The sequence below is a fragment of the Dama dama genome, chromosome 11, assembly GCF_033118175.1.
Source record: "Dama dama isolate Ldn47 chromosome 11, ASM3311817v1, whole genome shotgun sequence".
Classification (NCBI taxonomy): Eukaryota; Metazoa; Chordata; class Mammalia; order Artiodactyla; family Cervidae; genus Dama; species Dama dama.
This window is the reverse complement of record NC_083691.1, coordinates 27,590,982-27,879,339: the sequence shown is the minus strand read 5'-3', so window position 1 is coordinate 27,879,339 and position 288,358 is coordinate 27,590,982. Positions and strand designations below refer to the sequence as shown.

The window sequence follows — 288,358 nt, the reverse complement described above, 5'->3', positions numbered from 1 at the left end:
TAACGGAGGTGAAGGGCAGGGCAGGGAGCAATGCTAACCAGATGCCATCTCCCATTTTTCACTTAAAAAAAAGAAAATCACCTTGTCATTTTTTAAAATTACCTCTCCTGAAGGGGGAGAGGAGCAGGTACTCCAAAGGGCTAGACACCTGCTTTCCTCACCGTCTGCTTCCAATCTCTGATCTGGCCTGGCACATGTCTCCTGTGCCTGGGATGTTTTAAGGGGCCTTCCTAACTGGGTCCAAAGAAAACATTCATTTTGATTACAGAAAAGAGGCGCATCTGCTAGCCTGGATTTGTGGGAGAACCCATAATCCCTGCAGTTTACCTCCTATTAGCCTTCTTCTCCAGGAAAGAAATGTCCTGCTCTTTAAAGTTGAGGCCATAAAATTGTGACAGCTCGCTTGCAAGCAGAGCTGGCTCTGGAACATGAAACAGCCCTTCAGATAAAATATACAACTCAGGTGTGGGAGTGAGAGGGCTGGGGTTTTAAAACTGAATCAGCTGTTAGTTACGTTTTGTTTTATGGTTCTATCTGGGCAGTTCCCTACTGTAGAGCATCACCAGTTCCAACATTTTGGACATATTTCCCATTAGCCCTTTATTTGAAATTTTATGCTTCCCCTCATAAAAACCTTCAGCAGATTAATGTGCTCGGGATGTTTATTTATAAGTCCAGCTGGTCTCCCTTCGAGTTGCTTTTATTGCTGAGTTGCCTGAGTATGCCCTTTGTGTAGCCGCAGAAGGATGGGACTGCAACCCAGCAACCAGCGTTATCTCCAAGACAAGGGGCCACATGGCAGGGGGTGGGGGCAGGGGTGATGGAGAACTCCAGGAGGGCCTTTGAGGTTTGCCATGTTGTGAGGCCCTCAGGAGCCTTCTTTGGCCTGTCTGCCGTCGCGTATGTTGGGAATGGGCTGTGTGTGGCAGAAGGTATAGATGGAAACTGAGACAGCCACTCTCATCTCCCAGAGGGATCTATCCTGTTAATCCTCCCCTCCAGCACACTGGGACAGGCTTGACTTTGTTCAAGTAGGAGCTGTTCACCCTTTAGCTGAATACTGGCCAAGATTGCCAGTATTACTCTAATCTTGGATGATCAATCATCACTTCTTTTACAAGATACACGATAATCAAACGTCTTGTAAATTTCTAAATTTGTACCATTCTTTCCTCCCTCCTGCTTCATTATTTTTGCACTAAACATGAGCAACATCGTTATTTTTTAAAGGTCAGGCATCATCAGGCTTGTTTTTTTATTTTTTCAGTATGTGTGTACTTTTATTAAGGACCCCCACATTGTATGGTCTTGCTGCATACTTGGCTTCTTAGGTCTTACACGTGATAGGAACACTTGGAGCAACATCAGGGTTGAGAATTCCTCCAGCTTCTACTATCTTTCTCCAGATAGGAGGCAACACTGCCCTTTGACCTTTAGAAAGTTCTGTCTGCTATTGGCATCAGATCTGCCTCTCTGCACGTCTATCTTGCAAGTCCTACCCCTGCCCTTCAGGCTACACAGCCTATTTCCTCTCCCTCTTCCTTTGGAGAGATTTAAGGACGATGCCTAGTCCCCCTGAATCATCTTTTTCCCATGCAATATGTCCTGTGACTTCTCATGCATTGAGTGAGAATCCAAACGCCTGCTGGCTACATTAAGGCTTTTCCGTCTTCTTCGGACTAATGGGTTCTTCTGTCAGCGAGACTACTAAGCCCTTGTCACACATGCCAGCCATTATGCAGTTATGCACTCTTGGCAAAGACTATCTCTGAGCTCATGCTTCTGGGCTCCAGAGAGAAATATTTTTTTATCAGTCAGATGCCTTTTGATTATCCAGGCATTATAAGAGGCAACAGACATTGAAACCAAAGAAAGAAGGAAAAAAACTTTATACTAAATGGCAAGAGACTGATATTTGTCTTGCCCTCACTCCCAGAAATGGTTGGTGATGTCCAATAGCACAAGAAAAGGCAATCCAAGTATCAAACAGTAAAAATCATTCATGTGGTCTTTGGAGAGACTAACGCTCCATACCCCGCCCCCCAAACTCTCTATCATCCTCTCACCTCCTTGCTGTTTAATCAGTGCTCAAAGGCTCTCTGAGTGTCAGGAAGCTTTCACCAGCCCTTAAAACCCAAGAGGCCAAAGGGAGCAGGGTTAAAAGCAACTGTGGTCATGACCCCAGGTCATTTAAGGGAAAAGATGAACAGTTGTTGGAATAAATAATCTCTTTAAAATACTAATGATTTTAACAAAGATGTAGCCCTGGGACCTAAAATTTTCCATTATACCCATGGCAAGACAGAAGGCTCTGGGATGTTGGGAAGAGCTGAGATCCATCCATCAGGCATCTGGAGCCTGGATCAAGCCACACTTTGGGCACTGGGTGGGCAAGTCAGTGTGACCTTCCTAATCAGGTGTCCCGAGAAGGTACACATGACCTCATTTCCCTCAACCCCACCCACCTAATTAAGCGCTTGGGTCTAAGTCTCTTTTTCCCTTAAACTAGCCCAGCTTACAGATTACAGTTCCTTAGGAAAGAGAAGGCCTTCTATAAGAGAAGTCTGGAAGCAAATCTGAGCTGTTTCCCATCTTGGCCTCACCCTGTCAGGCACTCCTGACCAAAGAGATTCCATACTATCGGAGGGTGAAGATTCTGACTTAGGACCACCAGGGAAGACTTCCTAAAGAAGAGGCCTGGGGAAGGAGGGAGGTGGGAGAGGCAGCACTTGAGATTTGGGAGGGGGGACACCCTGCTTGCAGTGTATTTGCAGAGGGATGGATGGACATGTTCACTGTATAAAATTGTCTGACTCAGAAGATTTGGGTACATGTGAGCATCTGTGCTTCCGTAGCTAGGTGAATCTCCACAGTGCAGAGCTCTTTGCTTAAGAAATTCTTCTGACCTCTGAAAAGGGCTGGAGTCTGTTTTGATCTTTCCTGCCCTGCATCAGGGCTCACACCTTCCTTCCCAGCACAGCCCAGGATGGCACCCCCAGAACCTTTAGCTCTGACTTTAGGGGAAGTAAACCATTGTTTGTCCAGCTGAGGCAAACCCCAAGACTGGGCTCTTTCCTCATAAGAAGCAAAAGAACCACAATCCCAGCTCTTGGGCTCCAGAAATTGCAACTTTGGTGCTCTGGGGCCCCAAGGTGGCCTTTGCCAAAGTCAGATGATTCATTCAGCTCCCGGGAAGAATTGCTCAGAGGACTCATCAACTGCTGGCCTTGCAAAAACAAAGCTTCCTTCCAGAATTGCCTCTGATTAGAGCTATAGAGCCAAGTGTGGATTTCATAGACAACTTGAATGTAAGGAACTTTGGTTGTCCTCTACTGCTGAGCAGGACATACTTTTACAGACTGAGAGATTCTTCTGTTGCCTCTGAGCAGGCCAGAAGCTCAGTTAAACCTCCCAGATAAATAAGAACCTTTCCCAAAGTTGGGACTTACAGAATAAAAGATGTCTTCCAGGAAAAGTCCCAATGTTCCCATCCTCTCCCAAGCCTCAAAGCCTGCCTCATTCAGTTGAAATGTCACACACACACACACACACACAAACACACACACATGCACGCAAGCATATCCATCCCAGTATGTCTTAAGAGCATTGCTACTTCCCCAACTTACTTTGGGGGAATTCATTCACTTGGTGAGTAAGGCTACTTGATGTGCTCTACTTATGATAAAGATGTTAATTGAAACAGAGCCAGCCACCCACAAAAGATTTTGAAGTCAATACAGTGTCTGTGAGTAACACTATATGTATATTCGAAGGGATGTGTGAACATGGGGCCAGTGGACAATTGCCATGAAATCCTGAGGGAAGTAAGCTCCAAATAGATATTAGGATTGCACATATCTTGAACTTACAGATGTGAGAGTTGGACCACAAAGAGGGCTGAGCACTGAAGAACTGATGCTTTCAAACTGTGGTACGGGAAAAGCCTGTTGAGAGTCCCTTGGACTGCAAGGGGATCCAACCAGTCAATCCTAAAGGAAATCAATCCTGAATATTTATCAGAAGGACTGATGCTGAAGCTGAAGCTCTAATATTTTGGCTACCTGATGCCAAGAGCCAACTCATTGGAAAAGACCTTGATGCTGGGAAAGATTGAGGGCAAGTGGGAGAAGGGGGCAACAGAGGATGAGATGGTTGGACGGCATCACTGACTCAATGGACATGAGTTTGAGCAAACTACGGGAGATGGTGAAGGACAGGGAAGCCTGGTGTGCTGTAGTCCATGGAGTCGCAAAGAATTGGGCATGACTTAGCAAAGAAACAACAGCAGTAATGTCCTCTATAACACACCCAGGCCAAATTCTAGGCTCCCACAATTTCCAGCAGGGTGTGGGCAACAGGCTGATGGCACAAGGCCAGGAGGAAGGGAAGTGAGGAATGTGTCTCCCCGAGATCTGACAAGAGTGACAGCAGCCCCAGGAAGTGGCTCGCTAATGCCCTGGGGGTTCAGGATCCTGCCCAGCTTACTGTCTCTCTCCTCCATCTCTGGACTTAGGGTCCCACGTGTCATCTACAACCGCCTCCTCATCCCTGATTCATGCTCCCCCCATCACAGGTCCCCAGGTCTGTCCTCGTGACCTCTTCCATAGCCAAACATTCCTGCTCTGATTTTGTGTAATCAACTTTTAAAAAATAGATTATTTCACAATTACCAATGGCAGAGGTATTGTATTTGCTTGCTTTTGCCAAAAAAAAAAAAAAAAAAGGAAAAAGCACGCATAGTATAATTCCCTTAACTTGTACAGACCATTAGATTTATCATTCCATCCCGTCTTGCTGGAATTGTTTGAGATTATCTCTAAACTCTATATAACAACTAATGGAATATGGGAGAAAGTATTAGTCTCATACAACAGTGTGTGCATGCATGAATGCTCAGTCACATCCAACTCTGTGGTCCCATGGACTGTAGCCACCCAAGCTCCTCTGTCCATGGAATTCTCCAGGCAAGAATATTAGAGTGGGTTGCCAATTCCTACTCCAGGGGATCTTCCCAACCCATGGATTGAACCCACACACCCTGCACTGGCAGGCAGTTTCTTTACCACTGAGCCACCATGGAATAGTGGGGAGAAGTAAATGAGACCATGAAAGCCAACAGCCTTGTAAATGATCTGGTGCTGGGCATGCTGAAATTAACACAATTATTCCCACCAGGTCTCTGATATCTGGACCACCATGGGCCCCTTTCCTACCACAAGGGTGTCCTGCCTGGAATTCAAATTCTGCCCACTGGAGCTTGCCCAGAGCAAGTACTCTTGGGTCCCATGAATCCTTGGGAAAGTCACTGCACCTCACTGGAGCTGATTCTCCTGGGTTCAACTGAGGGACCCCAGAGTCGTCAAAAGACGACTCTGAGTTCCCTCCCAGCGTGATGCTCTACAATCACTGGTCCTGCTTCACACACGGACTCCCTGGGGAGGACAAGGGCACCTGCAGACATTGCTGAACAGAGCTCTCATAGGCGTGTGACCCGATCAGATGGGGCCTAGAGTGTTCGCACGAGTGAAAACAGTCACCTCCTTTGCAGGTTCTGGGCTGCAAGAGGGGAAGGGAACTCAATGAATTCTCTAGTTCATGTTTCACTTTTCGATTAGGAGAAAAACCGCAGAAAAATAAACTGTGTCAATCAGCCCCGCTGTGTAAACATGTGATTGATGAGAGAGAGTCTGCATTTCTTTACGGAGTGGCCAGTGACAAAGACTCCCCAAACCAACCTGCTCTTTTACGGTTATTTAGGAAAGGAACAAAGGAAGCATTTGTTTTACTCCTGGGAGCTTCTACAACCAGCCCCACACTACTCAGACAACCCCTCCGGGCATCAAGCCTATAGCTGTTCTACTGAGCAGAGCTCGCTCCCGGTTGTCAGCAGCCTGCGATGGGTTGGGGTGAGGCCTTATGAGCACTGCTCCCCGAGGCCCCCACCCTCAGAGAAAGGACTCGGACTCCTCCTTAGGGCCCTACTTGCTCACAAGGCACCTTTGTGCAAATCAGAAAAAGCCGGCCCCCATCTTTCAGATGCAATTCTGGCTTGGCAGACAGACAGAGCCTTTGCAAATTAGAAAAAGGTGCCCCTACCTTCAGGTTACTGGTCTGCAAATTTTTTCTATCAAGGGCCAGGTAGTAAATATTTTAGGCTTTGCAGGCCAGAAGGTCTCTGTCACAACTCAACTCTGCCATTGTCACACGAAAGCAGCCAGAGACAACACATCAACAAGTGGGTGGAGAGCTGTGTTCCAAAATGTTTTTATTTCTAAAAACAGGCAGTGGACCTGATACGACTCACAGGCTATTGTTTCCCAGTCACTGCTCCAGGTGAACACAGCCCAGCACCAGGGCTTGGTAAATGGGACACAGGCTAAAACTCATCTACTGTTCTTCCCTTTGACTAGATGCTCTTGTGCAAAAACTACAAAATCCTTCATGGTTGCCCTTCCCTGAATCCCCAAGGTCTGGGAACCTTAGGGGACAAACTTCTTAGACCTCGAATGGACCACCCCAGCGAGTCTTAATATCCTTTATCCCCAACTCTCTCCCGCTCCCATGGCCTCCAGATCTTTGGGTCAGGCCAATTAGAAGTAAGTCTCCTACAGATCCAAAGCCTCTTCCCCATTCCACTGAGCAGCCCCAAACCAGTGAACAGCACTGGGCATGGCTTTTAAAAACAGACTTCTATTTACCCGAAGAGATAAAGACAAGGTCTATGAAGACAGGAAATCTAGCAGACCCAAATCAAAGGGATTCTTGGATGAGCAAAGCTGCCTGCCTCCTGAGACCTCTTCTTTGGCAAAACACCAATTAACCAATCAATAACTGGTTGGAGTGGAAGATTAAGACAGTTGGCAGAAACAAGTTATTTCTGGACGTTTTCCAGTTTGTTTTTTTTTTCCAACCAGTCTTCCAATTACAATTAGAATACAGCTGTGGTTTCACGCAAACTCTGAACAGTCTACAACCTTGCAATGCAAACAAAGTCTACAGAAAAACCATTTCTTAACAGCACCAAGGAGCAGCTGGGGCAGTGGTTCCCAGGAACCCTGGTCTGACTTTAAGTGGAATACTTCGTTATATTACTCACCCTTCATTTGACCTTCATAAATATCAAAACCTTACCACCCTGCATCCTGACATTTAATTCTTTCCTGTCATCTAATGAGGCCACATTTGGTTAGAAGGTCACTTGTCATTCACAATGCTGAGAGAGACATATCATTTTAATGAAGCTCCTAATTCAGAGGGTAATGAAATTGTGGACAAGATTACAACACATGCTGGCCGAGAGACAGTGGAGGCCTCGGGCTTAGCCAGGCCTTTGTGGGATCACAGCAGAAGAATGAAAAACAACCGAGCAAAGCTGGCATTCCTGCGTAAGCTGCAGAGCCTGGCCGCTGTCACTCTAAATTCAATTATCCAGAAGAAAGTGTGGATGCATGTTAATATATTTTACAAGGTCCTATAATTTATCATCCTTTGTTTTTCTTTATGAATAACAGATTTTTCCCTCAGCTAAAAAGCATATCGGGGGTTGGGTGGATGGGAAAGAGACCAAGAGCCACTTGCTTTTTCTTCACTGGAATGGAAGGTCATACAAAGTCTTCTCCCCAAGACAGGCTGGCAGAGAATTGCTAGGAAGTCCATGGCAGAGACCTGGGTTGCAGCTGCAGCCACATTTCAAACTGGGAGAGGGAAATGAGGCACATGGAATACTCTAAAGGGCAATGGTGGTTGACAGGGATGCCAAGCCCTGCTCAAACCTGCAGAAAATGAGGATGGAGCCTTTCTGAGCAGCAAGAGAAACTGTTCAGACACCACCCAGAATTCAGCCTAGGCTGACAAGCCTGCATACAAGGCTCAGGATAGATGACAAGCATACAGGGTGGTTGGGGAGGGCAATGCCCTCTCAGATTGCTTGTTCCTGACGCACCACTGGATTCATCTCAGAACTCAGTCATCATCTCAGAACTCACATATCTGGCAGGAACCAATCTTTGCCCAAAGACCACTGACAGCAATGCTTTCTGCCAAGCCCCCCACCCCTCACTAACACACGTACGGGGACGAGCTTCCATACTGGTTCCCAAGGCCAATATCACCCTTTGGTTTGGCCAGGAAAAGGGCACCAAGTTGTCACTGATGCGAATCTGGTCAAAAGTACCTGCCTTTGGCGTGAGAGGATAAAGGGGGGCTGGCAGTTCCGTTCTCAGACGGAGACATGAGAAGAGAGGAGAGCGAGCTCTGGAGACGGGAAGGGATGCTCCCCCTGGAGCTGATGGTGGCCTTCCTGGGAAGGAGAAGGGGCTACAACAGGAAGGGCAGGGGGACCTCAGACAGACCACGTGCCGGCCAGGTGAGCTTCCCCCTCAGGGATCGGGGCAGACTCTCTTTTCCAAAGATGAATGCAACAGTCTTTGCTACCCACAGGCTTTTCTGCAAGTTGATCTTGGCACTCTCCCACTCCCTTGAGTCCAGGAGGGCTCTTGACGGCTTTGACAAGTCAAACGTGGTGAAGATGGCGCCAGGCCAGTTTGGCTTCCTGCCTTTGGCTCACTGGCTATCAGGACGCTCTCTCTGGGATCTCAGCTACCCTGCTGTGAGAAGCCCAAGCCACATGGAGAGGCCAAGTGTAGGAACTCCGTTAGGGTCGACACATTCACTGAGCTCCCAGCTGATGGTGGCACTATCGGCCATCTGATGGGAGCCACAGAAACGACCGAGCTGTGTTAGACATCCTGCCCAGCTGAGGCCTCCAACAACGTCAGTCCCAAGCACCAGCTGAGTGCAATCACATGTGGGACTACAGTGGGAAACCAGGCAGCTGATTCTGGTCAACCCACAGAACTTTTGAGAGATAATAATAAACTCTTCTTTTAAGCCACTGAGTTTCAGAGTGGTTGTGTTGCATATCAATAGTTAACCAACATTAAGTACAGTATGAGTCCTAACCAATCAGAATGGATGCTGACAGGTCGTAGGGATGGAGCAGGGTCTTAGAGACATCCTGCTGTGCCAGATGTTTACCTTCCAATTCCCAGAATGTGAGGTCCAGCGATGACTGGGGAAGGGGCGGGGTGGCAGAAGGGCACTCAGGAAGACAGGGGGATGGGGGCCACAGGTGTTTCAGTATCTTAACAGTTACAGACACATTCACGAGCATCAGCTGGCATCATCACTGGTATCCCTCATCCTGGAATTCAGACCCTCAACCTTTCTGGGCTGCATCAGATATGGGAAGGCAACCCGTGCTACTCCTGGGAGTAAAGAGCCTCCTGAGAACTCAACACTTTCACCTTTTTAGAACTGTTTTCTATCCACAATCGCATTTGATCTTTACAATGGGCCCAAGAGGCAGATGTCACTGGCCCCTACTTGACAGGTGAGAAAATTTAAGGTCCAGAGAAACTGAGGAGGGACAGAGGCAGTCATAGGAAGTGTACTGGTCAGGATATTTTATTTCTGGTTCTGATGCCACCTCAGTCTGGGACCTTAAGCCATTGGCCTGCCTTCTTGGGGCCTCCTCACCTCTAAAGTGAAGGAAGTAGAAAGATGATTTCTGAGGGCACACCTGGCATTACCATTCTCTGACTCTGTGACTTGCCTAAGGTCACCACGAAGGGAACAGCAGCATCAGGGGGCATGGTCTCAAGGCCCTGACTCCTTGTTCAGTGCTCATGTGACTGCCTCTACAGCAGCCTTCTTAAGATAGCTCAGTGCCATCATGCAAGGGGGCAGCCCACCCCTCTCCCCAGGCCCTGGACGGGAGGATGTTTCTAGGTCTAGAGCCAGAGAAGAGTTTCTCTGCGTGTGCCTTGGGCCTTGGGCCTTCTGTTCTGATATCCAAGGACAAAATCTCTGGAGGAGGTATGGGGTTGAGTGGGGAGAGAAGGATGGGGAGAAAGATGAGGTAGGGGGTTCGTACCAAGTTTCAGCCAGGTCTGCCCAGACCAGCTCTGAGTAAATCCTGCAGCCACCACACAGGAAGCGGCTAATCGGGGGGCAGACACTGTCTCATTCGGAGGTCCAGGGCCCCTGTCTTGACACGGACCTCAGGCAGCATTGGCAGGTGATGGATCTCTCCTGAGATTGTGTGGTTTCCAGGAAAGCATTCCAGAACCTGAAACCAGCTTCAAAGGAATGTGTCTCTGCTCACTTCTGCCCTGGCGGGGAACCAGCCTGGGGCACCTTATTCTTATTAGGGCTGGAGATGTCTTGGACACTAAGCTTGAAAAATGCACCAAGGATTCTGACACAGATGGGGAATGGTGTGGCTGTGCAGAAAACCCCGCTGTTGGCAGCACTAGACTTTCTCTGAAAGATCTTTGCGGCAAGTAATTTAACTCCTCTCTAACTCACATTTTTCCAACTTTGAAATGGAAATGAGAAATTTCTTTGTCTCGAAACCCTCTTATGCCTGAGAGGCTGGATGGGACAGAGGGGGAGCTGAAGCTTTCATTACCTGCTGGAAGGGGCAAGGTACCAAATACCAGAATCAAAGGTGAGGATCTCCAGGTAAGAACAAAAAAGAGAGTCCAAAGTGGGACTGAGGTGAGAATTAGTTTGGAGAATCTGGAAAGATCAGGTTGGAATGAGCAAATGATAGTGAACAGAAATGTGGACAGATTCCAAGGAGGGCACCAATACCCCCTGCTCCTCCATACCCTGCGAGTGTGTGTGGAGATAGAAGGAGGGGGCATTAGGTCATCAAAGCAACTGGGAAAGAGACAGGTTTGGCTTTACCATCTATTTACTCTCATCTGAACCTGGATGTGAGGCTCCCAGGGGGTGCCCCACCTGGTGATGATCAATCTCACGTATCAACATGACCATAGCACTCAGATACTAGGCACTCAGTACTGCTGTGATGGTTCTGTTAGACACAATTAACATTTAAATCAGTAGATTCTGAGTAAAGCTGACTGCTCTCTCCATCATGGGCCTTACTCCAACGTTCTTAAGAGAAAAGAAAGGTTGACGTTTCCCCAATAAAGGAATTGTGCTCCCAGACTGCTTACAGGTCAAGATTGCAACGTCCACTCTTCCCTGGGTCTCAAGACTGTTGGCCAAGTCTGCAGATTTTGGACATGCCAACCTGCATAATCACAGAAGCCAATTCCTTAGGATACACCTGCCTCTAAGTATCTACAGCTAAATCTAACTCTAAGTTCTATATCTATCTCTATATTAGAAGATGGAGAATGGGAAGAAGTAATGGGGATGAAATCAGATTGGTGGTGAAGTGGTCTGAGAGCGGGTGATGAGAGCCCTGTGGCAGGCTTTTTTATCAGCACCTGCACCGCAACACACCTGGAAAATGCAGTCATTCCACCAAAGCCTACTCCTTGCCTTCCTCTCCTCTCTACACATTTTTCCCTGGTTGATCTCATCTGTCATCTCCCATTTTTTCAACCATGTCCTCTTCTTCAGTGATTCCCAGATCTTTGTCATTTATCACTGGCCCTGATCTCTCTGCTGAGCTCTAAAACTATATCCCCAACTCCTACTGGACAAACCATCTCAGAGTACCATTGATACCTCACACTCAACAAATATAATCTGAACTTACCATTCCCCCCTTGCCACCCCTAAAGAAACCCTGATACTCCTCTTGGTGAATCACATTACCATCTACTCAGTTTCCCAAGCCACTAATTTGAGAGTCAAGGATAACTCTTTTCTGCACTCCCCCCCCACTCACCCACCCAATAATCATGAACTCCTGCTGGTGTCACCTATGAGGATATTCCCAGTGATAAACTTACTGTTCTAATTCAGCACTCATCTCTGGCCTACTCAAACAGCCCCCAATCAGTTTCATTGGTCCCGTCCAAATTCTATCAGGAGGATGCCCCAAGTTGCCCCCTTCATAGTTAGATTCTAAAAAGCATCATTTTCCCACTTTTCAGGGTTGATGATAATATGCTGGTGTGGACATATCTGACTAAAGGGTGGCTACTTCCAAGGCATTTTCAGCCAGGCTCCAAGCAACTTGTAGATGCATCATTCTGACATTCTCAGGTCTGCTTGGAGCCTTTGGTCAATCTTCCCACACCAATCTAGACAGCCTAGCCAGCATCTTCTTCCATTCAACTCTATCAGAGGGCCTTCCTGCTCACAAGAAGGGAGGCAGAGACAGGTTCCCCAGGTGACCTGGGTGGGCTTCAAGGCAAAACTGTTGTGTAAGTGGCTCTCTGGGTAAGCCGGCCTGGGCCATCAGCACCTTGGAGAGCTCTGACCTCTGTTGGGGAATGAACTGGACCAGAGTTCTGGATTCTTCTGGGAGTGGTAGCAGGGAAGGACAGGGTTGATGCTGTACATCTCATCAACCAGATACCCAACCTAACGATTTCAGGAATCTGAAAAATATGAATGGCCCTGAGGTCAGCCCAGACTTGGGTTTGAGGGGCTCAGATGGGAGGCAGATGGTCATGATCCTGAGTCCTGGCCAAGCCAGTCTGATGCTGAAGACTAGTGCTCCCCAAGTTTCTGTGCTCAGACTGCACAGGATTCAGCAGCTCCCATCATTTCATTTCAGGTTAATTGCCAATGAAAAGACAAGTCACCTTTGGAAGTTACCTCATCTTTCTGAACTACTTGTCATTTGCTCCTTGTTAGTGGAGCCCACCTCTTCTGTTCTCACTGTGAACTTTCCAGCATCCTTTGCCCCAGCACCAGAGGATGAACTGGGAAGCAAGACTTCAGGGACATGAAGGCTTCAACTGACCTCTGGCTCAATGCAGCAGGGCATTATGCATTTGAGGGAGGAGATATTGCCTCTGGTCGCATGCTCAGGGAACTCCGAGATCAATACATTAGGTTCATCTCCAGGGCTGTTCTTTGCTTGCGTTTGACCAGAAGCCTCTAAGTCAAAACTAGATGGAGGGATGGAGCTCCATGTGAAGACAGCTATATCTGGGCAGTCACAGAAATTGCCTTTGCCCTTCAGAGTTAACACAACTGCTCCCCTACTCCCCTTTGCTCCCTCAGCTCTAGCCCTGTGCTCTCTGTGTGATGACCCTCCTGAGCTCCTACTGCTGAGTCATCACAGCATCTGAGTTGCTGACAAAGTGTTTCCCATTCTCCAGGGTCCCATCTGGTTTCCACAACTCAGAGATACAGAGGGGCTTTTTTGTCATCCCTGCTTACCAACAAGAAAACCATGGAGAGCATTGGTGGCTTGTCTAGACACACAGGACTCTTGACTCCAGCTACATGCCCTTTATAATTTCTTAAAAACATCCAACAGACCAGGATCTCACCATAGTGCTGAGAAACACTGCAGCATGGGCTTGTAACACCACTCGTGAAAAAGCAAAATGAAAGAAAACTACCTTTTGAAGATTATTCTCATCTGTCCAAGGTCTGTCCAAGTCCATCTGTTACTCAGGCTCTTCTTCAACCTGAGCACAAGCTAAGCACTGTCTCCAGAGCACAAGCAAAAACACAGTTCACTGGAAGCTTGTCAATAGCTTCCTCTGAGATTCTTAAGATTTCCTGGGGACATTTCCACCTCCTTATCCCTGAAAGTCAACCAAGGCTTCAAGAGAAAAAGCACTCCTTTTTAACAAAGACTCATGGGCAAACATAGTTGATCCCTGTCTATTCTGTCAAGCTTACCTTTAACTTTTCATATACAAAGTCTTTAGAAAGAAGATTTGAATCCAATAGAGAGAGAGACCTTCAGCTTTGCCTTCATCTCCAAATGCCTGAGAGACGTGGCCATAAAGGGAAGATGTTCCCAATTAGCCTAGGAAGTTATGTTGGAGGGGCTCATTCATCCACAGCTGTGATCAAACAGCAGCTGAAATGATGCACGTGTTGGTCTCAATGGATAACATTCTCCTTTAAGTTTTCTTGTGGTACATCACTCTGTGTTGCATCTTTCAGTTCAGTTCAGTCACTCAGTCGTTTCCAACTCTTTGCGACCCCATGAATTGCAGCAAGCCAGGCCTCCCTGTCCATCACTAACTCCAGGAGTTTACTCAAACTCATGTCTGTCGAGTCGGTGATGCCGTCCAGCCATCTCATCCTCTGTCGTCCCCTTCTCCTCCTGCCCCCATCTTTAGCTGTATCTTTATCCGTACAGGACCAGCTACAACTCAAGGCTCCATGGGTACCCCATACTGAAGAGCAATAAGTTCAAATTCCTCACACTCTCTTCCTCCTTGGGTCCCTGCATCTGAGTCAAATGTAACACCATTCAGAATGAGCAAAGGTGGTTTATAGGCACAGATGCCTTTTTCTCTAACAAAGAAAAAAACTCTTTATTTGATACTTTTGAGGTCCAATTAGAATTTTGCATCGCATAACAGATGTGCTCTTGGAGGTATGAAGGTAAATCACTTTCTCTGTATGTGACTCAAATCCTATTTGAGTGCTCTTTAAGAAGCTCGGGCCTGGTGCACTGGGAAGACCCAGAGGAATCGGGTGGAGAGGGAGGTGGGAGGGGGGATCGGGATGGGGAATACATATAAATCCATGACTGATTCATGTCAATGTATGACAAAAACCACTACAATATTGTAATTAACCTCCAACTAATAAAAATAAATGAAAAAAATAAAAATGAGCAGGAAAAAAATCAATCAATTAACCAAAAAAAAAAGCAGCTCAGCTCTGAGCCTTTTTATGAAGGGAGGCTAAAGCTGAAGAATTAACCATCACTTTCATTAGTTAAGAATGAAATGGTAAGACCGAGGCTATCCTTGTTCCAAGGAGCAGAAAACAGCCTGGCCTCAAAGTCCCCCACAAAACTGGGTTTTTTTCCTCCACCTGCCTTTTCCTGAGGCAAAACAAGCCAGGCAGCCTACTCCATCTGAGGATCTCAAACCCCTTCCCCTCACTTTATTTCCTTTCCTCTCTTCTCCATGATCTTGTCCTGGGATTCCAGCCTCTCTGAGCCCTCCTGCTTTCTCTCCCTGAGAAATGTCTGCTCCAATGGAAGAGGCAATGCAGACCACTCACCCCAAAGTGACCATTAGACCCTTGTCTCCCTCTTCTGGGGTACCAGCATCCCTAAGCTCAATTATAGGGCAGAAGAGGCTCCATCTCCAGGGAAAGGGTTTTAAGACTTCTTGGATGGGCAAGTGGAGAAAGAATGCTGAGAACAGAGGGGTCTGATGGGGACCATTAGCCTATTCTCCCTGTAGGTTAGGACAATCTCAGAAAGGGCTGCCTTAAGACAAAGGGGTCACCCCTAAAATGCTCCCTCGATTTGGATACTAAGCACCTGGCCAGGAAGAATCTGAGGTTGGGAGTGAGAGGTTGGAGAAGAGACTGCAACGGCTGTGAAGAAGCATCCAATGCACTTCAGGGCAAGGCTTTTTCTTGCCTTCTAGGGTGAAGAGGGAGAGATTGGGGTTCCCTCTGTGACACTCACACTCTTAGCTCACTGGGGCGACTCCATCTGCAGCACGTGGGAGGCGCAGTGTGAGATCCACCCTGCCAGGAAGAGCAGGAGTTGGGAAAGGAAGCTGATGGCTCTTGATACTCAACCCGAACACTTAGAAAATGACCCATCATCTTTGCCTTAAACTTTTCCATACGCTCAACATTATTAGAATTTCTTCTTAACTACACAAATCAGCCTTAGGATCCGGGGCAGCTGGATGACAAGATGTTCGGTTCCCCACCCTTTCCCTTGAGTTCTTATAATGGAAGTGCTTAGTTAACACAAATTACCAGCTTTGCTCTTTACTCTCCTGACAGATGAACAAACATAGCCTCATCATTTCTATGCAGGCCGGCTGGCCAAATCCATTCCAATTATCTATCACCCGAGCAGAATTCTCCTGGTGAGACAGGAAGATGTGGAGGGAGGTTTCCGGGTCGTACTATTAATTCCAGTAAGCGGCCTGTTTCATGCTCCTCCCTGGAATATAAGAAGGCCTTGAATGTAAATGAAACTAGAGAGTCAGGGTGTCTAACTTGTTTAAAGACAAATATCCATTCATCTGTAGATGGACATCTAAGTTGCTTCCATGTCCTGGCTAGTGTAAACAAATAACAACAAGGATACATTGACACTAATTCATATTAGAAGAGAAAGATAGAGAATATAGTCAAAAAGTCCCAGGGGTAAGATGCAGGAGACCTAAGTTTTCACGCCAGCCCAGCATCCATTCTCGTTTAGCCTTGACATGACCTTGTCACATTCCACTTTCAGTTTACACACACGGGATTAGAAGAGGGTGGATTCAATCAGCAATTTCCTATCACACGTTCTCAGCCCTAAGGACTCCAAAAGTTACTTTATTTCAAAAATTTATATTTATAAATATTTTTAGTCATTGATGGAAGTGTGACATTAAAAACAAGAAGGGTGGCCACTTTTAACGCAATGCAGACTGACAATAACTTATGCGACCAAGTTCACTCAGTTTTGTGGCCACTTCAAATCAGAGCTCCCCCACCACCTGTGGATTAACTGAAGGGCGTGGAGACTGCAGCTTACAAAACTTAAAAATGGCAATCATTTGAATCAACCTGTCACTGTGAATCAGGATTTCCTCCACACTGTGAAAACAAAATAAGATACATACGTGAGGACTTTCCTGGCAGCTCAGTGGTAAAGAATCCGCCTGCCAATAGAGGAGTTTGACTCCTGGTCCAGGAAGGTCCCACATGCTGGGGAGTAACTAGGTCTGAGCACCACAACTACTGAGTCAGTACTTAAGGGCCCGGGAATCATAGCTACTGAGCCTGTGCACCTGGAGCAACAAGATGAATGGGATGGGGAGGGAGGTGGGAGGGGGGTTCAGGATGGAGAACACATGTAAATCCATGGCTGATTCATGTCAATGTATGGCAAAAACCACTACAATATTGTAAAGTAATTAGCCTCCAACTAATAAAAATAAATGAAAAAAAAAAGCAAAATTAAAAAAAAAAGAAGCCACTGCAATGAGAAGCCTGCACAACGCAACTAGAGAAAAGCCCAAGCAGCAATGAAAACCTAGCACAGACAGTAAATAAATAAGTAAAATTATATTAAAAAAAAGCACATAAGTGAACTGATTCTGAAAGTGAAACACAGCAAAGATCACCATAAGGCTTTAATTTCTAATTTTTCCATTGATCAGAACAGTCTCATTGTGCTTTTTTGTTAAAAGCTTGAACTTATATGAGAAATACATTTGCCCGTGTTTCTAGTGTGATTTAATTATTAATTAATAAATATTAATATATTCAAAAATAATGCTTTGACTGCTTGTGTAGCTTTAAGTTCCATATAAAATTTCATTTCAAAAAATGGTTCCAGTCCTTTACAAATTTTGAAAACCACTGGACTAATTATCTCTAATTTTCCTTCCAGCAAGAGAATACTTTATGCAAATCCTTCTCTGGGGAGAGGAGAATTGTATGACTTCAGGAAGTTTCTGGCTTAATCAGAACCTTCCTAAGAAAAACAAACAAACAAACTTGATTCCCACATCTACAAATTGCCCTGAGGAGCTCAGATCTTTCTCCACAGGGAAGGAGTCCTGCAGAAGCAGGTTGTCCATTACCATGCAAGAATCAGATTCTACCCCATGGATCTCGCGTTCCACTTGCAGACTTGCCTACAGATGGCTGACAGTGGGAGAGAATGAAGTTGGGGAACGGGAAGGAGCCTCAACCCCTCTGAGCATCTACTCCTTGCCGGTTCAGTAGCTGGCATGACACATGTCCCTTGATTTCTTCTGTTTATTGCTTCTCAAAACTCTTTGCAATCTTTTCCCTTCATCCAGATGAGAAAACCGAGGTGGATATCCAGAGAGTGAATGGCAGAAGCAGGTCTCAGATCTGCTCCACTCCCACCCTAAAACAAGCTCCCAGTGGGTGGTGAACAGTACTGCCAGCTCCCCAGTGTGGGATCCCAGAGGCATCCACACAGACCATGCCAGTGAGAGGAAGGCTGCAATTGGAGCTGAATTTTGCAGGATGAGGAGAAATACTCCAGGCAGCAAAGAAAGCAAAAGATTCCCAAGCAGAGACAGTGTGAGAAGAGCACAGAGAGAAAAGTTTCAGAGGAATGCCATTTCAGGTGGCAGAGCGGGAATCAGAGGGCTGGGTTGAGAACACAGGATGGAGCAGACAGGTGACACCACCCTGCCCTCCTAGCTCCAAATGCCACCACCCTGGCCCAGGACCCCGGCTGTCAGCAATTCAGGCAACCCTCTGTGCCTTTCAGCCCCTTCTCCATTTACCTGGCAATCTCTTCCTTGCCCACTTCTGCCTGGGGAAGTCTTTCCTGGCCTTCCAGGATTCTGCCAAATCCCGCCGATGCAATATGAAGCCATTCCTGATGCTCTCAGCCAGATGTAATCTCTCTTGCCTCTGAACACCCAGAGTTATTTGATTTGTTCACTCTAAGGTCTCAATGGCTGAACACACAAGACACGTTTTCTGGGAAAGATGCTGAAATGGAGGATGGGCATCGGCCTCAGTAACAGCTCTGTGTCAACTTTGCATTTCAGCAGGGCCATCCTTCACACCCATCCCTGCCCTTGTAGCTCCAGACACTGGAATCCCTGCCCTCAGAGCTGTCACGCTGGATATCACATGGGTAGACTGTGTATCATCAGGACACTTCTTGTCCCTGAGGTTGAGGTCCTAGCACCTAGGAGGTACCTGGGCAGTATCTGTTGAAGCCACCTGATCTCTAGCCTCAGTTAGAGCTTCTCCCAGTTCTTTCTCATGCAGATGTATTATGTATCTTTTCAAGTAACGCATATAACCATATTAGTAACTTGCAGAAAATATTGTCACCTGCAGATTAAATGTAAAGTTCATTTTTTTCACATTTCTACCCGGGGGGTGGGGGGGAAGCATTTTAATTGCTGCCTCTGTTTCCAGACCATTATGCATAGGTTTCAATCTGCATTCAAGGACCAGCTCAGGCCATACAGAAAAGCCACCCAAGCCTCCCTGCACACACCTGTGGCCTCCCAGCCTGTGATTCCCTCGTTCCCTGCCCCACTCTGCCCAGCCTCTGAGCATCCACCCTCGTGAGAAACCTGCAGGCTGGAGGGCTCTCCTAGACCTCTTAACCCAGATAGATTCACTCTTGCAGGCCTACTGCCCTGCTTGAGTGCCGCCCCTAAACGGGGCACCGAGGGCAAAGTGAGTAACTTCAAGATCGCCACGGCGTGGCAGAGAACTAGGTGCCTGGGAAGTGCTCGAGAAAGAGATTCATTCTCTGAGCTCTATTTCCTGTGTAGATGAGGAGCTGGAAACCCAGAACTCTCTGCCACTGGGCCCAGGGGGAAGCATTCAGAGCAACCCTCCAAAAACAAAGCCTGGCCTTGGTGGCTGGCTCGGCGTGCACGGAACATCAAATGGCCGGACATGAAAGGGCTGAGGAGGATGCTTGCTGGAGAGGCACTTAGCCTGAAAAACCTGAAACCATCCCCTTGACTGAGGGCCGCTAACCACAGCCTCCGTGAATGATTAATGACTATGGCCAGTGCTTATTGCAAACAGGCATGTGACAGCAGAGCCACTACCCTCCCTCAGGACCTGCCCGCGTGATCGATGAGCCACTGAGGGGTACGGAGGGGCTGCAGGGGGAAGGAGCCAGCTCAGGCTGCAGCCACCAGGCAGCACCCATCCTTGGGGAGAGCTGGAGGGAAGCCAGGGCCTGTGTTCTGGGTGGCCGGCTGACCTCACGTACAACACATAAGCTGGCTGGCACTGAGTAGCTACCTGGGCAATGGAAGGAGATCTGGGAGGCCCGAGTTCAACTGTAATGAGAAGAAGGTGCTGAAATGGAAGAGCTGGAGCCCCCGAACCTGCAGGTTTCCATCCAGTGTGGTACATCATAGGAGCCCTGTGGTTCCAGAACTAGCAAAAGGGTGCAGGATGCTTTGAGAGACCGCTAAGTGCTGGGTGCAGGTAGAGCAGGCTGCAAAAATGAGTTCCCTGGCCTCAGACACCTCCCCCGCTCAGCCTTCCCCACCGCCCACCACTGCTGCCAGCCAGACATAACTCCCCTGCCCCCCAACCCCTGTATCGCCTGGATTTGCAATGGCCATTTGGGTGGCTGACGTGAAGCCTCTGTTCTCGTGCGTTCTCCATCCTTTCCCCAGAAAGGTCAGTTAGCACTGTGTCCTCACACTGCCTCCCTCCTCCCAACACACACCCTCTAGGATGGCTGAACAAGGGTTTCTGAGTCTCTGACACATGGATTCAGTACACATCTACCAGGTTCACTGAGCACAGATTGTGTGGCTGTCGAAGGCACTGCCCTTATCTTCAGGAGTTTAAGGTCAGCGAGGCAAGCTTCCCTCATGTGAAACAAGCAAAGACAGAACAGAGCACAACCCCTGAGGGTGCAGCCAAGTGAGGGGAGGGAGAATGCCCCTGCTGGGGGAGCTCAGGGAAGACAAGAAGGACCCTCGAGCCCCCCTGAGCTGCCAGCCTCTGCACATGCAGGGCCACTGTCCAGTCCGGGCCACCAAAGCTTCCAAGGCCACCACCTTCCATCTGGGTCTCTGGAGGCACCTCCAAGAAGCCCTGAGGCCGTGGCAGCAGCAAGCAAGCTCAGCAAAAGACCCAGGAACCTGGCACAGGCCTGGGGCTCTGAGACGACCCTGGGAGCCAGTCGGACCCAGGGACGACCCTTGTGGGGACCTGGCTGGTCTGCAGACTCTGGCTCCGTTTCATCTTAATACACTTCTGCATGTACCTGACATCGGATACTCGTCCTAGAGCATGCAAATCTAATAAATTCTTGGCTCCTGCAAGTTTCTTTAAAAAATATAAAAGAGGATCATATATAAAGAAGTTGATTAATATACACCCTGCTAAAACAGCCTGGAACATCTGTGTATTAAGTTCATTTATTAAATTACACCAATCTGTATTTTAATGAGTGAAAGATACAGTACTTATTCTGTCATCCATCAAAATAAACTCAGGAAATACTTAACATTATAATCATTTTTCTTGTTTGAACACGAGTTATGAAATATGAATCCTGCACTAAGAACGCTGGACTTGCCATCATGATCAAATATGTTTTCACAGGTGCAGCAAATATTCAGTTTTCATTTCTTTCTCCAACTGTTGAAAATATAAACCATGTTTTCTAGTCCTTAGCTGGGTAACACTGCCTTCCCTCCACATGGCAGCCATTATTACAGACTTATTACCCACCGTCTTTCTTTCCCCCAAGACGAACTCCTTCTAAGTTGCTTAGTAATGAAAACACAGGCTCCTGTGGGGCCCCTGAAGTACAAGCTCATCCCAACGGGGCTCTTACGGCTCAGGCGGGGTCCTTATTTCCTTGTCCTCCTTCCTGGGGGCACCTAGATCCTCCAGATCATGGCCTGAATTTCAAAAGCCATTTGATGTGAGCATTGCATGTGGTACAAACACAAAAGGCAGTTGGCCCTCAGCTCCACTGTGGAGTTCCCCCTGGCCACAGGGTTTCCATGCCTACTCCTTGACCCCAACTCCCCAGGAACCACTCCACTCAGACAAGGGGCAACATTAACACAGGCTGAAGCCTCACGAGTGAGTCCAGCCTTTATCTGTGTTCAGTTATCCAGGACCCTTGCGGCGATGCGGTCAGCTTTCAAGAGGCAAGGAGGGCTGGTCTCTCTGCCCAGGGATGAGGAGGAGCTCACTGAGGCACAGGAGGCAAGCAAAAGGCCCCAGCTGGATAAGCTGCTGCGTGGAACCATAGGAGGAACTGATGAAACCCAATCACCAGCTGGCGAGGCTCCGGCCTGCTTAACCCCTTAGGCTCCCGTTGCCAGAGTTCAACTATCAAGTCCACTCCTATCTCCTTGTTCTCATTCCTGGCCAATCTGGCCCCCCAACATATCCACGACACCCACTCTTCTTTGCAGCCCTCCTGAACTACCTCCTGCTGGTGCATAAACCCTCCACGCTCCCTCCCACCTCAGGCTTACAATCTTAGTAATATAAAAAGAGTTCCTTTTTAAGATATTTTAATGTTTATAACCTAAAAGTTCACATTTCTATACAACTAAACTGTATGTAAACTTCTCTTTTTTGGTGAGGAGCCTGTATATTTTTATCCATCATATAAAGAAACCACATGCCAAGCAGGAGACCACGGAGACTCAGGTTTGATCCCTGGGTCAGGAAGATCCCCTGGAAGAGGGCATGGCAACCCACTCCAGTATTCTTGCTTGGAGAATCCCATGGATAGAGGAGCCGGGCAGGCTACAGTCCACGGGGTCACAAGAGTCAGAAAGGACTTTAGCAACTAAACAGCAACAGCAAAGCTAAAATGACCCCAACCAATTATCCTCCCTGGATGACCAAAATATTAATAAAAGCAAGGGCTTTTGAAGCGTTTTGAAACTTCAAGAGCTGTGTCTAGATTTGCATTTAAGAAATAGTCTATTTGGAATTCAGTAGGTGTACAAGAGAGCCTGGGGCAGGCAGGGGCTAGTGGGACAGGGTTAGAGTAATTACAAGGAGGGGTGCTGAGCTGGAGTGAAGGCAATGTCAGGAAGCCCCCTCCCTATGGAGCTGGGAAAGCACATGGTAGGTGTTGAGGAGGACTCCTGAGAAAGTCATCCATGGCCCAGACTCCCAGTAAGCACAGATGCAGGTCCCCGCTCTCTGGGTCCAAGGAACCCCCATCTCCCCAGCACTGAAGGACCATCCTCACCACTTACTGTCCAGTGTGTTGGTGAAAAGGGGACTCCCCCAACTCCCTCAACACTGAAGAGCTGAGACACAGCAGTTTATCAGTCACATACATACCCTGACAGTCGCCACGCAGCATGCAGGGCGCCACGGGGCTGCACTCGGGAGGGAAGAGAACCAGAAGGGGCTGTGGGAGGCGGGCTTTATGGTAACAGGAGGGTGGGTGCTCCCTGGTGCCCACAGGAAGGTGTGGCTGGCTTGCTTAAATAATTTCACAGGCAGGCAGGAGGTGAAACATGTGAGGCTGAGAACTGGTGGGAGGCGGTTAGTCCAGCTGATAGGAGAACTAGTGGGAGGGAGGTGGGGGAATGGGGGGTCATCTTTCTCTTGGGGTATGGGCATATCTGGTGAGAGAGCTGGGACCTTGTAGTAGGCCCTGGGGGGGCCCTGTGAGGCTCCAGAGATGTCCAGGAAGCAAAGAGCACTTCAGGCCTTACTATACAAGTGGGCTCCAGAGAAAAGAAAGAATGAGATAGAGGTGGGGAAAAATAAAAGACAGGCCTTAACGCTTGTGTGATGTGAACTGGGACATACGTATATCTCAATTCTGTATGCTTGCGGCTCTTAGGAGAAAAAATAATATTTTTTGAAACAACAAGGAACAAGAAAGAATGAGGTTCAGATTTCACGGGAGGAGATGGGCTAGTCTCTCAATACAACCAGGCTGCAGGCCAGGGGTCTGTGTTCTCAGCAGAACAGAAAATGCTATTTGTTACAAAATGTCCTAAGAGTGATTGCCCATTGAGATAGCAAGAATAGAGGGAAATAAAACTTCAAACGGGGTTTAATGGCTGAGCTGAGGCGATTGGGAGGCAAGGCAGTCTGCTCTGTGTGTGAGCTGAGCGGGGCAAGGAAGCGGTCAGCTGAGGGCCGCGGCTTGTTGAAAATTGTTTCTCTGTCACTCAGACACTTTCCCTGAGAAAAACGTTAAAGTTACCTCCAGAGTCCACAGGGAGCAAAGTGAAGACCTGGACATCTAATAAAATATAACGAGGCAGGTTGTAATCATGAAGTGTCTAGATGGCAGGACTGTTGAGAAACTTCTATAGAGAGAGGCCAGGGTCAGCCACTTGCAGATATTTCCCAGGCCTGTGTCACTGTGTATGGAGGATGAGAATCAAAGGAGCAGGAACCTGCCAGGAAGTCCGTGCACGCTCTGAGCTGTCTCACCACGCGTCTGAAATCCAGCAGGAAACCAAGTTCAAGACAGCTGTACCCACAGATCGAACGTCTCGCAATCAAAGGCTGCCTTTCTATCACGGGAACTCCCCAGACAGAGACAAATGACCCCTATTTCAACCCACCTCTTCCACACCTGCCAAGGAGTAACCTGGGCTGGAAAAGCCCCACCCAAGATGCCAGGAGAAGTCGTTCTGCACAGACCTGAAGGGTAACAGCTCACTTTCTCTCTCTCTCTCTCTCTCTCTCTCTCTGTGTCTCACACACACACACACACACACACACACACACACACACACACACTATAGTGGCCCAAGGATGCCTCAGAACATCCACACCTGCCCAGGTGGGGACAGTGGAAAAAGCCTTCAGACACCTGAAATCTGGAGGAAGTCTACATTCCAATCCCCCCACTGCTGGTGCCCACTAGGAAAGTCACTAGGAGACTGCCTATGTGGCCTTTGGCAAAGCATATATCTTCTGGGCTTCTTTACCACCTGAGCCACAAAGGAAGGCCAAGAATATTGGAGTGGGTAACCTATCCCTTTTCCAGCAGATCTTCCTGACCCAGGAATCAAAGTGAGGTCTCCTGCATTGCAGGTGGATTCTTTACCAACTGAGCTATCAGGGAAGCCTTCTGAGCGTCTACCTGGTAACAAATGAGAATAAGCTTTGCCTTGCGTATCCCAGTTTAGTTCAGTTGCTCAGTCATGTCTGACTCTTTGCGACCCCATGAACTGCAGCACTCCAGGCCTCCCTGTCCATTACCAACTCCCAGAGTTTACTCAAACTCATGTCCTTTGAGTCGGTGATGCCATCCAACCATCTCATCCTCTGTCATCCCCTTCTCCTCCTCCCTTCAATCTTTCCCAGCATCAAAGTCTTTTCAAATGAGTCAGTTCTTCGCATCAGGTAATCCAAGTCTATGCCCTGACCAGTAATGCTGAAGAAGCTGAAATTGAATGGTTCTATGAAGACCTACAAGACCTTTTAGAACTAACACCCAAAAAAGATGTGTTTTTCATTATAGGGGACTGGAATGCAAAAGTAAGGAGTCAAGAAATACCTGAAGTAACAGACAAATTTGGCCTTGGAGTACAGACTGAAGCAGGGCAAAGGCTAATAGAGTTTTGCCAAGAGAACACACTGGTCACAGCAAACACCCTCTTCCAACAACACAAGAGAAGACTCTACACATGGACATCACCAGATGGTCAATACCAAAATCAGACTGATTATACTCTTTGCAGTCAAAGATGGAGAAGTCCAATAGGATAGTATAGGACTGTATACAGTCAGCAAAAACAAGACTGGGAACTGACTGTGGCATAGACCATAAACTCCTTATTGCCTAAATTGAAGAAAGTAGGGAAAAACCACTAGACCATTCAGTTGTGACCTAAATCAAATCCCTTATGAAATGGTATCTCTCCCAAAAGGGTGACAAATCAGACAAGATAATGGATCTTTAAAAAAGAACCTAGAAAGAGACTCACAGACTTAGAGAATGAACTTATGGTTTCAGGAGGAAGGATGGGTGGGAGGGATAGTTAGGGAGTTTGGGGTGGACATGTTATATTTAAACATGCTATATTGAAAGTGCATAACCAACAAGGACCTACTATATAGCACAGGGAACTCTGCTCAATGTTATGTGGCAGCTGGATGGAAGGGGAGTTTGAGTGAGAGTGGATACAGGTTTATGTATGGCTGAATCCCTTCACTATTCACCTGAACCTACTACAACATTGTTAACCAGCTATTACACCAATACAAAATAAAAAGTTTTTAAAAAGAGGGGAAAGAACCTAGAAACATGAAGCCCTACACCAGCACGGTACAGGCCAAAAGCACAACCTCCCCTATGTTGACTCCTGATGGAAACTGAGGCAAGGATAGGCTAGCTGGTGACTCAGGCTCATGGAAGACTGCTGCCACCTGCCCTGTCCACATTTCCCACAGAGGACCCCTTCCGCTGACCCACGTGTTATAAGCTCACCGGCAGTGGGGCTGACTAACATTTTGTCCTGATCTTGGCTTTCATGTGGAAGCTGCGGCAAGGCTCATAATTGTTCCCAAGCCACCAGCCAGCTCCATGGTTCTTTCCCTCAGTGGGATGCTCAGATACCCCACAACACAAAACCAGCTCTGAAATCAGTTCTCAATGCTGATTTCTGGAAGTGACCCAGTTAACTTTTTTCTGCAAGGTCATGAACAGGACTCAGTCTTAGATGTGTCCAAAATGAAGAGATATGAACATCATCCTTGGAATAAGTGGTTCTGTATTGTTGCCCTCATAGGCAGCAAAATGCCAACGTTAAGGCATCAGAGTCTGATCTTCACCTACTTATACACTCACAGGAAAAAAATAACAGCTTTGATTCAAAATGTTCTTGAAAGATCTAGTGCTGTGTTATCTAATCCGATAGTCTTAGTGGCTTATGCACACTTGTGTCTGTGAGTGTAAAAAACTCACAGGGTGTCAAAGACTGGACACAAGAAAAAAATATAAAGGGCTGTGAGTGTAAAAAACACACCAGGTGTCAAAGACTGGACACAAGAAAAAAATATAAAATTTCTTGATAATTGTCTCATATTTATTAAATGTTGAAATAATATTGTATTATTATTACTGGATTAAAATATATAAAAAGAATGTTCTTGAATGAGCAGCAAAAATTATTAATTTTATTAAAGCTGATCTTTTCAATATTCCATGCAATGAAACGGGACGTGCTTATCTAACATGTCTACTGTGTCCCAAAATACCATGGTTGGCTCAAGAAAAAAACTGATTCACTTTGCCGTACAGCACAAACACACAGCATTGTAAAGCAACTATTTGGTTTATTTTTTAAGTTGCTTAGTCATCCTCTGTGACCCCCTAGACTGCCAGGATCCTCTGTCCCTGGGATTTTTTTCAGGCAAGATTACTGTAGTGGGTTGCATTTTCTACTCCAGGGGATCTTCCTGACCCAGGGATCAAACCCAAATCTCCACACCTCCTGCATTGTAGACAGATTCTTTATCTCATTGGAGAAGCCCAAAGCAACCATATTCCAATAAAAATTTAAAAACAAACACTTGTACTGCTCTTTCTGTTGCAAGCTAAATGTCATGTTTGTTTAACAGTACATCACTTTTACTTGACAGAAAGACTGACTATAGTTACTCAGACTTGGGTACTTGACAAGATATTTTTTTTTTTAAATAAATGAAGTAAGCCTATCATTTCAAGGAGAATTCATGGTTTTTACCGCCAATGATAAGATTCAAGCTTTTAAATGAAAATGAGACATTTGGAAAACTTGTGTTTGCCATTCAGAACATGACTGCTTTCCAATACTTAAACACCTTTCTGGGGAGATGAGTGGTGATATTAATGAATGTCATTTTGATATTGTGTAATGAAACGCCTCAGTCAAACATTCAGAAGATCAGTATAACTCAGCATGCCAGTGTTTTCAAAATGGCCAAATAGTGTGCTACAAAACTGTATATGTGTAAAGTTTCTATTTAAAGGGCAAGAAAGACCAGTGGAATAGTCTTGCTGTTGTTCAGTCGATAAGTTGTGTCCGACTCTGTGACCCCAAGAACTTCAGTGCGCCAGGCTTCTTTGTCCTTTACTATCTCCCTGAGTTTGCTCAAACTCATGCCCACTGAGTCAGTGATGCCATCCGACCATCTCATCCTCCGTCACCGCCTTCTCCTCTTGCCCTCAGTCTTTCCCAGGATCAAGGTCTTTTCCAATGAGTCAGATTTTCGCATCAGGTGGCCAAAGGATTGGAGCTTCAGCTTCAGCACCAGTCCTTCCAATGAATATTCAGGGTTGATTTCCTTTAGGATGGACTGGTTTGATCTCCTCGATGTCCAAGTGAAGTCACTCAGACGTGTCCGACTCTGTGCGACCCCATGGACTATAGCCTACCAGGCTCCTCAGTCCGTGGGATTTTCCAGGCAAGAGTACTGGAGTGGGTTGCCATTTCCTCCTCCAGGGGATCTTCCTGACACAGGGATTGAACCTGCCGGGTCTCCGGCATTGCAGGCAGACGCTTTACTGTCTGAGCCACCGAGGGACTCTCAATAGTCTTCTCCAGCACTACAGTTCCAAAGCATCAATAGTATAACCAAGTATAAAAATTTGTTAATGTGATTTCAAATTCCACATGACAACTAGGTTTTGAAAAACACCACTGGTTGACTTTTGGCGGAGAAGCACTGAAGAATATTCACAATTATCTGAAAAAGCTTTTAAAATACTCCTTCCTTTTCCAGTGATAAGTCTGTACAAGCCTGAATTTTCTTCACTATTTCAACCAGAACAATATATCTCAACAGTCTATACGTAGAAACAGATATGAAAACTGAACAGTCCTCTATAAAGCCATATTTTTAAAGCATTTGCAAAAATGTAAAACAATGTCCCCCTTCTCACTTATTATTTTGAAAACTAGAATTATTTTTCATTAAAATACACTGCTTTAGCACAATTTGTTTGGCATTTTAGTGAATTAATCATTTTTTGTTTCTCAATTTTAATTTCTAATATGGTAAATATTGATAGATAAAACTCACATAAAATTAGAAACTCTGGCTACTTCCCTGATGGCTCAGTGGTTAAGACTCCATGCTTCCAAAGTAGGTGGCATGGGTTCAATCCCTGGTCAGAGAACTAAGATCCCACACACTGCATGTCACAACCAAAAAGTAAAAATTAAAAAAGCCAACATAAGTAAAAGTCTTTGGGGTCCACCATAATTTTGAAATGTATAAGGGGCTCCTGAGGCCAAAATATTTGCAAACTGCTACTCTACAGGAACTCATGCCCATGGAGTTGGTGATGTCATCCAACCATCTCATCCTCTGTCGTCCCCTTCTCCTCCTGCCTTCAATCTGTCCCAGCATCAGGGTCAAATTATTTACTTGTTCATCAAACCTACTAAGCCTCTATTACAAAGGAGATTCTCAGATGAATACTGGGGAAATGGAGAAGCTTAAGATACAGACTTCTCCCCCCAGGAAGCTCACAGTGTGATGAAGAAAACAGCTACTTATGACATAAAAGAATAAACCTAACAATCAAAACAAGCCCTAAGAAAATTCTGTATACCCAATTTGGGTAAATGAAAACAAGTTCCCAGTGGAACTGATGAGTGAGGTGGGGCTGAGTTATAAAGGATGAGATTGTGCTGCAGAAAATACAGGCTCCAATGAGTCAAAGGAGAACAAAGGAAGAGGTTATTTCAGCCAGGTTTCCGTAGGCAGTGGGAAATAATGAAAAGTTCAAGCAGAAGAGATGTGGTCAGATTTGCATTTTTAAAAATAAATTGGTTTCAAGCAACCCAATTTTTAAAAGGGCACAGGACTTGAGTAGACACTTCTCCAAAGAAGACATACAAATGGCCAATAAGCACATGGGAAGATGCTTACTAATCACTAGTGAAATGTTCATCAAAAGTCACAATGAGATACCACCTCAAACACACATGCAGTTCAGTTCAGTTCAGCCACTCAGATGTGTCCAACTTTTTGCAACCCCATGGACTGCAGCACGCCAGGCCTCCCTGTCATCACCAGCTCCTGGAGCTTGCTCAAACTCATGCCCATTGAGTTGGTGATGTCATCCAACCGTCTCATCCTCTGTTGTCCCCTTCTCCTCCTGCCTTCAATCTGTCCCAGCATCAGGGTCTTTTCCAATGAGTCAGTTCTTCACATCAGGTGCCCAAAGTATAGGAGTTTCAGCTTCAACATCAGTCCTTCCAGTGAATATTCAGGACTGATTTCCTTTAGGATTGACTGGTTTGATCTCTTTGCAGTCCAAGGAGCTCTCAGGAGCCTTCTCCAACACCACAGTTCAAAAGCATCAATTCTTTGGTGTTCAGCTTTCTTTATAGTCCTTTTGAAGTCCTTTGCATAGGACCTTTTGAAGGAGGTCACCATTATCTTCATTACCTCCATCATAGTTTGGAGGTCAACAACAGGGAGGGAATATAGCCCCGCCCATCAACAGAAAATTAGATTAAAGATTTTCTGAGCTATTTACTTATAAATAACTGAAAAAATAACAGCAAATTTGGAAAACTCAGCAGTGGCCACAGGACTGGAGAAGGTCAGTTTTCATTCCAATCCCAAAGAAAGGCAATGCCGAAGAATGCTCGAACTACCACACAATTGCACTCATCTCACACACTAGTAAAGTAATTCTCAAAATTCCCCAAGTCAGGCTTCAGCAATACGTGAACCGTGAACTTCCAGATGTTCAAGCTGGGTTTAGAAAAGGCAGAGGAATCAGAGATCAAATTGCCAACATCTGCCAGATCATCAAAAAAGCAAGTGAGTTCCAGAAAAAACATCTAGTTCTGCTTTATTGACTATGCCAAAGCCTTTGACTGTGTGGATCACAATAAACTGTGGAAAATTCTGAAAGAGATGGGAATACCAGACCATCGGACCTGTCTCTTGAGAAACCTGTATGTAGGTCAGGAAGCAATGGTTAGAACTGGACATGAAACAACAGACTGGTTCCAAATAGGAAAAGGAGTACGTCAAGGCTGTATATTGTCACCCTGCTTATTTAACTTATAAGCAGAATACATTATGAGAAACGCTGGGCTGGAGGAAGCACAAGCTGGAATCAAGATTGCCAGGAGAAATATTAATAACCTCAGTTATGCAGATGACACCAAACTTATGGCAGAAAGTGAAGAAGAACTAAAGAGCATCTTGATGAAAGTGAAAGAGGAGAGTGAAAAAGTTGGCTTAAAACTCAACATTCAGAAAACTAAGGTCATGACATCTGATCCAAGGAGCAAACATCTTTTAATTTCATGCTGCAGTCACCATCTGCAGTGATCCTGGAGCCCAAAAAAAATAAAGTCTGCCACTGTTTCCATTGTTTCTCCATCTATTTGCCATGAAGTGATGGGACCAGATGCCATGATCTTAGTTTTCTGAATATTGAGCTTTAAGCCAACTTTTTCACTCTCTTCTTTCACTTTCAAGAGGCTCTTTAGTTCTTCACTTTCTGCCATAAGGGTGGTGTCATCTGCCTAAGGTTTCTCCTGGCAATCTTGATTCCAGTTTGTGCTTCATCCAGCCCAATGTTTCTCATGATGTACTCTGCATATAAGTTAAATAAGCAGGGTGACAATATATAGCCTTGATGTACTCCTTTCCCGATTTGGAACCAGTCTATTGTTCCATGTCCAGTTCTAACTGTTCTAACTGTATCCTGACCTGAGTACAGATTTCTCAAGAGGCAGGTCAGGTGATCTGGTATTCCCATCTCTTTCAGAATTTCCACAGTTTGCTGTGATCCACACAGTCAAAGGCTTTGGCATAGTCAATAAAACAGAAGTAGATGTTTTTCTGGAACTCTCTTGCTTTTTTGATGATCCAAAAGATGTTGGCAATTTGATCTCTGATTCCTCTGCCTTTTCTAAACCCAGCTTGAACATCTGAAAGTTCATAGTTCACGTACTGTTGAAGCCTGGCTTGGAGACTTTTGAGAATTTCTTTGCTAGTGTATGAGATAAATGCAACTGTGCGGTAGTTTGAACATTCTTTGGCATCACCTGTCTTTGGGATTAGAATGAAAACTGACCTTTTCCAGTCCTGTGGCAATTACTGAGTTTTCCAAATTTGCTGGCATATTGAGTGCAGCATTTTCACAGCACCATTTTTTAGGATTTGAGATAGCTCCACTGGAATTCTATCACCTCCACTAGCTTTGTTCATAGCAATGCTTCCTAAGGCCAACTTGACTTCGCATTCCAGCATGTCTGGCTCTAGGCGAGTGATCACACCATTGTGATTATTTGAGCTGTGAAGTTCTTTTTTGTGTAGTTCTTCTGTGTATTCTTGCCACCTCTTCTTAATATCCTCTGCTTCTGTTAGGCCCATACCATTTCTGTCCTTTATTGAGACATTACTTTGCCAACAAAGATCCATCTAATCAAAGCTATGGTTTTTCCAGTAGTTGTATGGAGTCCCTTTTGGATTCCCTTGGGCTTAGCTGGTAAAGAATCTGCCTGCAATTCCATTGGGCTTCCTTTGTGGCTCAGCTGGTAAAGAATCCACCTGCAATGCAGGAGACCTGGGTTTGATCCCTGGGTTGGGAAGATCCCCTGGAGAAGGGAAAGGCTATCCACTCTTGTATTCTGGCCTGGAGAATTCCATGGATTGTACTAGTCCATGGAATTTCAAAGAATCAGAAATGACTGAGCTACTTTCACTTCGCTTCATGTATGGATGTTAGAGTTGGACTATAAAGAAAGCTGAGCACCAAAGAATTGATGCTTTTGAACTGTGGTGTTGGAGAAGACTCTTGAGAGCCCCTTGGACAGCAAGGAGATCCAACCAGTCTCCTAAAGAAAATCAGTGCTGAATATTCACTGGAAGGACTGATGCTGAAGCTGAAACTCCAATACTTTGGGCATCTGATGTGAAGAACTGACTCTTTGGAAAAGACCCTGATGCCGGGAAAGATTGAAGGCAGGAAGAGAAGGGGACAACAGAGGATGAGATGGTGGATGGCATCACTGACTCAGTGGACATGAGTTTGAGTAAGCTCTGGGCGTTGGTGATGAACAGGGAGGCCTGGCGTGCTGCAGTCCATGGGGTCGCAGAATCGAACATGACTAAGTGACTGAACTCAACTGACTGAGCATGGCTCCACCCATCAGAACAAGACCCAGTTTCTCCCACAGTCAGTTTCTCCCATCAGTAGGCCTCCATAAGCCTCTTATCTGTCAGAGTGCTGACAGAATGAAAACCACGATCACAGAAAACTAATCAAACTGACCACATGGACCACAGCCTTGTCTAACTCAATGAAACTATGAACCACACCATGTAGGGCCACCCAAGACAGACAAGTCATGGTGGCGAGTTCTGACAGAATGTGATCCGCCGGAGAAGGGATTGGCAAACCACTTCAGTATTCCTGCCTTGAGAACCCCATAAACAGTATGAAAAGGCACACACTCGCACGCACAAAATGTTTCAGATGAACCTGTCTGCAGGGCAAGCATAGAGATGCAGACGTAGAGAACAGACATGTGGGTATGGTAGGGGGATGGGGAGGGTGGGATGAATAGTGAGATGAGGATTGATGTATATACACTACTGTGTAAAATAGATAGCTCGTGCGAAGTTGCTGTACATCTCAGGAAGCTCAGCTCGGTGCTCTGACATGACCTAGAGGGGTAAGGTGGGGATGGGGAGAAGGCAGGTGGGAGGGCAACCCAAGAGAAAGGGGTTATATGTATACATATGGCTGATTCATTTTGTTCACAACAAAGACTAACACAACACTATAAAGCAATTATATTCCAATAAAAAGTAATAAATGCTTTTAAAAGGAGGTCGTATCCTTAAAGTAATAAAGGAAGGAGTTGTTCAGGGTATCATGAGAACAATAAAGGTTTGGAATAGTTACCTTGGTTAAGAAAATCAGCAGAAAAGTGTCAGAGCCCCGTTAGAATCAGAGGTTCTGAGCTAAATCCGAGGGGAAAACATGGACTTCTTCCACTACAGCCACAGAAAGCACACTCGCCTACATCTGAAGGGACAGAAGGATGCTCTTGTGGCAAAAGCCAGGCCTCACTGGGAGGCAGCACTAGAGCATCTGCTGAAACGCACATTTTTATCAACACAGGCCATCAGGCAGGGAGGGGTGTGGACAGATGGCAGGACTGATAGTGGAAGTGTTGGCACAGCTCTCTACTTGTCTTTACTATTGTCAACGCAGAGCTAATTAACTTAGCCTCTCTGAGTCTCACTTTTCCTCATCTGGTAAATGTCGATAGTAAATTATATCTCATGTGTTTGCTGTATTAGTGAGAAAATATTTCTAAGACATCTGGCACCTAATAAGTTAGACAAAGGGAGAATATATGATGATGATCACCATCATCACAGCAAGAAACTATGGTGGATTGGATCCCCCAGCCCATGCCCAGACCCTTTCATAAAAATCACAAAATGAGCCCACAGTAAACTGCGAGTCACAGTCCCCTGCACCCAGTGGTGCTCCCTTCCTCCTGATGCCCCTGTCTCCCATGCTTCCGTAGAAGGCTAACATCTGAGAAGGGCATCCAATAACTACATCAGTTCAGTTCAGTGCAGTTGTTCAGTTGTGTCCGACTCTTTGAGACCCCATGGACTGCAGCACACCAGGCTTCCCTGTCCATCACCAACTCCTGAAGCTTGCTCAAACTCACGTCCTAGATGCTTTGCTTTAATTCACAGAACAAGCAGGGAAAATGTGAACAAAGAAAGACATGAGGGAGGGAAAGTTGTGAAAATTCATTTATACTATCAATAACAATAATTAGATGGTAAGACAGAAACAGAGCTTTTCCTAACTTTACACAGCAGGTAAGCTCTTGGGAAATTAGAATTATTGGAAAACAAGTCCAATTTCTTCGCAGACTTATGGGTGCATTTGTTGAGCCTGGACTGTGCTAGTCACCAAACCCTCCTCGTGCATGCTCATTGTCCGACTCTTTGCGGCCCCATGGACTGTAGACCACCAGGCTTCTCTGTCCATGGGATTCCCATGGAGTGGGTTGCCGTTTCCTTCTCCAGGGGATCTTCCTGACCCAGGGATTGAACTGGTGTCTCCTGCTTAGTGAGCGGATTCTTTACCACTGAGCCGCCTGTGAAGTCCCTCTAAGTCACCATACTCAAGGCTAAACATGCATGATCTCCTCTTACCTTCATCATCAGCCTATGAGGCAGTTACCCCCTGGTGCTTATTTTACAGATGATGAAACAGACACAAAGTTTAAGGAAATTGACCGAAGGGACTTGCATACCAGTGTTCACTAAAGCATTTTCAAAACAGCCGAAAAAGTGGAAATAACTCAAGTATCCACAAACAGACAAATGGATAAACACAACATGGTATACTGAAATAGTATCCAGCCATACAATGGGATGGGGTTCTGAAACATGTTACAATGTGGGTGGACCTTGAAAACATTACACTAAGTTAAGCTAGCCAGACAAGAAGGACAAATATTACATGAGTCCACTTATACAAAATATCTAGAACAGGGTTCCCATAAAGGAATTTAAAAAGGGACAGGATCTCCATGAGGTTTTTTGTTTTTAATTTATTTATTTTTAATTGAAGGATGATTGCTTTAAGTATTGTGTTGGTTTCCACCAAACATAAACATGAATCAACCATAGGTTTATCCATGCCCTCTCCCATTTGAACATCCCCACCCCACCTCTCTCCCCATCCCATACACCCATCCATGAGGTTTTGAAAAGAGCTAAACTGCTTCCCCAAATTAGGGAGAGGGGGGATATCGAATTGTCAGTTACAGACATCGAAGAACTGGAAGAACCTGACAGGTTATTTCAGCCCCATCTCCTCATTTCCCAAGGAAGGAGCAGGGACCCAGAGAAGTTTGGGGAAATGCTCTAGTCACTCTTCAAGCCACTCCCAGAGCCAAAACTCAGATTTCGGTGATGGTGGCCTGCTTCTAGCCCAGAGTTCACTTCTGCACATCCTGTCGCAGCTTGGATGCACCAGCCTTGCTGGCTGAGAAGTCAGTGGTGTTGTGAGGACCTCGCTCAGAAGTCAAGAGAGCCAAACCTGGAGTCCCTGCAGCAAAGAAGCTTCTTGTCCAGACTCTTGAGACAGAGCTGGAGTCTCCATGGAGGGCTGCCTGAGACAGCAGGGGCCCAGAACTCCCTCTCAATGCTCAAACATGAGCCCACATCTCACTCTGGCCACATGGTGAGGGAGTGGGGGACCTAAACTCAGCTGACGCGCCCAGATGTTCCCTCAAACTCCTTTTACATCAAGTGACATCTGGGCTCAAGCTTGCAGTCCCTCACCCGACACCCTACTGTAGCATCCCCACCACATTCTTTGGTTTCCTTGATGGAATGTGGGTGCATGATAGAACCACTGCGAGGAGGGCAGAGAGATGGGGTACCATGAGGAAGAAGGACAGTACGGGGACAGCATCATCTGGTGTATATAGATCCTTTGGATTGCATCACTGACTCAGTGGACACGATTTGAGCAAACTGTAGGAGAGAGTGGAAGAGGAGCCTGGCATGTTGCAATCCATGGGGTTACAAGGAGTCAGACACGAATAACAGCAAGAGCAGGTTTGGACTCCTGCTTAATGTTGAGGTATGCAATTCACCTGCTTTTCTATAACTTCATGTTTGAACCCCACTGTGCTGGGGTGGCAGAAGTGTCACCTCAAATACCTCTGTTTGTTCAGGACTGTGCCTATATCCTGGGAAGTTTCCATAGTGCTGAGGGGCCAGACAGGAGGTCACGTGCCCTGCAGGCTTTGCCAAAGTGCCGATCATCCCATCTGGTTGTCAGTTTCCAGCCCACACAAATCCCAAGGAGGACATCCCTCATTCCAAGCACAAAAGTACTTTAGCTCTGACTATCCCCTTAGCTTTCCTGTGCCACCCTTGAGGGCACAGGACTCATTTTATGCCATGTTGTGGCAGGAGAGTCTTAGACTACAGACACTCTATAGACACTCTGTCTATCCTTCACCCAGGGAGACCCTTTCTAATGAAGGCAGGAGTGGGAATCTCTGGGCTCATTCAGAGTGTCTGTCCCATCTTGTCTACACACAGAGTCCTCACTCCTCCCCTAAGAGTACCAGCTTCTGAAAACATGTCAAGACAACTCCTCATTTCCTCTGCTTCCTACTTTCCCCAGCCCTTTCCTGAGGGAGTGAGCACAGGAGAGGCTGACTGGAGAGGGATGGGCAAAATATGGAACTATGGGGAGGAAAAAAGTCCCGCATAAGTAAATGTCACACAATGCTGTCGTGCTATCTATCACATTCCTATAGGGTGTGGATATGCAAGAAAATTCTTGGTGTATGTATATTTGACTATCTCTCAAGAGGCTGAGAAATGAATAGGCAAGATGAGGGGCTTTGGGGAGATGGCAATAGGGGAGAAATCCCTCCACCCTGGTGCTCTCTCCTTGGGTGGGAGTACAGAAGCTTGAGAGACGTCAGGAGGCCAAGGTCTCTGGGAACACCAGGCGTGGTTAAGGGACATGGCAGGCACACTGTGCAGAACTTCTGGGTAAAAGAAGCCTAGAAATGTGTGTGTGTTAGTCGCTCAGTCATGTCCTACTCTTCTGCGACTCCATGGACTATAACCCACCAGGCTCCTCTGTCCATGGGATTCTCTAGGAGAGACTACTGGAATGGGTTGACATTTCCTTCTCCAGGGGATCTTCCCCACCCAGGGGTTGAACCCAGTTCTCCTCCATTGCAGGCAGATTTTTCACCATTTGAGCCACCAGGGAAGCCCGGAGATAACAAATTCCAAAAAGGATGTCCCAACCTCTGGGCTGATGCAGAGAGCAGGGCCTCAGCAAGCAGAAGGAGGGCTGTATTCCAGTCCAGCAAGCCCCTCTGCCAACCAGTTTTACTCCTCACATAAACTCATGACCAGTAGTGGGATTCCAGATACTTTTCATTGTAAAACTATGTTGTACTTCAGATAAGATTACAAGGGAACCTGCAGGAGGGCATGGCTCCACACTCAGTAATCCCGGGTAGTTAAGGAACTCCAGACGCAGAATGCCAAGGCCATCAAACATGGGCTACCTGAGTCCTTGGCTAGCCTTGGTTTGTTGTTTTTGTGGAAGAGATCTCCACCTCCCAAGTAAGGAGCCAAGGCTTGAGAATGAAACATTCAGAAAGTTCCACACTCCAACACTAACCTGCTACTCTAAATGGTTTTCATGTGTCTGTATATCTGTGCTCCTTCGTCTAAATGTCATGGGACACTGTATAGAGAACGCAGAGCCTTAGAATTCACCTCCCAAGGTTAAAAAATGATAAACAAGAGCTGAAAAAAGAATACAGTTGTTAAGCCAGCCCCGGCACATGCCCAATTTTCTGGTAACCCCGATCATATCTGAAGCAAAAGCTGCTTCTAATCAAAGGTGGTTGCATAGCTGTTATAATACTTTCCACATTGGACATTTTAACTGGTACATGGTCTATCAGGAGGCCTGTGCATAAATGGACTGTCAGCTTGAGGCGCTGAGCTCTTTCGGAGAGCCTGCATAAACACACGTGGAATGATACACCTTCAGAAACACCTCCTGCCCCGGCTCACAACGACCCTGTGGAAAATTGTAGTGCAAGCTGCCAAGTTAACCTGATTCTAGGTGGCTGTTGACACTACGGGAATGAACTCTTCAACCTGAGGAGCGTTCTGATACCATCTGAACACAAAAAAAGACCGGTGTGACCATTTTGCCTTTCTTCCAAAGAAGGTATTGGGTTGGCCAAAAAGTTTATTCAGGTATTGCCACACGATATTACAGAAAAACTCAGACTAACTTTTTGACCATCCCAGTACATAGCTAGTGCCATTCTAGATGGGCTTCCCTGGTGGCTCAGCAGTAAAGAATCCACCTGCCTACACAGGAGACCTGGGTTCAGTCCCTGGATTGGGAAGATCCCCTGGAGAAGGAAATGGCAACCCACTCCAATGCTCCTGCTTGGAGAATCCCATGGACAGAGGAGCCTGACAGGCTACAGTCCATAGGGTCGCAAAGGGTTAGACACGAGAGAGCAACTGAACAATAACCACCATTCTAGAGGCGCACAAGAGAAATTAGTTCACTATACACCACTGAGGCCGCTGGACCCTCAATCAGTGAATGAAAAGGCATAGACTGGGACCCATTTTATAGCCTGCAGACTATTTGGGAAGAGGGGTACTAGAGAAGTACTTATACGCTGAGTGTTTAAAGTCTGATTGAGAAGGTTCTGGTTTTGCCCATATAACTGAGCAAAGAGAACGAACTCTGCCTCTGCAGAAATGGCTCCCGGCGGTGGGGTTACTCAGGGGTTCACCATGGCTGGGTGCAGGGGTGCCTTCCATCATGAGGATGATGGTGCCGGAGATCAGCTCCACTGTCCCCCCTGCCCTGAGTGACTCCAAGATGGAAGAGAAGAGCGGGGTGAACACTGCACAAAGTCCTGTAGAAGGAACAGAATAGCCATCAAACCCTCTGAAAAGCATGACTAAGAAATTTTGGAAAATGTGAGAGTGGGTTAGATGTCAATGAAAGATTAAGATAATTTTTCACAGAAGACACAGGGCCTGCCATGCCTTTGAAGGAAAATGTAATCACTTCCCGGCTATGGATTGTTTCCATGTGTTTATTTGTCAACAGCCTAATGAAATAATGCAAAAGAGGGAGGGTGTCCCAGCCCCACATCTTCCAATCTGGGGTGCTAAGAGGCCCACCAGGCTCGAGCGAGCTGGGCTCTATTTCCTTCCCTGCTCCAGGACAAACTTTCAACTCTCAGAGCCAGGAAGATAGGGATTCATTTCAGTGGAGATTTTGCATTTTTCTCATTCTGCCCCAACAGTCACGCAGCTTGAACGCTTTCTCCCCTTTGCTAGAATCTTCTTTTGAAAACAAAACAAACAAAAAAACCAATTTGATAAAAATTGAAAAGACTGGACTTCCCTGGTAGTACAGTGGATAAGAATCTGCCTGCTAATGCGGGGGACACGGATTCAGTCCCTGACTGGAAAAGATTCCGCATGCCTTGGAGCAACTAAGCCTGTGAACCACAACTACTGAACCCACACTTTAGGGCCTGCAAGCTGCAACTACTGAGCCCTTGAGCCTAGAGCCTGAGCTTTGCAACAAGAGAAGCCACCGAAATGAGAAGACAACACACCACAATGAAGGGTAGCCCCCATGCACCTCAACTAGAGAAAGCCTGCAAACAGCAGTGAAGACCCAGTGGAACCAAAAATAATAAATAAATAAATTGAAAGGACTAATGTTTGTCCATCCGTGGGCCAGCACTCTGGCCATTCAGTACAGTGGAGGGGATGTTACATTGGCAACCCTGGGCTCTAGTTCTGACTAGGAAAGGAGCTGACCCAGGATAAGTGAACCAGCACCTGCCGTAGTCATTGAGAGGACCTGCAATCATTTTCTAAGTTTTTTGTATTGAATTCACTAGGTCATAAGCGTGCTTTTATCAGAGACACTCTTCTTAAGTCAATCAGTCTTTTTTTTTTAGGGGGAGACAAAGTAGTAAAATTATTCAGAACTACACAAAACAAAACTAGCACGAGTTGGCCTGACCAGCTCAATGCTCTGGTGTGTATGGGTCACACACTGGAAAGAGGCTGTCATCCAGGGAGCACCCAATATTTCATGTCATCTAGATCATGTACTCCTTCTCTGAGTTCCTGGCTACATATCCCCATGTCTCTCTTGGTTGACATCATCCTAATGTTCCTTAACCACCTAAGGCTTCATGCATACCCAACAATGGGTGTCCATCATTAAGGAATGATTTCCCAGTCTGGCCCTGAGAACCAATCACTTTACATCTTTATTCACTTATTCATCACTCATTTATTCATTTATCCAAAAACTTACTAAGGCCTTCCTACACGCCAGGAGCAATGGTAGACATCAGAAACAGATGGACTGCCCTCAGGGAGTGTGAAGTTCCACGGATGAGGCAGAGGTTAACAGATGATTATGACAAATGGAAAGAAATTATACAGCCAGCAGAAGGGTATACAAAGGGAGTGCAGAGAAAGGTCTGTAAAATTCATTCGGTGTGGGATCGGAAGACCTCATAAAGAGGGGTACACATAAGCTGAGCCTTGAAAGATGTATAGGAATTATCCAGAGAATTATCAATCATTTCCAGGGGTTTTGGAGACCTGATCACAAAACACTTTATAATTACACCCATATTAAACTTTCAAAAGTCCTTTCCTAATATGCCAACAATTATTGCCAGAGCTGATTGTAGCCACAATGTTCTGGCAGTGAGTGGGTGGGTTTTGCTGGTTCTGCCACCACCAAGCCCCTGAGTCAGCTAGTCTCAGAGAAGGATTCTTCTGGGTCCATCACATTCTATAAAGACCTCCAACACCAATTGAGCGACTGGGCCTGTGTATTTACAGTCATCGTCTGGCTGTGTTAATGTCAATGTTCAATTTTGAAAAGAAGGATGTAGGTCCCAATGGACCAGCCTTCCACCAGCTCCACCTCCTGCCCATGTCTGACCTCAGATCTCTTTTCTATTCCCTTACTCTCACACTGGGCTTCCTGGAACACCGTGATTCCCTCCTGCTATTCTTCAAATAGTGGGTTATAAGGCTGGAAGCTAGGGAACTGAGGCTCTACTTATAGGAATCAGAAAAAGTTTTAAGGATGGTATAAAGATGCAAAAACAATATATTTTCCCACATAGGCATGCCAACTCTTTTGCCTGTTGCGTTGATCAGGAAATTTCTTCTTTGCTTCATGAGAACTACAAAAACTAACTTATCTCCAGTCTGAGCTATCAGTGAGCAAATGTCCCAACTTACCAAGTTCCTCTACCAACCAGGAACACTTGGGTAACCTGCAGATTTTAGCTGATGGATACTGGAGAAGCTTCTTTAGGGGACTGGGAGTGTTGGTTGCATAATATTCTCTGGATCCTCTCTCAGCTGCAGTAGGCCTTGGGCTTACTACACTCCACCTTCGGACCAGAGTGTACAGTTATGCCCTCCATGGTAGGGACCTGACCAAAGCACAAGAGATCGCTGACATGAGGGGGAGGCACAGAGTGCTGTGGATGGATTCCCAAGGAGCTGTGATACTTGAAGCAGAGGACAAGGACCGCATGATGGAGAGTGTATGTGGCCAGATGGTTTCAGGGAAGAAGAGGAGAGAAAGGCAGCAGCCATTTGAAAAGGAAGCAATTTCACATGCCTCCAAGAGGTCAGTTAGGCAACCCTGCCTGGGTCTCCCCTGGATTCAGCAGTCAGGAGGCCATTTAAGAGCTCAGTAAGCACAGTTTTAATGAAGTGATGTAGGCAGCAGCCCGATTACAGTGACTCAGAGAGCGACTAATGGTGGTGACGCTTGCACAACAAGGAGAATTTACTTAATGCCCCAGAATTATATACTCAAAAGGCTGAAAATGGTAAATTTTAGGTTACATATTTTTTACCTCAAAAATGAATAAATAAAACAGCAAAAAAAAGGGGGGGTATAAATGGAAGGTAAGGAAAGGAGAAAGGATGGATATGGAAGACATATGAGGTCATGACTCTGTTTTGTTTGAAGGTAAGAGTGATGAGTATGTTCATAGGCCAACTGGGAGGAGCTGATGAAAATACACAACAGGAGACTTGACACCTCAAACATGGACAAGTGGAGAAAAAGTCAAGGGCAAAGTAGAGTGACTGTGCTTGGAAAGAAGAGGGCTCTCCTCGTCCTGTGAAATCAGAGCAGAAGACGGGAGGGTGTGGAAAGGAAATGCTGGCTCTGAGAGGGAGCAGGGAGGTAAGAAAGAAGTCTGGGCTTCTGGGGAGGCCATGGTGAGGTGGACTAGCTCAGGATGGCCACTGTGGGGCCGGATGAAGGAGCTTCCTAGAGATGCATGAGTTTATCAGGTAGCGAGAGAAAACAAGCAAGTGCCCTTTCTGGCGAGCCTTCTGTCTGCTCTTGGTGGCTTGCTCTTGGTTGTGATTTGGTTACCCTGACTCCAGCTGCCAGAGTCTCCTTGAGAAGAAATGTCAACAAATGCCCTCAGCCCTTCAGGCCAGGGCCTCCAGGAACCTCCAGGCCAACCTAGCTGCACAGAAGGCAACAGAATTATGACTGGACTCCCAGGCTCAGCTTCGGGCAACCAGACACAGGCCTGAGGAAGGTGCGATGTCAGCCACACCTCCAGCAGAGCGGCTGGGACGAGGAGGACCATGGCCACTGAGCCCCATTTCTTGGGCCTGTTTATTCAATCAGGACAGAGAACACACACCAAGCATTGCCAGACAAGTGTCAGCATGCTCCCCTTGCTTCCTGCTTTCATCATCATCTGATTGCTCTGATAGCTATTATTGCTGTTACTGTTTTCACTATTGTCGTTGACTTAAACTCAATGGGATCTGAAGTCCAGTGTGGACTGATGCACACTGATGCAACAAAAAAGCACTTTTTATCTTGCCTGCCTTGTATATTAAGTTTCAGTTTTATAGGATTAAAACCAGCTGAAGTCTGAGGGCTGACTCAGGCCCACTTGACTACCTTCAGGCGTCCTGCTGTGGTTTGCCACCCACAGTGACAAGGACCCTTCTGGGATACAGACAGCAGGGGCTTGGGGAAACTGGCAGATGGGTGGTCTGGAGAGGCCTCTAATTAAAGCTCTTCAGACCTGCAACCATGGGATCTTGATCTCTGCTTCTAGTATGCGAACACGACTCAACCCCCAGGCCCCAAGCAGGACTCTGAGGACAGAAAACCCAAGAAACAAAAAGCTTCAGGGCTGCAATAATGGGGGGCATAGGATCTAGCACTGGGGAGGAGTGCAGCCTGGCTCAAGGTCACCCCTGTTCTTTAGCCCATAGACATCTGTGCGGGCCCAAGATAGAAGCAAAGGGGAAAGAAACCCAAGGGGGCAAGAGCCATCATTATGGGGTGGGTTTTACCTGCAGAAATAAGCCCCTAGGAAAAGAAACTTAAATGCCCCATTCCTGAGTTTCTCCTTGGGAAATTATGGCAGCATTTCTGGGGCTCCCTGGCAGATCCAATGTGCCTTGTGGCTGGAGCGCTGGCATTGAGTAAGTGGCCCAGACACTCCTGCCCTCTCCCCTAGTCCCCCTGACTCTTGGAGGCCCAGCAAGACCTCCTACACTGCAAGTCCCTCTTCATGGAACAATTCTCTGTGAGGAACAGTCATTCATTCAATGAAACATATTTATTGAGTCCACACATGCACCTGCTTAACGCACAAGACCCCAAAAGAGATTTACCTTCAAGTGCCCCTTAGAGATAGCTTTCACCCTGGGAGTGATTTCCAGATCTTCTCTGATAGTGAGAGCTGAATGTGTGGTGGTGGACAGTGAGCTGGGAGCTCAGAACAGGATACAGACTTGCTTACAGAGGTCAAAGACTTGACAAATTTCTCACAGGCAAATTCCTTTGAGCTTAAAGCAGATTTCAGAGGACAGTTTGAGACCACTTTCAGCTTCAGCTTTGATGAGTGGCCCGGGAGCTGGGCTTCTAATCCAGGATGTCCTCGTTCCAAAGCATACACTCTTCCAGCTTTATTTCACTCCGTAGTCCTCCCTTATGTGTTCCTACAGGGTAGCTCCTGGGATATTTAGCATTTCCTGGTTATCTTAGGACTTGCGTTTCTACTGGGTGTGCTTAGGAGGTGAGCTGGACTAAGAAGTATGCAGAAATGAACAGGGTGGAAGTCAAGTTCCTTTGGTACACAGATAGATGCTTGCCCTCCAGGCTCAATTTCCTGGGGTTAGGACCCAGGTAGAATCCAGGGGGCAACGGACACCATTTTCAAAGAAGCTTTTGGCCTCCTGGGTGCACTTGCTGATGATGTGGGAAGAGAACAAGGTTTGAGAGACTGAAAAAGGACTAGCCCCATCTGGAAGTAGCTTAATGTTATTGTGACATCTTAATAAGGAATAGAAATTGATCTCTTACAGGAAAAAGAGATTCAGGAATGAGAGGAATAGCTTTTACATGGAAGGTACAGAAGTGTAAGATCAGAAGGAACAAGCGGCAGACAGAAAAAAGAAAACACAAACTGTATGTTAAAAATGAAGAGGAATTGTAGGAAGATGCTAAGAATGAAGAAAAGACTAAGAGCTACATCTTAGTAGCTACATCTTAGGCCAGGAGAATACCTGGCCTCTAATTCAGACTTTCTCCTGCTTCTCTGAGATCTGAGCTTCCTCTTAGGCAGACTTAGGAGAGTCATCCAGACCCCTTAAGCAGATGCACTTGAAGAAGCCTTGTGATAGCAATCTGATAATGATGGGGTCAAGTCTAACTGGACTCCACCATATCAGGCCAGACCCTTTCATCCATTCAGTTAATAAATATATAAATTTCTGTAATTTACAGCCTTGTGACTATGGGCAAGTTCATTTAAAGTGTGTGTGTCTTTAATTTCTTTGTCGATAAAATGAATCCAATATTTCATATAATCATTGTGGGATCTATATTAAATAAGATAATGTTATAAACATCTAGCAATATATCTGGCATACAACAAACTCTTAATAGACATGGTCATTATACTTATGGATCTGGATTTCTTGCATTTAATTATGTTTCTTGGGGCAAAATGTCAGACATACCTTAGAAATTTGAGCGAACTCAAAAACCAGGCAAAACTCAAGTTAACATCTACAGATGTTCAATCATGCTTCTTTACAGTGGTTTACCAACCATAAAATCACTTGAAAATAGATCTCATCACCCCGTTTTCTTCACTGATATTAAACAATGTTTAGGTTATTGTTTTAGCACACTGTTCCTTGATGTGTAACTCTGGACTTGTAAATTGTATGCTTCATCATAGTATAAGGGAATCCTGGTTTGTCTCTCAAATGCATGTGGTAAATGATTGAGATATAGCATATTACCCTTCCTTAGCAGCATCACTTTCATTTGAACTCCATAGTCAGAACTATCTCAGTGGCACAGTGTTGAAGTATGGGTTTTGGTTAAATGTGCAAAAACTATGAGATAAGCTCTTCATTCAGTAGACTTATAAGGATGGAGGTGAAGTGTTCTAAAATACAGATGTTAGAATGAGGGTTTTTTTTTTAATATTCTTTGTATTTTCTATCGGCGAAAATGATTTTCCCAGGGGATTACCCTCTTAAATGGTCATGGACATTAGACGGGAAAGACATGTTTACTTTATATTCAATTTTGCATAACAAATCTAAGCAAAATAAAGTCAATATACATGAGACATGCAAGCACTACGTATATCCAAAATACTGTATTATATACATAAAGTGCTTTGTGTATATAAATTATAATACATTTCTATATAAAATATTATGAAAATCATGTAGTAACTGTGGCAGGGTCAGTAACGATCACCACGAGGTCCATTTGCTCTCCTTCTAGCCTACTTCTGCCCAGTGGACTCTGGTCAAAATTGATCTTGTCACTTTCAGACCCAGTCGTAGAAGAGCAGATGTGATTCTCTATGCTTCTCTCTTCTTGTGCACTGATGAGCGAGGAATATTCCAAACGATGTAGCAACAAGACGGTGATGGGGTGTCCATCAGCTGGATCCCAGAAGCAGAGTCCTCTCCCACCTCCTCCTTTTACTGACTCACAGTGGATGGGTAACACAAGGGGTAAGCCTTTGCCATGTTAAGGCATTGCAACGCTGCAGTTAATTTGCTGTCATGTTAAAACCTACCCTATCCTGGCTGCTTTGCTTGCTTAGTCACTCAGTCATGTTCAGTTCTTTGCAACCCTTTGGACTGTAGCCCACCAGGCTTCTCTGTCCATGGGATTTTTCAAGCAACACTACTGGAGTGGGTTGCCATTTCCTTTTCCGGGAGATTATCCCAACCCAGGGATGGAACTTGCATCTCGTGTGTCTCCTGCATTGCAGGTGGCTTCTTTTCTTGCTGAGCCACCAAGGAAGCCCTGGCTAAGTCCAAGATTATTCCTCATAATTCTCTAAGCCAAGCCTCAACTATAGCTTTAAACTCAGAGTAAAGGGCAGCAGGCTTTATGCAATGATTGCCTTCTATTATCCTTTTCTCAAATTGATGGTAAAAAGCAGATTATAGCCCAATTTTACTAAAAGTATTTTCCCCTTAAATCTGGACCGATTTGTTCAAACTACAAAACACTTTAATCTGGATGAGGTTTAAATGCTTTTAAACCTTCAAAGTTCCTCTTCTAGCTAGGCTAACTTTCAAGCAAAGGGACTTTCCATAATAACTAATATGGACAGAATCAAATCTTACGATCTTGAACTAGAAGGCAGGGACCTTGGAGTTGTTCCACTTGTCTTATAGAAGGTACTCACCAGATATTTTTGTGACATTAAGATAATTGAGCTAGTATTTATAATGTAAAAAGAAACAGAAATAAAAACAGAGCAGCTCTCTACCAGCTTCAGGGTTTATGTGAGATAAAACGAAGTGATGAAGGAGACATTTCTCACAGTTCATCCAACTTAGCTGGAGCCAAGTGATATAGGAGGAGGCAAATATGCTTCAGTGGTTTGAGTTCGAGACTATGAAGTGAAAATAATATACTGCTTGCTGACTTCTTCACTTCACAGGAGTTTTATGAGAAATAAATAGTTAAAACACTTTGAAGATGACAAATGCTTAAGTGCTAAGCATTATTATCTGAAACTATTATTACATCAATTCTTCGTGTAATCAAGTATTATTATTGGAAGCTCTGCAAGAAAATCTAACCTTTGGAGATTTTCAGCTCTATTTGCAGAACAAAGAGGCCTGGGTATCATTCATCCTAAGTACTTTGGACATGTGAATCAAGAGTATTTAGACAGTGAGTGAGCATTTCTTGTTTGCCCATATTTCAACTAATAAGAACTTTGTATTTATTGGCATGACCCAAAAAGCAATATGGTACTTTGGGAAGGAAAAAACCCCACAAGATTTAGATTCTAGAATAAAGTGAAACTAAAATGGAACCCACCCAAATATTTTTAGCTGAGATGAAACTCCTCCCGGCTATTTGAATAAACTGCTCTTTAAGTAATTAAAACTGTAGCCTATGGTCTTTAGTAAATTCTGGTAATTTCTCTGTAGTCAGTTTCAAATATTTTTTAGCTGGCTTCTTTCCAAAGAGTACACCTGTGTGTTAGTTGAACAATGTCTTACTGAAAGATGAAATTAACTAATTTTGTTTGATTTGGATCTTGGTTAAAATTCTGAAGTTAGATATTTATATGCAGAGCCACATAAAGAATACTAGCTTCAATTATTCCACCAGGGACTATAATAAGATTTCCATTTAACTAATAGAACATTAGAATATGCTTAGCTAATGAAAATGATTCATCGCTGTTTTTCTATCAAATACAAGAGTTGGAGGAGTGGCAAAGAACTATTATTTTAACTATAGAACTTCTAATACACTATCTTTCTTCTCTCCTGTGCTACATCCTCTTCCTAAATTTATTCACTTTTGTTTCTGAACTTTGAAAGGAACTTTATCTATTTTAATTCATGAAAACCCAATAAAACATTGTTTTGACTTTAAATAACGGGTCTTTAATGTCTTTGATCCCCCTTGTCCATGTAAAATAAAAGTCTAATGATTCCTATTAAATGGGGGGAATAAAGTTTATTCCAATAACTATTTTCATTTTATGAGTGCAATTTAAGTTTTCACTTTTGTCCATTAATTATATGAGATGTCACAAATGCTGGAAGACGAGATTTGTTTATGTTTCTGATTTTTATCTCAGTTACAGTTTTTGTTTTGTATAGAATTAACACGGAACTGAGTAAGGATGCCACCAAACACCCCTCCACCGCCTTAAGAGTGCAGGTGTGTGCAGTAAGAATCTGGCAGCATTCATAGTTGCGCTACAGTTTCTGAGTAATTATACTTTCCAGTGATGCTGGGCCAGAATGGCCTCAGAATGGACTCCAAAAGCTTCCATCTTGCTGTCAGAAAATGCAAACTCGATAGGCGGCTCAGGGATGTCTTACGTGTGCTCACTTATACTCTTAGTTCTGTTTCAGCCTTTCCTTAGGACACCAGTGTCTCCACTTCAAGAATTTCACTGCTCCAACATTCTGTGTCACCCTCATCACACAGATTCAAAAACAGCAAAAGGCTACAATTGTCATAAAGGAGAATTCTGTCATTGGCCCTACTAAGGAAATTCAGTTGCCCAGGAATGCAAAGGATCTCATCTAGAAGTGGCATGACCATGGCATGAGCTGCAGGGAAAGTACTGGGGTCTATGCCTCTCCAGCCCACCTTCGTTTCCTTCTTGATTCTTTTTCTACCTTGTTTACACTTTACAGCCTTGATGCTCAAAGGGGATCCAGCAGTGTTGCATCACCTGGGAGTCTGTTAGGAATCCAGAACCTCAGTCCCACCCCAGCCCAGCTTCATCAGAGTCTGAGTTTTACCAAGATCCTCAGGTTACTCTGAAACATGGTAAAGTGGGAGAATTACAGGTTTTAGCACAGAATTTCTGGATCCCAAGCTCCAGTTATTCACACCACGTGCATTTTAAGCTGGGTGTCTCTAGAAAGAAAAGCTCTACCCCTCCTTTTTCCTTCTGGCTCATCAGACTCCGCCTTGCACAAAGCCGTCGTTGGGCACTTGTACTCCTGTGCCTACCCTATCCGGTTATCTGTTACCCTTTCTTGTGACCTTGACCTTCCCTTCCTGCTGATAAATGGCTGGGCAGGCTCCTTGGCTACATTTACCCTCCGGAGTGGCTGGAAATGCACCCAGAGGATCAGCTGTGGTTGGCTTGAAGGGCCCCACCCTGCCTCTTCTCACGCCAGATGTAATCATTCCCAGAGTTCAGAGGTTTATGACTTGTTTCTTGTACTTCCAAATGTGCGGTCAAGATGCCCTAGTGATGAATTGGCTGGGCTAATGGCTTATTTAAATATTTTCCAAGCCTGCTCTTTCAGACCACTTCTTCCACGTGGATATCTCTTGTGTGAGACTATGAGTGTAATGAAACCATGAGATGCATGTCCAGTTTGTCTCAAACTTCTACACCAGTTGTCATTATACTGTCAGTTTCCACAAATTAAATCTACTCTGAAAGAAAGCATATCTGGAATTGGCCCCCAAAATATTTCCATAGGTTCTTGGATGTACTTTGCAAGTGTGTTTTTGTCTCCTAGATGTGGCAAGAAATTACATCTGAAGCTCAGAAAGGGCAAAGATGACTTTCTGTATTTCTGGTGTACCTGGGAATCCACATGCTTACACAGATAAGGCATTTATCTGAATACACACACAGGCACACAACGGCCATACTTTATTGTCTATACTCATTGCCCACTTTAGAAACTGAAAAATGAAATAGACACAAAAGTTATCTTTGGGAAGAAAAATCAACCATAAAACTAATGATGTTATGCCTTTTACAGGCATTACAATAAATGAAGACAATTCAGTTGAAAAGACATCACTGGTTGTACAACTCAGGTGATGCCCTCTGGATGATACAGAAAATAGTTTTAATTTGAACTGATAGGATCCTTAGAAGATTCAATTTAGCTGGTGAAGAATAAAATACAAACTAGCTACTGTTTATTCTCTATGTGTTCATGTATCTCTAAGAAGGTAAGTTCTAGATGAGAGGGACTTTCAAAGAGGATTTAAAACAGACTGGAGATAATTTCCCCTCATCATTGGGTCAGCCACTTAGACAAACAAAGGCCATTTGGGACTCATTGAAAGAATACTGGTCCCAAAGAGCATTCCTTGATGAGACAAAAGTGACATCTGGTCTGTCCAGCCTGCTCAGCTGTGCAGAGTGAATGTGCTGTGAGTCCATAAATAGCTTCATAAACAAGTTTTTCAGTCTAGTCTAGTCATGATCAAAGATCTAAATGTTCAGCAAAACCCACTCTGCTTACCTAACATCAACAAATAGTCATTATAAAGATCAAAATCAACATGCACACAGGCAACAAAAGAAAAAAATGAACTGGACTTCATTAAAATCAAGAATTTTTATGCATCAAAGGACACTATCAACAAAATGAAAAGCCAGCTGACAGGATGGGAGAAAACATTTGCAAATCACATATCTGATAAGGGTTTAATATCCAGAATATATAAATAACTCCCATAATTTATTAACCAAAAGACAACTCAATTTAAAATGAGCATAAGACTTTAAATAGTTCTGCAAAGAAGGCTTACAAATGGACTATGAGCACATGAAAAGATGCTTAACATCCCTAGTCATTAAGGAAATGAAAATCAAAATCGCAATGCGATACCACCTCACACCTATTAGGATTGCTGTAATTAAAACAAAACACAGAAATATATTGGTGAGAACTTGGAGAAACTGGAAACTTTGTGCCTGGCTGGTGATAATGTAAAATGGTGCAGACACTCTGGAAAAGAGTTTGGTGGTTCCTCAAAAAAATTAGACATATTATTACCACATTGACCCAGCAATTCCACTCGTAGGCATATACCTAAAATAACAGATTCAGGGAAGAAAGTCATGTAGAGATGGAGGCAGAGACTAGAACTGTGAAAAAGCGACGGGATGCCAGGTCCACCAGAAGCTGGAAGAGGCAAGGAAGGATTCCCCTCCCTGGAGACTTCAGAGAGAATGTGGCCCCAACAACACTTGGATTTGACACTTCTGGCCTCCAGAACTGTGGTAGAATGAATTTCTGTTATCTTAAGTCCCCAAGATGGTAGCAATTTGTAACAGCCAGAACTGGGAAACAGACACAACTCCAAAGGAATAAAGAGTTGTGGGTGTCAGTTTTTAGCTCCTACTGTTTCCTGGCCAATAGAGATTTGGGGATGCTGCTTGCAGGACAGCATCTCTCTACTCCACTCCTCTCACAGTATGCCAGTGTCCTGGGATACAGCCCTGTCATCCCTGACTATGCCTGTGAGTGTGTGCAAGTTAAGTCACTCAGTCGTGTCCAACTCCCTGCAACACTATGGACTATAGCTCGCCAGGCTCCTCTGTCCGTGGGATTCTCCAGGCAAGCATACTGGAGTGGGTTGCCATGCCCTTCTCCAGGGGATCTTCCTAACCCAAGGATCGAACCCATGTCTTTTTTGTCTCCTGCATTGGCAGCTGGGTTCTCTACCACAAGTACAGCCTGGAAAGCCTAGGGCTTTCCTGGTGGCTCAAATGGTAAAGAATCTGCCTGCAATGCAAGAGACCCAGGTTCAATCCCTGGGGGAAAATCCCCTGGAGTAGGAAATGGCACCCCACTCCAGTATAATTGCCTGGAGAATTCCATGGACAGAAGAGCCTGGTGGGCTACAGTCCACAGGTTGCAGAGTCAGACACGAATGAACAACTAACATCCCTGACTATCTTTGGTGTCAAATCAGGTTCAAGAGTGGCCCTGCCCTCACTCTACTTATGTTAGTGTCATTGTTCCAGGTAAGGAATTTCTGATTTTTTGCTCTTCATGATGGGCCATCCACTTTGAAGAACTGTGTTCTGCCAGCTTCCTCTATGACATCCAAGGCACAGGTATAATCTCTTGGTCTCTCCTTTGGCCCTGTTTGATCTCCACTGCATTTCCTCATAGATTGTGGTTCAAGGCTATAGATGTTTCCTTTTTTGTTAAAGATGGAGTGTATATGTTCTCTTTGTTGCTTTGAGGATAGTTCCAAGGCAAGAAGGTACCATCATCTTAACTTTACCCTGATGCTTAAAAACTAGGAGTCCACACCACATCATCCAAAGTCTTACTATTCTACAACCAGGGTCAGCAAACTTTTTCTGTCTAGGGCTGGACAGTAAATATTTTAGGTTTTGCCTCATAGCTACTCCACTCTGCCACTGTAGTACAAAAGGAGCCATAAGCAGTATATAAATAAATGAGCATAGCTATGTACCAACAAAACTTTATGGACAACCATAGAATACAGCAGAAGAGACGTGATGTGACTTTCAGGGCTAGGTTATGAAAGGTATTCAGTTTCTAACCTGTTTTCTGGAACACTGAGCCACTGAATAAGCTTGTGAGCTGCCATGGTGGAGAGGCTCCAAACATCTTAATGAGATATTATACACAGAGACTCACAAAGAACTGCCACCAGCCCTAAATGTTTCTCTAGTGTTGTACTCTCTATTACTGTCCTCTATTGAAATGTGACTGGAACAACTGAGGAACTGAATTTTAAATTTTAGTTTATTTTAATTAAACATAACAAAATATATCATTACTAGTTTTTATACTGATTGCATGTTGAAATGATAATAGTTTGGATATATTGGGTTAAGTAAAATATATGATTAAGATTAATTTTAGCTGTTTATTTTTCCTTTTTTAATGTAGTTACTAGAAATTTCTTAATTAATTATGGCTCACATTATATATCCAGCATTATCTCCAAAACCAGAACTGGGGAACTTGGGCAGTTGTCTTCCACCTTGTCTAAGTCAGCCATGGGAACCAGGTGACCTTCCATGGGCCTTCCAGGGCTCTGTTCTGCACCCAAGCATGGAATAGATCTAAAGTTCCCCAGGGGATGCTGCTGGAAGTTGAAGGACATATTAGAACAGGAAGAAATCCAGGGACTTCCCTGGTGGTCCAGTGGTTAAGAATCCTCCTGCCACTGCAGGGTACACAGGTTCAATCCCTGGTCTGGGAAGATCCCACATGCCTCCAGGCAACTAAGCACCTATGCCACAGCTCTGAGGCTGCACTCTAGAACTTTTGCTTCGCAACAAGAGAAGCCACTGAAATGAGAAGCCCACATACAGAAGCAGAGTAGTCCCTGCTTGCCACAGCTAGAGAAAGCCCAGGTGCAGCAACAAAGACCCAGCCCAGCCCCCAAAACTAGTTAATTAATTAAAGAAAAGAAGTTCAGGACTCCTTTGGCTGGTGTCCATTGCTCCTTTGGGGCACAATGGCATTTTATAAAGATTTTAGTTATTTAACCTTGCTTTAAATAGCAGTGAGGCTCATTCTTAGCTGTATGATCTTAGGTGTGCTTCTGAGCTTCTCTGAACATCAGATTCTTCACATTAAAAAAAAACAAAAAAGATTTATTGTGAATGTGTTTAACCCATTCTACTAAATTTGTGAGGTTTGTTTTTTTTTCCCCATTCACAGCATATTTATTAAGAATTGACCATGTCTTGAGTGGGGCTTCCCTGGTGGCTCAGTGGTAAAGAACCCACCAACCAATGAAGAAGATGCAGGAGATACAGGTTCAATCCCTGGGTCAGGATGAACCCCTGGAGAAAGAAATGGCAACCCACTCCAGTATTCTTGCCTGGGAAATCCCATGGACAGAGGAGCCTGGCAGGCTACAGTCCATGGGATAGTAAGGGGTCAGACATGACTGAGCAACTGATCAAAATCTGTGAGTTTTCTGAAGAAGTAATGTGGTCCCTGCCTGGTAGAGCTGTTTCGAGGATCAGGGATCAGGGTGTAAGTGGTTCACGATCTAATGCTAAATAAACAAATAAACCATCCTCAGCACCTAAGAGTTCTGAAGAGGTCAGAAGGACAAGCCCTGTCAGGAGTCACTAAAGAGTTTATATCTGTGTGTGTGTGTATATGTGTGTGTGTGTATACATGTGTGGTGTGTGTGTGTATGTGTGTGTTGCTTGGGGGGTAAGGATGCAGAAGACAATCAATAAGTAAATAAATAAGTACTAACTCAGGATGGGATGAGAGCCTCGAGGAAATACAAATTCGGGCCAGTAGCCCAGCTGGCTGGGGAAGGCTTCTCCACTAAGGGACCTCCGCTGAGGGTCACCTCAGCCACATTTCCTCTCTATCACGTGCTCAGCCTCCAGGGGTATAACCTTTGGACAAAAACCCGGCCTTTGACACTGCCTCATTTTACTTTTGCTGTATCTACTGACCTTTTTTTTTTCTTTTTACTCCAAAACCTGACCATCTAACCAGAATCACCAGAGTAGCACAGAAACCAGTTTAACTTACGACCATTGTCCTAAAATCAATCCTTCTAAATCAATTTTCACAGAGGCAACTTGTTCAGGTGTCTATGATAACACTCACCTGCTTTTTAAAACTTTTTTAATTAACTAATTAATTTTTGGCCATGCTGGGTCTTTGTTACTGCACATCGGCTTTCTAGTTGTGGCATGTGGGGCTTCTCACTGAGGGGGCTTCTCTGGTGGTGCACAGGCTTTAGACACTCAGGCTTCAGTAGTTGTAACTGGCAGGCTCAGTCTTTACGGCCCATGGGCTCTGCTGCCCTGAGGCATGTGGGATCTTCTTGGACCAGGGATCGAACCCATGTCCCCTACACTGGCAGGTAAATTCTTAACTACTGGACCACCAAGGAAGCCCTTAACCTATTTTTTAAAATGCATTAAGCATTTAGAGCATTTTCTATTGAAGTCAGTTTTAACCTCTTGTGAAGTTTTGTATTTTTCTAATTGTTTTTTCAGTCATTTGCTGCAGGTATTTCTGTCTTATTTTCATGTTTCTAGTAAGCATGTATGGGACTTCCCTGATAGCTCAGTTGGTAAAGAATCTGCCAGCAACACAGGAGACCCCGGTTCGATTCCTGGGTTGGGAAGATCTGCTGGAAAAGAGAAAAAGCTACCCACTCCAGTATTCTGGCCTGGAGGACTCCATGGAATGTATAGCATATATGCAGTCATTCACATATGACTTATCAAACTGACCCCTTTTGAGATTTCTTGCCTCTGTCTTATATCTTTCTTTGTCTTTTCATATCGATATGTCTCTCCAGGTTTCCTCACACAGATTAGTTCTGTATGTGTTAAATGCAATTAATGCGGGATTACTGTTGAGACTGAGAAAAACTATTCCATAGAAAGCTTCCTAGAAGAAATTTTTTATAAAGTGCTAGCATATAATAAAAGTTGCAAAACAAAATGACGACACCTGCATAGGTGTGCTACACAAGTTCACATCATACCCATTTGGCTTTAACACTTTGGAGGGTTGAACTGGCAGAACCCACACGTGTGAGCAGAGACCAGACTGCAGGTTTTCTGACTCCAAGCTCAGTGCTTCAATTAAGCCCTCTAGATTGTTCCTCGACTTCCCTGGTGGCCCAGATGAAAAAGAATCTGCCTGCAATGCAGGAGATGTGGGTTCGATTCTTGGGTTGAGAAGATCCCCTGGAGAAGGGAATGGCTACCCCCTCCAGATTGTTCCTATCAATAAACTTGAAAAGGTGCTAATTATGCTGCTAATTAGTTAAATAAGATATGGTCAATCTACCACTTGCTGAAACACAATCTTACTTGAGCTTCCAAAATGTCTTTTCTTACTAACATTAAAACTTTAAGGAGGAGGAAACTCGGTTGAAGAGATGAGCAAATTATGTAAAGCAGGGTGTATTAAACTTAGCCCAGTGACGGAAAAAAAGAAAAGCTGACATCAAGAAATAGCTGAACAAAGTAACAAAGAACGTTTAAGCCAGTGGTTCTCAGACAGGGGAGGATTTTACCCTTGCAGCATTTCTACAAACATCCAGAACCTCTGAGGAGAGGGTGCTACTGGGTAGAGACCACGGGTGCTGCTAAATAGCCTACAATGCACAGGACAGTCCCTCACAACACAAGAAAGAGCTAACTGGCCCCAAATGTCCACAGTTGCTAAGGCCAAGAAACCCTGTTTTAAGGGCCACTTGTTTAGGTAGGTAAAAATGGATGTACTCTCAAGACTAACAACACACATCTTTTTCTTTTTTTTTTTTTAATTGGAGGCTAATTACTTTCCAATATTGTAGTGGTTTTTGCCATGTATTGACATTTATCAGCCATGGGTGTACATGTGTTCCCCATCCTAAACCTCGCTCTCACCTCCCTCTCCAACCCATCCCTCAGGGTCATCCCAGTGCACCAACCCTGAGCGCCCTGTCTCATGCATCTAACCTGGACTGGCGATTTATTTCACATATGTACATATGATAATGTACATGTTTCAATGCTATTCTCCCAAATCATCCCACCCTCGCTTTCCCCCACAGAGTCCAAAAATCTGTTCATTACATCTGTGTCTCTTTTGCTGTCTCACATATAGGGTCATCATTACCATCTTTCTAAATTCCATATATTTAGAATACACGGAATATATTATACTGTATATAATATACAGTTAATATACTGTATTGGTGTTTTTCTTTCTGACTTACTTCACTCTGTATAATAGGCTCCAGTTTCATCCACCTCATTAGAGCTGATTCAAATGTATTCTTTTTAATGGCTGAGTAATATTCCATTGTGTATATGTACCACAGCTTTCTTATCCATTTGTCTGCTGATGGACATCTAGGTTGCTTCCATGTCCTGGCTATTGTAAACAGTGCTGTGATGAACATTGGGGTACACGTGTCTCTTTCAATTCTGGTTTCCTCAGTGTGTATGCCCATCAGAGGGATTGCTGGGTCATATGGCAGTTCTATTTCCAGTTTTTTAAGGAATCTCCACACTGTTCTCCATAGTGGCGTACTAGTTTGCATTCCCACCAACAGTGTAAGAGGGTTCCCTTTTCTCCACATCCTCTCCAGCATTTATTGCTTGTAGACTTTTGGATAGCAGCCATTCTGACCGGCGTGAGATGGTACCTCATTGTGGTTTTGATTTGCATTTCTCTGATAATGACTGATGCTGAGCATCTTTTCATGTGTTTGTTAGCCATCTGTATGTCTTTGGAGAAATGTCTGTTTAGTTCTTTGGCCCATTTTTAACAACACACATCTTGAAGGGAACGGTTTCCTCTGTGCAATCTTTTTCCCTTCACATGTTTAGCTGTTTATAGTTCAGCTCCTATTTCAGAAAGAATCCACATTCTTATATTCACTCTGTCAGCCTGCAGTCTTGGGTGAAGTTCTGTTTTGCTTGCCTGTTTTCTCTGGCACGATCCCCTCTCCACCAACTCTCTTTATGAGCTTGACTCTTGCTCTCAGTAAAGAGATAGGCCATTATTGCCTTAAGTTTTGTCCCTGCTCCCAGCGCATTGCCTGGGCGAGGCTCCCAGGTCAGGCAGAGCAGCAGGGGTCTCTGGCTCAATCTACTCCCTTCCAGGCCAAGGTCAGCCCAGGAACCATCCCAGGCAAGGGAGGGTTTTCTGTTCCTTCCTGTCCTTCTCTCCAGCACCATACTCCCCGTCTCTTCTGTCTTTTCTCACTCCTCTTTCAGACAGCGAGTGGAACCCTTATCCTGGCTGCCTGACGAGCCTGTCCCACCTAGCATCCCTACTGAAGAGCGCATTCTTTCAATCTTCTCCTTGAATCCCATTCTCAGATAAGGTCACTCAGGGAAGAGTCAGAAGTTACTGCTTGTGTGTGCTCAGTCATGTTCCACTCTTTGCAACCCCACGGACTGTAGCCAACCAGGCTCCTCTGTTCACAGAATTCTTCAGGCAAGAATACTGGAGTGAGTTGCCATTCCCTTCTATGGTAGATCTTCCCAACCCAGGGATTGAACCTGCATCTACTGCATCTCCTGCATTGGCAGGCAAATTCTTAATCACTGAGCCACCTGGGAAGCAGCAAGAAGTGGTTACTGACTGATGATTAATGTCTGACCCCCTCCATGCAAAGCTGCCTTTTCACAAAGGGCTTTGCTTTGGTTCAGGGGGTAAAGGGGGTTATCAGACATGCTCGTACGAAGTGCTTTCCCATCCTTCATCTCACTGGCTCTCAGATCTCTTCTCTAACACTGAGAGAGCGAGGCATTTCTAATGCTCAGCAGGGAGATGGGGGAAAGTGTTCAGAGCTCCAGGTGACCCACTTGACTGCTGGTGGTACCTGCTTGAACAAGGGCTGCAGAGCCCAAGCCTGGTCTCTTCAGCAGAGAGACACCCGTGTGGAGGGGTCAGGGAGGGGTGGGAGAGTAGAACCTGTGCAGGACCCACCCAGGCTCCTCCTTACAAGCACAGTCCTTCTTATGCAGACACCAAAAGGCAGCCAGCCCAGCAACCCAGAAGGGGAATCCAGGCTCCGCTTTATGAGGCGGGGTGGTGGTAGGGGGTGGGTGCTGCTCCTGTTTCCTGGCCCTCAGAGCTGCATTGTTGTTCAGTCATTAAGTCATGTCCAACTCTTTGTGACCGCATGGACTACAGTACACCAGGCTTCCCTATCCTTCATGTCTCCCAGAGTTTGCTCAAACTCATGTCCATTGAGTTGATGATGCCACCCAACCATCTCATCCTCTGTCATCCCCTTCTCCTCCTGCCTTCAATCTTTCCCAGCATCAGGGTCTTTTCCAATGAGTCGGCTCTTTGAATCAGGAGGCCAAAGTACTGGAGCTTCAGCACCAGTTCTGTCAATCAATATTCAGGGTTGATTTCTTTAGGATTGACTGGTTTGATCTCCTGGCAGTTCAAGGGACTCTCAAGAGTCTTCTCCAGAGCTGCATGGTTTGGTGCAATTCAGGGTCCGGAACATCTCTTCCTTGTTAGACCCTGACAGAATCGTGCAGTTAGCATCCTTCTTCCTCATGAAGAACAATTCTCAGCAGATGCTCACCCCTTCAAAAAGACCCAGCGAGCTTTCACGAGTTTGATGCCTGAATTTCCTCTCACTCTGTCCTGGCCAGGGAGGAGGACCCCAGATGAAATGACTCACATTCTTCTTCTGAATTCTCACTCAGCTTTCTTGCCTCCCTAAAGTAAGCATAATTATAAAAAAGGCAAAACAAAGAATTTCATTGTTGGGCGAAACACAAATCATTTAAGAAATCCCCTGGAGATCCCTTAGGAGCCTTCATTCTAGAAGGGAAACAAAAAACACAATTATTTAAGTAAGGCCTGAAAAATGTTACAATTGATATATGCCTGCAAGGTGGTGGGAGCCCAGAGGAGGGAGAGAATGCCTAGGCAGGGTGGCAGGGACATAGGGACACCTTCCCAGAACAGTGTCACCTGCTATCATTATCAAGAATACAGCATCCTCGGGTGAGAAACTTTGGCCTGTTTCAATAGCACCGCTACTTCAGTAGGTGGTTTTATTTTTCCCAATATATAAACTCCAAATGTCAGTATTCTTGGCATGCTGCGTTGCTTTACTAGAAAAATCAAAGTTTTGGAATGATTTCCCATGTAATTCAAAAGGTAAAATATAATCAAGAAAAATGTAAAGGTTTTTTGTTTTTGTTGTTGTTTTGGTCCAAATTATGCTCCATCTATGCTTTTCCAGCCTATTGAATTTTACCCTGGATAAAATTCATGATAAAGATCATCTGATTCATGATAAAGATCCTGGCCACAACTGCCTGCATGCCATCGTGTTTCTCCACAACAATCATAAGCAAGTTACCTTATCTCACAGCTGCAGCAAAATAGGACAGCAATTACCTAACGCACCCTCACAAAGAATGTGACAAGTATTGACGGCCTTGCCTTGATGTTATCACTGCTGTGCTGATCCCATTTTATTACTCTCTCTGGCTAAACAGCCTTAACCTAGTTGTCTACTCCCTGCCTTTGTCTTGAAACTCCCCCAGGGATCTGACCATACTTAGTCCAAATTTTTTGCTTTGTTTTGTTTTCACAGGACATTTATGTGTTACAAACAACTTTTCCCTTTTTAACTAAATCAAGTGGCAAAGCTCCTGAAGGTGCACTGGTTTGGTATGTTCTCCATCCAGATGCATCCATGATGCATCTCCATTGAGGGCATCATGCAGATTATTATCAATGATGCATTATTGTCCTATTTCAAATTAGAAGTGGAACCAGACACACCGACTCTAGATAGAGCCTGCTCCCTCTAGCACTCCACACTAACCTCTCCTGAGGTAGCTGTGACCACCAGAATACAAAGCAATCTCTCTGGAAGTGCAGGGGAAGCAGAGCCTACTATAATCTAAGGAAATGCCAGAAAACTGGAAAGAGAGACAGGAAGCCTGGCGCACTGCAGTCCATGGGCTCGCGAAGAATAGGACACAACTTGGCGACTGAACAACAACCACAACAGAGGATCTTTAAGCCTGGGTAAAATTTCAAAAAGTCTAGAACAGGAAAGAAGCCATTCAAGGAAATGGAATGACCTCTGGCAAGATGCCGTGGTAGAGAAGGACCTATTTAAAACAGAGTCATTCAGTGTGGCTGGAGATCAAATCTCTGGGAAAGGGCAGAAATGGAGGTAAGGCTATGTAGCCGGGTCTGAGTCAGGTCATGCAGGACGTTAGATAACAAGCTGGGCAAAGACTTTATTCTCAATGGATTCCGGTGATAAAAGTGAGAGGTTTTGAAACTTTAATTAGGACACCACCTTCAGAGAGGAAGAGGAGGGAGAAAGAAACTTTGTAGTCGTCAAACTGATTAGACTAAAGTCAGGTTGGATATGGCAGACAACGGATGAAAGGCTGGTAAGAAGAAGAAGAAAGCCAAAGATTAGACCATGTATATCAAAATATCTTCCCTGTGCAAGGTTCAAAGGAGGCACCCAACAAATATTCATTGAAGTTGATGGTTCCAGAATTTGGAGTATGAAGAGCCAGTGATGATACTCACTGGGATCAGGAAGAGAAAACTAGGCATTGGGAAGGAAACGATGGGTTAAGCCATGGGCAGGTTGCACGTGAGGTGCTTAAAAGACCTCAAGGTGAGAATGGCTAACTGGCATTGACATACAGATCTGGAGCTCAGGAGGGAGATTTGGGATAAAGATGAAATCATCAATGTTGAAAGCACAGGTGAATGAACAATATAAATTATATCTTCTGAGAAGCATGTGTAGAAGGAAACAGAGGGCAGAAGGGATCTTTAGGGAACATCAATGTTTGTGGGATGGCATGCTTTGCAAAGGCATAATTAGACCCACCATTTTCCCATGGTATCTCCAGAGCCTGGGGTGGTCCTGGCAAAGGAGCAGAGGCTCAATAAACATTTGTCGAGTAGTGGAATGACTGAATTCAAGGAGCAGGTAGTCTGCAATTCATCAGAGGAATGGAGAGGGATGGGACAGAAATGAGAACTTTCCTTTGCTGAGCATCAGCTCTCTACCAAGATACTGGCTTTACTTGTGGTTTCTCCTTTAAGAGAATGAAGTGATGTCATGTAAAGCTTTACAAAGCTTCGGAGTCAAGCTTTGTAGTGACCGCAGCTATCTCAGTGTCTGCAGCTCCCTTGGAGTTTTCCCTATCTGCAACACTTTTGTGTTTAGTATTCACTTAAAGAGTTAGGGTGGGGTTGGGGCCTTCTCTGGTGGCTCAGACGGTAAAGAATCTGCCTGCAATGTGGGGGACCTGAGTTCAATCCCTGGGTTAGGAAGATTCCATGGAGGAGGGCATGGCAACCCACTCCAGTATTCTTGCCTAGGAAACCTCATGGACAGAGGAGGCTGGTGGGCTACAGTCCATGGAGTCGCAAAGAGTCGGACACGACTGAGTGACTAAACACAGCACAGCAAGGAGTCAAGGCAAAATGAAAGTCCTTTGAGCTTGGGACTTAGGAGTAATTTTTTATTAAGGTATAATCAGTATAACTATATTAGTTTCAGGTGTACATTAGGGTCTTTTCCAATGAGTCGGCTCTTCATATCAGGTTCCCAAAGTGTTAGAGCTTCAGCTTCAGCATCAGTCCTTCCTGGGACTATTCAGGACTGATTTCCCTTAGGATTGACTGGTTGGATCTCCTTGCAGTCCAAGGAACTCTCAAGAGTCTTCTCCAATACCACAGTTCAAAAGCATCAATTCTTTGACACTCGGCCTTCTTTATGGTCCAACTCTCACATCCATATGTGACTACTGGAAAAACCATAGCTTTGACTAGACAGACCTTTGTCAACAAAGTAATGCCTTTGCTTTTCAATATGCTGTCTAGGTTTGTCATAGTTTTCCTTCCAAGGAGCAAGCAAGTATCTTTTAATTTTCATAGCTGCAGTGACCATCCACAGTGATTGTGGAGCCCAAGAAAATAAAGTCTTTCACTGTTTCTGTTGTTTCCCCATCTATATGCTATGAAGTTATGGGATAAGATGCCATGATTTTAGTATTTTGAGTGTTGAGTTTTAAGTCAGCTTTTTCACTCTTCTCTTTCACCTTCATCAAGAGGCACTTTTAAGGCCTCTTTGCTTTCTGCCATAAGGGTGGTGTCATCTGCATATCTGAGGTTATTGATATTTCACCAAGCAATCTTGATTCCAGCTTGTGCATCATCCAGCCTGGCATTTTGTATGATGTACTCTGCATATAAGCTAAATAAACAGGGTGATAATATTCAGCCTTGATGTACTCCTTTCGCAATTCTGAACCAGTCTGTTATTCCATTTTTGATAACTGTTGCTTCTTGACCTGTATATAGGTTTTGTAGGAGGCAGGTAAGGTGGTCTGGTATTCCCATCTCTTTAAAAATTTTCCAGTTTGTTGTGAGCCACACAGTCAAAGGCTTTAGCATAGTCAATGATGCAGAAGTAGATGGTTCTCTGGAATTCTCTTGCTTTCCCTATGATCCAACGGATGTTGGCAATTTGAGCTCTGACTCCTCTGCCTTTTCTAATCCAACTTGAAGATCTGGAAGTTCTCAGTTCACATACTGTTGAAGCCTAGCTTGGTGGATTTTGAGCATGACCTTGCTAGCATGTGAAATGAGTACAACTGTGTGGTAGTTTGAACATTCTTTGGCATTGCCTTTCTTTGAGATTGGAATGAAAACTGACCTTTTCCAGTCCTGTGGCCACTGCTGAGTTTTCCAAATTTGCTGGCATATTGAGTGCAGCACTTTCACAGCATCATCTTTTAGGATTTGAAATATCTCAGCTGGAATTTCATCATCTCCACTAGCTTTGTTCACAGTGATGCTTCCTAAGGCCCATTTGACTTCACACTCCCATTTGACTTCACACTCCAGGATGTCTGGCTCTAGGTGAGTGACCACACCATTGTGGTTATCCGGGTCATTAAGATCTTTTCTGTATAGTTCTTCTGTGTATTCTTGCCACCTCTTCTTAATATCTTCTGCTTCTGTTAGGTCCATACTATTTCTGTCCTTTATTGTGTCCATCTTTGCATAAAATATTCCCTTGGTATCTCTAATTTCTTAAAGAGATCACTAGTCTTTCCCATTCAATTTTTTCCTCTTTGTCTTTGTATTGTTCACTTAGGAAGACTTTCTTATCTCTCCTTGCTATTCTTTGCAACTCTGCATTCAGATGGATATATCTTTCCTTTTCTCCTTTGCCTTTTGTTTCTCTTCTTTTCGCAGCTATTTGTAAGGCCTCCTCGGACAACCACTTTGCCTTTTTGCCTTTCTTTTCCTTGGGGATGGTTTTGATCACTGCCTCCTGTACAATGTTACAAACCTCTGTCCATTGTTCTTCAGGCACTATGTCTATCAGAACTAATCCCTTGAATCTGTTTGTCACTTCCACTGTATAATTGTAAGGGATTTGATTTAGGTCATATCTGAATGGCCTAGTGGTTTCCCCTACTTTCTTCAATTTAAGTCTGAAATTGGCAATAAGGAATTCATGATCTGAGCCATAGTCAGCTTGAGCAAGACTCCCTGTCTTGTTTTTGCTGATTGCATAGAGCTTCTCCATCTTCAACTGCAAAGAACATAATCAACCTGATTTTGGTATCGACCATCTGGTGATGTCCATGTGTAGAGTTGTTTCTTGTGTTGTTGGAAAAGAATGTTTACAATGACCAGTGTGTTCTCTTGGCAAAACTCTGTTAGCCTTTGCCTTGCTTCATTTTGTACTCCAAGGCCAAATTTGCCTGTTACTCCAGGTATCTCTTGACTTCCTACTTTTGCATTCGATTCCCCGATGATTAAAAGGACATCTTTTTTGGGTGCTAGTTCTAGAAGGTCTTGTGAGTCTTCACAGAACCTTTCAACTTCAGCTTCTTCAGCACTACTGCTTGGGGCATACACTTGGATTACCATGATATTGAATGGTTTGCCTTGGAAGTCGAACAGTGATCATTTTGTTGTTTTTGAGATTGCACCCAAGTACTGCATTTTGGGCTGTTTTGTTGACTCCATTTCTTCTAAGGGATTCTTGCCCACGTTAGTAGATATAAGGTCATCTGAATTAAATTTACCCGTTCCCATACATTTTAGTTCACTGATTCCTAAAATGTCGATGTTCACTCTTGCCATTGGAAGTCTGACCACTTCCAATTTTCCTTGATTCGTGGACCTAACATTCCAGGTTCCTATGCAATATTGTTCTCCATACAATACAGCATCAGACTTTACTTTCACCACCAGACACGTCCATAACTGGGCTCTGTTTCCACTTTGGCTTAGCCTTTTCATTCCTTCTGGAGCTATTTCTCTGCCTTCTCCACTAGCATATTGGGCATCTGCCAACCTGGGGAGTACAACACAATGATTGATATTTGTATTTATTGCAAAATAATCACCAGGGTAAGTCCAGTTAACATCCAAGTGAACTTGGGACATTCTTAACATTCTCTTCTGTAAAGACAACTCTCATATAACCAGAAACCTTGTGGTTCTTCTGGGACTGTTGCGAGTGTTCCTCTAATTGACCAATTAATCATTTTCTAAGAGCTAGCACTATACAGTGTATATATACAATGTATATTGTATATACAATACAATACATATGAGACAAAATGGCTCAGCCCTCAACAAGCTCAACATTCATACAGTTCAAATGTATGCATACTCATTCATATGCATATATGGGCATGAATATTCATTCATAATATAATCTGTAAGTAAGTACAGAATCTGTATTCTGTGGGTACACAGAGAACAGTGAACAGCATAGTCATGTCTTAAAAGCAGAGATAGAGGTAAAAGATCATAGAAGTCTTCACAAAAGAAAAGGAGCAAAAACAGATCCTTGAGAACTAAATGGATCTTGGAGGGTTTTTGGTTATTGTTTTTTTCCAGGCAGAAGGGGCCACGTAAGCAAAGATGATGAGACGTGAGAGGGCCTGAGTGTGAACTGCTTGAAAAAGGTGGGCAAGAAAGCTGGTGCAGTATCCCAGAAAGGTTTTAAATGAGTGTAACATGACTGGATTTGTGTTTGGGGAAGACCCTTCTGGCAGCTAGTGTAGACATTGGACTAGAGCCTGGAAAGATGCCTGAACAGAGAACTTTATCCCAAGGTGCCTTCCTTTCCATCCTCTCGTCTGCCACATAAGGGCCTCGGGAGGGTTGGATTTTGAGGACTGACATTTGCATATGGGTTTTGAACCATTAGAATAGGTTTCAGACCTACATGTGTACGTGAATGTGTTAGCAGTGAGCAAAAGGCATGGAGGGTTCAGACTCATCATTGTGGGGGATAAAAATGAGGCTGCTCAAGAAAATAGCTCAATGGTTTGGTCTAATTTGTACTTACAAGTCTTAATTCATCATGAATAATCCTGAATCATGAATTTCCTCTAATCATTATTAGGTTTGCACTTAACTTCCTAAAGCCCCTTCTGTATTCTAAGAAGAGTTTGCCTTATGTGTTAACACTGGCCCCAGCTGAGCTCCAGCCCTAGTCCCAGCCGCAGCTACAGGGAAAATATCAAAGCTCTCTTAACCTCAACTTGGCATAGCTCCTTTCATCAGGATTTACTCTAGTGATTTACATTTTAACAACTCTGTTAACACAGATAGACCATCATGCTATGAAATTCAAGTGGGATTTGCAAAGAGCTCTTAGACCTAATACAGTCCTTTAGATTGTATCTTGAAATATGGCTTAACCACCTCATCAGATTCAAGAGTTTTAACTATCCAAAACCATTTTTTAAGTGCTGACTTAATTGTTATTACATTTAACTGCCGTTTCACACACGTGTTAGGCGTTTTGCATGTATGTCACCAAATGAACTAGAGATTGAATTTCTACAGTAATTTCTTAAGAGCCAAGAAATAACAATGGGGAGATTTTATTCCACACTTTAAGATGCACAAGCCCTAGCATGTCTGGCAACAAACAGAAGCCATGAAAAGGGCTGTTGTCTGCAGCCCTGGGAATCTACTTCTACCTGTTGATTTACTCTTAAAGAATAAAAATGCGTTGCTTAATCTGGCCCTTAATCTATGCCGCAGTGGGTGGCACAACATCTATGCCACATTGGTGTTAGGCGAGGTTCCACATCAGGAAATTTTCAAACAATGATGACACTCAGGCATGTGCCTTCTAAATGCCATCTGTGCCTTCCTTTACTCTCAGCATCTTCTTTCCCCTGCTCTACAACTAAAGTCCCATTCATTTCTGGGACTTTTTGGTGAATAGATGGCTACCCAGAGCACGACTATCAATCCCCTTGGTGCAGTGTGAGGATGGGACATGCCTTCTCTCGGAAAATTCCCACAAAGTCTGAGAGGATGGGCAATTTCACGGCATATGGGCAGGTAGACTAAGGATCTCCAGTAAGAGATGAAAACTGACCTACATAACTGTAGAGTCAATGGCATCATTTACTCCTCCTAAGAGCTTTATTATTCCACAAATCTTTTTTTTACCTTATATCTGATTTTTTTTTTTAATCAAGACATCCCCCCCTCACCTACACCCCAGGCAGGGAGTCCATTCCAAGTTTCTCTAAATTAACTACATTTAAAAATATTGTTAACATAAACTTACTATTTCTAACAACCTATGAAATTGAACTTATTTTCCTTTCCCTTTCTTTTTCTGCTTCAAGTTTTATTTTCTCTTGATGTTATAATAGAAACAGGACTTCCCTGGTGGCTCAGATGATAAAGCATCTGCCTACAATAAGGGAGACCCAGGTTCAATCCCTGAGTAAGGATCTCCTGGAGAAGGAAATGGCAACCCACTCCAGTATTCTTGCCTGGAAAATCCCATGGACAGAAGAGCCTGGAAGGCTATAGTCTATGGGGTCACAAAGAGTCGGACATGACTGAGCGACTTCACTTCACTATAACAGGAACAGCACACAATGAAGAGTCCAGAGGTCTATATTTCAGCCTGGATGCTGCCAATACTACTGCAGACTATAGAAGGTCAATTAAGTCTTCTAATTGTCATATTTCTTTTTCCTCAAAGGAGACAGAGATTTCTGGACCATGTGCCCCACAAGACGGTTGTGAACCTCAGACAAGAACCAGGTCCGTGAATGTAGTTTAAAACCCACCATGAGCCAGAGAAAAGAAAAGGAGTCTCGTATTTTCCAGATATTTCACATCAAGCATCATGTAGCTTCGATGTATTTAGTTTCCTTTGATAGCAACCATAACTCTGGCTCTCAAATATTTCACATTCTTAGAATTAATTTAATAATAATTTGCTGCGTGTGCTTCCTGCAATATTTATAACCGATCCTGAAAACAGTAACTTTCTCACCTGGGAACTAAAGATTTTAGTGGATATGATTCCATATTAAAATTGATTTAAATCATATAACATCAGACCATCCATCATTCAAACCATTTCCCATCTAAAGGATCTGCCAACATGTCTTCCTATACTGTCCACTAGGGCTGGATTGTTCTTTCAGTCCACAAATTCTGATGAGGCAAACTCTCTGAAGAGTGCTGGCTGCAAAGCCCACGCAGCTGCTGGAAACTAGGAAGTGAGTGAAAGAGGAAATTAAGGAGAAGCATGCGTTATAGATTGTGAACTTTTGGAAGATTTTACGGAGAAATTTTTCCATTTTTTGAAACAAAGCTTCTTTTCAGATTTCCACACTTCATCATAAAATTTACAATGATTTTCAAAATGTGTCTTTGGCAGTGGAGATTATGTTTGGTCTGGTAAAAGTCCTAGCAGCTTTCTTTTTTAACCAACAGCTCATCTAAAACCGTTTACCAAATCCAGAACATAAGAGAACTTACAGTGAGGTTTGGAGGGTAGTAGACCCCAAATCAGCTGATAGAAAGCTAATCCTTACTTGGATGGAGCCTGTGTAAAATATTTTTCACTTATGTATAGAACTGCTCAGAGTAATGTCTGTGGAGTTGAATTCAGAAGCTCTGAGTGCCAGAAACAACAACTGCATTAGATCAGGTCCAGGAACATGTAATAGGACCAGAAAGAGGGATTTTCAAAAAAATCTGAGTTTCCTTTTTATCTGTAATATTGCTAATAAATGGAATGGCTACTATGTGAAATACTGGCCCTTTTTTGGCTATAAAAGAGCCACATATACAATAAATATGGGCTATTATGCCTTGTCAACTCTAGTTCACAGAGAAAGCAGTATGGACATCTCCTAATGGCTAGTGATCTACTGAAATGCATTTGTGTATTGATAAGGAGAATTTAAATATTTCTAGCTTATTAAAATGTTATTTGAATTTAAATATCTCTAACACTGAATAATATGCTCCTGCTTGGGCTTACATATTGAGGAAAATTTGAATTGCATTAGTATTTGCTGATCATGTACAATATTCAAGCACCATATTTTCAAATTGTTTGCTTTTGTTTAAGGTATTTCCTTTTAAAATAGAGTCAATAAAGTAATATATATTTTATTGTATTTAAGCATATACACCTAGAAACCTTTAGAAAAAGTTAACATGCAGCATGTTAACAAAAAAAAAAAAAAAACAATACCTATAAAAGAAAAAAATAAATACCTATAAAAGAAAATAGTATGATTAGCCAAAGCAAATTACCAAAAGGATTGTATGTTGTAAGACTATGGGTTTAGGAACTGTGTAGAAAAACCATGCTGTCTTCCTTAAGGGCTGCAGAGCAGAAATTAGCTGACTTCCACATCTGGCAGCAAGATAGGCACAGATCCTAACTTGCTGAAAGACCCTCCTGATACATACCACAAAAATCACTGGGTAAAATACTTTAAGCACTTTTTAAAAATGAATAACTGATCTGGGGAAAAAAAGATCAGGAATCTTCAGAAGAAGAAAAAAACTGGAATTAAATGAATACCAAAGTCAGCTAAGGAAACCATGCCACTACTGGAAGAAACATGGGTGAGTTCTGCTTTAACTTCAACGTCAGTTCAGTTCAGTTCAGTCACTCAGTCGTGTCTAACTCTTTGTGACCCCGTGGACTGCAGCACACCAGGCCTTCCTGTCCATCACCAACTCCTGGAGTTTACTCAAACTCATGTGCATTGAGTCGGTGATGCTGTCCAACCATCTCACCCTCTGTCATCCCCTTCTTCTCCCTCCTTCAATCTTTCCCAGCATTATGGTATTTTCAAATGAGTCAGCTCTTCACATCAGGTTGCCAAAGTATTGGAGTTTCAGCTTCGACATAGAAACATTTTCTAAGTGTAATTCAAAATCCAGAGGCAATAAAACTGGAAGAAAATATTCATGACAGTTATCACAGATAAAAAGTGAACATATCTGATTTTAAAGAACTCTTTAAAGTTGGGAGAAAAAAGATGAAAAATCCTTAGAAAAAGGGGCTGCTGCTCCTAAGTCGTTTCAGTTGTGTCTGACTCTGTGCAACCCTGTAGACGGCAGCCCACCAGGCTCCCGCATCCCTGGGATTCCCCAGGCAAGAACACTGGAGTGGGCTGCCATTTCCTTCTCCAATGCATGAAAGTGAAAAGTGAAAGTGAAGTCGCTCAACCTTGTCCAACTCTGTAGCCTACCAGGCTCCTCTGCCCGTGGGATTTTCCAGGCAAGAGTACTGGAGTGGGGTGCCATTGCCTTCTCCAAGAAAAAGGGGCAAACACAGACAGTTCACAAAAAGTGATTTAAATGGCCCTAATGCATATGGGAAGAAGTTTATCCTCACTCAGAATAAGAAAATGCAAGTTAAAACTGCACTGAAATTCTGTCTCTTATCCAATAGGTTTGCAACAGAGGAGCTTGGCAGGCTACAGTCCAAAGAGTCACAAAAAGTAGACACAACTATGACAGAGCATGCACCCATACACTCTGTCAGTAAGGCTGCTAGAAATAGTAATAGTCTTACACATTGCTGGTGGAACTGCAAAGCAGGAAAAAGTGCTATATAGAGAGGGGAATTTGGCAATAACAAAATGATACATGTACTTATCCTTCAACCCAGAAATCCCATTGCTAAAAATTTACATCTGCAACAATACAAAAATTCATATGCAAAAAGCTATTCATAGTCGCATCATTTGTAACTACAAAATGTTGAAAACTACCTAAGTATCCAAACTTAGAAGATTGGTTGAATAAACTATGGTGCATACACCCAATGTAAAAAAAAGAATAAGGGTGATCTTTCTGAACTGCTGTGGATTTATTTCTAGGAGATATTATTAAGGTGAAAAGGCAAAGTGCTATTAAGGTGAAAAGGCAAAGTGCTAAAGAGTATATGTGTTATCACATCTTTTGTTAAAGGATGAAAGGAAAATAAGAACACATCTACTTATCATTATAAGAAGGAAATACAGGATGGATTAACCAGAATACAGCAAACTCTTAACAGTTAGAAGTAGGAGGGATGGAGTGGAAAATACATGAGAAATGAAACTTCTTTCCCTTTGAAAGCATATTATTATCCTAAGAATGCAAAAAGGAAATTAAATCAATGAGAATAGGAATTGGAAGGAGGGGAATGCCTAAAATGGGGCTTCCCAGGTGAAGCTAGTGGTAAAGGATCTATCTGCCAATGCAGGAGACATAAGCGATGTGGGTTCGATCCCTGGGTCTGGAAGATCCCCTGGAGAAGGAAATGGCAACCCACTCCAGTATTTTTGCCTGGGAAATCCCATGGACAGAGCAGCCTGGTAGGCTACAGTCCATGGGGTTGCAAAGAGTCAGACAGGACTGAGTTGACTGAACAACAACAAAGAGCATTAAAAGGGTCATGGTGTGTGAAAGGTAATGATCCAAGGAAAAACTACTACATATACATAGTGAATGAAAAGAGAGAGGGAGAAAGAAGATGAGGGAGGAGAATGAGAGTACAAATGGTACCTAATGGGATGAAATGTTAACAGATGGACTGGGTTGGTAGCATGCCTCCCCAAATTCGTGCCCTTCCCAGAACCACAGAACTTTATAAACAGGGTTCTTGCAGATACAATTAAATTAAGAGGAGGTCACACTAGAGTAGGATGGGCTGTTAATCCTATATGACCAGTGTTCTTAAAAGAAGAGAAGGAACACAGAGACAGACCCACACAGGGAGAAGGCTATGTAATGAAGTAGGGAGACATCGGAGTGATGCTTCTCTAAGCCAAAGAATACCAGTGTTGCTTCTGGCAACACCAGAAGCTGAGAGAACATGAAACAGATTCTCCCCTAGAGCTTTCAGAAAGAATATGATCCTGTCAACACTTTGATTTTGAACACTGAGCCTCCAGAACTATAAGAGAATAAAGTCCTATTGTTTAAAGCCACCCAGTTTGTAGAAATTTGTTACAACAATCACAGGAAGCTAATACAATAAGCAAATCTGGGTAACGGGTATACAAGATACGCCTTGTACTGTTTCGTTTTTTGTAACTTTTTGTAAGTTTGAAAGTATTTCCAAATAAAAACCTTCTTAAAGGATGTGAAGACAAACAAAAGGAAGAAAAACAGAAGAATAGGGCTTCTAAGAATCTTAAGGGTCTTGTCCCATTGCAGTCTCCCAGGAAGATTCATCAGTGTAACTTTGGTCTAATGGAAAGGATTATAAACTGATGCACAAAAAAGCTTACAACAACATTTTCAAAGGAGTTTTATTGACTCAGACTGAAAACAACAGGGTTAACACAAAATGAAAAGAGGTCCTTTCATTTCCAAACTTCAATGGACAGGAAAGTGCCTTAGAGCACTTCTCAGCTTCAGCCACACGTCATTTTTTAAGGAGAAGGAAAGGGGACTCATGGGCAGAACAAAAGGTCCAGAGAGTCAAGAGCCGTGGAAAGCAATCCCTAGAAGAAGGACTGAGCCCTAAGCAAGGAACCTGCAACATCCCCTAGCTGAATTTCAGAATAGCCCTGGGCAAGCAACTGCTGTGTACTCTCGAGTTTCTTGTTTTTGAATGGGAAGGTTTCATTTCTGTATGTTGATCGTGTAAGGAATAGAAAATTTGTCTCTTCTTGTTATTGTTCGGTCACCAACTTCTCTTCATAGTCTTCAGGTTAAAAGGAGTGAGATGGACCTAGAGATTATCATACTAAGTGAAGTAAGTCAGACAGAGAAAGACAACTATCATATGGTATCACTTATATGTGGAATCTTTCAAAAATGATACAAACGAACTTAACAGAAATCGAATCACAGACATAGAAAACAAATTTATGGTTACCAAAGGGGGAAAGAGGGGAGATGGACAAATTAGGAGTTTGAGATTAACAGATACACACTACTATACATAGAATAGATAAACAACAAGGCCCTATTGCATAACACAGAGAAATATATTCAATGTCTCATAATAATCTATAATGGAAAATAATCTGAAAATGAATATATATATAAATATATATTTTATACATTTCATGGGGTTTTTGAGGCAAGAATACTGAAATGGTTTACCATTCCCTTCTGCAGTGGAGCACATTTTGTCAAAATTGGGAAAGGAGTACATCAAGGTTATATATTGTCACCCTACTTATTTAACTTATATGCAGACTACATCTTGTGAAATGCTGGACTGGATGACTAACAAGCTGTAATCAAGACTGCCAGGAGAAATATCAACAACCTCAGACAGTCAGATGATACCGCTTTAAAGGTAGAAAGTGAAGAGGAGCTAAAGAGCCTCTTGATAAAGGTAAAAGAAGAGAGTGAAAAAGCTGGCTTAAAACTCAGCATTCAAACAATGAAAATTATGGCTTCTGGTCCCATCACTTCATGGCAAACAGTGATGGGAAAAAGTGGGAACAATGAGAGATGTTCTTTTCTTGGGTTCCAAAATCACTACAGATGGTGACTGCTGTTACAACATTAAAAGATACTTGCTCCTTGGAAGAATAACTATGATATACCTCAGTTCAGTTCAGTTCAGTTCAGTCGCTCAGTCCGACTCTTTGCGACCCCATGAATCACAGCACGCCAGGCCTCCCTGTCCATCACCAACTCCCGGAGTTCACCCAAACCCATGACCATCGAGTTGGTGATGCCATCCAGCTGTCTCACCCTCTGTCATCCCCTTCTCCTCCTGCCCCCAATCCCTCCCAGCATCAGGGTCTTTTCCAATGAGTCAACTCTTTGCATGAGGTGGCCAAAGTATTGGAGTTTCAGCTTCAGTATCAGTCCTTCCAATGAACACCCAGGACTGATCTCCTTTAGGATGGACTGCTTGGATCTCCTTGCAGTCCAAGGGACTCTCAAGAGTCTTCTCCAACACCACAGTTCAAAAGCATCAATTCTTCAGCACTCAGCTTTCTTTGTAGCCCAACTCTCACATCCATACATGACCACTGGAAAAACCATAGCCTTGACTAGACGGACCTTTGTTGGCAAAGTAATGTCTCTGCTTTTTAATATGCTATCTCGGTTGGTTATAACTTTCCTTCCAAGGAGTAAATGTCTTTTAACTTCATGGCTGCAATCACCATCTGCAGTGATTTTGGAGCCCAAAAAATAAAGTCTGACACTGTTTCCACTCCCTCCCCATCTATTTCCCATGAAGTGATGGGACCAGATGCCACGATCTTAGTTTTCTGAATGTTAAGCTTTAAACCAACTTTTTCACTCTCCTCTTTCATTTTCATCAAGAGGCTTTTTAGTTCCTCTTCACTTTCTGCCATAAAGGTGGTGTCATCTGCATATCTGAGGTTCTTGATATTTCTCCCAGCAATCTTGATTTCAGCTTGTGTTTCTTCCAGCCCAGCGTTTCTCATGATGTACTCCACATATAAGTTAAATAAGCAGGGTGCCAATATACAGCCTTGACGTACTCCTTTTCCTATGATAAACCTAGACAGCACATTAAAAAGCAGAGACATCACTCTGCCGACAACATTCCGTATAGTCAAAGCTATGGTATTTCCATTAGTCATATGCAGATGTGAGAGCTGGACCATAAAAAAAGACTGAGCACTAAAGAACTGATGCTTCCTAACTATAGTGCTGGAGAAGACTCTTGAGTGTCCCTTGGACTGCAAGGAGATCCAACCAGTCAATCCTAAAGGAAATCAACCCTGAATATTCATTGGAAGGACTGATGCTGAAGCTGAATCTCCGATACTTTGGCTACCTGATGTGAAGAACCAACTCATTGGAAAAGATCCTGATGCCAGGAAAGATTTGAGGGGAAGAGGAGAAGGGGACGACAGAGGATGAAATAGTTGGATGGTATCACCAACTCAATGGACATGAATTTGAGCAAACTCTGGGAGATACTGAAGGACAGGGAAGCCTGGCATGCTTTAGTTCATGGGATAGCAAAGAGTTAAACACGACTGAGCAACTGAACAACAACTATATATATATATATATATATATATATAAAGATATATCATATATAGTATACATATTCAAATATATTCAACTGTATTTTATATATATATATATATATATATATATATATATATATATATATATATATATATATATATATATATATATATATATATATATATATATATATATATATATATTTCAAACTATATATATATCTCACTTAGGAAAAAGAAGAAAGAAAGAAAAAGAAAAAAAGGAATGAGACTCAAGGAGTTGTACCTAAGGAATGTTACCCCACCAAGGAGCCACATCTGCACTTGGACCTGATCAAGATAATAAGATCCTGGGCTTCAAGTTGATTCTTAAATGAATGAGACTTGGTGGTATTGAGGATAAGGAATGAGTGTATTTTGTACATGTGCAGGATAGAAGCTGTTGCAGTGAAAAGGCAGGTGTGGCAGAGGATATTTTCCAAATATGGTACAACAATACGGTCTTTCCACATGCTCTTACGTCAATGTGACTTGACTCTTCTCCTGTTAACAGAGAAGGTCTGTAACAAGGCTACTGGACTTAAGAAAGAAAAATATAGGAAGTCCAAATAATTTTTAGTCAATGACCCAAATACTGCATGTGACATACTTAATACTAAAAAAATATGATTTATTTGAAACTCAAAGTTAACTGCACATCTCATATTTTATCTGGCAACCATAGAAATCCCCCCCTTTAACTCTGAGTTGCTTTGTGATTGTGGTAGATGTGATACTATGTGACTTCCAAGGCTAGGTTATAAAAGGAAGCACAGATGCCTGGTTCCTCTCTTGGGTCATTTGCACTTAGAACATAGTCACAATACTCTGAGCAAATCCAAGCAGTCTGTAGAGGGGCCCACATGGAGAGGAACAGGGCCTGCTGGCCGATAGCACTGGCTAAGCTCCCAGACAATAGCTGGTACAAACTTACTAGTCATGCAGTTGTGTGAGAGCTACCTTAAAAGTGGATCTTTACTCCAGCCCACAGTTGACCCATCCCAGTTGTGCCACTGGGCTTCAGGGTTGTATGCTATGTAATATTAAGATAACTAGAGAACTAGGGGGAAAACAGAGAGAGATTGAGATTTTTAAGGAACTGACTCATACGATTTTTGAAGCTTGGCAAGTTCAAAATCTGCAGGGTAGGCCAGCAGCCTGGAGACCCAGAGAAAAGCTGCTTGGACAAACATCTATCAGAGTTCCCTCTTGCTTGGGAGAGGTCAGTCTTATTAAGGCTTTCAACTAACTGGATGGGGCCTACCTATGTTATAGAAGGTAATTTGCTTTACTCAAAATCTACCAAGTCAAACATGAATCTCATCCAAAAAACACCTTCACAAAAATATCCACAATATTGTTTGACCAAATATGTGGGCACCATGACTCAGTCAAGTTGACATAAATTAGCATCACACACATCAAAGACGCATAGCTTAAGATTTCAGTGCTTTTCTTCTGGGTCCTAGAGAGGCCTTGACACTCTATTATGTACTGCTTCATTGGAAGTAACAGAAATGTACACTCTTTGCTGCCAAAATTCACCACTGATTGGCACTGATGCTAAGTACCTAGATGGCAACCCTGGGGGTGTAACATTCATTTGATGACAAAACAGATTTGAAAAATCCCTTCAATGCATATAGAAACTAACCTGAGCTGCAGGATTCTTTATCAGAACCCCATGAAGTATGAGACAAAGACAAGTATAGCCTTAATGAGAGATACACATGATCTAAGGCTTTGACACTAATGACCAGTACCCAGAGATGAAAATGCTTGTGAGGGTTAATTAGTACTTCACTGCCCTTGGTACTTTCACTTACCCCTGACGAATAGAAAACAGGGAGATGAGAACATGCAATGCTGCTCCAGACATGTTTCTGGAACCTACCCAAAAAGGCATGGGCATGACAAGAGCTTCTCTTCCCACCTTGCAAAAATCCTATGGTGGGTGGAGGGGTGTCTGCTCCAGGGAGGCCTGTGCACAACTCTCTCTTATCTCTCCATCTCTAAGTCGTATGCTGACCCCGTCCTTCTACTTGTTTAGTCAAGTCAATTTCTCCTCCTTGAAGGAAAAGGAGGAATACTCTTTATACCACACACCAGAATATTTCCAGAAATTTGGGTAGAGAGTGATTAATACGTTGTATCTTGCAATATGTCTGTTTTTACTAGGTAAGACTCTACTTCCAGTTTAGATTAACACTACAGAGTCAAGTTCCAGATCCTTGGACCCTTAATTTCCAACTATTTCATGTCCATGATACCCATAGCTCACATCTCAAAGAAAGTATCTATTAGGCGCAATGTCTTCTCTAACTGGATGCTCACCCATTATCCCGAATTCCTATGATGCTTGTACATGATCTTACTCACTTCTTTGATCAAAAGAACAATCAGTCTAAGTTGGGCCACCTCCTTGAAGCTTCAATAAACCATTTCTTTGAGCTTCAGCTTCTTCTGTAAGAGTAACACTTGCAACATGGCAATTACTATGTCTGCCTTACAGACTGTTGTGATTATCAGATGAGACAAATTAGGGGGAAATGCTTCAAAATTTAAAAGGCAAAGAAAAATCATAAAATATAAATTATTATATTGTCAGATGCTTTATGCTGAAAAAAATCGGAAAATAGAAATTGTTTGCCCTCCCTTTCAATGGCATCATCCATCCAAAGTTTCAAAATTTTGAAGTCATTTTCAATATCATAGTTTTTCATTTTCTATTCTGAAGGTCATTAAACATTTGAAAAATCCCCTACATTCCATCTAGGAGGTTCTCAAGGCTATCTTTAATTCTCCCCCACCTACCTCAGTCAGCCACCTCCAAATCTAATCCTCACAACACATAACTGCCGTATTAGTCTTCTTAAACCACCTCTGTTTAGAATTCCATTCCCCTACCCAAGAATTATGAGAATCTCCTCACTTTCCTGTAGGATAAAGGCCTTCATTTATCTCATCTTTCACTGCTCTGCTTTATAAGTTGCCCAATCAGTAAAATTTCCTCATGTCTTAGCCATTCCACTGCTCATAATCTCCAGCACTTTGCTTATACTGTTATTCTATACTGGATGATCCTTGCTTTATCCCATTCTTATAAAAAAAAAAAAAGTCTAATGTGGTTTATAGTGCTCAGCTCAGCCATAAATCATTAGAAGAAGGAAATGTTGATTTTTGTCTGCTCTCATAATAACACTAGTTCCATCAACATTGCTAATATCTAACCTCTTTGTACATATGAATCCGAGCAAGATGCTTGATCAGGTTTATAAGTACATCTTGTCCTACAAGACTAAGCCAACTAGGGTAAAGATACTTTATTGAACAAAAATGTCCCATGATTAAGAAAAATTAGTACTTGAAGCAGTCAACCACATTCCTCTCTGTTTGCATCTAAAGTTATGAGCACTTAGAGCAATGGAAAAGATTTTGTGTTCTAGAACAGAAAGCAATATTTTAAAAGTAGCATAAAGTAAACAAGAAGGAAAAAAATCTCAGAAGATCATCTCAAGAAGTCTGCTTCTTCTTTGGAAGTAATCCTTTTAAAGTATAATGTTGAGAAATTAAAATGACTCATGCAAATACAAAGTGAATGTAAGTCAAAGATCTTATTCATTATTTTATTTTACTCGTTATTAATTAGTAAGGGAAACATTAAGATATTAAGATCAGATAAAGGAGAATTTGAATATATGTACATATGTTCATATATATGTATAAATATATATATGGAGTTTATATTTTTGAAATATCTTTGGAATGCTGAAATCAATTAGCTACTAGATATAAAACTAATTAACATTTTTAAGCTTATAAAATGTTAATGTTTACGCTTCTCTATTTCACAAACAGAAATCAATTTTACCTCTACCAAAGTCATTTACATTATATAGATAATAAACATATGTACAATTTTTTATAAATTACCTTCTACCCCTATAGAAGGCCCACAGAAAACCAGTGAAAGAAACACAGCTGTTTACAAACAGACAAGCCTCAAATGCACACTAGATGACATCTAGCACTACACTGAAAGGACAGCCATCACTCTTTTGCCCATTTCCATGTCTGGGAAGCTTTCTGATGACCTCCATGTAGGCAACACTCCACAGACAAGTGTAATGGGGGAAGGAGAGAAGAGGTGGTCTCTGGTTGGATGGGCCAAGGCCACAGAATGGAAAAAGAGAAGGGGCAAATTAAAGCTTATGCCTCCCTACAGTGCTCTGGGTGCACCGAGGTGACAGGTTGGTTGTCAATCCTCTACTTCCAGGACCTTTCTTACTGTCACCAAGACCTTGCAAACAACCTAGACTCCCTTTTGTAACTTTCTAAAAACTTCCCAGCTCATCCAGACAGTAGAGATGTGTTTTACCATAGGCCCAGATGTGGGGGCGATCCTGAGCTGACTCTGCTCGATTCAGCCTGCACCTCAGTCACAAGTCTCCTACTCTCAGCCACCACAAACTTTCCAGACCAGGATGCTGCCTTCCTTCAGAAGGATTATGGATGTCCTAGGACACCAAGGAAGAGGCAGTCCCACACAGGGAGGTTGGGTACATTCCAAATGGAAGCTTGTAACTCCTCCTGACGAGGGGCCATGAGTGGCAAGTTGATCACAGCTAGGGAGTTTCTCATTAGGAAGCTAAACCCAAGGGCAAATAGCAAAGCACCTCAGTCCAGGATATGCTCATCGAAAGGAGGCTTGTCTTCCTGTGGGCACTGGCCCAAATCCTTTATGGCTCACGGGTAGAGAATACTTCGGTTGCTTGCTCAAGTGGGATATGGGGTGATCTTCAGATGCTATCTTTCTTCCTTCCTTTATGGTCCATCCCAGTTCCACCAAGCTCTCCTCTAATTAGCTGTCTTCCCCTTCCTCTCACAACCCTCCCAGCCTAAAGAATGTCCTCAAGTTTTCTCTCATCAAAAAGTCTTCCAACCTACAGTCTAGTCATTTGAGTTTCTCCCCTCTCACCGAGGCTTAGAGTTGTAAAACACAAAAGCAAGCATTGCTTTGTTTATGTTTTCTGCTGTGTCTTTCCTGCCCTGAGGCAGGGAATATGAAATGCCCACTTGACCAGGTGGGGAAAGGGCCAGAGGAACACAACAGGAGCCACACTACACCACAAGCGTTGTTTCAAAAGCATGGAGTAGATTTGAGACATCAGTGACCCAGCCAAGATGACATACGCAGCCAAGACGTCAAGGCAACAGAGCTTACTCCATCCACAGTTGCACTCAGGGTCAGTGCTTCTCTTTCAAAACAGAAGTTGTTTGTTTATTCATTCAACATGTTAACATTTTGCAATTTTATTTTGTTGACTCCTTAGTCTGAGTAAAGGAAGCATTATGCATAAAATATCAAATAAAAAAATTAGAAAAAAAATCACTTGGTAAATGAATACAATGTTCAGAGTCAACAAAGGTCAGAAATTATAGTGGATGAGAGAACTTCAGAGTTCAAACTGTCACTTTTAACTGAGAAAACACTTGTGAAGAACAAGAAAAAATATAAGAAGTGACTGAAGTTCACTGGACCTTTCAATACAATCAATGGTGATAAAAGAAAATTTCCATCTCTATGCAGGTAGAGTCAGATACTGAAAATCCATGTGCCTCTGAATTGAGCATCTACTGTAGGAAAGGTATTTTCCTGTTAAAGTCTTAAGTACAAGTAAGGTGAGACATTAAAGGAAAAAGATTTCTGTAGAATAAAGGCTACTTTTTTTCAGGAAAAAATCAGTTGGTAGATAGAGTTGGGGGTGGGGGTGAGAGGGACTTACTTGTTGGAATCTCATTCATAGAAGTTTGGAAAACTGGTGAAGAAGTTGTGCTGAAAATTGTTGGGAATTTCCTGGCAGTCTGCATTCTCACTGTCAAGGGCCCAGGTTTGATCTTTGGTCAGGGAACTAAAATCTAACAAGTCACATGGCATAGCCAAAAAAAGGAAAAAGAAAGAAAACTATAATCTTCCCAACATTTACTATTTATGCTATTATTGCTCATGGATATGCTACTGCTCACTGATTTTTTTTTTAAACTGTGAATTTCTTCTCTATAAAAATCATAAACAAATTTCAAATTTTTTTATTTCATTGAAAATTGATTTGTTTGATAACCTGGTATCAATATTGCATACTGGAAAGAATATTGAATTGGCTCTGCCACTGATATAGGTGAGTTCATGTAACAAATGGGACTATATCAAACTAAAAAGATTTTTCACAACAAAGGAAACTATCAACAAAATGAAAAAGCCTGCCTATGGAATGGGAGAAGATATTTGCAAATGATGTATCTGAAAAAGGCTTAGTAGCAAAAATATACAAAAAACTCATACACTCAACATAAAAAAAAAAAACTCTATTTAAAAATAAACAAGATTTGAATACACTTTTTTCCAAAGGAAAGGTGCACACAGCCAATGAGCACATAAAAATGCTCAAAATCACTAATCATCAAGGAAATGCAAATCAAAACCACAATGAGGTATCACATCAGAATGGCTGTTATCAAAAAGACAACAATTAAGACTAAGTGTTGGTGAGTACTGGAAAAAAGGCAGCCTTAATGCACTATCTGTGGGAGGGTAAACGGTTCAGCCACTATGGAAAACAGAATGGAAATTCTTCAAAAAATTAAAATAGGACTACCATACTATCCAGGAATTCTCCTTTTGATTATTAATCCAAAGAAAACAAAATACTAATTTGAAAAGCTATATGCACCTCTATGTCCACTGTAGCTCTGCTTACAATAGCCAGGATATGGAAGCAATCTAAATGCCCACAAATAAACGAATGGATAGCAAAGATGGAGCACATGCTCTCTATGGAATACTACTCAGTTATAAAGAAAGAATTAAATCTTGCTATGTGAAACAATATGGATGAACCTAGAGGGTATTACACTAAGTGAAATAAGTCAGAAAGAGAAAGACAAATACTTGATGATTTCACTTATATGTGGAATCAAGAAAACAAAACAAATGAATAAGTATAACTAAATAGAAACATAGTCATAGATACAAAGTAAAACTGGTGGTTGCCAGAAGGGGAGGGGTAAGGGAAAAGAGAAAGAGGTAAACATTTTTAGTTACAAATAAGTCATAGTATATAATGTACAGTGTAGGGGAATGTAGTCAATAATTATATAATATCTTTGCATAGTGACAGATGGTTTAAAAAAAGGAAGAAAAGAAATGAATGATCTTTTGGTCATTCATTTGGTCACCCTCACTCCCACCATGAATTCAAGAGTCATGCCTTGGCAGGAATCCATATGATACTTATATTATTCTAAAACATACAGTAACCCAGCTCTCCTACTAGGAAATAACAGAGTAAGAAAGATATATGTGAAAATAGTCCAATATTATACTCTTTGGTAACTGCTGTAAGGCAGGTATATTAGTAAAGACTAAAGTTGGAGTTGGCGATGGACAGGGAGGCCTGGCGTGCTGCAGTCCATGGGGTGGCAAAGAGTCGGACACGACTGAGCGACTGAGCTGAATTGAACTGAGAGTTGGTGCACATAACAGAAAACCTAAATAGGGCCAAGTTAAAACACAATAAATAAATTTCTATCTCTCATGTAAAGAGTTCAGAGGTACATAGTCCAAGGCTGTTAAGGCAATGTCACAATGTTAATCTTAGATTTCTCCTTCTTTCTGCCCCACCATCTCTAACATGTGGTGTTTTCTCAAGGGAACCTTATAGTACAAGATGAATGCTGGAGCTCCAGCCAATACACCCACATTTTAGGCAATATGTAGAGATAAAAAGGGCCAGTTCCAGCTTTCTCCTTTTGAGATCTCCTTGAGGTCCCACTCAGCAGCTATCTGTATTTCATTGGCCAGAGATTGACCACTTGGCCACAAGAAGTTTGGAAATTGGGCACAGTGCCATTCCAAATAATATCAGGAATCTCTTATGAGTGGAAGGAAGGAGAAAGGATATTGAATTGGCTGTAAATTAGCCGTCTTTGCTTTAGCGGGTGTGTACAAAATACAGTGGGAACTCTATAGGATGCCTGAGGCAGTGAAAGTCTTCACTGAAAAGATTCAGAATGAGTTAAAACAAAAGGAATTAATTAGCTTCCCCAGTTGGTAAAGAACATCCCAGGCCACACAAATAGTATGTGCAGAGACAGAGGGATTAGAACATAGCTTGTAGAGGAACTAGATAGTTTAGACTCCTAGAAGCAGGAGATGAGGCCAGAATGGAACATTAGGACCAGATTATGAAGACCTTATAATGCTAGATAGAGTGTGGGTTTCATATTTTAGGTAAGAGGGAGCCAAGAAGCAATATTAAGCATGAGAGTGACACAGTCTAATGTTTATGACTGAAAGATCATTCAGCACTCACATTAGGATATGTCCATTAATGAATGATGCAAGGCGAATTCTCTCACATCTGAAATGGTTCTCACCCCAAAAGAGTTGCTAAGAGATGTTAAGAACAATCTCTAGTGCTGGGAGAAAAAGAGAGGAGCAAGGCAAACAACTGGGCTAAAAACACTTTCCAAGACTTCCCTCCAAATGCACACACACAGAGACACAAACAAATGCAACACACTACAGACAAACCTAGTATAAACATTCCAAATATGCAGAAGTTTACAGAGAATCCTGGGGCTCAGATGAACATAAAGGAGGGGGAAATTAAGAGATGAATTTAAAAAGTAACATTTAATTATAATCTATTCTTCTGTTCTGTCTTTTATAGATCAATCTCCCCCACCACCACTTAAATCCTATCTCACTCTTAACATAATGGAGAACCAATTTTTTAATCAAAAGCCATTTTTAGGATCAAAGAGAAACATATTTCTAGGCGGATAGTATGTTAGTTATATCTTGTAACATCGTATGGTGAGGGGTATTCAACTAAAATTAGAGATGATATTCACTGAAATTCTCAAAAAAATCAAATGCCTCCAAATCCAGCGAGGAAAATTGAATCTTTTTTTCTTCCAGGATATTTTTCTCAAGTACCAGCGGAAGTGCTAATGAGACACAGGCCTCCTTGCCATTCAGTGACAAATGTAATAGGTTACATGAAACCACAGAAAATGAGTCTATTTGAAAATGTCAGATACAACACTAAAGGAAAACTAGGTCTTGTATTTTTTCCTCTTGATCATGGTCTAATAGAGACAATTCAGAAATGATTTCTTCTGAACTTGGTGATATTCATGATTGAAATAGTGTTGCTAATGATAACAATGTGTAGAATTATTACATGGAAAGTACTAATAATGCAAATCATATGGTCTGTAGCTACAGTTCCCCTGCAGATTATTTTTTCCTAGGCATATTTGATTACTCAGAGATTAGCATTCTAAAACTCAGATTTGTACTAACATACAGAGAATTGGGGTATAAAAGAACAAAATTAGACAACTAACCAAATTTTCACTTAAGCCAGCTTTGCCATGTAAAATAATGACAGTACAAGGCAGAGGGCACTGAACCAAAAACATTGTTTTCAAATATTTTTAGCATCTTACACTGTTGCTCAGATCTATCAATAAAGATTAATGTTCTATAAAATATCACATAATTTAAAAATATGTAAGAAATTGCTAAATCAAAGGCATAACTCAATTTATTGTGTTAAAAATAAGACACATATTTTGGAATCTTTAAATATTGCCTGACTTCTTAACTATGCTTTGAAGAAGAAAATAAGAGTGTTTTCTTTTCTCTGTTTAGAATTTTCTAGACTATCTTCATATCTCATACTGTTTACATATCTGATGGCTATAGAAGAACATTTTTTCTCTTTTGTAAGAGACAACATCTATAAAGATATATTAGGTCACTATAATTATAGATCATTTTCGCTGGTTTTAAAGGAGTAATAAAAAAGAATTTAAAAATTGCAAACAAGTTGAAGCAGTTTCCTTTTTTTCATATTAATGAATTTCTATAACTGTGTCCCAAAACTGATGGGTATTGAGCAATGGGATTTTCTTGAGAGTTCTTTTTGAGAAAAAACTCCTTAGAACCAAAGGCTTGGCATCAAACAAATTATGACTATGACCATGAATGTCTCATAAAAGCAAAGATACAATGATAAATTTTTATAAAAGTTAATTAGCAAAATTATGTCTTAAGTTCCATAAAATATACTTATCTATTATTTGTTCAAAAGATGTTATTGGTTGGCCAAAAGTTTGTTTGAGTTTTCCATAGATGCTTATGGAAAAACCTCAACAAACTTTGTGGTCAACCCAATACTATGTCATATTTGAGAATGCATGATGTATTATATGTATATATAATACAGTATATAAAAGCACATATAAAGAAATATATACATAAATATATTCAATATATGCTGTACCAGACAGTTTTGTTAGTTGATCATGCAATGATAACCCATAAATCTCAGTAGTTTACAACAACAAAGATCTATTTCTTGCTCTCATTACAGGTTGTTCACTTGTTGCTTCCACCTCTATTCCATGTCTTCCTCATTCTGGGACCCTGGATAAATAATCAACCCTCATCTGGGATATATTGATCTTAGGGCAGAGAGATAAGAGGAATGACAGAATTCCACAAAGCTGCTGCTGCTGCTGCTAAGTCGCTTCAGTCGTGTCTGACTCTGTGCGACCCCATAGACGGCAGCCCACCAGGCTCTGCCGTCCCTAGGATTCTCTAGGCAAGGACACTGGAGTGGGTTGCCATTTCCTTCTCCACAAAGCTAGCAACCTGCAATGGACCATCTGTTAACATTTCGTTCTCCAAAATAAGCCACATGTCCTAATTTGATACCAATGGGACACAAAATACAACTTCTCAGTGGAAAGGGCAGAAAATTATTGGGAACAACTTTATTGCTTAAGAGACTTCCTGGAAACATGTTTATCCAAACAACAGACTGTTCAGTTCTCTTCTTCATAAGACAATAGATCTCTCAACTAGGCAAATCTGCTTATCAACTGCTTGTTTTAGCCATCAGTACTTCAGAAATGTGGAACAGAAGCAAAGCAAAGCTCAGAAGAAGATTCATAGCTGCAAAGTTTATATTTACAAATGAATCTCAAGGTAGGAAAAAGTGTCTAGGAAAGCAGAAGGGAAAGATCATAAATTAAAAAGTATTCAATAATGAATTTGAAAAGAAAAAAAAAAAACATGTAAAACTATTGCATAAATCCAAGAATTGATTCTTCCAAAAAAAAAAAAAAATGTCTTGACTAAAAGTCTTGGCTAAAAGAAGTCTTAGTCTACCTGGCTAATAGTATTCACTTGTTTACAATACAGAATATCTAAGCCTTTATTTAGTTGGTATATTAGTTTCCTATGGCTGCTGAAATTAATTGCCACAAATATATTGGCTTAAAACAACACAAATGTACTATCTTACAGTTCTGGAGGGAAGAACTTGAAAATCAACTTCATTGGGCTAAAATCAAGGTGATGGCAGGTCTGCATTCCTGCTGAAAGACCTGGGGGGAATCCATTTCCTTGATTTTTCCAGCTATTGGCTGCCTGCATTCCTTTGGTTGTGGCCCCTTCCTCCATTCTCAAGACAGCAGTATAGCATCTTTCAATCTCTGTTTCTCAGACTATGACTATTGCTTCCACCATCACATTTTCTTCTCTCTTTCAGCTTCCATCATCCCATATCTTCTCTGACTCTGATCTACTTATTTCCCTCTTCTATGACCCTTTGTGATTACATTGGGCCCACCTGCACAAACCAGGCTACTCTCCCCATCTTAAGATCCATAACACATTTCAATCACATCTGCAAAACCCTTTTTTTCACGTAATGGAGAATACTCACAGGCTTCATGGATTAAGACAAGGACATCTTCAGAGGGCCATTACTCAGTCTATGACAGTTGAACAATACAGATAGACATTTTGGTTTATGACAAATTCCATTCTTATTTTCAGTTCAGTTCAGTTCAGTCACTCAGTCCTGTCCGACTCTTTGGGACCCCATGGACTGCAGCACTCCAGGCCTCCCTGTCCAGCTCCAACTCCCAGAGCGTGCTCAAACTCATGTCCATCAAGTCAGTGATGCCATCCAACCATCTTGTCCTCTGTCTCCCCCTTCTCCTCCCGCCTTCAATCTTTCCGAGCATCAGGGTCTTTTCCAATGAGTCAGTTCTTCGCATCAGGTGGCCAAAGTATTGGAGTTCCAGCTTCAGCATCAGTCCTTCCAATGAATATTCAGGACTAGTTTCCTTTAGGATTGACGGGTTTGATCTTCTTGAAGCTAGTTCCAATCTCTACTTATTTCTTAATTTATAGAAGTAGTTGAACTACATTTCCCATATTTTTCTTATCCTTATGATACCCTGCTCTACCTCTAAAAGCATCTTTATGGTATAGCTTCATTGAGGGGGACTAATGAATCACATCAGTGGATTACAACAAAACGTTTGGAGTTGCAGTTATATAACATATGGTGAATGACCTTGAGAGTCCTAAAATAAAAATACTATTCTAGTCTCTCTCTCATATATATATGTGTATATATATATGTATTTTTTGATGGCCTGAACATCTAAATGTTGATGTTCGTCAGATATTTTCTAGTTCATTTTTTTTTTTACAAGCCTAGTGCCTCCATGAAGGCAGTGCTATCAGTGAACAGTCCCATAGTGAGACACTCCAAGTCTCAAAGTTTAAGTATGCTAGCTTTTAGGACCATCCATCTCTTTGGGTTTCTGTGTAATTAAATGCCAAGAGGAACAGTATAACTGTAATATGGGAGTTAAATGTGACTTCATCAACTTTTAGCTACTGGTTTCTAATTTATGTTTAAGATGAATCATTATGTGGATCTATTTTCTTGACCTAAAATGTTTGAAAAAAGATATTTACAAGGATCTCTGGATACACCAGAGCCATCTTAAGGAAGCTGCATGAAGCAATGGTATGTTTACATGCATTTAGAATTATTTACACTTAAAGGTTTTCAAATGAGAAAATTTACTTATTAGAATTAATTAAAAAACACAATTCAAAATTCATTGATTTTTTCACTAGTGGTGCTATCTTCAGAATATATATTGAAGACAAATCTTAGTTGTCTTCAACACTTAGAAATAAATCTTTATATTTCCTATTTCCTTGTTCTTTTTTCTCTTTATCTTGTTCCTTTTTATATAATATTTAATGTACATATCTCAACTCAAAGTCTAAGTTAAGAGTTTCAACTTTCTGTGTAGTGGAATAATCAGAAAGATGGGAACATATTTTGTTAATAAATGAAGTTCCTTCTAACAATCTCACAACATCCACCAGAAATACTCTTTTCTATCATAAATATCTAAGTGTTACCCACTTCTCTGTCTCACTCTCAGGAACCACTGTAACAGAGTACCTGTTGAGCAGAGACATCTCCGTGCAGTGTCCCATGGACACAGAATGATTTTAGGAGACTGTCAACCATATACAGAACTGACAGGGAGGAAGTTGCAGTGGAGATAGAATCTCAGCTTCCTGCCATTTCATGGGCAATATCATTAAAGAGGAAGAGAAAAAAAAAAAAAAAGCTTGTATTTCTGATATGGTTCAAATCAGGCATGCAGAGATCTTTAAAAGCAACACTTAGAAATGGCAACAGTTGTTGGGGACACTTTGCAGAAGTAATGGAGGACCCACAATAGTGATGAATAGTCATGAAGTCAAACAATCAGAAGACCCTGAATTGCATCTTTTTTTGTGGACACTGCTGGATTAACAAAATGTGGAGTCAACCCTGAATACTTTTATAATGAGTTCCCAGGTGCCGCTGGAGGAGGTCACCTTCTGGCCAACAGCCAGTGAGGGACAATGGCTGGGCAGCAATCATGTGGTTGACCTTAGAGGTGGATTTCCCAGCCTCAGTGGAGCTTGAGATGTCTTTAGCCCTGACCAGCCAGCTTGGCTGAAATCTGATAAAAGACTTTGAGCTCCAGATAGGCTCTATGGCTTTCCTGACCCTCAGAAACTGTCCAATATAATAAATGTTTGCTTTAGGCTGCTATGTTTTGGAGTAATTTGTTAAGCAGCAGTAGGTAATAAATGCACTTCTCAGTCTGTGTTACCCCACCTTTTAGTTCTCCTTCCACTGTCCTTATTATATTACTATATTTAAATTTGTTTATTTTCCATGCAGTGGGAGCAAGTGTTTTTCTCTCTAGGCTGCCTTTGTGTCCTCTGTGCCCGGAAGAATGTTTGGAATGCAACAGGTACTCAGTAAACATTGAATGAGTAATAGCAGTCTAAATTTTTTATGTAAAAGGTGAAAGTCTTTCAATTTCATTTATTGTTTTTTAAATCAGTATACAATGGTCTAATTTTATAACCAAGCGTGCTTGTAGTGGACACCTTTGTGGAACGTTTGCCTGCTCACTAAATCCCTTAACTGTAGCAAAGGGTCATTGTTACAAGGTACATTATGACCCCTAATGCTTGTCACTGATGATTGGACAACTGCTGACAACCAGACCCAAGTCCAGTCAATCAGAAAGTCTGCCCTGAGTATTTGGAATTTAAATCAAGAGAGTGAGAAAAAAGAGGCTCTCTGTGTAGGCTGTCCTTCTGTGTCAATGCAGATAGGTTACACTGTAACAGAACTAAAAATAGCAACAGAGATTTCTTTCTCCAATAGTCATCACAGGATGGTCAATAGGTTTTATGTAGCAGCAGCTACTCAAGGACACAGGCTATTCAGACAGACATCATTCAAATTTTGCCACCCTCTCACCAAAGGATACAGTGACATTTTGGAGGATTTCATACAAGAAATATCAACTACTCAGCCTGGAAGTGACACAGTATTTCTCCTCACAGTTCATTGGCCAAAAATACTCACATCCCCTTGGCTGCTCCCTTCCTAGGATTCCCCCACCCCTGGCCTATAAGAGAAGTGCAATCCTAACAAATGCCTTGAAGGTTGAAAGTAGAAACTATTTGAACAGCAAATAATATGGGGATAACATAGACTGGCCAAAGATTTGGAAAGATATATTTTAAAAAAAAAAAGAAAGATGGAACCCCTGTGGTTACTTTTTCTGGCACAGACTTATTTAATGAAACTGCAGACAAAAATCACTTGAGCAATGCACCACAAATGCATATGCAAGAATTGAAAGAACTGCTGCACTTTAACCACACTCACTGGAATTCTGCACACATAGAGCTGTGCATTAGTAACAAGGGACAACAACACCTTGAACAAGTCATGTAGTGCCATGCATGTGTGCTAAGTTGCTACAGTCATGTCTGACTCTGTGCAACCCTATGGACTGTAGTCCTCCAGAGTCCTCTGTCCATGGGATTCTTCAGGCAAGAATACTGTTGTAGGTTGCCATGCCTTCCTCCAGGGGATCTTCAGACCCAGGGATCGAACCCACATCTCTTAAATCTCCTGCACTGGCAGACAGGTTCTTTACCACCAGCGCCACCTGGAAAGCCCCCATGTAGTGTGACTGCACTGTAATTAGTCACTTATTTTGTGCATTTGTCGGTTTCCAGACTCTACAGTCATGTGTCAATATTGACCTCATTGGGGTTGTGTGAGGATTCAAAATGTTGATCCATGAGAAGCTCTAAGCACAGTTCAGTTCAGTCAGTCGTGTCCAATTCTTTGTGACCCCATGAACCGCATAATGCCAGGCCTCTGTGTCCATCACCAACTCCCGGAGTCCACCCAAACCCATGTCCATCAAGTCAGTGATGCCATCCAACCATCTCATCTTCTGTCGTCCCCTTCTCCTCCTGCCCTCAATCTTTCCCAGCATCACGGTCTTTTCAAATGAGTCAGCTCTTAACATCAGGTGGCCAAAGTATTGGAGTTGTAGCTTCAACATCAGTCCTTCCAATGAACACCCAGGACTGATCTCCTTTAGGATGGACTGCTTGGATCTCCTTGCAGTCCAAGGGACTCTCAAGAGTCTTCTCCAACACCACAGTTCAAAAGCATCAGTTCGTCAGCGCTCAGCTTTCTTCACAGTCCAACTCTCACATCCATACATGACTACTGGAAAAACCATAGCCTTGACTAGATGGACCTTTGTTGGCAAAGTAATGTCTCTGCTTTTCAACATGCTGTCTAGGTTGATCATAACTTTTCTTCCAAGGAGTAAGCATCTTTTAATTTCATGGCTGCAGTCACCATCTGCAGTGATTTTGGAGCCCCCCAAAATAAAGTCAGCCACTGTTTCCACTGTTTCCCCATCTATTTGCCATTAAGTCATGGGACTGGATGCCATGATCTTAGTTTTCTGAATGTTAAGCTTTAAGCCAACTTTTTCACTCTCCTCTTTCATCAAGAGGCTCTTTAGTTCTTCTTCACTTTCTGCCATAAGGGTGGTGTCATCTGCATATCTGAGGTTCTTGATACTTCTCCTGGCAATCTTGATTCCAGCTTGTGCTTCCTCCAGCCCAGGAGTGGCCTCTTCTAAACTCATTGGGTTAACCATTATATTTTTTTTTTTTTTCCCCAGTGGGTTTTGTCATACATTGATATGAATCAGTAACCATTATATTTAGAAGTAAACCAAAAGCCCAGAAAGTAATAAAGTGGTACCAGTCAACTTCCAACTACCAGCTAGAAGATGGTGCCTGCAGTGAGATATTAAATACAAAAGGATCAAGTCTTCTTTTCCATGTGTGGGGTAGATTATTGATTTGCCAGTCTACTTGTCTGCTTCTCCCTGGTGCTAGAAAACTATTTCATTTTCTCTACTGCATTTTTTGACAGACATATGCCACTCACCTATGTGCCAGGTGCTGAGTATATCAACACTTCACAAAATGAATATGACTTTTGTCTTCATGGAGTTTAGGTATGTAAGCTCTGTCAGCTGCAAATTGGCACATGCCAAGAGCATTTGTCAACAACTGAACAACAATAAGGGAATTAGCCATCTGCCTCCGGGGAGACTGAACCTTGTGCTGTTGCAGCTGTTGACCTTCAACCACCCAAAGGCGTTCAGGGTGGAGTGAGGCACTCTGTGCTCCAGAAAATCTGGTGGGACAGGTCTTTAGATGGCTGGATGTTTTTAGAAACAGACTTTATGATCTCAATCCTTGCATCTCCTCATATCTAGAAAAGCACTAAATTCCTTCATGGTGACATCAGAGTCTTGTGACAACAGAAGTGAAAGTGAAAGTCGCTCAGTCATGTCTAACCCTTTGCAAACCCAAGGACTGTATAGTCCATGGAATTCTCCAGGCCAGAATACTGGAGTGGGTAGCCTTTCCCTTCTCCAGGGGATCTTCCCAACCCAGGGATTGAACCCAGGTCTCCCGCATTGCAGGCAGACTATTTACTACCTGAGCCACAAGAGAAGCCCAAGAATACGGGAGTGGACAGCCTATCCCTTCTCCAGCAGATCTTCCTGACCCAGGAATCAAACCAGGATCTCCTGCATTGCAGGTGGATTCTTTACCAACTGAGCTATCAGGTAAGCCCTTTAAAAAGCACTGAATCCCTTCATGGTGACGCCAGAGGCTCGTGACTAGCAGAAAACCTTTTGTAAAAAGGAATGCCTAATTGTATTGAACTCTCCCCCTTCACCAACCTTCCACTATGGGTTCTTTGGAGCAATCTCTCAGAGCTAGCTGAGGCCGCTGCCTCCCAGGCTGCAGTTCTCATTTTGCCCCCAAATAAACATAACAGGCAACTCTCAAGTCGTGCATCTTTTTTTTTTAGTCCACAGCTTAAAATATCTCTGAAATAGGGATCTTCATCATTTTGCTACAGGGCCGACTAGCAGAGGCTGGGTATATTAATGCTAAGAAACTGGTCAGCTGAGACCCAACTTTCCCGTGAATGTGGGCAAACTAAAGGAAGAGATGCAACTAGTAAGGGAGGAAAAGGAAACATGGGCAGAGGAAAACACGGGGGAAAGACTTGGAGAAAGGGAAGCTTGAAGTGTATCAAGGATGATTAAAATAAAAGGCGGGTGAAATTCAAAGGAAGGAGGAAAGAAAGTTCCAGCACAGATAAAGCTTTCCGGCGCTCTCGCTGGTTCCGGGACACCGGGTCCAAGCCAGGGTCAAGAATCTCGCAAACCTAGCCACACCCAGTCACCCGGAGGGCCCCCGCTCCCCAGCGCAGCGCGCGGCGCGGCGCTATGACATCAGAGGGGGCGGGACTTCTGGTCCCAGTGACGCCTAACTCAGGTTTTGGCAGAAGGTGGTGCCTTCCGGGTGGACAGGTGAGGCGCTTCCCGCCACTAAGCGTCCGGGGGTGACTTCTTAGGAGGAAGGACGGTGGGACAGGCACGTAGGAGATGGAGCCCTTTCTGTTAATGGCTCTCGCAGAGCCCGTGCCGCCCTTAGCCAGACGGCCGGTAGGAGCGTGAATAAAGGTGCTGCGACCTCTTGGGGGCTGCCGGCCCAGCGGGAACGTAGCATGTGGACCGCTAAGGACAGCCTGCCTGAAGGGAGTCTTATGACGGCCCCTTTGGGGGAGTAAGGGGCCCGGACTTCGGGCGGCTGATAGGGAACAAGTGACTAGAAGTGGCCGAAGTCTGGGCTAGGGAGTCCAAAGGTCTGAGTTCTTGAACTAACTACGCCTCTAGCCCTGAGCGAGTCAACTCTGTGGCCGCCCTGGGTGTCAGTTTCCCACCTTGTCCATTGATGGTCTCTTTTGGTTTGGGAATCAAGTTTCTCCTCAGGATCAACCGCCTTCCCGCTGCCTGTCTCAAATTTGTTACACCAGGTATCCTTGAGAACTGACTGTTGCACCAGTCTCTAATCTTGGCCCTCCTCCGAGCCTGGCGTGCTGCAGTCTATTGGGACGCAGCTTCGGACACGACTTAGCGACTTGACAACCACCACCGCCATTTCTTTGAGGTTCACTCTAGTTGGTCTGATAGTTCTCCGTGACGCCAAGGTCAAAATGGCACTTGCTGCCTTGAACTTAAAAAGTGCAACATTTTGGGAAAACAGTTGTGACTTTTGTTGCCTCTACCGCGTGTGATGCATCATGGTATTTTTCGGAAATAGTCCGTGTCTCATTTTGTCTTATGTATAAAATGGGGTACATTAGTAGCCATTTGATAAGGTTGTTTTCTTAACTGAGATACTTCATGTAACACTTGGAACAGTACTTTGCACGTAATAAGCACTCAGTAAATGTCAACTCTTAAAGCATGACCTGTCCACAACCCTGCACCGATTTCATAGCTCTCTTGAAGTTCTTTGCTGCAGGCTACTGGAGTTTACTGTAATCTCTCACCTTTGAGTTTTTTTATTTTTGCACACCAGACAGGATGTGTAATTCCTTAGAGATCCATGCAAACTGTTGAGTGAGTCAATAGTTTGTTCCTTTTTCTTGCTGAGTAGTATTCTATGGTATGGCTTATCGTAGTTGGTTTAGCCATTCACTTTTTTGTAATGTCCAGTTATAGACTGTTACAAATAGAACTGTTGTGAATCTTTGCTTGAATGTTTTTGCATGAATATGTTTTTATACCTCTAGGACAAATACCCAGTAATACAATTGTTGGGTAACAGGATGTGCATTTAGTTAACTCATGTGATTATGCGTTGTTTTTTTTTCTTTAGTATCTTAATAGGTGAACTACATTGATTGATTTTTGAATGTTAAATATACCTGGAATAGATCCCACATAACTCATCTTCTATGTTGCTAGATTCTATTTATTAATATTTTGTTAAGGTATAGATATGAGAGGTGTTAGTGTGTAGTTTTCTTTTTCTTTTTTTTGACCTAAATAAAGTTAGAATCCAATTAATATAAGCAGATAAACACCTATGCTTAACTGAGTAAAGCTTACCTAAGTTGTGCAGATTGTAGCTACACTGCGTACCTGGTTTTTAATCCAGCGTAAGTCTTGCTGCTTGTCAAAACTGACCTTTAAAGATTGCTTGTAGGTGGTGCCTGAGGGTGGGGCCATCAACCTTTAATAATATATATTAGAACACATTTTCTCCTGTTAATCTGCCCATTGTTTGCAGCATTGAATTACCCTGGGTTCTTAGGTAAGGAAGAAAGTAAAATTTTTCTTTACTTTTTTTTATTTGGCTGTGTAAGATTCAGAAACGTAAGAGTGAAATAAAATAGAAAGATATTTTACAATATGTACATTAACTGCAGGTTTCTTAGTGGTATTTTACTTGAAGTGTTTAGAGTTATTGTTAGTTTTTTGCTTGCTTTCCAATTTTCATAGACTGTTTGACTTTCATATCTGCTTGCATTCTTGTTAATTCTGTGGCTAAACTCCTAAGATGTCATTTACTTTGAAGTTAAGTGTTTATGAGTTGAATATAGTTAATAACTTTGGATTCTCTTTCTGGGGCAAATCTTAAATTTAGCCAGTGTCCTCTCTGTCAGCACTCTAGTTTAGTACTGTGTATAACAGTTAAATCTAATTGTTTCTAACACTTTATAAATGTCATAAGACCTTTATAAATATATTGTATCTTGTGATAGTTTTAGAGATTGGGCTACAGTGACATTTATTAGTGAACTAAAAATCAATTGAAAAGGTGAGACGATACTTTTATTTACTTAGTCAATGTATGTTAATATAATTTTGAAAGGAGTCCCCACTTCATAAGTGAAAAATTTTCATTCCAGATAGTTTTCCACTATTGACCTTTTGGGTGATTCTTTGTTGTGGGGGCCTGTCCTGTGCAGTGTAGGGTGTTAAGCAGTATCCCTGGCCTCTACTCACTAGATGCTGGTAGTAATAACCTCCCCTGATACCAAGTGACAGTAAAAACTGTTTTTATTTTTTGCCATATGTCTTCTGGGGGGACAAAATTGTCTCCACTTGGAAGTCACTGCTGTAGAGAGACCTCACAGCCTAAGCATGGAAGTTTGGGGGACAAGTCCTTGAGAAATCTGAGAGAGTATATTGAAGCCAGGGGGAAAAATCCTTTCTTCTGCCGTGTCTCTCTTCCAGCCCATTCTTCAAGGTTAACATCATGTCAGTTGGCAGAGGGAAAATATTTAAAAGACCCAGATCAATTTGTCCAGAGAAGGCAATGAAGAGTGAATTTGGAGGCAGTACATTGATAACTGGCACAAGGAGGAAAGCATTTCAAAAGTGGTGGGGGAGTAAAACATTGGCAAAGCTCTAGGAGCAGAAAAGCATGAAGATAACTGAGGAACTGCAGGGACAAGACAGACCAGAGTGCAAGGTTAATGGTAAAGCAGTAAGAGGAGAAAAAGCTTGAGGGGAACTTATAATCTAGACTCTGGAGGGCTTTGAGTGAAAGGAGGATAGTTGAAGAGGAGGATAGAAAGACCAATGAAAGTCTGGGACATGGTCCTATTGATAGAGGCAGAGGCAGAGATGGAGGGCTGATAGAAGTAATTTGGGACTGCATTTTTGTACATATCTTGATTATTCAGAAAATTGTTTTATGGTTATTCAGAAAATTGTTCGTGATGTTATCTGATATTCTATTTTTTTCTACCTACCCATTTCATAATTTAATAATACAATGCTTTAGTATCATAAAAATATAAAATAAAGGGAAAAACTCAGAGCTCATCAAGGAGTTCACTGTCCTTCTTTACCTTCTTATCTGGGAGAGTACAAGTGCAGTGAGAGCCTCTATTTCTTCACCAGACTTCACCAGGTCTCACTGTTCAAGTATATAGCTGTAGGAGAATTCCAGCAGAGGGGAAATAAAAGTTAGCCATGGATATTGTCAGTTTAGACTGGAGAGGAGAGTGGTGTGGTTTTTGTTTTTTTTGGGGGGGTTTGTTTTGATTCACACTCCTCTATCGTCTTTAATTTCACCAGACATGTCTCTCTATCTCCCTACTCTAGTTGTTTTTTTTTTTTTTTAATCCAAAAATCTAGGGTAGCTAAATAATCATATTTTTCCCATAACTCTTTGTGACATTTCCTTCTAGGTATGTTGAATTTTGTCTTCTTTATTCTCAAATATTGCCTTTGGCTCAAGGTTTTATATTTTAGTGACTCTTCATATTGTTCTTCTCCCCTTACTTAGAAATGGACTCAGAAATCAAGGAAGAAATTCCTGTGCATGAGGAATTCATTTTATGTTGTGGAGTTGAAACCCAGGTTCTAAAGTGTGGGCCCTGGACTGACCTCATTAATAATCAAAGAGGCACGAGGCCTAAGCTGCTTATTTTCATTATTCCTGGTAAGTTTAAAAATCTGGATAAGATGACTGTATACAGATACATGTGACTATTTCTGATTTTAAAGAGAATTTGATAAATACAAAAATCCTCTTGGAAGGAAATAGAATCCTTTAAACCATTGATAATAACCACCCTTAATACTTTAGTGGCTGAACTTTTTGTTTATCTTCTGTGCATTAACAGTATATATAATATACACATTTTAAAAATCCTGATGTATACCATACATAATGTTTTATAACCTTTTAAAATTTTTTAGCAATTCTTAAAATAATTAGAACTTAATCAAGTATTTCTAAATAATTTTTATTGTTTCATTTTAAGATGATTATAAGGTAGAACATTTATTCTGGGATTTGTCAACTGGGTGATATGTGAATTTTGCTGAATCAGTGTCAGTAGAATGTTAGGGAAAGATACTTTATTGCACTTTTTAAAATTATGAGCTTGAAAAAAAAATATATATAGCAGCCTTAAAGATTAAAAATGAAATTATAAGTATGTATCATTTTATAGCACAATATATCATGTACACAGCTAGGCCTATGGACTATTGTTACATTTATTTTCTTGTACATTTTTGTTTGTTTTACCTATGTTAATGTTTGTCTCTTTTATTTGCTTAGTTTTCTATGTTTCAATCAGTAATTTATCCTAAAATTATTCTCTAGAAGTGAAAAAATCTTCTCATATTCTGAGTAATCAGTTTTCTGTTTTGTTTTAGTTCATTTTTGGCACTACTGTGCCCAGAATTCTGTGCTCTTCCACTCCAGTCTAGACTGGTTGCTCTATGGGCCTCCTACACAAGGCCATCCTGAGGACTCCTTTTCACTTTTCTTTTGGGTTGGATTCCTTGTTTCCCAATCCCATATTTTTCTTGGTTTATTTCCCTATTTTTGGTGAACCATACCTGCTAGGAACTTCCTGAGAAGAGGTACATGGGAATTCATCTTTTAAAGGTCTAGCATGTCAGAAAATGTCTTAGAGTTCTAGGTTAGAGATGGTAGTTTCCTTAGAACTTGGAGTAAATTTTCATTCTCTTCCAGGGTTTGGACTGTTTTTGAGAAGTCTTTGTATTTTTCTGATTTTTTATCTTTTATGTGTGAAGTTCTCCCCCTCTGCCTGGAAAAAAACAGATCTTTTTTTAGATCTTTTCTTTGTTCTAAGATTCTGAAATTTTACAGTCAAGCCCAGAGGTGTGGGTGTTTTTCATGTATTGTATTTGGATTTTGGTGGACCTTTTTAAACCAGAAATTTTACTTCAATTCTCAAAGCTCTGTGTTCTTCTTTTAATAGTCTTCTGTTTCATGTTTTGTCAGTGCATAACCTTTTTTTTTTTTTTTTTTTTTTGGTTTCTTGCATTATTAGTTGTTGCTGCGTTCTGTTTTCTGTTTCCATTAGTGTTTGTTTTTTCTCAAATGTTTGATAATCCTTGACTACCCTATCATTTTTAAGAGGAAGACATAAACAGTTGATTGGAAGTTTGTATTCAGGGGTGGGGCTTGTCCACAGGTGGCCAACCATCCTAGTCTGAGGGGTTTTCTAGGACACACGACTTTCAGTACTAAAACCATAACAACAGGATGGGCAAAATAGAATGGTTAGTCACCCTACGTTATCCTCACCTTAAGGTAATTGGGTAGGGACCTAGCATTCACTGGAGGATTTCTAGCTTCCAGTATCTGTACCTGTTTTTTGAATTGTTCATTTTTCCCAGGAAGGACTCTTCCTAGCATCCCATTTGAGGGATGGATGCCCGACTGCTGGTGTTAGAGCTGAACAAGGGAAAAGAGGTTGGAATTTCAGTGTTTCTTCTTAATATAGTGCTTTTGTTCTCAGCTGGGCTATGATTTCTGATCCAGAATCTCTTGTTGGTTTAACCTCTGCTGAAAATAAACTTCCAGTGTTCTGCCACAATGTAACAGTCTTTTTGAAAAGCAATCTGTCAGCTTTCTATTAAAATCAAAAATACATGTACTCTGCCAGTAGTGAGGGAGAGTTTGAAATTATAGGCATGTGTTCTTTTGATGAAGCAGAGATTTGGAGGCTGTGGTAGAGTATAGGATTGAGAAAATAATTAGAAATATTATATTGGACTTTAGAAGGGATATCTTTCTGAGGCTAGAATGAAGGAGGGGAAGTTGGTTACTGAAACGGAGAAGTGTGAAGGCATGTTCAGAGGAAATAAAGTAGTTCCTGCCTTTTAACCTCTGTTTTCTCTGTTAAGAGTTGAGGTGATCTGTGGGGAAGTAAGGATGGCAGAGGGTGATTGTGGCCTTGAGGAAATTGGCCAGTATTAAAAATAGCAAATATTCAGGATGAAAGAAATTATTGACCAAAAACAAGTAGGTAGATTTTGAGTAGGGCTGTGATCAAATACAGGTATATTGGGAGTGAAGTCTAAAAGGGCCGAAGGTCGAGCTGGAAAAGGGCTATCAGAGTTGGGATACTTTGAATGTAAACCATTTCTGGGTAATGAAGAGACACAGACCTGTGATTCTTTAAGTTGTCAGAAACAACAGTATCATCTAAGCACTTGTTACAAATGCAAATTTGGGGGCCCTGTCCTAAACCTAATGAACCAGAAACTCTGGGGGTGGGGCAATCCTTAAGAAGTCCTCTAGTGGATTTTTTAAATTTAATTTTTTGTTGGAGGATAATTGCTTTACAGTATTGCGATGGCTTCTGCCATACGTCAGCATGAATCAGCTATAGGTATACATATGTCTTCTCCCTCTTAAACCTCCCTCTCACCTCCCTCCCCACCCCACCCCTCTAGGTTGTCACAGAGCATCAGCTTTTAGTTTATACACACCACCAGTCTAGGCTGTGGCTACTTGAATTGGTTGCTTAAGTTGGATATAGGTGAAGTTCTTTGGATATGATCAGGATAATGAATTATGGGACAAAGGTGTTGACTCAGTCAGTCCACCCAGATTTTGAAATCACCTAAGTCTGTGGAATGACAAGTGAAACTGACATCTCTTTTAAGGGTCAGGGTTTTCAGGGAATGTGTAAGAGTGACTAAAAAGTTGATGGATGGAAGTAGATGGCTTCAACCTTAGAGAAAGAGAGGTTGTTCCAGTAGGATGAACTAGTAATGGAGAAACAGCTTACTCTATATATACCCACTCAGAGATGTTCATTCACCCACTCACTGGTATAAGGTACCAGGAATAGTGTGTTGCAAAAGCCTTTGCTGTCATTGAGGTGTAGGAAGTGTTAGAGAATAGTGAGGTCTCTACTACACATGGACGTCACCAGATGGTCAGTACCAAAATCAGATTGATTATATTCTTTGCAGCCAAAGATGGAGAAGCTCTATATAGTCAGCAAAAACAAGACCGAGAGCTGACTGTGGCTCAGATCATGAACTCCTTGTTGCCAAATTCAGACTTAAATTGAAGAAAGTAGGGAAAACCACATGACCATTCAGATATGACCTAAATCAAATCCTTTATGATTATACAGTGGGAGTGAGAAATTGATTCAAGGGATTAGATCTGATAGACAGAATGCCTGATGAACTATGGACGGAGGTTCGTGACATTGTACAGGAGACAAAGATCAAGACCATCCCCAAGAAAAAGAAATGCAAAAAAGCAACATGGCTGTCTGAGGAGGCCTTACAAATAGCTGTGAAAAGAAGAGAAAAGCAAAAGAGAAAAGGAAAGATATACCCATTTGAACACAGAGTTCCAAAGAATAGCAAGGAGAGATAAGAAAGCCTTCCTCAGTGATCAGTGCAAAGAAATAGAGGAAAACAATAGAGTGGGAAAGACTAGAGATCTCTTCAAGAAAATTAGCGATATCAAGGGAGCATTTCATGCAAAGATGGGCTCAATAAAGGACAGAAATGGTATGGACCTAACAGAAGCAGAAGATATTAAGAAGAGGTGGCAAGAATACACAGAAGAACTATACAGAAAAGATCTTCATGACCCAGATAATCACAATGGTGTGATCACTCACCTAGAGCCAGACATCCAGAAATGTGAAGTCAGCTGGGCCTTAGGAAGCATCACTACGAACAAAGCTAGTGGAGGTGATGGAATTCTAGTTGAGCTATTTCAAATCCTGAAAGATAATGCTGTGGAAGTGCTGCACTCAATATGCCAGTAAATTTGAAAAACTCAGCAGTGGCCACAGGACTGGAAAAGGTCCATTTTCATTCCAATCCCAAAGAAAGGCAATGCCAAAGAATGTTCAAACTACTGTACAATTGCACTCATCTCACATGGTAGTAAAGTAATGCTCAAAATTCTCCAAGCCAGGCTTCAACAGTATGTGAACCGTGAACTTCCAGATGTTCAAGCTGGGTTTAGAAAAGGCAGAGGAACCAGAGAGCAAATTGCCAACATCCACTGAATCTTCAAAAAAACAAGAGAATTCCAGAAAAGCATCTATTTCTGCTTTATTGACTATGCCAAAGCCTTTGACTGTGTGGATCACAGTAAGTTGTGGAAAATTCTGAAAGAGTTGGGAATACCAGACCACCTGACCTGCCTCTTGAGAAATCTGTATGCAGGTCAGGAAGCAACAATTAGAACTGGACATGGAACAACAGACTGGTTCCAAATAGGAAAAGGAGTACATCAAGGCTGTGTATTGTCACCGTCCTTATTTAACTTATAAGCAGAGTGCATTATGAGAAACACTGGGCTGGATGAAACACAAGCTGGAATCAAGATTGCCAGGAGAAATATCAATAATGTCAGATATGCAGATGACACCACCCTTATGGCAGAAAGTGAAGAGGAACTAAAGAGCATCTTGATGAAAGTGAAAATTTAGCTTAAAACTCAACATTCAGAAAACTAATATCATGGCATCTAGTCCCATCACTTCATGGCAAATATATGGGGAAACAGTGGAAACAGTGACAGACTATTTCTGGGGGCTCCAAAATCACTGCATATGGTGATTACAGCCATGAAATTCAAAGACGCTTACTTCTTGGAAGAAAATTTATGACAAACCTAGACAGCATATTAAAAAGCAGAGACATTACTTTGCCAACAAAGGTCCATCCAGACAAGGCTATAGCTTTTCCAGTGGTCATGTATGGATAATGAGTGTTGGACTATAAAGAAAGCTGAGCACTTAAGAATTGATGCCTTTGAACTGTGGTGTTGGAGAAGACTCTTGAGAGTCCCTGGGACTGCAAGGAGATCCAAGCAGTCCATCCTAAAGGAGATCAGTCCTGAATATTCATTGGAAGGACTGATGCTGAAGCTGAGACTCCAATACTTTGGCCACCTGATGGGAAGAACTGACTCATTGGAAAAGACCCTGATGCTGGGAAAGATTGAAGGCAGGAGGAGAAGAGGATGACAGAAAATGAGATGGTTGGATGGCATCACCAACTCAATGGACATGAGTTTGAGTAAACTCTGGGAGTTGGTGATGGACAGAGAGGCCTGGCGTGCTGCAGTCCATGGGTTGCAAAGAGTTGGACGCAACTGAGCGAGTGAACTGAACTGAAAGGAAGAGAGTCCGTTCTGAGAGAGCCAAGTTTAAGATAAGGTGAAAAGATAGAAGGAGCATTCATTGAAGACACTGTGGAGAAAGGGAAGCTTAAAACATTTGTTTCTTGTCTCATTGTTTTCTAGTGCTTTGGTCATTTTCAAATCATTTCATTTCCTGGTGCTCTTTTATATTTTCCCTTCTATTCTCCTTGCCACCCTTGGCCTTTTTCCTTGGATTTTGTGCAGGCTGTAGATTGGTGCTGCTCTTTAGTTTGTGGAATTCAGAATTGTATTTTGTCTAGGGACTAAGTCTATTTGTACTGTGGGAAGAATTAGGATGACAGTATTTCAAAGATTGTTAAGCCACTATAGACCTCATGTTTAGTCCATCTCAGATAGACTGACATAAACCTTTTATTTTAAATCAGTTTGCTTACACACATAGCAAAATTTGTCCATCACTTTTAAGTTAGTAATGATGGTCATGAGGAATTTTTTATTGGAATCCACAGACTGAGGAGCTTTTAATTTAGTTTCGTCTTTTCCAATGAACTTTCATTGTAGAATTTCTGCTATTAACATGCTCGGACTTTAAGTAGTGAAATAAGCAAAAGGAGACTGTGTGGGTGTTCACATAGAATATGTTGAATCATTATAGTTCTCAAGTGGTCATATGGGGATAGTGGAATCATGTGGCATGTCCTGCATTGTGAGTACACAGGTTGGAGTTGGAGAAGACAAGACTCTGTGGAAAACTCAGAGCCCAAAGTTCTGTCCATGTGACAATGTTCTCTAGATGCTATGCCACTTTAACCTGATATATGGTGGTTTTTGTCCCCTGCAAGGTTAACTATTAAAAGAAGGCAAAGTCTACAATTGCAGTGTTAAGTAGCTAAGGGTTTATTGGCAATTGGAGTCTAGAGATAATCACTACAGCCTCTGTTATATGTTGCTCAGGCATTTTACTATGTGTATGTTCAAGCTGGTGTTTATAACACATTTTGATATCCTTTGATAAAATGTACGACTTGCATTTCTGTACTGGAATGTTTTTGAGCATTCTTACACCTGGACATGGAGATATATATACATATTTTTATACACACACACACATATATATCTGATTTTAGTTGTATAAACAAGACCCTTTTAATTTTCTCTGTGGTTTCCTAACCAGGAAGTTTAGTTCATGGTTCATAAAGTGTAACATAAGCCATAACATTTAAGTGGTGAAGTATGCAATGACATTTAAACATTTTGCATTATATTTTCTACCGCTGTCTCTAAGTTGGATCTTTGTGTTACTGGCCATTGTGTACTCTTTAGGAGCCAAGTTCTTTATTGCTTAAGGGCCTTTGCACCTATTGCTACATCCTAGTATTCTTTTCCTCAAATCTTTACATGGTGGATTTCTTCTCATGTTTTGAGTTTTAGCTAAATGCCACCTCCTTGGACATTTTTCTCAGGCCATCCTAATCTCCTCTGTCATATGATCCCATTTATTTCCTTCATAGAAGTTATCATACTCATGAGCTGTCTTATCTACCTGCTTCGTTATGTGAATATATTTGCCTACTAGAATATAAATTACAAAAATAACTATAAAAGAATATACAGAAAATAAGCTATGTACTGAATGGAATGAATGGACATGGAGTGGCTGGCATTATAACTTACTTGCTGGAGATAAAATAGTAAATCAGAGAGATTAAGAGGATTTGATTAAGATCTTACAGTCATTAAGGGAAGGAACTCAGACAAACCTGGAGATAGGGAGAAAAAATTGTTTTCTAGCAGTTCCATTATTAGTACTCATTCATTCTGGTATTATCTATCCCATCATTGCGACTATTGTGTCTAAATCATGTAGTTGTTATCTTTGGACTTTCCCTAAAGTTAAACCAGTTTAACATCCTCTACATACTAAAGTTACAGAATTCTGCCTGTTAATCTATTTCACTTAAAAAATTTAAAATGTAGTAATAATAGTAGTAGTAATAATAATGACTGTCCATTCATTACCCTTAATGATAATGTCAGCTGCTTTATAGAGCTGTTGTGAGATTAACTAAAACAAGGTATGCAGAAGATCCTAGACTAGGTAATTTTATGTTCTTTTTAAGATTCAGTATTATTATTTTTTTCTGTATGCCCTTTCAATTTTCATATATTTATTTATCTGAGCATTTATCATCTGTGTGATAGATAACACCAGTAACACTTGGGCAAGCTACTTAACCTCTCAACCTCAGTTGCCTAATCCCATAACATTGAAACAATAATAGTACTAAATGAGTTAATGTATGTAAAACACTTAAATACTGCCTGCCATGTAAAAAGTTATAATCTAGATGCCCATCAGCAGACTAATGGATAAGAAAGCTATGGTACATATACACAATGGAATATTACTCAGCCATTAAAAAGAATACATTTAAATCAGTTCTAATGAGATGGATGAAACTGGAGCCCATTATACAGAGTGAAGTAAGCCAGAAAGATAAACACCAATACAGTATACTAATGCATATATATGGAATTTAGAAAGATGGTAACGATAACCCTATATGCAAGACAGAAAAAGAGACACAGATGTACTGAACAGACTTTTAGACTCTATGGGAGAAGGCGAGGGTGGGATGATCTGAGAGAACAGCATTGAAACATGTATATTATCAAAGGTGAAACAGATCGCCAGTCCAAGTTGGATGCATGAGACAAGTGCTCAGGGCTGGTGCACTGGGATGACCCAGAGGGATGGGATGGAGAGGGAGGCGGGAGGCGGGTTCAGGATGGGGAACACGTGTAAATCCATGCCATACATGTCAATGTATGGCAAAAGCCACCACAGTATTGTAAAGTAGTTAGCCTCCAACTAATAAAAATAAATGCAAAAAAAAGGTTGATTATTATTATTGTCTTGCCCTGTGAAGAAACCTATAAAGCTTTGCTTTGTTTGTTTTTTTTAAGACTTTTTTGATGTGGACCAATTTTGAAAGTCTTTATTCAATTTGTTACAATACTACTTCTGTTTTATATTTTGGTTTTTTTGACTACAAGACATTTGGGATCTTAGCTCCCTGACCAGGGATTGAATTTGCACCCTCTGTATTAAATGGTTAAGTCTTAACCACTGGCCCATCAGGGAAGTTCAAAACTTTGCTTTCTGAAAGACATAAAATATTTGAATATTATACTTGACACTTCTAGAAGGTTATACTCAGTAATGTAGAAAATATAAAATATTTCTGTTTGTATAGAAATGAGATAAAATTCAATCAGAATTCCAAGAAGAGTTTTAACAATTTAAACTGGTGAAAATAATTCTAAGGATCTACCAGTTACTGAAACATTAAAAAATAAAAATAAAAAAACCCAATGTGGTAATCAAGACAGTATGGTGCTGGCAGAGAAGAAAATGAAAAAAATATTTGAAATTAGAATTAGCTAACAAATGTAATATTAAAATGCAGAAATATCACTTTGCTGACCAAGGACTTTCTAGTCAAAGCCATGGTTTTTCCAGTAATCATGTGCAGATGTGAATTGGACCATACAGAAAGCTGAGCACCAAAGAGTTGATGCTTTTGAACTGTGGTGTTGGAGAAGACTCTTGAGAGTCCCTGGGACTGCAAGGAGGTCCAACCAGTCCATCCTAAAGGAAATCAGTCCTGAATATTCATTGGAAGGACTGATGCTGAAGCTGAAACTCCAATACTTTGGCCACCTGATGGGAAGAACTGACTCATTGGAAAAGACCCTGATGCTGGGAAAGATTGAAGGCAGGAGAAGGGGACGACAGAGAATGAGATGGTTGGATGGCATCACTGACTCTATGGGCAAGTTTGAGCAAGCTTCGGGAGTTGGTGATGGACAGGGAAGCCTAGTGTGCTGCAGTCCATGGGGTTGCAAAGAGTCGGACACAACTGAGCAACTGTACTGACTCACTGAATGAATGTAAGAATTCAGTATTGGATCAGAAGACATTTCAAATCTATGTAGAAGGAATGAGTTATGTAATAAATGCTCTTGGGACACTGCTATTCACTTGGAAAGAAGTTGGATTGCTACTTTGTACTTTACACTCAAAAATATTCCAACCTTACTGAAGATATAAAACAAGGATAAAACATGAGACAGTGTCATCACATCCACCACTGATGTTACAGTAACTCTGTTCGGATACACCCCTCTTCCCTTCTTTCTCCTCTTGCTTCACAGCAGACAGTTAATCAGCTGACCAAAGAACACAAAGATGACACTAGCACCATCACAAAAAGGGATTTGGAACTTGAGTCACTAGGTCAGAATGCAACAGTAGCCATGATAAGGCCATCCTATGTTACCATCATGGCTGGACACTGATGGCGAATTTTAATACCTAACATTTATACAGGGAAGAATGTATTGAGCAGTGTTTAAGTACTTTACATATTTTAGTTCGTTTAGTTCTCACATGAGGTAGCATGCTTCTTATCCTGACTTTATGGACGAGGACACCAAGGCCCAGAGAGGTTAAATAAGTGGCCAAAGGTTACACAGTTGGCCAGTGGCAAAGCCAGGATACCATTGCAGGTAATCTGGCTCCAGAGTCTATACCTTTAACTACTTTGCTACACTGTTTATGTAGGAAACTAAAACATATAGATAATGAAGAAGAAATCAGTAAAATTTGACAAGGGTGACAGAGGTTACATCAGTGCAGCAAAACCCTGTCATGTAATCGCAAAGATGAGAAAACCTAGTAGCATGAAGAAACAGATACATTGAGTGGACAAACAGATATTGATGGAAATGGTCTAGTATTTACAAAGGCATCGTACAGATGATGACTGTAAGATGAAAACCCCATTTCACTCTTTTGCCCCTAAAGATGTATCAGATTGACTGTTTTTTCTTTAAATTACTTATTCTGTTTCTTTATAGCAAACCCATGTCAAAAATATGTTCTGTACATACACAAGAAAAATCTATGTATATTAGTTGGTGTTCTTTTCCTCCAGAGATCAAATCATACGGTTTCTTTACAAGTGCTTGTGATAAAAGACCAGAAAACTCTTAGTAGACCCTTTAACATTCTCTTTGTGAATGATTCTGACACTGATTGGTTTTTATGCAGCTTGGTCACTGCTCAGAAGCAAATGTGGAAGGGGCTTACAGGCAGTATTAATGATTTTAGGTGATGCAAAGACATTCAAGGGTGTTTAAGTAGAGTGCTGCTCTGATTCGATTTGAGGTTTGGAGAAATCTCTCCAAGTACCCTGATGCATAGATTCCAGGGGGACAAGAGTAGATAGAAGAGCCTTTAGGAGGCTGTTGTGGGAAACACAGTGAGAAGTGGTAAAACTAACAAATTGGACAAAGATGAGGTGTATTTTGGAAGCAAAGTCAACAGGACCTCTTGGTGAATTGGATGTAAAGAGCAGGGAGGAACCAAGAAAGACTTGTGCTGTTAGGACTTGGTTTATGATTGGTGGTTCCACTTATTAAGTAGAGGAACATGGAGGATGAATTTGAAGCCACTGGTGAACAGAGCAGTAGGAGAAATTTTCTAAATGATAATTCCCAGGTTTAAGGTATAAAGGATATGAAAATTGAGTTGTACAGGTAATTGTTACTAAATTTGTATAGGAAAGTGTAAGGAGATACCTTTCTTTTTCAGTCTGTACTTTTTCTCGTGTAAGTTTATTGTTTTGGTTAATCTAAAAGTCTGTGTTTGTTTTCCTAGGTAACCCAGGTTTTTCTGCCTTTTATGTGCCATTTGCAAAGGCTTTGTATTCTGCAACAAAAAGACGCTTTCCAGTTTGGATTATCAGTCATGCTGGGCATGTCTTAGCCCCCAGAGGCAAGAAGATTCTTACAACCTCAGAAGGTATGTCTTCGTTAACATTTGCTTTCTTTTACGGTGAATGGGTGTTCTTCTTTCTAGAAAGCCTGCTAAGGTTAAGAGTTACACCAGTGGAAACCTCTGCTTGTGGCATTACACCCATGATGCCACATTCCAGTAATTTTAGGATTTGGGAGGTCATTTTAATCATTATGCAGGTAATTTTTTTAAAGTTTGGGCAAATTAAACAGTTTGTCTAGGACTTACCATCTCTGTTTACCAACTAGTAATCAAGTATATATTTATCAATCATGTACTGTAGTTGCAGGATTGTATTAAGAGGAATGGGGAAGTGTTACAAGACATGGTCCTTAGCCATGGTTCTTACTCTAGAGAAGCTCTTATTCCCACATTTGGAGAGTGACTAAGTGATATTCCCTGGCCTGTGATCATGTGGATACTTAAAGGGTAAACAAAAGAGAGAGTACAGGAGTTTTAATAGTTGAGTAGAATTTGAATTTGAGGGGTGGAGGTGGGTGTAGAGGTGTAACAGGCAGAAGGATTAACATGGGGGCAGGAGGAGAGATTCAGTAGGTACTTGAGTGCTGGGCAGGGCCAGATTCAGAGGAGCCTTGAAAGCTGAGGGTAGAACTGTGTGGTAGATTGCTGGAAGCCTTAAATGGAGGAAGTAGATCAGAGAGCTACAAATTACCTGCTTTTAATTCATGAGTATTCTAGCATGTTCACTCTTCTAAAAAAAAAAAAAAGTGAATAGAAACAAGATAAACAGTTTCTCTGTGGGCATTCCCTAAGGGTGTGTGTGTACTCTGTCATTGCGAACCCATGGACTGTATATAGCAAGCCAGGCCTCTCTGTCCATGGAAATTTTCAGTCAAGAATACTGGAGTAGATAACCATTTCCTCCTCCAGGAAATCTTCCCCACCCAGGGATAGAACCCACATCTCCTGCATTGGCAGGCAGATTCTTTACCACTGAGCTACCTGGGAAGCTCATTCCTAAGGGTTCAGTTCAGTTCAGTTCAGTCACTCAGTCATGTCCGACCCTTTGTGATCCCATGAATCGCAGCATGCCAGGCCCCCCTGTCCATCACCAACTCCTGGAGTTTACTCAAACTCATGCCCATCGAGTCGGTGATGCCATCCAGCCATCTCATCCTCTGTCGTCCCCTTCTCCTCCTGCCCCCAATCCCTCCCAGGATCAGGGTCTTTTCCAATGAGTCAGCTCTTCACATCAGGTGGCCAGAGTACTGGAGTTTCAGCTTCAGCATCAGTCCTTCCAATGAACACCCAGGACTGATCTCCTTTAGGATGGACTGCTTGGATCTCCTTGCAGTCCAAGGGACTCTCAAGAGTCTTCTCCAACACCACAGTTCAAAAGCATCAATTTTTCTGCACTCAGCTTTCTTCACAGTCCAACTCTCACATCCATACATGACTACTGGAAAAACCATAGCCTTGACCAGACGGACTTTTGTTGGCAAAGTAATGTTTCTGCTTTTTAATATGCTATCTAGGTTGGTCATAACTTTCCTTCCAAGGAGTAAGCGTCTTTTAATTTCATGGCTGCAATCACCATCTGCAGTGATTTTGGAGCCCAAAAAAATGAAGTCTGACACTGTTTCCACTGTCTCCCCATCTATTTCCCATGTGGTGATGGGACCAGATGCCATGATCTTAGTTTTCTGAATGTTGAGCTTTAAGCCAACTTTTTCACTCTCCTCTTTCACTTTCCTCAAGAGGCTTTTTAGTTCCTCTTCACTCTCTGCCATAAGGGTGGTGTCATCTGCATATCTGAGGTTCTTGATATTTCTCCCAGCAATCTTAATTCCAGCTTGTGCTTCTTCCAGCCCAGCGTTTCTCATTATGTACTCTGCATATAAGTTAAATAAGCAGGGTGACAATATACAGCCTTGACGTACTCCTTTTCCTGTTTGGAACCAAGGGTACCGCTTTGTTAATCTGAACTGGGAAAGAGGTGGCTCTGGCTTCATTGCCTAGTTTGCCCCTGTTTCTGGTATGCTTCTTCTATGGTGTGAGCATCTTCTTGTACTTAATCAAGCATCTAATGGTAGAGGAAATCATGTGTGGTAGGGGAGGTATGAAGGGATAGGTGATATGGGAACTCTCTGGGCTAATCTGCTTAAATTTTCTATAACTCTAAAACCATTCAAAAAATAAAATCTCAAAAAATAAAATAAAAAAATAAAACAAATACTAGAGTTTTTGTATTATTTTAATATTTGCATTATACTTTTTTCATTGTATTAGTTTAGACTCCCATAACAAAACCCATAAACTTAGGTAGCTTAAATAGCAGGAGTTTATTTTCTCATAGTCTGGAGACTGCAAGTCCAAAATTAGAGTTTCAGCATAGCTGCAGTCTGATGAGAGCCCTCTCCCTGGCTTTCAGGTGACCACATTCTCTTTTTGTCCTCACTTGACAGAGGCAGGGAGGGAGGGAGAAAGAGTGAGAGGAAGGATGAGAAAGCAAGAGTGAGAGCAAACCAACAATCTCTCTGGTGTCTCTTCTAATAAGGGCACCAATCCCTTCATGAGGGCCCCACCCTCATAACCTTCTCTAATCCTAGTTACCTCCCGAAGTACCCATTTCCAAGTACCATCACACTGAGGGCATACAGTTGTTCAGCACAAAAATTTTAGGGGACACAAATATTCAGTCTACACAGTCATGAATGGGAATGTTATGTATCCATGTATTAATTCGATCACAAGTATTGGTCAGAGTATATATATAACATTATACCAGAGCAATAGTAGAACATAGAAATTATCTCTTAAAACATTTTTACTAAATATTTGTTCAAGTTTTAGTAGCTGCCCTTCAGTCCATCCTCAGAAGTATTACCTTATAGGTGTTAGAAGCGGGCCCTTTGAAGTCTCAATCCTGTTGAGTAGCAAAGGATAGGTTTCTCTTATAAGTGGAAATTCTTTCCACATTCATGAATATCTGCAGGCATGCTAAATTGTTTTTATTTGAAGAAGTGGGTGACAGTTAAGAGGTCATTTCTATTTTTATCCATGTCCTATTTTTGGCTTTTAACTGATACATATGGTCAAGACACAAGGTAGTTATTGCAGAATTTGAGAAACAAAATTACCCTTGTGCATACAGAGTAGATACTCTGGTTCTGTAGTTAGTATGGGACTTGGTTCTCTTTTCTTTAGCCATAGATCAAACTGTTCATGGGTCATTTCACTGTGAACATCACAACTCCCTGGCTCTTGACCTCTCCTCTGAATTCCTACATTTTGTAGTATAGATCAGCTTCCTGAAGTGTTAGTATTCCAGAATACTGTGTTTTAAATTGACTTTAGCGTCAGATGCCAACTCTTTTTTTTCCCCCACACTACACTAGTTTCTTTTATTTGTTCAAGAACTCGTCTTGCAAGCATGGGCTTTGATTCTGGGAGTCCAGATTCACATACTTAGGAAGATAAAAGCAAACTGTGCTCCATGTACATGGATGAAAACTAAAGCCTCATGGTTAGTCACACTGTAATTTTAAGTTTCTGTAGCCTAGCAGCCAGAAGCCACAGGTCCTTTAGGTCCTTCTGGATGCCCCAGAGGGTAGCTGCACTTTTCCTGAGTTAGGCAACCTCTTCATCCTTCAGCTTCTGTTTGATAACACTGGTTAACTCCCGAGCATTCAGGATACATGGAAGACTCAGGAACACTTCATTCTCAAAGCCATACATCCCCTTCACCGTTGTTGACACTGGGTGAATCCTGGATAGACTTTTCATCATGGATTCAATAAGATCAGCCACACTTAATCGAATAGCCCAGATGGTGTCGCCTTTGAGCTTGATGACTTATAGGCACTTTTAACCACCATCTTATGCACTTCCTTCTAATTTTCTCTGTGATTATCTGTTCCCATTTCTGGATTCAGTTTCTGGAGAGAAATGCCTGCCACATTCACATCACTCCACACAGCCACACTTGAGTCATCATGTTCTCTAGAATCCATCCATGGCAGCTGCTGGGATGAATGCCAAGTTTTTCAGCCATAAAATAGTGAAGTCTAGCAGAATCCACATTACATCCACTGCCAACCACAGGGTGCTTGGGTAATCCACTTAGTTTCCAGGTAACATACATGAGAATATCCACTGGGTTGGAACCACCAGTCAGGACTGTACTTGATGACCTGAGGCATGATGAACTTAGAGACATGGATGATCCTTTGCAGCAGATTCAGATGACTCTCTCCCTCTTGCTGGCAAACTCCTGTAGTTATGCTGCAATCTTGAAATTTGCAGTGACAGAGTAATCTTTGTCTGCCACAGTCTTTGGTGTCTGAAGGAATAAGCTTCCCTGCTGCAGGTGCAGCATTTCTTCTTTGAGTTTGTCTTTCAAAACACCCACAAGAGCAAGTTTATTAGTCAGGGACTTTCCCAGAATGCTGATGCCACATGCAATACTGACTTGTCCAACACCCACTACAGTAATTTATTGTTTGGGACTGTTGCCTCTTCTTCTGCAACTGGTGGCAATCAGTTTTTCTTTAAGGGTTGACATTGTGCCCTGGGGAAAGAAAGTTCTCCAGATGGCTGTCAGGGTCGCAGAAGAAGATTAAGTCAGAAGCCTACATCTCCTAGGGTGCAGGATCTACAAGGAAGGAGGAGGAGACAGCCTTGGCTGCCTCAGCTTCCTCTACTGTGATTCCAACTCTTGTTTAAAAATAATTGTATTTACTTATTTTGGCTGTGCTGGGCCTTCTTCATCGCTGCGCAGGCTTTTCCCCTAGTTGCGGTGCGCGGGCTTCTTATTGTGACAGTTTCTCTTATTGCGGACCACAGGCTGTAGGACACAGGGGCTCAGTAGTTGTAGCTCCTGGCTGTAGAGCACAGGTGCAGTAGTTGTGACGCACCGGCTTAGTTGCTCTGCATCATGTGGGATCTTCTCGGATCAGGGATTAAACTGTATCTCATGCATTGGCAGATGGATTCTTTACCACTGAGGCACCACAGAGCCAGATGCCAACTCTTTTTTTTTTTTTTCCAGATGCCAACTCTTGAGAGTGCAATCTGAGATTTCTTTTTTCCTAATTCCATTTACTCACTAAATCTTTGAGTACCTGCCTTTGAGTATCTTTGAGCCTGCCTCTTTGCTAGCACTTACAGAAAAATACCTCTGTGCTTAATATACTTTACATTATTTATATTAGTATTAGTACAGAAAAATACCTCTGTGCTTAATGTACTTTACATTATTTATATTAGTATTAGTATTATCTCACCACCCAGACTCCCTTTTTAAAGCATTACATGTAAGATTACCCTTATCTTGGCTAACCTCCTCTCTTCAAAAACAGTTTCCACACTGAGTAGTGATCAGGTCCTTGATACACAAGAACATCCAGACTGTTTCAGCTCTTCAGTTGCTCAGATTTCTTCTATTACCATTTTCAGTTACTTTGTATTTTTTATTTCCCTAATCATGTTCTGTTTAGAATGATAAATTCATAGATTAAGTTCAGTCCCTCTATAAATTCCTTCAAAAATTCTAATTTCATTTTTTTCATAGGAACAGAAAAAATCCTAAAATTAGTATGGAGCCACAAAAGATACCAAATAGGCAAAATAATCTGGAGGAAGAGGATTGAAATTCAGGTTCAAAGTTAAAGTATCACACTTCCTGATTTTAAGCTATATTACAAAGCTAGTGATCAAAACAGTGTGGCGGTGTCATAAGAACAGACCAGTGGATCCGAACAGAGAGCCCAGGAAAAAAACCATGAATAAAGGCTCAACTAATCTTTGACATGAGTTTGGGTAAACTCCGGGAGTTGGTGATGGACAGGGAGGCCTGGCATGCTGCAATTCATGGGGTCGCAAAGAGTCAGACATGACTGAGCAACTGAACTGAGTCTTTGACAGGGTCAATAGGAACACACAATGGGAAAAGGATGGTATCTTCAATAAATGGTATTGGGAAAACTGGATATCCACATGCAAAAGAATGAAAGAGATCACATATCTTATACCATACACAAAAATGAACTCAAATGGATTAGGTTTAAGACCTGAAACCATTAAACTCCTGGAAGAAAACATAAGAGAAAAACTCCTTGACATTGGTCTTGGCAGTAATTTTTTTGGTTATGACTCCAAAAACATCAGTAACAAGGGCAAAAGTAAACATTTGGGACTGTATCAAAGTGAAAAGCTTCTGTACAGCACAGGGAAGAGTCAACCAAATGGAAAGGCACCTGTAAAATGGAAGAAAATACTTGCAAACCATATATCTGGTAAGGAGATAATTTCTACAGTATATAAGAAACTAATACAACTCAATAGCAAAAGCACTGATAGCTTTGTTTTTAAAATGGGCAAATTTTCCCAGGGAAGACATACAGATAGCCAACAGGTTTATGAAAAACGCTGAACATCATCAATCATCAGGGAGATGCAAACCAAGGCCACAATGATATATCACATCACACCTGTTAGGATGTCATTTCTCAGAAAGACTAAAGTTAACAAGTGTTGGAGTATGTGGAGAAAAGGTCACTCAAGCAGTTATCTAGGTTACCCAAGGCTTCGTGGGTAGAGGTGACAGTTCTTGCCTGGTTGTTTTGCTAGTAGCTGGGTCACTGCAGCTAGCAATATGTTTATTCAAAGTGGATGTCTCATCAGTCAAAAACTTAATGGCAGGCACGTATACTCGCTGTGCGAGATGATGGATGTATTACTTGGTCTGGTTGTGATCATTTCAGTCTATATGCATATTAAGTCATCACCTTGTATACTTTTTAAAACAGTAATGTTGTACAGCCTAGCTATATGCAAATTTTGTCAGTCATACTTCAGTAAAGCTGGAAAGAAAAAAAATAATTGTTGAAGCTGGACCATGAATACGTAGAGATCTATTATACTATTATCTGGACTTGTGCATGTTTGGAAACTTTCACTCTTAAAAAAAGAGTTTAAAGAAAGAGAAAGAATTATAGAATCTTAAAGCTGAAAGTGGGTGCTCATACTCAGTCGCTCAGGCATGCGGACTCTTTGCGACCCCATGGACTGTAACCCTAGAGGCTCCTCCATTGGTGGAATTTTCTAGGTGGAGTGGGTTGTCATTTATACCTCTGGAGGATCTTCCTGATCCAGGGGTCAAATCCACATCTCTTGAGTCTCCCGCACTGGCAGGCAGATTCTTTACCATTGCACCATGTGGGAAGCCCCTAAAGCTAAAAGTATCTTCATTAAATTCCATCTTAAACCCTTATTTTTCAAGGAAGGAAAGTAAGGCCCAACAGGGCTAAATGACCTTTTGTTGGTGAATGGTAGAATCCGGACGGGAAGCCAGCACTTCTGATCCTAAGGTTAGTGCTTTAGTCCTGTGGTAGGTAGCTCATCCCAGGTGGCTGGTACAGCGAATAGCCCTCCCGTGGTCACAGATTGTATCCTGGTCTGCTATCCTTTTCCTGCTGTGACTTGTAAGGAGGACTGGGTAAATGGAGTATTGATGAGATTATGCAACTTGGCAAATGCTTGCCTAAATCCCCCAAAATGTTTTTTTTCATAGTGTCTTTCTCTTTTTACGTGTATGTGTGTATATATTTTTCTGTGAATGCAATTTACTCGCGAGCCTTTTACACTTTGCTTAAGTACTAGGGTATGCTTTGAAAGGCAAGTAACTATGAATTACCTAGCAATGAGAGATTTTGTGAAGTGAAATTGAATATATAGATTTCATTGCCTTGATTAAAAATATCTATTTCCACAACTATCACCTTCAAGTGTTACTGAAAGTGAATCAAATGTGTGGTATATACTTGCTTTACCTTGAAATAGTTTAAAAGATAGATTTCATTGTTCTAAGTTATTTCTTCATATATAGTCAAAGAAAGTTGGGGGTTTATTACAGCAGTTTTTCCTGTCAGGAAATTTATATGTCTGCTTAGAATGTGCTTTGGCTATCTTTGTGTTGTGTTGCAACACAGAGGTATTAAAAGAATTCTTAGGAAACAGGCTTGCTTTACATACTAAATCTCAAAAAGCTGCCAGCTGGCCTGTTCTCTTAAGTCTGGAACGAGAAGAGATAACCACGGATAGGAGGAGACAGGAAGTAGTGAAAATACCTCATAGTTCTTCTTTCGTGGTGTTGCAACTTAGTGATGATTAGCTAGTGTGTTATATTCCTACATTCTGACCTCAATGAGAAATACCATCATAATAGAAACTCCATATTGAATTACATATTGAGAAGAGTACCCAGCTCAGCTATCACAGTAAGCCCTTAAGTCATACTTGAAGACAAAAACGTTGAACAGAATGTGAGTAGCAACTTTGAAAGCTGAAAATAGACTCAAAGAGTAACCCTCCATCAGTGGTTCTCAATCTTTGGCAGTTGTCAGAATCACTTGGAGGATTTATTGAAACACAAATTATTGGGTGCCACCTCCAGAGCTGTTGATTCAGTATATGTGGGGTGGGACCTGAGAATCTTCCGCATTTCTAACAAACTCCTAAGTACTGTCTATCCTGGTACCACATTTTCAGAAGTCCTGCCACAGATCACCAATAAAGATCTCCTGGTGGGGAAAACCAGTAGAAAGTATCTGTTGTTATGTTTGAATTTCCAGGAAATGTATTTAATTCTTTATTTTAAATGACATCTGATTATTTACAACTTTATTTTGAGTATACTTATTGCTTAGCTTATGCTGCTTGTGTGTTCTTGGACTTAATGACTTAGTAATTAGAGCCTGGGTCCTTTGCTACTAATGAGAACAGTGCCATCTAGAGGCATTAGCCCAAAGGGCCACCACAGGGCCAAAAGAAACTGGTTTCTAGAGGAGGGTGAAAGGGCAAATTCATCCAACCTCAAGGATTTATCAACAGCCTACTAGATTATTGTGTGTGGTGCTACAGAGGTATACGAAGAAATGAGAATGCCACCTTTTAGTGAATTTCCACCCGTGTTGTGAGTAACCCAAAAGTTCTATAAAGGGCAGATGGAGGTCTAAGCTTCACCAGTCGCCCCCAACCGCCCCCCCCTCCCCCATTCAACCAAAGCAGTTGTGCTTTCATCTGTTTTACATACTGGAGGCTGTGTTTGTAAATGCACACTACAGTCAATTGATTTGGATAGATAGGACAGATATATTATTCATCATCCAAGATTATTGTTCTAAGGTACAGGTTTTCTGACATGCAAAATATGTTGTGAAAAATACATAACCACTGAGAGAAAAGACATAAGCTTTAACCACACATCAAATGTTAAAAGTATGTTTTGCCTCATATTAGCACATGTTAAAATTATGAACAGTTGGAAATAATATTCTAGTTGCGCCACATTATCACAGTCATAAATTGAGTGTAATTGGGAGAACAGATGTTCACCAATGTCAGAAGGAGGTGATTCAAGGGGGGAAAAAAGTGTGAAAAGAAAATTTGAGGAATTAAGAGTATAAACTCTTTCTGGCTTTGATTTAGTATGGAGTCAACTTACTTGATGGCAGATTCATTATCAACTATTTTAAGTCATTTGTTCAAAACGTGTAACATAAAAGCTAGAAATCGGGGTTTAGTTTCACCTGATAAAACATGAACCAAAAAGATTACACAGTCTTTCAACTAATGATGAATTAGGGTGATGTTTATCCAGAGAATCATTAAACCACTCCCATTCCAGTACCCAAAACTGAAAGAAACAGAAAAACCAGTAGGACTTTCTCTTGCCAGGACTGATTGGCAGAGGAACATGGAGGTTACAGGGAACAACTACATGCTTTCAAGGCAAGGACAGTCAGTCAAGTCTCAGGACTCACAAGAAATAAACAAGTGAGTCAGTGGTAGAAAGAAGCAGAAAACCAAAAGATAGAGCAAGAAGAAATGTTGAGAATCAAGCAAATTATTAGATTCTCATGAAGACATAAGAAAGCAGCAGACAGGAGCAGGGAGCCAAGCTTTGTAGCTGAGGTCCTATAACACAGATGGAATTGTTGTCCTTCCCTCTGAGATCCCTGGGTATCTTCTCACTGCTTATGCAGTGGAGTCCAGACTCCTGGGTGATGTCCAGGGGCCTACTTGATCTAGTCTCAACCTTCCTTTCTAACCTTATACGTTCTACCTTTCCCATAACCACAAACAGGCACAGAACTCATCGCAGTGTCCAAAATTATACCTCACACTTTTATGCCTTTGTGTTATACTATCATGAATTTAGAGTAAATTTCATTTCTCTTTTTAGTTATGTATAGATAATGCTAAGCAACACATGATATTGTTTTGTGTGTTTTTTAAAGCTTGATCTAGAGAGCAAGCTGTACATTCATCTTGCTTAAAGTATTCTTTAAAATATGAAGTGCTGTTTTTAGCCCTTAATCTCCATGTGTAAACTGTTTAATTAAAGTTATTACTAAGGTATAGATTTGGAGTAATGATGGGGGCAAGATAGGAGATTTCACTGGTAGAGAAAATGCTGGTGTAAGATTTAGAGAGTTTCAGTCTGCAGGCTCAGTGCTAGCAGCAGGCTCATGTAGCACTTATCTTTGGTCTTGTTAGTTCTGTGGTCATTGGTGACTTGTAAATACTGTTTGTGTGACAATATATAGTAAAACTTAGGCATTTAGATTCAGTGCATATCAAGATAAATGTGTATGTGGATGTGTTGTTAAAATATGTGTTGTTAAATTTAGACCATTGTGATAGTGTTCAAATGTGTAGTTAAAATTACAGTTATAGTAGTGTGAATGTAATAAATGTATTTTCCAGGTATCTCTCTTGGTTTACATAGAGAAAGGCACAGTAAATTTTATTAATTCAAGGGGGTGTTACTTTCCTATTGTGATCCAACAAAACTCTGTTTTCTTAAGGAAATGCTTGAGCTATACTTACTTCAGTATTTTGTAATAGTATTTTTATCTACTTCTGTTTCCTCTTATTAGATTTGAAAAAAAGGGAATGTATTGTATTTACATCTGTGTTTTCAGTATTTTCATGGGCCAGTTAGTCACTGTTTTCTGTCATAATAGTCAAGTTAGTTCATGTGAAATGAAACAAAATAATAGTTACCAGTGTACCTAAAGATATACAGGATGCATAGTATTTTGATCCAAAATTGACAGAATTTTAGTAACTGGATCAATCAGTTTTAACAAATAGATGAAAAGTAAACATGAAGTATTGATATTAATTCCTCAAAGAACAGATTATACATACCTTTTGAAATAAACTCTATAATCAGTAAATGAGCTATGAAGTGGATTTCATTGACATGGGTCTAAGAAATAGGCTCAGATTCTAAAAGGGAGTTGTCAATATCCTATTCAGGGCCATATATTGATAAAGAATTGGTGAATTGGATTCAGTTCAGTTGCTCAGTCATGTCCAACTCTTTGCGACCCCATGTACTGCAGCATGCCAGGCCTCTCTGTCCATCACCGACTCCTGGAGTTTACTCAAACTCATGTCCATTGAGTTGGTGATGCCATCCAACCGTCTCATCCTCAGTCGTCCCCTTCTCCTCCCGCCTTCAATCTTTTCCATCATCAGGGTCTTTTCCAAAGAGTCAGTTTTTTGCATCAGGTGGCCAAAGTATTGGAGTTTCAGCTTCAGCATCAGTCGAAAGTTTCAATGAATATTTAGGACTGATTTCCCTTAAGATGGACTGGTTGGATCTCCTTGCAGTCCAAGGGACTCTCAAGAGTCTTCTCCAACACCACAGTTCAAAAGCATCAGTTCCTTGGTGCTCAGCTTTCTTTATAGTCCAACTCTCACATCCACATATGACTACTGGAAAAACCATAGACAGACAGACTAGACAGACCTTTGTTGGCAAAGTGATGTCTCTGCTTTTTAATATGCTGTCTAGGTTGGTCATAGCTTTTCTTCCAAGGAGTAAAGCGTCTTTTAATATCATGGCTGCAGTCACCATTTGCAGTGATTCTGGAGCCCCCAAAAATAGTTCTGTCACTATTTCCATTGTTTCCCCATCTGTTTGCCATGGAGTGATGGGACTAGATGCCACGATGTTAGTTTTCTGAATGTTGAGTTTTAAGCCAACTTTTTCACTCTCCTCTTTCACTTTCATCAAGAGGCTCTTTAGTTCTTCACTTTCTGCCATAAGGGTGGTGTCATCTGCATGTCTGAGGTTATTGATATTTCTCCTGGCAGTCTTGATTCCAGCTTGTGCTTCTTCCAGCCCAGTGTTTCTCATTATGTATTCTGCTTATAAGTTAAATAAGCAGGGTGACAATATACAGCCTTGATGTACTCCTTTTCCTATTTGGAACCAGTGTGTTTTTCCATGTCCAGTTCAAACTGTTGCTTCCTAACCTGCATACAGATTTCTCAGGTGGTAGGTCAGGTGGTCTGGTATTCCCATCTCTTTCAGAATTGTCCACAGTTTGTTGTGATCCACACAGTCAAAACTTTAGCATAGTCAATAAAGCAGAAATAGATGCTTTTCTGGAACTGTCTTGCTTTTTTGATGATCCAGCAGATGTTGGCAATTTGCTCTCTGGTTCCTCTGCCTTTTCTAAACCCAGCTTGAATATCTGGAAGTTCATGGTTCACGTACTGTTGAAGCCTGCCTTAGAGAATTTTGAGCATTAGTTTGCTAGCGTATGAGATGAGTGCAGTTGTGCGGTAGTTTGAGCATTCTTTGGCATTGCCTTTCTTTGGGATTAGAATGAAAACTGACATTTCCCAGCTCTGTGGCCACTGCTGAGTTTTCCAAATTTGCTGACATATTGAATGCAGCACTTTCACAGCATCATCTTTTAGGATTTGAAATAGTTCAACTGGAATTCCATCACCTCCACTTGCTTTGTTTATAGTGATGCTTCCTAAAGCCTGCTTGACTTTGCATTCCAGGATGTCTGGCTCTAGGTGAGTGATCCCATCTATTAATTCAGGCAGTCTTTAATTTAGAAACAGTTCGTTCCAAATATTCTTAGTTGACTATAACTTGGAGTACATTTTCCCTATAATAAGAATGCTATAAATCATTTCCATGTTATCCTGATTTTGATACAATTGAATGTGATTTTTTTGCAATGTTTTATGGAGAGTAAGCTAATGATTCCTGGAATTTTTTCAGAGTATATTAATAATAGGAGAGAAAGTATACAGTCAAGTATATAAATATTCTTTTAGCTTTTAGTTTTTGCTAGTAAAGTAATATCCAGAGAGCACATTGAAATTTTTTTATTATTGATTGTTTATTTATACAAAGTTCTTTCCCCATTATTCTCATTACTTCAGAAAACACTAAATGGTGTGTTTATCTTGGCAATCTACTGAGCAATTCCCAGAGTTAAAGACAGACTTACCTCTGAAATATTCATTTCAGTAATGATTTGAATTATAATCATCCTTAAATACAGAGAAGGCAATGGCAACCCACTTCAGTAATCTTGCCTGGAAAATTCCATGGATGGAGGAGCCTAATAGGCTGTAGTCCATGGGGTCTCTAAGACATAACTGAGCGACTTCACTTTCACTTTTCACCTTCATGCATTGGAGAAGGAAATGGCAACCCACTCCAGTGTTTTTGCCTGGAGAATCCCAGGGAAGGGGGAGCCTGGTGGGCTGCCATCTCTGGGGTCACACAGAGTTGGACACGACTGAAGCAACTTAGCAGCAGCAGCATCCTTAACTATGTTATAGGGCCTTATTTCTAGGATCAATGACGTTTTTAAATGTTTATTGTATTTAGCTCATTTTCTTTCCCTTTGCTCTAACCATGTAAATGTTTTTGGTGTCTATTTGAGGGAGGCCTTAAACGACAGGAATTGGAATGATAGCAATCGTAAGTTTCATTTCTGAAATAGTTTATGCCAGACCCTTCCTCTGTGCTTTAAAGTGTTATGCAAGCAACATTCCTCAGAGGCTAAAACTGCTATCTCCTGTTTATATGTAAAGAGACTTCAGCCAGAGGTTGAAGGATTTGCATGAGTCACTTAGTGAGGGGCTTAGCTGGAATTTAGAACCAAATTTATCTTGTCTCCGGTGCTCTTGATCTTTGTACTATACCATACTGTCACAATGAGAGGATGACACCAACATTTTCAAAAGTTGTCTATTTTGAAAAATAAAGAACTTGGGTTGCACATGTAGGTGTTTGTTTTGGGGTATCAGAACAATGTGATCACTCCTGGGTAGAGTGATCAGAGAAAATTTATGAGCATAGTGAGTATAAAGAACTCAAATAGAATATTAACTAAATCAAAATTTGGATTTGGAGACATCAGAGGCCCTATGAAAATCAAATTCTGTCTCTTCCCAATTCTGTTTTATGTTGAACTTCCTTGTTAAATGGAGAATGAATTCTAGACTGACCTGGAAAGAAGGATCAGAGCAGAACACGGGTTACCGGGGAAATCACCTGTGTCCGTAGTACCGCTGAAAAAGGGAACTAAGCCTCCCTGATCCAGCAAAAGGCTTTTCAGTAACTGTATGCTGGGCATTGGAGAAAAAGATAAGCAAGACATGAATAGTACAGCAGTAGTAAATTAGGAATCATGTGGTGAGACACACATGGATGTTGCGGAAACTGAAAGAGAGAAGGCTACTTTACTCCTCATCGACTGAATCATAAAAAGGCTTTCCAGAGGAGGCAACACTGGTTGAGTTTGAAAGACAAAAAGGAGTTAACTAGATTCAGAGGGCACTGAACACTGCAGGAAGAAAAACCAGCGTGTACAGATGAAACTGAAGAGCAGTTCTTCAAAGTGAGCTTTAGATACTTTTATTAGAGTTTGCATCAGTACCTTATAGGAATCATGAAGGCAAAAACTTTAGGATTCCAATTATTCAAATTTTAGAAAGCAATTGACTACCCTGTGAAATTTTGAAATATATTACACCCTGTCATTGAGGTTAAAACCCCGATACATGTTCATTCAGTTCAGTTCAGTTCAGTTCAGTCGCTCAGTCGTGTCCAACTCTTTGTGACTCCATAGACTGCAGCACGCCAGGCCTCCCTGTCCATCACCAACTCCTGGAGTTTACCCAAACTCATGTCCATTGAGTCGCAGATGCCACCCAACCATCTCATCCTCTGTCGCCCCCTTCTCCTCCTGCCCTCAATTACATGTTCATAGGGAAAACCTATTGAAGTTTTCTCTGCTCATAGAATATCAGAGCTGGCAGCATGCTCTGAGATTGTCTAGTCAGTTCATATTTTCATTCAACAATGGTATTTACTGGGTGCTAGTCACAGAGGACACAGAAATGAAAGATGGACCTTGCCTTTAAGGAGCTCACAATCTAAAGGAGGAAATGAAAAGACAGTTATACAAGTATAATAAAATGCTAAATAAGAATGGGATATGAGTTAAACACAAAGGAAGGCTCATTCACTTTTCCTAAAAATTAGCTAGATAAAATTTTGATGAGATCTTGAAGAATCTAGAAGACAGCTCTTCCTTGTGAAAGGAAGAAAGAATGTTTTGGGTCAGGACTATGCTGGTTAAAAGGAACAGTTTGAAACATTTCTACTTAAATGTTTCAGTCTTGATTTCTCTAAACAAGCAAAGATTATCTGAAAGCAGTGTCATGGATTTTCTTGGCTGTCTATTAGTCATATAACTGAGCCTAACCAGTGGTTTTCAATGTGTGGTCCTGGGACCAGCAGTATCAGCATTTTCTGGAAATGTAGAAATGCAAATTTTCAGGCTCCAGCCCAGACCCACTGAATCAGAGACTCTGGTGATGGGGCCTAGCAATCCGTGTTTTAACAAGTCTTCCAGAGGATCGTGATGCATGCTAAAATTTGAAAACCATTGACCTAAACTACAGTATCTGGTCCCATCACTTCATGGGAAATAGATGGGGAAACAGTGGAAACAGTGTCAACTTTATTTTTTTGGACTCCAAAATTACTGCAGATGGTGATTGCAGCCATGAAATTAAAAGATGCTTATTCCTTGGAAGGAAAGTTATTACCAACCTAGATAGCATATTAAAAAGCAGAAACATTACTTTGCCAACAAAGGTCCGTCTAGTCAAGGCTATGGTTTTTCCAGTAGTCATGTATGGATGTGAGAGATGGACTGTGAAGAAAGCTGAGCACCAAAGAATTGATGCTTTTGACCTGTGGTGTTGGAGAAGACTCTTGAGAGTCCCTTGGACTGCAAGGAGATCCAAGCAGTCCATCCTAAAGGAGATCAGTCCTGGGTGTTCATTGGAAGGACTGATGCTTAAGCTGAAACTCCAATACTTTGGCCACCTAATGCAAAGAGTTGACTCATTGAAAAAGACACTGATGCTGGGAAGGATTGGGGGCAGGAGGAGAAGGGGATGACAGAGGATGAGATTGTTGGATGGCATCACTGACTCAATGAACATGAGTTTGAGTAAACTCTGGGAGTTTGCGATGGACAGGGAGGCCTGGCGTGCTGCGATTCATGGGGTCGCAAAGAGTTGGACATGAAGGAGATCAGTCCTGGGTGTTCATTGGAAGGACTGATGCTGAAGCTGAAACTCCAGTACTTTGGCCAACTTATGCGAAGAGTTGACTCATTGGAAAAGACCCTGATGCTGAGACAGATTGGGGGCAGGAGGAGAAGGGGACGACAGAGGATCAGATGGCTGGATGGCATCACCAACTCGATGGACATGGGTTTGAGTAAATTCCGGGAGTTGGTGATGGACAGGGAGGCCTAGCGAGCTGCAATTCATGGGGTCGCAAAGAGTCGGACATGACTGAGTGACTGAATTGAACTGAACTGAACTGAGCGACTGAATTGAACTGAACTGAAACTGCAGTAGTTCAGGGAATAATTGAGAGTCATGGGCTTCAAGGACAGAGACCTGGGTTTGAATGTCACTGGTCCCATTTCATAGCTATGTAACTGCCAATCTATTTCCTAACATCTGAGCTTTGGTATTTTCTTATATAAAATAAAGATAAGAATATTCCTTTCCAGGGTTGTTGTGAAGATTGATAGATATAATTTAAGTGAAACACCAACATTGTGGCTTGCACATGGTAGGCTTTCAATAAATGATAGCTACTACTATTGTTACTGTTTTTTCTTTTTTGTTAAGATATTTCCCCTGGTGAAATGATTGCTTTCACTTACTGAATGAAAAGTACTTATGTATTTCCTTTCAGATCCAAATGCTGAAGAAGTTAAGGACATCTATGGACTCCGTGGTCAAGTAGAACACAAATTAGCTTTCCTGAGAACTCAAGTGCCAAAGGAAATGAAGCTTGTGATCATTGGCCATTCCATAGGCTCCTATTTTTCCCTTGAGATTCTGAAGCACGCACCCGAGCTCCCAGTAAGTATGCCTCCGGAGGTGACTGTCGGTACTTGATTGTGCACTTGCACAAGTCCTCTCAGATGTCCTTTGCTCTTTTGTCTCTTCTTTAATCAATAAGTAAAACATGGAGAGGGATCCTTGGTGGCTACCTTTACCCTATCTCTGCAGTACTGTGGGCCCGTGTTGAAAGTATATTCATACCTTTCCCACAGTGTTTCAAAAATAATGCTGAAGGAGATTGGAATTTTCATAAATGCCTGTGGTTTAAAAAATTAAAGCATAGTAAATTCAAAAAAATAAGATCATGGCATCTGGTCCCATCACTCTGTGCAAGTAGAAGGGGGAAAAGTGGAAACTGACAGATTTTATTTCCTTGGGCTCCAGAATCACTGAAGATGGTGACTGCAGCCATGAAATTAAAAGACACTTGCTCCTTGGAAGGTAAACTATGACAGACCTAGACAGCATATCAAAAGGCAGAGATATAACTTTGCTGATAAAGGTTCATATAGTCAAAGCTATGGTTTTTCCAGTAGTCGTGTGCAAATGTGAGTTGGACCATAAAGAAGACTGAATGCCGAAGGATTGATGGTTTCAAATTGTGGTGCTGAGGGATTTGAGAGTCCCATGGACTGCAAGGAGATCAAATCAGTCAATCCTAAAGGAAATTGACCTGAATATTCATTGAGAAGACTGAAGCTGAAGCTCAATACTTTGACAACCTGATGCAAAGAGCCGACTCTTTGGAAAAGACCCTGATGTTGGGAAAGATTGAGGGCAGGAGGAAAAGGGGGTGAGGATGAGATGAGTTGGATGAGGATGAGATGGTTGAGATGGGATCACTGACTCAGTGGACATGAGTTTGAGCAAATTCTAGGAAACAGTGAAGGACAGGGAAGCCTGGTGTGCTGCAGTCCATGGGGTTGCAAAGAGTCGGACACGACTGAATGACTGAACAACAACAGATAGTTAATTTATAATATTTTACTTGAGCAAATGCCTTTTAATCTAGGGTGATCTGGAGTTTTTAAGTTACATCTAACTTGCTGTCATTCATAAAGGAATATTTAAAAGCAGTCACCAACTAAGACTGAGGCAAGAATCTTGTCTAGGAAGAGAATTGTATAAATATTCATTTTTGCTCTTGTTTAGTCACTAAGTCATGTAGCGACCTAACATAAACATAAAGACCTGTTTAAAGTGCCAGGAAAGCTAGCGAACTATACAACACTTCAAAACAAAACAAAACCTCATACCTTTACTGACATATACCATTGAAATGATGCATTAAATGCAATTCACAACGTAAATTATTTCCTCATTCAACAAACTTACATATTTAGCACTTGCCATGTAACAGGCCTCATGCTGTGTTTTGACGACATCCCAGTGAATAAAATAGTCTGTGAGGCCAGTCTGTGAGGCTTCAGAACCTGAAGCCTAATGGAAAACACAGACTAACCCATAGGTATGGTACCTACTGCCTTATGTGAATAGAGAGTGTGTGGGAGCATGAAGGAGTGCTACTTAACCTGGTAATCTGAAGGCAAGACAGGAAGTGATTCTTTCCTGGAATCTCCCTAGCCCGGGAGATTTTCACTCCATGTGATAAAACATCCTCAGTGGCATCTCAGTTCAGTTCAGTTCAGTCGCTCAGTCATGTCCAACTCTTTGTGACCCCATGAATCGTAGCATGCCAGGCCTCCCTGTCCATCACCAACTCCTGGAGTCCACCCAAACCCATGTCCATTGAGTCGGTGATGCCATCCAACAATCTCATCCCCTGTCATCCCCTTCTCCTCCTGCCCTCAATCTTTCCCAGCATCAGGGTCTTTTCAAATGAGTCAGCTCTTTGCATCAGGTGGCCAAAGTATTGGAGTTTCAGCTTCAACATCAGTCCTTCCAATGAACACCCAGGACTGATCTCCTTTAGTCTCAGAGCTCACTAGAAATTTGCTCCTTTTCCCACTGGCTTAACACACTTAACTTCTTACTTATAATTGCCATTGGGAAAAGTACAACTGTAGCCTCTTGGGGTGTGGTGTTTCATACACCACATTCATACAAATGGGGGCTGTTAATTTCTCACATTGGGTATAAGAAAGTATATATTTCATTTTAAGTGTGAATTCAGTCAATTGTAGATCACATTCCATTCACTGTATTATTGCTTCTACTCTATCCGCCCCCCCCCCCGCCCCCCCCAGATAAGGCATTTCAGTCAGAAAGCAGGCTTCCCTTTTGTTTTTAGCATTTAGCATGGCTTCTAATCTCTGTTATGCCTCTGAAGCTCCTCTGGTACCATGTTATGAGGTTACTGTTTTCAGAATATCCAGTCCGAGCCCTTGGCAGTTCTCTTTGCACTATTGCTACGACTCCTTGCTCTGGAAACAAGACACCTAGGTTCAGACAGTTGCTGTCATACTTTGCTTGTGTGACCTTGGGCAAGTTATTGAGGCTCCCTATACCTTTGTTTCCTCATCTGTAAAAGGGGGGTAGTAATATGTTCTTCAAAGGACTTTTGTGAGAAATTATATAAAGAATGGTGGTTCAGACGGTAAAAGCGTCTGCCTACAAAGCAGGAGACCTGGGTTAGATCCCTGGATCAGGAAGATCTCCTGGAGAAGGAAATGGCAACCCATTCCAATACTCTTGCCTGGAAAATCCCATGGACGGAGGAGCCTAGTAGGCTACAGTCCATGGGGTAGCAAAGAGTCAGACACGACTGAGCGACTTCACTTTCACTTTGTTTCATATGAAGAATCATACCTAGAACTTAAAAGTTTTATATAAGTATTAGCTATTATTATCATAGTGGAAATAACTGGAAGCACTGGCTCAGTCATTAGGTTAACTACTGTGTTAGTAATCTCAGCTCAAAACTTAACAGTATAAAGCACTACACATTTATTCTCTCCCAGTTTCTGTGGATCTGGTCACAACTTGGCTGGGTCCTCTGGTTCAGGGTCTCTCATGAGACTGTAATCAAAGTGTCTTCCAGGGCCGTGGTCTCATGTGAAGCACTGAATTGAGGAGAATCTGCCTCAGTTCACTCCTTCAAGTTTGTTGGACTGAGGGCCTCGGTTCACCACTGGCAGTTGGGTAGAGGCCACCCTCAGTTCCTTAGAATGTGGGCCTCTCTAACTTGCCCCATCAGAGCAAGTCTGGGAGAAGAGCCAAAGAAAGAGTCTGCTGGCAAGATGGAAGTCACAGACCGTAACTTAATTGCAGAAATGATATCTCACCACTTTTACAGTATTCTCTTTGTTAGAAACAAATTACTAAATCCAGCCCAAACTCAAGGGGAGTGGAGTATACTAAAGCATGAATATTAAAAGGCAAGGATCACTGGGGGCCAAGTCAGAGGCTGCCCACCCCACCACTACCCCAGTTAGGATTTCACTTGTGTGATGTACTGTCAAGCATGTGGATATATAGGCATATATATAAATTAAAATACCGAATACATTTCCTGGTGTAGGAAGTAACTTGGTCCTGTCAAATAAAATGTAGCAAACTGATATGAAGTATAATTTTTGGTTGTTAGTTGTTCCAAGTGTTTCAAAAGCTTTAAAACCATTTTTTAAAGTGTACTTGCATGTTTGAAATAATAATAGCATTATTATTTGTGATGGTTAGTTTTACATGTCAGCCTTATTGGTCTAAGGGACACTCAGATAGTTAGTAAAACATTTCTGAGTATGTCTGTGAGGACCAGAGAAAATCAGCATTTGAACTGGACTGAGTAAAAAAGATCTGCCCTGACCATGGTGGGCGGGCATCATCCAGTCTGTTGAGGGCACAAATAGAGCAAAAACTCCAGGAAGGGCAGATTCTTTCTTTCTCTCTCCTCGAGTTGAAACAGCCATCTTTTCCTGCCCTGTGACATTGTAGTTCCAGGTCTCAAGCCTTCGGCCTCAGCTATTCCCCTGGTTCTCTGGTTTTTGAACTCGGACTGAATTATACAACTCACTTTCCTGGTTTCCAGCTTGCAGGTAGCATGTGGTGTGGGACCTCTTAGCCTCTCTGAGTGTGTGAGCCAATCCCTATAATGAATGTTTGGAGTCTGTTTCTCTGGGGAACCCTGACAAATACACTATTCTATAAACAAAGGAAAGAAAAGATCCACTTCTGAGTCCTTCGATTTGTTCACTTAGAGATCTTTCCTTTCAGTTTTTGTTGGTTTGCTCCACGTCCATTCTGCATGTAATGTTTAATTTTTCCTGTGCATATTTGAAAATAGTTGTTGAGCACATTTGTTTTGAACTCCTCTCTCTTTTTTGACTTGTGTTCACATATCTGTTGGGAAAGTAGTAGTACCACGCATCTCTCAGTTAATGTAGCTTCTTGCAGCTCCCTCAGCTCTATTACTTTCTCATTAAGAATCTGCTTTTAAAATAAAAAAAAAAAAGAATCTGCTTTCAGGTGTTCCTGCCCTTGCAGGAATAGTGGTGAAAAGAGAAAAGGCAGATGAAACATGAGCTTAACTTAGTCTAATTGTGGAGACATAATTCATGCTGTGATTATAGAGTTTCCAGAGAAACACAAGAGGCTGTGTTTTCTTATAAAGAGTGTACTCTAGAAAATAGTGCGTGCAATAAATTGTCCATAAAGGTTACCCAGGGAGGAGGGTGAACATCTGTATGATTTTTTTTTAAATTATTATTCAAAAGCTTTATCTGGTTTCAATTAACTGCACTGTTGAAGTCCTCCCCCCAATACACACCCCTCTTTAAACACCTGGCCCAGCTAATATTGGTGGTGTGATCCCTGCTGAAGTGTTGAAATTTCAGTGTCTCTGGCCTAATCTCAGACGGCACAGTGCCTGCATGCCTGAAGTTAGCATGATACGCTCCATTTAAGATGTATTTGACAATCAAATAAGTTTGTATTAGCCAGAGTGTTGCAATCCCTAATCATTTTGCCAAAAATAAGTTAGCTGTTATGTTTTACAACATATGAAGTGTGATAATGAGAAACTTGTGTTTCCATCTCTTATGTTATTTTTACTGGAATATTTGACTCCCATAAGATTTTTGAGGACATATGTGTAGTTTAGTAGCTGGTTTATTTGGTTTTATTTTGGTTCAGTTCTTTATAATATTTTTGTAACTAATGATAGGAAACTATGGTCATAAAATCATTTTAAGAGACTTACTCTATATTTTACACATAATGTCTGACCTGTTTATTAATATACTGAAGGAAATAATTGACTCATTCTTAAAAATATCATATTAAAAATTGTGTTTGTTTCTTTAAGCAAATTTGGTAGAATTATAGAAAGTCTTAATATATTTTGACATGAATGTCCAGAATAAAGAATTTTTAAAAGAAACTTGAGAAAGTAGATAATTGGAAGATTGTTCAATAGCACTGTCATGACTCAAAATAATAAACATAATTTCAGATTAGTAAGCTCTTTAGAGACAGTCTAGTCCCATCTTTAATTTTATAGGTAGAAATGGAGAGAAAAGCACCTTGCCAGGATTTAGCCTTGGCTCTATCTTAATCTAGGGGTAAGATATGATTACAATAACTGTGGGTATATTGTTGTTGTTTAGTCTCTAAGTCATGTCCAAGTCTTTTGTCACCCCGTGGGCTGTAGCCCGCCAGGCTCCTCTTGTCCATGGGATTTCCCAGGCAAGAATACTGGAGTAGGTTACCATTTCCTTCTCCAGGGGATCTTTCTGATCCAAGGATTGAACCCATGTCTCTTATATTGGCAGGCAGATTCTTAGTACTTAGCCACCAGGGAAGCCCAGCTGTGGGTATAAAGTCTAAAGAAAATACCTGATGGTTCTCTAAATCTTTGGATAGTGACAGAGCCTCCAGATAGTATAGAATGTTCCTGGAGTGTACACAACTAGCTCAGTGCAACTCATTACATTGTAGCTCATGGAGTAGTAGATCCCATGAATGAAAAAGAAAAAAGTATTAGTCACTCAGTCGTGTCTGACTCTTTGTAACCCCATGGACTGTAGCTCACCAGGCTTCTCTGTCCATTAAATTCTCCAGGCAAGAATACTGGAGTGGGGTGCCGTGCCTTCCTCTAGGGGATCTCAAACCCAGGGATCAAACCCCGGTCTCCTGCATTGCAGGCAGATTCTTTACCATCTGAACCACATGAATACTGCTCCAGCAATGTGGGGCAGAAGGGGTGACATGGGAATAAAATGTAATCATCTCACTATCTAGAACTTTCCTTTAAATCAGTCCTCTGTATGTTCAAAATGTGCCACCTGATTCTTCCAAAAAATTGTATAAAGTTCAAGGTTGGGAGTTGAAAGCCTCCAATTCTTAACTGGGCACTAAGTCATGAAGTGAAATTCAAGTAATTTAGCTTTTGTTTTCCTCTAACAATTTATATGGCATTTAATGATAATACTTCCTCCCTTTCCAAGGGTACCAGATCCTTCAAAACTTAATTTTTTATATTACTTCCTTGGGGAAAATGCACAATACCATAGAGCTTCCTTTGTCTATCTGGTTGGCAAAAATACCTTCTCTCTAAATGAAATTTCCAGATTACTTAAACTTACTCTTTAAAGCCCCAGACTATTTTATCCATTTGGGTAAAAACTTCTCTAAAACATATTTTTAACTTATCTGCCTTCTTCAACAATGTATGTTGATTATGGAAGAACTTTTCCCTAATGATTCAAGGACATCATTTTGATACTATTATACAGTAAAATACAGTTAAAGCGATTTTGCCCATGTCCTGAAATTTCTTAGATAACAGTGCTTTTTTAAGAAAGAATTCTCATGTCTGTTTATTTTATAGTTATTGCATCTCCTCTGTCAGTGTTAGGTACCATTTCTCCTCCCTACTTATACTTTGTTGCTACTGATTTGCTGCAAATAGAGAAAACAGATAATCATAGAATTTTTTTTCAAGTAAAAAATGAACACATCTTAAATGCAGATACAAGAGTAAAACTGGCAAAATTAAGTAAATGGATTTTGACATTTCTTAGAGAAATAATGAAATAGCTGACTTTCTTTGGTCTAGTATAAGTACCCCAGTGATGTATGTAGATAATCAAAATTTTAGTATTTTAGTGAGATACTCAAAACACACCACAAGTACAGCTAAGAAGCTTGAAAAACTTTACCAAGAGTTAAAATAGCATGTTGGATCATCTCATCTGTGTGTTGAATCAGAAGTACATTTCATCTAAGTTAGGAAAAAAATAAATTCAAATACTCTGAAAGAAATGAGATCATTGAACTTATGGTATACTTACACTATTCTGGTGAACCTTGCTTGTCTGCAGTTAGACATGCTCATGAGAAACATTTATATGATTACACTAAGTTGTGTTCAACAGTCAAGATAATCCAGAGGTGGGGGAAGAGTAGGAGATAATTCCTTTCTCAAAGTAACTGTTGTCAAGACTCCTGTCCCTAGATTAATTGATAAGCAGAAGGCAAAATGAAGTATCATGAGGCTCTGAGTGTTTTGAAAAGAGAGGTGACTTCTAACTGAGAAGATCAAACAAAAGCATCATTGAAGAACAGGTGTTTGAGCAGAGGAAGGATGAGTCAGTATTTAGAAATAGAATCTGATGGGGTTTTTGGGGCACGGTGGGAGTTGCTATCCATTCTAAGCAGTAGGAAATCTATTGGCGTGGGGGGGAAGAGACCGAGAGAGAGAAACGGTTTTTATCCCTGGGCGCTGTAGGTGGTCAGATTTGGATGCAGCTCAGTGTGCATGAAGGGAGCAGTGGGGCAGGAGAACCTAGGCTGATAGAGTGCAAGTCCAAGAGAGTTTGGACTCTATTTTCTGGACAGCATGGAGCCACTGAAGGACCTGTGATAATAATAGTCATGCATTGGGTAAATTAACTTCTCAGTGAAAAGAAAATGAAATGGAGAGAGAGTATAGAATCAAAAGTGAACAGCCAAGTGACTAGGCAAGTTGGCTAGTTCAGATGAGAAATAATGAAGACAATAGACAGGATTCACCCAGGGACATTGTTAAAGAGAGAAAAGAAACAGGTCATAGATGTATATTAGGAAAGTGATTTCATTTGGTGGAAAGGAGGATGGAGAGGAGGAAGCAGAGAAAAAGGCAAAATTTATAATAATTTTCCAGACAATTGGCTGCAATCCATTAGTGGATCTTGAATTCACTTCAGTGGTTGGAGCCTGTGGATTAGTCAAGATCCAGTATACTATGCCTTGGTAACACAGTGTCAGTGGCTTTTAACAATAAAGATTTGTTTATCACTCTTTGAGGATAGGCTGCCCTCGTGTCACTCTCTCCATGCACTCTTATTCCAGAAAGCAGGTTGATGAGATAGCTTCTCATGGCAGAGAATAAAGAGGAAATAGTGAGCCACACTTTGCATTTTAAAACCCCTGCCTGGAAGTGACATTTGTCACTCCTCATGCTACACTGGACAGAGAAAGTCACATGAACAAGTCTGCCAGCAGGGAGGCCATGGAATACAATCCTCTTCAGAGAAGGGAAACATATGTTTGTAAACAATAAAACGGCATTTAAAAATAATAAAAGTAAAAATAGAATAGAAAATATTAATTTTATTGTTATAAAGGTATGTATTGTGGAATGTTTATTTCACTTTTTATGAGTATGTGTTGAAATCCTAGGTTACAATATAGAATGTATATCTTATTGTGGGTCAAGGTAAGAAACTTGAAGGTCATTAACCTCGACTAGGTTATGCCACAGAAGTGAAGAAAAGAGAAAGGAAAAAAAAAAAAGAAAAGAGAAAGGAGAATGTCTGGAAAGGCATAGGTATGTGGTAGATTAAAGATGATCATAGATTCTTTGCCATTCCTTTCTCAGGAGGTGAGTCTCCTTCCCTTCCCCTTTGAATTTGGGCTGGGTAAGTGATCTGGCTTCACCAATGGGATACAGAGGAGATGATGTTCTGGTACTTCCAAGCCCAGCTTTAAGGGGACTGGGAGCTTCCATTTTGTCCCTCTTGGAAGCCAAATGCCAAATTAGAAGTTTAGCAACCCTGAGACCACCAAATTATGAGGAAGCCCAGGCTGGCCACACAGAAGGGGATCATGAGGCCCCAGAAGTGAGTGAAACCTTCTTAAACTTTCCATCTGCTATGGGAAGCAGCCTAGTAAGTGACCCAAGTCTATGCCATGTGGAGCCAAAGTCTAGCTGAGCCCTGTTTGAATTCCTGACCCACAGAATCAGAAACAACACATTTGAGGATGGTGTGTTAGGTAGGAGTAGATAACTGGAATAAGGTAAAGCAGTTGAGTGTAACTACAGTTGAAGAGAAGGAAAAATTAAAGCTTCTGGTATTGGTAATTGGAAGGTCATTGATAACCTAGAAGAGAACATTTTTAGTGAAATAATGGGAGAAGGAGGTTGAAGAAAGTTAAGTGATCCAGGAATTGGCCGGTGAAGTGGAGAAGATAAGATGATAAGGAACAAGTTGGTCAAGGAAACATCTTTTCCCTGTAAGTGGGAGAGAATCTGCTGGTGGGAATAGCCCATGCAGAGAGAGAGATGCTGAAGATGAAATAGAAATGTTTATTTGAACAGAGTTCCTCCTCTTTGTCCTTGAAGCCTACACACTTGAATACTTGGATTTTTCTCAATCTTCATATCCTTGCAAAAGGGTTTTTGTGCCTTGGGCTTGGTTCTTCATTTGAGCCCAGAAACTTGAAACAGTTAAAAATTGAACTTACTTTCATTACTAATACAGTTTATCCAACATTCATTTGAAATTTACAAAACATGTTCACGTGTAACAAAGTTATTAACAACCCAATCTTTTCCCATTTTGCAGGTAAGGAGAACAAAGTTCCAAGCAGTTATGTCTTATCCATATGTTAGTTAGCTACTAAATGGCAAAACTAGGACTTTATATTCTGTTCTCTAGCTTTCCTGTCATTGGCCTTCAGGTGAGTTAGTTAGGAAAGTTAACGATTATAAATAATTAGAGCAAGTTACTTTGACAAACCATCAAAACCTATTTGACCTAAACTTAAGGTTTCAACTGTTATTTATTTAAGACTTGAGTTCTTCAAGTACACAAGGAGGGTTTTAGTGGGAGGTGGATGAATGCTTTTGAGGGAAGTAAGAATTGGGAGAAGCAAGGATATGGCTGAATGTCTGCATCATGGAAGATCAAGGGAGTTGGTACTAAGGCACAGGCAAGGGCAGAAATTAAACTCTAAAGACAGTGAAGCAGAAACCTAGAATTGAGCTGGGGCAAAAGGAAGGATAGAATGTGAAGGGAATTGGAAGATTCTGCAAATACAGTGCACAGTAGTTCTACAGTTGTGCCTACATGACCCATTAGTGAACCCCGGTGCAAGAAAACCACAGGGGTCAGGCAGTCAACAACTACTCTGGCTTGTGAAAGACTCTTATAAACCCCCTATTCTGGGGAAGGTTTGTGCAGAGTATGATGAAATGCTATTTTTCTAATCATGTATGTATATTTTAAATACATATTTGTTGTCTGTTTATGTGTTCACACACACACACGTTGTCTTTTCAGAATTACCCACAGACTGCCTTGTTGAAAACTAGACATTTGGAAAGTTTCAGCTTCAGCCATTTTTCAGTTATCTGCATATTAAAAGAAAAGATCCTGAAATTGCTTTCAAAGTGGAAAAATTGTGTGGGCTTTTTTCATCTTTTCATAACTCAAAAACTATTTAATATATTTTTCTCAAACTTTGCAAAAAAAAAAAAAAAAAATCACCTTTGGGCTGAAACCAAGCATGGAAAATTTCACCACAAAGGGCTAATTTTTTGGAAAGCTGCAAGAAAGTGAAAACAGGAGTTTATAATAGAACATTCTTCATGCATGTTAATACTTAGTACTTTATCTAATGCATTTCATCTGAGAGTTTCTGAACACTTTTCAGATTTAAAAGTTGAGTCATTTTAGTATTTGTGGTCCATGATAGACTATCAGATATGGAAAATTCTCCGCATCCTCTTAAAAGTTCGGTATATATTAGGAGTTAGTGAGATATGTTTACTGTCTTACTACAGATAGAGCAGAAGAAGTGAAGTGGATACTAGCCAGAGAAAGCCTTACATTTACTGCTTAAACACATTTTATCACCACCTCTTCCTGGGGCTTCCCAGGTGGCTCAGTGGTAAAAAATTGGCCTGCCAATGCAGGAGAGTCAGGAGATAAAGTTTTGATCCCTGGGTTGGGAAGATCCCCTGGAGGAGAAAATGGCAACACACTGCAGTATTCTTGCCTGGAAAATTCCATGGAGAGAGGAGCCTGGCTGCTACAGTCCATATACTTGCAAAGAGACGCTCCTGAGCAACTAAGCACTCTTCTTGGTCTAGGAGTAGTTGTGAGTAGAATATATTTGATGACATAAGTCTTTAGATTCATCTCTCTGAGCCAGCAGTTCTCAAAGCAGTATCAGCATCATCAGGGATTGGATAGAAATGCAAATTATTCGGCACCACTTAAGAATGTTAAACTCTAGGCCTGGAACCACCAATCGGTGTTTTTAACAAGTACTGTAGGTGATTCTGGGGTTTCCCTGGTAGCTCAGATGGTAAAGAATCTGCCTGCAATGCAGGAGACCTGGCTTCTATCCTTGGGTCAGGAAGATCCTGTGGAGAAGGAAATGGCTACCACTCCAGTATTCTTGCCTGGACAATCCCATGGACAGAGGAACCTGGCGGGCTACAGTCCTTGGGTCACAAAGAGTTGGACATGACTAAGCCCACACGCATGCAGGTGATTCTGGTGGATGCTCTAGTTTGAGAACTAGAACTTTCTTCAAAAGCTTGGAATGTAGAATGTTCAAGATGTTATGGACAATTAAAGCTGTACTTGGTCTTTTCATGACATGCCATCTCTGTCTTCTCATATCATTCCTGGGAAGCAGGAGGAATATTTATCAAGTTCTCTAAAAGAAACATCTTCTTTTCTGTATTTCATGTGTTCTAGTTCTTTGCACCTAGGATCTTATCCACAAGTACAGCTAGTCCCCTTAAGTAAAGGTGTCGATACAGGGAAACAGCATTACCATGACAGATTTTCTCATTTCAATGATTCAGGCCTGGAATGGGACTGTATTTCATTCTCATTTCTTTGAAGTCTTAAGTTCCAAGATTTAAGCAGCAAGGTGGCAGAGGTCTGTCAGTGGATGCTGATTTAAGCCCTGCTTCTCTGTGTAAGTTCTCAGTCATATGCTTCACAGAGACTCCCTGCATTCCAGCAAACTCCACTGTCTATATGTTTAGGCAATGAAGTAATTATATATGTGGCATTGTAACAAATTTTGAGAATATTCTTCTGGTGACAGAAGAGGACCTTTATCTAATCACTGGTGCCCCAGCTTGTAAGGTTGAAACTTAGGCATAGCCTGGGAGGGGTGTTTAAGCAGTTTAAGGTGTATTCTTCAGTTGCAGTCCATTTTGGTAGAAGTGTGAATATTATCATCTAAACTAATATTAATGGAAAGGAAAAAGAGATGTCTTTTAAAATTGATCACTTAAAAGTTTTATTATGAAAAATTTCTAATGAAAAAAAATGTATAATAAATATCCAGATAGCCATTATCTGAATTAACATAGCTACTAATATTTTCTCTTTACCTATTATTTTTCTTCAGATATTTTCAGATAAATTAAAGCCCTCATATTTCACCCTTAAAAACTTCACTGTGCATCTTTTAAGAAGGATTTTTTTTCTTATATAACTACCATGTCATCACACCTAACAAAATTAATGGTATTATCATATTCAGATCTTCTTAGTCCCCAGAATGCTGTTTTACAGTTGGTTTGTGAGTCCTTTCTTTGAATTAAAGGCTTTTCTTTCCAATCATAAAAGTTACTACATTTGTAAATTTCAGGAAGGTAAGGGAAAAAAATTTTTTTAAGTGTACTGTTATTTATTAGGATGTATTTAAGATATCTAATTCCCTTGTAGATATTTAGTATAATTAAAGATTGAATTCTTATTAGCCATTTTACTATAATTATTTATATATTACTATAATTAAATTTAAGAACCTTGCTTAATTCTTTCAACAGCTCTTGAAGGAGGCTATTCTTTTCCCATTTTATACATGATAAAACTGAGACTTAGAAGGACAGAAGTAACTTGTTCAAAGTTAGACAGCTTATCGGGCATATGCTAGAATTTGAACCCACATTTGTTTGACTCCAGAATCCATGTTCTCAGCCACTAACTGGTCTTATTATTATAAAAGAATTTGCGGACATCAGGAAAAAGAACAGCAGCTTCTCAGATAAAGGTACAAAGGACATGTACAGATAATTCACTAAGGAAGAGTTAGAATAAAGTCTACCCCGAAATGTGTACTTAGCACAATGTATGACACAGTGCTTAATAAACTAGTGTATGGTAGTAGTTAATAGTGACCCTATTGACTATGGTAGTACTTGATGTTTGATGAATGTACCTCAACAGTTATCAAAATGAGTTGCTGCTATTACAGTATTTTAAAGAAAAAGTTCACCGTTGTGTATGTCTACCACTGTATGCATTTTTAGAAAGTCTGAACAGGTAAATACCATGTGGCTTACAGTGGTTGTCTCTGGGGGCAGTAGAAGTAAGGGTGTATAGGAAGTGGAGACTATATTGTTTCTACTTTTTACAATGATCATGTATTACCAGAAAAAAAAAATTCCTATGAAAAGTGTTCATAGCCTTTGAGCCTACTAATTCTTTTCTTTGGAATCTATATTAAGAAACTAATCTCAAAAGTAAAGAACACACTCATATACAAATATTATTTATTGTATCAAAAATTGTAAACATCCTAATGTCCAACTATGAGGGAAAGTTTGAATATGGAATGTGCAGTTTTTAAAAGTATATTTTCAAAAGACATTCTAAGACATGAAAGATAGTTGTAGAATATTAAGGATGCTGTAACAAGAAAGAGAATGTAGAGCACAACTATATATCAAGAGATAACATGCATTTAAAAGCTTGAAAATGAATACAGAGGTTGTGTTTGAGTGTTGTGTTTTGGAGTGATTTTCACCCTTAAAATTTTCTTTTAATGGCACATATTTTTGTAATAATTTAATGGTTATATATATTCTTTCCTTTTTTAAAAAGCAGTTTGATTTTATGACTTCATAACATAAAGTTAGTTCAGAGAGGTAAAGTTTTTGGTAACTTGTTCCACAGCAAGAGATAACAATCACAGGGGGAAAGAAAGGGTAGCATCAACTTCATGGTTTCTCTGCAGGAAAACCCACCCCTGAAACCAATAGCAGCTCTCAGTCAGCAGTAGCATCTTCAGCAGTGGCAGCCATCCTAGCTTTTTAACTCATCCTACTCCATTCAGTTTGAGCAAGCTCCAGGAGTTGGTGATGGACAGGGAAGCCTGGCGTGCTGCAGTCCTTGGAGTCGTAAAGAGTCAGACATGACTGAGCGACTGAACTGAGCTGAACTGAACTCCACTCAATTAGTTAGGCTTTTTCCATTCCTTGCAATTCTTTTTTTTTTTTAAATAAACCCTGCCTTCTCCCCCTTCACAAAATAATTTGGGTTGTGGATTGGTATATATCTTGTTGGCTTGCCTCATGATTGTTATTAATTTTTCAATGTGATAACAAAATCATAGGTTGGGATCAGCATCATTGTTCAATCCTACTGCTGGGGTGAAGGAGACCTATTTCACATCTCATCAGACTGTAAGTTTCATAATGGCTAGGACTTTAAGAGGCCCTGGGGTGTGAGCAAGCAAGTGGCACATACTAAGTCAAAGTTGTTGTCTTTGTGAATAACCTGGCAGTTGGATGGATACAGGTCTGAAAAGCATAGCTCATGCCTTGCTACGTTCAGACCTTATTATGCCAATGAACTGGATGTTCACAGAAGAACAGATTCTGAGCCCCAGTGGATGGAGCTTAGCAGTCAGTGAAGAGATAACATAGAAGAAAGTGGAAACAGATGAGCAAAATTCTGTGAAATTGGTTTTTTGTGGCTATTGTTTATTCCAGTCAGAAGATTCTTTGCAGGTCTGTCAGTTTGTGGAGATGAGAACTATGAATGTGATGGTTAAGAAAGGAAAAGACTCCTTAATATGGTTTCCCTGTGTGCATGAGGCTGGTCTACCCTCCCTTCTTGCTATTGTGGAAAATCTGTGAACAATATGCAATGTAGGCCTCAAAAAATTCCCTGAAGTGGAAAAAGCCTAGCAGGAACTAAATGAAAGATGCTTCACAAGAACGAAATGTGGTTGTTTTGAGATCTGACGATCTGAGCCAGTTCAGACCAATTGTGTTTGGTTGGAAAGAAGCTAGATTTTATCAGGTATTGGGGAGATATACTGACAAATGGATAAAGACTGAAGGCCAGCATCGTTTCTGACAACCTGTTCCTCGGAAACCAGACAGTAAATAATTTCCCATTGTCAGTCACACAGAGACCAGAGGAAACAACACACAAATGAAGTCTGTAGACGGTCCAGAAACTCCACTGCAACCAATAATTGTATCTCCTCACCCGCATAGTTGTGGGCACTTCTGTGTAAGTCAAGCTGAGTGTTAGAGAGTCAACCTTTTCCTCTTTCATAACTTGCTACCCTCAGAAAAGTGCTGAGGAGCTTCTTGTGCCTACTGCAGAGGGCCTTCAGTCATGTCGTATGAATGCTGAGTGACTTGGATTTCAGAAGTGATTTCATAAAATCTTGGGGCTGATTCTGATCATCAGGGTGCCAGGGAAATTCTCAAGGTCCTCTGAGGGAGGTGGCCTCAACTTGTCCCCTTTGGTCATAGTCCCTACTCCTGCCCTGTACATACTTAGTACTCCCTCCTAACTATTATTATCTCGTATTAATAACTCATATGTCCACTTCCTATTTTTCCTACCACACCTAACAGATGGCTTCTATCCACCATTTCAAGTCATCTCAATGCACACTTCTTTGTGAACTCTTTCGTGATTCTTCCCAGTCATTTTTACTGTCCTTCCTTTATAACCCTTTTTCTCAAAATTCTTGTGTATTCCAACTTGCATTATAGGTGTTGAATATTTACATGATTCTCCCTATTAGATTTTTGAGCTTATTTTTTAAATTGAGATATTACTTTCACATAGTAACTTTTTTTCTCTCGCTGCTTCAATCTGGCTGTTCTTTCCTATTTTCTAGTTCAGTAACCCTCTCTTCAGCTATGAACATACTTCTTTTAAATCCATCTGTTGAATTCTCAGTTTCATTCATTCTATTTTTTGCTTACAGAATTTCCATTTTATTGTTTTCATAGTTACTGTTTCCTAAAATTCTACATCTTGTCACTTAATTTTGTGATCATGTTAATCACAGTTATTTTGAAGTTCATGTCTGACTTTCTCCTTTGAACTGTCAACAGTGTTTTAAAGTACAATTTTATTCTTAAAAAGTAAGAATTCAGAGATGACATATTTGAAATAAAAATAAATGAAAACTGTATCTGATAATTCCATTGTTGAAGTGTCTTATAAGTTTCTTTTCTGCTTTCTCCTTCTTTGTTTTCAGTTATGTTGTCTTGTTCCTCAGTATGTTTGTATATTAGGGTTCTCTAGAGATACAGAACCAATAGAAAGTGACTAACTATAAGGAATTGGCTAACACAGTTATGGAGGCTGACAAGTCCTAAAAACTGGAGTCAGTAAACTGGAGACCCAGGAGAGCTGATGGTGTAAGTTTTGAGTCCAAACACAGGCCAACTCAAGACCGAGGAAGAGCCAGTATTTCGGTTGGAGTCCAAAGATAGGAAAAAGCCAATGTCCCAGCTCAAAGACAGTCAGCAAGCCAAAGGAATTCTCTCTTACTCAACCTCTCTGTTTTCCTCAGACCTTCAACTGATGGGGTGAGGCTCACTAACATTGAGGAGGACAGTCTGCTTTACTAGGTCTTACTGACACAAATGTTATCTCATCCAAAACAGCCTAGACACACCCAGAATAATGTTTGACCAAATATCTGCTAACCCCATGACCCAGACAACTTGACACTGAAAATAAACCATCTCTGCTTGTTAAGTTTTTCTTCAGTTGAATACCTGACATTATATTGATATATGAAAAATTATTAAGACAATATGAGGCTTCTGTCTTCCTCCAGAGAGGATTTACTTTTGCTTTTGACTAGCAGTTATAGTCAGGAGAAGGCAATGGCAACCCACTCCAGTACTCTTGCCTGGAAAATCCCATGGACGGAGGAGCCTGGTGGGCTGCAGTCCATGGGGTCTCGAAGAGTCGGACACGACTGAGCGACTTCACTTTCACTTTTCATTTTCATGCATTGGAGAAGGAAATGGCAACCCACTTCAGTGTTCTTGCCTGGAGAATCCCAGGGACAGCGGAGCCTGACGGGCTGCTGTCCGTGGGGTCGCACAGAGTCAGACACGACTGAAGTGACTTAGCAGCAGCAGCAGCAGCAGTTATAGTCAGGCTTCCCAGGTGGCACTAGCAGTAAAGAAACCACCTGCCAATGCAGGAGACTTAAGAGACCTGGGTTCAATCGCGGGTTTGATCCCTGACTCAGGAAGATCCCCTGGAGGAGGGCATGACACCCCACTTCAGCCTACTTGCCTGGAGAATCCCATAGATAGAGGAGCCTGGCAGGCTGTGGCCCATAGAGTCACAAAGAGACCGAAGTGACTTAGCACAGCAGTTATAATGAGGGTCAGTCACTTTAATATGATGAGGAATGGGGCTGAATCAGGGCTATCTTTGTGAGGCCCGGTACACCACTGCTTGTAAGGGGTAGCCAATTAGTAGTTCCTACCGAGAGCCCTTTTCATACTGTTCATGGGGTTCTCAAGGCAAGAATACTAAAGTGGTTTGCCATTCCCTTCTCCAGTGGACCACATTCTATCAGACCTCTTCACCATGACCAGTCCATCTTGGGTGGCCCCACATGGCATGGTTTAGTTTCACTGAGTTAGACAAGGTTGTGGTCTGTGTGATCAGATTGACTAGTTTTCTGTGATTATGGTTTCAGCGTGTCTGCTCTTTGATGCCCTCTTGCAGCACCTACCATCTTACTTGGGTTTCTTACCTTGGACGTGGGGTATCTCTTTACGGTTGCTCCAGCAAAGCACAGCCGCTGTTCCTTACCTTGGACGAGGGTATCTCCTCACGGCCGCCCCTCCTGACCTTGAACATGGAATAGCTCCTCTTGGTCCTCCTGCGCCCGCATAGCCGCTGCTCTTGATCATGGGGTTGCTCCTCTCGGCTGCCGCCCCTGACCTTGGGCGAGGGGTAGCTCCTCACAGCCACGCTTCTGCACAGTTCGTCGCAGCCAGCGCAACATCTATTTCTGCTTTATTGACTATGCCAAAGCCTTTGACTGTGTGGATCACAATAAACTGTGGAAAATTCTGAAAGAGATGGGAATACCAGACCACCTGACCTGCCTCTTGAGAAACCTATTTGCAGGTCAGGAAGCAACAGTTAGAACTGGACACGGAACAACAGACTGGTTCCAAATAGGAAAAGGAGTACCTCAAGGCTGTATATTGTCACCCTGCTTATTTAACTTATATGTAGAGTACGTCATGGAAACGCCGGGCTGGAAGAAGCACAAGCTGGAATCAAGATTGCCAGGAGAAATATCAATAACTTCAGATATGCAGATGATACCACCCTTATGGCAGAAAGTGAAGAACTAAAAAGCCTCTTGATAAAAGGGAAAGAGGAGAGTGAAAAAGTGGGCTTAAAGCTCAACATTCAGAAAACTAAGATCATGGCATCTGGTCCCATGACTTCATGGGAAATAGATGGGGAAACAGTGGAAGCAGTGTCAGACTTTATTTTTTGGGGCTCCAAAATCACTGCAGATGGTGATTGCAGCCATAAAATTAAAAGACGCTTACTCCTTGGAAGGAAAGTTATGACCAACCTAGATAGCATATTAAAAAGCAGAAACATTACTTTGCCAACAAAGGTCCGTCTAGTCAAGGCTATGGTTTTTCCAATAGTCATGTATGGATGTGAGAGTTGGACTGTGAAGAAAGCTGAGCGCCACAAAATTGATACTTTTGAACTGTGGTGTTGGAGAAGACTCTTGAGAGTCCCTTGGACTGCAAGGAGATCCAAGCAGTCCATCCTAAAGGAGATCAGTCCTGGGTGTTCATTGGAAGGACTGATGCTGAAGCTGAAACTCCAATACTTTGGCCACCTGATGTGAAGAGTTGACTCATTGGAAAAGACCCTGATGCTGGGAGGGATTGGGGGCAGGAGGAGAAGGGGACGACAGAGGATGAGATTGTTGGATGGCATCACTGACTCAATGGACATAAGTTTGAGTAAACTCCGGGAGTTTGCGATGGACAGGGAGGCCTGGCGTGCTGCGATTCATGGGGTCGCTAAGAGTTGGACACGACTGAGCGACTGAGCTGAACTGAACTGAGAGCTCAGCATGTCTTCTCTTTAATGGGCACCAAACGCCCAGATTTTGACCCTTGAGCCACAGAAGATTTCCAGAAACTCTTCAATTTTTTGGCCGTATAGCCATTGCCTGCAAATTGGTAAATGACTAAGAACTGTTTCAGCATACTTCTCAGAATTTCCTTTGTCTCTAGAATTTTGGCTCTCCAGGTCTCTTCTGCCTTTGATACTTCCAAAGACACTTAAAAAAAAAACCTAAAAAACTTTTTCCAGGTTTTATAATTGTTCTTGGCAGGCAGATGGCTCTGCAGTAGGCTAGTTTGCCATCCCCACACCCCATCACCACCATTACTGCTTCTGCCTAGCTTCCCATTCTTCAAGCTTTCCCTTGAGAAGTATGCCATTTTGAGTTCTTTTTTCGTGTGACCTGTTTTTTCTCTGGACAGTTTTGGAATCTTCACTTTATCCACATTACTATGTTTTGTGATGATATTCCTTGGGCTGTTTATCCTTTTTAATCCGGAAACTGGCATTCTTACATCCTGAAAACTTTTCTCATATTTTTTTCCTACTTGTTTTCTGATTGTTCACATGTTAAACCTTAAGAAAAGATTCTGTTGATGGATTTCATTTTCCATTGTTTATCTTTCACTCTTATAAAGTTCTGTATGATGAGAAATGGATAATTTCCCAACCTTATCTTGGAATCCATCTAATTAAACTTTTGATTTCAGCCTTCATACAGATAATTTCTTGTTCCTTGTTCCCTTTTTGTGGAGTCTTTTTTGACTTTGTGGGTGTTTCTCTCTCTCTGAGGAAAGCAAATTTTGGGGGTTTTGCTGTATCATGCATTGTCTCTATTCATTCTAAATTTTCTTTATCACCTTTTGCTTATATTGATCTATAATAGAAGCTTCCTCAAATGTCTGACATTCCTTTGTTATCTGTTCACATTTAGGAATGAAGCACCGGAAATCCTAGGAGGTTTGTGTGGGTGTGGGCCTTGTCAACTAAGCAGCTTCACAGCAGCGTGATGGGATAGGTGTGCTGACTTTTTTTTTTTGGTGTTATTTCCCAGTGTCACTATCAGTGCATTCTTTCTCTAGAGCCCTTCAGTTTCTCCCCTAAAATCTTCAAATCTCCTGCCCGAAAGCATCATCATTGAAGTGAGACCGTGTGAGAGGCTGGTGAAAGTGTCAGCATGCATGTTGGGCTTTCCCTCAGACCTCCTTTCCATGAACAGCCCTTTCCCCTGCTTTTCCCTACGCCTGGCAAGCTCTCTCCTTCAACTTGCATACAGAATAAACCTCCAGCCCTGAACTGTGGCTGGGGAGGGGAGTTGCTTGCGGGTACTTGGATGAGGCAGTGGACCTGGGGGCACTGCCCCTCAGCCTTTCATTTGTTCAGTGTGCTGTGTCCTTGCACTGTCATGGAGTACCTGGTGGGGACTTGAAGGCACCCGTGAACCAGGAAAGAAGCCCTGCCCTCTTAGAGGTCATAGTCTGCCAGGGGGAGATGATAATGAACATAGAAATTATTATGTTCAAAGGTGAGAGAGACGACCTTGATAAAAACAGTGGAGCAAGATAAAGGAATTAGAAGTGCCACGGCTGGGGGATAGAGGGCAGTGGTGGACTGTACTTCGTTTTTTATAACCTTGTATGGAAATAATTTTAAACTTACCAAAGAGTTACAAGAATAAGAATAGTACATAGAACACTATATACACTTCATCCTGAATTACTGTTATCATTTTACCTCATTTTCTTTGTTACTTGCTCTCCCTCTCCTGCCCCCCTATAAACACACACACACACACACGTATATGAGGGAATGGGGAGAGTCAGTGTATGTGTGTTGTGTGTGCATGTGTATACGTATATATAATGTATATATCTCTGAACTAGTTGAAAGTGAAAGTGAAGTCACTCAGTCGTGTCTGACTCTTTGCGACCCCATGGACTGTAGCCTACCAGGCTCCTCCATCCATGGGATTCTCCAGGCAAGAATACTGGAGTGGGTTGCCATTTCCTTCTCCAGGGGATCTTCCCGACCCAGGGATTGAACCTGGGTCTCCCGCATTGCAGGCAGACGCTTTAACCTCTGAGCCACCAGGGAAGCCCCTGAACTAGTTGAGAGTTCGTTAAATATATTATGGCCCTTTGAAGTGAGCGATTTTTTTTTTTTTAAAGCTGGTGACTAAAATTTGAACTTGGTAACAGAGTATGTGATTCCCATTTTCATCATGCAGTATTTTCAGATACCATGGGGCATTTTTAATTGATAAATTAGTGATATTTGGATGTCAGGTGCAGCATAATAAGAGCTGGTAAGAATGTGTAAAGGCTTAGGAATGCAGGCCTGTCCTGGTAGGACAGAGGAGAAGAGCGTTTTATATTCAAAATAAAATAAATCTGAAGTGTATAAAATGACAGAAGCTTAAAAAGCATGGGTTGTAGGAAGATTTTGAAGCTGTGTTTCAAATGTGTAAGTGTAATCATATGTAAATATCAATGCAGATATGCAAATGTTCCTTGTAATTTGCAGCCCTGAAATGTAGATTAAAAGCATGAAATGACTTTTTTTGTTTTTTTTATATTCAGGTAATTAAAGTGTAGAAAGATCTGTCGTAGAAGATCTGAATATAATTCACATGAATGAAAAATAGTAAAAGTGCTCAGTCTCATGAATGTCATCTGTCTTATGCAAAATATTGCAGTGGCATAATTTGTCTTCAGTATCAACTTTGAAGGGTCTTCCTTCTTAGGATTTAGGGTTATTTCTGAAGTTGAATGGTTTGGAACACTTGTAAATGTTGGCCTATCTCTAATAATAATGGTAGCAGTTGTTTCAACTACAAAGAGTTATATCACCAAACAATAATAATTATTAAGAAATTCTTTTGTCTGCAAGTATATGGTGTAATTAATGGATGCCATAGGCTTCCCAGGTGGCTCAGTGGACTGAAGCAGGGGACGCAGTTTCAATCCCTGGATCAGGAAGATCTCCTGGAGGAGGAAATGATAACCTGCTCCAGTATTCTTGCCTGGAAAATTCCATGGACAGAGGAGCCTGGCAGTTTACAGTCCATGGGGTCGCAAAGAGTCAGACACGACTTAGCAACTAAACAATAACAACAATGTGCTCTGAAGTTACCCTGCTTGGATTCATCTTTATCACTTTGTAACTAAATCTCAGTTTTCTCATCTATGGAAAAAGAAACTTACTTGATAAGGTTACGTATTAAATGAGATTATGTACATTATAAAATTATAAAATTCATTAGCATAGTTCCTAGAAGATAGTAAACTACCATTACTGCTATTATTCTAAGCACTTCCTGCTGTGGGGCATATTCCTGTCTTACTGATGTATGAAATTGTTAAGACAGAATATAAGATCTCAAAAAAGCAAGCTCTTGATCAGTAAAATAGAATGGAATTTTCAGCTTATCAACTGCATCATGCTCATGCTCAATTGCTCCGTCGTGTCCAACTCTTTGCGACCCCATTTTTTTTTCAGGCAAGAATACTGGAATGGGTTGCCATTTCCTCCTCCAGAGGATCTTCCTGACCCAGGGATCAAACCTGCATCTCCTGTGTTGGCAAGTGGATTCTTTACCACTGAGCCACCCGAGAAGCCATAAACTGCAAAGATATGATTCAGTGAGCTGAATAGCCTTATCCCAAGGAGAGGAAAACATGGCCTTTGGGGAGAAGAGATAAACTAGGATTATTCCTAGGTCTGTGTTTTGACTACTAGCAACTTTATCTTTGAATGCTGCCTGGTTTTTATTGTATGTTCTCTAACATGTCTTAACGATGTTGGCAGTCATATGAAAGGAAAAGCTGTGTGCTATGTGTTCTTGTTTTCAACTTGTACGGTAGGAAGTACCCTGCCATTATCACAGCAAGTGGGCTCAGCTGATAAGCAAATAGGGAAAGTAGCAGTGATGCCATTCTTCTTAAGATGTTGAAGTACCGTTCATCATGGCTTCATTTAGTCATAAAAGATAGACATCATTGCTGCACTCCAGAAAAATGGGTACATCTGTCATAAGCTATCTGAACAGTGTAAGTGTATTGAATTTTTTTTTTTTTTTTAGAATTTACTCTGTTTAAAAATAAAATGCCTATTTTATGAAACAAATTGTATACAAACCACACCTGAACTTCATGCTCCTTACCTTATGGCTATTCGTCAAATTGTTTCCTAACTTCCTTTCTGGAAAATCATTAATAATAATAATAAATTCAGGAAAAATAAACATCAAAATACTGTCTCCAGTCCCCCAAACATACCCTGTATAAAAAGTCCCAGCGTGTATATTTACTTTCCTATACTAGTCAAGAAAACGTGGTTGTGCTTCATTACCAAATGTTGACTCTGTTAGATTTCAAGTGTGAATGTGAAATATATGAAAATGTTTCCTTAGAGTAGAATGAATTGGCCAGCCTAGAAATTCTTTCTTTAATGAGACAGTAACATAAGAAAATGTTTTGTTATGTACACAAATTTGGAAACTTTCTCTGCCCAGCTGTGTTATAAAATCAGGTATATTTCCTTGACCTCAGTGATTTTCTTTTTTTTTTTGCCAATAGGTTTCTCCATGAATAAAAGAAATTTTTATTACTATGCCTTACCCTATCACACTTGGACTATAAATTTCATTGAAATTATCATCACGATATGTAGGAAAAGTCTAAGTTTCACCCGACAGGTAATAACTGTTGCTCTCCAAAGGCAAGAGAGGAAAACCAGCCTAGTCAACTAAACATTAGTTGTGATAAACAATCTTTGGTCTTCTTATATTTTTAAGAGGTAATGATGCATTCAGAGTGCACATTAGAACTTCCTTATTGTTTTAGTACATTCCCATGATTTCATAGTGTACTTTAAATTTCAGCTTGTTATTGATACAGATCAACAAAATGTAAGCCTGTAGTTATTCGTGTATTTTTAGAGCTTTTCTTCGCATGTAGTTTTGTTTAACACGGGTCACAGTAATGGATCGTTTATACAAAGTAATGAATTGCTTCCCGTTTCTGCCAGCTGATTTGATCAGTCCGAAGTTCCTTAGGTGCTGTGGGTTACATAACTAGTATGGAATCTGTATGGTACATGTTTTAGTATGACAGTAACTGTATTAACCATTTATATTCTCTAAATCTTTGAGGACATTTTATTAAACACAAGGAAGCTGGTTATTTTGAAGTGAATAAACTTGAAACTAAAATGAACAATGAGTTACCTTACAGAGCACATTTACCAGACTTCTTGGAAAACAGATTATTTTCATTAGTTAATTGTTCTGGCTTACTGTGGATTGGCCAGGGGAAAAAAAAAATTCTTTCTAACTTTCCCATTTTAAATGTTTGTCATGTGTTTTAGCATATTTTCCTGCTTTTATGAGCAGAGTACAATAGAACACAATTTAGTTTTACTTTCCTGAAGAATTTTTAGCACCTGAAAGGACTAGTTCTGAATATTTTCTCTTATCTCTGGTGCCATTATAAATGCAGAAGGTTTAGAGGGTTAGGATTAAATGTACTGACCTCACGTTATTCCCTAGAATTATTTTTTTAACCAAGTCCCTGATAGTAGTTGGTTTGGTTATTTACTAACATGGTTACAAGATACTTGGAGGGAAAAATTAGATTGGAGTTGAATTGTTAAATTGTAGTTAGTGGGGATTGCATTATTCAGTGATGTCTAATTTTCAAACAGAATTACCTTTGTGATTTCAGGATAAAAAGTCCAGAGAACATATGAGCCCCAAGGCTTAGAATGTTTCCTTTGAAGCTTGCTAATTCCCTTTTACTCGCAATTCCAACCAGTTTATTTCAAAGAATAAACAGAATTAGAACACCCTCATTATTAGCACATGCAGATCTACTTAATGTTCATTATACCATAGTATTCCATTAGATAGATATATCATAGTTTATGTAACCAATCATAATTATGGACATTCATCTCCAGTCTTTTGCTATTCTAAATAATTCTGTTCTCCAGTTTTCCCAGCCATTTCAGTTCAGTTCAGTCACTCAGTCGTGTCCGACTCTTTATGACCCCATGGACTGCAGCACGCCAGGCTTCTCTGTCCATCACCAACTCCCAGAATTTACTCAAACTCGTGTCTCATTGAGTCAGCCATCCAACCATTTCATCCTCTGTCGTCCCCTTCTCCTCTTGCCTTCAGTCTTTCCCAGCATCAGTTCTTTGCATCAGGTGGCCAAAGTATTCGAGTTTCAGCTTAAGCATCAGTCCTTCCAATTAATATTCAGGACTGATTTCCTTTAGGATGGACTGCTTGGATCTCCTTGCTGTCCAAGGGACTCTCAAGAGACTTCTCCAACACCACAGTTCAAAAGCATCAATTCTTTGGTGCTCAGCTTTCTTTATAGTCCAGTTCTCAGATCCATACATGATTACTGGAAAAACCATACCTCTGACTAGATGGACCTTTGTTGGCAAAGTAATATCTCTTCTTTTTAATATGCTCTCTAGGTTGGTCATAGTTTTTCTTCCAAAAACAAGCATCTTTTAACTTTATGGCTGCAGTCACCATCTGCAGTGATTTTGGAGCCCCAAACAATAAAGTCTGTCACTGTTTTCATTGTTTCCCCATCTATTTGCCTGCATTTATGTATCAACTTTTTTTTCCCCTCCTCCTCTGATACCTTTATCATAAATTTAATTCCTGTATATGTTCAGCTCTGTTTCTAGACTCATTTCTGTTCCTTTGAGCTGTGTGATCCTTTTCTGATCATACAGTTTTAACTATCGCGGCTTCATAATGTGTACTGTCAGTAAAGCTGATCTCCCCTCTTTCTCTTTTTTTTCAGAATTCCTAGGTTTAATGTATTTCATTCTCCAGATCAACATTAATATAATTTGTCAAATTTCAAAGTAAGGATCATCTTATTTAGTATTTAATTGGGATTGACTGAATTGAATTGATCAGTTAACTTAGTGGGAGAATTTATATTTCCTTTGCCATGGAAAAACAAATGTCCGTTTGGATTTTAAAGTTCTCTTTAGTTAAGTGTAGTACATTTCTTTTCATGTTGGTGTTTAGCTATTATTTTTATACATGAGATTTTGTTAATGTTTTAAACATAAACCAAAAATAGTCATTTTACCTTACAATATTTCTGTTGTTCAATCGCTGTCATGTCTGACTCTTTGCCACCAATATTTCTAACTTTTTCTTAATCTTGAGAAATTTCACGGATACAGTACTTCTAGGATGCTAGTAAGGATGCAATAGCCAAAGTAATCTTATTGAGATGGAAGTCAAACCCTTCAAAAGCTTTTCAGTGACTCAGAGTGGAAACCAAAGGCCCGTTAGACCATCCATCCGCTGCTGCCCCTGTGATTATGGTGGTCACAACTGAGCTGCTCTTCTCTCAGACACTCTGCTCCAGCTGTCCTCCCTGCTTCTCTCTTTTTGTAAAATATTTATTTATTTATTTGGCTGCACTGGATCTTAGTTGCAGCACTCAATGTCTTTACTTGTGGCATGTGGGATTTAGTTCCCTGACCAGGCCCCCTGCATTGGGAGCACAGAGTCTCTGCCACTGGACCACCAGAGAAGTCTCTCTCAAGCAGCAAATTAGGTTCTATCTTATGGCCTATGCACTTACTCTTCCCTCTCCCGGAAAACCTCTTTTTCCAAATATCTTCTGCTCATTCCGTAACTGCCTTTGCATAAATGTCACCTTTCTCTGAAGGCTTCACTAAACACCTCTTTTAGAGCTACAGCTCCACTTCCAGCAGTTTCTAGTCTTTTTTCATTATCTTCTGTCTTTCCTACCCCACCATAGGACTTGAAACTTACTAGTATCATCTCTTAATTACTTAATAATTATATTTTTATAAATGAAACTCATATCTATATCCAATGCAGAGAGCCAAATATATTCAAGGCACTTTTGAAGAGCAAGAAAATGGGGTTTAACTTACTCTACCGAATACCAAAATCTAAAGTTTTAGTAAATAAGACATTGTGCTCTGGGCACAGAGTTAGAAAAGTAGGTCAATAGAACAGCTTAGCGAGCCCAGGAAAGGACCTTTCTCATACAGGATTTGCTACAGCAGTGTCACAGCAGAACAGCAGGGGAGGACTGCCTTTGCAGGTAATAGTGCTGGAACAATTGAGTTTCCATATGGAAAAAAGTTGTTAGACCCATATTTCACACTACACGTAAAAATTGGTTTCAGGTAGATTATGGACTGAAAAAGTGAAAGACTAGGTCATCAAACTCATGGAGATATTACTGAAGAACACTGGCTGCCAAGGAGCCAGCAGTGACTGTACTGTGGCCAACCTGGCTTCCTTACCAGATCAGGTTCCTATAGCTCCAGGTGGGACTAACAAAAGAGAGCCCAGCTGAAGCTCAGAAGTTGTCTTTGCTGCCACTGCAGCTGCTAAAGAAACCTGCTCTCCAGCCTCCAGGGAGAACTCTTCTGTGCAATGGGGAAGGAGGTCCTTCTTAGCCCTTCAGCTGGGAGGACCCTGCAGGGCAGTATGAAGCCCTTCCTCTCTCAGTACCAAAGATTGCTCCATATAAACCCACCCCTGTGTGAAATCTCTCAAGCCCTAAGACCAGCAGAACATTTGTAGCTCTTATGGGAATTAAAGGACTCATGACACTAAAATTACCAAAAGACAGGGGAAGAAGTCTGAATTTGAAGGTATAAAGTCAGTGGTTAACTGTAGCACCTCTCCAGTTGCTAAAAGATTTTTTTATTGTTTCTCCCTCTCAGACTCTTAAAAAAGCATGCTGTTTGGTATCCAAGTGAAATGCTAGAGCCCTGAATCAAACTGTTAACATTAGACAACATGAGGAAATTTATTTTCTGTGTGGAGCTCCAGACACCCACCAAAGTGATTGTACTTTCAAAAACTGAAGAGGAAAGGCTAGCAATTATGCCATAATAAGTGTTCTTGTTGATCCACATCGGTAGTACTTGGTATATTGTTAGATTTCTTAATTTTTGCCACTCTGAAGGATATATTCCACATGTCTAAGAGAGACAGCAGCCCTATTTGAACCATTGGGAGCAGTCCTGAAGAATATCTCTGGACAGAAAGGTGAAGGTGAAGCAGTAGCTTGCCTACTATATGTAGACAATGAGAATAGGGAGACCTGTTCGGGAGCCCTAGAGATGTCAGAAGGCTGTTAGGTTCTTTACTGATACTTCCTGAGACTGATGATAACTATCACTGGGATGCTTGTGCTCTGTACTCTGCTTACCCTGTGTCCTCAATGCAGTTGTCATCATGGGTGGGTCAGTAATTCTGTATCCCTATGTGATGCTAGAGGGGGACGAAGAAGGTGACCAAACACCTGTAAAGCCCTGGGATTCCAAAGCTGATCTCATTCCTCCTCTGTGTTCAAATGCATTGAGTTGGAGTTCACTTTGGAAGTGGCATCCAGGGAGAATGATTCCTTTAACTGACTTTTCTTATCCAGTCAGACTTCACAGAGACCCCGTAACCTTTGTGTGACTCTATATATAACCTTTGTGTAAACCCACTGAAACGCAGGCAGCTGGCTCTGATGGTAGGACTCTGGATCATCCCTGATGTTCTGGAACCCACAATGATCTGCATCACAAGCACCCACGAATGCTCCATAAGGCCTTGATTCAGTACAGTCTATCCAGCTTCTCCTCTGATTTGTACTTGAGAAGATGCCAAGGTTGCAGAAACTCAGTGTTCATTCAGAAAGCACATCATTAGCATTTTGCAACGTGTTGTTACCAATCCAGCATTTTAAAAATCATCTGAAAAGGCTGTGGTTCTCAGCTCCCAAAGAACGTCTTTTATTTAGTCATCACGCAGGCCTCAGGGAACAGTATATTCTTACTTAGGTGACAGAGAAGGACATCTAGAAGAGATCAGATTATTGTGACTGAAAAAGAAACAATGAAAAGATCTCAGATATTGTTGAGAGAAAAGGAAAAGCCTGTAGGAAATAGCTAAGCCCTTAACTGCTAGATACGACCAAGGGAAAACAAGAAGATATGATTAGAAAGAAGGGTCCTCCACAGTTTTTACGCTCAAATCCCTGTTCTATCAGTGAGAGAGACATGAAGGCAGAGTGACAGGTGTTACCTGATCAATGTAAGGTTTGGTCAGTGCCATCAAATAGATTATTATGAAAAAAGACTGTCGATGGTAGAAGGTGAAAAAGAGACTGAGTCCAGAAAACCCCACCTTTACTATCAGGTCCTACCAGGAGAAATACATCCAGTTCATCCAGAAGGAGGAATGTAAATACTCAAAAAATGGTAAATCACTGATGCCCAAAATCAAAGGAATAGACTCACAACTAAAGTTAAACCCAGCCCAAGGCTTAAATCCACATTGTAGAACAGATAAGAAGTAGCATTATCTAATTTCTGAAAAAATCTAATTTCTAAAATATTTTTTGAATGAAAAAAAATAATATCTTCATGATTTGAGGTTGTAGACGAATTTCTTAAACCAAGGACAGAGAACCGTAACTGTAAAAGAAAAGAATTCCTTAAGAAAAGGAATGAACAGGCAAGTCAAGAACTACAACAGGACAAAGGACTGGTATCTAGATTAAAAAGTACCTTCTACAGATCAATAATTTAAAAAGACAGTCTGATAGAACAATGTGAGACTTAAATAAGACATTTTCAGAGGATATATAGAAAATGTTCCCAAAACATAAAAAGACAAAAACCTTAAATCAGAGCCATAACGAAACACCTCCAAATACCAGGTTGGTCAATTACAATTATAATTACAAGGTTTGCCAGAACCAAATATGCAGATATATAACACTATGAACCCTAATGTCTGATGGTATGTGTGTATACTTAGTCCCTCAGTCGTGTGTGACTCTTTGCTACCCTATGGACTGTACCCTCACAGGTTCCTCTATCCATTGAATTCTTCAGGCAGGAACACTGGAGTGGGTTGCCATTCCCCTCTCCAGGGGATCTTACCAACCCAGGAATCGATCCCAGGTCTCCTGCATTGCAGGCAGATTCTTTATCGTCTGAGCCACCAGGGAAGCCCATGTCTGATGGTAGGGGAGTGCACTGGTACAAGTGCTTTGGAAAACTATTTGGAACTCCCTACTAACCCTGCAACTAACATGTGCAGCCATATGTCCTCATATTTCTACTTTGAGATGACATAGTCAACAGAAATATATGCCCAAGAGACATGTGTAAAAATATCAGCATATTTTTTAGTAACAACCCAGATATCTATCTGTAAAATCAGTTGTGTTGTGTTCTTACAATGGAAAACTAGGTAGCAAAGGTAATGAGCTATTTCTATATGCATTAACAAAGATGGATCTTATAAACAATGTTGATTGAAGGAAGTAAAATAAAAACACACTGCATGATTACATTTGTATCAAGTTCACTAACAGACAAAAATTAACTATGGTATTAAGGGATAGGTGTTAGTCTGCTCGAACTGCCTAACAAAATGTCATAGACTGGGTGGCCTAAACAACGGACATTTATTTTCTCAGTTCTAGTTTGGAAGCCCAATATCAGCATGGTCAGTTTTTGGTGATACTTCTTCCTGGCCTACAGATGGCCATCTTCTCTCTGTGTGTTCTCCAGACCTCTTTTCTGTATGCTTTTGGGAAGAGTGCAAGCTCTGGTGTATGTCCTTCTAAGGCCACTAATCTTATCCATGGATTCAAAAGGGGCTCACTGGTAAAGAATCCGCCTGCCAGTACAGGAGACAAACAGGTTCGATCCCTGGATCAGGAAGATCACCTCGAGAAGGAAATGGCAACCTGCTTCAGTATTCTTGCCTGGAAAATTCCATGGACAGAGGAGTGTGGCAGGCTACAGTCCATGGGGTCAGAAAGAGTTGGACATGACTGAGCAACTGAGCATGCATGCTTTATTGAGGTTGAATCAGTTGTTTAAAATATATTTTATCCTGAGCTTCCCTGGTGACTCAGTGGTAAAGAATCAACCTGCCAACGCGGGAGACACAGGTTCAGTTCCTGATCTGGGAAGATCCCATATGCTGTGGAGCATCTGAGTTCTTGTGCCGCAGCTACTGAGCCAGTGCTCTAGAGCCTGGGGAACCACAGCTACTGAAGCCCCTGTGCCCTAGAGCCCCTGCTCCGCAACAAGAGAAGCCACCACGATGAGAAGCCTGCACATCACAACTGGAGAGTAGCCCCCACTTGCCACAACTAGAGAAAACCACGCAACAAGAAGACTCAGCACAGCCTATGTAAATACACACACACACACACACACACACACACACACACACACGAGCCTGACAGACTACAGTCCGTGGGGTTGTGCGGAGTCGGACATTACTGAAGTGACTAAGCAGCAGCAGCATGTGTACATATGGTCCTATTGAAGATTATCTTTGGCTGGTAAGGTTACAGAATAGATGAGCTTTTCAAAAGTGAACTATCTCCAAATATGAATAAAAGAAATTCTGACTAGAATATTTTTTGTAGTTTTAATCTCTTTGGGCATCATTAGTCAAATTGGTAAACCACTAAAATGGTAAATTCATTTCTACTTTCAGCAATCCTTCAAGGGGAGTGGGAGTTGCTGTCATGCTCAAGAATTTATCTAGGTATCTGACTTCCTCCTCATCCTGAAAATTAACCCCTTCAACTTGAGGGACATCCTTATATCTTACCCAGATTGGTTGAGGGCTGAGAAGGCAGTGGATGGTACTTCTCAGTCTGAATAGATTGTTAGCTATGTTCTAAAACCTAGTCATTTGTGGATATTATATAGAAGAAATGAGAAAGCAGTAACTTATCCCTTAGGAAAGCTTCTCATCAAAATACTTTTTTTTTATTATAGGTAATTCGCTCCATTCTGCTCTTTCCAACAATTGAGCGAATGTCTGAGTCACCCAAAGGCAGGTTTGCCACACCTCTTTTGTGCTGGCTTCGCTATGCTCTCTATGTTCCTTGCTACTTACTGCTTAAACCATGGCCTGAGAAAATCAAGTCCTTGGTGATCAGAATGGCCCTTCAAATGATGGACATGCCGAGGGAATTTTCGTGTCTAAATACGTTGGAACCGTTCTGCCTTGGTAAGCACATTTTAAAATGTGTATGTTTATTCTTATATCAGAAAGTGTTAAGAGAATAACCTCAGACAGTAGGTGAGTCTCAAACAAGGTATTATTTGTTATATTTTTCTCCCCAAAGTTTAAAACTAGAAACAAAATGAAAATAGTGAGGGATATTCTAAATGACAGAGAAGCCTCATCAGGCTTTAATTTTAAACCTTATCCTTCTGATTCTCTACTGTAGCTTCAAGACAACGAGAAAGAATTCTTCTCTATCTACTATATATGGAGTCCTTATAGGAATCCACAGTGTTCCCTGTTAAGCTCAGTGTATAAACTACAAAAATCAGCACAAGGAAACGAGGCCTAACATCCCCATAGAGTGAATAGACTATGATTTTGCTTTGCTCTTTAGAAGTTTTTGGAGAGATTTAAGTTATAAAAGTAATAAATAGTAGTCATGGTAGTATAGCATTGGAGGCTTTACTGATTATAGTTTCTGAATATGCCAGGGAATGTTTTTGGTACTTTACTGTTTAGCTTCAGATGTTATTTTTAAATGTAATTTATCTTTTTAGTTAGTACTAATTTATACTATATTTACAAATGATTTTAATAATAAAATTATGCTACCTCCATAGTCTACAAAATGGAGATAATAATATCCTGTACCTCAAAAGATTATTACAGGATTAAATGTGATAATGTATGCAAAGTGCCTATCTGATATTTTATTTATAATAAGCCTCCAGTGAATGATACAGCAGCAATTGCAACAGCAGCTAATAGGACTGTTCTAAGCTTTTACCTACAGTCCTCAGAAGAACTAATGAAGTTCAGGTATTCCTGTCCCCATTTTACAGATGAAGATACTGAGGTTCAGAGAAGTTACATGGTTTGCCTGAAGTCACACAACTAGTGGGTAGTGTTCAAATTCCAGCAATATGCCACTGTGTTAGGCTTCCTTTTACTGTAGCTGCTGCTGCAGTCTCTTCGCTCCAGTCAAGCATAAAAGCAGGACTACTGTCTAAAGTTTATGGTGCTCACCTACATTGATTCCCACAATTTCATGTGCATAGTGAATTCAGAAACAAGTCACACCCCTGCCCTTACAGTTATACACCCACAGATTATGCGGGACATGTTTTCCTAAATAGCAAGAAGCAGTCATCACAAAAAAGTTCAGTCTATTTTCTGTATTTATGGATTTGCCCCCCCAGCCATGTTCTACCAACACCTATTGTTTATTATAGGCTTAGCAAGGCAGAGGAAGATAAGATAGGGAGAAGGGAAGCCAGGCTTGGAACAGTCATAAAAATCACCAAAGATTGAGGTTGGAGATGTCCCTTGAGGACCTACTGGCCCAGCCCCTTATTTTTCCCCTCATAGAAGAGAAAGAAATAGCCTAGTAAGTGAAAATGGCAATGACTGTAAGTCAGACACCCTCAGTGGAATACCTAGAATTACCACTTTAAAATCTACATAAGGAGACATTTTTAAAAAAAAACAAAAACACTATAAGTAAATCAACATAGAATTCTAAAACATTCAGTAACACATAGACAGGCCAGAGAAAGAACATAGAGAAAGAGAAAACAGATAGCTGTCAGAAAACAAATAATAAAATGGCAAACAAGCTCTAACATTACCAATAGTTACATTAAAGTAAATGGTCAAAATGCACCAATTAAAAGATAAAAATTGGCAACATGAATTTAAAAACATAACCTGAGTATATGCTATCTTCAGAAAACATAGTTAAAGCATAATCATATAGGTAGGTTGAAAGTAAAAGAATGGGAAAAGATATATCATGCAAACATTAATCAAATGAACCAGGAATGATTATATTAATATCAGATAAAGTGGTCTTCAGAGCAAAGAAAATTACCAGGAATGGAGAGGGACATTACATAATGATAATAATAAAAGAGTTAGTCTACTAAGGAGTCATAGTAATTCTAATATGTGTATGTACAAAACAAGTGTGCTGCAAGATACCTGAGGCAAAAACTGATACAACTGAAAGGAGTAATGGACAAATCCATAATTACAGCTGGATACGTAAATACCCCACTCCACAATCAGTAGAATGATAGGACAGAAAGTTAGCAAGGATATAGATGAATTCAGCAACAGTATCAACTAACAGGATTTAATTTGTAGAAAATGGCAACTCACTCCAGTATTCTTGCCTGGAAAATCCCAGGGGCAGGGGAGTCTGGCGGGCCACAGTCCGTGAGGTCGCGACGAGGTGGACACGACTGACACAACTGAGCTACTAAGCACGCACGCACATACAACGCTTCACCCCAAACATCTGGGTTTCTGACAGACATTAGATAGCCCTGTGCTTCCCTTCTGCCTCTTTAGTGGTATTCTCTAAACCCAAATCAAGACATGGGATGTTAAGGAAGTTTTCCTTGTTTTCCTATATATATTTAGTGATTATATAACACATTACATATGACATGTGATGTGTTTAATATTTTTCTATTAAAACAGATACTTATGTAAAGATTTTTTTTCAGTTTTTCTACACCACAATTATAAATACCCTCTTGAAGAAGTAGGTTCCATAAGTTGTGCTCAAGAGAAAGGAATCTTCCTTTCAGCTGCAGTGATTGACTCCTCCTGAGTCTTTGGGAGCCCTGAATGCAGGCATCAAGGAGCAAGACAGTTTGGGCATAGGACACGTTCCCCTCCATGACTCAGGGCAACCAGAGGTCTCCATCTGCACTGTTGCTTGGGGGAACTGGAATTTCTTTCCCATAGCACAGTTACACGATGTGCAAAATAGACTGTAAACCAGACTAAACACTCAGCCACATTGCTTCATCTCTGTTCCAAACAACCAACTTGCAAACAAACTTTTGAAGCACAGCCCTTGTATTTCTGACATCCCTTCCTTCTCTGATTTTCTGTTCTCTTCCTTCTATTGATAGACCTGGCTTTCTAACATCCAAGTAACCAGTACTTTAGTAGTCTCTTTTCTTCCCTCATTACTCACCCCATCTATAATAACTTTGGGTAAAGAGAAAGAAGGCAAGAATTACCTGTGTTCTTTCTACTTTGTGTTCTTGGTTTATTCTCTACAAACATGCCTAGTTCAATCTTCTACTCATGACAGTAGGCTAATCCTTAACCAAGCATCTCCATCATCCTAGCCAGCATCTTTTTACCTCTCCCCTTTGGATACCAATTCACCCTTGCCTCTTCTCGCAATAGCTACCACAGAACCTACCTTTACCCAGTCTTGCCCTGGCCATCCCACTAGTGATTCCTGTTACCTTGATTAGGACAAATGGAAGAAGGTCCCAGCTGAGAAAGGCTGATACTCATAAATCCCTGACCCTTGAAGATGATTAGTGTATTCCTCCTGAGCTTTTATCCCATGAATGGTGAAGATTAATCAATATTTCAACCAACCACTTGAGTTGACGACATGATTTTCATTTTACACAAAGAGAGGGCTCATCGGGGGAAAGGAATACCAGATCTGAGATTATTCACAGTGGTCAAATCTATACCCTCCAGACCTACTTCTCTGTAGTTTGACTATCATCCAGACAATGACCTCCAGTATACCAGTCTGACCAGTTTACCTCCTAAAAGGAGGACTTGCGGTGTTTGCACATTATGTAATGTCTGTGCTTCAGTAGAAATCTTACAGAAACAAACGGAGGAAGTTTGCCAGTCCAAGCGGTGGATAATAAATCCTGACCTATCTGGATAGAAACAGATTTTCTGTATCCTTTAGTTTATACACATATTTTTTTGTGGTAGCAAGGTCTGAAAAGTTCAAGGAACCAAACTGTTCAAATATTTCAAATGCTGTTGTCCTTTTGGCAAAAATAGTGGTTCTTATAGGCTGAGAGTCTGTGTATTAGCCCTCTTTACCAGATTGAGTAAAACCTCCTTTCCTATCCAGCATACAAGATAGAATAATGGCCCTAATTCAGTTAGTGTACTTTATAAACTTCACCATGTGTTCATCGGTTCAATATATGTAACTCGATTGTTTTGCATATTACTTTTAAAGAAAATGTATGGGATTTTTTTTCCTTTAATTTTAATTCTGTAATAGTTGCTACTATGTATTTTCTTTATAATAGATGTTCTTCTGTTTCATGAGAAATAGACTTCTCACTGAGACAGCTAAATTGGATTTTCTGATCAAAGCTAAAAGCAAATATATTTTAGCTTAGCAGTATCACAGGTCAAGATAATTAACGTTAAAAAATATTCTAGAGTCTTTTTGTTAGACCAAATTGATGTCTTAATTCCTTTCACTTATCTAATTAGAAAAACATAGTGCAGACAAAGGGCATTCCTGGTAGATTACATTACTTTTGTTGCATGCATTCTTGTAAAAGAGACTTTGTAATCTTTCCTTTCCTTAATCAACATGTAAATAACTTTTAAAAGCATGTACAGTTACATGAATTGAAAACTATTCAATGAACTGCTGACACATAAGCTTCACTCAAGAATCACAAATTTCTTCTCAGAATATTTTTGACTTAATCGCAGAATAATATTTTGAATAAGACAAAACCAGACTCGCATGTTACCTAGTCTCTCATTTTTGTGTGTAACTTAGGAAAATCCATTAAAAGCCAATTTAAGCTTTAATTATTCATGAAAGTTTAGCCTTAAATTCATCAGTGAAGGAAAAAAACTTTGTGTGTGTGTGGTCAGTATTAGGATTTAGGCAAAAGGTGATTAGATATGGTACTAGAATATCACCTCTGGTTTAGAATTAAATGACTCAGTGAAGGTTTTTAATATTTTTTTCAATAGATGTTTATGTGTATGTGTGTATATATATATATATATATACACACATATATATATTTAAATTATCCACCCCTCTAAAAAGTTGTATTATTTTTTAAAAATCATACGCCTTGAGTTGTGTGTTTACTTTGATGAACTCTGTCACATTGATAAGACTATCTGTTTATAAATCAGATCAACCAATACCTGCCAACTTGGCTTCCCCATGTCAGCATCTAGACTCTCTTGTGACATCAGCTCTTGCTCTACCTCAAGGAAGGCAGCAGGTTTTTCCTCCTGACCCTCCCCCCAAACCTTCCCCTAAAAAGAAAACCACCAGCCCAGTCCCTACCCATTTATTTTATTTAACAACCCTTACTGACACTTGCCATGAACCAAGGACCTGGATAATCACTGGAGAGAAAAAATGAAATATAGCTGTCTTTTGAGATAGATTTATATATATATATATATATGTATATATATTATTACCCTAACATTATATGTATATTTACATTTATATTTATATAGCATGTTAGAGGACATCAACGTGAGGAATTTTAATACATCACAGTTAGGACTGGTATGAACACAGATACAGAAATGGTACCGAGAAACTAGTTCTACCTAGGTAAATAAGGGAGATGACAAATGAATTTGGACTTGAAGATGACTTGGGAATTTTCCAGACAGACAAAATGGCATTAAGGTAGGTGATTAGGTTAATTAAACAGAAGGCAGCCTTCTGCTGCAGATTATGTTTACTTGGAGAATTTAGTGATAGCATTTAGCCTGTGACATGAATGTCCTATTGGCCTTCCGGTTTTAGCCCGCCTTTGTTTCGTGCCTTTGCCACTCCACTGTGAGCTGAAGTCCTGTAGTGATATTTAAACTAAGCAGATTTCAGAAGATGATGGTAGCAAATAAAATAGAACATTAGACTCAGTGAGGTTTTTTACACCTGTATTTAGATTTGTTATGAAATGAAAGTAAATAAGTACCATTCTTCTAAATCATTCTCCTCCCTTCATGTTTTGTTTCCATTACTCCTACTACTAGATATTTCCTTCACTGTGGTGCTTGAAACTCTGATTTCTGCTGGGTTTCCAGGAATGCTGTCGACAGCCATTGCCAGGAGAAATGTGTTTTCCCCTTAGGAAATTACACTTCTATCTGGTATTATTGTTTCTGACCACTGGTGTTGTGTTACGAGCATTTCTGAGGGAAGAAAAGGATGGCTTCCTTGGAGCAGTTACTGGAAAGGAAACTTGTATTCTACTTTCTAAAAGCAAACAACGAAAAAGTGTACTTAGATGGGAAATTACCAGGAAAAAAAAAAAAAAAATGAGAATAAGGGTGAAGTACATCCCCTGATGAAAATTTTGCTTTTTAGAAATATAATATTCCTTACACATTTTTTGAATTTTTATACATTTTACTAATTCAAGAATAACACTGCAGAAAAGTGCCTGAAACATAAAAATGTTTGCCTCCACGAATGATCAGAAAGCAAACTCCTATGTAATTTCTACCTAGCTCAAGAATCACCATTGCTTGGATATCACAAGCCTCTTTTATGCCCCCTGCATATCCCAAGTCCACTCCTGAGCTCATTCAGGTTGTCAGCAGGATCTAGTTCACTTGGCTTTTTGATTGTAGTCCCCATCTTCTTGCTGGTTGTCAGCAAGGGGTCCTCTCAGCTCCTCGAGGTTAGTTTCATATCCTTCTCCCATGTGCTCCATCTTCAAACCAACAGCGGTGCATTTCATCCTCTTAGGACTTTGAATCTGTGACTTTCTCTTCTGCCACTAGCCAGAGAGAACTCAGATTTTGAAGGACTCATGTGATTAGATCAGGCCCACTGAGATATTCTCCCTTAAAGTCTCCACTTTATAACATAACCTAGTCATGGGAGCAATATGTCATCTTACTCACAGGTTTCACCCACACTCAGAGGGGATTGATTATAAAAGGGCAAGGATCGTTTGTGTCGTCTAAGAATTCTGCCTACCAGAGACCACCTGATTTCTGCTGTTCTGAAATGCTACCTTTGTCGAGAATTAAATAACCATATATGTGTAGTCATATCTGGAAGAATTTATTTAGAATCAATATTATTTTTTCTTTGAATGTTTCGTAGAATGGACCACTGAACTTATCTTGCCCTGGAGTTTTCTTTGTGGAGAGGTTTTTAAGTTACAAATTTAAGAACTATTGAAGTTACCTACTGTCATGCATGCTTAGTCACTCAGTTGTGTCTGACTCTTTGCAACCCCATGGACTGTAGCCAGCCAGGCTCCTCTGTCCATGGGATTTTTTTCCAGGCAAGAATACTGGAGTGGGTTGCCATTTCCTCCACCAAGGGATCTTGCCAACCCAGGGATCAAGCCCACGTCTCCTGCACTGCAGGCAAATTCTTAACTGCTGAGCCATCAGGGAAGCCCCTATCTGTTGTCAAGTGAGCTTCAAATTTGTGTCTGTGTATAGACTGTTTCATCTGAGTTTTTAAATTTCATGGCAAAGTCCACAAAATTACCTGATTATTATTACTTTGCCAACAAGGGTCCATCTAGTCAAGACTATGGTTTTTCCAGTAGTCATATATGGATGTGAGAGTTGGACTATAAAGATAGCTGAGTGCAGAATTGATGCTTTTGAACTGTGATGTTGGAGAAGACTCTTGAGAGTCCCTTGGACTGCAAGGAGATCCAAGCAGTCCATCCTAAAGGAGATCAGTCCTGAGTGTTCATTGGAAGGACTGATGCTGAAGCTGAAACCCCAATACTTCAGCCACCTGCTGCAAAGAGCTGACTCATTGAAAAGACCCTGATGCTGGGAAAGATTGAGGGCAGGAGGAGAAGGGGATGACAGAGGATGAGATGGTTAGATGGCATCACTGACTCGATGGACGTGAGTTTGAGTAAAGTCGGGGAGTTGGTGATGGATAGGGAGGCCTGGCGTGCTGTGGTCCATGGGGTCGCAAAGAGTTGGACATGACTGAGCAACTGAACTGAACTGATCCTTTTGATGTCTGTAGTATCTGAAGGGTTGTCATTTCTCATTCCTGATATTGGTAATGTTTTATGTATTCTCACATTTTTTTCCTGAACAGTCTGGCTATAGAGATTTATCAGTTTTATTGAACCTGTTTTTAGTTTCATTTAGTTTCTCATTTGTTTTTCTGGTCTCAATTCGATAAATTTCTGCTATGAACCTTATTATTACTTTATTCTGCCTCCTGACTGGAGTCAGACCAACTATCTTTTATATCAATATACACAAGTATGTTAAGTCCTTTATTTAAGAGAGAGAGACTTTAAACTGTGTTTTTAAAAAGATCCACTTATGATTTCAAGAGACATACTTAAAATGACAAAAGATTAAAGATAAAAGACAAATAGGAGGATGATGCCAAAAAGAAAGCAAACTAGCAGTAATAACACCAACCAAAGTGGAATTCAAGGCACAGAGAATCAAATGAAAATTTGTGTAGCAGTACCAGAAAGTCTTTACCACTGAGCTTCCAGGGAAGCCACAAATTTGGATTATCACTGGCTTTCTTCCTTCTTTCCAGATATTTGTCATCTTGAAAATGGGGTTCACTGTACCTATTTTGCATATAATAGGTATAATAGGACTGACCGTCATTAACAACTAACTCTTAAAGATCATTTAAACCTATTTTAAAACAAACATTCTTTATAGTTGTGGCCTTTCTAAAAAAACATTACCAAGATGTTTTAATGTTTGCAACTGTGTGTGGTTTCCCTGATGTGCATGATTTGTCTGTTAAAATGTGTGATTCTAATCCTTAAATCATAACAATACCTTGATCAGGTACAGTGACACACATCTGCTGTGATATCTGACATTAGGCCATCATACAGCTAAACGTTGCTGCTGAGAAAGCCAGGTGAAGGTAAGAGAGAGCCTTCCATAGGGCATGCCCTTGTTTCCAGGTCAGTGCATGTCACTGACTCACACGCCTCTCTTGGCCTCCCTGACATTTCACATCACGTAGCACTTGCCAAAAGAAAAGGGTGACACAGGAATTGACTACAATTAATTTGACATTTGTGTTTGTTCTATATATTCTAAATGTTTGTCTTTTTTTTTTTTTTTTAATGTAGTTAACGCTGCCTACCTTGGGAGCCAAGAAATGAGGGAGGTAGTGAAGAGAGACAACGAAACCATCAAAGAACATTTATCTAAGGTAATCACTTTAGTGCTGTAGTACTTACTGAAGATGAAAGGCTAGAGTTGGTTAGAATTTGTAAGACCTCAAGGGTTTGTAAATTTCAGATCATGTTCTAGTTAACGTTAATGTAGTCCTTGAAAGCTGCATAGAACGTAAGTAAAGCTGACTGCATAGTTACTTAAATATGTTTTACCACCTGTTTTTGTTGGGTTTATTTTTAGAATTAATACTTCTCTCTAGAGCTTTGTACTGAAAAGACTCACAATAATATTTATGGGGAAAAAAAGTTATTTTAAAATATAAGCGAAACATTGGAAAAGAACTGACATTCCTGTGATCTGATGACTCAGTAAGCCCGTCTTTCTTCTTCTCCAATGCACTAGTGTAGGAATGCCCAGTTCTGACATCAAGACCAGTTTTCTATACAAGCAGGTGCGGAAAGGGAACGATTGAAATAGTTAGCACTTTTAAGTTGCTGCTGTAAGTGATAAAACCTTAATACAAGCATATTTGAAAGTACTAGTTTCTGAAACTGTGAGGGGCTGTGGTTTAGGATGTGTCGAAGCATCCTAGAATTTAGATGGCCCTGGTACTCCCCTGTCATTGTTTGCCTGTCTGTCCATTCTGAATAGGATAGAGTTGTGCCATCTAACATGATAGCCACTAGCCACATGGGGTTTATTCATGGCTCCTCTGAATTGAGCTGTGCCATAAGTATAAAATACACACTGGATTTCAGAAACTTAGTACCAAAAAAAAAAGTAAAATATTTCATTAATGTTTATATATTAATTACATGTTGAAAATGGTAATATTTTAGATACACTGCGTTAAATAATATATTGGATTGGCCAAAAATTTTGTTCAGATTTTTCTGTGTGATGTCACAGAAAAAGCTGAATGAACGTTTTGGCTAATCCAATATATTATTAAAAGTAATTTCATCCGTTCCTTTATATGACACTTTAAAAAATGTTGTTATTAGAAAATACACTAAACATTTTTTGTAAAATATAGTTAACCAGAGTTTTTTTGGTAATTACCTGCGTGCTTTTGTATTTCTGTTGGACTGTGCTAATATAGAACTTTGTAGTCAGTGCTGAACTGTGACATCTGCTGGATGCAGTGAAATGAGCCCCACTGAGTGACCAGCTCTAACAGGGCCCAGGAACCTACAATCTGCAAGTAAAATCTTAGATACTCTGCTATGTTTAGAATCTCTCCATAAACTTTGAGACATTTGACTTAAACTTGCCTACAGTTAATTCATATTTCTATAACCTCCCAATAAAGTTATCTTAAAGCAAGAAATGTATATGTTCTTAAAAAAATATTTTTAGAATATTGATCTATCGTAGCTTCACCCAGAGAGGACTTTTGAAAGTGCCAGTCTGTTTGTCTTATGACCACAGTGGTCATCATATTTCTAAAATAGCAGTTGGCTGAAGAGTGAAATTTTGAAGACAGAGGATACCCTCACTAGCTGAATGGGGGAGGTTGGGGCCTCATAGGGACCCTCTTTCCAGGGCTTGCAACTGTTTCCAGTCCCTGATGTCTGTGAAAATGCAAGAAAAACAGTATTTTATTTTTTATTTAAATTATAAGTGAATTTGTTTCAAAGCCTCATTTAAGTTCACAAGGCTAGAAGTTCATGAAAACAACTCAGTTCCCAGTTACGAAGAAGACTGGCAGATGCTCATTTCCGAAATTGACACTTGCTGAATGACTCGACCCGTCATGTGTCATATTCTGTCTTACCACCTGTGGAAGCCAGCTGCTGCGAAGTACTCATCATTCCTGGATTCTGTTTGTATGTTGTGCTCAGAAAGAGGTCAAAGGAAGGTGCTAACTTATTCCCGTCCTAAGTTAAATCCATATGCAAGTGTAATCATTCCCAGATAGAGGACCGCTCATGGTAACGGTGTCAGGACTGTACTTTGCAGAAACTTTTGTGGGAGAAATATGGAGGTATAATGGTAGATGGCAGGCATTTCAAGGTTAATGTTAACACACAGTCACAGGGCTAAACCTTTCCAGCTAGAAGGAATGGTTTTATTTTGTTTTTAAGATAGCATTGAAAAAAAGAAAAAAGATAGCATTGAATGTATTCATGAAACTTTGGAAAGCAAGGCATGTTTAGTTTAATGATGCAAAACTACCTGCAGTTAATTGACTACCCTCTCTGCCAGCCACATTTGAATTCTCCCCCAGAATAATACAGTTCCAATTGCTACGTGAAATGAGGTATAAAAAGACAGGAAGTTTATTGCCATTTTTTTGTTTCTGTAATGAAAAAAAAAAAAAAAAAGGAAACATGCTGTAATTTAATATTGGTAACAAGTTGAGTCAACATATGTCCCAGTCTGCTTGAGAAAGTAAAGAAACGAAAGGGCACATGGTTCTAGCAAAATAGTGGGCATTTCCCCATGCCCTCCAAACAATCCTGATAATTAGTCAGACTTGAAAATCAGTTCCCAAGACTAGACATATCCCTATTTTATTTTTTTTTAATGTTTATTTATTTATTTGGCTGCATCAGATCTTAGTTACAACCCTTGGCAGGATCTTTCATTGCAACATGTAGACTGTGTTAGTTATGGCATATTGGCTTTAGCTACACCACAGCATGTGGGATCTTAGTTACCTGACCAAGGATCGAACCTGCATCCCCTGCATTGCAAGATGGATTCTTAAGTACTGAACCACCAGGGAAGTCCCCATATCCCTGTTTTAGGTCATTGTAGTCACAGATACTCTGTCCCATCTCAGCCCAAACATAAGCATTCAGAAACGTCTTTCCTGTTCAGGACTGCCCATTTTGAGGATGTTTTGAGCCACACGTTTTGTTGCAAAAATCATTCAATTTTTATCTGTTATTCAACTTTTAAAACAGTTCTGGAAAATCTATCTTTGTGCCATCCAGGCAGGAAGCCACAGTAAAATTCGTCTAAAAACAGTCACTTTACTGCCTCATGTGGATGGCCTTTGGACTCTTTCTCCTCCTCTAGAGCACTGTCATAATCAGCAGGCTTTGGATCTAAATTCAAACTTTTTACCACTGCATTTCCATATGAGGAGATCTTTTTAATCTTCTTGAAGCTAATGGGCCTTTTTAACTCTGAAAAGTTTCCAGAGCTGACTGTCTTCCTTCTTTCCTAGGTCTGGAGACTTTCCCCCCAGAGTCAGCTGTGCTTCAGCACTACATACGATTGTTTCCTTTTCCGGAAGCAAAGATATCAGACTCAGTTGTCTCCCAAAGAGTAGAGCAGGGCCTGTGGCATCACAGGTTGTGTTCTTCCCTCACCTGACTACATTCTACCTGCCCTTTAGGACTTGTCTCCATTGTCCTCTTTAAGAGGCCTTCCCCAGCCACGGGTTTTGGTTAGAAGTCCCTCCCCTCAGCACCCCTGGCTCCATATGTAGAGTTATGATATCGCATTTCTCACACGGCATTTAAATAATCAGATCCCACCCCCACCCTCTTTGAAGGTTTTTCTCATCTTGGTGTCCGTGTGGCCTAGCACAGTGCGTCATATTTGAACAATCAGTTAATGTACACTAGACAGATGGACAGGAAAGCTCTGAGAGTATAGATTCTAAGCCTTTTTTGTGCCATGGATCTCTCTGACTGTGTCATGGATGGACTCCTCAGAATAATATTTTTTTAAGTGCATGAAGTATATTTTTTACCACAAAAAGTTATGTTGAAGTATCACTATCCAAATACATTAAAAGCATATTTGTGATGTATATTATGTGCATCTTTACTAACAAAATAAATGAGATATACTATCAGTCAGAATTACTATTGTAAATTTGTAGTGACGTGCATAAAAACTTTTAGTTTACCTACAACCAGTGTACTGTAATGTGAAGATTTCAGTAATTTTATAGATGACAAACAATAGATATTTCTAATCCTTCTGAAATCATGGTTAGAGGTTAGCAAAAAAGGATGCATTCTTTTTCCTATCCAAGTTCACATTACCCTCTCCCTACAACCACTACTGCATCCACCCATGAACGTGTGTGGACCTGTGGACCCCAGGTGAAGAAGCTTTGCTATGAGGCCCTGGAGAAGCTTAGGCAATGTGGTATTAACTCTGGCTTGGGCACTGGCCTGAGAATAAGAAGCCATGGTGTGCTACACTAAAGAGACTATTTTGAGTTGTTGGGAAGTTAAAGGGTTTAAGAAGGAGGGTAATAATCAAGGTGATGTTCAGGAGGTTTGACAACCATATCCCTTAACCACTGACCCATCAGAACATACGCCATCTGTGAACAGTCAGTCAGTTCAGAGGTACCAGTTCATATCAGTTAGCCCAAGGAATGTGGCTGGATTAACCAGTGAGGGGAATTATTTGGAAAAATGCGTATCAGAATGTTGGAAAAGAATGAAATTTGAGGTGGGAAAACCGTTTAGAAGACTTTTTCTAAGAACTAAGGCAAGGAAGTTGGGGGTAAAGATAGGGGTAGAATTTGGAAAGATCCAGGAAGTAGAATCAAAGACACTTAGCGCTCATAGATCATGAAAGCATGGCGATGGAGTAAGATTATTTCTCTGCATTTGGATTTTGTAACTCGTTAGGGAATATGGGAGGAGAAGTGCCAGCAAGTTGCAGGAGCTGGTTGAGAAAGTAGTTCCTTCTAGTCCTTTTGTTTGATATACCTGTGGGATACCCAGGGACACGTGTCTGGCAGGTAGCTGGATATATGTGGATAGGAAGCCTAGAAGAGGAATCTGGGCTGAACTTTGATTTGGGAATGATGAGGATATATTTGGAGTCCTGAGCATGGGTAATAGTAACCCAAGGAAATATGTAGAATGAGGAGAAAAGACATATAAAGGCTGATCCTTGGGGAACACAGCTAAAAAACTGGGAGGAAAGAGAGGAGCTAATGACTAAGACGGGAGTGGGGCGGGGGAGGTACGGGAATGTGAGCCAGGATGGAGTAAACCAAAGCAAGAGCATCAACTGTACATTTTCGCCACCCCAATCCCAATCCTTCTGGGAGCCCCCGGGGTATGCTCTGCATTATGAGGCACCTGGCGTGTCTGAGGCAAACAGGAGGTCAGCGTTCCCTTGCTCTGTCATTGTTCTCAACTACAAGGGGATGTATGTCTCTTCCACAGAAAAGTGAATTAGTGTTTGGTTTACAAACTTGAAGTTTTCATTTAAAACTCACTTAGGAGGGAAATTCTAAACTGCCGTGACCATCCTTGGCCTAGGCTCATGGAAACAGCTGGTGTGTGCTACTGCCAGGCGGAATTCAAGCATCACTATCAGTCAATAGGGCTCTGAAATCGTTCCCAGTGAGAGCACACGAGACGCTGCTTTCTGACCACAGTGGGCAGCGGTAAGAGGACTGCCTGCAAATGGTGCTGCCCCTGCCCCCAGAGGGCCAGCCTGGGGCCACGGTGTGGTTGGGAAAGGGGCCGAGGGTCCTCAGGAACAGGGACCCGCCTCCGCTATACTCGCCCCGTCCTGCTTAGCCCACCCGAGCCCAGAGGCGCATGTTGCCTTTGGGAACGAACAAACCTCGCGACCGTTCTCTGCAGACCTGGGCATGCAAATCCTTCGGACATGCCCATGTCCCGCTTAGCTGAGCATAGGACGCGCTCCCTGGACCCTGCTAACCAGGACTGCCTTTCCGCCAGCCTCAGCCTGAAACTGATTGTGTTAGTTCTGCCTATTCAATCTGAAGCCTGTTCAGAATACCATAATCATCCTGGATAAATAGATAGTCTGTTTGGGTCTCAGTCATTTGGACCTGGAGCCCTCCATCTGAAGCACTTTTGTGTCAGCACACCCTGGAGCTTTTCTGGTGGAGTTTTCTAGAGGAGCGTGATCCAGAGGAGGATGAGCATATGGGAAGCAGAGTCCTGAGAGTCACTACCTGAGGTCCACGCTCCAGCTCCACCGCTTGCTTGCTTAGGTGACCTTGGTTAAGTTACTAGACTTTACTGTGTCCCCTTTTTTTCATCAACAAAATGGTTTAATAATAGTATCTATTCTTATACAGTTGTTCCAAACCTGTAATACTACATATAATTCATATAAAGACCTTGCATATACTAAGCATTGAACAAAAGTTTATTATTATTATAAAGTTAGTCATATCCTAGGTATACCTCTGAGTACTTTAAAAAGACTTTACCTAACTTGTTCTCTCCATACCCACCCCCTTCAGGGCTTCCCTGGCAGCTCAGTTGGTAAGGAATCCTCCTGCAATGCAGGAGACCCCGGTTCAATTCCTGGGTTGGGAAGGTCCGCCAGAGAAGGGATAGGCTACCCACTCCAGTATTCTTGGGCTTTCCTTGTGGCTCAGCTGATAAGAATCCACCTGCAATGCAGGAGACCTGGGTTCAATTCCTGGGTTGGGAAGATCCCCTGGAGAAGGGAAAGGCTACCCACTCCAGTATTCTGACCTGGAGAATTCCATGGACTGTGTATAGTCCATGGGGTCACAGAGAGTCAGACATGACTGAGCAACTTTCACTTTCACCCATCCCTTCAGATGTTTTCATTCTGTATTGAAAGATTTTCGTAATACTATACGTAGCCAGTCCCATTCTGACCACTTCTTCCTATAAGATAAGGGAGATGTTGTGTGGGAGCAGCAGTGAAGGAAAACACAGTATTACTTAATCCTTACCAGAACTTCCAGTCCCCTGGTGCCTTTAGAATTCAGGTAAGCTGGCCTTGGCCGTTCCTCTAAGTTAGTTAAGCAAGACCCTTCTCATCTGCCGGTTTCCTGAGGCATATAACCAGGGAGAAACAGACGCACAGGGAGATAAGTTTGCTGCCGGTGCCACATACTTTGTTGCTTCATCAGAGGAAGCCTTGGGTCAGCTCCTCACTCCAGTCCCACGTAAGGAAGAGATGGAACTAGGTATCGATGCCCCAGTGACTTCCACTTGGGAATGAGCAGACTCTGGCCCTTTACACGTGAGTCGTGCAGAGACAAGAGAGCCCCACTTTGCAAGGTTTTCGATGCATGATTTTTCCAGTTTCTTGGAGAGTGGCCCAGTCTGTAACCTGCTTGGACCTCCTCCAGTGCCTGCAGGGGGAGCAGGGCTCAGTGCTCCTGAAGGATCGTGTGTTCCCCTCTGTCCTCGGCCACATTTTTTAATCTTCAGGGATTTTAATTCTCGTTTTTTTTTTTAAGAATGATAATTGATCGAGTTCTAGATGAAGGAAAGAAAGGAAGCAAGGTAAATTGGACAATGAATTTTCTAAACTCTCTCCCTTTCTTCAGCAATTGTTCAGGTTCTTAAAAATGGTTGCTCAGCCTCTTATACAGAGTGAACTAAGTCAGAAAGAGGAAAACAAGGATTGTGTATTAATGCATATATATATAAAATCTAAAAAAATGGTACTGATAAACCTAGTAGAGAATAGACTTACGGACACAGCAGGGGAAGGTGAGGGTGGGATGAATTGAGAAAGTGGCATTGAAACATATACACTATCATATGCAAAATAGATGGTTGGTGGGAAGCTGCTATATGACACAGGGAGGCCAGCCTGCCGCTCTGTGATGACCTAGGGGGTGAGGTGGGGGGAAGGGAGGGAGGCTCAGGAGGGAGGGGATATGCGTACATATATATATAATACATGTATATTATTATAGTATACATAATATTATATAATATAATATACATATATTTTTTATTTTATATTATATACATATACATACATATTATATATATTATATATATTATATATAAAATATAAATAATTATGAGTGATTTGCATTGTTCTATGGCAGAAACCAACACAACATTTAAGCAATTTTCCACCAATTAAAAAAGTTTTTTAAATGATTGCTCAGAAAGACTACAGTGAATTGGTTAAAGCTTTGTGATTGTTATTCTTCTATTCCCAAGAGGGATGGGATTTTTAAGTAACTGAAAAGAGATGCTTGTATTACAAAATAGGTTTCCTTTAACGTTGCAGGGTCAAGGCTCAGGTGTCTGACTTTGGGGGGAGGATAGAAAGAGGAGCCTGTTGTTCTTGTCCAGCAATTCCTATGACACCTGCAGTCCTAGTGAATTACTGCTTAGAAAGAATGAATTTGGATAGATTTTTTTCCCCTGATTTTATTGAGATAGAATTGACATATAACATTGTATTAAAGTGTACAACATAATGATTCAATATATGTATATATTGCACAATGATTATCACAGGTTTCGTTAACATCCATTACCTTAATTACAAATTTTTTCTTGGGATGAGAACTTTTAATGTCTACTCTCTTACTGACTTTCAAATATACAGTATAGTGTGAACTGTAGTCACCATGCTATACATTACATCCCCACAACTTATTTATCTTATAACTGGAAGTTTATAGCTTTTGACAACCTTCACCCATTTCCTTCACCACCTACCTAACCTTTTAAGACTCCACATATAAGTGAGATCATACAATATTTGTCTTTCTATGTCTGATTTCACTTAGCATAATACTCTCAGGGTCCATCTATATTGTCACAAATGGCAGGATTTCCTTCTTTATTTATAGCTGAATAATATTTATTATCACCAGAGATTTGTGTGTATGGCTTTTCTTTGTGTTTAATATCTTAAGATGTTGATAAATCATTGAAAGTGATTTTTGTTACTTAGTTAAATCAAACATATAAACTTGTGTTATAAGGTGGGTTTTAGTATGTCTTCCGTTCTTACAATAAACCCTCTATTAGTAATGCATAAAAGCCAGCAACTCCATGTATACTAAAACGAAACTTTGCTGCGTCCCTCGGATCAGAAGTCAGGTTTTCCTCCTACAGCACTTTGTTCATGCCTCTCTCTACCTGTTATGTTCAAGGGCAGCTTGTACTTGCCTGTGTTCTTGCCTACTCTGGAGCTTCTCTAAGGCAGAGCTGTCTTACTTCTGAGTTTCAACCACTTAGCCAGTGCCAGGTGGGATATAAATTTAGAGTCATTTTGGGTGGAAATGCTGTGAATCTGTCAGATTCAGCAGTAAAAAGCTAAAAGAAAAAAATACATGAGAAAAGACAACTGTGGCTCCTATATGGGGGCAAGCTTCAACAACTCACAGGGACATTTTAGCAGGGACATATCTCCTTAGGGGCAACAGAAGAGTTAAAAGAAAATATGTCTGAGAGTACAGAAATGTTAGTAACCATAATTCCACCTTATTGTGGAAGGTACCCAGAGAAAAGCAAAAGCACAGTCCTGGACAATCAGAATCTAGAACTGAGAAAATTAAACTTTCTATTTAATAGAGAAATGATTACTTAACATAACAATTTAGAAATACAATAATTTCCATCTCTAATAATGTATACTCTTGAACAGTTCCCATGCATATTAAAGCAAGTGCCAAGGAAAAATACTATAGGAAATGATGTGTTTTCTTGTAAACGTTTGATTTAAACATCCTACTGATAGCCTGAGATTCTTAGTTAACAGTAAGTATTTTCATAGTATTATGACATGCAGCACCCTAGAAGAACTACATGGACTTAACCTGTCGGAGACTATCACATTCAGTTAGGTTTCATAACCAGTTTAAGATTTCTCAGTCTTCAGGTTTGTGTTTTCATTCCATGGTTCTGTTTATTCTTAATCGTAAACAGTAATATAAGATTCTGACTAGTAATGCTGTCTCTGGATTTATAACTGAATTTTTCATTGGGTTATATTCACTAATTGTTTCAACTTAAGCACGTTGGTTCACTAAGCCTAAATTTCCTTGTCTGTAAAATATTATTGTAAGAACTCAGTGAACATAAAACTTAACATAGAGTCTGTTATTACAAATTATTCTGTTTTCTTTAGGACATCATTACTTGTTGCGATTCAGTTTTCCATATCAGTGTATTAATAGTAATGGTATACACTCTTAACCACTATGCTTTGGTGTCTGCTTATTTCCTTCTTTCTACTTCACCTGTCCTTCCCCACCCCCCAGCACTACCTCCACACACCCCATACTTTTCCAGTTTCCTGTTTAGGGCTACAGGTGCAGAGTCCTCTGTTCAGATCTATTGCCTGTGACTTAAAATCCAGAGGGAACAGGAAGTATCTTGAGCCAATATATGTAAAGGCATTAGAAATAACCACGTGTTTGACTTATAAGCCAAGATTTTCTTACAGAGCCCTTCATTGAATATAGCCTGAAGAAGAACTTAAAAAACAAAACCACCTTGCCCCACTATCACTTAGAAATGTAACCAGATACAGCCCCTCCTCAAAATAATCATAGTCATGGAGGACTGAGAGGTAAAATCAAATGAATGTATGAGGAATCTGTGATCCTCATTGTTAACACTGTCTTCAACACTGACATCACTTTGTGTTGAGATTTCTAGTACATGCCTTGGGCAGTGCTTGCTCCATAACTACTTGGACAGGACTTGTCTCTTGATACCTGAAGGTAGGTGTATGTCCCTGTAATCCATATTTATTATTCCTGCTCAACTGTCTGACACCTTCATGCATGAGAAAAGAGATGGTGTTTCCCCAGTGTTGGACTTCTCAATGGAGACATTTCAAGTTATAATTGCCTCACTGAAAAGTAAATGCATCATAGAAATAGTCTTTGAAGAGGTAGGTGGAAAGCAAATTGCAGATGCCACCATGATGCTGTCCTCCTTGTCAGAGACTTCATTGGGAGCGATATTTTTTGCATTGCTTTCTTTCTCACTGACCTTTTGTATTAGGGTTTTTCACACAACCTCACCACCGTAGCCTGTACTAGCATTAGGACTCCCAAGGCACTCTTCTTGGTGAGAGAAGAGAGCACTCTGGAGCAGAGGAACAGACAGACCTGATGGCCACGAACCCAAGCCTGAATTTTGAATTTCCAGATTTTGTTGTTGTTGTTTTTTAATTTCCAGATTTTTAAACACAGTATGTTTAAACATACTCTGTTTAACAAAGTATGTTTCATACTCTGAGAAAGTGCTGAACAACTGTGCATAATGACTGTTCCAGATGCTGTTTCCTGGATATAATTTAAAGGATTCTTGGTGCTAAGAGTAGGGAGTGGTTTAGAGGGAACCTGAAGTTATTAGCCCTATTAGTAGGTCATTAATGCCTGCAGACAGCTTGTACTCCTGACAGTATTTCAAGGGAAAGCTGTGGTAGGGTGGTTGCTGAGAAATTTTGAGGAACTTATTTGTCCACAGCCGGCCAGAATCATCACCTACTGGTTGTGAAGTTGCAGCATTTTAGAGCCATAGAGAGACCAGCACCAGGGAAAAAGAACCTGGCAACTCTCGTTCTCTAGGAAACAAAAGCAACTTCATACTCTGCTAAGAATCCTGGCAAAATGAATTCTGGTTTTGGTACTTTGGCATGCCCAAAAATGGTTGTAGTGAGAAAAATAGGAGAATAAGAAGAGTAAGTTAAGTGAGAAATCTATGAGCCACAGATCCTTTGCAGCTTTCACGACTAAATCCCAGGTGAGAGCCAGAAAAATCTCTATGAAGTGATTCAGAATAAGTCTACAACTCAAGGTTGAGTTGTTAGTAATTGACTCTCTGGAGTGCTACATTAAATATTCTCCCCTTTAAAGTGTTTCTTAATTAACCATCTCTTTGAATGTTGGTTATGCCATAATGTTACTATACTAAAGGCTGGTATTTTTATAAGATTGACTTCACCTCTCCTTATTCCGATATGGATTTAATGATCCAAAGAGAAAATTAACCCAGTGGGCACTAACATTTATTTCCCGTATCCTCCTCCCTCCTCTACTTGATCCCCTCCAGAGGTCTCTCTTCGTCATCCCAGCCAGAGTAGGTTTCCTACCACACAGACTCAGTCATGTCACTTCAGTGTGTGAAGTCTTTTGTTAGCTCCTGTGGACTTCAGAACAAGGTCCAACGTCCTTAGTGGGGCTCAGAGGCTGTTCAGGACTTCATTTCTCTCCACCTCCTCTCCCACCACCCATATTCTAACCAGTTCTAATTACTTCCAATGTCCAAGTGTGCCGTGCTCCTTCATACTTTTTATTTGCTGGTATGCTCTGCACAGGGCGCCCTCCCAGACTGAAGACTCAGCTTGGGCCTCAGTGCCCTGAGGAACCTCTCCTGCCCACTGGTTCCCACCAGACGCCCTCATCCGGGCTACTTGCCTTGTGTGCGCGGCGCCTCCAATCCTTCCTCCCCCTTGTTACCTGTTTTCCAGGTTCCTAGTACAGAGAAGATGCTCAATAAGTATTTGCCCGACAGATTAATGATTAAGCATTTGAATGAGTGAGCTGATTTGGTGTGTTGTGGAAGTATAAGTGACTGTAACTAAGGGCTGGAGCCACTTAAGGGCTGGAGCCAGGCAGAACTCTTTTTTTCCAGTGATGACAGATGTCAGAGGGGCCAAAAAATTAGGGTTTGTGTATGTGTGTGTGTGTGTGTGTGTGTGTGTGTGTGTGTGTAGAAATTACTTGTATGTACCTTTCTGAATAAGATTTCACTTTTGTTGCCTTTTTTTTTTCAAAAATGCAGAAGTAGAATATAGTTTTTTGATAAAGAACAGCAGCTTAGGGCTAGATGTTGAGATAAAGATGTATGTGTATATATATACTTATAGATGTATATGTGAATATACATATACATACACACATATATATTTATGTGTGTGTATATATAATTCAGTGCCCATAAACATATGCACATATGTGTGCATATATACACATATGTACATGTATATACATATGTGTTGGAGAAGGAAATGGCAAGCCACTGCAGTATTCTGGCCTGGAAAATTCCATGGACAGAGGAGCCTGGTGGACTCCAGCCCATGGGGTCGCAAAGAGTCGGCCGCGACTGCACACATGGATGGGTGTGTGTTTGTGTATCAGAGGCTGGGGCAGATCCAGTATTCAATAAGCATCCTAGGCATGCCTCCTCAAAGGAAGCTCTCTCTCCATCCCACCTGCTTGCTGTCATCTGAAGGATGATTATAGCGCCTCCTCCCAAATCAGCATTCTCTCGCTGCTCCATGGAGCCTGTTTGTAGAAATGTCACAGACACCCTCAGGGTTCTGATCACAATTCATCTGCTACGCTGAGAAACCTGAGTCCGTCTGATTCATCTTTGTGTACATTCAACAAACATGTCCCATGTGCCTAGCATGTGGCTGTATGAAAACTGTTATTCGTAGTGAATGGTTGTAAGTCACTCAGTGATCATGTATGTCTCAATAACTCTTCCTTGCCCCTCTTGGCACACTTTCCAGTGTCCATCCCAACCACAACATATACTACTTTGCTGGCGAATCCTTTCAGTGGATCATGGGTGATGTATCACACAGGACTCTCCCTACATGGGTTTCTTAACATCAGATGCCGAGATTCACTCCCATAAACCATGAAGGCTCACTGCCTTGAGAGAGCCACTCTCCACAGCAAGCTTTGGGACCAGAGTACAGGGCCAGCTGCAGGGGCTGTTTTCAAAGTGTCGTAGGTTGCTTGTGTCAGATCCATGCTGGGAGGGGAACTCTAATAAAGTGTTTTTGTCTTGTCTTCTAGCTTATATTTTACTATGGTACTACAGACGGTTGGTGTCCAAAACAGTACTATGACGACATAAAGAAAGATTTTCCAGAAGGAGATATTCGACTCTGTGAGAAAAAAATACCTCATGCGTTTATCCTCAATTTTTTCCAGGAAGTGGCCAACATGGTAGCTGACTGGCTAAAGGATGATCTGTCCAAAATGTAAATACTGACACAAGGTGCGAACACCGACAGCTAGTACATAGAGGCGGTAGGTATACTGCCTCTTAGTAGCAAATAGTATACTTAATGGGTAAATGTCTAATCTTAATATTTGATGTTAGAAGAGGAAAAAAAGTGAGACCCTCTTGGCTTAAAAAACTCAGTTCCCAGCTCCGCGTGCTACAGACTGCAACAAACACAGTTGACCAATATTCCCTAGAATTAACAACACATTCCCAAGACTCAGGGAACACAGTGATCTAAACAAAGTCTTTCATGTGTGCACGAAATGCCCAGTGGCACCATCAACTTAATTTTTATAGGCAAGATCATTGCACAAAAGGAAATCTAAATTTTTTATTTTAATTTACAATATAGAATAGCACCTCCCCCCTCCCCAGAGAAAACTGTGAAAGATCTAGTAGAAAATGTAAAGGACCAGTGAATGTCAAGTGCATAGTCAGACATGTGAAGCATATGAAATTATGAGAAGAATACACTCATCCAGGAAGTGACAAGCAGTGGAGCTTGGCAGTGGACCCAGGTCTCTCTTAAGGACAGAAACTGAAGGTCAGCCCAACTAACTTTGCACAGATCTTGGCTAAAATCACCAAAATCAGACTGGATACCAGGACAGCCTGTACACCCTGCCTCTTACTACCTTGCCGCGTGTCTCAGACCACCAAGTCAGCCTTCTGTCTGGCTGCTGGTGCACAAGCCCAGCAGAGCCAGTGGCAGGGGACATACTGCCTGTCTCCTTCCCTGAGGCGAGTGACTTCCTGACGTGCCACAGTAATGAGCGAATAAAGCTCGTCAGACGTTCCTCTGGTCCACTAAGAGCTAATAAGCGTTACTGAAGGATCCCAACTATACCTTCCTCCACAGCCAACCAGTAAGTCCTGGATGGGAGCTCCCTGCAGGCTTCCGTTCTCCAGAGCCAGCACGGGGTGACACTGAGCTGCCCCCATGAACCTCTTGCCTGCCACAGGCAACTGCCCATTCTGTGATTTTTTCAGTCAAACTCCACTGCAGACCAGCAATGAGCCAAGTGCTATAAAGACCTTGAGGATAGTCTGTTAGCTACATTAATGATTCTTTTCTTCTGAAAATCTTCCAGGAAGTAAATTTTGAAAGGGCATCTTTAAATTGCTGAATAGAGGATCATCATAAATGAGTTCTCCACTTAGTTGGAAAGAAATTGTTTTACTAATGAACCAAAAAAAAAAACCCCATTAAATTATGTGAATTCACCCTCTCCAGACACCTTGAGTTCCAATAAAGAAGAAGCTTGTTCTCTGATCTAGAGCTTGCTAACAATATTGCTTCCTTCCCTCAATTGATTCAATCCTGGGACCTTAGGATTTAATTAGCCAGTAAATCCACTGACTGTGGAGATGGTTGATGATAGATAGAAACATTCCATTTTTTCTCCTGGAGGAAATCCCTCATGGTGTTATCATTTCGTAAGGACAAGGGGATGTTGTCCTTCTTCTCAAAACCTAAAGCCCTCTGATGAAAGATTCAGCTCTGATATGCTGCCAACCCAGTGGTGAATGTCGAATGAAATATGATCCTTTGGCCTGGCTTCCACATCAGAGCAAATGACGTCTCAGAGGGGAGGAGCCAAGTTCCAGGCAAACCATGCTCTCAGCCCCAGAAAGGGGCCAGTAGATGTATAAGGCATTGGCAGAAGGCTGCATACATAAAGTCCTTTTTGGCAGCTGTGTGGAGAGGCCTTCTAGAAATCTAATGTTAGGAGCTGGGTCTCAGGACTCTGAAGTACCTTGCATACAGGAGATGCTCTATAAGATACTGAAGCACTTAAGCAAGTACTAGGTAAATCATGCTACTAGAATCAAGAATAACACACCCAGTGTTTCTGTTAGCCTTATTTTACAATGTTACTTCATGTTTCAGAAGTCCACATGTATGAAATTATATCTGATAAACCAAAGTTTACCAGAGCTTAAAAAATAATAAGTAAAATGATAAAGTAAAAGATACTGGCTCGTAATTCCTATTAATCATCTAAGCACCAAATGAATTTTCAAAATAAATATTTTACCCACACTTTATGATCCTGCCTGGCCTGACCTCTGTGTGTTGGGGAGGAGGGGTACAGGCTTCACGTTCTCCTGAGGTAGACTCAGGTCATAGCCTCTCAATTAAGGGCTTCCCAGGTGGCACTAGTGGTAAAGAAGCCATCTGCCAATGCAGGAGACTTAAGAGATGAGGGTTCAATTTCTGGAAAGATTCCCTGGAAGAGGAAAAGGCAGTCCACTCCAGTATTCTTGCCTGGTGAATCCCGTGGACAGAGGAGCCTGGTGGGCTATAGTCCATGGGTCGCAAAGAGTCAGACACAACTGAAGTGACTTAGCACCCATGCACCCTCTTGGTTAAATTGAAAGCCACTTTTTCAATGCTTCTTTTAGAGAGGGAAGGATCAGATTTTGGAAGATTGAAGCTCATTTTGTTTCATGAAGAATTAAACAAGTGTTCATGCATGTATATGAGGTGATAAGGTAAGGCTCTGGAGGCCTTACCATCTGTGTGATTTTGGACAGCTTCATCTAATTTCTCCATGCCTCAGTGTCCTCATTCATAAGATAGGATTAATAATAATACATACCTCACATTGTTGGAAGAATGGGATGATTAAATGAAAGCATTTAGCACAGTGCCTGACAAAGAGTATCTTCTCAATAAAGATCGGCTGTATTACTGATTGTTAAATATCATCATAACATAAAATAAAGACTAAAGTTGGTCGGCAATGGATGAAATCCATTTTCCAGAAGCATTTCTGCCTGTGTATGCCAGTCAGCCACTGGGATGGTCCTTGTTAAAAGGTTTAATAATCTGCTCTGGGGTTATCTAGTGCTGAGTAAAAGGCCTACACTGGAAATCATGACTGGTTGTCCCCAGTATGCTCTGGACCACGAGGGAGAAGCTGCAGAGGCTGCCCCTGTGGCTTTTTGTGGCCAGACATTCAAGGCAACAGCCCACTTACCATAGGCCTCTCCACTCAACCCTTGAAGAGCCAGTGACCTCCAAAGTCTTGATTTGTCTTTATCCTACCTTATATTAAAATTAGGTTTAATTCCAGACTTGAGGGAACACAACAACTTAATGTAACACCTGATTCTGGATTAGATGTTATATTAAAAAAAAAAAAGAAAAAACAGTGTTGGGACAGTTTGCAGAACTTCATTGCATGGGACCTAAAGTTTTTAAATGGGAATAAGAGATCAATGGTAATTATCTGATGTCAGCGGTTTTATTTTAAATAGGAGAATGTCCTTATTTGCAGTGAAGACACTAAAATGTGTCGGAGCCATAGAACATTGTGTCAGTTTACACTCAAATAGTTCAGAGGAAAAAAATGTTCTTTGTTCTTGCAACATTTCTGTATGTTTGAGATGATTTTGAAATGTATACAAATAATAATTTGGAAAAAAAAAATGCTCTTTCCTTCTGCATCTGTCTCTTATTGCTTCTTTTCCAGAAAGTGAATTACTTCTTCTAGGAAGTAAATGAAGACATAAAGACTGTGTTTCAAATTGTGGGTCTTTCATTTATTAGGTGTGTGATGTTCCGAGGCTTCACCTCCCCGCCTCCACTGTCCTCACCCTTGAAAGCACTTGCATTAGCTTTAGGAGCTTGGAAGGGTTTTTGTTTGTCTTTAATGGGGTCAGGTGAGGTCTTGCATATAGTATCTAGCACCCTGTCTGGTAGATGTTCTATGAAATGGTACCCAAAGGACGACTGCACACTTGTTTGTCTTGCGCTCTCTTCCCTGTGGTTCTGTGCAGGACTCTGCAATTCCCCATTTCTGCGTCGTTTCACCCAGCCTGAGACCTTCTAACTGTCTCAGCGTTTCTGATTCATATTGATCAAGGAGGGGGCCACTCCCCCACCTGACACCGCTTTCTGACCCCAGGCCATACAGGCCTCCCACACACAGCCCCAAGCACCCAAACATCCCCTCGAGCAACTTACAGTCCTTTAGAAAAGATGTAAGAGGCAAAATGTTTTTGTTTTTTTAATTGTCTGGGGTATAGTTACTTTACAATGCTGTGTTTCTGCTATACAAGGAAGTGAATCAGCTGTATCTCCCCTCCCTCTTGGCTCACCCCACCCCTCATCCCCCTCCCCAGGTCATCACAGAGCACAGAGCCCAGCTCCCTGTGCCACACAGCGCTTCCCCCTAGCTAGCTATCTTACATGCAGTAATGTATATATATGTAAATCCCAATTCATCCCCCCCACAACATCTACATGTCTGTTCTCTCCGTCTGCATCTCTATTCCTGCCCTGCAAATAGGTTCATCTGGACCGTTTTTCTAGATTCCATATGTATGCTTTAATATGACATTTATTTTTCTCTCATTGACTTACTTCACTCTGTATGACAAAGTGTTTCTTAAATGACAAGAGACATCATTTTGTTCCTGGCCTCCTCCTGCTGGAAAGAGGAGACATCCCCTGGGCTCTTCCCTCCCTTGGCGGGGTTGAGCTCGGGGAGCGGGCAGTGCCTGGGACCACGCGCGCTCTGTGAACAAACACATCTCTGAGGCCTTGAGGCTGGAGCCCCTCCTGCAGGAGTGCCGAGGACAGAAAAGACTTCCCTTTCCAAGGGCTGAGGTTTCTGTCTGCCTGCTGGAGACGCTGCTGAGCCATCACACTGGCCTAGGTGGGGAGCCGCCGCTGTGGGACCTGGGCCTGTCCCCTTGCAGCAGACCGCAGGCCTCTCACGGGTGGGGCCACAGAGGGCTCCAGGCTGCCCCAACTCTGTAAAGAGAAACATCCTGTGGGGACGGTGGGTGCTGTTCCTGGTGCCAGAGGGACAGGTGGAAAGGTGGAACTTAGGTGGGTTTGGAACATGCTCCTCGCCCTGCACTTAGAGCATCTCACTCAGGCCTCATGACCACATGTGCCCATGCAGGTGCTAAGTAGGGGACTCGGTCAAGACCTCAGAGCTGCTGAGTGACCCTCGGCCTGTGCCCCAGGGCCACAGCCTCACCCCTTCCTCCCCAAAGCATCCTGCTGCCTCCTGGAGGAAAAGAGCAGGCAGGCAGCCTGGCAAGAGTGGAGGGTTGGGAAAGGGAGTCCCGGGAGGGCATTCGAGGGCCAGGTTGTCAGTGGAAGTGAAGAGTAAATGGTTGGTAATGACTGAGTAGCGTTAAAAGTTTGGAGGATGAGACAGGGAGGGGTTTGGGGTGGGATGTCTGAGGCACCAGGCAGTAGGGGGGTGCAGGGGGTCAGAGCTGAGGCTCAGTTCCACGTTCCGGTCTCTGCAGCTTGGCCCAGGGCCACCCAGTGCTCCAGAGATGCTCCCTTCTATCTGCTCCTCAGAAGTGCCCTGTGCCCTGAACCTCTGGGATCCACTGCTCCAGCTTTGAGAGTGCCCAGGCCTCGACCCCACCCCCTGGAGGCTTGACCCAAAACACCAGCTGCTTCTGCCTCCCAGAGCCCTCTCTCCCTCTCTCCTTCCATCAGAGCCCTCTTGGCCCCCCTGGCCCCATCCCTAGTGAAGCACTTGCTGTTATTGCAGGAACTGAATTTTTATCCTCCCTGCCCCACTATTAACACTCCTTCCTGCCCCTGAAAGGAGAGTCCTAGGAGATGGGCCTTGTATCTAGTCACTCTCTATGCTCAGGGCTTATAGAGTAAGGCCTGTCACACAGACGAGTCAATAACTTGTTTTCTAAATTAATAAAAAGTTGTTGCCATACTTAATATGCAAGCTCTCAAGAAATAATAGTTCCCTCAGTCAGTCGGACTTGTCAGAGGATCACGTCGCTGGGACTCCTTGTCCCTCAGAACTGAGTGTGTAAATGGAATTGTGACAAGGACTTGTTTATCCCTTAAGCACTTCCCCAGCCTCACTGTGCACCGCTGAGTCAGATTCCAGGACACAGGCTGGCCACTCTCAGCAAGGCCACTGCATGCCGTGGCCCATTCTTCGGCCGTCCGGCTGCAACTGTTATTTCCATTCTTCTGTGATTAGAAAACCTCTGGACTTTGGGTATTAGCAACGACCAAATATGTGGTTATTATTTGTTGCGAGCTAACCCCGTGCAGCACCCCAAGTGGGAATTACAAGCAACAATATACGCGCCCCGGCTCCGGGACAGCAGAGCATTTTCATTTTGCATCACATTCCTCAGACGTTCTGGCAGGGGGGCTGTGCTGACCTCCCCACACTGCGACAGACTCCCTTGCTGGGTGAGTCTATGGGAAAATTCCTCTTCCCGGGATGGGAATGTGACCCTGTGACTGGGCGGCAAGGACAGCCAGGCGTGCGGGTGCACCTGCAGGGCCTCCCCCCGCACCCACAGGGGGACCCCTCCCGCCTCTGCAAATCCACGCCGCGCGGGCTTCGCACCACAGCTGGGCTTCCTCCCGCTGGCCGCCGCTGCAGGGCCAAGCACCTGCATGTGATTAGGGCTCGGCAGACACCCCCAGCCTCACCCCCACCGGAGTGGCTGCACTCCGGTGGCACGTCACAACGGACGAGCTTCTCCCCTGATCACTGTTCCTTCTGAGCAGAAGAGAGCCTCCCTGGGGTACAGGAGCATAAGGCATCCTCCGCTCTGAGGGAGGCAGCAGGTGGTGGCATCTTGGCCTTGGCCTGCCTTGAGATGAGCAGGCTGTGGGCACACCAGGGCCGGGGGCCTGGGGGAGCGGAGAAGTCCATCTTCGCCTCCTTTTAGCAGCGGTCGTTGCAGGGCCTTTAGACCATCTCTCATCAGTGTTTGGGAAATAGGATAAAATTTTAAATGTGGCTCCTGACTTTCCCTTCTCCCTGTAACTAGCCCTTCTCAACTGAAAATGTACTCCTCTAACCACAGAATTCCAGGATAGGTTAAGCGGAGAGTGAAAAATACGAAAAGGAAGAACTGATTGAGGGTTGTTATCATCGAACTAATGTAAGACTTTACCTTTTTCAATGGCAGAGTCATGAAGCCTATGCGTTTACAACAACCTGCCAAATGAGTTCGTTACAAGGTGGACATTTTTTCTGCCAAAGAAACTCCTTGGAACTTACCTGGTGGTCCAATTAAAACCCTGTGCTTCCAATGCAGGGGGCACAGGTTCGATCCCTGTTTGGGGAACTATTAATAAGATCCCACACGCCCTGCAGTGTGGTCAAAATGTTTTTTGTTTTTTTTTTTAATTTTTTTAACTTAGAGGCCCCTTTATTTGGTAGTCATGAAAGTAAGAAACAAAAAGGGAGCTTTCTCAATTTACCTTTCACCAGAGAAAGACACATGACATGGAGACAGGCATTAAAATCCCACGAGAACACTGGATTACAGTGGACGTGTGCTCCATCACTGCAAAAAGGTGAGTCACACTGGCCCAATCCATATCCCAGAGAAGGTGATCCTGGTCACAAGGCCAAGTCCTCATCCCACAACCGCTGCTCCATCACTAACTCCCCAGAAATACTTAGGAACGGATGAAATCAACAGCTTTTTCATTCAACTATAGGAAACAGCTGGGAGAGGAAGGCCGTGTGGTCCATCCTCTCCTGCCCAGTCTAGGAGAGCTGCTGAAGCAGCCGAGACAACATCACCAAGCACAGATCTCTGTACTTGTCCAGAAGAGTACCGAGAAGCAGCGTCCCATCAAACTCGCTGCAGGACTTTCTGATTTTCCTGACGCATGTTAACTGGCCTTGCAGAGGAAGCTGCAGCAGTTGGGCTTCTGCTGCTAGGATTCACAACTCTGCAGCCTCCAGGGTGGGAGTGCCTGGGTTTCTAGATCCAGCAGCAGCCCAATACATCTGTAAACAGAGAATCTGTCCACTCACTCTGTGCTTGGAATGACAATCATCAATTACCAACGCCAGCGCTCGTTTTCCAGAGAGAAGGTGTTTTCCTCTGTGTTTTGGTCCTTTCTCCCCTGAACCCAAGCCTGATTCTTCTCCCTTCCCCTGCAGCGGTTTCATACCATGTGTGGCTGCAGTGTCCTCTGCAGTGTCATACCAGTCACAAAGACCCAGGGAGCAGCAGTCCCAAGGCTCGAGCCCCCACCTGCCTGGACTCACAGCCTGAGGTGTTTCAAGGGGGAGCAGTCAGTCAGCTTAAAGACACACTGGCCCAGAACCTCCGGTTCCAATGCATCTGCTCCTAAACTCTCAGAGGTTGACTGCTCTTCTCAACACGGGAAAACACGGTAACAAGTCAAAAAAGTGGTTCTCTAAAGACCAGCCAGGAGCAGTTTTAACAATAAAATATTTAATCAACTTATCTGTACAAAATATTAAGACGGTTAATGAAGAGTACACAAGCACGTTTAACAAATATATACTGCTATATAACTGTCCAGAAAAATAGAGATTGCTGTTTTACAGTTCATTTACATTCCAATATGTACAGTCTATTTAAATTTGAGAATACATATACACAGTGGGTTTGTACCTGCCCTTGAAGAGTTCCCTGCTAGCCAGCCTGGGCACAGCGGTGGCATTCACAACGTCAGCTCGTGCCTCCCAAATGGCCAAGCCGGGCAGCAGGGAGATGAATGGCCCAAGTTCCAGCCCCCAAGCCTCAGGCCGAACCAGAGCTAGAAGACAGGTGACAAAGGAAATTTCAGCTTGTGTTAAATGAGTCTGAAAACCTCCCCTGGCTCCGCCATCTCACTCCCAAGCCTAGCTGAGAAACAGTGTCATTGCAAAACAAAAGGGGCGTCCATCCCCCCAAATCGTTAACTGTGTCTTTAGCTGCTGATGGAACAGCATGTCATTCAGCTATGATGGCATCGCCGTCATTTCGAGTTTTGCTCATTTCCTTTAAAATCACCATATTGGCACTGGAGGGCATGTTTGGCAAAGGGCAGGGTGCCCATCACATCAGACGCCGCTGCCCGCCCAGCGCCTGTACAGACGCACCGCAGGGAAGCTGGTGCCGGACTTCTGCAGAAGCCTTCACAGTGAGAAGAGCTGCTTCTTTATATATTAAAAAAAAGAAGAAGAAAGAAAATGCTTTCCAAACTTTTCAGAATCTCCTATTGTCATCTATTGAAGGCAAGTAAAAAAATCATTACAGAAATCTTGTTAAAAGAAATTAACTTTCCATGTGGGGTGAAATACTTGCAGCTAAAAGACCTAAACTGACTCGAAGATGATTCTTCCTCATAAAAAACATAAAAGTTCTTCGCGCTACAGCATAAAGTGAAATGCCAAAAAACAAAATGAAACCATTACTCTAAAGATGCTATCCAGGTGGAGAAAGACAGAGACGTTCCCCCTTTCCAGAGCCTCCGTTCCTGGCTTGGAACTTGAGTACTTCCCAGCCAGAAAACACATTTTATCACGAGCATGCTTTCTCCCTGAACTGTATCATCACTTTCGAAACAAGAGTGCTGCATGGCTGACTTCGCTCTGACTCTCACAGGTCCTGACCCGGAAATATAAGTTGCAAAGAAAATAAACCCTGCTAATGGGTGCAGCCTTCCTGAAGCCAGCCTGCTCCCCTCAAGCCAAGTTCCTGCTGCCCTGAACCATGGGGACACATGCACCTTTTTCTGCCCTTGGAAGCCTTCAGGCACTCAGAGTTAAACATGCAGACAAGGAAGAGCCTCTGACACACCTTGTCGCTGCTTTTCAGGCTCACTCACCCCTGGAAAAATCTAGGTGAGGGCCACTTCAGGTTGAGAGGCGTGAGAGAAAACAGGCTCATCACAAAGAACGTACAACAGGCATGGTTGTGTGTGGCTGTAGCAAACCTCCAGCCAGAGATCGCTCTTCCCCATCCTGCAGCCCAGGGAGCGGCCTCAAGGGAAGGGCGTGCGTCCAGGGCAGAGATGGGTTTGTATTGACCTCTAACTCAGCAGGACTCCCATGAATAAACCCCATAGGGTGAGAGTCTTGTCACTGTCCGCCACAAGCACACCTCAGCCCAGGAAGGCCCGGCTGAGGTTCTAGATTCTGGCAGCCAAGTGTCTGAGCGGAGTCGAGGCTGGGAACAGAGAGATACTTTGCCCGCACCTTTGGATGCAGTGACTGCTGGTCAGGTGGAAAAGCACAGAGAAGAAAAGAACGGGTTGCAAAGAAGACCTCCACTGGCCCACACCCACCTGGCCAGATCTCCACACCACCACACTCCTGTTGGCCTACATCTTAAAAGCCAGTGAAAAAGAAATGGAAAAGCAAAAACACCTCACTGCGTCTGGAAGGTCTTGAACCTCCAGGCCTAAAGGCACCTGGAACTTGCTGTGCAAAGCTTCTTTTGTTCTTCTAGACAATTTATTTCACATCCCATTACTGACTTGGAAGATTAAAAGCTTCTGCGCTGCCCTAAACAGAGGGAAGTTCACCAGGCCAAAAAAAAGAGTGAAAAGTGTGCTTCATACAGTAAGTAGCACGCCAAGCTGTCCTGCCCACAGACTCACCTGCCTGCAGAAACACCTTCTTGGGAAGGGTCTGTGAACACTCCAGCCCTCTTACTCCATAGGGGTGTGTGAGAGAGGGAAGCTAGTCCTTTCTTCTGCCAACACAGCACACACACTAGATACTAAAGGGTACTAGCAGGGACCTACAGACTGCCCCTGGAAGGTCTGCCAAGGCAGAGAAAGCCTACCACCGCCCACTGCCTGTGATTCTCTGGGGGCGTGTTTGTACTTTTCAACAACTACAAGCATGACTTGAAATGCAAACTGATTTTGCAATGACCTCACACGCTTTGATTTTACCCTGGGAGGCCCGGGTGGCTCTGCTACAACCGCTGCTGCAGCCACGAAGCCCCAACCTCCCAACGCTGCCCACCACCAAGCCCCAGGCCCACTGCACACACAGCCGACAAGGTGCAAGCAATTGCAGGGCGGGGGGGGAAGAAGCTGAGCTCTGGAAGCACAAATGGAACAAGCAGAGAGCAGCCCTGAATGAGGGACCAGAGCCCATGAGGCCAAAATCACCCCCACTGATGGACCAGGCCGACTTCCAACCTTCTCCACATCCACGCAGCTGGCTGTAGACTGGGAGTGTGGCCTTCCCAGACGGAACAGCCTTCTCTTACCTAGAGCCTCAGTGGGAGTTAACTGTTTGTGCAGTTTTAAGCTCTGGGTGCAGATTAAAGTCCAGGACAGCACAAGAGGAGGAAGAAGCCTGCTCCAATAAAGGGCTGAAGGCTCCAGAAGCCAAAGGCGGAGCTGTCTGAAAAGTTAGAAATAACATCTTTTTCTCTTCTCCTCCCTTCTCGTGTTCCTTAGTGTTCAGCTCTGCCACTGGTGTCCAAGGCTTCAAAACGAAGAGGAAGCATAGCTTTTCTGGCGTCTGCCCCTGGGTCACACCCCCAGCAGCTGGGCCACACGCCGGCCCGGCAACGAAGTGGCTGAGGGCCAGGTGGGGCCCTGGCGGAGCAGTTCACCCTCAGGTGGGCTTGCCCACCTCGTCCAGGGACTCCGCGACAGCCCAGGCCCCTGTCTGGGCTGCAGCAAGGCACCATCTTTTCTGTCCTCTTCTCCCAGAGGCGTACCCGCAGCGTGGGAGCCCCCGCCCAAGACGTGGTCACAGAAAAATCTCAGCCAAGTGTGGCTCTACCCACCCTGGAGCACAGGCAGAATTCCAGCGGGGCCGATAGCGCCCCTCAGCTGGGACATGAGGGGAGAAGAGTCATGGCTCTAGTGAGCTGAGCCCGACCCCCAGGACTCTTGGCCTTCCTTGCCCCGGGAGGATACCACAGCAACATCCAAGAAGCACCAATGGAGGCTAAGAGTGTAATAAACAGACACACTCCCACACACACACACACACACACACACACACAGAGGAAAATGCTACAGCACCTGTGACAGTGGCTCTGGGGCTGGATCGGAGGGAACCTTCTCTAGGAAGTCACGTCTGCTCTGCCTTTGAATGACGTGAATGGGCTCTGGGGATGAAGGACAATTCTAAACCACGGGACCCAAGCGCTTCTCATTTTACTGACCCTCTGAGCAGGGAGGTGACCACCCATGACTTGCCAGACTTCTCCAGAGACGCCCAGTGGAGTGGCCTTCCTGCGGGCACTTCCACGGTGGGCCCGGCCTCCAGCACCGCCCACAGCCCCGTGGAGTGGTCCAGCTACTTCCCGCCTCACTGCCCTCTAGCTCCTGCGGTCACTCAGCCATGACTCTTTGCTCCCCAGTCCAGTCCCTCTCTGAAAGCACAATCCGACCTAGGCCCTCTCGGACCCTGCTTTCCAGCACCTCCCAGCCCAGCCCACCTGGCATCCACCAGAAGTCCTCTGCCCAAGGCCCACTGAGCTGGCCCTGCTTTCTGGACCTGCAGGAAGCACTGTGTCCCGAGAATCCCTAAGGCCCCTGATAGCAGGTGTGGTCCAGAGGAGGCTATAGTGCTTTCTCATCCTCTCATTGGATTCTCTAGAGCCCACGTTCAAGCAAGGGGACAGTTGGACTTTGCACGAGCTGCTCTTGGAAAGAACTCAGTTTTTGTCTCTGCTTTAAGGAAAAGATCAGTCTACAGTCCCTAGTTATTTTCTGCTTTGAGTTTGAATGAGACTGCAAACAGGATAATTGACTTGTTGGATTTGAGTTACAGTGTGATGACATCCACAAGGTAGTCAGTCTCTCTCGAGCACAAATAGGAGCGAGGTTTCTGCTCCTCCTGACACCTCCTCCGAGAGCCATCAAGGGAGAAGTTCCCGTAGAAGGTTTGATGGGGTGACTCGTTGATCACAGTTACACCTGTCTTCTCCCTCCCCTGCCATGGCAGCAACAAAAATGGCCAGGACAGGAGGGCGAACGGGAGCATATACAGAATGAATGGTGCAGCTCAAGCCTGCTTCCCCAAGCTAAGCTGACAAGGCCTGCCACCCTCTCCAGAGGACCCAGTCCTGCTGCCTGGAAACCCAGAATTCAACCAGACAAGCACGCAGCATTGGTGGGCACAGCCGCTTGCCAGCGCTGGGGTCACCCTTAATATGGAAGTCTGGCTTCAAGAGGCAGTGACCAGGCTGCCTGGGTGTCCGGCAGACCTGGCACCACCCCTGGGCGCCCCAGGCAGTGATGCCAAACCCTCCTCTCTAGCAGGAAGAATGGTTTGAAGGATCTCAATTCTCCCCCAGCAATATAGAAAGTTGGATCTCCTTTGAGAGGAAGAGTTTGGGGACCCCAGGCTAAAGGAGGGCCACCTTCATTCACAGTCCTGACACTCTGTCCATGACTGTCAACAGGCCATTCTCCCTTCCGTGGGGACCAGAGATCCCGGCTGGCTGATTCGGGCCCCCTCCCCACTGCCTGGAGGGCAGACGACAGCACAAGGCACTGCTGACCGTGCAGGCAAAACACTCATGTCCACGTCTTGACAAAGCTATTTTAACCACATCTCCACAGCAAAAACCTGTCTGTCTCCACGTGTGATGGCCCGTTTGCTGTCTTTTTTACAAAGCAAAACACATCACCCTCTCTGTTCACCTTATAACTCTGACATACAGAGGCCCGAGACGGGACCTGGTGGTCCCTGGTGGGTTTCTACAGCTCCAGATGAAATCTAGGTGGCATTCCTTTTGTCTGATAAACACCACACTGAGGGCATCAGGGGTCATCAAAGGAACTGTCACTGACTAAAGACAATGCCCCCCACCATGGGGTGCAGCTTGGACTCAAGATGAGGGAGACACCCACTTCCTCCATCACATACATCTTGGTGGAAGCAGGTCAACAGGAGGAAACAGAAAATGGACTTTTATTTTTCCTGTTACAGAAAGCTCAGACTAAATCAAGACATTTCTTCCCCTCCACTTGTTTCTCCTAGTCATTAACAAAGTATCAAATGTTTGCTTTTGTCCAAAGAGATTAAATATCCTAGAATTTCTTCAAAATAATATTTAGGTATAGTTTTTCAGCTCCCTTTCTAAAACTTCTAATAGTACGACTTTTAATACTTTAGTGCCCTTTAAAAAAAAATTCTTCATTGTGATGGGTCTCAGAGTAATCACTATGCAAATACTATTCAAATCACAGTTTATAAAATGAGAGTGTCACTTCTCTGGCTAAATTCATAGATGTTTGCCCTGTCACTGAAATTGACTGGAAGTGTACTGCAGCAGCCGCTTTGGGATTTTTGTTTTAATGTGAAGAGACTTGCATTTTCTGGTTATGGATAGCTACTTACATAGCCACAGCATATAAATTCACATTATAAATGTGCTTCCTCCTCCTTTGGGGGCACTTTAAAAGATTAAAAAGGACTCAGGTGGGGACCCTTAAATAAATGAGTTGTATCTAAATCTTTCAAATATCTCTTTAAGAGTGTAATCTCTGAGAATGAAGATTTGTATAAATCGCCCTGGATCTTAGCATCCAAGACAAGAAAAGTAGCGAAGAAGGCCTCTAAAGGAGAAAGCCCAGCACAGCCCTAAGCAGGAGGACCAGGAGCGCTGCAGGGTTTCTCAAGAAAGCCCTCGGAGCCCCAGGCAGGTGAAATCCAACCTGTTTCTCTTCCTTCTCCCAATCATTTACACAGGCCACAGAGGGCCCCCAGGCAGAAATGCACCAAATAAAACAATGAGGCTGGCGTGTTCTGCCTCCCTTTTACAGAGACAGACAATCCTACCCTCAGCAAGACTTCTTGGGGCAAAACAGAGAGACCAGGGATAGTCTTCCACCTCTGGCCCCCACACCATGGTCCTTCTGAAGGGACCACAGCAGCGAAACTGCAGATGCCCCTCCACGGAGCAAGGAGGGGAGGGACTGACCTTCCTCCTGCTCCGAACCACTGGGCTGTGGGGAGCTGAAATCTCACAAAAGCACTTTTGTGCGGCTTCACTTCCCGTTACTATCACACTGCCAAAAGCTACAGCAACAACACAGTGAAAGCGTGCAAAAGCCGACACAGACTTGATAGCTAAGCACAAGCACATGTGGGCCACTCCGAGGGTGCCATCTGGAGGGGGCTGTGCTTACCTGGCAGACAAGCCCCAGTCCTCCGTCCTTGGCAGGAGCCTGCCCACCCCACCCACCTCTGTGCCTCTTTCCAACCCTAGAAGCCTCCTCCCAGCTCCTTAGAAAAACCTCCTGGCAGGTCTTTAGGGAAAGTCATAGCAACCCCCTTTCCCAATCCCCAGACATTGCACCAGCTTCCTCCTGTGTCCCCCCCAAGGCCCTAGGATCACCTGGTCTACCCAGCTTAGAAGCTGCAGGACCTGGAAGACACCACCTTACCCCGATGACAAGTCAGATCAGACCCGCAGTTAAAAGCCGATCCCCCATCTCACCTATCCCCTCCTAAATTGTTTTTTCCACTTTCTAGATCATTCCCAATTGGAATTGATTTCTTAAAAAAATTAAAACAAGTGGTGCTGACCTTTGCAGAGATCTGGGAAGCTCCACAATGCAGTCTTTCCAACAAACTCCCCTTTCAAAACTGGTAAATGTTAGACTTTCGGAAGTTAAGGGGAAAACATGAGGCCTTTTGCAGCGGTTCCTCTCCAGAGTTAATGACGCGGATGCGGATGCAACGCAAACTTTCAAAAAGGGCATTGCTGTCTGCCCCAGGAGCAACACCAGGAACTCTGCCTCCTCCCTCCCAGCCGGCTGTGCCCCACACTTGGCCAGAAACAAAAAGGGGGTGAAATGAGACTTACTCGACTATCCCGTTAGTTCCCCCATTCTGAAGCCCCCAATTCCCTAACCCAGTTCTACTGGATTTAGTGCCAGTTACTGTCACGGCAACGCAAACCCCTCCTCTCCCCAAAAGGGGGCAGTGGGCGCAAAAATAGTTATCTGCTTGCAAAATACACATGACCTGTGACATTCGGTAGCGTCAGATCCTTTCTTCCCAAGGCCTTCCGATACGTCCACCGTGCACGTGTGCACAAGTGAGGAGTGTGCGGCTGTGCGTGCTGTATGTGAACGTGCGCGCTCCCTCCTCCGCAAGGGCGCCGGGTCAGACTCGGACGCGCACCCCCGCTAGGCGACAGGCTCGGCCCCAAGCTGCTTTTCAGCGGGGAGTCCCTGGGTGGCGCGGCTGCCCCCGCCCTGGCCCAGCCGGCCCGCATGCTACCTGCAGCCGCACGCCTCCACCACCATGTCCTCGTATTGCTTGTAGACCACGTTGTTGGCGGCGTCGATGTAGAGGATGCTGATCGGGCTGAGGCGCGCGGGCACGCAGCAGGAGGCTGGCGCCGCATCCGGGGCCATGGAGTTCAGCAGCGTCTGAATGATGGCGTGGTTGGTGGGCTCAAGGTGCGAGCGCAGCGGGAAGTCGCACACGCCCTCGCAGTGGTATGCCTCGTAGTCCAGGGGCGCGATGATCCAGTCGTCCCAGCCCAGCTCCTTGAAGTCCACGTGCAAGGGCTTGCGGCTACAGCGGCTCCGGCCCCTGCGACCATGGCCCCGGACCGCGCCCCCGCCGCTGCCCTGAGCGGCCCGCGCCGCGGCCAACGCCGTCCGCCGCCGTCTGCGGCCGCCGATGACCGCGGTCGGCGAGCCCACGCCGGGTCCCGGATCTGGCGGCGGCTCCGCGGCCAGCGCGGCCCCGAGCGCGCGCGCCTGGGAGCGGATCTCTCGGAACAGGCTCTCCTTCCTCTGCGTGCGGGAGGAGACCACCAGCAGCGCGCGCTCCTCCGCCAACGCGCCGCCGCCGCCCCGCGAACCGAAGCCCAGCAGCCGCAGTGCCAGCGGGACCCGCGCTGAGCCCACCACTCCGCGCAGCGAGAGGCAGAACGCGCGGCTGGGGCGCGGTTCCCGGCGGTGGCGCCGTAAAGCGTCTGCCACGTCGAACACCTCCCAGCGCGCGGCGTCTAGGGACTCGGCGGCCCGGGAGTGCAGCAGGCGCGGGGCGCGCGCGGCGCTGGGGCACGTGGACAGCAGCAGCAACGGGGGACTCGCGCTGCCGGGGCCCCGCGCCTCGGATTCGCGGCGAAGTACGCGCAGCTCCGCGCCCAACACCTCGTCTGCGTCGGGAAGGCTGGACACGTCGAACAGGAAGTTCAGGCCCGTCTCGGCTGCCGATTCGTCTGCAGGGGACGGGCAGAGACAGAGAAAGAATGGGAGTGAGAGCGAAGCATGCACCCCCTAACTGCAAACAGTCCCAACTGTCCTGGATGTGGGAGCAAGGCTCGCTAGGGCCGGCGCCCACTCGGACGTCTCGACTCCAGTCCGAAAAGCCGTCAGCCTGGCCCAAAAGAGAGCGAGCCGTCGCTCAGGTTATCGGGATGTGAGCTTTGATTCGAGCCAAATGATGTCCGACAACCCAACCAACTTAGCCCACCTCGTCGGCACCCGAGACTACAGTTCGGCTGCCTGCCCCAGAGCCATGGGTTTTCGAAGACTAGGGCGGAGACCAGAGTTTCGGCCGGTGGCAGAAAAAGAGGCCTGGTGGGCGCATCAGAAGTCGTGCACCTCTTCAAGACGTGGAGGCCAGGCCAGACACGGTCCGGGGACTGCTCGTTATGGCCCTCCTTATCCGCCAGGAGAGTCTCAGAGTCTCGGTTGGGCGAAAACCGAAAGTTCTTGTCCCCTGAAAACTGCTTCTGCGGCTTCTCTTCCCTAGCCCTGCCTGGACATTCCAGCCAGACACGATCTCCCGTGCAGGCTAGGCCTCCGAGATTCGTCCCGAAGGGGCACGCGTCCCCAGGGCTGCAGACACCCTTTCCCGCATCCAGCCTCCTCGCTCTGCCGGAGGGGAACTGAGGCCCAAATAGGGGCCCTGCTCAGCCCCTGGTCGCCATGGGGAACTCCAGGCTCAAGCTTCTCCTAGTGTGTCCGCCACCTCCGACGAAGGGGAAAGGCGGCAAAGGAGCGCAAGTCACTTTCTGGGAAGGGCTTGAAGCGGCCGGGACGCCCTGCTGCAGGAAAGGCAGAGAACCGACTGGTCTCCCCGCCAGGGCCCGCTGGTCCCCTCGCGGGGGGACCTAGTCTTTCCCTCCCTTACGACTCAACTCGGCCTCTGGGATTTTACTTCTGGTCGTAGACACTTTTTTCTTTGGGGGCTCAGAAAGGAAGAAAAGAGTTGAAATTCCACCAAGCAGCAGATAAGGAGCTCCCTTTGAAGAAGGTCATATGGTTTCGTTTTGCCCCAAACGCGAAGAGACTGTGCAGACTTCCCCCCACTGTTGGAGTGTTGCTCACCAACCACTGGACGCCAAGCCTTCCACTCCTGGGGGCTGAAGTGTGGGTGCTGCTGGGGCCTCTGGAGACCTCAGGCAGCCCTGCTGTGAGTGGAGGCTCAGGGCAGAAGGCAAGCAGGAGAGACATTGGGCAAAGTGCTCCTTCCATCTCCCCATGCTTTCTCCCCGGAGCTTTGGGAGCAGCAGCACTCTCTCTGAGCTTCCCCTGCAAGCCTCTCCCTGGTTTGAGATTCTGCCGCTGCATCGTCTCCGAAATTTCCTGGGATTTAGCTCAGGCTGAGGCAACTGCAGGCCTAACTCGATCTAAGGAAGAGCATCTGGTGCCTCTACAAGCTCAGGGCCATACACATCTCACCTATCCCACAGCTGGGAGACCCCCTCCCCAGGGTCTGCACACCAGGACTCAGGCTCCCTACAAGTGCCCTAGTATCCCATCCAGGGGGCATCCCAGGCTCTCAGAGAATGCTTGAAATTTTCCACCAGACTTTAGGGCCATTTGGGCCCAGACGGTCCCTGCATTCCCAAATAAAGCAGCCTGTGTAGACCCTGTGTGTATGCTGGAGGGAATGAGAAACCTGATTACTGCCCCTCCTCTACCTGCTTTCCCAGGCTAGCGATGGACATATAGAACCCCCCAGTGGCTCCCGGGCAGGGCCTGGGTGGCAGCAGCACTTACTTCCCAGCCCTATTGCCTTTCTTTCCCTCCTGCCTTCCAGGCTGGGTCTCTGGCTGGATAGAATTAAGGCCGAAATTACTTGCATTTCCGCCTGAAATTAGTTAAATTTTCCCTATCTGTCTGCTCTAATGGCTTCAATAGAGATTAATAAAATCCAGATGACACTCCCCAACCACCACTGCCTCACCCAAGTCCTACCTTTGAGGGCTCAGGGTGGAGCAAGGTGGGGTGCTTGGCCCAGAGAGGCCTGAATTCCTGCAGGTTCGCGGGCCCTCCTCTCCTCCCTGCATAACCTCCTCTTCTCTACCTCTGCCTCCCCAGGGACCCAGCACCAGACAGGCACCTGCCTCCACCCTGACCAGCCTGCTGAGGAGCGCCCTCCTCGCACCTGGTAATGCCACCACCCTCTCCGGAGCCCTGTACTTATTTAGTCTGATGCCCGCTCTGTCCCGCGTTCCCCTCCGTTTCCCCCAATTTGTAAGGCTCTCCCCGCAAGATTGGGAGCTGCAGAGCAATCAGGCAGCCAACGCCGAGCAACTGCTCATTCCCTCTGTGCCGAATCCCCTCCTTGCTTCTCCGGATCTCCAACTCAGCCTGCCTCCTCGAAGGGACCCGCGGGGCCGGCAGGGCCAGGGCAGCCCGGGCAGAGGACCGGCTGAGCCTTCGGGGGCCGTGGGCCCCCGCCAGCTGCCGCGGCTCTAGCCAGAGTCCAGGCGCTGCGAGTTCGGGTGCGTGGGCCTCGGAGAACTTTCTAACACCTGAGCCTGGGCTGTGCGGGTACCGAGGTCCCCACCCCCACACACACCGAGGGGAATGGTGCTGGGGCTCAAGACAGGATGGACGGGCGCGGTGACGGCACAGTACCTGCGGTCGCCTGGTCCGCGAAACCGGTGACTGTGTCTGCGCGGCCAGATCCCGAGGTGGAGGCGGCGACTGGCCCCGCCGGAGTCCTCCCGGCCAGGGTCCTGTAAAGCGACATCATGAACTGGTGCGGCACCACCGAGCCGTTCCTGAAGCCGGAGCCCGTGGCGCGGTGCGCACCGCGGGGCCCGGGAGACGCGGCGGCCAGGGCAGCGGAGGCGCCCGCAGCCGCGGCGAGGGTTGTCCCGCCGCCGCCGCCGCCGCCCCCCGTACTCTCGGCCGGCCCTGCCCCCGCCGCCCGCAGCACGGCGGCCGCTTCTAGCCCGTCGCGGGGGCGGCAGGCGCTCAGCAGCCAGAGGCACAGCGCGGCGGCCGCGCTCAGGTCCATGGGCTCCGAGGGCCAGGCGGGCGGGCGGCGCGGGCTCCGTGGCTTCGGGAAGTCCCCCGGCGCCTTTTGAACATAATGTTTAATAATGGGGGAAGTGTGCGCTGCAGGCTGCGCCCCCCCGCTCCCACCCCACCCCACCCCCGCCCGACGCCCGGAGCAGCGCCCCCTGCTGAAGGCTCGAGCCGCAGCGCCGCGCCCCTACTCCGGCCTAAAGCCGAGCCCCGGGCCGGAGCGTCCTCGTCCCACCCGAGGTCTTCGTCCCGACTCTCGCCAGGCGAGTGTCACCGACCCGAGGCTCCCGCCACCCACCTGGGCCCCGCCTCGCTTCCCCGGGGCCAGGAGACCACCCCCCCCCCCCCGCCCGCCCACGCTGCGCCCGGGGCCAGATGCGCCCTCGGGACTCTGAGGCTCCGAGGCCTCGCACGTACCCGCCCAGCTCCTTCCCCACTCCCCTGCGGAGAAGCACCCGCCCCCTCCCCGCTCCTATTCCGCCCGAGACGGAGGTGGGGCGGCGGAGGGGCTCGCCCCGCCGGTCAGTGCCACGATCCCGTGGCCAGGGCACACAGAGAGGCCACGAGGGCGCACAGAAGCCGCAGGGCGCGCGGGGTCGCCGCCAAAGCGCGTTTTTGCTCACGGGTCCCGCGGTTCCCCACCCTGGCACAGCCTCCAAAGATCGGAGCGGGAGGCGGGAGCAGGAAAGAGGAACGGTAGGGAAGAGAGGGTTTAGGGGCCTGAAAGGACAGGCCGGAAAGACAGATGGACGAGGACCGACGGTCGAAGCAGCAAAGGTAGGGGTGCGGAACGCGCGCTTAGACGGGCGCCAGGATCTTAAAGGAGTTCAGGAACTAGGAAGGCAACTTCGGGGTGAGGAGGGGGTTCCCGCGCGGGAGCGGCTCAAGTTCATCTGCGCGTGGACAGTGAGGACTCCTTCCGCCCGCCCGCCTCCACGGGAGCCCCGGCGAACGGAAACGGGCTCTCGGGTATGTTGGGACGCGCCTGGAGCCGGGAGGGCGGGCGGCGAAGAGTCTCGGGGTAGCGCCTCTGTACTTCCTTCCCGGGCCGCGGTTCTCGAGCTGGGTTGGGGGTGGCGAGGAGGCTGGAGGGGGCGCACAACACCGCCGTCGTAAGGGCGGCGGGGCGCTTGAGTGCGCAGCCGGCCGAGGTAGGTCCCAGAGGCCGCATCTCAGGGAGATGCGCCGGGGAGAGAAGTCTGGGTGTCGGCTTAGCTCCACCAGCAGCCGGGACATCCGTCTGTAGAGGGCCGGAAGGCTCAGCGGATGGACGATCTGCTGGTGGGCGGACAGAGGGCCGGAGCCTGACCTATCCCTGTAGCAGGGAAGGCGCATCTTTTTCTTTTAACATTGTATTTGCTACCGAGGTCTAAATCTAGACGGGGGCAGTGAGTCACGGTTTGAGTAGCTGATCAGCGTCAATGAGACGCCTTGGGACCCAAAGTCGCAGGAGTTTCCGCTCTCGCTTGGCCGCCGCGCGCTCCGACCCACTGAGGTTGCGCGGTGTCTGGAGCTCCTGGGCCGACGGCGGCCCCAGGCTCCCGAGCTCCCCTGTACCCGCTGCTTCTTCCCAAGTGAACTCCCCAGTGGTCATCCTGCCGACCACTGCGAAGATGCAATGCCTGCTCAGCGTGGGACTTTGGGTCACTCACCACTTGGGATTTAGAGGGACAGGAGAGACCTGGCAAGGGGTCAGACCCCAAGCGGATCAGGTGGACGACGGGGGAAAAAAGCCCGAGGTTCGCGTGGGAATGTCTGGGCAGGAAGGGCAGTGAGGGGCTGGGATTACTGGGGCTGCATTAACCCAACCGGATTTGGGGGCCAAGGACCCAGAGCTCCGACAAGGCCGCGGTCAGGGATCTTCCTCTCTGGTGGTGCAGGTACAGAGCGGACCTACAGAGGAATCCAGGCAGGCTGCCTGGCAGAACTGCCCCCCTAGAGAGAGACACTGGTCAAAGTAGTGGCCCCTCTGCCACAGCTGTCTCTATGAAGGCAACGACTGGGTCCCTGCCGTCTTTCTTGGCTTCCTTTCCTCCTGCAGCCACGGTGAACAGTCTTTAGATGTCTTGCATATCATCAAGACCCTGATTTGTGCAAACACTCTGGCATCTCTGAGCTGGAGTCCAGTAGTCGTGGTTCTTGTCTCAGTTTTGCTGTTAACAACCAGACCCCATTGCATCGTCTGGGCTTCAGTTCCTCCAATTGTGTGAAGGCAAGAACCCGAAGGGTCCTGGCACTGGCCTGGCAGAGCAGGTGCCAAATAAACCTTTGTTGATTGCATGATACCTCCACCTTGAGGTCACTCGGGGGCTTAGGAATGAGGAGTGGGTTGGAATCCCTGGGCCCTTGCTGTCCCTAGGGGAGCGGGGACAGCAAGCTCCTTTGAGCCTGAATGTCCTCATCTGTATCTCCCGCATCACAGGCAGATGCTTTACCCTCTGAGCCACCAGGGAAGCCCTCTGTAAAACGGGGAGATTCTCAATTCAGGAAGTTGGTGTGGATCTGAGATAACAGGTGGGCACAGAGGGGGCCCGGAGCCTCACCCCTCCCAGTCTGTTCCAGATCCCTAGGGTGATGATGGCTGAGAAAGAAGCAGCTTCTAGGCACTGGAAGGCTCTGGAGGAGAGTGCTGGGGGTGGGCTGCTGCTGCTGGAACTCCCACCCATCACGTGTGTGCTTGAGCCAGGCCTCAGCCACCGTCACCTGTGTTTCTTGGTCTGTCAAGTCAGACAACAATGTATTTCTTCATCATTTAGCCATCCCTCTATTCATAAATACTTAACCGTGAGTGGCTTTCCGTATATTGTGAATTCAGCAACACACAGGACAAATGCACGGAGCTCTGGTAAGGGTAGAAGATATGGTAAACACTTACATGCATAAATGCACCTGAATATATGGTGCACTGTGAGGTGGTTCAAAGTAAAGTGATGGGGGACTTCCCTGGCAGTCCAGTGGTTAAGAATTTGTCTTGCAATGCAGGGGACACTGGTTTGATCCCTGATTGGGGAACTAAGATCTCACATGCGGCAGAGCAACTAACTCAAGTGCCACAACTAAGCCCTGATGCTGGCAAAAAAATAATAATAAACTGATGGGAAGCAGGGCCTTGGGGGTCTTTTTGACCAGCAGTGGCCACATTGAAGCAGAGCCCAGAAGGGAGAGAGGCAGAAGGAAGTTTGGGTCATGCCTGGCTCCCTCTTCTTCCTCTCAAATAATGATGGTAACCAATGGTTACCATTAACCAAATGATAATGATGGTTCTTCAAGTACCAGCTGCTACTGCTAAGTCACTTCAGTCCTGTCCGACTCTTTGCGACCCCATGAACTGTAGCCCACCAGGCTCCCCTGTCCATGGGATTCTCCAGGCAAGAATACTGGAATGGCTTGCCCTTTCCTTCTCCACCAAGTTCCAGGCATGTTGCTAACTGCTTAAGTGACTTCATGTCACTTATGTCTCACCACTGCTCTGTCCTGTGAGGTGCGTGGTGCCTGCTCAATCGCTACGGTGTATCCAACTCTTTGCAACCCCATGGACTGTAGCCCACCAGGCTCTCCTGTCTATAGGATTTCCCAAGCAAGAATACTGGAGTTGGTTCCTATTTCCTTCTGCAGGGGGTCTTCCCAACCCAAGGTTCAAACCTGCATCTCCTCTGTCTCCCACATTGCAGGCAGATTCTTTACCCACCGAGCCACCTGGGAAGCCCTTCATGTACTAGTGTTACCATTTTATTGACAAAGTTGAGTCACAGAGAAATGTAACGCCTTCTGCAGGTAACCTGGTGAGTGGCAGAGCCTGGAGTCACCCTGTCTTTGCCCAACACTTGGCTGCTCACAGCAGAGATGGGCTTGTAGGGGTGTGACCTGCAACACTCTCCTCAGCTCCAGTGGAGAGGCAGAGGGTCCCGCCTTGCCCTGCAAGCTCTTCTGAAAATTCTTAGCAGAAAGAGAACTCTCAGGTCCAGGTGAGGCTTATGAAAGCATCATCTTGAGGACTCCTTCCTGCCTCTGGCACCAGCTGGGAGCCCGCCAACTGAACATAGTCTGTTATCGGCAGCGGCAGGGCCTGCCCAGGGCTGGAGAAGCCACCGAGCTCAGAGCAGGACCAGCCGGTAGGAGCATGTGGTCTGACAGCTAAGTTTACATGAAGTGACCTGATGGCCTAGCAAGTCAGGCCAACGGCGAGGGCTCGACTTGGACCAGGTCGCCCATGCCCCGTAGGGCTTCCCTGGGAGCCGTGACTTGAGCATCCATCTGGAGTGAAGATGGCTTCCTCCCTGAGGACAGGAATGTGACACTAGGAGTTCCTGACCCGCCATCCCTGACTTCGTGAAGTTGAGGCCTTCTGATGAGCGGGTGGCTGGCCTCCTGGGGCCCACAGGGCCAGGCCAGCCCCGGGCTCACTTGCAGCTTCCTCCAGGGTCATGGGGGCCTTTGGTAGGTGGGCCAGGCAGGTGGGAGATATCTATCCTGGCCTGGAGATGTTGTACCCTACCTGCTGCGCGGTTAACTTTGAAGGTGGCTTCCTAGTCCCCTGTGTTGTCCAGCAGTCACGGGGCAGCCGATGCAAGAAACTTAAGAGACAGCTGGGAGAAAACCAGGGGCTTCAAGTTCCAACTTCTGTTCTTTGTTAGTCTGAAGGCCGCCCCCTAGTGTCCCAAGAACTCCAGACCTCAGCTGTTAGCTCCTCAGAGAGCGGAGGTGAGATTGGCTCCACCAAACAGGGAGGCTTGGTGGGGGAGGACAGGGAGGCAGCCTGGTCGGGGGGTGGGTGTTTCTTAGTTGGCGTGGGAGTAGCGGTCCCCACATTCTCACCCCCAGATCCTTGCCTTGGACAGCACTTGGCCACTCATCTGTCCTCTGCAGAAGCTGTTTGCTTTCTCTGGCCACCCTGTTTCTGACTCAGGTCCTATAATTCAAGGATTTGAAAGAATTTGCTGTTGTTGCTCAGTAGCTAAGTTGTACCTGACTCTTTATGACCCCATGGCCAGGAAGCACGACAGGCTTCCCTGTCCTTCACTATCTCCCAGGGTTTGCTCAGATTCATGTTCATTGAGTTGGTGATGCCATCCAACCATGTCATGCTCTGTTGTCCCCTTCTCCTCCTGCCGTCAATCTTTCCCAGCATCAGGGTCTTTCCCAATGAATCAGTTCTTTGCCTCAGGTGGCCAAAGTATTGGAGCTTCAGCTTCAGCATCAGTTCCTTCCAATGAATATTCAGGACTGATTTCCTTTAGGACTGACTGATTGGATCTCCTTGCAGTCCAAGGGACTCTCAAGAGTCTTCTCTAGCACCACAATTCAAAAGCATCAGTTCTTTGGAGCTCAGGCTTCTTTATGGTTCAACTCTCACATTCATACATGACTACTGGAAAAACCATAGCTTTGATTATATGGACCTTTGTCAGCAAAGTAATGTCTCTACTTTTTAATATGCTGTCTAGGTTAGTCATAGCCTTCCATCCAAGAGCAAGCGTCTTTTAATTTTGTGCGTGCAGTCGCCACCTGCAGTGATTTTGGAGCCCAAGAAAATAAAATCTGCCACTGTTTCCACTTTTTCCCCTTCAAATTACCATGAAGTGATGGGACCTGATGCCATGATTTTAGTTTCTTTGAATGTTGAGTTTTAAGCCAAGTTTTTCACTCTCCTCTTTCACCTTCATCAAGAAGCTCTTTAGTTCCTCTTCATGGGTGGCATCATCTGCATATCTGAGGTTGTTGATATTTCTCTCAGCAATCTTGATTCCAGCTGGTGATTCATTCAGCCTGGCATTTTACACGATGTACTCTGCATATAAATTAAATAAGCAGAGTGGCAATATACAGCCTTTACATACTCTTTCCCAATTTTGAGCCAGTCAGTTGTTCCATGTCTGGTTCTAACTATTGCTTCTTGACCTGCATACTGGTTTCTCAGGAGATAGGTAAGGTGATTTGGTACTCCCATCTCTTTAAGAATTTTGCACAGTTTGTCGTGATCCGCACAGTCAGAGACTTTAGTGTAGTCAAAGAAGCAGTAGTATATGTTTTTCTGAAATTTCTGTGCTTTCTCTATGATCCAACGAAAGTTGGCAATTTGATCTCTGGTTACTGTGCTTTTTCTAAACCTAGCTTGTACATTTGGAAGTTCTCAGTTCAAGTACTGTTGAAGGCTAGCTTGAAAGATCTTGAGCATTACCTTGTTAGCATGTGAAATGAGTACAGTTGTGCGGTAGTTTGAACATTCTTTGATGCTGCCCTTCTTTGGGATTGAAATTAAAACTGACCTTTTCCAGTCCTGTGGCCTCTGCTGAGTTTTCCAAATTTGCTGACATATTGAGTGCAGGACTTTCACAGCATCGTCTTTTAGGATCTGAATTAGCTCGGCAGGGATTCCATCACCTCCACTAGCTTTGTTTATAGTAATGGTTCCTAAGGCCCACTTGACTTTACACTCCAGGATGTCTAAAAGAATATTTGGGATTCTTTGGGCCAAATTTTCATGATGCCTGACTCTTCACAAACTGCTACTGAGGCTCTGCTTGCATACCTGCAGAGACGGGAGCTCCCTCCTGGTCCCAGGTAGCCTCCTGACGGTTCTGAAGATGAGGCAGTCTGTACCCAGTGCCTGTGAGAACCACCACACCTCTCAAAGGCACCTCTGCTGACAGAAGTTCACAAGCCACCTGGGAACGTGAACTGGCGCACTGGGGTTGATGCCACTTAGGAAGTCAGTCTTGGATTCTACCAGCTGGAGCCCCTGGAAATTGGACCCACCCTGCCGCAGCCTAGAGCCCCTGATGACAAGACAAGAGAAGGTTCCTTAGAGATGCCTTGCCCTGCGCCTTGCATTGCCCATGCAGGGCAGCCAAGTCCCCAAGGAGGGAAAAGGACCAGCACCCTAGCATTTGGCATCACAGCCGCCAGGGAAGGTGAGGCCCCTCTGTGATCCTGTGTCTTTGCTCTCTGTGTGGCTCGGAAGGCCTCAGCCCAGCTCTGCCCTGGGTACCCTGGAGGAGAGGAAGGAGATGGATGAGGGCTCAGCCCCTGCCCTGTCCATCGTTAGGGGTTCTGGGCCCTTGCAGCCCAGCACTATTTTGGAAGTAAAACAGATACCCCCCTGGGCTATAATGTTGATGGTTCCCGAGAGTCAAGAGAGGAGAATTCAAGTCTGGCCTCTAACCTTGGACCTCAAGTCCCTTGGCCCTTCCTGGCTTTTGATCCAGACGCTGATAATGATCCCCAGTGAGGCTGATAATCAAATGTCCACCAAGGGTCCACCTGTGAGAGGTGAGGAGCGGGTGAGGATGGGGCCCAGTGCCAAGGACCCAGGCAGGGGCAAGCCCCCCGGTTTGGACCTGCCAAGGCTCATGTATTCAGAGCTGGAAAGGGTTAGCAGTGAGAAGGCAGCATCATCCTGGGGCTCTGACCCCAAAGAAGGTGTCCCTGGGAGGGCCGGGAATGGTGACAACAGTTCACAGAGGACACCCCCCAACCACTGCATCCGCGCTGTTGCTTCCTGTTCAGCCGGAGATGTGCTGTAGCCACCTCCCCCCGGAAAGACCAGGAGTGGGGCTGTGGCTGTGGGACGATCCCCGCAGGCCTCTGGCTCAGCCCCCGTCTGATGCCCAGGTCTGGCTTCCTCCAGCTCTGATGCATTTCCCATGCTCCATGCAGGGCTTGCCTTCCCCCAGGTTACCCCAGGCAACAGCTCTGGCATCCACACCGGGGTGGGCTGCAGCCCGTCCCCAGCCACTGGCGTGGCTTCACCCTTGAGTAGGGGGAGGAGATGGGGCTGAGAAGAAGGGAGTGGAATAGTTTCCTTTCTAGAAGTTTCACAGGGGTTTCTCAGGGCCCTTCCTTTGGGGTTGGGACAAATGGCAGAGGGCTGGTGGATACTGCCATCTGCTGGTCACTGGTTATAACAGCACCACAGTGTGGAAGAACCCCATTCCTGCTCAGCTTTACAAGCAGTCTGGGAGAAGACTCGGGAAGCCCTGCACGGGGACCCTGAGGTTGAACCAGTTTACCTGGAGCTCTAAGGTATCCTAGGAGTTGAGGGGACAAGGACCACACACCTCCACTGAGGTTGGGAAAGAAACCAGAGGGTGGAGTCATGATAAACAATGGCTTCCAAACCACCTTTATAGTGCACTAGTTTTGTGACCTTAAGTTAATTAACTTGTTATCTTCCACCTTTTTTTTTAAATCCTCCACCTTTAAATGGAGACAGAGATTCCTACCTGTCAGGTGTACCTAAGGATAAAGGAAACAACGTAGGTAAAAGCCTACTCAGTTGAGCCTGACTCAGTAAATGCTGGCTTTTACAGCTTTCTGTAAGTCAGAAAGCTGTCAGTCCCGGTTTAACCCGTCCAAAGACTGATCAAACCTGTCCATCCAGTCTCTTCTGTGTGGTCTTTCAGGCATTTCCCCTCTGTCAACTTGCCCATCGTGAACATTAATAGTCTGAAGCTATGCCTCCATTAGATTTTCTGAGATTGAAACAAAATAAACTCCTTTTAGAATAAAAACACGTGCAGTGAATGTGCAGTGATTCGGAATGCTGGGTCCTCCAATTTGTCAGGTAGGAGCCCCGAGTTTCTAGTCATAATGAACAGAGAACCAAACTGTCTTCTTTGCCTGGGAAAAGGGGTTAATAGAGGTCAAGAACAGGCTTGGAGGACCCAGAAGATGTGTCCCCAAGTCTAGGATGTGAGATCTTGCAGACACTCCAGAGGATGAGGACCCTGGGACCAGAATGTCTCATGTTCCCACAGCCCAGTGTCAAACATCACACAGCTGATCCGGGGACCCGGTGTCCTCACCCTGGATGGTCTGTCTCAGGTTCTCTGGTTCACATGGCAAAGGCATCTGTGAGATCTTCGGGAGGCTGGGATCTGAGGCTACAAAGGGTAAGGCTGCCTACAAAACCGGGGATGTGGCCTTAGGCCATGGCAGCCCCTTTGTGTGTGTTCCCCACTTTCCTAGGTAGCTGATCCACCTCTGAATAATACCTTAATTTAGGGTAGAGCCCCAGCTGGGTCCTGTCCTCCCAGGCATTTTTTTCTGACTTGAATAAAGAGTTGGAGAGCTCTAGTCAAAGTGCTTATCCTGATGGCTGGGAACACAAAGACTTAGAAAAATATAGGGTGACAACATCAAAATCCCCAGTCACCAGCAAATCATTGCAAATTAAAACAATACCATTTTTATTTACTTCTCAGGTTAGTAAAACTGAAAAACGTAAAATGTGAATCTCCTCTTGGTGAAAGGAGATACAAGTAGGCATTCTAATATATACCCTCGGTGGGAATGCAAATTCAGGGAAATTTCCCAAGAGCACTGTGACAGCAGCAACAGTTTTTAAAAAATACATATGTTTATTTATTTAACTTGGCTGCACCAGGTCTTAGTTGTGGTATGTGAGATCTAGATCCCTGATCAGGGATGGAACCCCGGGTCCCTTGCATTGGGAGCGTGGAGTCTTAGCTACTGGACCATCAGGGAAGTTCCAGACAGATGCAACACTTTAAGGCAGGAAATTCTTTGACTCAGCACCGGAAATGTACAGAGAGCTTTCTCCGAGCAAGGTAAACCCTCTGCGGGAACTTGCATGTATATGGCCAGAATCATGTCACAAGCATCTTCTAATTGCAGCTCCTTAGCAGCGTGAATGCTGTATCTGTCTAGCCTCTCTGGTAGTTGTTCAGTTGTGTCTGACTCTTTGCAATCTCATGCACTGCAACCACTATGGTATTAAGAGGCAAACAAGAAGGGGCTGTGAATGGCTTTTTGGTGTCTGCCATACATTTCTTCTCATATCAGTCACAAGTGTGCTCATTTAAGTAACAGCAGTGCTATGGATTAAAGATTTCCATCATGCTCATTTCACCAATGAAAAAACCAAGGCTCAAAGAGACAAAACCTACTTTTTCATGTCCTGAGTCTGGCACCGCCTCCTCTTGGAAGGACTCCTGTATGTCCCAACCCCTGGATGAGTTGGCTATGCACCCTTCTCTGCGCTCTGTGGGCGTGCACTTGCGTTGGCATCTCCAAGGGTCCCTGAGTGGGGGGTGAGCCCTGCCAGGGAGGCCTGTGTCTTCTGCATCCTCTGGGCCTGATATAAAGTCCCAGCCCCAGAGCTGTGCCCAGGAGCATTTGCTGAGGGACAGATGAGGTGGTGGCCTTGCTCGACTTGGGGTACCCAGCCCCTGCCCCAGAGCGCTAAAGCATCACTACAAAGAACAGAGACAAATCAGCAGATCCCCAGAAGTCCCACCCAACCAGAAACCAGGGCAAGGTTGACCAAAGCTCAGATAAGACTCCTTGTGGGCTGTGGTGCCTCTAACTTACCCCACTGGCCCTGAGGTCCAGCGACTTCCCTGGGGCAGGGGATGACTGAGGCCTGGAGCGTTCCTCCCAGGGCAGTGGGAAGGGGGACTTCAGGTTCCCTGCAATGTGGTTTGCGTTACTGCAGCTTCAGCCATGGAAAGGGCTCCTTGAGTCAGGCAGGAAGCAGAAAATATCAGATTTAGATTCCACATTCCATGCATTGTATGCAATTATCCGCTGGAGCCACAGAGGGGCGTGTGGGACCCACAGAGGCAGAAAATGGGATTGCTCTCCGGATGGGCTCACTCTTTCATGGGGAACGAGCGGGATTCTCCGCAGGGGCCGGGTGCCAAGACCCCCTCACTGCGCGCTCCAGAACCCTGGGGCCAGGGGTGAGGCGAGTCTGCCTGCAAGGCCCGGGTGACTGGCATGCCACTAGCTCTGGTGGGGGTGCGGGGTCCCCTTCTTTGCAGCTCCCACCTGTGCTTGCCCTGGAACGTGCATGTTTCTCTGCACCCTCCTGGGCTGCCTTCTCTGCAGGCTCAGCCTATCTCAGCTCCAACAGCTTTGTGACCTCACCTGTCAGGGTCTCCAGCCGTGGACCCAAAGGTGGCCACTGGAGGCAGGACACAGACCCCATCGCCCACCAAGCTGCAGCTCCCTGAAGACCTTCTGTGGACAAAGGGGAGTGAGCAGACAGTAGGAAGGAGCCAGAACCTTGAAGAGAGGACAGGAAAGGGGAAGCTGGAGACAGCAAGTCCACGGGCGCACTGTGGGAGCCCTAGGCCATGGTGTCCTTGTCACGAATAGCTCAGGGGCCTCCACAGGGCCCCAAACCGAGGCCCAGTCCAGTAGATAGCTGTCGACTGAATGAATGAATGAATGAAAAGGTCATGAGGAGATAGGAGAGTGGCTTTGTGAGGAACTCTGACTAGTAGCAGAAGCAGAGAGACCTGTCATTTTAGTTGCTGAACATTAGAGCAACACAGGCTTCCCAGGTGGCACTAGTGGAAAGAACCCGCCTACCAATGCAGGAGACGTAAGAGACCTGGGTTCGATCCCTGGGTCGTGAAGATCCCCTGGAGTAGAAAATGGCAACCCATTCCAGTATTCTTGCCTGGAAAATCCCATGGACAGAGGAGCCTGGTGGGCTACAGCCCATAGGGTCACAAAGAGTCCGACCCGACTGAAGCAACTTAGCAACACAAACACTTACAGGATTCGAAGTCACTGTGAGCCAGGCCCTGAGCTAAGTGTTTTACAGGTGGTTGCAAAGAGCTGGAACACTGGTAATTAGAGTTCCAGGGTGGTGCAGGAGGGGCAGGAGGCTGGCATTTTGGGAGAGTGCAGTCCAGCAGAAGCCCCACCTCTTAGAGCCGGAGGGCAGGGAGCAGTATGGGGAAGGGGGTGTCATTAGGAAGGGAGGAAAGGAGGAGATGGTGCCTGGAGAGTGGGCGGGGGGCAGGGAGGTGGTTAGCAGCTCTCTGAGAGGGACACTTTGGGAGACAGAGACCCTCTTTGTGACCAAACTTTAGGCTCCTCTGAGCCCTCCTCTCAACTGGGCCTTTGGCCTTGCTGCCTGCCCTGTCTCTGGCCTGCCCAGCCCAGTCTCAGCAAGAATCCTGCTAAGTCAGTTGAGAAAGGCTCTCTCCCTTTGATACCTGATCACCCTTGGTATCTGATCAAGTTCCTCACCTCCCACCCGTTGATGTCTAAGCCCTTAGCCTGCCTTCAGGCTAGGGTTCAGCAAGGATCCTCACCCTTGGCTACCTGTGCCTCCATCACTGACCTCCCCCTGCCCCCTGGCTTCAGTCCCACTGTCCTTGGTGTATTCAGGGCTGAGACTGAACTCTCTCCCCATCGGGAAAGTCTTGACTCCTGTTGCAACAGTCTTGAATAAAGTCTTCCTTACAATTTTAACAAGCTTCAGAACATTTCTTTGGTGAGGTGGAAGAAACCTAGTTCTCAGGAGCTTTTGCTGGGAAGGGCCTGTTGGCCTCTTTAAGGAAAGCCCCTGGAAGGCCTCGGGGGCGGGGGCTGTCCGACTGCTGTTTCTTTAGATCATCCCGCACGGAGGTCTCGGTTTTATCTTGTTTGATGGGTTCTCTGACCTCGTTTGACGCCGGAAACATCTCTCAGAGCATTCTTGGGACCCTGTGCACGGTTGGGTTGTCTCCCCAAAACGCCCCCCAAGGAAGCAGAACCGAATGATTGATCGTCCGGAAGCGGGACGCTTGGGGCACTCCTAAAAGTGAACGGGGCGCTGTCACTAACAACGCCGGGACATCAGACACAAGCCAGGACGCGCGCGCCTCGGGATGCCTCGGGCCACTCGGGCGCAGGACGGGGGCGCGCTCGGCGCGGCCGGGGCCTCCAGAAGCGCCGAGCCCGCGCACGGTCCTCAGCCCTGAATCTCCGCCCAGAATTCCAGAAGGGCCTGGAAAAGCACGGCCGCCTCCGGCCGAGCGCCGCGGCCACTAGGCGGCGGGCCAGGCCGGAGCGCGAGCCCGAGCCCGAGCCGGGGCGGGCTGGGCGCGGGGCGCGGGGCGCGGGGCTCGGGGCGGGGACGCGGCGACGCCGGCGCCCGCGGTCCCGTGATCGCACGCCCCGCCCGGAGCCCCTCGCCGTCATGCAGTCCCCGGCGGTGCTCGTCACCTCCAGGTGAGCCAGACCCGCGCCCCGGCCGCATCTCGGGCCGTGTGGAGTCGGGAGGGCCCGGGAGCCGCGGCCCTAGGTGTCCCGGGCGGAGGAGGCGGCGGGTCCCGAGGATCCCGCCTGGCGCCCGGCGTCCCTAGCGCCGCTGGCCGTGGACCTGGGCTCGGCCGCTCCCCGGCCCTGCGGGAGAGGCCGCCCGCCCCCCTCCCCGGTTTTGCAGATGGGGAAACTGTGGTCCCTAGAGGGTAACGAACACATACAAGACCTAGTGGAAGGCCTGGATCGGCCGATCCTGCGCGGTGGTCAGAGAAGGGGTTCTCCTCACCCCTTTCCCGCTGACTTGCCTTCCTTTCTTTTCCAAGATCTACTTAGGCATCCTGGCAGCGCTGACTGTGTGCCAGGCCCGGGGCCCGGTGAATCAGACCAGGCTCGGCCCATCAGAGGAAACCGCCGAGGACCGATGCTGAGCAGGGTAGGGGGTGGGGGGGTGGCTTCAGGTTGCCATGGGAACACGGGGCCGGGTGTAACCGGCTTTTGCGAGGTGGGGGTGCATGAGGCCAGGTCCTCCAGGGGAAGGGGAGGGGACAGGTGGCAGCTGCTCAAACAGGTAGCCCAGGAAAAGTGCAGTTACTGCAGAGGCCTCCAGAGGGTCCCTGGAGGCAGAGGACCCCTGGGTCAGGGTGAACCCACCCTGACCCAGGCCTGGGGGATTCAGTACAAGAGGGATGCTGAAGGCTGGGGTGGGCGTGGTTTTACCGTCTCCCCCTTTCTCACATTTGTCAAGTGACTCACTTTAAGTGTTTTCACACACTCTACCCTTGTTCCCCCTACACAAAATCTTAGGCTAAGACATCAATCTCTTACATAAATGAATGTAAAATTTTTCCGGCTGTAATTTGAACATCCTTGTGACTTCAGGTCTGGAAAAGTATGATTCTTTAAGGTTCTGATGTCATCACCTGCTTGGTCTCCTCTCCGTGGTGGCTGGTTGTGTCCTCGCTGGCAGAAGAGGTTTCTCTAGTGCCACTTGAATCACCTTCTCTTGCTGAGCCTCAGTTTCCTTTTCTGCGGATAGGTTTGAGGTTGGCAGGTGTGAGCAGGGCCAGTGGCAGACCAGTGGAGGTGTGACCTTGGAGCTGGGAGCCTGGGAAGGGGGTGAGGGGGCTTCCTTCTCTGCCCCACCTGAACAGGGCCTCTTAACAAATGCAGGTGCTGGTGGTGAGGGCCAGGTGAGCGGTTCTAGGATACTGTAGCGAACCACACACAGTCTCTCTCATGAGCTCTTGTGGGGCAGATGGATAATAGATAAATGTATGGTGTGCCAGGGATGATAAATGATATAAAGGAAAATAAAGTGGTAGGGAAGTGGGATGCTAGGAGGAATGAATGCTGTTTTATATGGTGTGGTCCAGGAGTGTCTTTCTGATAGAGAGTGGCAGCTGGGTAGATTCCTGACAAGCGAAAGAGAAATCTTAAGAAAGAGGGTACCAGGCAGAGGGGACAGCAGGAGCCAATGTCCTGGGGCAAGAGATGTTTGCACACCAGCCCGGAGGCCAGTGTGACTGCAGTGCAGTGAGCCAGCAGAGAGGTGGGTGATGTGGTGCAGAGTTTTACCACATCTGGGGGCTTGGAGGCAGGGGACAGTCAGGACAGGCTCCCCCGGCTGGGGTGAGGCTCTGGGCATGGTGGGACCTGCTTTGGACTCCAGAAAGGTCCTTTGGCTGCTGTGCTGAGCGGAAGGGAGGTGAGCAGGGTGCAGCGAGGAGACCATTCAGGAGACTCTTGGCAGTCATCCGTGTGAGAGCTGATGCGGGCAGAGGGGCTTAGAAATGTTTGGGTTCTAGCTATATTTTGAAGATTGAGCTTTCAGGGGCTGCTGATGATTAGATGTGGGCCATGAGAGCAAGAAAGAGGAGTCAAGATTGACTACAAGACTTGTCTTGAGTTCCTAAAAGAGGGACATTGCAATGGACCAGCCCCGGAGACTATGGATGGAGCAGGTTTAGGAAGGTGAGAATCACCCTTAGTCTGGACATATTCGTTAAGAAGCTTTCTGACAGCCAAGTGGAGACGTCGGGCAGGCAGCTGGGAGGAGTGTGGCTTTGAGAGGATCAGAGAGATCAGATCAGAGAGGAATGAGGGACCACTGGCTCATAAATGGGATTTAAAACCTTGGACATGTTTGAGATCCCTGGGGAAGGTGAGTGAGAGAAAAGGTCTAAGGTGGGCACTTGGGGCAGGATTGGGGACCATCCAGGGAAGCTGAGTAGGAGTGGCCAGGGAGATTGGAGAACTGAGGGAGAGAGAGAGCAGGGGTCCCAGAGCCTTGAGGAGCAGAGAGGGGCCATCAGATACCTCTGGAGTAAGAAGTGAGGGAGAATTAGCCTTTGGGACATCAAAGAGATCCAACCAGTCCATCCTAAAGCAGATCAGTCCTGAATATTCATTGGAAGGACTGATGCGAAGCTGAAACTCCAATACTTTGGCCACCTGATATGAAGAACTGACTCATTGGAAAAGACCCTGATGCTGGGAAAGATTGAAGGCGGGATGAGAAGGGGACGACAGAGGATGAGATGGTTGGATGGCATCACCGACTTAATGGATATGAGTTTGAGTAAGCTCCGGGAGTTGGTGATGGACAAGGAAGCCTGGCATGCTGCAGTCCATGGGGTCACAAAGAGTTGGACACTGAGCGGCTGAACTGAACTGAACACGGAGGTCACTAGTGACCTGGGCATGGGCTGTTTCATTTGCATGATGAGAACAAAAGACTGGTTAGTAAAACTTCAAGGTCAGAGAGGAGAGGAACCCGAAACACCATTCTCTTGAGAAGTTTTGCTGGAAGGGGGAGCAGAAATGGAGCAGTAGCTCGAGGGGGAGATTGGGTGGAAGGACAGCTTCAGTTTGTCCGAAAAGTGGGAGTGATCCAGTAAGGAGGGGACATTGATGGCACAGAGAAGACAGAAGACTTGACGTCCTTGAGTAGGTGAGGGGTTGAAGCCAGTAGAAGCCAGCCAGTTTGTCCCCAACAACAGGGGAGGCAGACGCAGACCAGGTGTGGGTGCGAAGGGATATGCTTGGAAGTTCTCCCACCGCTTCTCTTTTTACAGTACACAGGAAGCAGGGTTGTGGGGAGAGAGCAGGTCCTGGGGCTTCGCGGATTTAGGCGACTTGGACTCAGTGTGGCGGGGGCAGGGGAGGGTCCTGGGAGCAGTACCTGTGTCATCTGGTGGCTGGTTAGACATGCAGACTCTCAGGCCTTGCTGGATCAGCCTCTGTGTGTTGACAGGATCACTGGGGGAACTGGGAAGGCACATCACAGTTTGGGAAGTTTGGTCTGGGGTATAGGTGGGCAGACTACACCCATGGGCCAAAGCCTACCCCCCACTCACTTTTTAAATCAGTTTATGTACCATCTGTGGCTGCTTTCGATCTACAGTGGCTGAGTTGGGTCTGGTTGTAATGGAGACCCTATGGCCTGCAAAACCGAAGATATTTACTATCTGGCCCTTCACAAAAAAAGTTTCCCTGGGGGCCCGAGGAGAGTGGGAGACAGAGTGGATTAGGCTCATGGGCATGAGAGTCCCCTGGGGGGCTTGTTAACGTGAGGATTGATTTAGCAGAGCCTGGATCTGCCTTTCTCACTAGCTCCCAGGTGGGGCTCATGCGGCGAGGACCACACTTGGAGAACCCCCTAGATTGAGACCAAGCTAGGGTTGCCCAGCTCAGCACCGCAGCTTGCCGGTTGTGGCCAGGAATTTCAAGTGGGACCAGTCAACACGTCTAACTGCAATGCAGGAGACTTGGGGTTTGTTCCCGGGGTCAGGAAGATCCCCTGGAGAAGGGAGTGGCAACCCCCTCCAGTATTCCTGCCTGGAGAATCCCATGGACAGAGGAGCCTAGTGGGCTACAGTCCATAAGGAGTTGGACACGACTGAGCCATTAACGCTTTAGTCGGCATGTCTGCGTGTTTAGCCCAGTGGCCTGCCACTGCCAGACTCTGGTGCCCAGGACATGGAGAACTGGTGGGTTTAGGGGAATGGGCAGGGGACCTGAGTCTGTGATCCCAGCCGTGGGGCAGGGCCTCTCAACTGGGGCGGCACGACAGGACGAGGGGTACAGTGGAAATGTGGGGGTGGGGGGAGCGGGTCACGGATGGAAGCCCCGAGAAACTGTCTGGTGTGGTGTTCCGAGACGGAGCAGTAAGCAGGGCTGTTAGGAGATGCGGGTCAGCAGGGAGGCAGGGGGCAGCCTGCAGTGAACCCTGGCTCCACCTCTGACCCGCTGAGCCCGAGTACTGGTGAGTCCCTTTTTGCGTTTGCTTCCCTGTAGCTCAAGCGGTAAAAATCTGCCTGCAATGCAGGAGAACAGGGTTCAATCCCTGGGTCGGGAAGATCCTCTGGAAAAGGAAATGGCAATCTACTCCAGTATTCTTGCCTGGAGAATCCCATAAACAGAGGAACCTGGCAGGCTGCAGCCCGTGGGGTTGCAAAAAGTCGGACACAACTGAGCAACTAACATACTTCCTGACTTTGGGCTTCCCTGATAGCTCAGCTGGTAAAGAATCTGCCTGCAATGTGGGAGACCCTGGTTCAATCCCTGGGTTGGGAAGATCCCCTGGAGAAGGGAAGGGCTACCCATTCCAGTATTCTGGCCTGGAGAATTCCATGGACTGTATAGCCCATGGGGTCGCAAAGAGTCGGACATGCCTGAGCGATCAGAACACTCCCAGACCTGAAGCGGGTCTCAGCGGCGGTGTCCCTCCGTAGGGCCGCGGGAGCACCTTTGACAGGTGAGGTCCCCACGGCAGAGCCCACGGGGGTACTCTAGCCTTTAGTCCCCTCTGCTCTCCTGTGCCCGCCACACTGTCACAGCGCCAGGAGCGGAGGGTCTTAGCGCCGGGTGGGAAGGCCAGGACGCTCGTCTGGTTATTGGCCAAAGGAAAGGAGGCTGATCGTTTGCTTTTCCAAGTGGCACGTGAATGCTGAACTTAACACCCACCTGAAGGGAGGTTCACCCGGGCCTTTCTCAGTGATGCGTGCTTTCACTTTCTTTCACTATACCAGCAGTTCCCAGTCTTTTTGGCACCAGGGACCGGTTTTGTGGAAGACAGTTTTTCCAGGGATTCGGGGTGGGGATGGGTGGGGATGGTTTGGGGCTGATTCGGTCATTACATTTATTACATTTTTTGCATTTATTGTGCTGCCCCCCGATCGATAGAAGGCAGAGCTCAGGCTGAATGCGAGCCACGGGGAGCGGCTGTAAATACGGTTGAAGCTTCCCTCCCTTGCAGGCTGCTCACCTCCTGTTGTACGGGCAGGTTCCTAACCTGGACCAGTAACCATCTGTGGTCCAGGGTTGGGGACCCCTGCCTTCCACCCTGTGAAAATGTCTGTGGGTGTAGAGGTTGCTACATTTGGTAGTAGGTGACTGTATGGTGGGTTGTCCTCCCAGCTGGTGACAGATGGCATCGTGGTATGGTGTCACTTGCCCGGTGTGGAAAGAGGGTGGGGACCTGTGTGGAAGGAGTGCAGGGGGCAGGGTGTCACGTGTCGGATTGGGGCAGAGTTCCGGGACGGGGAACGGCCATGTCCCAGCTGCCGCCCTGGCAGCCCAACCCTTCAGGCCCTCCCCTTTCTTGTCTTCTGAAAGTCCTGCCCTGCAGAGGGTGGGTCTGGACCCTGATAACACTGTGTCCAGTGTGTCCTGTCATAGGTGTTTGTGTGGTTTATGTTTAAACCAGGTTTAAACATGGTTTATGTTTAAACCATGCACAGGTCTCCATGATACCCTCACCCAGAATGAGGAATACATTTAGCCTTTTTTCTCACCTCAGGGAAAACATTTCATAACTTCTTTGCTCAATGTGCGATTCATTGCATTTGTGTAGCATTTAAAAATTCTCTAAAAGAGCTGTAACGTTTTGCCAAGTATCCACTCAAAGCCTGCGTTAGTCATTCAGTCGTGTCTGAGTCTTTGCAAACCCATGGACGAATGCCCGCCAGACTCCTCTGTCCATGGGATTTCAAAGGCAGGAATACTGGAGTGGGTTGCCAATTCCTTCTCTGGGGCATCTTCCCAATCCAGAGATCGAACTCAAGTCTCCTGCATTGCAGGCAGATTCTTTACCATCAGAGCAAAGAATCTGCTGTTTCCAGGGGCCCCGTCTTCTCTGCTGTCACCTGTTTTCCTGCTGGGAACAGGCCTTTGTTCTTGAGGGACCCACAGGCAGGGCCCTGACCTGGGAAGCCAGGCTTCAGGAGGGGCTGGCTTGTGGGGGGGCGGGTAGCCTGGAGTTGGACCCCTGAGGACTTGCCCAGCAGAGTGGCCTTGCACCCAGGCCCACGGGATCCCTGAGGCCTTAGCAGCATCTCGCTCGAGAAGCCTGCGGACTTGAACCTGACCTTCCTCTGCCTTCTCTCCCTCTGGCAGGCGAGTTCAGAATGTCCACACAGGCCTGGACCTGAGCGTGCCGCAGCACCAGGAGGTGCGGGGCAAGATGATGTCGGGGCACGTGGAGTACCAGATTCTGGTTGTCACCCGGCTGGCTGCGTTCAAGTCGGCCAAGCACAGGCCCGAGGACGTCGTCCAGTTCTTGGTGAGCTGGGGGCTCTGGCAGGGTGCTCCCCAGGGCGCCCAGGGTCCAGGGGTCCCAGGAGACAAACACGCCTCCCACCAGGGTGCAGGTAGCAGCAGGGCGTGAGCAATGCTCTAGCCAACCCTCAATCGGAGGATGCCAGAGTGCGTTGGCAGTAAGGACACCAGTGAATCAGATGCTGACAGTCTCTGGGGAGACAGACCTGTGAAGAGACAGGAGCCCAAGAGGAGGGGTGCAGGGGCTGTGGGGGTGTCGAGAGGGGGCACCTAAGCCATCCTAGGGGAAGGGTTCAGAGGGAGGACAGGGCTGAGCTGTGGTGTGAAGATCAGGTGGAGCCGTCAGCATTAGGGCGGATGCGACACTCCCTTGGTCTCTCCCCTTCAATCTACAGCCAGTAAAACACCCACCGCAGTCCCGCACATCTGTCCATCTAGAGGTGGGCCGATCGGAACACACAGAGGAGGCGGAGCTGGGGGAATAGCAGAGGTGGTGTGCGCAGTCATGGACCCCCAGCCCTGGGGCCAAGCCCACAGCCCCCGGGACCCAGTGGCATCAGGGAGGCGGCGCACACACCTCCAGCCTCCTGGCCTCATCAGCCGCCTGCAGCCACAGGGACTGGGCAGCAGGGCCTGCCACCCCTTCTTCCCTCCAGGTGCGGGGCTGGCCCACAGCTCTCGCCTCCCTACCCCCCAACCACAGTGGGGGCATCCCTAAACCTGACAACCCCGGACACAGCATAAGTGCAGGTGGCCTCAGCCCCACCTGCTCCCATGGGAGGCCGAGCCTGTGACACAGCGGAAGGGCCCGTCACCCCCGTGTCCTGGGCAGTGATGGCAGCAAGGCATCAGCAGCCATCGAGGCACAAGTGGTGACGTCGGGGCACCAGGCCACACCTCCAGCAGGGGCATTGGAGGGCTGGAAGGTGCCAGCCTTCTAGTATAACTAGAGGCAATGCAGTTCAGTTCAGTCACTCAGCAGATTCTTTGTGACTCCATGGACCGCAGCACGCCAGGCCTCCCTGTCCATCACCAACTCCCGGAGCTTACCCAAACTCATGTCCATTGAGTCGGTGATGCCATCCAATCATCTCATCCTCTGTCGTCCCCTTCTCCTGCCCTCAAGCTTTGCCAGCATCAGGGTCTTTTCCAGTGAGTCAGTTCTTCGTTATCAGGTGGCCAAAGTATTGGAGCTTCAGCTTCAGCATCAGTCCTTCCAGTGAATTTTCAGGACTGATTTCCTTTAGGATGGACTGGTTGGATCTCCTTGCAGTCCAAGGGACTCTCAAGAGTCTCCAACACTATGGTTCAGAAGCATCAGTTCTTCGGCGCTCAGGCTTCCTTATGGTTCAGCTCTCACATTCATACATGACTACTGGAAAAACCATAGCTTTGGCCAGATGGACCTTTGTCAGCAAAGTAATGTCTCTGCTTTTTAATATGCTGTCTGTGTTTCTCATAGCTTTTCTTTCGAGGAGCAAGTCTTTTAATTTCATGGCTGCAGTCACCATCTGCAGTGCTTTGGGAACGCAGAAAAACAAAAACCCAAAAACTTGTGCTGTGGCGCCCCCTGCTGGAAAAAAAGAAAAGACTCTCACTTGACTTGTTAGAAGTCAAATTTTAAAAAATGAGAAAGCTTTATCTAAAGAAGAAAGACATGCTTCAATGTCCCAGCAGAGGAAGAACTCATCGAGGACCATGAAGAAGAACAGTAACACTGGCACAAAAAGAAAATGATGATTCTCTAGAAACCAAATTTAAAGTCCCAGAACAGTGCAGCCTGATAGAGAATTCGAAACAACTTTCATGAAGAAGCTCAACAAGCAACAAGAAAACTCAGAACTCAGGAATGAAGTTAATGAGCAGAAGATATACTTTCCCAAAGAGATTGAAACTCTAAAAAAGAACCAAGCAGAAATTCTGAATCTGAAGGACTCAGTAAGTGAGATGAAGAATACATACATTAGAAAGGATTAGAAGTAGAGAAGCCCATATGGAAGTGAGAATTAGCAAGTTTAAAGATAAAAGTCTAGAAATGATACAGTTAGAAGAGGAAAGGGAATTAAGATTCAAAAGAACAGAGGGAAAATTCTACAAGAACTATCCAGATCTTTTAGGAAGGGCAACCTTAGGATATTGAGTGTCCCAGAAGCAGGAGAGAGAGAGAAGTGAGCAGAGAGTTTATTTAAAGAAATGATAGTGGAGAACATCTCTCAAACTGGGGAAAGGAATTGGGTGTACAAGTTCATGAAGCCAAGAGAACACCTGATTGCCTCCGCAAAAAGGTGCTGCTAGTGGTAAAGAATCCTCCTGCCAATGCAGGAGATGCAAGAGATGCAGATTCGATCCCTGGGTTGGGAAGATTCCCTGGAGGAGGAAATGACACCCTACTCCAGTATTCTTGCCTGGAAAATGCCATGGGCAGAGGAACCTGGAAGGCTATATAGTCCGTGGGGCTGCAAAGAGTCAGACACGACTGAGTGACTAACACTTCACATACTAGATTCTAAGAGATAAGAAGTTATGGCACAGTTTTTTTGATTAAGAGACATTCAGCACATCCTGGAAAGTGTCTGAAGAGTGTGATTTCTTTCATTTGCTTCTTAAACAGACTCTTGGTGAGAACCAAGGTGCAGCGTGATAGCAAGTAGGAGCTGCTTTGTTCCACTGGGTGGGGTCAAATCTGGTTTGACCCCAGTGGAGCTTAGCGCACCCATGTTTTTCAGAGATGGGAGCAAAGAAGAGCTATCTGAGACCCAAGTCCCTGGGCAAGACAGAGAGGCGTCACTCGGGGGCCTGTGAGAGGCCCCGGCTGACAACGCTGGGTCCTGGCTGGCCTTCCCAGCCAGGGTGTGTAGGGACACCTCTGACCCCTCCAAGGTCACACCCGTGCCACTTTCTCCTGACCATTGATACCTTTGCCCTGTGGGTAGCTGGGTGCAGGGGTGTCCATGAAGGGAGTTGCCTCTCAAACATTTTGAACCACCTGTGGGAGCCAAGCACGCATTTACACCCTATGAGATCTGGGGGTGTATCCCCAAACCTGAACTTTCTTTGAAGTTTCATGATTTAGCTTTAAAAAAGAATGAGCATTTTGTTTTCTGTTCCTCAAAAGGAGTGGCAGCCCTTGCTTTGGAGCACTGTTGAGTGTGGGCCCAGGATGGGGTGGTACCCCAGGCTGTCCATGGTACCCCCAGCGCCCTGGAGACCCACAGCTGGCTCCCAGAACCTAGGTCCTGGTGGGCCCGGTGGCCTGGCCTACATGGAGCAGCCAGGTCTGCAGAGGGCACTCTGCGCCCCCCACCTGGTAGAGTCAGGTTTGGGGGACCACCAGGAGTTGGAGCCTGTGTCACTTTTGTGAAAGGATGCTCTTACCTTTCCTGGAAAGCCTTCCTTGAAAGCTGTTCTCAGCAAAGCTCCCGAGTCGAGCTCTGTGATGACAAGTGCAGGCCACAGTCCCCCGTCTCAGATGACTCCCCACTGGGGTTCCTTGAGTCTCCCAGTGCCCCAGCCACCTGCTGGCATCTGGAACTCTCCCAGCCTGGGGGCTCTGATGCCCATGCTCGAGAGCCTGGGCTGTGTGCTCCAACAGAGCTGGGCGACCGGGCTGCCGGGAGTCCCTCGTCTGAATGCATCCAGACGCCCCACAGCCCATCAGGCACGGCAGCGTTTCCGTGTGTGCTGGGCGCACAGCCCTGGTCTGGGATCAGAGGTGGGCATATCTGTGTTCATCCCTAATGCTCCCAAGGAGTTGAGGGGACAGGCCCAGCGTGTGGGGAGAGCACAGAGGAGTCCAGGACAAGGGGGGACCCTGGGCTGTGGGGTGTGGCGTGGAGAGGGTGACTTCTCTGAGTGCCTGCATTGGCTTACACAGACCACAGTGACGGCGCCGATCCCCAGTCCTACAGCTGCTCCCTTAAATGGAAGCCTGGAGCCTCGGGGACAGAGACCACGCTGGATGTCCCCATGCGGAGTAAACACACAGCAAGAGCTTGATGAGTGGACGAGCCCTTAGCTGCAGCGGGAGTTCCAGGGAGAGGCCGAGAGGTGGTAGCAGTTATCCCCCAGCTCTGCAGGAAGCCAAGTGACCACGGGTGACTCTGATGGCCGAGGACCACCTTCTAACAGCCAGGAGGAGCCCCGGCTTGCCTCCCTGAGGTTCCGGTGTGCAGAGGGGTCCTGGCTGGCCCCAGGACCAGAAACCAGCCTTGCCATATCTGTTCTCCACCATCTGAGCACTGTGAGGACCGGCCTTGTCGAAGGCTGTTGCTAGTTCACAGGAGAATGACCCAGAGAAAAGGTGGCTCGTTGCCAGAAGAGGACCTAACAGCCGGCCAGGCCATGAGGTCACCCCACTAATACACAGAAGCCCAGAATGGAGGTGTAGGTCACAGTCACCTGCAGGCCGAGTCCCTGAATCAAGTGTCTCTACCCAGACCGGTGACAGGGCCCTGAATCCACCACGATTGCATCCTTCCTTTGGGCCACTGGGACTTCGGGGGTTCTGCTTAGTGTTGATCAGGAGGCTTAGGGCATGGGGCAGAGAGGGCTTAGGGCGGGAGGGAGGCACCTTCATCTGGTCCCGGAGGAGGGCCCACCGAGGAGCTGAGCCTTTGTGGGGACTTCTGTTGGGGTTGGGGGGTGGGACACAGCCCTCTGATTTACCTTTTCACTCAGGAAACCACCTGCTCCTCTCATTCCAGGTCTCCAAAAAGTACAGCGACATTGAGGAGTTTTACCAGAAACTCAGCAGTCGTTACCCAACGGCCAGCCTGCCCCCGCTCCCCAGGAAGGTCCTGTTTGTTGGGGAGGGCGACATCCGGGAGCGGAGGGCCCTGTTCGACGAGATTCTGCGCTGCGTCTCCAAGGATGCCGAGCTGGCAGGCAGCCCCGAGCTGTTGGAATTCTTAGGTACCTGAGGCCCTGTCCCAAATCCCTAGGGGCCCCTGGCCTAGAACGAGGCCTTGCTGCCCTGGCTTGGGGGGAGGGGGGCGGGGTGTGGTCCACAGCACCCTCTGCAGCCCAGAGACTTCGGCCAGGCTGCTGAGGCACGTGGGCTTCATTCACTGCCATGCGTGGGCCGGCGTCGTGGGTGGTGGGTGGTGGGTGGAAGGGGCCTGGGACCCAGCCCTGGAGGACTGACTGCCTGGGTGCTAGATGGAGCTCACCCAGGGGCCTTCTCTATAATCTGACCCCTCCCGTTTCCCCCCTGGCCAGCCCCTTCCAGAGCACCTACACACACACACACACACACACACACACACAACACCCACCCACGTGCACATGCACACACACTTACGCGGAAGCGGGATCAGGTGGTCTGACTTTCCTAGCCTCTCTGTGCCTCGGTTTCCTTATCTCTAAAATGAAGGTACAATTAGGATCTCTCACATGAGATTTTTGCAATATTTAAATGAATTTATACTTGTCAAATGGCAACCCACTCCAGTATTCTTGCCATAAAATTCCATGAACAGAGGAGCTTGGTGGGCTACAGTCCACGGGGTCGCAAAGAGTTGGATGCGACTGAGCAACTGAGCATACCTGTAAAAATGATCTTTGTGTGATGCTTACCCCATGAAATTGAAGGTTCATGAGATTTTGAAAGGGATTTTACATTTGTCTTAATAAAATAACAAAGCATAACATAATACAACATAATCAATACCAGTTAGTTCCACATGTCATAGCAGTGTACACATTACATCCTGTGTTCCAGGCGCTCTGGGGCATGCTGATGGGTTCTTTACCCACAGAGTGATGTCTTAGAAGTTCACTGCTTTCAAAAATACGCTGTTCAGTAACTGGATAGAGTTAAACAAGCATTCTAAACCCACGCTTCTCAAACCTTCGGTGGGGGAAGGGCTAACCATTTTTATTCCCGATCTGTCACAGACAAGCATTCCAAGGTACTATGGAAGTTTCTGGATGCTTGCTCCCCCTTTCTGTAGTTACCTCATTGTGGACACCCGCCGGTGGACCACGCTTTGAGAAGTGTTTGTGTAAGCCAGTTGGTGGTGAAGCTGTCCCAGTTTGTTCTGGAATCTTCCACCTGCTCACTGGGCCTCATGGAGTTCATAGTCTAGACCCTCGGGGCAGGTCTCATCAGGGGTTGGCTAGGCAGAGCTCCCCGATGTGCCCCACTACATGCACGTCGTTTCCGGAACTGTTCTGTGAGAACCAAGACACTGGCCGGTCTCCTGCCATCAGCCCGTGGACTGTAGTCTGTAGTCCCAACGGGCCCCGGGCTGCAGAGGTTGAGGAACCGCTGTCTCTCTGAGGCTCCCGCTTGTAACTGCTCCACCCCATGCTTTGCCGACCACACCCCCCCACACTCACCCACACAGACCTGCCGTCCTAGTCCCAGGAGGTGGCAGGAGGCCTCCAGCCCTGGGTGCTGGTGCAGGAGCTCGCGTGCCGGGAGGTGCCTCCTCGTCTCCCGGCGGTGGGTGTCAGGCACCCTTTCCATCTCCCTGCACAGGCACCAGGTCCCCTGGGGCCGCGGATCTCAGTGGCAGAGATGTCTCAGTCCTGGACGCAGACAGCCAAGCAGGGGACGAGGATGCTTTGGACTTCTTCCAGCAGCAGGACCGCGTGGAAAATGAGGGTCTCCCCACACTGGGCCAGCAGGACGGGGATGCAGGGAAATCCTTGGAGGAGGAGGAGGAGGAGGCCCTGGACCCTCTGGGCATCATGCGGTATGTCTCCCCTTCTGGGTGGGCACCCCACTGTCTGGCTTGCTCTAGGCTCCTCCCTCTCTTCTGGGAGTTGGAGAAAACCCGTCTCCCTAGATCATCACCCCGAGGGGGCCCAGTACTCAGGGGGACCAGCTCTCTGTTCATCCTCGACATCTCCTGGGTCTTTGGGGCTGGGCCCAGGTATCGCCTGCCCCTCCCTGGTCACAGGGTGGCCCCCCAGCATTCTGCACTCTGGCTTAGCAAGCTGCCACCCCAACCCTGACACTTCAGCAGCCCAGGCATCCTGAACCCAGCCCAGGAGGCCAGGGTTCTCTGTCCAGCTCATCATGGAGCCTGTGACTTGCTTCACGTGGCCGGGGTCCCACTGCCCTGGAGGTAGAGCTGTTTACCTTGGCCCTGCCTTCCCAAGGTAAGGCTGGAGGGGACTGGTGACCCCTTAGGGGCTGTGAGTGCTGGAAGGAGGTAGAGTCAGCCCTGTGTAGACTGTGGTTCTCTCTACGCACACGTGTGTGAACACACGTGCACACGCGCGTGCCCTGGAGAAGAGACAGCCAGCTGTGGTCTTGAAGGCCCCTCGGTGTCCTGATTCTGGCACCCTCATGTTCCATCTCCTTTGCTGGTCCTCTGACTGCCTTCTGCCAATCAGTGAGCTGTCCCTGGGTCCCCATGGTGAGCGCCCTGAGCTGGGGGGAGGGGCTGCAGGCTAGATGAGACTGGAGAACCAGACATCTGGTCCCCAGGCCCCTCCAATGGGCACCGGCTGAGGTGGTGGGCAGGACCTCCCAACCAGAAGGAGATAGGGGAGCCAGACAGACTCAGCACCATCACCCCCCACCCCGCCCAGGCCCCTCACTTCTTGGCCCAAATGAGCAGGAAACAAGGTGGGAACTGTTGGTTTTGAGCACCTTCTGCATACCAGGGGTTGTACCGTGCCCTTTGTCTCCCGGGTCTCATTGACAGCCCGCCCCGCAAACAGCCATTGTCAGTCACTTGACATATTAAAGAGACTGACGTCTGCAGGGGCCAGATGCCTTGCCTGCGGTCAGAGGACTGGGGAACAATGGTGCTGGGGTACAAATGGCGCTCGGAATCCTGTCCGAGACCTCGGTGCCAACTGCCTGGGCTGGAGTCCTGGCAGTTTATCCCTCTCCTCCAGTTTTCTGCAGCGGAAGCACAGAGTAGTGATGGCAACCCGTCTCTTGGGGCTCTCGTGTAGGGTAAGTGGCTTAGATGTTACAGCCCCGTCTTTCTGCCCCTCCGCCTCCACAGAGTCAGAATGCAGACCCAGGGTGACGTTGTCTCTGCCTGTCTGGCAAGTCCTGTTCCAGAAAAAAATTAGAGCCAAAGAGAGATGAGGCAGAGGCAAGTTCAACTTCAACAGCATGAAAGTGCAGTCCAGAGAGCACTGCCCGCTGCCTGCAGGACTTCCTCTTCTGTGTGATGGTGAGGGTGGGCACATGGGGACTTGTGGCCGCAGGGTCACCCTGAGGCCAGCCTAGAGGGGCCAAGGAGCCAGACTTGAGAAAGATCCCAGGTGCTCAGGGAGACAAGAGCTGGAGGCCCTGCAGCTCCTTGGTGCCCAGGAGTCAGGCCCCTCCCAGCCCCCCCCATGCTGGCCTTGACCTGGGAGGGGGTCAGTGGCCCTGTGGGAGCAACTGTGAGGTCATGTTGGGAGAAGTTCGTCATCTGCCTTGGGCAGCCCAAGGGCTGTGTTGGTCTGTATTTGTTTGAACTCATTCTCTCTCGTTGTTCTGAGTAACCACACGTTACTCGCCGTCAGACTGAGATGGGCTTGCGTGGTTTGTGCCAGCCTTTGGCTGAAAGACGTGCTTAGCAAAGTGACTCCTTTTTTGGGTAGGAAAATGCTCTTTGGGGTTGGCAAGGGCTGCCTTTAATTTCCTACTTTTACTTCAGTAGCAGATTGTCAGGGGAGGTGCTGACAGTCCAGGGACCCCCACTTTGGCCCCCCAGTGCCATCCCCAGCTCTGCACTCAGGGGCCTCCTTCCTGAATCCGAGGAGAGCTGAGCACCTGAAAGGAATCCCAGAGGCTTTTGACCTTCTGTCAGTCTTTTGTTAACCGATGTGACAATAGTCAGTGCTATTGCCTCCATTGGGAATAATAGCAACTAACATTTTTGGAGAATGTATTAAGTGCCAGGAATTGATTAGCCTTTACATGGATAGATATTTTCTATTCTATTTTTTTTAAAAGGCCATGACTCACCGCATTGCTTTCTGGATCCGTTGTGGATCTGGCTTGGGAAATGGTGCCCTAGGAAGCTGGCCCTGGCATCAGGCCCATTCTGTATATGAAGAGGCTGATGTCTGGGGTCTGGTGATTCATCCACATTCATCCAGCCCCAAATGGCAGAGTCGGGACTTGATGCCACCTCCCTGCCCTGGCCCTCAATCCAGTCTTCCAGCAGGGACCTAGGATTATCCCCCCTTTCACAGATGGGAACATAGAGGGCAGAGCTGAGCGGGCACTTGGCCAGAGCCTTAGATGTGGCAGAGCCCTGCCTTGAAGTCATGTCTCCCCTCGGCCTCTCCTGGGACCCCCAGGTGGGCCTGTTAACCCTCTCAGTGCAATGCGGCCCACCCCACCCTGCGGTGAGGAACACTCTGATCTTTGCAGGAGTCGTATGCTCTGCGTGCTCATTTCTCCAGCCTGTGCCCTCCTTTCCTCTGTGGATGCAGCATCTCTGCTTTCCCAGCCACCCTGCCCTGAGTGCCCATCTGGGCCAGGCTCTGGCGCTCCGGGCAACAGCCACGTTCCAGGAGACAGGTGTCGGCCCTTCCTGCCATGGCCACTGTGGGGCGCTGTTGCTCCACCGCAGGGCTGCTGGGAGGGTGCGAGCCATGGGCACAAAGCCTGGTTTTCCTTTGTCTGTTAAACCTGGTTTTGATTAGGGAAAGAGGCGTTACTACACCATTAGATTGTACCTGAAGATAGAAAAAAACCCTCACCACCCAGCCACTCTCCTGTTTGCAGTTGTGTTTTTTTTGTGCATCCCTGTCCCAGGCTGATCCACATAACTGCACACATAGCACACATGCCTTTTATACTCTGCTTTTTCCCTTAATGTCCTCACCATCGCTTTGCATGTGGAACATAGTTTTCATATTTAACTTTCTGTTTTAGAGATTTCACAGTTCTAAGAAAGGTGAAGTTCTCCCATAATAGTTCTGCCTTTGGCTGGAAATACTCTGCTAGGAACATTTTTAACTGTAACTCAAATAATACACAGTTAGCGTAGAAAAATTAAAAGCACATTTAGAAGCCCCTTTGTCATGAAGCTATATGCTTCTGGTTACATATGCTGTATTAACAAAATGGGATTGTGTTAATGTGCGCTGTTCCATAATTTGCTTTTTTTTTCAGCTAGGTCTTTCCGTACCAATAACTAGGCTTCTACCTGCCTAACGATGCAAGTGCATCAGACTGATGTGCTGTAAATGGCACTGGGGACATTGTGGTGTTTTCTGTAGGTTTTTGCAGTTACAAGCAATGATGAACTTGTTCGTGTATGGGGTGTTTATTCTGTTGAGCTTTCTCCCCAACTGCCTGCCCAGAGCAAGGTCCTAAAAGCTTCTGTGGGGGGGTCTTGGTTGTGCCTCTCCAGTGAAGGGGTCTTTAGGGACTGAATTTCCCCTGTGTTGGAATGTCCTCTCTGCTTTCCCAAAACCTACCCATCTGCAAGGCCCGCTGCCCCCTCCTCTTCCCCTAGTGTCCAGGGAGCTCCCCACCAGGCCCCAGGTCCCTGAGGACCCTCAGCTTCCCGAGGGACAGGCTGGTTCCTGCATGAACACGCTGTCCTGTGAGGCTGGGCTTCCCACTGTCCGCTTAGAGGACGGGGAGCAAGCACCTAGGCCCTGGGCCATGGCCTCAAGTGGTGGGGCTGGACATTTCTTTGGGATGTGAATCGTGTGTTTTGTCCTAATTATTTATCCAAATGTTGTTTTACCTTTCATAAAATGACCATATGTGTTTTAGCATAAAAATGTCTCGCTTCCTATATTTGGATGAAGTTTCTGCTCTGGGATGATTGTGTGGTTTTGAAAGCTTCTGGCACCTTGCCAAGTACCTCCAGATCTACTAACCAAGGTTTATTCATCTGACCACCCTCCCCATCCCCAACTTTATTAGGGGCTTCCTTGGTTGCTCAGATGGTAAAGAATCTGTCTGCAGTGCAGTAGACCTGGGTTCAATCCCTGGGTCAGGAAGATCCCCTCAAAAAGAGAGATGGCAACCCATTCTAGTATTCTTGATTTCCATGGACAGAGGAACCTGACGGGCTACAGCCCATGGGGTTGCAAGAGTCAGACATTACTGAATGACCAACAACACCAGCTTTATTGAGATGAAGTTTCTCTATGGCATTGTGTAAGGTTAAGGGGTACAATGTTGATACACCTACGATGTGAAATGATCACCATACTAAGGTCAGCTAACACCTATCACCTCACCTAACTATTAATACTATTTCAAAGATTTAGAAGTGAGGCAGCCCCTAAGGACAGGAGCTTAGCCACTTCTCCTTGGAGGCCTCTTTCTAAATAGCGCATCTGTCACCCTTGGGCTTAGGGCCCTGTAGGGTTCCAGCCCCGCCTAGGATAGCAGAGCCCAGCTGGGAATTCTCCACCACCCTGGAGCTGATTAGAAGTGCAGATTCACAGGCCCCCCACTGGAACCTGGGTGGAGCCCCAGAACCTATGTTTTCACAAGCTCCTGACATGCTCTGCAGGCGAATTCATGTCTCAGGGGCCCCCAAAACCGAGCCTAACAAAAGTCTTGGAGAAGCAGAGGGCATGCAGCAGAGAGCAGCCTCGCCAGCCACCAGGCTCTGCCACCCACAGAGGCTTCCAGGAGGCAAGCTCAGGGAGGCCTTCCTGTTTCTCTCAGCCCCCGAGTCTCCTTCTCTGGTCATCTGCTAGAGGTCTGTTCTTCCTGATCACTGCTGGGGCTGTGGCCCAGGGCTGGTGGCGTCACACTGTACCTCCACAGACAGCGCTTACCCTTGATCTGTCCTGGGACCAAACAGTGAGGGTGCAGGGGGCACAGTGGGCACCCTCGGCTCACCCTGGAGCCGTCACAGTGATTTTGCAGCAACAGCTGCTGTTGGGGTGACCACAGCACCCCCCACCCCCGCCCAGGCATGCTGCACCAGCTGTGTTTCTCCATCCACAGCAGTGCAGAGTCTGGCCTGAATGAATACTGTCAGGGACAACACAGGAAACAGCGCCTTCCACTTCTTTCATTGAGTAGCAGACACTTTGGTGCAAGAGAAATCGCGTACAGAACCCTGGTGGATAAAACACATGGAAGTAGAATTGGCCCAGGTTGGAACAGGAGTAGCGGGCTCTGGATCTCTGTCCCCTCAGCCTCGGCCCACCTCTCTGGTGGCTGTGGGCAGTTTTACAGAAGGTCAGGGCCCCTGAGTGTGATTTGAAAGCCACTGCAGAAGCTGGAAAGCCTAGAGGGTGCGGTCACCCTAGAGGAGGGTTGGAGGCTGACCGTCCTAGGTTCAAGTTCCAGCCCTGTCACTTAGCAGCTGGTGGACACTGGGCGAGTTGCTGGACTTCCCAGAGCCTCCAGTTTCTCTCTTTGTAAATTAGAGGTAAAGTCCAGGCCTAGTGGCTGTAAGGATAAAATGGGATGGAATACAGGAAATTTCCTTTGTATGATATTATCATTATTTCAAGTTTCCTTTGCTCTGAAGAAGCCAGAAGCCCTTGGGTGTTTAAACAATTAAAATGAAAAAGGCAGCTTTTCCACTTCCTGTTGTTATGTAAATATCAGCCCTGGGAGTTGTGCTTACAAAGGCCTTCACCTCAGTATCTTTGTTGTTCAGTCGCCAAGTCGTGTCTGACTTTTTGTGAACTCATGGACGCCAGGCCTCCCTGTCCCTCACCATCTCCCAGAGATTTCCCAAGTTCATATCCATTGAATGAGTGATGCCATCCAACCACCTCATCCTCTGTCGCCCTCTTCTCCTTCTGCCCTCAATCTTTCCCAGCATCAGGGTCTTTTCCAGTAAGTTGGCTCTTCACATCAGGTGGCCACAGTATTGGAACTTCAGCTTCAGCATCAGTCCTTCCAGTGGATATATAGGATTGATTTCCAGCATCTTTGTGGTTGCAATAGAGGAGCCTTCCCAAAATTGCACAGTCTGGGGCACCATCCAGGCAGGAGCCTTGGCATCCTGCCTGCTGGCCAGGACTTACCCCGTCACCCCCGACTGAGCCCCCACCTGTGCCGGGTACCAACTTCACCCGGTCCATTTGCTCTCCATGGTGGGTGATGTGTGGGTATTCTCCACTGCAGGGACTGCCAGCGTCCACTGGTCATACCAGCGTCTGGAGTGTTGTTGGGGGTGTTTGAATGAACAAAGACTGCCCATATGAGAACCATCAAAGGCCGTTTATTTAGGGTGGGCCATAGCAAGAGAGGGAGTCAGCCACCCATTTACAGAGACTCACAGGTGGGCGGGGGAAGGGAGAGATAACTGGTGGCAAAGGGAAGACTCAAGTCTGCCCTCCTGGAGGCTGTTGACGTGGGGAAGCTGGAGGCCTAACCGGAAGTGGGGCGTCCTGTGCGGTTGGTTGGGAGAGCATATTTGGCTTTGTCGTGGGCTGACTAAGCGAGAAGCAGGGTAAAGACTAGGGAAAGAAAGAAAGAAAGTGAAGTCACTCAGTCATGTCCGACTCTGCGACCCCCATGGACTATAACCTACCAGGCTCTTCAGTCCATGGAATTTTCCAGGCAAGAGTACTGGAGTGGGTTGCCATTTCTTTCTCCAGGGGATCCTCCCGACCCAGGGATCGAACCTGGGTCTCCCACATTGCAGGCAGATGCTTTATCGTCTGAGCCACCAGGGAAGCCCTGGGAAAGACTAGGGAAACCGGCAGCTATTAATCACCTGGCCACTGGGGCCATGCACTACAGAGGTTGGAGTGAGGCTTCCTGGGCCAGTTGCTGTGGGTTTGGGGGACTGAGTTCTGTTTTATATCTGGATTCAGTCTCTTAGGGCCATTGTGGGGATGACCAGCGAAGGGCGCTTTGCTTTCGAGCAACGGGGTGGCAGAGCCAGGCCACCCTGGTTTCTTGGCGGTGCTGCTGCTGGGCTGGGTGAGGGGCAGTGTTTGACCCCTGAGCAGAGAGAGAGAAATGGCATCCCTCATGAATGAGAAGAGAGAGAGGTCTCTGAGGTCCTGGAGAGGCAGGCTGGGGCTGCTGAGAGGGTGACTCTGGGAAAACGGCAAATGATGGGTGTCCAGGGTAGCCAGCTTACTTCATCAGGCCCAGGGTGAAGCCTGCTGGGTTGAAACACAGTGTGAGCTAGACATCCTCCTGTGATCACAGGCCTCTGCTTTGCCCAGCAAGATGGCATCCGGGCTCCACTTTGCAGTTTCTGGAGCATTCCTCATTCCCACCGGACAGATAACGAAACATTCAGAGAGTAAAATGACCGGCCTGGGGTCGCACACAGGTTCTGAATTCTTTTCCAGGGGTCCTCTCAGGAACGATCAGAGTCTATCCCCTGCCCCACCACCACCTCTCCTGGCCCTGATTTCCCCTCAGACCCTCCCCCTCCTCCTCCATGTACCTGTCATCCAGCTGTTGGGCACTTGGACGTGCCAAGCCCTTCCCACCTCAGTGTTTTCACAGGGCTCTTGCCCATCCCTCTGTCCACTGTGTCCCTGAACCCCTGTCCCAGCGAGGCCTGCATGGGTCCACAGCATCAGTGCCTTTCCTCCTGGATTTTCACAACTCTTATGATCCAATCACTGTGGAAACCCATTACCCGGTGCTGTTGAGAATAACTGTCCTGGAATGAACTTCACATGTTCATTTATTGGCACGCTGAGAATTTTCTCTAATTGAAAAAAACAAACAAACAAACTGAATTTAAGATGAAAAGTGCCTTATTTTGAAGCAGGAAAGTTACATGCTTGGGAAAGAGGTCGATTTCCGTGCCTGGTTTAGCATCACCCTGACTTTGAAAGTTAACAGTCATGTTGTGTGTGAGCCTTTGCTTAGAAGTGCCCGCCATCTTCTGTTTAGTCTTAAGAGATGCCTCTTGTCACTCGGTACTCATGGATCCTGGGGCTCTTGGTCCCCCCCAGGGGTCTACCATGGGGGCAGGTGCTCCCAGGAACAGTGACACAAGCCCCCCGGGTGGCCGGAGGGGAGGATGCCCTTGTGTCAATCACTGTCACAGGGTCGCCTGAGCCCCATGGAGGAGGGCTGCTCCTCGGCCCGTCAGAGCTGTCAACCGCGGCACCTGCCACCTCTCATCCAAGCTCAGGATGTGGCCTAGCTGGGACATCTGTCTTCGATCATGCACACATGGCAGGAAAGCTGACATCCGTCCGTGCGCGCACGTGTGTACTGCAGCAGCACACTTCCACGTGCCTGCATCCGTCCAGGGACCGCCACCACCCCCCCACCCCCGACCACCACCACCCCCCACAGCCCTCCCAGGTCGGGAGCTGCGGTTCTGTCCACTGCAAACCCCTCTGTTTGATGCTCAGCTGCCCCATCCCTGGTGACAGCGGTCTGATCTCCCTGCCTTCCTTTAGAGGAGAGAGAGGTCAGTGGGGGAAACCCTTTATGGCCAGCGACGGGCCCAGCAGAGCTGGGTGGTGTGTCCTGTGGACAGCTGGGTGGACGCAGGTGGAGCTGAGAGGGGAATGGAGGGCGCGCCGGGACCGTGGCCTGTGTGTGCAGCCTCAGTCTGCGCTCACACAACCTGTGAGCAAGGGGCAGGAACAGGCTTGGAGTCGGAGTGACACCTTATGTGAAATGCCCATCCTATTGTCGAATCGGAATCGAGCACCATCCTCACTTGTCCCTTCTACCCTCGGGTCACTTTGGCCATCCACGTTTACTGGCAGTTTGCCTGCTGACATTCTCCCTGCTTTTGTCTGCCCCATCTGGGGCCTGATCATTTCTCCCTAGACCAGGAGCAGAGCTTCCACGGGGGACCCGACCGTGCCTGAGTCATACCTGCTGCAGCCTCTCCCAGATTGAGGGCCTTTCTGCCTGTCAGTCTTCTGCCCTTAGCCCCCGAGATCTCTGCTCACCCCTCCGCCACCTCCTCTCAGAAGCCCTCGGGCCAGGTGGACTCCTTCCTTAGGGCTCCGGCTGTCCCGTTGCCCCGTGTGGTGATGACAGGTATGTGTCTGTGACTCTGCTCGGCTCTGAGCTTCCAAGGACAGTGCCAGGTCTCCCTTGTCTCTGCGCTCTCATCACCCAGCACAGGGTCTTGCTCTTGGGAGGCACTTACTGAGCACTGGGCCATGGAACGCACTCGGAGTGAAAGGATGAGCTCCCTGCAGAAGGGCAAGGGGCTGCTGGAGAGACCAGCTGGGGTGCCTGAGAGGAGGAGCCATGGAACAGAGGGTCTCTGTCTGCTGGCATCCCCTCTCTCTTCCCTCCCATTCCCCCCCGCCTTGGGGAAGGAGGTAGAAATTAGTCTGAATTAGAGATGTACTGTCACCTTGTCCATCCACCTGTTTGTCTGTCCATCCTTCCGCCACCCCTCCATTCATCCATCCCTTCATCTAATATTTATTGAGCATCTCCTCTGTACCAGGCACACTGTTGAGCACCTAGAGACTGAATCTGGGGCCAGCCAGGACAGGACAGGACCCCAGGGCTTTCAGCCGTCAGAGCTCCACATCTCTTCTTGTTCTTTGTCTCCTCCGGGGTCAGCCGGTCGGGGTGGAATGGGGTGGGGCTCAGATGGTGCCTGAAAGAGCAGCCCCGTGTGCCATTAGAGTCACCTTATTTCAATTCAAGACAACAGAAGATTAAAAAATGTCTCCAGGGAGAAAAACAGGAACATTCATCCAATTTGATAGGAAAACTTACGTAGTGGGAAGGCCAGGCCTCATTTGTGCTCGCCGAACCAGAAGTGGGTGCAGGAAGGGAAGTCATCGCCATCTCTGTGCAGCTTCTCCCGCGATAATCAATCATGTCTGTTTACTCTCTTCCTTTGTTCTTCAGACCCTCCTGCCTCTCTCTGCTCCCTCTGGTTTCTGGTCACTGGGAAGCTCCCAGCCCTTCCCCCAGGGCCCTGTCTGCTGGGGAAGCTGCGAACGTGAGGTCTCAGAGCTGGTGGTTCGGAGTGAGATGGACCTGCAGATGGTGGCTGTAGAGTGGCCAGGCCCGACCCTGCTTCCTTGGGGGCTGCACCCCAGCTGGGGGGATGCTAGGGGGTCTCCGCGCTTCACTGCTGCAACCCCTGCTGAATCCAGGAGTAGCGCCAAGAAAAGGGCGGCTGAGATGGGTAATTGAGGGTCAGCCATGGGGCAAAGCCTGGTCCAGTGGCTCCCGAATACAGCTGGTCACTAGAGCCCACAGGGACACAAGCAGGGCCCAGGGCCTGCCGCTGGGGTTTCTGGCTCAGTGGGTCTCAGCTGGCTGTGACCGCCTCCGGCTGGCCTGCCCTGAAGACCAAGGCCTCCCTGGTGCCCACTTCTCAGGGGTCATTAGTGCTGCCCTGGCTCCGCCTGGTCTGTGAAACAGAAGGGGAAAGCATCCCAGGACGCGTAGGATACCCTGACTCCTTAAGGTGTGTGAGGAAGTGGAGGTGAGGTTTCTGGAGGAGCCCAGGCCCCTTTCACCTCACCAAGCATCACGGGCAGGGCCAGGGGCTGGCCTCGCGGCAGAGGCATGGCCCTGGTGGCCTGGGGCTGGAGCCTGTCTGCCTTGTGCCCGGGATGAAGAAAGAGCAGGGACTGAGTGTGGCTGGTGAGTCTCTGGCCCTACCTGCTGTGTGGCCTTCAGCAGACACCCAGCTTCTCTGAACCACTGTTTCTTCATCTTCCCACAGAGACCTTCCCAGGGGGGTCTCAGCCCTGAGTGTGGAGGTGTGTGGGTCCTGTGGTTTCAAGCAGGTACACTCCACCACGTTTTCCAGCTTCTCTCTGTCGCTGCCAGGACCCCAAAACTCTCCCAGACATCTAAATCCAGACCATGGGAACGGCCGCCTCTGAATGCCCTGCCTTCCAGCACCCAGGGCTGCCCCGCTGCTATTTTTATCTGCTGCTGGTTAATCTGTGCCCTTGTTTACGGTGGTATCAGCACAGTTTAAATGCGTAGTTATCTCCAGCATGAGCTCAGATGGTGACCTCGGTCCTGTGGAACTGCCCTGCTGGCAGATTGGCCCACGGAAATCCCACTTCCAGTTAAAAGCTTATTTCTGTTGTTTGTAGGAACCTTAAAATGGCTAATTTAGGCATCACCAACAGGGACTGGATCACCTTGTTAAAATAAAACCAAGTTTGTTTATTTACTGGCGGAGTAACTTCCAGTGACGTGTGTAGGTCTGCAGCCTTTGGGTCCCTGGAGGTTGACATGCCCACCCGATCAGGAAGTAAAGCCCTCCGAGGGCCCAGAAACGTCCCTTGAGTCCCCTCTGGGTTTCCTGCAGCAGTGTCCAGCCCAGAGCAGGACCTTGGCCAGCTAATGAATGAGACATAAAGGGGCCTGAGGGGCGCAGAGCCGATTGGGGTTCTGAATAGCCAGAGGGTTTCCTGAAGGAGCGGGGGCGGTGTTGCTCAGTGGGACTGAAATGTTTTCTCGAATGATGGAGGTTCCACCAAAGAGGTGGATTTGTGTGGGGGAAACGGAGCACTGACCTAGGCCGCCTTCTGTTCTCCTCTGGGCCCAGGCCCTAAGGTTGGTAGCCTCATGTGTACTAAGCCCCATGTCGGAGCGTCTGTGCAGTGACTCTGAGTCTGGCCCCAGGGAGTGCCGAGGTTGGGTGCCCCGCACGGAGGCCATGTCCTTTGACCTGTGACCCGTCCTGCGGGCCCTTCCGGGCTGGGAGTTGTCTGCAGCGGTTGTACAGTCCAGACCCCCACCTGATCTCTGCATGCATCTCCACAGCGGCCGTTCCCTGGGCACAGGGCTATGCTGCTTCCACAGCAGTGTCTCACCCTCTCATTGTCAGGTTCTTGGCAAGGTCCTTCTTGACACAAACGCCAGCCTGCCCCTCGCCCCTGTGGGTCTGACCAGGGTGCCCCTGTGGGCCAGCAGGGCTCTCGTGAGAGGTCCCAACCTCAAGTTCTGTCTGTGATTCTCCAGCTCCAAGAAGCCCAAGAAACGTCCCGCAGTGGCCATGAAGCCCAAAGCCGCGCCCCGGCTCACCATCTTTGATGAGGAGGTCGACCCTGACGAGGGGCTCTTCAGCTCAGGCGGGAAGCCCTCTCCCCGGGGCCACGCAGAGGATTCACCCCCCGGGGACCGTAAGTAGAGCCCAGGGTGTCCCTTAGCTCTCAGGGTCTCCCGGGTGACCCACCAACCTCTGCGAAGGGCGTCAGGCCCACCACACACGAGCAGGATGCCAGTCTTGACACGATATGGACTCGCCCAGTGGGGATTTTCTGCTGGAGAAATCTAGTTTTGCACCTTTTGTACCCACAGCCCAGAACATTCTGGGGCTGTTATGTTTATGCTAGTCATCCCTTGGAAGCAAAGGGTAGTTTTCTTTGTTGCTTTGAAAAGTGTGGGTTGTGACTGGTGTAGAAGTATCTTTGTTACCTCCACAGCCAGATGTGGACACCAGATAGAGAGGGGGTGCTGGGGCTCTGCGTGGCTTGGATTGTAACAGGAGACTCGACTCCATGTCCCCTGCAGAGACCCCACGAGAGGGTCCAGTGTGGGAGTTGGAGCTGGGAAGCCCTGGCACTTTTGCACTCACCCCTGGGTCTGACCTCTCCCCACAACTCCCAGGTCTGTTTCCAGGGCAGGGGATTGATGTCACCCATTAATTCAGTGGGCACCAGGCACCCGCTGAGGGACAGGCTCTGTGCGGGGGCCCAAGAACGCCTGGAAGAGGGAGACGCAGTCCCAGCCTCGGGGTCTCTCATGGGATAGACAGGACATCTCCTTACCATCATAGGGTGGCCTGGGTCTGTAACAGGTCCGAGCAGAATGCCAGTGCCTGTGGGGACCCCCAGGCTGAGGGGCTTCTTGAGTAAGGGATGAATAGAGGAACTGGATCCCAAGGGGTCAGCGGAGTTTTCCACGGCTGCTGACAAAGCCGATTCCAGGCAAAGAGGCTGCAGTCGCCTGTCACAAAGGGCAGCATTGAGCATTGAGACTGGGAGGGGGTGGGGAGCAGACCTCGACTTCCAGAACTGGTGGTTGGCACTCAGTGAGTGCTTGTAGGAAGATGGGGCCAAGCCCTGGGGGCTGAGCTAAGAGTGGAGGGGTGCTTGGGAAGCCTGGGGCAGTGAGCTGAGGAGTTAGGTTCTTCCTCAAAGCAGTGGGGAGACCATGAGGACTTGAAACCAGGGAGGTGCCTCCACGTGGCTTTTGGCCCAGCATGCAGGGAGGTGGGGTCAGGGCTAGGCACACAGGTGTGCCAGGCCCCACAAGTGCCTGGTTCTTCTACACTCTGGCTTGCAGACCGAAGGGACAGCCTTACTCCTTTTCTCTTGGCTGGGCCAGGAGGTTGGGCCAGACAGTCTCCACCCTGCACCCCCCAGGCAGCTGAAGACAGGCTAGCTCGTCCTCTGACCACTCTGCTGCTCCCTTCTCTGCAGCCCTGAAGCTGTTTGACGATCCTGACCTCGGTGGAGCTGTCCCCCTGGGTGACCCCTTACTGCTGCCAGCTGCCCCCCAGAGTGGAGGAGCCACACCCCGTGAAGGCCACAGGGAGGCCTCCGAGGAGCTGTTCAGGTACCACTTGTCTCCAGTGACGCTTTCCGAGGTCGGGGTGTGTACCACTTCAGCATCCTTGGGCTCGGAGGGAGGGAGTCCTGACCCGTCAAAGGTGGGAGCCCAGGACTTCCCTGGTGGCCCATTGGCTAAGACTCCAAGCTCCCAATGCAAGGGATCCAGGTTTGTTCCCTGGTTAGGGAGCTAGATCTCACATGCTGCAACTAAGACCTGATGCAGCTAAATAAATAAATAATTTTTTTTAAAAAGGTGGGAGCCTGTGGGTGAGAGCTGATTGATCGGGAGGCAGTGAAGGGGATTCAGTGGAAAGGCTGGAGGGAGGAGTCAGGGGAGTGTTAGCCGCTCAGCAAGTTCTAGAAAGAACTTCATTTATGCAAGCAGTTTATATAAAAAATAATTAAGTAATTCCAAGAGCAGGTATAACTGGCATAAATAGGTTTGAAAACAAATAAAAGTGACTCATGGTACCATACCGCTCACCCGGAGGGAGCAAAGTCCCGATGTTCTGGACAGCAGCAGGGGCCCGTCGGCAGATTTTACAGCGGGGAAAGTGTTCGTCGCTCAGTTGTGTCCAACTCTTTGCGACCCCATGGACTGTAGCCTGCCAGGCTCCTCTGTCCATGGGGTTCTCCAGGCAGGAATACTGGAGTGGGTTGCCATTTCCTTCTCCAGGGGATCTTACAGAAGGGAGAACGAGACTTAATCTGTTACATGGAGGTTGATTGACAGAATGTGCAAGACTGATAGCCACAGGATCCATGCTTGCCTCAGACAGTTTGCCGGGCTCTTTACGTGTTATCCTATTTAATCCTCATAAGAGCATCTTCTTCCCACCCCCATCCCCCACCCTCCATGTAGGTGCTATTATTTCCTTTTTACAGAAAATGGAGGGTGGGAGAGGTAACTGGCCCAAGGCCATAGGTCCCAAGTGACAGGAAGGGGACCCGGGTCAGCCTGCCTGTGTCCGGTCCTCCCACCTTGCTGGGACCCTGCGCGCTCGGAGGAGGAGAGGCTGGCAGACCACCTCCCACCTCGGGCCCTGCAGGCTCTCCCTGGGCTTGTGGGGCTGCCTTCTCAGCACCCTCGGCACCGTGCGTCTCTGCCTCCCATCGTCACGTCATCCATGTGCCCGGGATGCAGACTGAGCCTGGCGATTACAGGACACCGAGCTATCTCTTTCCAGGAACTGTTACATGGCGCCGGCCTGAGGTCCCAGGAGACTGTCATCCACACCCTCGTTAGCAGCCATGGGCTGTTAGCCCCATGAGTGCCCGCCGGGCCTGAGTCACTGCGACGGCTCCTTGTCATTACACGTCCCCGAGGTCCCTGGCAGCTGTTCATTCTCATCCTTGCGTCCTCGCCACTGACGCCGCAGCAGTCCTCCCTGGAAGAAGCTGGGATTGTTGTTCTGCGTTTCGGGTGACTCTGAGGCCCAGGGAAGGTCGGCCCCAGGAGCCTCTGCTGTCCTGAGGACGCAGCCTGCGCTAGAGGGGTGGAGCCAGTGGGACCTTTGGGCCCCGTTTGTAGCAATATTAAATCCATTACACATACATCCCAGTGCAACCTCAGCACACAGACACACACACAGACACATACCCCAGTGCAACCTCAGCACACAGACACACACACAGACACATACCCCAGTGTGACCTCAGCACACAGACACACACGCACAGACACACATACATCCCAGTGTGACCTCAGCGTGCACACACACACATACGCACTCACATACCACTGTGCGACCCCAGCATACAGACACACACAGACACATATACATGCCAATGTAACCTCAGCACAAACACACAGACATACATACCACAGTGCAACCTCAGCACACAGACACATGCACACAGACACACACACACATCCCAGTGTGACCTCAGCACACAGACACACACAGACACAATACCCCAGTGCGACCTCAGCACACAGACACACACACACACAGACACACATCCCAGTGTGACCTCAGTGTGCACACAAACACACACACACACACACACTCCTCAGTGCGACCTCAGCACACAGACACACGTACATCCCGGTGTGACCTCAGCGTGCACACACACACATATCACAGTGCAACCTCAGCATACAGACACACACAGACACATATACATGCCAGTGTAACCTCAGCACAAACACACAGACACACATACCACAGTGCAGCCTCAGCACACAGACACACGCACACATCCCAGTGTGATCTCAACGTGCGCGCACACACACACACTCACACATACCCCAGTGCGAGCTCGGCCTGCACAAACACACACACACACAGACATACCACAATACGATCTCAGCACACAGACACACACACACTTTCAGACCCGCATTCTGCAGAACGCTGGGTTGGGGGTGTTGAAAGGTATCACCTGCAAAGACTTTCTGTGGGCAGAGGGCTGGGGCAACACCAGGGTTAACCAGGACCTTCTGCACCTGTACTGTGTGGGCACACATGGCTCGAGGGGAAGACCATGTGGCATTTCACGTTCCAGTTGGTCCTTGGGACCCTCTCGTGGGTAACGCCTCCTACATCCCCCAGGCCACTCTGGGAGTCACTGCTTTAGAGAATGTGAGTCCCGTGGCCCTGCCTTCACTCCGTCAGACATCTGGTGAAGAAAGAATTACCCTCTTGAGAGCAGGAACCATATTTTGTTTTTCTTTGTGTGCGTCCTGGGACTCTCCAGGTGGTGATCAGGTGTCTTTGTGATGAACTTTCTCATATTCTTTCATCCTCCAATGCTTTCCTCACCCATTTATTCCACAGCTGGCATAAGCCCTCCCAAGCAGCATTGGCAGGCGGCGGGGCGGGGGAGGGGAGGTGCATTTGAACAGGGTTTGGAGCCGAGACGCCCCCATTCCTTCTTGCCATGGGGCCCCAGCTTTGGTCTTCAGTCGAGCTCTGTCCTCTGCAGGGACCTGGGGAGGAGGAGTGGGCCAGGGGTCTTCAGACCTCTCTCCAGCCCCTCCATGGTTGGCCTCATGCCTTCAGGGCCTGGAAGAGAGGGGAGCTGAACCTTGCATCAGTGGGAGCTGTTTCTAGCCATGACTTCGGGAACCCAGGCCTCCCTGGAGGCTCAGTGGTAAAGAAACTGCCTGCAGTGCGGGAGACCTGGGTTTGATCCTTGGGTCGGGACGATCCCCTGGAGAAGGAAATGGCAACTCACTCCAGTATTCTTGCCCGGAAAATCCCATGGACAGAGGAGCCTGGTGGGTTACAGTCCATGGGGTCGCAAAGAGTTGGACACGACTGAGCAATGAACACTTTCACTTTCAGGGAGCCCAGTTCGAAATGGGGTGCTGGGTGAGGAGTGCTGGGCGGCCACCTAGATCCTCAGGGCAGCTGCCCCACATCCTAACCCAGTGAATCCAGCTTCTGGTTAGCTCTAGAGCATCACTGCTATGGCCAGCAGTGTAAATCCTGAAGTCTGATGCAAGCTTTTAGCTGCCATTCTGTTTCCCTGTTTGAAGGTAATTCAGCCCCTCAGCGCTTTTCCTGGGCACCCAGCCTCCAGTGGAGGATGTGGGATGAGCCAATACCTGTCCAGGGGAGCTTGAGGAAGGGCAGCCGCTTGGAGGGAGCCCAGACAGCTGAGCTGAGCTCGCCAGGAGCAGCCTGTCTCCCAGTAATGCCTTCAGGGATTGCCTGGAAGTCACTCCTTCAAGGCCGGTCGCTCTGGGTCTGGGGGACCCCTTTTTGCTCACTTCTCTGCCCTGCATAGAAAGTTCTGCACTCTCCTGGTGGGTCTGTGACCCATCACAGGAGGTTGACCCGGGAAGCGGGCAGGTGACAGCTTCTTTAATAGCTGTACCTGGCAGGCAGCCCCTCCCAGGAAGGGCACCTCCGCCCTTGTGCAGGCCTCTGCCAGGTCCTATGTTGCCAGGAGTTGTTTAGACCAGAGGACCCGCCCCTCTGCTCCTGCCTTTACTCAGCCCAGCCGGTGTCTGAGCTGGATCTGGTTCACTGATGGGGAGATGAAGGGCCAGGCTGGGGGGAGTGGCAGGATGAGGAAGGGAACTGCACTCTGCCTGCTGGACTGTGTGTCTTGCACCTGGAATTCCAGCCCCGTGGGGGTGATGCCGCTTGTTCCCTTTTGGCGGATGGGGAACCAAAGCCTGGACAGGCCATGTGGCCTGTGTGAGGCCCCCTGGTCTTCTGCCTCCAGCAGCTGTGGCCTCCCCACCCCGTCCCCAGCTGGCTGTGGGCCCCCGGCGGGGCCCTTCATCTTTCTGTGCCCCTAGTTTTCACATCTACAAAGTGGAGCTAATATCTGCTACCAGACAGTGTCTTGTATTGTTGTTCAATTGCGGAGTCGTATTTGATTCTTTGCCGCCCTTGTGGACTGCAGCATGGCCGGCTCCCTGTCCTTCACCATCTCCCAGAGTTTGCTCAGATTCCCGTCCGTTGAGTCATCTAACCATTGATGCTATTGATGCTATCTAATCATCTCATCCTCTGCTGCTCTCTTCTCCTTTTGCCTTCAGTCTTTCCCAGCATCAGGGTCTTTGATTACTAGATGAATTAATGGATGGGAGATGGCTGTGATGTGTGGGTACTCAGCACCACGTTGATTGGGTGGGGGGGTGGGTTGAACAGGTCTCCAGGTGTTGAGAGAGGCGCTCCCTTGGACAGAGTGCAGAGCAGGGTGCCTTTCTTTCCTGCCATTCAGGACTTGGGCTGTTCCTGTGTGACCGTCACCCTGCCTCGGCCTTCAGTCCCACCCACCGATGGGCTGTCCGGTCCAGGGCGTGGCCAGCTCCAGCCCTCTGGGGAGCCCTGTCCAGTGCAGAGGTGGCCCACCGGGCGACACTGTGAGCCGGCAGACCCCAGCCCATCACTGCTCAGAGCCCCTCATTCATTCTTTCTCTGGCCGAACAGGGGTCTGGATGGGAGCTCAGCTCCTGACGTCAGCCCTACTGGTTCCAACTCGGGGCCCGTCACACGCTGTCACCTCAGGCAGGTGGCTCAGCCTCCTGGGACTTGAGCGTCCACCTCTGCGGGGCGAAGATGGGGGTGAACGTCCCCAGGGGTCGTCAGGGAATGAAACAAGCTCCTTGGCCCAGAGCAGGAGCTCCATATGTGGCAGCTGTTAACTTCTTGAGGTGCTGAAGGAAAAGGAAGCCAGCTTGTCTAGGGTGGGGTCCCCCGAGAAGCCACTCTACAGAGGATGCTGAGAGGCCAGCTCTCCTCACCCTGGGCTGTGGGGCTGCACGGAACGAGAGGGCTGCCCTTGTGTTCCTCCCCAGGGGCAGGGTGGGCGGGAGGGCCAGGCTTGGGGGTGGTGTGTGGCAGGAGGCAGGGGGCACCGTGCCCTGCAAGGACTGCCTGCCTTGGCTGGGGAACCTTGTCCCTGTTGCAGCAGACTCTGCCCAGGAACTTCTCCCTCTGCTTCTCTAGAGTCGAAGAGGACTTGGACCAGATTCTGAACCTGGGGGCTGAGCCCAAACCCCAGCCCAAGCCCCGGCCCAAGCCCAAGCCTCCAGTGGCCGCCAAGCCAGCATTGCCCAGAAAGCCGGCCGTGCCTCCCAGAGCGGGTCCACCTGAGGCTGCGGCCACGCAGCAGCAGAAGCAGCAGCAGCAGATCCAAGCCATGGATGAGATGGACATCTTGCAGTATATCCGGGACCATGACGTGCCTGGCCAGGCTGCCCCCAGCCTCTTCTGACTGCCCCCCAGCCCCCAGACTGTGCCCAGACCAGCAGACCCTCTCCCATGGAGGGGTGCCTGGTGAGGGGCGGGCTTTGCCCTGCAGGGCTGGAACCGATCTATTCCCAAGGGAGGGAGGGTGGCGGCCCGGGTCAGAGGACCCCTGTACTGCCTTCTTCCTTGTTCTCAGGGCTTGCGGGGTCATGGAGCCCTGCACAATGCAGAGAGCAAGGTCACCAGAGGAACACTGGAGCCTCAGTTGTCTCAGCTGCGTGGATGGGAGGGGGCGACACATGGGGAGGCTTGTTCACCAGGAGCCCAAGCCCCCAGGATGTCATAGAACTGTGGTGGAGGGGCAGGGAGGCTCTGCTTAGGGCAGGGAAACTTTTCTGCCACTCGTGCCCACTGAGTCTGGCAGCCCCAGCACAGGAAGGGAGGCCTGGCCAACTTGGGGTTGGGGTGGGAGTCCGCAAACCAAGGCACTCTCCGGTCAGCAGGGCCCCTGGAGGCCTGCATGCACTTGGGAGGGCCCCCAGGAGAAGGATACTGAGTGGGGCCTGGAAGGGCCTGGCTGGGATGGCTGGCCCTGAGCCATCTCTGCATACCAGTGGGCTGAGCAGGGTGCCAAAGCTCAAGGGAGACGTCAAGCCCGGCCCTGCCCCTGGAGTGTGGGCGGCCTGACAAAGCTCTCCGTCTCCTCCCCCTTCCTTCCCTAGGGAAGGCCTGGCCAGACCACAGCCTTCTTGGGCCTCCGGCCACAGGACCAGTGTCCGCCATCGCGGCTTCGAGCAGAATGGGCCCCACATCCTCCAGGTAGACCTGCGGCCCAGTTGCCCCTCCCTTTCACGGCAGGCCTGGGCTGGCAGCTCTCTGGCTGCTCTTGAAGGCTCCCTCTATCCGGCAGTGGATTTGTCTGTCAGGCCTCCCCGCCGCCCGTCCTTGGGGTCTGGACTTACTCACCGGCCTTCCGCCCATGGGAGCCCCCTTCCCAGAAGCAGGTTCTGCTGGGCCCAGCAGAACCAGTCAGTGCCTTAGACTTCTCCCCGAGCCCCACGCCCCAGCATAGGGGTCAGGGTGTGCTGCGGCGCTCAGGAAATTCTCTGTGAATGAGTGATGTGGCGCTCAGGAAATTCTCCGTGAATGAGTGATGTTTAATGGAGGAAAGAATGCCTTTTTTGATATATTCTTCACATTCAGAGTTAGTTTTTAATGAAACACAGGGTTTTAAGGAAATGCAACCATTATTGTCCCTGGGGTTGTGCTGCTTGACAAGAGGATTAGAAGGTGGGGTTTGGGGCTAGGACCCCAGGCCCTTCCTGATCTGGACCAACACCAACCCTGAGGGAGTCCCCCCATCGACCAGGGCTGGTGTCAGAGTCTCTGTAGCACCCACCGCCCTGTGCCAGGACCCACAGACAGGTGGGAGCACTCAGTCTGTCCTGCGGCTCATGCACCCTCGTGAAAAGTCCGTCGGTTCCCCCAACCTGGGCCAGAGTGAGAAGAAACAGGTGGCTCTGGGGTCCCCCTCTCCCCGCCTTACCTTGCCCCGAGGGCGCTCTCCCCGAGGACCCCCAGCACGTGCCACCCCTCTTTCCTCTCACCGCCAGGCCTTCACACCCCCATCCCTCAGGCACAGGTGGACGCCCCCACCCTGCCCTGGGGTGTGCACCTGTCTGACTGCAGGACGGCCCCTGAAGGAAGCCACAGTGGTGGATGAGGGGCCACCTCGGGCTCTTTCCCCTCCGTGTTCTCTCCTCTGGACCGGTCCCTCCCTGGCCCCCTCCCCTCCACCGCGCCCCCGCCCCCCCACTTGTGACATAGGAACAGAGGGTGTTGCTGGCAGGAGCCCGGTGCGGGGAGTGCTGGTCCTCCAGTGGGGGTCACAGGCAGAACCCACCACTCTGGGGAGGCTTCGTCCACTGTGAGCCTGGCCTCCTCGCAGGTGGCCGGCCCCTGGGACGCCCCCCCTCAGCAGAGATGCATGCCTCCAGATACGGATGCGCTGTGACCCACCAGCCAACCCAAGACCCGGTCATCCAATAAAAAGTCTCTGTCGGGGCTCATCCCGTGCTTGTTGGTGGCGATCTTTTCTGTGCCCGGGCTGACGGAGAGCCACGTGCGGGCTGTCGTTACAACAGTGGGCTCAACAAGGGGAGCTGCCCCAGAAGCACCTGAGGATTGTTGAGGCTTCCAGGCTGCTGCTGGATAGGGAGGGGGCAGGCAGAGTGAGGATTCCCATGTATAAACATAGGCAGAGGGGCCAGAGCCCCAGGCCCGGTGGGGTCATCAGTCAGTAACTGCTCAGCCAACACTGGCTTGGAAAGAGGACTTTTCCCTTTCCAGACCTCACACCCCTCTCCTCAGTGTGGGGACTGGCCTGGGCTTGACCAGGCCTTTCTGAGGTGCTTTCGGCTCTGACACCAGACAGCCCTGCCGAATACACGCATCCCTCCGTATCCAGACCTGCCTTCGACTCTGCTCTCCTCCCGGAGTCAGATTCCAAGATGCCATTTCCTGCCCGGGCTCCAGAGGTTCTGAGCAGACGGCTCCACAAGCCGACACCTCTGGAGACCTAGAAACAAGTCCTCGGGAGCCAGGCAGTGCCACGCAGGGCAGTCCACGAGCCCACCCGGCCTCCCCCCACCACTTGGCTTTGGATCTTGCAGCTAAGCTCCGAGTGGGGGTTTCGTGGTTCCGAGGGACCAGCAGAGGGGCTGTTCTGAGAAGGACTGCAGAGCCCACGAGCCTGCGGCGGAGAGCTCACCATAGAAGGAAAGGGAGCACCATGGAGGGCAGCGTTTGTTTGTTTCGAAGCCGTGTGAGCCCTGTGGACAGGATGTACTGGCTGCTGCAGGGGGCCCCCGCTCCTGTCCCCCATTGTTCCTCTCAGGAAGCCGGGAACTCCAGCCTGTTCTGGAAAGTCCCCATTGTAATGCCTGACCCCACCGGGCCAGGAGTCAAGCTCCTCGGGGGCACAGCAGACTCCCGTAACACTCTGGAGCCCGCCTCCGTGTGCCCTGGGGCAGCCCTGAGGCTTGAGCTCTTCCCAGACTCAAAGGAGCCAGCAGAAGTCCAGGTGCCTCTCAGGGCTCCGGGGCTTGTGCCCAAAAGCCAGCTTGGTGTTGTCAATAAACTCTGTGTGGCGGCTTCAACCTTCAGGGTTAGACTTTGTCTCCAGGGAGACCTTGTGTGAAAGTCACGCTCGGCTCTCCAGTTCACCTGCTGCCCAGCGGAGCATCACTTGCGGACAAGAGAAGGGAAGCAGGACTGCCTTCTCCTGGCCAGTGGCCCTGGCTGGACAACAGGCACCTCCCAGTGCCGCTGCGTCTGTGTGGGCTGACGGCCGCCCAGAGCAGGCGTGGTCAACGCTCAGAGCCCCTTTGAGTGATCGACCTCCTGGTGTTAAGTTATGGACGGTGCTGTTTAGTGCAAGCTCTGATCACTCCAAACCCTTCCCTGAGGCCTCACAGTTGGGGGCAGCTGACCAAAGGGCCAGGCTTCGTGGGCCTGGAGGAATTTAGGTTCAGCTCAGCTATATGATGTCCCCTTGCCGCGCAGTGCCAAGTGAAGAGACTTCCTTGGGCCAGGTAGACTGTAACATCCCGTTTATGTCTGGTCACTCCAGTTCATCCTGGAGGGCCCCCTGCCCAGGACAAGATGGGTGTAGTGGATGTGACAGGCTGAGGTTGGGAGGTCAGAGGCACTGATATGCCTCGGCTCAGTCTTGCCTCCTGCCACGGGCACCGACATGGCCATCCAGGCATCTTGCTATGTATGCTGTGGTGAAGGGGACCCAGGGGTGCAACCTGGTGTGTACACCATGGAGCACAGTGCTCATGCCTCTCCCGGCTGGCCTCTGGTTCTGGTTTAACACAGCTTTGGCCACCAGTGAGCCGAGGGCGTTCATTTCTCAGGTCGCAATCAGGGTAGAGCGGCATTTCTGGAGCGGGGATTATGGGCTGAGCACATAGCCTCAGTAAGCAAGAATTCCTGGTGACAACTTTCAGAGGTGCCGATGCTTCTTTGCTAATTCAGCAAATATTTGTAACAGCAGCCTCCAAATTCCTTTTTAAGGAAAGCTGGGTTAGCTTTCTCCAGCGCAGCTAGCCAGTCACATCTGTTTCTTCACATGCCAAGTTTCAGCCAAAAACCAAGCATTTAATGGCACCTACTGTGTGCAGGCACTGTGACCTGTGGCACCTGGGGAATCAGGTGGGTTGAGGGACAGGGGAGATGCAGGTCAGCCCTTCCAGTCTAGAGGTTCCCCATTGTGTTGGGCACCAGTCCGTTTGGTGAATAAGCAAATGCAGGGAGCGAGGAAAGTGCAGGAAACAATGCAGCACGAAGCAGAAGGAGGCGAAGACGGTGTAGACCTTGGTGCTCCAGGGATGCAGGGCAAGAGAGATCAGGGCGGCCCAGCCAGAGAATGTTTCCTGCAGTACCTGTTCCGGGCACGATGGAGGATGCACAAATGAGAAAACATGAGCCATCAAAGCCAGATCCACCATGAGCCACACTGAGCCGTAGGTTCTGTTCTGTTCTCTGGGCCACCTGCCCAAACAGCAGACACAACTGCAACTCACTTCCTCCTGTGCAGCCCTCTTTGCCTGCCCCTCACCCCCTGCTGTTCCAGCACATACAGTTTTACATGCCACATGACCCCAGTCCTTGATCATTGTTTTCATTTCCTAGGGTGGCCATGGCAAGTACCACAAACTGGGTGGCTGTAAATAGCAGGAATTTATCCCCTCTCAGTTCTGGAGGCCAGAAGTCTAAAATCAAGAGGTTGGCAGGGCTGTGCTTTCTAGGGAGAATCCTTCCTTGCTTCTTCCAGCTTCTGGAGGTTGCTGGCAATCCTTAGAGTTCCTTGGCTTTTAGCTACATCATTGCAGTCTCTGTCTTCACATGGCCTCCTCCCTGTGTGTCTCTGTCTCCACACCATTGTCTCCTCTGCATCCTTTCTGTATCTGTGTCCAGATTTTCCCTGTTCCTCTAAGTAAGCCAGTCACTGGATCAGGACCACCGAATCCAGCATTACCTCATTTTCCCTTAGTTACCTCTGCAAAGACCCCATTTCCAAATAAGTTCGCATTCACAAGGTTCCACCCAGTTCAGTCCTTCACCCAGTTCAGTCCCGAAGGGTCTGGTACCTTTCAGGAATCTGAGTTACTTGAGTGCAGAAGTGAGGACTTTCTTATCTCTTGTATCAGCTTCCAGGCTTATTGGGTACTATCTGGTACCATGGGGCCTTTTTATCACACCAAATTTGGGGAAATCTCCCCACCACTAACAACAGTCCCAGGTCTGTGTACATCGCTTGTGTCCAGGGGTGGGAGCAGGCCGCACTGAGGATGTGACTTGTGGAGCCCAGGGCCTGACTCCCTGGGCCATCATGCTCCTTCTCCAGGGCAATGGCAGGCCCCCAGTGGGTCTGATGACCTCTTCTCTGAGTGGATGCCTTTCAGCAGTGAGCTGAGACAGGCAGCATCCCACCTTGTCCTATCCAGGCCGTGGCCTCTGTGATGGCCCTGTGGGTGCTGCATTTCAGCAGTGCCAACATCACTCCCACCCCTCTCCCACCTCCCACTCTGTCTGAGGGGATGGGCGGGTCAGGGAGGGAGCCGGAAGAGAGGAACCTCTGTTGCACACATTCCTGGTGCCAGGGTTAGATTTCTCTCATTTGTGGCTGCCTCCAGAAATGTCGAAACTTCTTCAAATCTTAGTAAGAATGACTCTTTGGGGCACCACTTGAGACAAGATGGTGACAGAGTAGCGCTCAGAGCCATCGTCCTGGCTCATTGCGGGCCCGGACTGCCTCCCCAGAGGGTTGCCCAGCTCTGAGCGCCTTTCCTGGGTCCCTGCTGTGCCTCCTGCTTGGAGCCCTGGCTCCAGAGCCTCCTGATGGCTTTCCTGGGTGTCTGCCCTCCCCCCAGCACCCACCACCCTCCCTCTGGGCCCCTGAGGAAGATGGAAGAGTCTCGACAAAGCAGGTAGCAGGACCGGCTTCCAGAGCCTGAGAGCTGCTGCTGGCCAACTCATGGACGCCCGAGGGGTCTGCCTCGGCCTCGGTTTCTCAAGCGGATTTTCTTCCTTTGACGAGGTTGCTCTTGGCTTCTCCATGTGTATGCTTCTGTTTTTCCTTTCGGTCTAATAGCCACTTGGCTCATTTCTCCCTAAGAAGGGCTCTCAGTCCCAGAGGACAATTTTTTTAAGTGTAACAGCTAGTTTATTTTTAAAAACTTCATTTTGTATTGCGGTTAACAGACAATGTTCTGACAGTTTCAGGTGAAGAGTGAAGGGACTCAGCTATACATATACATGCATCCATTCTCCCCCAAACTCCCTTCCCATCCAGGCTGCCACGTAACATTGAGCGGAGTTCCCTGTGCTATACAGCAGGTCCTTGTTGGTTATCCATTTTATTTTTTTTGTTTTGTTTTTTGGTTATCCATTTTAAATACAGCAGTGTGTACATGTCCATCCCAGACTCCCTAACTATCCCTCCCTGCAACATCCCCCCCCCACCCCCGCCCGCAGCCAGTCAGAACAGCTAACTTCTTGTCCACCTGTCTCTCAGACCACCAGGAGCATCAGAGGCTCAGCTCGACCTCTGGCCCTGAGGGCCTCCTTCTCCTGCCTGAGGCTCTAATGAGGCTTGGTCAGGTTGCAAGTGTGACCCTAGGGTGGGCATAGGATTGGAACCCTGGCCTCACAGACTACATAAAATCTACAGACATGGGGATGAAAAATGTTGCACTACCTTGGCGGGGATGGGGGAGGAGTTTGGCAGGTTTTTAAAAAGCTGAGCATAGATTTACAACATAGCCCATCATTCCCCCTTCTAGGAATATACCCGAAAAGAAAGGGAAATATACGTCCACACAAAGACTTGTGCACAAATACAGCACATTTTTTCATCATGGCCAGAGTGGAACCACTCACAAAATCCATCAGCTAGTAAGTGGATAAATGAAATGTGAAACAGGCACACAATGGAATATTACTCAGCAAAGCAACAAGAAGGAATAACATGCTACAACACGGATCAACCTCAATAACATTACACTGAGTTAAAGAAGTCACGCTCGAAAAACCATATATTGCATGAGAAATTTCCAAATGGCATAGAAACAGAAAGAAGATTAGTAGTTGCCTTTGACTGGGGGTTGAAACAGTGACCAATGGACACAAAGAATGTTTTGGGGGGCTGGGGAGGGGATTGGGAAATGTTTAAAATTGGTTTGTTTTAATAGTTACACAATTCTCTATTGAAATCCTTTAATTGTACACTCTAAGGAAGTGAATTTTAAATTATACCAGTAATTTCTACCTCAGTAAAACCGTTAAGAAAATTAATGACTGGAAAATGAAACAAACAAGAAAAAAAAAAATCCATGGGCAGTAGAGGGCAGTGGCTCAAAGTGTGGGCCAGCTCCTGGTTCTCCAGCCGCCTCGCTGTGTGGTCCTGGGTCAGTTAGTTACTCTCTCTGTGCCTCAGTTTCTTCACCTGTAAAATGGGGATAATAATTGTACCTGCTTCATTAGGGTAGTTTTAGGGAGAAAGTTAATGAATATTTGTGAACTTCTTTGATCAGTACAGATTTTAAGTGAATAGTCAAAATTATGTTGAGTTGGTTGTTTTTTGTGCTGTAAGAAATTCTAGGATTCCTCTCTTGACCTCGGAATGAGAGCCAGACCTTTGGGTAGAAAGGGACGCGGTCAGGGCTTGTGTATTAGGATGGGTGTAGGAGAGAGGAGAGGCTGGGTCAATCTATGCCAACCTCTCAGTTACTCTGAACCACTATCTTCCCGTCTGCCTAGAGGGCTGAGATTGCTGTCTCACGGGGTAGGGAGCATGAGAGAACCACATGCAAAACTATTTGTTGTTTTTGTTGTTCAGTTGCTAAGTTGTGTCCGACTCTTTGTGACACCATGAACTACAGCACACCAGGCTTCCCTGTCCTTTACTATCTCCTGCAGTTTGCACAAACTCATGTCCATCGAGTCGGTATTGCTATCGGAGACCCACAAAGGGGCCCTGCTGCTGAGGTGCCTTCTGTCTGCGGGCTCTGGGAGGTAAGCAGCAGCCTAGATCTGGATGGGCCTTGGAAGGCCAAGGAAGCACAGTAGATGGAACGTGCTGGAAGTGAGCTGCTAAAAGATGTCATTCTGATGCAGATTCCTAGTAACCCCAGCAGGGCTGTGGCCCCAGGAACTCACCCCTACAACCCCCACACTCCAGACCTGGTGCAGCCCTCCCCTCACCATGGAGACAAGGAAATAAACACCACACTTCCCTCTGTGGGCCCTGACCTATTGTTCAGAGCAACTGGTGAGGCAGGACTAGAAAGGAAAGTTCAAGGAGAGTTTTCTGGCAGCCTTGGGGCCTCACTGGACTGTGAGGAGGGTGTAAGGGGCCTTAGCACTGACACCCCTTCCTTTTTTTGCCTGGAGCCTACGCCGCCAACTTCCTCATCATCCCTGGTTCACTCAGGGCAACCCTTGGGCAGAGGGTGTCCAGCAACCCCTTTGAAAAGCCACGCCCACAAAGGCTTACACACAGATGTCCATGGCAGCAGTTATTCAAAACAGCCCTGCCCGCAACCAACGGAAATAACCCAAATATCCATCAACAAGGCAATGGATAGACTTAGCGGGTACATTCACACAGTATAACGTGTGTGCGTGCCTGCTAAGTCACTTTAGCTGTGTCCAACTCTTTGTGACCCTATGGACTGTAGTCTGCCAGGCTCCTCTGTCCTTGGGATTCTCCAGGCAAGAATACTGGAGTGGGTTGCCATGCCCTCTTCCAAGGGATCTTCCTGACCCAGGGATCGAACCCAAGTCTCTTTTATCTCCTGCACTGTCACAGGGGTTCTTTACCACTAGCACCACCTGGGAAGCACCCTACGGTACAACACTACTCAGCAATGGGGAGGAGACTACTAGCAGATATAATATAATGATGCAGATGGATCTCAAAACATGGGACTCTGCATTTTCTGTTCAATTTTACTGTTTTTATAACATATAAATATAAAAATCTATTTTGTTTTAAAAAAAATGAGCCACAGTGAGAAAGTTCTTTAGTTCAGAAGACACTCAGCAGTCTCAGAGACCAGTTCTGTCTCCCCAGACTATGCTCTACCTTCAGTGAGCTTCGCCACAGCCTCCAGCTGCCCTGGACTCCAGCTGAGGCTCAGTGAACATGTGGTGGTGGAAGGGGCTTGTGGTTCAGCAGATATGTAAAATCTTAGCAGGCACGCTTCTGTAATTCAGAATAAGCTGGGGGCACGTGATGAAGGGGAGGACCTGCCCCCAGAGTCCTCTGGGGAAATGAGAGGCCCAAATCCTCGAGGCCTGGAAGCCCTGAGCACTGACTGGCATAGTTCATCAAAGGCTTGTCTCTCCTCCTCCAATTTTCCTTTTCCTTTCCTGTAGCCCTGTGTTGTCTGGGGCAGGCAGATGCGGAGAACTTATTACAAGGCAGTTTACCACCTTTCAGAGGTAGGTGAGATGGCCTGAGCAAATCCGTGGATTCCCTCCCCTTGTAGAATGAGGCTGAGGGCCTCAGGATCAGAAAAACACGCCCAGGGTGCTCCCAAGGGCCTCATCAAGCCCCAGGGGCTTGGACTACAAGGGTCTTGATGAGAATGAGCCTTCCTGGGAGAAGACCCAGTGGTCCACCTGGACCCCTGGAGCAGTTTTCAGGTCTCAATGCTGCCAGAGGTGTCCACCAGCTCTTCCTTTGGGTTGGAAAGTGCACGGAACCTTGCTTGCTGGGGTCAAGGAAGCGCTTTGGCAGAGTTCTCAAGGGCCAGAGAGAAGACTGCTTACAGAGCCTCTCGTAGAGCAGTGAGTAGGGTCCTGGGGGTGGGGTGGGGTGGGGGTGGCTCTTCCTGCCACAGGCTTTGATCAGAGAGGGGGAAGGTGTTGTGTGCTGTCCCGTGGTCACATGAGCATGGAAACGCTGCGTGGTTACAGGCCAGCAGCTTTACACACAGCACCTCATTTCCCCTTAATCTAAGCCCAAAGTGTTATTATTACTAATTAGTGAGAAGCAGTCCGGCTGATGACCCGCCTGTTCTTGAAGTCATATTTCTCTTGACTTTGGTGACTTTGGGCTCAGCTTGAGGAAGACCCCTTTAGACCTGAGGCTCAAAGTTTCCAAGTTTAATTGAGGGAGAAGAGTGAAGCGTGTGTGTGTGTGTGTGTGAGTATGTTAGTCACTTGCGACCCTGTGGACTGCAGCCCGCCAGGCTCCTCTGTCCATGGACTTCTCCAGGCAAGAATACTGGAGTGGGTTGCCATGCTCTCCTCCAGGGATCTTCCTGACCCAGGGATCGAACCCTGGTCTCTTGCATTGCAGGCGGATTCTGAGTTACCAGGGAAGGCCAACAGAGACGGAATCCAGGAACTGAGTCTCCAGGCTCATGTGGAGGACAGGACAGCAGACGAAGAGTTAAAAAAGACAGAGCTGGGGTTAAACTTTCCATCCAGCTCCCCAAGCTGACCCCTTCCTCTCCTCCCCCTCGGGGGCTTCATCTTCACCTGCCACTCAAAGGTAATCCTTCCTGGGCCTGGTCTTAGGAGGGACTTAGCTCACTGATAACTATTTCTCTTTCTTCCACGAACATTAATCTGCTCAAGTTTTTCTAATTTTTTTCAAGTTAATTTTGATCCTTTATATTTTCCTAGAAAATTGTATACTTCATCCAGATTTCAAATACATAACATACTCTCTTTTAACTCTAAAAATTATCACCATGTTTGTGGTTATGGTCCAATTTTCATTTCTAGTGGTGTTCTCTCTCTTTTTTAAATTGGTTATATTCATCTGAAATTTATCCTTTTCATTTTTTCAAAGAACCAGTCTTGGGTTTTAAAGATCTGTTTTACTACTTTTTTCCCAATCTAATTCATTCATTTCTATTTTAGCTTTATCTTTTTCTCCTTTTAGTTTTTTTTTTAGTCATGTTTTTTATTTTCCATTTTTGTTGTTAATTTTAAAAACAAGGCTACAAAATTCCCTCTATCAGAGTTTTGGCTCTGTCTCATAGATTTTATCACATAATGTTCTTGTTTTCATTAATTTCCAAGAAGTTTTTATGTGTAGTTTTTATTTCCTATTTAAAACCGAAAAGCTATTTTAAATACTAGTGGTGTTGATATGTTTGTACTTTTGTTTCCAAGGTTTTAGCACAACTTTTATTATCTCTTTGTAATTCATTTCTAGCCTTATTGCATTATGGTCTCAGTACGCAAATCTGTATGACTGCGACTTTCTGCAATTCAAAAATCTTTCTTGGGACTTCCAGTCCAGTGGTTAAGTCTCTGTGCTTCCAATACAGGGGATAAGATTTCCATCCCTGGTCAGGGAAATAAAATCCCACATGCCGTGCAGCACAGCCACAGGAAAAAAAAAAATCTTTATTGGGATCTAGGATGTAGCCAAATTTCAAATGTTCCATAGATATTTTTAAATATATATTCTATTTGTAGAACATATGTACATATATATAATCTTGAAAGTATTGATTGTATTTTTTAGAATTCCGTACCCTTGTTTCCTCTGGGTGCACTTGGCCCTGAAGTGGGGATTGTAACCATCCCGCTGTCAGACTGGTTTTCTCCAGTCCTCGTGGGAACTGTCAGTGTCAGCAGTGGTTGAGGCTCAGTGTTGATTGTGGTCTCAGAGAGGTGCTGAGGACTCCCATGAGGAGAGTGACCTCGTGAGTGACCTCCATGAGGAGTGATGACCTCACGTTAGCTGAAGGAGCTCACGGTCCTGGGCTCACCTGGCTCCTGTCTCAGCACTTATGCTCCAAGCCTGCTTTTTATTGTGTGTGTGGTTCGAGCCATTGTCTTCACAGAGGTGCCTGGCCTCAGGGGCATAGGTATCAGGGTGGGCACTGATCATATTCCCCTTCAACCAGGAGGGAAAACAGCAAAGGGTCCAGCCTGCAAGCTTTCCATGCCAAATTGGCAGGCTCCACCTGCCATGAAACAGGTGCCCTGGAACACCTGTGTCTCTTGGATGGCAATCGGTTCTCTCTGGGCTCCTGCCAATCAGGCCAGCAAGAACTGGTGATTTGTTTTTCCTGTGGTCAGACATAGTTCTTTTCAGCAAGTCTGACCTCTCAGACTTCCGAAAAACAGGTGCTTTTCAAGACTTCAGCATTTATGCGATTCATTCCTGTCCCCTTTATGGTCAGAACAGAATGAGGGTCCTAGGGAGGAGCTACTGCTCTAAGTCGCTTCAGTCGTGTCCAACTCTACACGACCCCATAGACGGCAGCCCACCAGGCTCCCCCATCCCTGGGATTCTCCAGGCAAGAACACTGGAGTGGGTTGCCATGTCCTTCTCCAATGCATGAAAGTGAAAAGTGAAAGTGCAGTCGCTCAGTCGTGTCCAACTCTTCACTACCCCATGGACTGCAACCCACCAGGCTCCTCTGTCCATGGGATTCTCCAGGCAAGAGTACTGGAGTGGGTTGCCGTTGCCTTCTCCACTAGGGAGGAGAGACACTGCCTATTTGGGGCCACGGAGGTAAGGTTCAGAGAACTCCTCAAAAAAACTCTAGATTTGAAGGGTGGGAAACTTCACGGGGTTGCAGAGGGCAAGAGGTGGGCAGTGGAGGATGTGACCAAGATTGAAGAGTGGTTTTCCTGGGGGGAGTAGTGGGTGAGGGCAAGGAGACAGGAAGGCTGAACAGAGTGGGGAGATGAGCCAGAAAGAGAGAACTTTGTGGAAGACTGAAAACTTTCTCTTAATGAGTGTAGGCTTTCCTTATGGGGTGATGAAGTGTTCTGGAAGTAGAAGGTGTAATAATTATACAGCATTGTGAAAGTATTAAATGCCACAGAATGGTACACTTTAAAATGGTTGAAATGATAAACTTTATGTCGTGTATATTTTAACACAGACACACACAAGTGTTTCTAGGACCTGATGGAGGAACAAGCCTGGTAAGGAAGGTAGCCTTGCCCTGCCCGGCCACGAGGCCCAGGAGTCATCCAATGATGGGGACCGGGGGGTGATGTGAAATCTGGGGGACTATGGAGGATGGAAGCTGTGAAGCCAGTAAAGGCAGAGGAAGGCAGCATGTTTTTATGGCTGATGCTGAATCCTGGTAAGAAAGACCACTGGGAGTATAGGCCTCCCAGGTTTGTGTGTTTGCATGTTTCCTGGGAATGCTAAGGGCTGGGACTTGTCTTTCTGGGCTGCATCTAAACTGAAGACAGGCTCTCCCCTGGTTTGGCAGGAAACATTTGAAACTATTGCCAAGACATCTGTTTCATTTTCCTTGGCAACAAAAGGCATCCTGAGAGATAGACCCAGGCTTACAACTAGGAGCATCCGTAGTTCTTTCTCCTTTTCTCCCGTGGGAGTTTCAGTGGACGTTCCCAAGCTCGTGTTGAGAGGGTCAGACCAGAGGAGGCTGAGCTACAGAGAATCCAGCGTTAGGAGAGAGAAATGAGCAAATGAGGGCAGGCAGCACAAGCAGGTGAGGCCCAAGAAGGTCCTGAGAATCTGGAGTCTGGGAGCAGAGTCCCTCTCGGGGTGGGGGCAGTCTAGGAGAACGAGCAGGGGTTTTGGCGTCAGACTAGCTGGGCTTGAATCCAGCTTGTTTACTCTCTATGTGACCTTGGTTGTTGGGATTAAGTGAGGTGACCCAGAGTGGAGCACACTGGAGGGTCTAGGAAAATGCTTCCAAATCCTCCAGAGAACTGGGCTTCAGAGTCATCTCTGTGCCCCGTCTCCCAAATGAACATGAAGGGGCCTGGAACTGACTGTTACTTTTATAACTGAGAACTCCAGATCCAGGGCTGTCCCTGGGGATTGTTCAAAAGGAGGGAGGCTTGTACACGAGCCAACAGAAGCAGGGTGCAGGGTATTGACTGAAAAGCTGAGAGTCAAATAGCTGAATGACCACCGAGGGCAGCAGGCTGCCTCTCAGACCATTCCCAAGACAACAAAATCCAGTCCCACTCTGGGCCAGGTTCCCAGGGAACAGAGATAGAAAAGATGCTCCCAACTACATTCCTGCCTTCTAGCACCCTCCCTGAGTTTCTCAGAGCTGTAAAGCCTGATGAATCATTTAAATATTGAAACATCAACAAGGCCAATGGTAGTCAATTCTCATGAAGACAGTCTGTAGGTCCCACCCGTTTAGGAAGTTTTGCACTTTCCAAGGGCAATTGCGTTGGAGGGCCCTCTGGGGAGCAGTGTATTCAGTTCCTACTGAGTCGCCAGTACCCTTCCACCCAGCACAAGCCCACCTTGCACCACATACCACTGCTTCCATTTTAGGAAGATTGAAACTATTTCTCTGAGGAGGTTGCATGGCTGGGAAGTGGCTAAGCTGGAGTTGGAACCCACCTCTGTGCTGCCATGTAGACTTGGGTTCCCATTAACACCCAGCCTACAAATTGGGCCATGCATGGTGACTTTGCAGTTTTGTTTTTTTAAACAGCTTTATTGAGATATAATTCACACACTGTACAATTCACCCATTTAAAGAGTACGGTTCAGTGGTTTGTGTTACATTCAGAAAGTGGCTCCATCACCACCACAGTCTATTTTAGAACATTTTCATCATCTAAGAAACCCACAGCCCTTAGCTGTCATGGTCCAATTCCCCCAGCTCCTTCAGCCTTAAGCAATCATTAATCCATTTTCTTTCTCTATATTTGCCTATTCTGGGTTTTTAATACAAGTGGGATGAATGTATATCACTTTTTATTGCTTGCTTTCTTCAACTAGCATGCTGTTTTCAATTCTCAGCTGGTTATAGCATGTATCAGCACTTCACTCATTTTTATGGCCAAATAATATTCCATTGTGTGGTTAGATCACATTTCATCTCCCATTCACCAGTTAATGGATATTTGGGTTGTTTCTACCTTTTGGCTATTCTGAATAATGAAAGTGAAAAGTGAAAGTAAAAGTTGCTCAGTCGTGTCTGACTCTTTGCGACCCCATGAACTATACAGTCCATTGACTTCTCCAGGCCAGAATACTGGAGTGGGTAGCCTTTCCCTTCACCAGGGCTTTTTCTCAACCCAGGGACAGAATGCAGGTCTCCTGCATTGTAGGTGGATTCTTTACCAACTGTGCTATCAGGGAAGCCCATTCTGAATAATGTTGTTATGAATATTCATGTACAAGTTTTTGTGCAGACATATGCTTTTATTTCTCTTGGGTATATACCTTGGGAGTATACTTCTTTGGTAGATACTTCTCTTGGGAGTAGAATTGCTGGATCATTGGGTAGTTCCATATTTAATTTTCTGAGGAACTACCAAGTGTCTTCTCCAAAGTAGACACACCATTTTACAATCTCACCAGTGGTATAGGAAGGATCTGATTTCTCCATAGCCTCCCCAATACTTATTAATATGTCTTTTTGCTTCTAGCAAATGCTGGAATATGAAGTGATACCTCATTATAGTTTTGAGTTACATTTTGCTGATGACTACTGATACCAAGCATCTTTTCATGTGACTATTAATCATTTCAAATCTTCTTTCAATACATGTCTATTCAGATCATTTGCCCATTTTTATGGGGTTACATTTTTTACTCTTGAATTCTAAGATTTCTTTATGTATTCTAGATACAAGCCCATTACTAGATATATGATTTGCAAATATTTTCTTTCATTTTGTAGGCTATCTTTTCCTTGATGATATCCTTTGAATCATAAAAATGTTAAATTTTAAGAAATCCAACTTATCTAGGTTCTCTTTGGCAGTTTATGCTTTTGGTGTCACAGACTTCCAAGTTTTTTAAAGCAATATTTAACACAGAGAAATATGCCCATACCAAAATAGCAAGCACTATTGATTCTTTTTCTGTATTTTTCAAGCTCAGACTTTTAACGAATTCTTATTTATTAAACTCCATTCCAAAAATAATATGATGCCAGGACTTCTCTGGTGGCACAGTAGATAAGAATCCACTGCCAATGCAGGGGACATGGGTTTGATCCCTGATCCGGGAAGATCCCACATGCTGTGGAGCAACTGAGCCTGTATGCTACAACTACTGAACCTGTGCTCTAGAAGCCTTGAGCCGCAACTGCTGAGCCCGCATGCTGTAAATATTGAAGTCTGCTCGCTCTAGGGCCTGCGAGCCACAGCTAATGAGACCCTGTGGCACAGCCACTGAAGCCTGTGTGCCTAGAGCCTGTGCTCCACAACAAGAGAAATGCCACAATGAGACGCCCGTGCATCGCAACTAGAGAGTAGCCCATGTGACGCAAGAAAAACCCAGGGCTGCCAAAAATAAATATTAATAAATAAAATAAAGCAGTGTGTATACATGTAAAAAAAAATTACGCCACTTATGAAAATTCAAGTGCTACAAAGAGTGTACCATAAATTAAAAATTCTAGGCAAAAGGAAAACATAGCTGCAATGAAGTCAAGGAGAAAGTCAGTGTGTTGAATTATATACAGCAGAGCTTCCTAGTGACCAAAGCAAAGAGAAAATGTAATTATTTATAAGATTCACAGGCCCAAGAGATTAAAAAATATGTCTATATCTTAGGGGAGGCATGGCTTTTCCTGGCACAGAGGCCTATGGCTATCTTAAAGGGAGGATATGTTTGGGTTTATTGGCTAAAAGAGAGCACATATATAGTGTCCCCGATAAGCTATCTCTTCCCAGCCCAAGTCCCTTCCCTTTCTGTTTCCAGACCCACATCTCTTCCTGCTGACAGCTTTCCCATGCATGAAACTGTCCCTGTTGTAGTCATCTTTTTAAAAACCCAAGCATGAGAATCTCACTTCCCTTCTTGAAATCCTTCAGTAGCTCCCGATTGCCTTCAGGATAAAGTTCAAGTTCTTTAACATGACTTATGTGATAGGATATGATTTAAGCCCAGCATATAAGAGTCATGAATTCTGAACCCTTCCCCATTCTGGATCTCAGCTTATCAATGCCTCCACCCTGAAGCCCCCACTCAGATCGACATTCTCTTAGTTTACTTACACTTCTGACAAGTGTATGCTTTTTTCCCCAAGATGACAGTAGATTAAAAGCACTAGATTTAAAACATTGTACAAGAGTTGTTACAGGTGGGACACAGATTGTCAGTTTATCAACAGTGGAAGAGACTGATAAATTATAGAAGGCACATTTAAATACACATTAAGCTGAGTAATCTAAAGCCATTTAATGCAGGCACTAATATTTCTGCTCATACAACAGCCCTGAAGATCAGCCTATTATATAAAAAGTTGGAATTTGGACCCTTTGCAATGATAAAGTTAATGAAAATTCTTTTCATGGCACTCTGTTGTAAGAGAGCATGAGAATATGGTGTTGTCTAGAATGATTTTCTTAAATATGTTTTGACATAACATTTAAAAAATATTTGTTATTGAATTAATAAATTATTAGTTATAAAGAAAATCTGGTTCTCCAAAACAAAGCCCTCTCCTGAGTTTTATTAAGTGAAGTTTGATTGCAGAGGGAAAGGACAAGCACCCTCTAGTTCTCTGAACCAATTTTTTAAAAAATAAAGTTTTGACCCAGCAATCCCACTTCTGGGCATACACACTGAGGAAACCAGATCTGAAAGAGACACGTGCACCCCAATGTTCATCGCAGCACTGTTTATAATAGCCAGGACATGGAAGCAACCTAGATGCCCATCAGCAGATGAATGGATAAGGAAGCTGTGGTACATATACACCATGGAATATTACTCAGCCATTAAAAAGAATTCATTTGAACCAGTCCTAATGAGATGGATGAAGCTGGAGCCCATTATACAGAGTGAAGTAAGCCAGAAAGATAAAGAACATTACAGCATACTGACACATGTATATGGAATTTAGAAAGGTGATAACGATAACCCTATATGCAGAACAGAAAAAGAGACACAGAAATACAGAACAGACTTTTGAACTTTGTGGGAGAATGTGAGGGTGGGATATTTCAAAAGAACAGCATGTATACTATCTATGGTGAAACAGATCACCAGCCCAGGAGGGATGCACGAGACAAGTGCTCCGGCCTGGTGCACTGGGAAGACCCGGAGGAATCGGGTGGAGAGGGAGGTGGGAGGGGGGATCGGGATTGGGAATACATGTAAATCCATGGCTGATTCATATCAATGTATGACAAAACCCACTGGAAAAAAATAATAATAATAATAATAAAAAAAAATAAATAAAGTTTTTAAAAATGCAAGAGAATTGCATGTTCATTAGAGAAAATGCAGATAAACCAAAGGAAAGAAAATTACCCATGATCCCTCTTTCCAAAGATAATCACTGCTAACATTTGGAACTATTTTCTTCTATATTTTTACTGGATACGTATGTATCTTTTTTTTTTTTTTTACAAAAAGAACATCTTATTGACAGTCTTGTGACCTTGTTTCTGTGAATCACGGGGACTTTAATGTAATAAATATAACTGACACCGTCATCTGAATGAGTGCAGTCTGTGCTATCATTTGCCTGTCTGCTTTATGTCACTGTTGGGTTTCTTTCTGGTTTTTCTCCTCTTCCTCTGATTCTGGGCGTGGGGTGACTTTGAGGCTGAGGCTGGAACCATTCTGTTCAGTGTACTGGGCTCTCTGTGACTTGAAAGCTTGATGCATCTCCTGGTAGGACCATTGCGACTGGTAATAATGGTGCTTTGTGGCTTAATGAGAACAGGGCTCTATTAATCCCTCTTTGTCTGACCTCAGCTAACCTCGCTCTCAGTAGAAGCCGGATTCTTGGGCCCTGGGGACCCTATTGAGCTGTTGTCATAGTGATCGGTGCTGGGGGGCAGGGTCACTGGGCCAATGTCCCTAACCAGACCATCTCTGTCTTAATGACACACACAGGTCACGGCTGTTCAATCCCAAACACAGAGAGAGACACAATCAACCCTGCTGTGATGCCAGCATTTGGCCTGACTGTCCCAAGGCCTGGGAACTCTGAAGGCTTTCAGGGGCCTGGCAGAACGCCCCCCCACCTCAGCCCACCCCCGCCCCACCCCCCACCCCCCCACCCCCCCCAGCCAGGAGGGCAGCTCAGCTGGTCTGCCCACAGAGCCCAGGGGTTCTCTGCTGTCACCCACAGACTTGGGTGGGTGGCACCCACTCCCAAACCAAGGCCCAAGCCTCTGCTTCTGAAGGGAACCCTCACAGCACAGAGAAGGCCCTGCATAACCCAACCAGCTTCACTTCTTCTTTTCTTCTTCTCTTCTTCTGGTGTCAGGGCCAAAGACTCTCGGAGACTACTGGGTCCACCTCTCCTTGGTCCAGATGGGGAAACTGAAGCCCAAGGACCAGATCTGATGCCAAACCATTCAGCAAGTCAGGAGCACTCAACCAGGCAGTGCCCACCACCAGCTCTGAAAAGGAACACTGGAGTCCCTTCTTAGACAATTCATATTTTTATAGTAAGTTTTTAATGTCTGATCTTTTTTTTTTTAAGTTTCTTTTTATTATTACCCCAGTAGTTGGGTACAAATACATATCCAATGTACTCATTCTTACCCATGAATACATTTTTCTTGAGAAAATAAAAAATAAAATGGGACATTGCAGAGAAGGCACAAAGCCTTATTTGGTCTCTGCCTCCAGCCCCAGTTCTACCCCCTGAGATAGAGTCCTAGTTTAGTAGGCATCCAAATCTGATTTTAAATTACCCAAGTCTCATTTACTTGACTTGGGTGGCCAGGACAGCGGAGGTGATCCAGACCCACGTCCCCAGTTGGGCTTGAGTCCAGGTGACTCGCAGTGGCTGGCAGGACTACCCACACGGGATGCACTTCCTTGGCCCCAGGGTGGCAGCGAGTGTGTGATACGCTGGCACTGTGCTGTCCTCACTCAGCCCTGGGCTGTGACAGCTCCTTCATCTTCTTGCCCTGTTTCCTGCTTCGGAATCCCGACAGCCTCTGCTACTGGCCTGGACTGGATGCCAGAAGTCTAAGCTGAAAAATAAAAAGTTTTCCACCAGCATTTAGCAATCTTTCCAGCAGGCTGCTCATCCCAGGGGACAGAGCTCAGACTTTGGGTTCCTGTGTCTGTCTCAGATTTCCACCCTCTATCCTTTCCCGTCAATCTCCACCCCCCACCCAACCTCCCCAGCATCAGTCCCCTCCCTCCCAGGCGTTCAGGACTTCCTGCCAGGGAGAAGCTCAGCTGACCCTCTCAGTGACCCCTGGATAAGGAAGAAGAGGTTTAAAAGAAGAATTTAAATTGCACAGTGATATATTCAAAGAAGTTGGGGACGTCCCCAGTGGCTCAGCGGTGAAGAATCCGCCGGCAGTGCAGGAGATGAGGGTTCAGTTCCTGGGTCAGGAAGATCCCCTGGAGAAGGAAATGGCAACCCACTCCAGTATTCTTGCCTGGAGAATCCCATGGACAGAGGAACCTGGCAGGGTACAGTCCATGGGATCTCAAAGAGTCGGACACGACTGAAGCCACTAGCACGCACGCACATACTCAAAGAAGTTAGACTCACATGAGAGAAATTCCAACATTGAAGACAAGTTCAGGGTGGAAAGAGGCCTTCCTGGCATACCTGCCTCACACCAAGTGGGAGGAACTTGGAGGTCCCCATTTTCGTCTCCCTAACCACCTGAGGCTGAGCCTTGCTCCAGGCATCGAGGCAATGAAGCCGCTGATATGGAGGGTTGCCACTACCTCTAGCCACACATGGAAAAGATAATAAAAATGAAAACAAGTTTATGGGATGGAAAACAGAAAGCCTCTCTCTTCCCTTGAATTCTCTCAGTCCAAATCCTTGAGAACCTACCACGGTGCTTACTGTTTAGATTTCTAAATGCATGAGTGCATGCCAAGTCACTTCAGTCGTGTCTGACTCTGCAACCTCATGGGCAGTAGCCCACCAGGCTCCTCTGTCCATGGGATTCTCCAGGCAAGAATCCTGGAGTGGGGTGACATTTCCTTTTCCAGGGGACCTTCGTGACTCAGGGATCGAAACCATGTCTCATAGAATCAAATCCAGTAGTTTTCAGGAATTTTTAAAATAAAGTTTAAATAAATATTTCTTTACCTGGCTGTGTTAAGTCTTAGTTGCAGGGACCAGGCTTAGTTGCTCTGCTGCAGGTGCGACCTTAGCTCCTCAACCAGGGATTGAATCCACATCCCCTGCATTGCAAAGTGGATTCTTAACCCCTGGACCATTAGGGAGGTCCTCAGGATTTTTTTTTTTTAATCAATGAAAGTCTTTATTTTTTTTTTCTCAAGCAAAAAAATCTTGCCCATTAAAAAAAATCAATCAGAGAAGTTTCCTCCAGGCAAAGTATTTTGCTTGGCAAAAGTGCTCTCATGTCTGGGGGATCCCTAACGTTCCCATAGTCCAATTTTAATCACTACTCATCAGAATCAACTTCCTCCTCTTGCAGCTGAGAAAATGGAGAAAAGACGCTCAGGGCCTTGCTGGAGCTCCCAGCAAGTCAGCGGCAGATCCAAGATTGCCCCAGACTCCTGGCCAGCACTCAAAAAACCAGCACAAGACCTTCCTCAGCCTGAAGGAAGGAAAGTAACGTGGACAAAATCTGAGTTTAGGAGGACCCTTCACTAGTCCAAGGCTGCTGGAGAAGGGTTGGGGGAGGAGGGGTGGGGAGAGATGACCTTGCTGTGGTTACCCCGGCCCAGGAAGTGACCCTTTGCTCCAGACTCCGAGAACAGGTACTTATCTACTGCTGGACAGGGGGGAAATGGCCAGGGCTAAGGCCGAGGGCCTCATGCTGCCTATGGCCTGTGAATCCGATGTTTCTAGGCCACACCATGACCATGGAGGGAGTCCTGGGGCCTTGGGATGGGCGATGAGGCACCTCTGAGTGGCGTGTTTTCGCAGCTCTTCTGGGTTTTCCCCTTCAGGTGGAGATTAGCAGGGATGCAGGCTCAGCCACTTTCTATGGCTGTGAGGGGGGCCCTTAGCTAGACCCCAGACACATGCAAGTGGCCCAAATCCCACCCAGGGTCCAGTTTGCTGAGGTCCCTGGTGGTTGCCTCTGGTCTACATTAAGCAGTTGCCCATGGGGTACTTTGAGGGCCTAGCCAGGGAGCACAGTGATGAAAAGACATGGTGGAGTAGAGAAAGAGGAAGAAGGGACCACTTTGCTTGTGTGTAGGCAGCAGAGAGGAGAGAGATCGAGGTAAGTTTCTCAGACGAGCTGAGGTCTTGAAGGATGACTAGGAGTTTTCCAGGAGAAGAATTAGAAGGAAGAGGGAAAGGAGAGGAGAGAGACTGGGCATTCCAAGACAGAGCAGAGAGTTTCAAAACATATGAGGGCCAGGACAGGAACAGAGAGAATCGACTATGGCCAGAGGTCGGGTTAGAGGGGTGTTGGCGGGACAAAGAGGAAAGTCATGAAGAACTGTGGACGTTTCAGTTCAGTTCAGTCGCTCAGTCGTGTCCGACTCTTTGCGACCCCATGAATCGCAGCACGCCAGGCCTCCCTGTCCATCACAAACTCCTGGAGTTTACTCAAACTCATGCCCATCGAGTTGGTGATGCCACCCAGCCATCTCATCCTCTGTCATCCGCTTCTCCTCCTGCCCCCAATCCCTCCCAGCATCAGGGTCTTTTCCAATGAGTCAACTCTTCACATCAGGTGGCCAAAGTATTGGAGTTTCAGCTTCAGCATCAGTCCTTCCAATGAACACCCAGGATTGATCTCCTTTAGGATGGACTGGTTGGATCTCCCTGCAGTCCAAGGGACTCTCAAGAGTCTTCTCCAAGACCACAGTTCAAAAGCATCAATTTTTCAGCGCTCAGCTTTCTTCACAGTCCAACTCTCACATCCATACATGACTACTGGAAAAACCATAGTCTTGACCAGCCAGACCTTTGTTGGCAAAGTAATGTCTCTGCTTTTTAATATGCTATCTAGGTTGGTCATAACTTTCCTTCCGAGGAGTAAGCGTCTTTTAATTTCATGGCTGCAGTGATTTTGGAGCCCCCAAAAATAAAGTCTGACACTGTTTCCACTGTCTTCCCATCTATTTCCCACAAAGTGATGGGACCAGATGCCATGATGTTAGTTTTCTGAATGTTGAGCTTTAAGCCAACTTTTTCACTCTCCTCTTTCACTTTCATCAAGAGGCTTTTTAGTTCCTCTTCACTTTCTGCCATAAGGGTGGTGTCATCTGCATATCTGAGGTTCTTGATATTTCTCCCGGCAATCTTAATTCCAGCTTGTGCTTCTTCCATCCCAGTGTTTCTCATGATGTGCTCTGAATATAAGTTAAATAAGCAGGGTGACAATATACAGCCTTGACGTACTCCTTTTCCTATTTGGAACCACTCTGTTGTTCCATGTCCAGTTCTAACTGTTGCTTCCTGACCTGCATACAGGTTTCTCAAGAGGCAGGTCAGGTGGTCTGGTACTCCCATCTCTTTCAGAATTTTCCACAGTCTATTGTGATCCACACAGTCGAAGTTCTCATCAAACCCCTGGAGCCCTGGGTTTGATGGGAGTGCTTTGGGGCCCTGACACAGAGGATGGGGAAAATCTGGGTCACTTCCTCTTCTACTTTTTACTATGGACCTCCACACGGGAAAAGCTCTGAACTAAGTTCCCAGTGATTAAAAGCACAGCCCGAGGTATCAGTTGTAAGCCATGCTAGAAGATCCTATCAATTAGTCCAGGGCTCTGCCTCCTGGCCACTGTTTCTAGATGGCTGCTCAGAGGACTCAGGGCCCCGCCTCTTCACCTGGCCGAGCCCTGGAGGGTGGGCAAGATGAACAGAGGCGGCCATCACCCCACCCACCTTCCCTGCCCAGCAGAGTCCCGCGGAAATGACTTCAGCTGCTGGCTCCCTTGGCTTTGAAGCTGGTGTGACTGTTGTCTCATTTGCATTTATGTCACAGAAGTTAGTGGGAACCAAAAAAAAGATATAGGAAAGAAAACAGTCACGCTAGGAAGGGCAACAGTACAGAGCAGATCAGGATCCTTTTGTTGAATCAGTTGCCAGACACAGCCTGTGGATGAGATCTCTGGTTGTTACAGGCCCTGTGAGGCAAAGCTCAAATCCCACCTCCTCCAGGCAGCCCTCCTGGTGTGGTGTGGGAACAACTCACTTTTACTGGACCTACCTGCATGAGTAATTGTAATGATGATGATGATGGTTCTGCATGATGTAGAACTCCAGAGCTGCCACTGGATTATGGGGCATTTTTGTGCAAATTGGGAAAAGACACCCCTTTCTCTAGAGTGTACAGCTCTGTCCCAGGGTGAGTGATCCCTATTGCTCTCTCAATCATTGCCTTACTGCAAAGCACAGTCACAGGTGTCTGCCTGAAAAGTTGATGGCCAGTATGATCTCTACCTCCAGGGTGGGAAACTGAGGCTCATTATGCTGTGGGAAGGGTCGTGCTGGGGTCTACTGCTGTCCTGGGGAGGCCTCACTCCCTGCAGCTATGGACGGCACCCAGCCAGTGCCCCAGGTCTTATATACCTATTCATATTTATTTATTTATTTGTCTGTACTGGGTCTTAGTTGCAGCATGCAGGATCTTTTTCAGTTACAGTATGCAAACTCTTACTTGCAAAATGTGGAATCCAGTTCCCCAGCCAGGGATCAAACTCAGGCCCCTTGCATTGGCAGTGAGGAGTGTTCGCCATTAGATTAACAGGAAAATACCCCCCTGGCCTTGTTGATGCAAGTCCCGAGCCAGAGACCAGCCTTTGCCACCAAGCACCATGGCCACATGGGAAGTGCCTTGAAGAGCACAGCTCTCAGCTGACCCAGCCCAGCCTAGGGAAGAAGCTGTCTCTCCACAGGGTCATTGAAGCTTCCAGGCAGGAAGCCCACACCAGCTGCCTCCTAGTCACCATCTGCATTCAGCAAGCGTCGTTGGTGCCACCAGCTGTTCTTTTCTGGCCCATTTACTTCTCCAGGGTTTTCTCTGTACACAGACCTCCTTAGACGCACATAGATCTGAGCACGGAGCATCCTCCCAAATCATCTCATTGAGCTTTCGCACACCTTGGCACTCACTCTTCTCCCTTACCTCCATGGCAGACATCACTGATTAATCACGGCTCTTCTTTACCTTTTAAGCCTGGATTGAATCTCAGAACCGTCCTCAACACAGTGCTTTAGGCAGTCACAACAGAGCTATTGGAGTTTGTAGATAAGAGGCAACTATTTTAGCCCCCTCTGATGTGCTGAGTGCCCAGGATTAGAGATGAGTCAGAGGGGTCCAGTGAAGACCCCACCCAGTGAAGGGGTCAGACAACCAATGAGTGAAATGCGTGTGTGTTTAATGGTGACAAGTGCTGGCAAAGATAAAGCAGGAGAAAGGAAGTGTTCCAGAGAGGGTCACCGTTCAGATCAGGTGGCCAAGGAAGGCACCATCAGTAACAGACCATTGACTGAACCTGCAGAACGTGATGGAGAAAGCCCTGCAGATCTCTGGGGAAAGAACATCCTAGATGGAGGGACCAGCATCTGTGAAGCCTGGGCAGGCATGTGGCTGGTGTGTTAGAGGAGGGACAGGAGCCCTGAGGTGGGAGGGGGGGGGCGGCTAAAGGGTGGAGTGTGGTGGGCTGAGGCCTGGGAGCTTCAGAGTGAGATGGGAGATGCCGAGGTTGGATGAGGGGGTCAGATCCTGTAGAGCCTCACTGGTCAGTGTGAAGACTTGGAGTGTGTTATTAGTGGCTCATGGGTTGAGTTGTGCCCCCACAGAAGATAGTCTACATCCTAACCCCCAGATCCCCAGAACCTGTGGATATGACCTTATTTGGAAATGGGGTCTTTACAGAGATAATTAAGTGATTTGAGATAAGATTGCTCAAGATTATCCAAAGGGGTCCTACATTCAATGTCTCCTTTTAAGAGACCACAGAAGACAGACACAGAGGCGAAGGCCATGGGAACACAGAGGTGGAGACTGGAGTGATGCTGCCACAAGCCAAGGAACACCAGGAGCCACAGAAGTGGGGAAGGAGTCTCCTCTGGAGCCTCCAGAGGGAGTGTGGCCTCTGTGTCAGGACTCTGCTGCCCTTGGACGATCTGAGGCTCCAAGGGGCCAGATGGCAGCAGGCCACACATGTGGCCCGGCAGAAGTCTGACAACAGACACTCTGGCCTTAAATCCTGGGGCAGCTTCTGATTCTCGGGGCTCCCAGATTCTGAGTGGCTGTGGCTCTCTGGGGGCCAATGGCCACTGTCACCTTTGAGGCTCTCTGTAACCTGGTGGTGGGTGGCTTCAAGCCAGACTTGGCCCTTTTTCCATAAAGCAGGAGAAAGTGTGCCACAGGAGGGCTGTGTCTCGTCCTGGGAAGATGACGAAGCTTTCTCTTCCCTTGGCAGCTCCCTTGGAGGGAGGGATTGGGGGCATCGCATGGACTCGTGGACAGATGGAGATGTCCCTCTTCAGTTGTGGGGGCAGTCTCAGTTCTGCCCCCTGCATTGGGAGAACAGTAAACTATCAGAGCCTGGCTGGTTGGCTCCAGGCCCCTGGCATGACCATCCTGCCTCGAGCTCACCCCTGCTAGGAGCTGCCACGCTTGCCAGCTCTCAGGCACTCTGTCGCAGGTTGAGCATGGAGTCCTGCAGGAAGGCGGAGGGGTTCATGTAGGAGCAGGCTCAGAATGGCTGAGACCGGGAAAGCCTCTGACGCCTTCTCCTCATTCATTCCTTCATTCATCTGCTGAGCGTCAGCTCTGTACCAGGCACCTGGGACACAGCAGAGAATTGAGTCCCCGGGACCCACTGATCCAGTTGGAGCTGCTGAGAGCTCTAACATCCACAGGACCCTCAGTCATCTTTCTCTCAATATAACTGGGGTGTGAAATCCACAAAAGCCCCCACCCCCATAATTTTCCCTCCCAGATGTGAAGAGCATGAATCCAAAGGCTGGCAGAGGCCCCAAGTGCCCAGTTGTCAGAACTCCTCCTGTCCTGCAGGGAGGCCATTTACTGGGTTGGAGAAGGAAATGGCAACCCACTCCAGTGTTCTTGCCTAGAAAATTCCATGGGCAGAGGAGCCTGGTGGCCACAGTCCATGGGGCCACAGAGAGTCAGACACGACTGAGTGAGTGGGCATATTTACTGGGTGAGTGAGTGATCTGATGGGAAGACTCTAGGTGAGCCTTACATGACCCACTCGCACAGTGGACCACGTGGCTGGAGGGAGTGCCTTCAGCTCAAGCAAGTCCCTTCTTCCTCTTGGGACACAGCCTGTCACAGCACTTGGTCACCAGTTCTCTGGTCCCCCAGCACCCCCAAGTTGTTCTCCTCTGGGCCCACCACGGGACCCTTTTCACTGATGGGACCCAAGCATCCAGCTCTGGGGCCCTGGTCTCCAGCAGCTAAGGGATTAGGTGTGTGAGGCTGGATCCAGCTTCACATTGGGCTCTCTGCTCATACAAGAGCAGCCATTGCCCCTGGCCCTGCAGTGATCACATCCAGACCTCCCGGGCCCAGGGATGTTCCTCCCCATCTGCAGTGGGGTTTGGCCTCAGGACTGCTTCCCAGCAGCTGGCATCTGTGGTAGGGCTGGGAGAGGATCAGCTTCTGCTCCTAGCTCGGTGCTGAGCCGAACTGTGGGTGTTCAGTTAGAAGCATCTGGACTTGGACGGGGCTTGGTGAGGGGTCTAGGGCAGTGAAAGGGTAATTTGGAGAAGGTGGTGTGGTCACCTGTGGATCCTTGAATGCTGAGCTCAGAAAGTTTCACATTCATGTTAACGTCATAGTGAAGACAGCTCCCCATTCTGGGTCCCCCGCCCCCCCGCCGCCCCATACTCTGCCCATGGAACCCTGCTTCAGGCAGCTATGAGCTGCCTGGAAGGGGTGGGGATGGAGGGAAGGGCCTGAGGGCTCTGCAACCTTAGAAATGTTCTGGGCTGCCCATCGGTCAGAGGGCAATGTCCACCAGGGCGAGGAGCCACCTCCCGCCATGTTCAGAGCCTGGGCTGCGGTCAGGCGGGGCCTTCATCCTTCCGGCGGCCACACCTTCCAGAGGCTGGGCAGAGCATGCAGGGCTCTCTCTCTCACCCCCAGCCCCAAAGCCCCTCCACCAGTGTGAACCTAAGCCTCCCCGCAGAGGCTGCCACCAACTCAGCTACAGAGATGCAGGGACACACCTGGTGGCCTCCCCTGTCTTTCTCAGCATCATGACAAAGGCAGTTAAAACTCCAGGACCCGCAGAAGTGTCTCCTTCACAAAAACAGGGCCTGACCCTGGGGCAAGGCCACCTTCAGTTCCAATCTTCCCAGCGACCCTGCCCAGGGGCAGCAAATGTCTGAGATGTCCTGCCTGGGTAGGGCCACTCCAGACAGAACTGCCGAGGCTCTCCAGCCTTGTGTATAGTGGGCACGGGCCCTGGTTTGGGGTGACTAATCTGCACCCACCCTTTGGAGGACCCACCCTGGTCTCACGGGGACAGGGTTGCTGTGTACCCCTCAGAGCAGAAGTGGCTGGCTTCAGTCAAAGGGAAGCAGGGTCCTCTGGGTTTGAATGGACTGTGTTTTCTGTGGAGGGTGAATGTTGCCTCTGAGAATAATGTCTCCAAAACTCATGGTTTACAGCACCTAGAATTCTCCATCTTTAAATCTCAAAGGTGCTTATGATCCTAGAACCTGATGCTTTGGGATCTGGAAGAGATCTTTGAGACAACATACATGGCCCATTGTGGCACCTGGAAATTGAACAACCTCACTTGCTGGCTTCTGAACACATTCCCCCACCCCCTCCCCGCAGTCAGGGGCCCCCATTCTTCAGTCAGTGTCCAGGGTCACCTCATGCCAGTTCTGATCTCTTCAGTTCAGTTCAGCTGCTCAGTCGTGTCCGACTCTTTGTGACCCCATGGACTGTAGCACGCCAAGCTTCCCTGTCCATCACCAACTCCTAGAGCTTACTCAAACTCATGTCCATCAAGTTGGTGATGCCATCCAACCATCTCATCCTCTGTAGTCCCCTTCTCCTGCCTTCAATCTTTCCCTGCATCAGGGTCTTTTCTAATGAGTCAGTTCTTCACATCAGGTGGCCAAAGTATTGGAGTTTCAGCTTCAGCATCAGTCCTTCCAAAGAATATTCAGGACTAATTTCCTTTAGGATGGACTAGTTGGATCTCCTTGCAGTCCAAGGGGCTCTCAAGAGTCTTCCCCAACACCACAGTTCAAAAGCATCAATTCTTCGGCGCTCAGCTTTCTTTATAGTCCAACTCAAAACCATACATGACTACTGGAAAAACCTAGACAGGCCCATTGGTAGCTTGTGGCAGTGCTCGCCCTTACCTCCAGGGGGCGCTAGAGCAGAGTAACCCGACAATTGCATGAGACCCTGCCAGGTCACTCTCAAGAGAGGTGCTCACACCCTCCAAAAGCCTTCTGAAATGTTTCCCTGTTCCCAGTAACCCCCACACAGAACTCGGGACATAGAGAAGGGAGATGTCATTAGTAGCCATTTATGCGATAATGTAATTGGAAAAGCAAGCTTTTCACATGAAACAGCTTGAGGACCCAACAAGAGAGTTAGGAACTCTGTGGTCAGGCAGAAAGCACTGGTGGGTCCAGAGGAGACAGCCTGGGGCTCAGGGAACAGCAGGTTTGGGAGGAGCCCCTGGTTATTAAGTCCTGGGATCAGCTCTGAATCTCCCCTGGATCCTATAGACCCCTGAACCTGTCTGCACAGCCTGCTTAAGGTCCTCACCACAGGCAGGCAGGGGGAGAACTAAGGCCCTGTGTTAGAGATAAGCAGGTGGAGGCCAGAGAAGCTCAGGGTCTCCGCAGGATCGCGTGGTGACGTGGAGGCAAATACAAAGACCGACTTCTCTCCTGATTCCTAGTGCCATGTATGTTGTCTCGAAGATCTCTTCCAGATCCCAAAACATCAAGTTCTGACTTGTGGGGTAGAACCAGGCTCCATCCTCCTTGATCTGGACATTAAACATCCACTGTAAAATAGATAGCTAATGAGAAGCTGCCATGTAGCACAGGGAGCTCAACTCGATGCTTTGTTGGTGACCTAGAGGGGCAGGATGGAGGAGTCGGGGGAGGTCCGGGAGAGGATATATGTGTACATATAGCTGATTCATGCTGTCCTACAGCAGAAACTGACGCAGCATTGCAAAGCAATTATATTCCAACCACAACAAAATAAAAGCAAACCACCCACTGAATAGGACCTAAACGGTGAGCATTCCCAGAGGCCCCACTTGCATTCCCTCTGATGAGCCTGCTGTCTACCAAACCCCCAGCTTGAGGGTGTCCAGGTGGGTGGAGAAACCAGGATCAGTGAAGCTCCAGAGACTACTCTCTGTGGCCTTAAACGTCCTCAGGGGATGGTTTGAGCTGCCATGTGGGATATCTACCCCACAGGTCAGACCTTGCAGTGTGTTCCAATGAGAGCAAGCAGGGCAATGGAGACTCTTGGGAGCTGCTGAAAAAGGGCTGGAGGTACTGGATGTGTTGACTTCTCTTCTCTGTGAAGAGAAGGCTCTAATTGTGCTCAACGTCTGCAAATGATGACTCCCTCTGGAAGGGGCAGGGGTCTTATTCTGTGGCCCCAGGATGGAGATAGGGCTGGAGGGGGAGCCATAAGAAGGGCGCTTAGAGCCTGGTAGATGGAGAGAAGAGCTCTGGGTCACAAGGGCTTTGGTCTCAGTTCCCTTGCCTCGGTTGATAGCATCTGGTCCCCGAGGGAGGTCACAAGATGGACATCCTGACCCTTCTCCAGCTGGCAGCCCTCACACTAGAGAAGTCATGTTCTCAGAATGCAGGGCCTGCTGGGGCCTGAAACCTTGGGGACAGGGGCACCAGCGCCAAGGGGACTCCGTCTTAGGAGAGAGGTCTGTGCCCTTGCCCACGTGCCCATCTTTGGAGGGCGAGCAGACCCTCCAGAGGAGAGGGGCAGAAGCAGTGAGCCCCCACGTGGCCGTGCTGCCCTCCCAGGAGGGAGCTGGGACCCTTCGGCCTTGCCAGCTGCTGGTGGAAAAAATTAGTTTGGAATAACTCAGGCGGTATTTTCCTTTGGCAAAAAAATAAAAGAATGCATATTATTTTAAAAGTATTTTTATTTAAAGAACTTCTCTAAACGTCCAGTGGTTAAGACATCATGCTTCCACTGCAGGGGGCATGGGTTCGATCCCTGGTTGGGCAACTAAGATCCCACATGCTGTGCAGTGCAGTCAAAAAAAGAGCATAAATAAATACATACTAAAATTACAAGGTTTTATAAAAGTATTTTTAAAGTAGCCTTCATCATTTTTCCGATTATAGAAGTACTTGCTATAGAAATTTTTGAAAATACGGAAAAACACATAGAAAACTAATCTCACTTTTCATCCTATCACCTATTATAGCTATATTTTGGTCTATTATAGCTATATTTTGGTTTCTCTCTCTTTTTAAGCATGTTGGAAAGACATGTCCATTTCCATTGGTCACCAGGTTGGGGTGCCCTCATGTTCACAGTCTAACCCCCAAGGACTGGTGTGAGAGTGCCTCCCACCCTGAGATGTCCTATTTCCTGAGGAGTTGGGGTGGGGACATCTTGGGGTGACCAGGCTTATTCCTGGGCTCAGTGGTCAGGCTCCCCATTGCTCTTGGCCTCTTGGATCATGCCCCTCATAATGGTCCTACTCTTGATCCACCAGCCCTTGGTCCACCGTCCCTGACATTTTCTGACCTACCACGAGACCATGATCACCATCACTGATGACACCTAAGCATTTTGCTTTCGAGGCCCTCTCTTCTGGCCCTGGAACTTTCCTCAAGCTCCTCCCACCTCCCCAGCCCACCTCCATCCTCTGAAATATTCAGTGGTTTCATGACATGCTTGCCATCCTCAGGAAGGCAAGAGATAGTGCCAGCCTTCATGCTTTAGAGACTGTATCTGACTGCAGAGCATCATGACTCCCTCTCCCTGCCATGGCTGCACATGGCTGATATGTACACATATCACAAATGGCCATGTACATAAGCCTTTTAAAATTGCAAATTGCTTTGCAGCCTGCTTTTTTATTTTTTCCTTTTTTTTCTGCTTTTTTCACTTAAAAGAAAAACAAACCTACTATCTTATAGTTCTTTTTCCTTTGTATAAATATAAACATTCTTCAAAAATACCATTTTGAAGGGTTGTGTCATTGAATAGCTATATTGTAATATATTGTAGCATCTGAGCTTCCAAGTATTGCTATTCAGCATTCTTTTTACTGATCATCTTTGTCCATAATTTTTTGTTTGAATTTCTAATTATTTTCTGTGAGAAAATTCTAAGACACTTAAGTTTTCCAGTATTTTTTAAAAATCCTTGGTATGTTCTGTGAGAGTGTTTCTAGAAGAGGTATACCTGGCTTATTTTTATGCCAGTGCCAGCCCCAATCTGAGAGGGCCAGTGTTATGGGTCTCTTCCAGCTTATAGTAACACCAGTAAAGCGAATCTTAGTATCAAAAAGCAAATAATGGTATTTCAGAATGATAACTTCCATGATTATCCACAAAACAAAAGCATTCATAATTACTAAACAATTTTTAATTAGGGGGGATCAATTATCTGCTTCTGTTCCCTGTTTTTCTAACAAGTATTGATGGATTTGGGGCTTCCCTGGCAGCTCAGCAATAAAGAATCCACCTGTCATTGCAGACGTGGGTTTGGGAAGATCCCTTGGAGAGGAAAATGGCAACTCATTCCAGTATTCTTGCCTGAGAAATCTCATGGACAGAGGAGCCTGGCGGGAAAAAAAGTCAGACACAACTTAGCAACTAAACAACAACAAATTGATGGACTTATTTAAAAATCATTTTATGAGTTCTCTATCCATTGCCATTGTGATATTTGTGGAGTATGTGTTTTATGAGTGTGTTGATTACTTTTATGTTTTTTTTTGATAGTTTTTAACATACCAAAGCTTCACGTTTTTACATTGGCGTTTCCTTTTGTGACATTGTTCATTGCTTAGAAAATCCTTCTGGGGAAATAGCTTTTTAAATGGGTCAAGAGGTTGCCTCTTCCTCCTCTTGCTTCTCTATTTTTGGTTGATTTTGAACAAACATCCTTTCCCCAAATCCCATTTTCCCTGCAGCGTCTGGAATGTGCTTGCTTTTATTTCTTCCTTCCCTTGAGGCCAGTGGGTTGGAGTGGCAGTAGACCACATGACATAGTGTGATGACTTCTTCGTGGAGAAACTGGAGTGGGGAGGTAGGGCTCTAGAAATGGTTTGCTTTCCATCTTCAAGGTGGCTGTGCTCTGTTCTAAAAGATGTCTCATCTCTCCCACCAAAGAAAGGAAAATGCTGTTCAAAAACCTCTTGAATATGGGCTTCCTTGATGGCTCAGTGGTAAAGAGTCCACCCGCCAACGCAGAAGATGCAAGAGATGCAGGTTCAATCCCTGATCCAGGAAGATCCCATATACCACAGAGTAACTAAGCCCGTGTGCCATGACTGTTGAGACTGTGCTCCAGGGTTCTGGAACCACAACTGTTGATGCCCTAGTGCCCTAGAGCCTGTGCACTGCAACAAGAGAAGCCACCGCAATGAGAAACCCACACACTGCAACTAAAGTAGCCCCTGCTTGCCTCAATTAGAGAAAAGCCCACACAGCAACAAAGAACCAGCACAGCCAAAAATAAATAAACAAAATTATATATCTATATACACACACACACATACACATACACACACACACACACACACACACACACACACATATATATATATACCTCTTGAAGTGAAGTGAAGCTGCTCAGTCGTGTCTGACTCTTTGTGACCCCATGGACTGTAGCCTACCAGGCTCCTCGGTCCGTGGGATTTTCCAGACAGGAGCACTGGAGTGGGTTGCCATTTCCTTCTCCAGGTGATCTTCCCGACCCAGAGATCGAACCCAGGTCTCCCGCATTGTAGACAGACGCTTTACCGTCTGAGCTACCAGGGAAGCATACACCTCTTAAATGTAAGGTGGTTGTTCAGTTGCTCAGTCGAGTCTGACTCTTTGCCACCCCATGGACTGCAGCACACCAGGCTTCCCTGTCCTTCATCATCTCCTGTGAAGTGAAGTGAAAGTCCCTCTGTCGTGTCTGACTCTGTGACCCCATGGACTATACAGTCCATGGAATTCTCCAGGCCAGAATACTGGAGTGGGTAGCCTTTCCCTTCTCCAGGGGATATTCCCAACCCAGGGATCGAACCCAGGTGTCCCAAATTGCAGGTGGATTCTCCTCAAACTCATGTCCACTGAGTCAGTGATGCCATCCAGCCATCTCATCCTCTGTCATCCCCTTCTCCTCCTGCCTTCAATCGTTCCCAACATCAGGGTCTTTTCCAATGAGTCGGTTCTTTGAATCAGGTGGCCAAAGTATTGGAGTTTCAGCTTCAGCATCAGTCTTTCCAATGAATATTCAGGACTGATTTCCTTTAGGATGGGCTGATTTGATCTCCTTGAAGTCCAAGGGACTCTCAAGAGTCTTTTCCATCACCAGAGTTCGAAGGCATCAATTCTTCCACAAGCAAAGACCAACTGTGTATGGCCAGACAAACTCAAAGGGCTGATTCCTGTGCTTTCGGGAAAGATGGTTCTGGCCCCTTGGCAGCCAGCCTGCCTGGGGACCTTGAGGGTCTGTGGGTCCCAACCCGTGGTTTAACCATCTCTCTGCCATGGACCCACTGAAACCATATGCCCATATAGCCAAATGGCATCCTACTGCTTGCTTCTGCAGGGAGAGTACCCAAATGGCGCACCGTGGAGAGTTCCCTCAGCTCAAAGCCAGGATCCCAAGTTCTAGCCCCTGCTCTGGCTCCTCCCAGCTGCACCACCTTGAGGAGTTTTCCTTTTGTGGGAGGAAATCTGTAACATTCAACTTGCAGGGTCGGTGCGAAGATTAGCTGATTGTGCCTTGTGCATCGTCTGGGGCACAGGTGGCACAATGGTGCTCGCTCATCTGATGATAACGAAGCTGCCACTGCCAAGGAGCGAACTAGATTTGTCCACAAGATCTCTTCAAGAATGTGGCAAAGATGGCCAAAGTGTGGGGCTGGGAAGAGAGTTAAGATAAACTCCAAGATAAACTTAATTGTTATTTCTCTACTATTCAGAGATACCAGATTATCAGTCGCTCAAAGCATCAACGGATTTTAGAAGAGGAAGTTCGGTGTGGTGACTAAGCAGAGGGCTTTGTAGTCAAGAGGTGAGTTCCTAACAGTTTCCGGGTCTGCCCCTTCTAACTGTGTGACCTTGGGCAAGTTACTTATCTTCTCTGAGTCTTTAGATTCTGCATCGTAATATGGGGCTATTAGCAGTTCCCCACTTTGTAGGGCATTGTGGGAATTAAACAAAATACCTATAAAATTAGGGCACACGTGTAGTTATCTTCTAGACTAGATCACCTCTGAGAGTGAAAGGAGGCATTATAAATAATTGTCTAGTGTCCTAGGACAGCCCCAGGCAAACCAGGGCATATGGCCACACTGTGAAGAGCATACACAGGGCTTGCTTGAATATCATGGTGATAGGGACAGAGTAAAGGGACAAAGTAAGTGATTAAATAGCTAATCCCACTAGTGAACTGTAAGTAGAAAAAATATGGGAGGCCCCTGTAAGTTAATGATTACTCAAAAGAAAGCAGGTTTGCTTAACAATACCAGGTAGGTTTGTGTGTGTATGTCTGTGCTTAGTCACTCAGTCGTGTCCGACTCTTGTGACCACATAGACTATAGCCCGCCAAGCTCCTCTGTCCATGGGATTCTCCAGGCAAGAATACTGGAGTGGGTTGCCATTTCCTTCTCTAACCAAGTAGGCTTGCTTAGCAAAAAAACCACTCAACAGAAGCACGAGGCATGCCTCCCAAAACAATAAATCAATGGTGGCATGAGACCCACATCCTGCCCAATGAGCTCTGTAAGTTAATGATCCCTAGGACATACTCTCTACACACACACTCACTCACACATACACACACAAAAGAATAGTTTGTGAACCTAGCTTCACCCTATAGGGATAAGAACACTCCCCTGCTCAACCTGGAGGAGGAGCTGATGATGGAAGCTGATGATGGAAGCATGCCATTTACTCAAGAAAGAGTAGATTTTCCTTTGTTATAAAACTATAGCCCAGTAAATTCTAGGGGGCATGGCACCCCCTCACCCACCCACTTGTAAGCCTCACAAACGTCCTGTTCTAATAAATCACTTCTTGTCTACCACTTTGTCCCTTGCTGAATTCTTTCTGCACTGAGACATAAAGGACCAGGAACTCTTCAGAATCCCCCTAAAAGACACCAGACAATTTCAATAGCAGCCAGTGATGCTGAAGTGTGTGGGGGGCTCTCCCCACAGCTGGTGGCCCACGTCAGAGAGAGAAAGAGAGCCCTGGGTGGGGAGGAGGCAAAGGGTGAAGGGCAAAGATTCACAGCCACTCCTATGAGGCGGAAGCCAGGGTCTCACCAAGCCCTCAGCACCCTCTGAGAGGTTGTCCTTTGTGGAAGGAGATGGGGGTGGTGGTGGGGGGAGCGAGTTCCTTTCCCAGGGTCACCACAGGGGAGGCTCTGCTTGGACTGGGCCCTCTCCACTCTCGTCCCATGGGATCAAGTTGAAGCCAGTGCTGGACAAGGCAAAGGCTTCAGTTCCAGCCCGAGTCCAGCCCTCCCCACCTCTGGGCCTTTGGGGCCCATGCAGAGCGTCATCACAGTGGCTCCGGAGGTCACAGCCTTGCCCCTTCATCCCTGAGAGACCCCTCAGCCCCCATCCCCAGGCCAGCCGGATATGGAGTGAACAGACACATGGCCTGTGCAGTTCCTTTTAGGCCCTCCGTGTAAACACATTCCTGAACCAGAGCAGCCGTGACTCAGGACTCAGGAATGTGCAATCTGATCCCCTCTCTAGCGGGGGCAAATTCCTCATCCTAAGGTGGGCAGCTAACTGGCTGAGCAAAGAAGCCCTGGAGGGTCTCTGTTCCTCCAAGTTGTCTGAGCTGGACAGGCTCTAAGGGAACAAGCCCTTACAGCTGCGGATTCTGGGTGCTGCTCGCCACCCCACCCCCGCTTCAACCCCGGAGCCTCATGGCGTTGGGAGTGGTGACGCAGGGGTGGAGGGAGTGCTCAGGGACCCCACTGCATGTTCAGGTTCAGGGCTCAGGTGGCTGGAGCAAACAGGCTGAGTCAGCAGGGGTGAGAGGCAAGGACAGGCACGCCAGTCCTTCCCAGGTGCATCCCCTGAGCCGTGGGAGAGAAGAGATGCCTTTAGGTCCAGGACTGAGAGGACAGTCTCTCTCGGGCTGGCTGGGCTGGGCCAAGAGTCATCGCCCTCCCAGCACGGCCTTCTGAGATGCTGGCCGCTATCAGGCAACCAGGAGGTGCAGCTCTGGGTTACTCAGCCCCAGCCTGGCCCCTCCTGCGGCCAGGCTTCTCTGGGGACACAATTCTGTGTCCTTATTCAGTGCCATCAAGCAAGTTAATGGGGAATCGCTCTTTTTTTAAAAAAAAAAACACAGTTACTTATTTGACTGCACCCCATCTCAGTTGCGGCATGTGGGATCCAGTTCCCTGACCTGGGATTGAACCTGGGCTCCGCCCCCGCCCCAGACTGGGAGCGCAGAGTAACCACTGGACCATCAGGAAGTCCTGGGGAAGCTCCTAAAATCACAGAAGAAATCTCTCCTGTGGTGGTCTCAGGATGGCCATTTGCTGGATGAGTTAAACACTGGTTAAGCCTAAGTCTGTGAGCCAGGTACCAAATATGGAAAAAGTAGGAAATCCCAAGTAATGGAACACAGATCAGAGATGCAGTACCTTTCGCCTGAAGCAGAGACCTGGGCAACTTGAGCGGGGGTGGTGGTGTCGTTCTGGGACAAGACCAAGCAAAGTCACTCATCACCACCATAAATGGAAAAGTGGAAAAATGCCCTCCCAATTCCAAAGAGGGACCTGCCTTCTAGCTGCCCTGAAATAGGTCAGTGGGGGGGATGCTGGTCGCTAAGGAATGGTCTGGTGCATGCTGCCACCACAGGGCCCCCAGGTCGTGACCCCCAGAATGGGGAGCTAACCCGAGACTGTGTTGCCCACATCCTTCCTCTGGGGGACGGGCTCCCGAGAAAGCTGAGCCCACCTCCTCCCAGCACGGAAGATGACGGAGGGCTGCCGTGTGCTCCTCGTCCTTTGGCCAGAGTGATGGTCGGGACTCCTGCTTGACCAGTTAACCCTTCTCCCTGGGGCTCTGGCTCTGGAGGGAGTGATGCAAGGCTTCAGAGAGAGGCTGGAAGGACAGGAGACCCCCGCAGTGTCCGTCCAGGGAGATAGGCCCTGCACACTCTCCTGCTGTGCCCACTCCCTGGTCCCTGCCTGTCCCCAGCCTGGTTCTCCAGCCTTCCTGATAATCCAGTGAGCCATCTAATGCTACTGCTACTATTGATTTGTGTCTGATTCTTTGTAATCCCACAGACTGTGGCCTGCCAGGTTGCTCTGTCCATGAGATTTCCCAGGCAAGAATACTGGAGTGGGTTGCCATTGCCTTCTCCTAGGGATCTTCCCGACGCAGTATGGAACCCAGTCTCCTGCTTGGCAGCTGAATTCTTTACCCCTGAGCTACCTGGGAAGCCGAGCTGTCTAATATCCTTCCATAACATCATTTTCTCAGTAAGTTAGCCAGAGCTGGGTTTCTATGGTTTGTGTATAAAGGTCAAATGCAATGGATCAGCTCGTGCCAAGGCCTGGGGTGTGAGAGGGCAGGGCTCAGGACAGCTCAGAGAGCATCCACAAGATTGCATAAGGCTTGCTCTAAAAATCATGCTTGCAAAAAAATAAAAATTAAAAAAAAAAAAATAAAAATCATGCTTGCTTAGGGAATGAGCAGAGGCTGAGGGTGATTGAGGGTCTTGGTTTGGGGGAGAGGAGCTAGCCCTGGGAGCTTTCAGGTGAGGCAAGAGTAGTGGGCAGGCCAGAACGTGAGAGGGTATTGAGGCAGGCCCAGGCCCAGGGTCTGGTGAGCAGCACAAGGCTGGGACCCCCTTCCCCAGTCTGGTTGGAGTGGGCAGGTAACCCTATGCACCCCAGAGCTTGGCAGGCACAGAGGGATCAAAGGTAGTCAGGGTGCAGAAGCAGGGCAAGTGGAGGTTCTCAAGAACTGGACAAGGAGGTTGGCGGACGAGCAGGGCAGGATCTGATTCAGGGCTCACGCCCTGCCCAGGCCCCTAGCTCCTTGTGCCTGGTCTCGCAGGAGGGCACAGAAGCCGGAAGCACCAGCTCCCAGGCCATGGCAGAGGTGCGGGAGATTGTGACCCTGGAGAGGGTCTCTGCCTGGTCTGGACCCAGCGGTGGGAGGAGGGGCCCTGCATGGTGGGGGCTTGTTTCTGTTGGACAGAGTTCCTCCCTGGGGCAGAAAGAGCTGAGTCCGGCAGACTGAGGTCACGTCTGCCCAGTGACAATCCTCCCACTGTCCCTCTGTGGGGACATACAGTGCCCTCCTAACCCCCCCTTAACTGACCTCCTCGGTGCCTGCGAAAGCTGAGTAGAGCAGTGGGTGGGGATCCCCTGATGGCAAAGATGACAGAAACAGAAAAAGAAACTACAATGTAAGAGGTACATCTTCACATCTACATGTAAAGGGGGGAGGGGCCCACCTCTGGGGCCCTCTCAGCTGAAAGTGGAGAAATTTAGGGACCATCTCAGGGTATCCGAAGAGAACATCCTTGCTGTGGCCCACACCCCACCTCGCTTATTTAAGCTGCCTAAGAGGCCAGACCTCTCCCTAGCCACCACCCCTCTGGGCCCTCCCTCTGAAGGTTTGGGCCCTCCTTGACCCACCTGGAAAGGCTGTGTCTCCCAGGCTGTTCTGTGCTGCCCGAGGCTTCTCCCTTCAAGAAGGCAGTCTGCCAGTTTGGCATTCTGTGTGGTGACCTCTGCTTTGATCAACTCAGATTCAGTTGATTCAGGGTCATAATGACATCTGCAAAATCCCTTCACCTTTGCCATATTCTATGATGTAGAAGTCACAGGGCCCACACTCACCCAAGGGCAGGGAATTGTGGCCTGAACACAGGGCGGGGAACCATAGGGCTCACCATAGGTTTGTCCACCAAACTGTTGTTCATTGTTCAGTCGCTAAATCATGGCCAACTCTTCTCAAACCCACGGACTGCAGCACACCAGACTTCTCTGCCCTTCACCATCTCCCAGAGTTTGCTCAAATTCATGTCCATTGAGTCACTGATGCCACCCAACCATCTCATCCTCTGTTGCCCCCTTCTCCTCCTGCCCACAATCTTTCCCAGCATTAGGGTCTTTTCCAATGAATCATCTCTTCACATCAAGTGGCCAAATTATTGAAGTTTCAGCTTAGCATCAGTCCTTCCAATGAGTATTCGGGGTTGTTTTCCTTTAGGATTGACTGGTTTGATCTTCTTACTGTCCAAGGAACTCTCAAGAGTCTTCTCTAGCACCAAAATTCGAAAGCATCAATTCTTTGGCGCTCAGCCTTCTTTATGGTTGAGCTCTCACATCCATACATGACTACTGGAAAAACCACAAAATACAGCAAAGGTGAAGGGATTTTTGCAAGGGTAATTAAGATCCTATCAGATGAATTTGAGTTAATCAGTCAGTCAGTTCAGTCTTTCAGTCGTGTCCGACTCTTTGAGACCCCATGAACCGCAACACTCCTGTCCTCCCTGTCCATCACCAACTGCCAGAGTCCACCCAAACCCATGTCCTTTGAGTCAGTGATGCCATCCAACCATCTCATCCTCTGTCGTCCCCTTCTCCTCCTGCCCTCAATCTTTCCCAGCATCAGGGTCTTTTCAAATGAGTCAACTCTTCACATCAGGTGGCCAAAGTATTGGAGTTTCAGCTTCAACATCAGTCCTTCCAATGAACACCCAGGACTGATCTCCTTTAGGATGGACTTGTTGGATCTCCTTGTAGTCCAAGGGACTCTCAAGAGTCTTCTTCAACACCACAGTTCAAAAGCATCAATTCTTCAGCACTCAGCTTTCTTTGTAGCCCAACTCTCACATCCATACATGACTACTGGAAAAACCATAGCCTTGACTAGACGGACCAAAGCAGAGATTATTCTCTGTGGGCCTGGCTTCCCTTGTGGCTCAGCTGGTAAAGAATCCACCTGCAATGTGGGAGAGCTGGGTTTGATCCCTGGATTGGGAAGATCCCCTGAAGAGGGAATGTCTACCCACTCCAGTATTCTGGCCTGGAGAATTCCATGGACTGTGTAGTCCATGGGGTCGCAAAAAGTCAGACACGACTGAGTGACTTTCACTGGCTAATCAGACGAAAGCCCTTAAAAGAGGGGCTGGATCCTTCCTGTGCTAAGAGCCTCTCCATGCCAGCTAGATGAAGTAAGTGACTGTGTTGAGCAGGATTCCCTGGCAAGGAACCACCACCCCTAATCTTAATGATCAGGGGTTGACCCCCAGCTGACTGTCTGTAAGAGAGCTGGGCCTCCATCCCACAACGGCCAGCAAGGGCACGAACTCAGAAACAGATTCTTCCCCTGTTGAGCCTCCATATGAGAGCACTGCCCAGCTCTCACAACATTATAGTCTTATGAGACTCTGAGCAAAGGATCCAGCTAAGCCACACCCAGACCCCTGAGATGAAATGATAAAGAAGTGTTGTTTCAAGTTGCTGAGTCTGTGCTGATATTTTTACACAACCATAGAAAACTAATACTGATAGTCAGGTGGGAGGGTTAGGATATCAGACTGGAGCACAGAAAGAGAGTGGGGTGTCTTGCCTTCTTGAGGGTCAGAGTCCTGATTTCAAGCCCCCATTGGGCCAGAATTGATGGCTGGACAGTGAGCCAGCTCTGGGCTGGGCTGGGGTGAAGACTCTCCCCGGGGCCTGGTTTTCAGGTTCCGCTGAAGCAAGCCTGCACAGAGAGGAAGAGTGTGGCTGTGGGTGCATGTGGGGGACACTTCCCTGGGGATGGGCCCTCGGCAGTGGCATCCTGGGGCCTGGTTGTACACTTTGGCTGAACTCAGCAGGGGCAGGGTTCCCATTAGCAATGTCTGTGCGTATTGAATCTGCATAATGATTTTCAATAAAAACCCACCACTCACCCTGCTGGGGCTCAATCCCACCAGCAGCTCCCTTTTCTCCATAGCCTCAGCACTTGACAGTCTCTGTCCTGGTGATTTTCACCAATCTCCCGGGTGTAAAACCGCATCTCACTGTTTTAATTTGCATTTCTCTGACAACCAACCTCTTTGTGAACTTCTTAGTCATTTGGGTTTCCCTTCCTGTGAATTATCTTTTATATCCCTCAATTCCTCTCAGAAAAGGAATCTGAGAAAAATTTGCTTTTTTCCCCTTGGGGTCTGTAAGAGCCTGGAGCTGGGTGCAAACCCAGGGGCAGCTGCTTAGCACCACCACCCCCAGCCCCCTTATTCCCCGGCTCTGCCCAGCTC

The 288,358-nt window shown here is 45.6% G+C and overlaps 3 protein-coding genes, 1 long non-coding RNA gene and 3 pseudogenes across 13 annotated transcripts; 5 read left to right on the top strand and 2 right to left on the bottom strand.

Annotated features, from left to right (window-relative positions):
• Positions 1-91,816: 91,816 nt before the first annotated feature.
• Positions 91,817-182,460, top strand: LDAH (lipid droplet associated hydrolase). Of its 7 annotated transcripts, none has more exons than XM_061154880.1 (7): positions 91,822-92,042; positions 96,577-96,732; positions 107,930-108,073; positions 125,148-125,317; positions 157,498-157,732; positions 166,621-166,703; positions 167,772-174,097. In XM_061154880.1, exons 2-7 carry the CDS (start codon positions 96,579-96,581, stop codon positions 167,796-167,798), a joined length of 813 nt encoding a protein of 270 aa, XP_061010863.1. In that variant the 5' UTR covers positions 91,822-92,042; positions 96,577-96,578; the 3' UTR covers positions 167,799-174,097. The 7 variants fall into 7 exon arrangements, 5 of the variants coding, with proteins under 5 accessions (XP_061010865.1, XP_061010863.1, XP_061010861.1 ...); XM_061154878.1 differs by lacking the exon at positions 167,772-174,097 and adding an exon at positions 180,198-182,460 and having other exon boundaries at positions 91,828-92,042; XM_061154879.1 differs by lacking the exons at positions 91,822-92,042; positions 167,772-174,097 and adding exons at positions 92,724-92,798; positions 180,198-182,460.
• Positions 110,988-112,592, bottom strand: LOC133065465 (L-lactate dehydrogenase B chain-like; annotated as a pseudogene).
• On the top strand, positions 153,491-155,269 carry LOC133064216 (nuclear pore complex protein Nup88-like; annotated as a pseudogene).
• Positions 182,461-188,545: 6,085 nt separating the features above from the next.
• On the bottom strand, positions 188,546-200,390 carry GDF7 (growth differentiation factor 7). Its single transcript, XM_061154877.1, has 2 exons — positions 200,006-200,390; positions 188,546-197,352 (listed from the first exon to the last, which is right to left on the bottom strand). Exons 1-2 carry the CDS (start codon positions 200,388-200,390, stop codon positions 196,394-196,396), a joined length of 1,344 nt encoding a protein of 447 aa, XP_061010860.1. The 3' UTR covers positions 188,546-196,393.
• A 596-nt stretch (positions 200,391-200,986) lies between these two features.
• Positions 200,987-246,858, top strand: HS1BP3 (HCLS1 binding protein 3). Of its 4 annotated transcripts, none has more exons than XR_009694655.1 (8): positions 213,271-213,373; positions 219,803-219,968; positions 224,668-224,875; positions 226,446-226,662; positions 238,761-238,921; positions 240,224-240,359; positions 245,767-246,096; positions 246,732-246,858. XR_009694655.1 is itself a non-coding variant. In XM_061154875.1 (8 exons), exons 3-8 carry the CDS (start codon positions 219,870-219,872, stop codon positions 246,032-246,034), a joined length of 1,089 nt encoding a protein of 362 aa, XP_061010858.1. In that variant the 5' UTR covers positions 213,275-213,373; positions 213,730-213,839; positions 219,803-219,869; the 3' UTR covers positions 246,035-246,262. The 4 variants fall into 4 exon arrangements, 3 of the variants coding, with proteins under 3 accessions (XP_061010859.1, XP_061010857.1, XP_061010858.1); XM_061154875.1 differs by lacking the exon at positions 246,732-246,858 and adding an exon at positions 213,730-213,839 and having other exon boundaries at positions 213,275-213,373; positions 245,767-246,262; XM_061154876.1 differs by lacking the exons at positions 213,271-213,373; positions 246,732-246,858 and adding an exon at positions 200,987-201,370 and having other exon boundaries at positions 245,767-246,262.
• On the top strand, positions 246,082-247,081 carry LOC133064587 (uncharacterized; annotated as a pseudogene).
• Positions 247,082-256,338: 9,257 nt separating this feature from the next.
• LOC133065464 (uncharacterized) lies at positions 256,339-269,008 on the top strand. Its single transcript, XR_009694895.1, has 3 exons — positions 256,339-256,579; positions 265,242-265,425; positions 267,400-269,008. It is a non-coding gene; the product is annotated as an uncharacterized LOC133065464 (long non-coding RNA).
• The last annotated feature ends 19,350 nt before the right edge of the window (positions 269,009-288,358 follow it).

Bases quoted from the DNA above. Each gene is read 5' to 3' on its own strand.
- LDAH (XM_061154878.1), top strand. From the start codon at position 96,579: ATGGACTCAGAAATCAAGGAAGAAATTCCTGTGCATGAGGAATTCATT. The intron at 108,074-125,147 runs GTATGTCTTCGT...ATTTCCTTTCAG, and splicing joins GATTCTTACAACCTCAGAAG to ATCCAAATGCTGAAGAAGTT. The intron at 157,733-166,620 runs GTAAGCACATTT...TTTTTAATGTAG, and splicing joins GTTGGAACCGTTCTGCCTTG to TTAACGCTGCCTACCTTGGG.
- GDF7 (XM_061154877.1), bottom strand. From the start codon at position 200,390: ATGGACCTGAGCGCGGCCGCCGCGCTGTGCCTCTGGCTGCTGAGCGCC. The intron at 197,353-200,005 runs GTACTGTGCCGT...CGTCCCCTGCAG, and splicing joins CGCGGACCAGGCGACCGCAG to ACGAATCGGCAGCCGAGACG.
- HS1BP3 (XM_061154874.1), top strand. From the start codon at position 213,342: ATGCAGTCCCCGGCGGTGCTCGTCACCTCCAG. The intron at 224,876-226,445 runs GTACCTGAGGCC...CTCCCTGCACAG, and splicing joins CGAGCTGTTGGAATTCTTAG to GCACCAGGTCCCCTGGGGCC. The intron at 226,663-238,760 runs GTATGTCTCCCC...GTGATTCTCCAG, and splicing joins GACCCTCTGGGCATCATGCG to CTCCAAGAAGCCCAAGAAAC.